Source organism: Hippopotamus amphibius, chromosome 13 (assembly GCF_030028045.1).
Source record: "Hippopotamus amphibius kiboko isolate mHipAmp2 chromosome 13, mHipAmp2.hap2, whole genome shotgun sequence".
NCBI classification, from domain to species: Eukaryota; Metazoa; Chordata; class Mammalia; order Artiodactyla; family Hippopotamidae; genus Hippopotamus; species Hippopotamus amphibius.
In genome coordinates this window covers 5,901,442-6,189,799 of record NC_080198.1, presented here as the reverse complement: position 1 = coordinate 6,189,799, position 288,358 = coordinate 5,901,442, and the positions used below count along the sequence as shown (strand labels likewise).

General features: G+C 48.3%; 1 protein-coding gene and 1 long non-coding RNA gene across 9 annotated transcripts; one reads left to right on the top strand and one right to left on the bottom strand.

Annotated features, from left to right (window-relative positions):
* Positions 1-74,771: 74,771 nt before the first annotated feature.
* LOC130834738 (uncharacterized) lies at positions 74,772-163,718 on the bottom strand. Of its 3 annotated transcripts, none has more exons than XR_009048748.1 (4): positions 163,701-163,718; positions 125,223-125,304; positions 80,532-80,601; positions 74,772-75,066 (listed from the first exon to the last, which is right to left on the bottom strand). It is a non-coding gene; the product is annotated as an uncharacterized LOC130834738 (long non-coding RNA). The 3 variants fall into 3 exon arrangements; XR_009048747.1 differs by lacking the exon at positions 163,701-163,718 and adding an exon at positions 158,366-158,493; XR_009048749.1 differs by lacking the exon at positions 163,701-163,718 and adding an exon at positions 128,650-128,704.
* SLC6A11 (solute carrier family 6 member 11) lies at positions 162,978-282,215 on the top strand. 6 transcript variants are annotated; one of them, XM_057705440.1, is made up of 14 exons: positions 162,978-163,110; positions 166,588-166,722; positions 166,838-166,978; positions 170,307-170,397; positions 187,690-187,822; positions 217,619-217,753; positions 251,650-251,753; positions 256,981-257,105; positions 268,195-268,307; positions 271,072-271,209; positions 275,002-275,104; positions 275,877-275,977; positions 276,760-276,930; positions 279,773-282,215. In XM_057705440.1, the coding sequence occupies exons 1-14, from the start codon at positions 163,080-163,082 to the stop codon at positions 279,923-279,925; spliced, it is 1,674 nt and encodes a 557-aa protein (XP_057561423.1). In that variant the 5' UTR covers positions 162,978-163,079; the 3' UTR covers positions 279,926-282,215. The 6 variants fall into 6 exon arrangements, 5 of the variants coding, with proteins under 5 accessions (XP_057561423.1, XP_057561421.1, XP_057561422.1 ...); XR_009048746.1 differs by lacking the exons at positions 162,978-163,110; positions 279,773-282,215 and adding exons at positions 163,244-163,722; positions 273,852-274,009 and having other exon boundaries at positions 276,760-276,897; XM_057705438.1 differs by lacking the exon at positions 162,978-163,110 and adding an exon at positions 163,244-163,722.
* The last annotated feature ends 6,143 nt before the right edge of the window (positions 282,216-288,358 follow it).

The following is a 288,358-nucleotide window of genomic DNA, read 5'->3' as shown; positions in this document are numbered from 1 at the left end:
AACATGAGAAGCCCCTGCAATAAGAAGCCCGTGCACTGCAATGAAGAGTAGCCCCCACTCTCCTCAATCAGAGAAAGCCTGTGTGCAGCAACGAAGACCCAACGTAGCCAATAAATAAATAGACAGATAGATAAATAAATTTATAAAAAAGATAATGATACAAGACAGGGTACTACTACAGGCCATTGTAACAGGGGACACAAGAATTTCAGAATCTTAAGTTGGAAGGGATCTTAGGGTTCTAAGTGTGTAATATGTTAATCATCACACCTGCCAGCCACATCGGCCATTCAACTAAAGATGGGTGTTTTCTAAAACCAGTGTTAAGTCCTGCAGCCTCGTTCTCTCCACACCTCCCTAGGAGACATGCTGGCAGTGCTCAGAGATGCCTGCTCAAATTCAGCTTCAACTAACACAACAGGAGTGCCTAGGAAGTGCTGCCGCACCCCTGGTTCACAGATGGGAAGCTGTGCTGACTGGAGGGCTGGCAGAAACCCACACTTCACATCCTCCTATCAACGGGCAGATGGAAAGGATGAGTGAAGGGGCTGCTATGGGGCCAGAGGCCAGGATAGAAACTTCCTGACTGAGGTATTTATCATCGATGCTTAGCTGGGAACAAACAAGGACAGAGAAGCAGCATTTCCTTGTCCAGATGTACATCTCTGGGGTTGAAGGGGGGTCCTCATCTTGCTCACAGGGCAGCGAAGGCCATGGGGAAGGTCTTGCACCACCAATCACCTCTTTGGACAAAACCCACTCGTCAGCAGCCACTGCAGGGGTTCCTGTTATTAACCCATTTCACAGATGAGGAAACTGAAGCTCAGAGAGACGAAGGGATTTGCCCAAAGCCATATACTCAGTAATTAAGAGTCAGGACCCACACTGAGATTTTCCTGCCTATAAGTCCAGTACACCTTCTAACACTCAGATGAAAAAGGTGACAGCTAGAAATTAGCATGATGATAACAGTAAAAATAGTCCGCAGGTTATGAGCACTCACCATGGGCGTCCCACTGAGCTGGGTCCCCAAGCCTAGCACACTCCTGCCTCCTGCCTTCTCTCCCAGGACTCTCTGGGCAAAGGAACAAGAGCAGTGCATGGGCCTGGTGTCTCCTAATGCTTTTGAGGAGATGCTGGAGAAAGGAGGACCAGGTTATAGTACAACAGAGAGATTCATAGTTTCTGGATGACCAAATGAACTTGGACGTATTAACCAGAGGGGTGTCTCTGATAGTACATGGCCTGGTCCTGTGCCTGCAACACACTGACCATCTATCTGGAGGAGAATGACTGACAGTGGAGAGGAGGTGGGTGTGTGTGACCCAAGGCAGGGAGGATTAGGGAATCCCTAGGGTGAGTGACAGCCTCTGACCCTCAACAGAACTCAGGGCAACTAACAACCTTGGGACCTCAACTGAACGGAAGGAAACACACAGAAATGGAGCAGGATCCACAACGGGAGGGGTGCAGGTGGACGATGGGGCAGCATCACTTTTGTAGATAACAATTCGCTCAATAGAGTCAAAGGGGAATGCTGCAGCCAAGAAAGCGAATCTCACCTGGGACCAGCTGACTAGGGGCAGTGTCTTGACCAGGGATTGTAAACTCAGGCCCTCCAGGGGCCAAGTAGATGACAAGTGAGGAGGGATGGGTGAAGACAGGAGCAAATGGAGAGCCTCGAGTCTCATGTCACAGATTGCTAATTCTCAGCCCAGCTCAGAGTGGCCTAGGATATGTGCAGGCCCGCGTTCTCCAATCTTCCAATTTTTCTTAATGAGAAGGTGGAAATCAAAATTCAAGGTAACTTCATTTTGTTTTAATGCTCTGTGGATCAGACAGAACTTATCCAGGGGTCAGATCTGGCCCTTAACTTGACACTTGGGGACCTTTGGTCTACACCAAGGATGGTAATTGTCCTTTCTCCCCCACCCTCCCTCCCTCCCTCTCTCTCTCTCTCTTTCGTTGCTTAGCTGTAACTGGAAATGCATCTGGGGCTGTAGTGCCAGGAGACACACTGTGAAAGGGAGTTCCAGGGGAGCAGGAAGGGAGGACATGGAGACACTCCCAGTGAGAAGCTAGGTCAAAGAGAGCAGGAGAGAAAGGGATGAGCCACCATGTATGATTGCTTCATTTACCCATCCATCCATCTACCATCCATCCATCTACCTACCCATTCACCCAACCACATATTCATCTACTCATCCATCCATGCATCCATCCAACCATCCATCCATCCATCCATCCATCCATCCATCCATCCATCATCCATACATTCCACAGTATGCTATTATAGTTTGCCTGGAAGTGAATCTAGCTTTGCCATTTCCTGGATGTGTGAACTTGAGCAGGGCACTCAACCTCCCTGAGTTTCAGTTTCCCCATCTGTAAAATGGGGAGATAGAGTCGTTGCGAGGATTGAAAGAGTTAATTCACGTAAAGCACTTTGAATAGCAGCTGGCATGTTGTGTGTGCCCCATATATGGGATCTATACTTGGCTATTAGTGTTCACTCAGTGGTCACTTACAGAATTTCAGGCATGTGCCAGGCACTGTATTGGCTGCTGGGCGGTGAATAAAAGAGGCGTAGTTACTGACCTCAAGAGCCTACACACCTAGAGAAGACAAATTAGTAAACAGGTAGGGGACTTCCCTGGTGGTCCAGCAGTTAAGAATCCACCTTGCAATGCAGGGGACACAGGTTTAATCCCCGGTTGGGGAACTAAGATCCTACATGCCAGGGACCTGAGATCCTACATGCTGCGGCGCAACTAAGCCCACTTGCCACAACTACTGAGTTCACATGCCTCAGCTAGAGAGTTTGTGTCCCACAAACCACAGAGCCCATGTGCCCTAAAGCCTGAGTGCCACAAGTAGAGAAGAGAAAAACCTGCACGCCACAACTAAAGAGAAGTCTTCATACCAGAACGAAAGATCCCACATGCCTCAACAAAGGTCCCGCATGCCTCAACAAAGATCCTGCATGCTTCAACAAAGATCCCACATGCTTCAACAAAGATCCCACATGCCGCAACTAAGACCCTCTGCAGCCAAATATATATATATAATAATAAAAAAATAAATAAAATTTATTTTAAAAAAGTAAACAGGTAACTTTACATTCTTACCTTTTAGACAAAAGAAGACAATGTATGTTGATACATGTACACACAGTGTTCAGCCTGTGTAAAACACAGCAGAGCCCTGTGCTCACATATTATCAAAATAATCTGTCTCTATATTTAAAGAATACTTGACTTTTCATGACCCGGTAGGCCCCCTCCTTTGGAAATAATCACAGGTATGCACAGAGATTTAGCTAAGAAGAGATGCAGCACGAAATGGTACCCAAGGCCAATCTGTTTTGAGTACTTGCCATGGTGGGCTGTGTATTTCACACCTGCAACCCTGGAGGAGCCTGCAGCACAAGGATGAGGTAGGGAAGCAGCTCTGCCCCCTACACCCTGAGCTTAGTCCTCCCTGCCCATGCATGGAGGAGGCCTGGCAAAGGTGTGTGCTCACCTGTGCCCAGACTTTGCTCCCAAATGCCATTTTGCTCTAAGACGAACCACAGATCCCAGGGGAGATGGCTGACTGCAGGACTGGGGCAGGAGAGGTTCAAGATGAGCCAGGGGGAACATCTTGTCAAGCCAGAAAGTTAAGGAGGAACACACACACACACACAAACACACACACACACACACCCCCTAAAACCAAGAACAAAACAAAGATGTAGGCATGTCACAAGGACACAAACACCAGCTCGTAGGGGCCACCACTGGCCAATTCTGGAATGATTTGAGCACCAAAATAATTAAATACGGTAATGAGTTATAAGACATTGGGGTGAAAAACAGGAATTCATGAATTCACATAGAAAAACTGATAAATCAATGAATCAGTGGGAAGAAGGGAGCACTCTGGCTTAGAGTGGGAGGCCTGGTCCACCTGGCAAATGCAGACAGGTGGCACACTCAGGATTTCACAACCATCATAGTAAAGAATGGGTCAGGTAAGAATTATCACTGGATGCTAAGTACACGGGAAACTGGGGAGACAGGATGTGCCCATGGCCTTCAAGTGTCTCCCCAGAGGTTGCGGATAAAATGGTAAGGATACAGTGGATTAATTAAATAATACCTTTCCCAGGTAATCAAAATGAACAATTCCAACACTAGGTATATGCCCCAAAGAAATGAAAACAGGTAGCCACACAAATATATGTATACATATATTCACAGCAGCTCTGTTCACAATAGTGAAAATGTGGAAACAGCCAAAATGCCCATCAATAGATGAACAGCAAAACAAAATGCAGTTGATCCACACAATGGAATATTATTCAGCCATAAAAAGGAATGAAGTTGCGATACATGCTGCAACATGGATGAACCTTGAACTCTATGCTAAGTGAAAGATTCCAGACACAAAATGTCACATATTGTATGATTACACTGATATGTACAGAATAGATAAAAATCTACAGAGACAGAACACAGATGGGTGGTTACAGGGCTAGGGGTGAGGAAGGGGAGAAATTGCTTAACGGATCCAGGGTTTACTTTTGTGGGTAATAAAAAGGTTTTGAAACTAGATAGAGGTGATGGTTGTACAATCTTGTGATGTTTTAAAGGCCGCTCAATTGTTTACTTTAAAATGGTTACTTTTATGTTATGTGAATTTCATCTCAAGAAAAAACATGATATCAGTGTGAATCTTATGGAGCATATAACTGTACTGTGGTATGTAAGAGAAAGTCCCCCTTCTTAGGAAATACACATGGAAGTATTTAGGGGTAAAGGGATATGCTGTATGCAAGTTACTCTCAAGTAGTTTTGGAAAAAATGTTTTGTGTGTAGATGGAAAGGTAGTGATAGTCTGTGTAAATGACAAAGGAACTGGAGTAAGATGTCAACAACAGGTAAATCTAGGTACAATATACAGGTGTTCTCTGTAGCATTCTTGCAACTATTATATGATCTTGAAATTATTTCCAAATAAAAAGTTAAAAGTAGGAAAAAGAGGGGTGTGTGCTCAAAAGAAGTCAGGGAGAAAAGCTTTCAGGGGCATCACTGAGGCAGTTGACGTATGTGAATACAGACAGCGGATTAAGCAAAGGCATTGGATTAATGTTAAATTTCCAGATGTTGACACCTTTACTGGCTCTTTATTCTTAGGAAATACACACTGAAGTAATCAGAGGTGATGCACAAGGAGGTCTGCAGCTTGCTCAGAAGATGTGCATGTGTAAGTGCGCGCACACACACACACACACACACACACAGAGAAAAGGAGGAGGAGATAAACAATAGGTACTTGTGAACAAAAGTTGTGAGAGTGCTTTACATTATTCTTGCAATTTGAAATGACATCCCCAAAAAAGTTAGGAAAAGAAAGAGGCCATCATGGAGACGAGCATGAGTAACAAGGTCTGCAAATTGGGTCTGCATTTATCTCCTCTGACACCACCCTGGACGATGCCTGGAAACGTGGTCAACACGCCCCCCACAGTCCCCATCTCTGCTTCATCTGTGGCTGCCTCCTGCTGGGGTAACAGTCGGGGTCTCCCTTCATCCCAGAACGTTTCAGAGTCTCCTTCTGTGCCTAGAGTAGAGCCAAAGCAGGGACTGGGAGGCTCACCCTCCGGTGTTTGCAGGATTGTGGCGTACATGGGATCTTTGATGTGGCCCAGCTGAATGTGGGAGGACCAACCGGACCCCCAGCAGGGTCCCTTTTGGAGAGATGTTGAGGCACAGAGCCTTGCTCAGGGTTGCTTGCAGATGCTGTCAATCCCAGGCGACCAGGGGCCCCAGCACCACCCTCCCCAGAGACAAGCACCCAAAGCCCACCCTTGTGCCTCTCTGGATTCAGATGCCACAGCATATCAGAGACTAAGAGCTGCCACAGTGACAGAAGTGGTGGCAAACTGGCAGGAGATGGGACAGCAAATGGGTGTCAAGAGGATTCTGACTGGTGTCATTGTGCAAGTTTGCATTTATGAGCTGGGCGAATTGCCTATTTGGGGATGTTGATGACCTTCCTGAAATCTACAGACTCGTATGTTTCTGCAAATCATACTGATTACTGACCCTCTCACATTGTCCTGGGGATGACTGAGCCGACACAGATGCTGCAGTGATGGCCCTAGCAGTTGCATCACTTTGCTCCTCAAATTCTCCTCACCCAGGAACCCCTTCATCTCTTCCTGTCCCAAACCTCTCCATCCAGGAGACCAGCTCAAGCCCTTCTACCTCCCAAAGTCAGCCTGGATGATCAGAGCTTGAAAGTACACCTCCATTTCTCTGACTTCCCATGGCCCTCACAGTTCCTCCCTTGATCCCTTAATTCCATACATGCCTTGCCTCTAATCATTTCCTGAGCATGGCAGGCTCACGGGGGTGTCTACAGCTGTTTCCTCCCTCGCCTCTTCTTCAGCCTCAGAGTCCCTACGCAGTACCACCCACCCAGCAAACACTCAATAATGCTGGCGGACGAAATCGAGGGAGCCAGATGAGTTACGTAATGAGAACAATCCTTGAGAGAGATTTTTCTGACAGCAGCATAAAGGATGGGCTGGAGGAAAATCAACAGCAAGCCCATCAATCATCACGCACTTATTGAGCCTCTCCTGTGTGAGCCATTGTGCTAAGAGCTTTGGAGGATTCAGAGACAGATAGGGCATCCCTGCCTACTCCCCCCCACCTCCCTACCGGAACTTAATTCAGGTTGAAGAGACAGCACGTGGGGAGTTACATAATAATACAAGGCATGAAGCGCCCTGCAAATCAACAGCATCAGAGACGGGGCACAGCGGGATGTGATTAATTGCCAGGTGAATGACGGACTACAAAGGGACATTATACGATGCTGTGATTCAGCAAAGCGGTGGGGCTTTGGTGCACGGTGCGTGGTGGGGGTGACGCGGGTGAGAGCGAGTGTGGGCAGCCCCTTCCACAGTGCAAGGATTTGGGAAGGGGGAGGATTGTGGGGAAAGAGGGATTGCAGGTGTGGCCACAGAAGAAGGTGATACTGGTGGAGAAATAGGCTCATAAAAGTGAACATGGGGGTGGGGAGGAGGTCTGCTCAGGGTCCTTGGGTAGCTCCGTCTGGGAAAGAGGATGGTGAGTGGTGGGAGTCAGGCTGGGCCCGCAGGCTGGGGAGGCTGGGAAAGTGACCTCATATTCCACTGGAAAGTTTTCTTCTCTCTCTCCCGCAATCATCTAGGCCCCAAACTTGCCATCACAGAAGCTGAGGAACAGAGTTCCATGGAGAAGAGGGTGGGTGGGGCTGCCTCCCACCGCATGACCACAGCTGCTGTGAGGAAGTGGGGAGGATGGGCAGGAAAAGGGTCCCCTGGTTTGTCCACAATGGTGTGGGGGGTCTGCTGGGGGTGTTGAGCAGCAGATGGAGAGCTCTCTTTTGGAAACTCAGGCTGGAGAAGGAAGGAGAGGCTAAAAGACGATCCTTGGACAGTGAAAGTACTAAAGGAAGGAATATTTCTTCCTTGGTAGAGGAAGCCTGAGTATACGTCTGAGAAGAAAGGAAAAGAAGTTGATGGTAATCAATAAAAGAGCGGGAAGATGAAATAAAACTCAGGGGTGAAGTGCAGAGAAGTGTGGAATAGGAGACGCCTGCTTTCACAGAAGGAAGGGAGGACAGACGTCCAGAAAAGATGTAAAGGGAAGATGACAAAGTTCATACACAGTGGTCCTCATCACCTGATTCCAGGTTGCTCTCTCCTTTCCTCCAAGACGTATTCCCAAAAAGATGGCATGATATGGGAAAGTGAAGAACTAGGGGTAGAGCAGGGGGTGCTTCTGGCTGCAGAGATGGGTGCTCTTGTGAGCCTAAGTTGGGAGGTTGAAAAGAGCCTTGTCAGCAAATCAGCAAGGAAATCATCATGCAGACTGCTGGGTTAACTGAGGTGTTGAGAGGATGACAGTAGCAGTAGAAGCCGTAGGGGCAGTAGTTGATCAAGAATCGTCTCCATCAGCTGACTTGCTCCAGCAAATCTGGGCCAGTTAAGGAACTGAGGGAAGGGATGGTGATGGTCTATAGACAGGAGGCACTCCCCACACAGGCATTAATGGTCCACATCTTGCTGGCCGGCCTACCTGCAGAGAAAAGTCACCTCTGTGCCCTTAAATCCATGTTTGAAAACCCTACTGGATTTGTGCCAGCCCAGTACACCTAGCCATTTCTGGGGACCATGCCTCACTTCACTGCACCCACGTGGTACTTAGCATGACTCCACATCCTGGCAAATCTGATTGATTCGGGGTAGGCACCTGACTGAACTGGACCAATCAGATTCCTTCCCTGAGATTTCAGAATTTAAACTGACATAGGGAAGTTAGCTTCTCCTTTCTTGTGGTCAAAACTTGGACTGGTAAACTCTGGTGTTCTTGATGGCCGGGTAGAGGGAGGGACAGTAAAGGGCAGCTGATGGTAAGAGCAAAAGATGAAAGACTTAGAAAGGGAGAGAACAGAATAGTCAGAGCCAGAGACTCTTCCAGGGTTCTTGGTCCTCTTCTCCATGTACATTCACTACCTAGGTGATCTCACCCCATCTAAAGACTTTATGCTGATGACTCCCGAATTCATATCTCCAGCCTGGACCATTGTATCCACCTGGATGTCTGACATCTCCTCTTAGATTCCTAACAGGCATCTCAAACGAAATATATCCAAAAGCCAAACTCCTGATATTCCTTCCCAGCCTGCTTTTCTGACCATCTTCACCTTTGTTAACGAAAACTCCATCTCTTCGGTTCTCAAACTCAAAACCCAGGTGTCATCCTTGACTCCTCTCCCACATCCAGTCCACTTTCAGGAAGTTATCCAGTATCTGACCATCTCCACAACTACCTACTGTCTCTTTCCACCACCATCATCTCTGTCCTGGATTATGGCCTCACTGGTCTCCCTGCTTCTGACCTAGGCCTCCTTCTAATAGGACAGGTCCTGTTCAGTGCAAGTCACAGCAGGTGACTTCTTGGCTCGAAACTCTCCAGTGGCTTCCCTGTGCCTTCAGGATGAAAGCAAAGTCCTTGCAGTGACCTTGTACAGTCTCACAGTCCATTGTCATTGCCCACTCCTGCCTCAGCCAGCCTCACGGCTATCTCCTTCACTCCTTTCCAGGCCTTGTCCAAATGTCACCACCTCAGGGAGGCCTTCCCTGAACTGCACTGTTAGAAAACTGCAACCCTCTCTCTTATCACTTCCAATACCTCTTCCCTGATTTATCTGTCTCCATAGCACATAGCAGCACGTAACATCACTGTGCTTTACTTGTTTTATTGACTCTCTCCCCTGTGTCCAGAACAGTGCCTGGCACATAGCTGGAACACTGAATGCAGGAGTGAATGAGTGAAGGAATGGGTTCCTTGCAGCAAGCCAGCTCCCCCATTTTGCATATGGAAACAGAATTAGATTCTATCCCCAACCATCAAAAGTGTCCCAACACGTATGGAAATGACTGGGAAAAGTGAGGTGAACAACATCTCCGCAGACGCAGAAGACAGAGGGGACAGGACAGGGCGCTCAGAAGGAAGTCCTCAGTCGTTCATGCTCTCGGTGAGAGTGAGGATGGTGGAAATGCAGATTAACTAAGCTACATGAAGGAGACCGCGGGACAGAACCAGATGCATTTGTAACTAACCGACCAGATGTGGGGGACCTACCTTCTTTGTGACAGTAGCTATCAATACGGTTTCCAGAACTTGGGGGCTATCCCACGATGGAAAAGGGGGAACTAGAGTCTGGCTGAGAGCCTCGCTGTAAAATCAACCCCAAGTCACCTTCAACCAGTTCCACGCACGTAAGACTTGACTGTAACTCAATGGAAGTTATTAGCAGCCAAAGATGTGACATGCAGACATGGGTGTGCAGAAGTGGGAGAGCCCAGAGGCTGATGCTGGCTGTCCCCAGCTGACTGCCCTTGAGCTAGGTCACCACTGGCTTCCACACCCACACGTCAGATGGATGTGGCTCTGTCTCTCACCAGCTCTTGCCCCCATTCCGCGCCCTCCATCTGGAAACAATTTCTTCCCTTGGCTTCCATGACCAACCCCATCCTGGGTTTCCTCCCACATCTCTGGCTGTGCCCTCTCCATCACTCTGGGGATGCACATACCTGCATCCAGCACCGCAGCTGGGGCCCTCACGGCTGAGGCCTATGCCTTCCCCTCACCCCCCATGCCCATGGCCTCAATTTCTACCCACTCACAAATGACTCCCCACCTCCTATCTCCGACCCATACTTCTCCTCTGAGCTCCAACTCCCAATGACATTTCCTCTCAGACAACTCAAAAACCACTCGTGCCCAATGTGACCCAAGCAGAACTCAGGACCCCCAAACTCCATAAATCTGGTCCTCATCCAGGGGTCCTTGCCCTGGAAAGCACGTCTCTCCATCCCTCTGTGTTTGCCAGAGACAGGGGCTGGGTTATCCTGATGCCTCCGCTTCCAAATCACCATCTCCTTTGTCACCAAGACCTGATGGTTTTCCATCTCTGGTCTTTCCCAAATCTCTTCACTTCTCTCTACCTTCATCTCACCCCACCCCAGCCCCGGGGACCACTCTTCTTCTCTGGACCACTGCAGAAGACTCCTTAGTGGGTACCCCTGCATCCTCCCTTCCTCTTCTCAATCCATTCTCCACTCAGCACCCCTAGATGACTGTGATCATGTCGATTGACTCCTTGCTAAAACCCTTCAAGTGGCCTCCCACTGTTTTTAGAGTATAGGCCCATGTGGTCCAGTGCAGCAGCCACTAGTCACATGTGGCCACCTAAACTAATTAAAATGAAATAAAAACAGAAGTTTGGTTTCTTAGTCACACTATGTACATTTCGAGTGCTCAGTAGTAACATGTGGCTAATGGCTATTACATTGGACCCATAACTGTAGAACATTTCCATCATTACAGAAAGTTCTGTTGGGCATTGTTGGTACAGTCAGAACTCCCTATGGCCTCCCACACGACTGCGTGGTCTGGCCCCTGCTCACCCTTACAGCATTATCTTGTGCCATCCTCCTGCTCATCAACCAGATCCAGCCCTACTGGCCGACAAACTCACTCCCACCACAGGCCCTTTGCACATACTGTTCCCTCAGCTTGGAGCATTCTTCTCTGTCATATTAGACTAGTTAACTCTTACTCGTGCTCAGACCTCAGCTCAGGGATGAACTGGAGGGATGGTTGCATGGACTGATATACAGATGTATGGATGATGGATGCATGGATGAAGGTGGCAGAGAGTTAACTAGAATCAAGGATTGTAATCTTCTGGCCAGCATTTGCCCATTGAGAGGTGGAGACCTTTAGCTTGACACCAACCCACACACCTTCCATCTCAGTCCCCGGCTTCAATTTGGGGCTGTCTTCTGATGTCCACATAACCCTGTAAACCAGGAGAGAATGCGCTGATCATGTCAGTCCCAGGTTTCTGGTTGGGGTAAGGGTGGTTCTGTGGTAAATCATTGAATGGCCTTCTATACTGATTTGGTTTCCCATACAGCCTAGGACTTCAAGGAGAGACTATTCTGACCCAGATAATGGGGCTATTTTTCATCATCAATGAATAAATGGGCCTTCATGTGTCCACTCCAGCCCCAAATGTGGCCTGGCTGGTGTGAATGGCCTTTGAAGGCTATTGACCCTACACACTGCCCAGAGGGGCAGATGCTCTAGGCTATTCTCAAACAGAAAGGTTTCCATCATTTCCAGAGAAATCGATCACACATCCATAATTACATCAAGGAAAATAAACGATGTCAATCCCCTCTGGGGGTCAGACATGAGGTGAAGCTGTAAGGGAAGATCTTTCAAACCCACAAAGCAGACATGTCCTGTTTCTGGTTGTTTTCATTTTTTTTCATTTTAGCAAACTAGACTTTAGCTTTAACTCAGTCACTTACGTGTTGTTATAACACCCCAAACTGACATTACAGGATGACCTGAATCCAAGGAGGTCTTGGCTGCATAGTACTTGGAGGAAGGCAGTAAAAGGCAGGGCCCTTGGTGTAGCCACTGTGGACCACGGTATGGATGTTCCTCAAAAAATTAAAAGAATACCACATGTTCCAGCAATTCCACGCCTCGGTATATATACACAGAAGGATTGAAAGGAGGGACTAGAACAGATACTTGCACACCCACACTCACAGCAGCACTATTCACTACAGCCAAAAGGTAGAACAAAGTCAAGTGTCTATTGATGGGTGAATGGATAAACAAAATGTGTCCTCTACATATAATGGAATATTATTCAGCCTTAAAAAGGAATAGAATTCTGTCACATGCTACAGCATAGATGAACCTTGAGGACATTATGCGAAGTGCACAAGGCAGTCACAAAAGGACAAATACTGTATGATTCCATTTATATGAGATCCCTAGAGCAGTCAGGCTTCTAGAGACAGAAAGTAGAATGGTGGTTGCCAGGGGCTAGTGGAGCAGAGAATCAGTTCGTGTTTAATGGATACAGAGGTTCAGTCTGGGAAGATAAACAATTCTGGAGATGAGTGGAGTTCTGGTGATGGTTACACAACATCATATACTCAGTGCTACTGAACCGTGTATCTAAAGTGGTTAAAATGGTAAATTTTATGTTCTGTATATTTTACTCCAATACAAAAAAAAAGAAAAAAGAAAAAAAAGAATGTCCACTACTGGGTATTTCTAAGGCAGGCACTCAGAGCAGCAGGCAGGCACAAGTCCCACAGAGGGGCTGAGTCAGGCCACCGCTGACTTGACTTCCACTCACTGGTGTGTCCCGGAGCAGGAAGGGTGGAAGGCTCGAAGCAGCAACTCTTATCCCATCAATTCATCCTGGGGAACATTCTTTTCAAGACTTAAAAAATGCTCAGTTTTCACAGGCTGCGGGTGAGCCTGCTCTCTGAAGAGTCCAAAGGCATCCTTAGCCAGGTGTGCCAGAGACGGTGCAGGACTGGGGAAGGAAGGGGCCAGAGCAGGGCGCCCCACCTGGAGGAAGAAGCAAGGTGGGGCTGTAATGTAATGCTATCCACAGGCTCCTCGCAGGGCTTGTTCAATTCGCCCTCAAGGCAAGAGGAGCACCCCCATGGAGACAGCCATGTGGCCTCCTGATCACCACGCCTCCATTCCAGGGGCACCTTGGGCCAGGGAGGGCTTAGGGGGCCAACCTAGTTTTTACATGCTGCCATTTTAGCTTTCCCAGGAGCTAGAACTAGTAAATAAAAGGCCTGATAAGTCACAAATAACCAGCTCGACCACCAGTCAAGATACGATATTTAGAATAATGTTGGTCAGATGGAAATGCCCAAGCTACGTACTTGCTGGACGTGCAACTTCACTCAGCTTCAACCGCACCAAGGATTCTTAGCTTCCCTCTGCTCCTCCCTGTCCCTTCCTCCGCCAGCCTCCTCCCTCTGCTGTTGGGATTTGAAGTCCTTTATGACAGTCTGGGCTCTCAGTTCTCAGCTGCTCTCCCCCACCCCCGCCCTTCCTCTCAAGGACCTGAGAGTGGTCCATGCCCCAACAGCATCAGCCCCACCTGGGAGCGGATTAGAAATGCAAACTCTCAGGCCCCACCCCAGACTGGCTCCATCAGAATCCCCAACATAAGGAGCAACGAACTCTACGTTCCAAATTCCCCACGTACTCCAGAAGACACCAACCTGGCTGCAGCCACTACACTCTAGTCCCCTAGACCCCTGCTACTCAAAGGGTGGCCCGTGGACCAGCAGCATCAGCATTACCTGTGAGGCACCAGCGTTTCAAGCCCTCAGGGCCCCTCCCATTCTGCAGGGTACCTGGACCCCAGATGGTTCAGACCACATGACAGTCAGAGAAGGACAGCCCCACGTTTCCTCATCTCTTTGGAGTCACCTGCCCATGTGGCCCTCTCTGTACCCACCCGCCGGCTTAGCCACTTAGCCACTTTAGAAGCAATTCTCTGTATTTCCTCTTACTGAGAGAAGTCCCTTCCTTCCTCCATTCCTTCCTCCCTTCCTCCCTCCCTCCTTCCTTTTAAACAGCCTCATTCAATACATGCTTTCCGGAATAACAGGAGAAAACCTCCTCACGATAAACTGTGGAAACCTGATTTAAACATCTATCCAACTCACAAGCCACCTCCTTCTCTGTCAATGCTTGATTTACAATTAATTGGTATACTTATAATCCTTTCCAACTCATTACAAGCCAATGCCATGAAAGGACAAAACCTTTTTTCTTTTGGAAACATATCTGAAGGCAAGGAAAACAAACCCTCGATCGATGAATCTAAACAAAATAAGCTTTTAGCTGCACAGCGGTGTCCTCAGGGATGGGTTAAATTTTCTAGAGAAGCTTGAATAAAGCATCTGACTTATTTCATAGGCAGTAGGGACTACATGTGGCAGGGGAGGTTGAGGAGGGAGGGCGGTGGGGGGAAAGATGGGGAGGCAGTGTCTGGGGAGCAAAGAGATGCGGGCTCTAGCCGGAGGAGGCTGCACCTCTCCAAAGTTCTGTCCATCAGTTCCCTTTTGTACCCCCTAAAACAGGATGGGGTTGGAATTGAGCTCAGGGAGAAGTGGCCAGCCCATTTTAGGACTGAGAGCCAATCCATCTAGCTCTGGGCATCCCAGAACCCCCACCCCCAGGGATGCTGTTTTTCCCCTTCCTCTCAGTACTGGAACTGGCAGAGGCAGTGGCCATATATGGTAGCTCCTTATTACTCAAAGGATAATGTCCAAATACCTACCTTCACATTCAAAGCCTTTCACCACCTAGCTCTACACCCCCCACCCCCATCACTGATCCTTACACACACACAAGTCAAATGTAGCAGTTATTTGTGAGCACCTACTATGTGCCAGGCACTGCTAGAGGCACTTGGGATAAAGAGGCGAGAGAGACAAGGTCCTTGCCATTAGCTCACATTCCAGTGGAGAGATGTGAAATAGACAAGAAAATAATTGAACAAGCCCAATGACTGGAGTTGTTAGAAGTATTATGAAGGAATCTAACAGGGCAATGGGCTGAGGTGTGACCTCTCTAAGGCATGACATATATTGAGACCTTCAGGACAAGAAGAAGCCAGACCTGTGAAGATCAGGAGGAAGAAAGTTTCTTCCTCCAGAAGACAGCATGGTAAGTGCAAAGGGCCTGGGGCAGGAACAACTTACAGTGTTCAGAGAACAGAGTCGGCCAAAGTGGTTGGAGTACATGAAGTAGGGCAGGGCAGGAGGTGAGGACAGAGGCTGGTTGGACATGGAAAGACACTTTGTTTGTTTGTTTGTTTTTAAGTGGAAGAGGAAGTCATTGAAGGTTATAATCTTGGAGGAGACTCAGGGAGACATGATCAGATTTACATTTTAAAAAGACAGCTCTGGCTGCTTCTGTTTGGAGAACAGATTGGAGGTGGTTAGGGTGGAAGCAGGGAGGTAGTCAGGAGGTGAGAAATGATAAGGCTGGGAGAAGGGGGCACATGTGCTTCCCCAACAAGCAGTTTTATTCACACCCCTGTGCCTTTGCACATGCTGTTCCTCTTCCTACAATGCCATTCCCACCATCTCCATCTGAAAAATCCCACCTGTGCTTCCAAGAGCTGCTCCTTATACACAGTGTCAGTCACACACCATTGGCCCTCATGCCCCAACATAATGTGCTGCCCTTTCTTCTGGCCTCACTTGGAAATTGATATCTCTTTCTGCATTAGCCCTTATTACCTGCTACAGCGCGGAAAAAACATGGGCTGTGGAGTCAGACCACAATTGGCCCAAGGCCTGGCTCAGCCGCCACCGGCTATGGGACACCTGAGAAAGTGGCTGAAATGTCTTCAACCTCAGTCCCTTCATCTGGAGAATGGGGAAACAGTGACACTTACTGCAGACCCTAAGATGAAGATTCCTGTGCAAGTGATGTATAAAGGGAGCACTCCCAGAAGAGGCCAGTAGGGGAGGGGGAAGCAGGATAGGGACAGGAAGGGGCGAGCAAGGGTGTCACTTCCAGCAGCGGCTCCAGCCTGACGCTGCCGGGAGTTCTGGGCAGGGTGGTGGGGCTCACACCTCAGGGCTGCCTGACCCAGGGAAGGGAGCTGGGTGTTCACCCTTCTGCACCCGCCAGGCGCCACCGGAGCCCCCCCTCCCCCAACCAGAGGAGACACAAATGCCCAGGCATTTTTGGTTCTGCAGGTGCTGGCAAGGCCGCTCCAAGAACCCAACCAAGGGCATCCAGCCAGAGAAGAGTCGCAGGTGCAGGCACCTGCAGCAAAAGCACACCACCCTGGGACCGGGGAGCGCAGACACCGCAGGCGATGTGAGAGGTTGTGCTTTGCCCACTTCACCACTCACCTGGTCGGCAGGACAGGACATTGCAAGGATCACTCCCGTCCCCGCGCCCCTGCCCCTGAGGGAGTGGAGGCTGACGTATGACCCTCTTAGCAGGAGACTCTGGGTTCTCTGAGGACAGGACTGGGTCCCCTCTGTCATTGTCCACGGAGGACATTGCTGAGTGAGGGAATGCTTTGAGGTCAACGATATTGTTTACGAAAATAGCAACGCACCCCAGAGCCCGTGCACCAGCAAGACAGATGAGCGTTTTACAAGGGGGCGCGGTGACTGCTCACAGCTCCCCTGAAAGTTCAGGAAGAGCATTGCCCCCATGCTGCAAAGGAGGAAACAGACGCTCAGGGTGGTGGGCCAATGTCCCAGAGCCAGGCAGTGGTCCAGGGGGTTTAAACCCTGAGCTGCTTCAGTCCAGGGCAGGGACCCTACATCCTTGCATCCTGGGCACCAGTCACCTCCCTGGCAGTTTTCTGGTGGGACGATCTCCCCTTCCCTGAAGTCCCAGGGTGGGGTTTTGGTTGTGAGGATTGATTTGTTCTTAAAACAGGGCAGCCTCTGGGGTTCCCAAGGAGACCCTCCCCCCCACACATCCCCTCCCCGCAACGCAAAGCCCCTCTCGCCTGGCCCCCAACCCCAGGGCTGTTGAGATACTCACTCATGAAGGCCGGAGCTTCTTTCCTGAAAGACTGATGTCTGCAACAAGCGGGCGTCCCCCAAGGGCACCTCTGCATGGCTCCCCGGTCATGGGACTCGGCTTCTCTGCAGGTTTAGGCCCCTTCTGCCTGGCATGACCCCACGAGCTTTGCTGGGACTTAGGGACTAATCCTGTTTCACCAAAACTCTTTTGTGAGCCTCAGACCTGGGACTGCTGGGCATGTTTTTAATTTGCCTTCTCTCAGAGGTAAGAGAGATGATAAAATATCGTTGGACGCACAAGAACAAAGGTATCTGATCTCCCAGGTGCCTTGAAAATAAAAGGAAATGGAGAAGGCAGCCTTTGCCTTTCCCTAATTTGGGGAGGAAGAAAACATTCATCTTTCCCCACAAATTTTAATCTTCTTCCAGTCTCCCCATCGCAGGAAAAGCCACGATCAAATGCCCACATGCCTAAACCAGAAACCCAAGCGTCACCCGGACACCGCCTCCCCGCCTCCTCCGCCTCCCCCGCCCCACCCTGTTCACTCCACCACCTCCAAGATGCTTCACGTCCGGCTGCTCCCCTCCATTCCCGTCACAGCCACTGCCCTCGTCCGAGCCTCTTGCTTGCAGATGACTGCGGTGGCTCCTCCCCGGGCTTCCCTATCCCCCTAGCCCTTTTCCATCTGAGATTTTGGTAAAGCAATTTGGTCTGTGTCACCTCATAAGCCTCTCCCCTGCTCTCCTGCTTCAAACACCCATGAAAACGTCCCTTGGCATTGGAGATGAAGAATGAATCCCATACAGGCCTGCCAGCTCCAGGTCTGGCCCCACTCATCTCAGCCCGCACCACCCCCTTCTCGCTCTCAGAGTTCCGGCCACAGGCCCTTTGTACAGGCTGACCTGCCTCTTCATTCTCCCCTGAGCCTGGCTAACTCCTCCCTATCCTGCAGGCCTTGGTCACCATCACTTCTTAAGGAAAGCCCTCCCTGATCATGCTGCCCGCCTGCATCCTGCTACCCTCCCACAGCCCTGTGCACGGAATGCATGCATCTCTCACCGCAAACAGAACTTTACACAGAGCTCTGTGCTCCCTTGACTAACGCCTGTCTCCCCACTGCACTGGGAAGGGACCTTGTCTGGTTTTGCTCATTCTTGTGTCCCCAGTGCCTGGCACGTAGTCGGACTTCAGAAAATATTGCCTGGTGGATGAGGAGGGAATATTTTGAATGAAAGCAAAGATAAGGGAATTTGTGGTGGAAACCACTTTTGAGATTGCACAGAGGACCCGCCAAAGATTAATTTCTTCCTAAAATTTAGGTTCTGTGTCTCCTCCTGACATCTTAAGCTCCTGAAGGAATGACAGGCATGGGTCTACCTCTTGCTTTAGGGGGGTCCCACCCACCCCAGCACAGGGAGAGGCAGGTGTCAGAGCTGGCGGCAGAGAAGAAGCCATCACAGAAGGAAGAATAGACCAAGGGCTCCACCTGACCCACCAGAGGAGGGGTCTGCTTCCGTCCTCATTGTCGGGAAAACCTAGAGGAGAGTCTTTAGGATGGAAGAAACTTCCGAGAGCCTCTTGAAAGGCCCCCACTACCCATTTCATAGAGTAAGCAAAAGTTAGACACATTTAAGGACTTGCTTCGGATTCTAAGATGCTGGTGGCAGAGCAGAGATGGAATCCAGTTCAGTGCTTAAAGCTTTCCTGCTGTGCAAGGCACCCCTGGCTACTGGCCGGGATCCCCAAAGACACTAGAAAGTGCCTGAGGGATTTGGTGGGTCAGAGATTCCCTCTCCCCCTCTTCCCTCTCTCCAAAACTGCTTTTTTAAAAATATATATATAAACATTTATTAGGGTTTTTTTTTTTTTCAAACTCTTTATTGGAGTATAATTGCTTTACACTGTTAGGCCAGTGTCTGCTGGGATGAAGTGAGAGAGTAGCATGGACATATACACACCACCAAATGTAAAATAGCTAGCTAGTGGGAAGCTGCTGCATAACACAGGGAGATCAACTCGATGCTTGGTGATGACTTAGAGGGGTGGGATAGGGAGGGTGGGAAAGAGTCACAGGACGGAGAGGATATGGGGATGTATGTATAAATACAGCTGATTCACTTTGATGTATAGCAGAAACTGCTGCTTTTAAAAGCAGAAACTCGGCAGCAGCTAAGAGAGGCAACCAGAGGGACGGGGGAAGCAGCTCTTTCAACTGGGGGGTAAAAGCTTGGCCTTGCATCCGATGCTGGACGTACACCTTGCTCCCCTGAACCCTGAAGAACTCCCTCCTTCTCTATGACACTGGCCCCTTCCTCCCTGGAACTCCCGGTGCTGATCTGCACAGAGCCGCTGGCCAGTATCCCACCAAGCTCTCCAATGCCTGCCTCTTGCAGGAAGCCCTCCCAGGCCATTGCTGGTGGTGCCTGGCTCTCACTGGCTCCCAGTCCCTGTGATGTCTTGTTGTTCACGAGGAATTTCCACGTGTACATCCGTCTCCCCAGATGAAGGAACTCTGGGCAGGTCCGATGGTCTCCTCTGTCTGCTCAGCACCCTACATGATGCCCAACTGGAAGCCAGAGGAGGAGAGAATGGATGGAAGGACAGGCCCAGCTCCCGGGCAAGCCCCCGGCCATCTGTCTCCCACTCACCTCCCAGCCTCTGCAGCCCCCGCATGTACTGAATCTCACTGCCCTGGGAGAGCTGTGTGTGGCTGAGGGACACAGGCCCCGCCCTCAGACCCGCTTTTCTCCAGAGCCTGGTGGGTATGACTGGCTGGGAGGAGAGGGTCTCACCCCTTTGGGAACACAGAGTCCTGCCCACACTACTTTCCAAGCTTTAAAATTCCACCACCTGATGTTTTCCAGGCTTCCCACTTTAGTGGGGTTACCAGGCAACGAGGACTATTTCTTCCCCCCCTTTAGACTCTTGTGAGGATCCAGGCAGTGTTTCCACCCTCACTGGGACTCCAGCAGGAAGGAGCCCTGGAGATTCAAGAGACCCAGCCTGGCCACTGACCAGCTGTGTGACCCTGAGCAGACCCTTTTCTGTCCTGGGCCTCAGGTTCCCAATCTGGAAGACGAAGGGGCTATAGCTAGGCAGGACCATCTCAAGGTGATCCCCCGGACACCACCCCTTGCTGGGCACCATTTAGAAGTCCTTGGCAATGGACCGAGAGGAGTTAGATAGTCTCCCCAGTTTGCAGATGAGGAAGCTGAGGCAGAGAGGCAAAGGCCCAGGTCCCCCAGCTGGTTGGCAGTGGGGGGATCTCAGCCTGGGCCTCTCTAATTGAGAGCTGTCCGTCCTCTCCAACACCACAACACGATGCCCTTGCCGATTCCAAAACACCTCCAGGGGCTGGGGAGTCTGGATGTTTCCGGGGGTCAATATTTCTTAGTATAAATTCCCCAGAAAAAAGGCAGCGGGGAAAGATGGCTTAAAGCATGGCCTTTCTGAGTTTCCTACCTTAGCATGTCAACCTGGGCTGCACTCCACATCCCAAAGTGCCACGGAAGTGCCACGGTGGCATCTGAAAGCTCACTCGGTCAGCACTGGCCAGGGACTTTCCTGCATCCCTGGTCCTTGGATCTTCACAAAGAGCCCCTGAGCTTCTGGGGACCCCATTCTATAGATGTGGAATGAGGCCTGGACAGGGAGGCTTCCTTGCTGAAGCCCCAATTCACACCCAAATCCTTGGATCTGAGATCCAGCATGCTCTGAACAGGAGCTGCATTCGGAAAGAACAAGATGGAGAGAGACGGGCAGACGTGATTGGTGGCCAAAAAACTCTCAGCTCAGGACTCTCTCCAGTCTTCTGGGTAAATTCCAAGCTCCCTTCTTCACTATGCAAAACAAACAAGTGAGACAACCTAATTAGAGGGAGGAGAACTCTGAGTGATCTATTTTCAAAATCAAGGGCTGCTGCTTCATTTTAAAAAAGAAATAGCTGAACTAGGATAGAAAGTGTGGGGGTGGGTACGGGTGGGGGAACTCGCAGGCCACCTCCTGGTAGCTCCGCCCTGGCTTCCGGCCTCCTGGAGCCTGTGACCTTGGGCAGACAGGCAGCAGCGCTGGGGGAAGGTGGCAGAGTGACTCTGGGGGCTCGCGGCAGCCCACCAGTGCCCACACTTTAGGGTCAAATCCTCGCTTCTGTGCATTTGATCCCCATGACAAACTTGAACTATAGGTCTCCTTGTTGTCACCACTGGGTGGAAGTTCAGAGAGATGAAGTGACTAGGCCATGATCACACAGCTTGAGAACTGCAGAGTTGGGATTCAAACCCAGACTGATCTAATCCTGATTCACGCTCTAACTGCCACATGCTTCAGGAGTGAAGTGCTATGGCTCTACCAAGATGATCAACACTAATGAGGTTATTCATGTTAATGTGGAACAATTGAATCTCACACGATAGGCCAGATCACTTTAAACTGTAAAGCTAAATTCAGCCCCAGGAAGCAACTATCCAACAACTGAGATACTAAGAATACAACAGGGGGAGGTGACCCGTTTTTGGAATCAGGAAGGCGGGACCTGTGGGCAGCCAGGTATGGTGCTATTTGCCAAATGCTTTTCTCTTCTTGTCTAAAAGAGGACTCAGTTTGGGACCCCACGCAAGACAACGGTGGCATTTCAAACCCAGGGCCACATCTCTGGGGTGACGGCAGAGATGCTACAGGACTTTGCTAAGCAGAGCAGGGCTGGGGGCGTGCCTGAGACTGACCTCCTCTGCCTTGCCCAGTCTCTTCTGACCTGTAGCTCATGCCCCATTTTATTTGGCATCTACAGGGCCCCCCTTCTCCCCTCCCCTCTCCTCCCAGCACCGCCTTCCCATCCCGGTGTCCTGGGCTCACCTCCTTCAGCCCTTTAAACTGTGGATTCTAACTTTGGCTTGTGTCAGCATCCCCAGGGGAGTTATGAATAAGAGGCTGGGCCCCACCCCCAGGCTCTGGGTCCCTGAGCTGAGTGGTCCAGGTGCCTATATTTCTGACAAGCTCCTGGGCAGTCACAACAAGGGTGATCCTCCCTGAACAAGAGCTCCCTCGGAGACTGCCTCACAACTCTGTCCTCGGTTTGCATTCGCCTCTGTGCCCTGGAGGTGAGTCCTCATTTTACAACCAGGCTGTAAACCCCCTAAGGGATGGGGATGTGTGTCACACTTTTATCCTCTAACTCCGACCCTGAACACTCAGTAGGTGCTCAATAAATTCTTGAGGGTTGGCTGAGGTCAGCCCAGATGGAAGGGATGACTAATTCACAAGGTAAAAGACTCGACAGCCAAAATTATCCCAAAAGGCAAAATCCCTGGACCAGATGGAGAGAGAATGATATTCAAGGATAGATGAAAGTCGGGCATCTGGACTCAGAAAATTAAGTACAAATCAGTGGGGACATTTGCTTGGTGGTAGTTTATGTGAGAAAGATGGGAGAGGCCTATCTGACAAGGTTAATATGAGCTAACAGCATGATGTAGTTGCTTAAAGTGAAAAAGCCAAACAAAATGTGGTTGCATTAAGAGGTAGAGTATCTAATCAAGGGAGCTGATGGTGTCCTCCCTTTGGACTAAGCCAGCTTCAGCTGGAGTGTGAGATTCGAATCTCTTGAAAAGGGATATTGACAGGCAGCTATCACTCTGAAGATAATGATTGAGATGGCAGTTTGGGGTTGCAGGGCTGGGGAAGCATCTAAAAATCATCTCACTCAAAGAACAAAGTAAAAATTACAAATCAGGGAAGTTTAGCCTGGAGAAGGTAAGTCCTGATACTAGTTTTTAAAGGACTCTGTGTGGAAGAGGGCCTGGACCTTTTTAAGCTACTCTAGAGAACAGAAGCAGGATTGGTGGGTAGAAGATGCAGCAAGGAAAAATTAGATTGAATAACAGAAATGAATACAAAAATAATGTTTTCCAACCACAGAGCTCGTGCCCTATGAGGCAGTGACTTCCCTGTCACTACAGGTATCCAAGCAGAGCTGGCTGGCCCTGATGCAGAGAGGCTGTAAAAAGGGTTTCTGTGTTGGATGAGAAGTTATATCAGACAACCTCTAAGGTTCCTTTGACCCCAAGATCCCAGGATGTTCCAGGTTCAAACATGGTCATTTCTTATGTGAACAGTTACCCTCTGGGCAGCAGGAAGGACCAGCAGGCCGGCCGGAAGTATGCTGCCATAGAGACACCCCCAGAATTCAGGATCCCTCCTGTTCTCCCAGCCAGCCAGGAGCATGGCAGAGAGCACAGTTAGCATGCAGGGGCAGAAAGCCAGGAGCCCAGAGAACGGGCTTCACTTTAGCTACTGACTTGCTGTGTGCTGTGGGGCCCTCTCTGTGCCTCAATTTCCAAAATACACAGTGAGGAATGTGGGCTAGACTAACTTCCACATGCACACGAATCACCTGCACATCTTGTGGAAGTGAAGATTTCACCTCGGTAGGTCTGGTACCCATCCTGTCTGAGCCCTGAAATCCCGAGTCCCGGGAAGCCTGGTCCAAGAATCTGCATTTATGGAAAATTCCCTGGTGATGCTTATGTGGCTGACAGGGGCCCCTACCTTCAGCAGCAAGGATCTAGCAGTCTCCAGGTCCATCTTTGCTGGGACAGTCTGGGATTCCAGAATCCCTGCTCCCTCCTCCACAAAGGAAAGGAAGAGCTTGGGACGAGTGCCCACATGACCTCTAAATGCCGCTTCTTCAAACTGGAAACCTGGTGGGGAAGTTCTGAAGCCTCCTTGAGTAGGGTGAGGTGGTGAATGCACTTGCCTGCTTGGCTAACAGGAGCCCCTAGGATGCTGGTGGCCTCAGAGGGGGCCCTTCCCTGTAGGAAAACACACCCCCTGAAGTACCCATGATGCACCATTTCCATGAACCCCAAGTAACGGAGCCAAAGCTGCTGCGACCCCTGCAGTATGCACTGTGGGTGGGGGCCTCAATGTACATTGCACTGTTTGCACAAATGTCTGCATTTGCCTGTTGGAGAGCCTTAGAGCAAAAGCAGTATGATTTTATGCAACATGACAGCCAAGCAAACATTCAACAAGGTGTTTTGGGCCTACAAAACACCTTTGGGCCTTTCCTTTGAGATCATAAGCCCCCACTGGTTAAATCACATGCAACAAGATGCTGAAAGCACGTCCACCCCAGCTTTTCCAACCTCCTGGCAGTCCAGTTTCCAACCCCATAAACAAAGTGTGGACAAGCTCACACGTTCGGGAGAGGTCCTTGGATTTTGTCCACAACAGCTGGGTACGTATGGAGCCTACTCTATCTCTGGCTCCTTGCTCTGATGACGTGGAGGAAGAGAAGGGCACCAGGGAAAAGGTCAGGCAGCCAGGGCTAAGCTCGGTTAGCAGCAGGTTTGATGGACTCTCTGGAAAGCCTAGTAGTCTTCAGTCCCAGCCCAATGGCCTGCGTCAGGAAAACAGCTTTGCGCTCGGCACAGGGCAGTTGGGATTAATCATTATTCATGCCATTCCCATCAGCTGGAGCAGGACCCCTGGCGTGGGCCCAGGCACAGTCACTACATTTTGAAGGTTTGCAGATTACTGGCCAGTGAGCGACGATAGGACCAGGGTATGCAGAACAGGATTATCAGGGTCATCAATTTTTATTAAAGGTCACTAACAGATTTATAGAAAGCACTGTAAAATGACACTTGTTTTTATTAGCATTGCTCCCAGCCCTCGACAGAAAGTACCTGGGCTGAAGCAAAGCTAGAGGGCTTTCTCCAACAACACAGGGGCCTTTGATTCAAGTTCTCATAACTCAAAGGGGAATCACTGCTGAAATCCCCAGGGTCCTCTGTGGAGGGGTAGGACGCTCCCAGGATTATTCAGAGAAGGCCTGGTGGGAAGTTCAAGGCCATAATGTGTGGCGCTGTCACAGGCCATGGCATGGCTCCTGCCCCTGCTACCTGCTGGATGGTGACCTGGCCAGTCATGTGTACTTCAGAGCCTCCACGACCTCCTCTGAAAAATAGGGGTTGTAAAGTCCACGCTTAGGAAGGCTGTGATTGCCAATGTGAGCAAGTCGGGGCATGCAGAGCTTCCCATCAATTCATCATCATTGCTTTTCTTCCCCAAGTATGTGTCAGTTGCCTGAATAGACGCGGTTTATCGAACGGTAAAGGCGGATGTGGACCCCTGCACTGGAAAGGTTAGCCTCACTCAGGTTGGAACACCAGCCCTAGGTGCTCCCACATGGAGGGTGTCCAGGTAGCTCAGGGTCTTCAGGGGGTCTCATATCAACATCTGATCTCAATGTGCTTTTCTTAAAACAAAAAAGCCTTTGGAGATGGAGAAAGATTGGAAGAGAATACACAAAATGACGGTATGGGGTGGAGTTCAGGTGCCCTTTGCCCTGCATTTTCCCCAGACTTTTTGTAGTAAAAGAAGTGGTTGTATAAAAACGAGGAGAGTGTAGGCTTTGGGGGTAAACAGACCCAGGTTCAAATCCCAGCTTTCCTGTCCTTGTGGTAAGACCTTGGACAAATCACATAATTTCTCTGAGTAATGGGATATACACAGTGGGTAAGACTATCTGCCTTACAGATTACATGCAAGCGTGGAAACCACTTTGTGGGCGGGAGGCGGGGGGATTCCTAGCATCCTCTATCCCCTTTGGGGAATTTACTCTCTTCCCCATTGGTCCTGGCAACCATCTAATGCTCAGGAGGGAAAAGTGAGTCTGAATGTGAGGCCAAACTAGAAGCAGCAGAACAGAGAAACAGAAGGAGCAAGACTAGTTCCTGGATTAAGCCTGACCTGAAGCTACAGGTCCCTGGATTATTCAGCTATAGGGACCAATAAATAGCCACTTTAGTTATTTGGTTGGATTTTTTAAATTCCTTATAAAGACCTAACTGACTCATGAGATTATATGCAGTACATATTAAAAGTCTAACAGGCATGGGACACACAGCCATAACTTGATGAGTTGTAGTTTTCTTATTCTTTTTTAAAAATAGAGGGAGTATTTTTTTCATTATTTTATTTCCCAAATTTTTAGTTTAGGAATTTCAATTCTACAGAATATCTGCATGAATAGTTCAATCTGTGTTCACCTGCTTTTTACTTATATAGACCAATTGTTAACATTTTACCCCATTTGTGCTCTGTTTCCCTCCTTATCTCCCTCCCTTTCCCTTTTATTGAGACATCAGTCCATTTCAATCCTAACGCCTTGAGCATGGGTCTCCTAAGAACAAAGACATCCTCCCACACAATTGCGACTCCAGCATCCCACCTAGGAAACTCAGCACTGTATCAAACAACCTGCAGCCCACGTTCAAGTTTCCCCCAGTGTCCCCATGTCTTTACAACTACTTTTTCTATCCAGGATCATGCATTATGTTTGTTGTCACATCACTCTAGTCTCCCTTAATTTAGAACAGTTTTCTGGACTTTTTCTTTCTTGCAATATCGATATTTGGGGGAAGTCCCTTACTTTGGATTCATCTCATTGTTTCCCACAATTAGATTCATATTAAACACTCTAGGCAGGAACACTGCACAGGTGATGCTGAGAGAATGGGTTTAGTGGTAGTAAACTTTGTCTTGAAGTGTCACAGATATACAGAGAAGTGACCGGCACTGCATTTTCACAAACTGAACACACCTATATGTCCAGCCCCTGGGTCAAAACACAGGAATGACCGGCCTTCTAGAGGCCCATTCCTGCCCTGTGAATTCTGTCATCACCAATTAGCTCTGCCTGTTCTCGACCTTCACACGGATGGGGTCGTTCAGCAAGCTGCCTCTGGGGTTTGTCCTCTTTCACTCAGCATCATTTTGTGAGATACAGGCGTGTTGCTGCCTGGACCTGTGTTTCACAGCATTTATGATTATTGATTTATTATTTTCATAGGAACAAAGAGGGAATCAGGTCACATATGTTTTCAGCCGTAAGAACAAATTGGAGGGTCTGGCACTGTCCTAGTCCTCTAAGCCAGCCTGGCCTGCCATTCACTGGGCACCTCCTTGCTCATAAGTCGAGCAGCAAATACTACCAGGGATCCAGGCATAGCCAAGGATGCCTGATGATCTGGCCCTGGCCTACTCTCACTCACACTGACTTCATCCGACTCAAATCTTGGCCTTGACCCTGAGCTGGGCCACCCATTCCAGCAGCCTCCGGATTTGCTGTTCAGAACTTCTAGGCCTGGCAATCTGCCCCACTTCCTTCTTCATTCACTAGCATCTCACCCGGGGCACTCCAGCCACACTGGCCTCTTTTCAGTTCCCACCTCAGGGCCTTTGCACACGCTGAGCTTTCTGACTAGAATGCCCTTCTTCTACTTGTTTTCTGCGATCCTCTTTCAGGCCTTGGTACAAATGCCACTTCCTCAGACAGTGATGAGCATGGTGAATGTCAGGCAGCCATCACACCTCCCACAACAGCATAGATTTCCCCTCCATAACCCTGGTCACGAATGGAGGTGCTGTATTTGTGAATGTATCTATTTTCTATCTATCTCTTTTACTAGTTCCATGAGGGCAGAGATTTTTGTTGTCTTTATGGCCCATTTAACACTTAGCACAGGCACTTTCTAAGTTCAGTGAAGAAGGAGGAAGGAAGGAGAGAGGGAAAAAAGGAGAGTGGAAGGGAAGGAAGGAGGGAGGGAGGGAAGCAGGCCCTGGTCACTGGTCCTCAGCTGGCTCCCTTTGAGGGTGCCAGGCACTTCTGCTGCCAGGGATGGCGTGACACATCACTTCGGGGAGCCCTGTGGCCACCCCAGTGGTCCAGCCTGACTCTCCATGAGCAAGATGGTGGCAAACAGCTGATGCCAGCAGCTGTCACACCCATAGGAGCATCGTGTCCTCCCGGTGGGGAGCAGCCCCTCGGTCACCTGTAAACATCGGTCCCCTGCGCAGCAGCTGGGGGCAGAACCACACACACCCTCCCGTGAGGAGCAAACTGGTCACAAAGTGTCTCTGGAGGTCGATTTGACTCCTTATGCTGCACGAGCTAGCCTCAGTTTCCTCCTGCTGCAGGAGCCTGTGGTCTCTGAGGGCGCTGGAGGCCCAGGTGAGTGGCAGGTTGGGTATGGGGTTGTCACAGACTAGTGAGGCTGAGATATGCCCCTGAGGGATTTCTCCTTTTATTGAGCCCTTTATTGAGCCCTTATCATTCCTTGCAGGGCTTGGGGCAGACGTTGCTGGGAGGTACCAGCTCTGGCCCTTGCTGATGGTGCAACCTTGGACAGGCCATGTATCTCTTGGTGCCTTAGTGCGCTCATCCAGAAAGGGAGGACTATCACTGTCAACCTGACAGTCAGAGGCCATGACCAGCAGGACAGCCATTTTAGGTCCCACTCCGTGCCCCCAGCCCCACCCCCGCCATGTGAGGACCCGTACAAGTTTCGTGGAGAACAGAGGGTGATCTCAGGACTCGCCCACGGTTGACCCGCTGCAGGTGGGATGACTCAGTCAGCAGGTTCCTACAGCTTCCCCAACCCTCCCTGGCCGGCCACATTCCCAGGCTGGGTCCCACGCCGCAGGCCCAGCCTCAGGTCATTTGTCCCTACAGCCAACATGATCGCAATCTCTCCCCTGTGTACAGGGTACCTCCCTGTTTCCAAGGTGCTGTCATGTCCCACGCGCCCCCATTAATCCCCACAACAAGCTGAGAGGCACACACGCGTCCCCCCACTCCACATACGGGGGGCTCGTTCTCCTGTTCGCACAGACATTCATGGGGCACCTGCTGGGTGCAGGCACTGTGCTTGATCCTCAAGACACAAAAATGAAAAACAGCCTCAATAACAACGGTAACATTTATAAAGCACCTGCTACCTGGCAGCAATGATTAGGTACCTACTATCAACTCAGTTGTTACAACCACACTCTGAGAGGCAGGCACTATTTTTAGGCTCATTTAACAGAGGGGGAAACTGAGGCTTAACAAGGTTAAGAAATTTGTCCAAAGTCAAGGACAAATTCCATGCTAGTAAATGGAAGAACCAGGATTCAAACATGCAGTCTGGCTCCAAAGACTGCAGAGTTAACTATTCTGCTAATCTGGTTCCTGTTTTTGAGAGTTTGCACTTTGGTACAGAGAACTTATGATCTCCAGGCACAGAGTAGATCTCAGAAAGTATCTGTTAGATGAATGTATGGTTGGCAGTGTAGGATGATCCGAGATAGCTGAGGCAGTTAGGGAAGGCTTCCCTGAGGAGGAGGCATTGGAGCTGGGTCATGAGGGATGAGTAGCAGTCCACCAGGACTCCACATCCAGATTCCCTGGTCTTTCAACAAACCATACTGATTCCATAACAATCAGAGACTGACGGGAAGGGATCTCATGGGTATGGGGTTCCCATTCATGCCTTACAAAGGTCTGCCAAGGAGTTTCCACCTGTCTTTACCACCAGTTCTGAAATCCTCGTTGCCCTGCATCTGACAGCAAGTTTGGAGCACTGAGTCCCATTTAAATGCATGTGTTACCTCAAAAGATAGGGAGGCCCCGAAGACTAAAACTTAAGACAGAAAGCATGAATCAGAGATGCAGAATCAGACACTGGCCAAGAACATGGACTTTGGAGGAGACAAACCTGGATTCACATTCCAGCTTCCCCATTAACTGGCTGTATGCCCTTGGTTAAGTTACTCAACTCCTCTGTGCCTCAGTTCCTTCCCCCATAAAATGAAGATCGCAATACCACGTACCTTGTAGGGCTGTGGTGGCAGTTAAACAAGTCAGTAGATGTAAAGCATTTACAAAGTGCCACAGGAAATGCTTAGTAAGTAGAGCCTATCTTTTAATTATTTATTTTTTAAACAAAGTCTCTGTTTTTTTTTAAATTAATTAATTTATTTTTTATTGGTTGTGTTAGGTCTTCGTTGCTGCACGTGCTTTTTCTAGTTGCGGGTGAGTGGGGGCTACTCTTCATTGTGGTGCATGGGCTCCTCATTGTGCTAGCTTCTCTCGTTGTGGAGCCCGGGCTCTAGGTGCGTGGGCTTCAGTAGTTGCGGCACGTGGGCTTAGTTGCTCCAAGGCATGTGGCATCTTCCTAGGGCAGGGATCAAACCCGTGTCCCCTGCATTGGCAGGCGGATTCTTAACCACTGTGCCACCTAGGAAGTCCAGAGCCTATCTTTTAAATCAATATTTTAAACATGGGAGCTTTCTTAGTATTAGTACTCCCCACCAGGGCAGAAGCAGGGCTAGGTAGAGGTTTTAGGTGAATAAATCCTAGAGAAACACAAGAGATTCCAGAAGCCTCCATACCTAGTCTGAGCCTGGTTAAAGAAGGACTGAGGGCAGAAGCCCTCACAGGTCAGCTCATGATGCCACTGGCTTCAGAGAAGACAACCAGAAGGTACGTGGCAGGAAGCAGCCTTGCAACTGGGACGAGGACTGGAATGGAAGACTGACCTGTTATTAGTGTGCGCAAGGTTCTTGGACTATAGACTGTTAAGTGCTGTGCCCTCTCTATGCAATCTGATATATTAAAAGATGGGGGCACAAAATGAATGTGGTTACTAATAGTGATGAGTCATACGCCCACTAAGTCTTCGCTGTGTGCTCTTCTCCTCCATTATCTCATTTACCTTCACAACGTCCCTGCAAGGTCCTGTTATTAGGTCCATTTTACAGATGAGAAAACTGAGGCTGAGAGAAGCTGAACCACTAAGAGGTAGCCTTGGCTTTAGAACCCAGTTTTGTGTGGCTGCAGGGCCTGTGCATTTCACCATGCTCTGTCATCCCAAGGATGAGTCAGAAAAAGAGGTGCAGGAGGGCAATGTGAGGAAAGATACTGATACCGAATTATGACAGTGGAGAACTTCCTCATGGGCTGGGAAGACAGGAATGGGTGTCAGTGTTGGTTAAAGATGAATTTTTCTGACTTTATGGCTCTGCCCATTTCTTCACATGGAATAGGGGTTGGGGGGTGCAGTGACTGGATAATATGAAAGCCAACCTCAAAATTCTCTGCCCATCAAAGCAGTCTCCAGGAGAAGCATCAGACTTGTTCCTTCTGGACTGCTACCACAGAGAACATCACAGCCAACACCCTTTTTCAGGTTGGTGAATCATCCAAGAAAATATGTCTCCTTACTTTATTTCTCATTTTGACCCAAAGCCTTATCACGAGGTTTATAACCTACACTAGACTGTTCTATTGACATTCTTCCCTCTCAGAAACCTCACCCGCCCTTGCAGTGAGCATCTACTGTCTGCTGAGCCCCAATCTCCATTAGAGAATGGTTCCTTCCCCATCCCGTGGGGCTTGGGTGAAGCTGTCAATCATTGTGACTCCCCTGGCCAATCAGGAAAGACTATCTCTCTGTCCACAGTGATTGGTCTAAGGCGGAAGGCACGTGACCTAAGCCAGGCTGATCCCAGTCCACCCATGTGATTCACTTTACTGACAAAGGAGGGAGAAGACCATGCTTTGTCTAAGCTTCTGAACTGGCTGGAAGAACCCCATCAGCTCAGAACTACTGGTGGCCATCTGATCTACTACGAGGAAAGAACGCCAGAGAATAGAGCCAACGGTGGAAGTAGAGCTGAGAGAAAAGAAAAACTGAGCCCTCGTAATATGACTTGAGCCTCTGGATTCATTTGTACCCGATGCCTTCACACCTGTACTTCACAGTTGTGTCAGCTGGTACACTCATTTTTTTGCTTAAACTAATTTGTGTTGTGATTTGGCCACTGGCAACTGAAAGATTTCTATTAACTACCAGCCTCAAAGGATTCATCAATTAATTGCCTCATTCAACAATGATCTATGTAGTACCCACTCTGGGCCTGGCACTGATATGCCATCTGCCTAAATGGGAATTAGGATGAAGATTTATTATCTTAGAATATTCAGGGCAATGGGATCCAGGCTCTGAAGGCAATTTCTAAAGAGAAGTGTCCAACATGCCTGGGTTCAGGTCCAGCTCTCAGGAGCAGCTCTGGATCAGTGATGACCACAGCGGTGTCCACAACAGGAATCACACTAACACCAAAGGCTAATGGAGTATACAGCAACGAGTTCCCATAGCGATCACTGTGAACTGGATGGCTATCTTACTTGGGATGATGACACAGTCAAGACAGTGGTTGAGTTGCTGCTGTTGGGAGTTCATCATGGAAGACAGTCAGTCAGGATGGGGTTCAGGTCAGAGGGGCCAAAGGAAGGGAAGCTAAGCCTGACGGATCGTGCACGGTCATACTTCTGAGGGAAGTTCTCAGAAGCTAAACTGAGCTGTAGAATCACTCAAAACTAGATGACAAACTCTTCAAATCCAAACCACCCATGACATTCTGCTTCTCTGAAGTTCCTGTCCCAGAGCCCATTTCCTCATCTGTAAAACGGGTGTATTAATTCCCTACCATCTAATTCTCAGGGTTGCTTTGAGGATCAGATGAGGCGCTCCATAAATGACAAGACCCAAGCTTGTTTTCCAGTGAAAGCAGATACTAGATTGAAGGACTAAAATCTGTACTCTGGAGTCAGACCAGTAAGTGTGATTGCTGGAGCTGGACAGGTAGTGAAGAGGCACAGAGGAAAACAGATTATCTTCAAGAAGGCAGCTGAGCAAGCAGAGGGAAGCTGTGGGTTTTGCAGAAATGACTCTTGGAGAGCAAGACCTGCTGGGCCTCCCAGGGAGACTCCAGCTGCAGTGTCTCCACTTCCCTGGGACATGACCAGTCCGCAGCTAACGGTCTCCTCACGACCTGAGTGTGTGTGTGTGTCTGTGTGTGTGTGCGCGTGCGTGCATGGCCACACTCTCCTCTGTGCTGAGAAGGCGAGTAGGGGCTACATCCAGTCCACCATCTGCTCCCTAAAGAGTGTGCCCAGCGGCTGCTTCTGCCCCAAAGGTGCACCTTTTCCTAACGCACACAGAGGTGCCCTCTGGTCTAGTGACGGGTGTGAGCTGGCACGCATGGGCACACTCACACAGGAATGCATGCGTGCATGACAGCTGCAGGGACCTGTGTGTGAACCTCCATGAGGGACAAACTTTTGACAACCAGAATCCGAATTCTATTCTTCACTTACTTGTCCTTGAAGCCCTGACTCAAAGGCGTCCCATTTCTAAAGCGAAATTCCTTCTTATACGACATCTTGGATTTTTTTAGCTAAATACACCAAAGGACAACCTTCCACCAAGTAGGTTCCCTTGGAGCCGGGGTGACTTTGTTCTAACGAGCCACTCATTCTCTCAAGGCTGAACCATGACATGCTGATTCCATCTCTTCCTCCCTCCTGGGTTCCTCATCTCCCTCCCCTTCCTTTTTGATTCGCACTAACCTGGGACCTCACGGTAGGCCCCCTGGGAGCCATTTGGGATAGAAGGCTGAGTTTGTCTAAGCAGAGAAGTCCGTGCCCCTCAGATAAAGGGCAGTCAGTCTCACACAGTTCTCCACAGAAGAGCCCCGAGACACCAAACTCTGTGCACGGGTTCCTCAAATAGATGTTGGGCTTCTGGAGGACAGGGACTAGGTCTCGGGAGCCCCACGGGGATCTGTGACAAGTGGCCCAAGAGACTAGAACTACCTCTTCTTAAAGTGAGCAATTCTCATGCACTCGTTACGTCCCAGAGGCTTATTGCATTCTCACAGAATGGTCACAGCCTCCCTCTTTCATAGATAGGAAAACTGAGAACACTTTCTAAACAGTAGTTCCTGTGCCCTCAGAAGAACAAAAGACTTCAGGCTCGATTCACGGAGATGTCTGGTTCTGGGATGTTGAGGTGCGGCTGGTGCCACCTAACAGGCTCACTTCAAAGGTGAGGCGACTGAAGCCCAGAGAGGAGCTGGGGCTGTTATAGGGGCACGGCTGAGGGGCTGGAGCCCTGTCCTCTGAAAGCACACAGAGCACCGAGCAACCCGGGCCACAGCCGACCTCGCTGCGCACGGCCCACAGACGGGGCTCCACGTGGACCCCCCTGTACACACACACCTTCGGAAATAAAGACCATGGGCTTGGGGACTCAGTTCTGCCTCTTACTGGCAGCCTTGGGTAAACAGGCTCTGCCCTCCAGTCTCCTCATATATAGAATGGCAACAATGCAAACACATTTTCCCTCAAAGTACTGCTGTGCGGATTAAGTGAAATAATCCAATTACGTGAAATAAAGTGCTTAGTGCAGTGCGTGCTGTACACTAAGTGCTCAAGTGTTGTCGACTTGCGTTCTCTCGACGGGCTAAAGAACGCTCTTCATGCTTCTGTAACAAAATGAATCGAATAAAAGATGCCTTTCCAATGGCATTTTGGGTCAACACTGTTTCCTTCAGTTTAGAAACCTCTGGGAATAAGTTTAGAGGAAATTTGCTTGAATTAGACTTTTCAGTCTTAGTGGAAAAACAAAGAACTAGGTGATAACACGATGGGAATAAAAAGGGTCACTGGGACTCAAAACATCCGCCAGTTATTAGTTGTGTGGCCTTAGAAATAATAATATTAATAATGGTCACAGCCAGTATTTACTGAATACTTCCTTTGTGCCAAGCACTTGTTCCGATTTATATATATATACACATATATATTAATTTTCATTATTTATATCGTACACTCATGAAATTCTCACCACAAACCCTGACCCACCCCATGGGGTTCCCATCCATCCATCACCCATCCATTCATGTATGTGTCCATCTGTCTACCGGGAACATCCAGAAGACAGACGTGCGAGGCTGCTTCTCAGACACAACGTCCTCGAAAACGAGAGTTGGTTGGTGCCGCCAGACGTCAGCCACTCGGAGGAGCTCCAGCCACAGAGGGGCCTGTGGAAAGGACACCACAATCCCAAGGTGTGGTACCTGCCCTGAGAGAACCTGTCCTCAACAGCAGTTGACTCCTGAGAGCACACACCTCGAATAACAGGCATGTTTTACTTTCAACACTCTTCTGCATGGTCTTTGCCTCACACGCCTACTGTTCCAGATCAGAAGGGAAAATATTTTTTTCAGAAATTAGCCTGAGGCTATTTCAGTTTAGCTTTGTCCCTGTTGCTTTGCGCCAAATAACCTGAGTCCTCCAAGAGAGCCACCAGAGAAAGAAAATTTGCTCTCAGAAGGGGGACAAAGTTGAAGCAAACAGACCTCCACGTCGGCACAATTTATCCCTTGAGAGGCCACCTGCGACCAACAGAAGCAGCCGACTCAGCAAAGTCATTTTACAAAACCCACAAAGTGCTTACTCACCAAAACGCAGGCCATTAGTTTCCCCTGGACATCGGACGGACAAGATGGAGGCCCTGGCTTGATGCAGATGCAGCAGTGAAAAGAGAAGCGGACGCAGCCCAGAAAGGTGTTCGTGGGGCCCTCAGTTTAAAAAAGCAAAGCGGAGGATCACAAGAGCCTCTCCCTTCACTGTTCCGATGTGGAAACCACCTGGGCAGATGCTCGTGCTGCCATAACCTGGTGCAAGGAGCTGGGAAGGAGGGCAGGCCCATGACTAGGGGAGGGGATCCACTTTGAGCTCACGGAATTGTTAGTAATTACAATTAAATAAGATAAACACCTCCCAAAGTAAGATAACAGCGTTTCACAGATTCAGGGATATCATGGGCCAGTAAAATTAAAAAAGCAAAACACAACCAACCAGCCAAACAAAAAAAATCAGGCAAATCGATCTAGCATTACCAAATTCAAACATTAAAAGAAACAGACCTCCTTCTAGCATCAGCATCACAGAGGAAAGTCCATTTTAACACAGAAAGTAGGAAGATCAAAATCCCAGGACAAAGGGCCTCCTTTTCTCTTAGCTTTATGGAACGCTCTCCACCATTATCCAATTTGCCTTGGACCAGAGAATCTTGCTGAGGACCAGCACTGGCCTCATGTGGTTGCCAGGAAACCACTAAGATGATGTACTTTGCACACGGAGGGAGGCCGGTAGATATTAGTACCCTGCCTTATTTGTCACACACTGACGTGCTGTTAAGATATTTGCTGCCCAACCTACCCTGACCCCCACCCCCGAGTGGTGGGCTTTGTATCGGCAGGACTCAGGTGCTCAACAGAGTAAGTACTCAATGAGGGTGGAGTGAACGGGAGAATGAAGAACATTCTAGAGAGAGCAGAGGCCGGTCCCAGAGATCATGCAGAGATCAAAACTAAGGGAGGGGGCCAAGCCCCCACCCACACACACCAATCCACCCCCGCCACCCACTACCCACAGAGGATTCTTTCCTCACACTGCAGAGTGGACACAAAGGCTCTGGGGATAAACTGCAGAAATAATGTTCATGTCAAAAGAATGGGCGTCTTCATTTTGAAAGGGCAAAGCAGAAAAGGGACTGGGAGGGAGCTAAGACATAGCTATGACTTTCATCATTAGGGACTGACACAGAAGAGAGTACACCCCTGATTCCTGAATGAGGACCCTTTAAGACCAACAGGAGGAGCCAACATCCCACACACAGGGTGAGCCACCACTACTGTGGAATCTTGTATCATCATCCTCTGAACAAGTGACACTTCCTGAACACTCACACATGCCAGTATAACTAAGTGATGGATAGACAGATGGATGGATGGGTGGATGGAGAGATGATGGGTGGATAGACAGACAGGTGGATATGTACATGGATGGATGGATGCATGCATGCATGGATGAACAGATGGATGGATGATGGATGGATAGATGAATGTATACATGGACTGATGGATGGATGGATGGATGAACAGATGTATGTATGTATAGATGAACAGATGGATGGGTGGATGGATAGATGGGTGGATGGATAGATACATACCTAGATAGAGATAAACAGACATAGATATGTAGATATCTATATCTCAGTATCTCCTTACAAAGGATACTATTTTCTCTATTTTATAGATGAGGAAACTGAAGCTCCTGAAGTTTGTCACTTGCTCTGGTCGCTCACTCAAGCTATTAAGCAATTTCGACTCTCTACCTTTTGATGATTAAACTGTGTGAGGTAGATGCACAAAACTTTTCTCAGAATCACCCCTGGAGACAGAAAAGTGACTTTGCACCTGTAGACAGCAATGTTGTATGGAGAGAAAGAGAAGGGCAGCAAAATCCACTCCTAGAGGAAAACCACTCTCAAAGCTTTGGGAAAGGTGGTCTAATAACTGTCACCTGGCTTTGAATTAAAAGATGCCCAAACCCATTTTATAAAAGCCTTTGAATCACATTTTTAAAACAATCCATAACCTCCTACTGAGCACCTCTCTGTCCACCTGTGGCTCCCAAACACCCAAACAGCCTGACATGAAACAGGTGCTCAACAAGTGCTGCTGAGTCTTCACTGAATTACCGTCCATGCGGAAGGCACTTTCTGAAGATCTGCTCTGGGTCTCTACTTCTTCCTAACCAGATGCTTTCTAGTCAAAATGGGAATATTTCTTGTAAAATAAGAATGGAAACAGCACAGGCCTTGGGGTGGGGCCGGGGTTGAGGGAGGATTCTGACTGAGTCACTTGCTGGTTCTGTAATTTCTGGAAAGTTCCTTAGCTTTCTGGAGGCTCAGGGTCTCATCTGCAAAATGGGAATAGAGAGATCTCTCCATCCCAGGACTGTTCACAGGGTTACATTCATAAGTAGCATACAACGGATCATGCCATGAAGGAAAGCATTCTAGGCTTTGAGTACCATGAGGCAGGCCCTTGGGGCTACCATATTAAGCCACTCTCCCCTTGCTGCCTCCCAGGCCCAATATGCCCCAGCGGCTGTAGGAGGGCCAGACCAGCAGGTCCATCTGGCCAGGAGAAGACCTGGCTGCTCCAGCTGTGGTTTTCTGAACCCACTGCCAAGACAGCCCCTCTGTAGGGCCCTTGGGCTTTATTACCCTGACAGACTTTGCTTAGCATCCAACTCACATTTATTTCTCCTGGTCCTCTACCCAGAGCCTGAAACAAACACCACGAGGGGAGGCGCTCAGGTTTATCCATGAAAACAAACTGCCACTTTTCAGAGAACAACCACACCCAACGCAGGTCCATTTCCGTGATGCGTGAGCCCAGTGTCAAAGGCCAGCACCGGAAGTCACCAGGAGGTCCCCAGGGTCTCCCTGTGACTGATCTTAGGAGGTACTCAGCAAACATCTGATAATCAATGAACATGTTATTTCCATTCCTCTGCCCCAGACCTGAACACTGAGGCAGGAGGATGGAGATTTTCCACTTTCCTGTGTCTCCACTGGAGGAACCCAGCGATGTTAATTTCCCCAGGATTGCAGAGCAGTTCACACCCAAATCTCAATCACACTCCTCTCAGGAAAAGGTAGGGGGGCGGGGGGTGCGATGGTTTTCTTTGTATGTAATGAGTCTAACATCAACGCAGGAGTCACAGGTGCTGGGAACTTTCCCATAGAATATCTCCCTTAATTTTCCAACCCCCACTTTATAGTTGAGAAAACTGAAGCCCAGAGAGGTCACGTGACAGAAAGTGGGAACGTCAAGATTTGAACTCAGGTCATTCTGACCTTAGTCTGTTTTACTGGCTGGCTCAGAGAATATGATTTGGTGAATCATATGAAGTTGAAAGAGAGAGTGGGAATCGATCTTTACAGTAACTCTGTTTTCTTTTTATTAAATTAAAATCTGCATAGTTTTACAAGATGTACCAACTTAAGGAGCTTGGAGCTGGCGATCAAACAAAACCCAAGCCAACGTGACTTTGATTTCTGCTCAAAGAGCGGACAGAGTTAATACACAGATGCAGGCGTTAGGCTCAGCTTTGGCAGAGTGAGCCTAAAATAGCTGCTGTCCTCTTCCCTCCCTCTCTTCCCCAACCATCATTCATTAATTTCTGCTTTGTGGGCGCCAAGACTCATCGGCTGCAGACAAGTCATCTGGCCTCGCGGCCTTTTTCTGCAATTGGATGATAAATGTTCGAGGGGACCTGGCAGGAAATGGATGAGGGGAAACGTTGAGGTCATGATCATCGAGACTGGATGCCCCCGTTCCGGGGGATCCCTGGTCTGAAACGATCCCCTCGGTGACCCCGAGAGCATATTTATGTTTCATTATCTTGGCCTGCACTTGGAAGGATGGTTTGTGGTCCTCGAATGGATGAGGAAGGTGTCACAGCAACTTGTGTGCAGGTTCCCGGGCGACACTGGGTAAATTGTGTCCGTGCTCTCTTGTCCTGAGAATGGCACTGGGTCAAACCACACATTCAGGACCAGCCACAGGCTCAAATCAGGGCCTCAAGACATGTTTGGTGAATGAATGAGTGAGTGAATGAATGAGCTGCTTTGAAAATCCGTGTCCTTACTGGTTAAGTTATCCTAGCACAAAAACCCTCACGTGGGTTAAAGGAAACGAAACCGCTCTTCTCTTACCTTAAAAGCTAAGTGCTGTACAAGTGTTCCTTGTGATTGAAAATTCAGCACTTGCCTTTAAAAAAATCTCAGCTCCTATCAACCCAGCAAGCATTCCCAAGAGTCTGTCTGGTGTTCTGTTCGAAGCCATTGCTTTCAGAGATGAAGAGACACAGCAGGCTGCAGAGGCCCCCCCATCTGAAAGGAGCCTCCCCCGTGGACTCCAGGACACGTGGTGGATTCACTAATGGACTGAGCAGGGAGTAGAGAATAAAGAGCACGCACCACAGCACCACCACCCCCGCCCCCTCCAGCCACTCATGCGAGCTCCAGGGAATGCCTATGTGTCCCATAACAGACTCTTCTGCTTCCAGCCATCTGGCACCGTGTGCCTAAAAACTTACAGGATGGGCTGGGGCCTGAGATCAGATAGAAAATGTGTGAACATCCATTTCCCCCAAAACAGGATTAATAAGAGGATTAAATGAGATAATGGCGCAGGCATGCCTGACACACTGTATCATGAACCACAAAGGTGTGACCTCGTTCCACAACCAACAGCCAATGTGGACAAGAAGACCTAAGACTTGAAAATCGCAGCCTCCTGGAGTTGGAAAATGTGTGAAAGAAAAGTATGTGGTAGCCTCAAGGTCAAGAGTATTTGATCCACACTTTGCAGCTTTTTGGGGGGGGTAAAGCCAGTATATCATTGCTAAGGACCTCATGCTTCCATTGCCCAACCTGTAAAATGGGTACAATTCACTCCTTCTTTCAGCAGATATTGAGTACCTCCTATGTGCCAGACCTGCACATGTGCGGGTGCAAGGGCAAAACAGCCACAACTCCCTGCCCTCATGGGCCTTCCATCCTGGGGAGGGGGCCCACTTAGCCAGCAAAGTGCGCACCAAAGTTTGGCCCTTCCTTTATTTGCGATTCTTTGTTTTTTTCTAAATAAACGTCGTACCGAATGCCAATTCTGCTTCTTGCTTTTTCCTCACAGTGATGTGGTCTGGAGACCGAACCATGAGTCCACAGAGACTTGGATCCACCTCATCTCTTTGTTTCTGTTACATGGGATTCCTCGATGCAGCTACTCCGTGGTTGAATCAGCTCCCTGTGGTGAGGCAGTTACTAAAATGTGAACTCACCTGGGCAGACACTTGGACTACTTTGTCCATGGCTACGTCCCCAGAGCCTGCCTAGTGTCTGGCACATACTAGGCACTCAATAAATGATTATTAGGTGAAAGAATACATTCAGGTTGTTTCCGGGTCATTTCCAACACTTTGATATCAAAGAATGTTCGGTGACCACCTGCATAAGCCTCCTGGTGCACAGGACCATGCTGTACGGCAGACAGAAGCATGGCTGTGGACTCACCAGGCCAGAGAGCCTGTGTGTTTCCTTTAACCTTTTTATTTGGAGATAATTATAGATTCACAGGGGGTTGCAAGGAAATGTACAGGGAAGACCCAGATACCCTTCCCCTAGCCTCCCCCAAAGTCAGGATCTTGCAATAAATAGAGCACAAGGTCAAAACCAAGAAATGGACATTCCACAATCCCCAGAGCTTATTCAGAGTGCACCTGTCATACAAGTGTGTGTACATGCGCGTATAGCTCTCTGCAATTTTATCACGTGTACCTTTGTATAAACACCACCGCCACCAAGACACTCTACTGTGCCATCCCACAAGGACCCCTTGCACCTCCCCTATACACCACATGCCCCTCTCCCCCACCCCAACCCCTGACAACCACTAACTTGTTCTCCATCCCTATAATTATGTCATTTCACCAATGCTACCTAAAGGGAGTTGTGTAGCATGTAAGCCTTTGGGACTAGGCTTTTCCACTCCTCAAGGTTCATCCAGGTGGTTGCACGTATTAACCGTTCATCCACGAGATGGTCATTCCACACTGTGTTTAATCCTTAACATGTATTTGTAATTCTAAGCAATACAGCAGAATTGCTCCCTCAAATGGCATGGAAACCCTGACCAGCAGTAGATAGAGCATCTCTTTCTCCCACATTCTCACCAACACTGGAGAGCATCGAACTTTTTAATTTCTGCCAGTCTTGTGTGTGAAAATTGATCTTGCATTATTTGGGGGCATATATTTTCCCCGATTCCACGGACAAGACTCATGAGGAAAACTTTTTGCATGGCAAGGGACTCCTGGACATCAGGAAGAGTTTAAGGAGGGACGACCACCCACTGGGACAGCCCCAGAGGCCGACACTGATGTTGACGTGTGTGCAGACTGAAAGCACTGACGGCCCCAGTAAAAGACCTGCCTGGATCCCAGCCCTTGCCAGCGTGACTCTGCCATCAAGAGGCGCCATCACATTTCCCTAATCCTTGAATCTGGGGGGACCCCATAACTTGTTTTGGCCAATAGAAGTGACATTGTGCCAATTTTGAGCCCAGGTCTCAAGAGCTCTTGCATGCTCCTGCTGTCTCCCACAGCCCCACCAATGCTACACAAACAGCCCCAGGCGCCCCAGGCGTGCTGCTGGAGGAGGAGACAGGGCACAAGGCAGAGCTGAGCCATCCCATGGAGACTGTCCCAGGCCAGCCCAGAGCCAGCCAACCCCCACTCCTGTGAAAGAGCCTGCCAGGATTACAGAGCTGCCTATCTGACTGACGGCAGACCAGAGCCACGTGAGGGAACCCAGTGGATCCAGAAGAACCATTCAGCTGACCTGTAGATTCATCAGCAATAATACAAACTGACTGCTTCAAGACGCCAAGTTTGGGGCAGTTTGTTACATAGCAACAGCTAACTGATACAGCAGTGCCAGAGAAATCGCCAGCCAGACAAAGCTCCCTGGGCATGGTGACAATGGCACAAGATGGATTTGAAGGAATCTCTGGCAAATTAAGATTCATATATCTCTGTTCCAATATACAAAAGTCCCAGACAAGTTCCCCCACTCAACCCCCAGGCCCCGGCCACCCACTCTGAGTAAGGAACTTTAACAACTCTGTGAAAGACAGTTGCCATCTTAACAAGACGGGGGTGAGAAACCCAAAGTGGTACAGCTGCCTCTCCCCCAGTCTCACCCTAGGAGACACGGTGTTTGCAATTAAAAATACCCCTTCCCCTCCTCTCAAACATGGAAACTGTCCAGGGTCAGCCTCCCACACACTTCCACTCAATTTCTGACTCTGGTTATAAAACCTTGTGCCCAAAAATAGATTTCAAGGGGATTTCATAGACATGTTCTCAGGCATAATTGCAGTGTTCCTGCAAACTTTGGAGAAATTCAATTTCAGTCTTTGAACACACACTCTTCAAAGCCCTGCCCCCCAGGTATTAAACATCAGGAAGAGCTGTGATTGATCTCTCTCTCTCTCTCTCTGGTTCTCCCATAACACGGGCAGGTGTCAGACACAGCTGTTCTCAATGTGCTTCTGCCTGGTTGGTTTCAGCAGTTTGCCTCTGCCCACCTCCAAACTGCCCAGTCAACGGTTTGCACACCTGCCTGGTCCTTGCTGGCTGCACGCCTGCTCTGGCTCCTCTTTGCTTTTCCTTCCAACCTCTGCCCTTCCCTTCCTTTGCTCCCCCAGAACAAAGGCATCCCCGACACCCCTCACTCCATTCTGATCCCTTCTGTCATTGCAGCCTCCTCCTTCCACCTCACACAAGTGCAGAGTGTGGAACAAGCAGGATGCTATAATTCAGCTGGACCACTCTGCTTAGTTTTCAGATGATGCCTGGAGAGCTGGGCTGAGGCGGATGAAGTCAAGGTCAAACGTGGAGGTGGTGACCAAGGTACAGCTGGAACCTAGGACCCCTACACCAAGGGAGTCACCTCTAGATGTGATTACCTACCAAGTTCTAAAACAACAGCAATAACAATATAGATAATTATAATATCTCCACTTATTAAATTCTTATATACCAGGCACTGGGTGCATATTTAATTACTATCAGCATTTTATAGATGGAGAAACTGAGGTATGGAGAAGGGAACTGTCCTTTCAAGGTCACAGCTATTAATTGGCAGATCAGGGATGAGAAGTCAGGTTTGATGCTGAAGACTGTGGCTCCTCAGGTGCACCCTGAATCCTGGGATGTTTTGCCCCCTCTTTGCATGGCACCAAGCTTCTCGAGGCCCTCCTGCCAGTTTCTAGGCTCCTCTTTCCCATTCACTCCACCGCCTGCTGGTCTTAGGTGGGCCCTCAAAGGCCATCCTGGCCCCTTTGCAGAACAGAGTGAGCTTTTCAGAACAGATCTGCTTTCTCAGCCAAACTCCACCACTTCCTGGCTCTGTGATGTCGGACAAGCAAACTCACCCTCTGAGCCTCAGCTTCCCTGTCTAGAAAATGGGAATAGAATGATCCATTTCATGGACACACAGGAAATATAAGACAAAATAAGTACAAGCTGATGCCCAGTACATAGTAGGCCCTCAGGAATGAGTCCCCTTCAGGCCTAGTGGGTGCCTTCACTACCTCCTATCCACCACACTCACACCCACTCTCTGAACACACTGTCTTTTTCTCCACCACCCACTTCCGCCCTTCACAGTATCTGGTTCCTAATGGGCCTTGCCCTACTTTTGTGGGCACCAGTAGAGGCATTCACCTTCTATGACATGTCCAGTAAGTGCCACAATCCAGGCCTCAAGTCTACACATCGTTTCGTTTCTAGTGTTTTCCCCACAACCAAATTCCAACATCTTTGAGGCCAAAGTGATACCTATACTTTCTGAATTACCTAAACTATCTCCTGCCCCAGTCGACAGCACTGGCATTGCTGGTGCCCAGAGAATCCTAAAATCTCAGGGTTCAACGGAGTCTCCAGAAACACCTACTGGTTCATTTCATTCATTTGTTCAACCAATATTTTGCTCAATATTCACCACATGCCAAGCCCTGTGCTAGCCAGTACAGACACAGGAAGGAGTAAGTCCTAGTCCCCTGTCCTCTCACAGCTCCCAGCCTAGCAGGAGAACCGGGAGTGGGAGCACAGTTGGGCAGACCGGGGGACTGCCTCCCCAGTGGTCATTCCCTTCCTGGCTGGCAGAGCCCCGACCTTGTTGGGCGTCTACCTGTGCTCCCAACTGATACAGAGATAAGTCCTGGTCCTTTAAAGCCCTTAGTCACATTCCCTTGGCAGTGACTGGTTTGGGCATGGCCATGTGACCCCATTCCAGCCAACGAGAAAGAAGGGAAAGTCAGCTGGGGGCTTCTGGGAAAGAATTTCTCCCTGATAAAAGAAACAGAGAGCTGCCTCTGCCTTTTGCCCCCTGGGTGCTGTGGCATCTGCAAGGGATGCTTGGGACAGGGGAATCCCTTTGGATGATGATGGCAGAGGAGAAGGGCAGAAAGACTGCGGGTTTTGATGGCATGGAATGAGCTGCTGAATTAACCAACTCCAGAGCTTTTGATCATGTGAGATAAGAAAGGGTCTTATTGTCTGTCAGTTGAGTCAGGGAATCCAATTCACTGAAGCCAAAAGCAAACTCCCTGGTTCAACAGTTAATACACAAGAGTTAACACTCTGGTGATGGCCTGCAGGACATCTTTCTGAACCCTGAGCAGCTGTACCTTCCTTTCAGGGGTGGTTGGGTTAGGGTTAGGGTTAGTGTTAGCGTTAGGGTTAGGGTTAGGTAGGTGGGGTGGGTGAAGGGCTGTGAGGAAAAGCTTCACAAAGATGTCACTGACGATCAGTCTTCCTTTCCAAGAGTGAGAAAGAGCTGGCATGTCAGCCGAGATGGCATCTGCCAAGGTGGGAGGTATGAGCTAGCCCAGGGTGTGTGCAGAGGAAAGGTCTCGACTCTGTAGGCGCCCACACACTGTACATGGCGACAACAGCTCCTTGGCCACATCCTCTCCAGGCCTCTCTTTGTTCCTCTGTAAAATGGGGACAGAGACCTTCCTTGCGAGGTGATGGTGAGGCTCTAATGGAACTGTGCATACAAACACGCTTGTAATCACCTGGCTCTGTGTAAATCTTAACTGCCCTCACCGTTAGCCTTTCCCTTGGGAACGGCTCACCCAAAACCCAGACTGGGGGCCTCTAAAACCAGCTCCCCCCTTGTCCTCCCCATCTCTTCCACTCCCTGCAGCCTTCCAGACCAGCCACCATCTCCCTTTCCTTTCCCTCCTCCTTCAGACCCTTTGCAGGCTGCCCTTCTGCCAGAAGTGATTCCTCTACCTGATCACACCACAGCTCTCATCTCTTCTTTCATCCTTAACAGTTTTGCCTGATTCAGCGACTTCACTTCTAGGAATCTGTCCCCAGGAGATGCCTGGACGCATGCCCAGGGGCCCACAGACAAGACGCTCATCACGGTGTTGTCCATAACAGCACAATTCAGGACACAACCAAAGTGCCCATCAGGAGGGGGTCCATGAAGTAAGCTATGGCAGAGCCACTGACAAAAGACAAGGCAGAGGTATAGCTATTGATACTTAAGATGCTCATATTCTACTCATATTCTACATTTCCTACACTCATACTGAGTGAGGAAAAGATAGAAAAAACAACAACAAAACAGTATCTATCTATTTACCTATCAGTCATAGACAGATGTCCAGAAGGACATTTGACAAATGTTAAAGGAGGTTAGCTCTTTTACGGCATTTCATTTGACTTTTACTTTATTTATACTTTTCAATACTGTTCATAATTGTATAATCATTAATGTAACATATCTATATTGGGGGGGGTAGCTTCTTTTATTTTTAAAAAGGAAAAAGAAATAGAGAATTGCAACCAAGATCCACCTTCTCTGGACAATCTCAACTAAAGTCATGTGCGACGGGACTGGAAAGTTTATGCTAGCTCTGCTGACCTGAAACCTCTGCCATGATACCCCACCTCTACTCAGAAACTTCCTAGTGTGGTGAGCTCACTACTGTGCCAGGCCAAGTCCCGATGGCTAGAAAACTCTCACGTTGAACAGGAATCTCACTCTCAGTCCTAACTCTGGTCTTCTGTGCCTCACAGAACAAACCCAATGCTCCCCTCTCCCCCCATGCCCTTGTCACTCTCCACCAGAGCCGCTCATCAAGTGACATGATCTCCTGGGAGATGCCCCATTCTAGGCAGAGCATGGGCAAAGGCCTGGAGATGTGCAAGCACATGGCCCACTTCAAGGATGCTGTGGACTTGTCATGGACCACATGGGACAGAAGCCGATGAGGCTGGGGTGAAATTGGTAAGGTCCACGTGTTCTGCGCTAGGGAGACGGGCCTTCCCCTCACAGAGCAGTGGTTCTCACAGGTTTTGTGTCCACAGCACCTTCGAACACTAAAATTGTGGGCATTACGTGTGAAAGAACTAAAAGACAAACACATCTCTAAACAAGCTGTGATTATTTTAACTCACGCCTTCCCCATATCAGTCAGGACAGGCCAGGTTATGCTGCAGTAACAAATAAGAGCAAAGTGTCAGTGGCTGAAAACAAAGGCTCACGTCTCACTGACACGACACGTCCATCATAGGCTGGCTGAGGGCTCTGCTCTGCATCATCCTCACTCAGGAATCAGACTAAGGGAGGCTCCGTCTCCTTGCTGCCTCAGTTGCCAAGGAAGGAAAAGGTGCCACTGGCTCACAGCATGCTGGTTACTAACGTTTCCATCCAGAGATGACACGTCACTTTTCAAAGGTCACTGGCCAAAGCAAGACACACAGCTATAACTAATATCAAAACAGGCAAGAAAATTCCATTTACCATGTACCTAGCAAGTAAGGAGCTGGAAGTATGTCTATAGCACTAATGATGAACTCAATTAATACATTAAAAAGAAGAGAGGAGAGGAGGAGCGGGGGAAGAGGAAGAAGAGGGCAAAGGAGGGAGATGATATTTATGATCCAGACTTTTTGTTAAACATTCTACAAATCTTAATTTTTAAAACAATACCATGCCCTACTTTTATTTTCCCTCTCTTACTGCGGAGGAATCAGGCACAGAGAAGTTAAGCCACTTGCCCAAAGTCACACAGCTAGTAAGAGGTCTGCCCAGAATCTGTTCCTAGGCACTCTAACTACTGTCATTTACCGAACAGTCAACTGTGAATCAGTGCCAATAAAAACATGCAGTTACCTCAGAATTCAGCTGGTTGCCCTTTGCACTGACTTGCTGAGCAAGAACTCCCCTGGCCTCCTGTTCTTAACCTACTGCTGATAACACCATTTGAGAGATTCATTCAACGTGGCATCTCTCTCCAATGCTGGTTCATCATGCTCTATGCCTCTTCTATCCCGCCTATGTATTTGACCCTTTTCATACCCCCACCCTTCACAGCTCACCCAGTTTCCTCAAATAGAATCAAAAGCAGGTTTTTGAAGTTGCTCACATATCGACGGGCCACCTGTGAGTTGTGGACAGCAATCACCCCTTAGGCAAGGGGGCCTTGTCCCAGGATTTTGTTGTTGTTGTTGTGGGGGACAGTGACTATTTGTGTTTTATAAGAAATCCATTCATCCAGCTCATTTATTGGGCACCGATTATGTGCCAGGGCCTGAAGGTGCAAAGTTAAAAATAAAAGGCCGAGTCTGTGCCCCCTCTGAGAAGCAAAGTGACAAGGGGGCAACGCTTGCTGAGGCTGGTTCCCCTTTCTGGGTGCTGCCTGCTTCCCCTCACATCCTCCCCTACCAGAACCTGACATATCGCTCCTCTCCAGCCTCCCAGCCCCATGGAACCAGGAAGTATCCATTAACCAATCTTCACACCAGTGGGCTTCCAGCTACCAGAGGAGGTGCCACGCGGTGAGGCCAGCTCAGAACTGGAAACCTGAGGACTGGGTTTGAGATCTGGCTTCATCAATGAGTAACCACCTTATGGGGAAAGGAAGCTGGTCTATATCGAGCCATAGCATGGGCCTGCTGTGAAGACTGAAAGATACCACGATATGTGAAAAGTTATGTAAGTTCCAAGATGATAATTATGGTAACAATAACAGCTGTGTGCCAGGCACTGTTCTAAGAATTGCTTGTCTTAATTCCTCTCATTCCTCATGAAAGCACCCATGAGGTAGGCAGTGTTGGTATCCTGTCTTACAGATGAGGAAACAGAGAGCTGGAGCCACTCACTCACCCAGAATCACAAAGACACAATTAGAAATTGACGGCCCCAGGACCGTGGGGCAAGCAGGCGGGCTCAAACGGAGATGCTATTGTGTACACTTGGACTCTTTTCTCTCTAAACGTGGATTGAACAGTTGTTGTTTGCTCCTTCTAAAGAACTTTCGATCCTTCAGAACTGGTATTAACCTTCGGGGAGAGAGGAGTTCATTCGCGGCCCAAATCATAAACATTTACTCACGCTGGTTCACTGTTGTGTTGTACTCTGAGTTGTGTTCTCCCCAAAGATACGCTGGAGTCCTCACCCTGGCACCTGTGAACGTGACCTTATTTGGAAATAGGGTCTTTGCAGATGTGATCAAGTTTAGATGAGGTCATCCTCCATGAGGGTGGGCGCTATTCTAAAATGACTATTGTCCTTATAAGGAGAAGGAGATTTGAAAACAGAGACACAGACAGAGAGGGGCAGCCGTGTGAAGACAGAGGCAGAAGTTGGAGTAATGTAGTTACAGGCTAAGGGACAACAGAGATTGCTGGCAACCACCAGAAGCTTCCCTACAGAAGGAGTGTGGCCCTGCTGACCCCTTGATTGCAGCCTACTAGCCTCCAGAACTGTGAGAGAACAGATCTCTGTTGTTTGAAGTGTCCTGGTGTATGCTAATTTGTTATGGCAGCCCTAGGAAACTGATACAAAAGTGTATTGAGCACCTACTATGTTACAGGCACCCTAGGGATATGACTTTGAGACAGAAACTCAGGCCCTAACATGTTCAGCTTGGTGGATCTGGCTTAGTCCTAACTCTGCTCTGGGAAAAAACAAACAATAATAAGCAGTAGTTCGACTGGCAGGAGACATGATTTCTAGGTCTAGTTCAGACTCCTCAAAATGCTGTGTGACCTTGGAGAAGTCGCTTTCCCTCTCTGGGCCTATCTTTTCACTTTTTCTACAAAATCAGGGAGTTGGCCCAGATACTCTTCAAGGGATATCCTAGCTCTATGACCTGCTGGGGTTAGGACAGGTGGGAAAGGGCAGAGAAAGCAGGGGCAGCCTCCCGTGCTCCTCCCCACCACCTCCTTCACAGAGCTCATGCGCTCCGCTGCCCTAATCACCCCAGGGCCAGAAACCAGACAACTAGCTAATCCTAAACCTGCTTACCCTGCCTCGCCTGTCCCTCCCTGTAGAAACCACAATAAAGGCTGCTGCCAGTGTTTTTCCTCTGTTCCCTCGGCCTCCGGACCAACCCTGGTGCTTCCCTGTGTGGCCTCCCACGGTGTGGTGCACCCCCTTCTCTTGGGGACTTTGAGTCATAAACAGTCTTTTCAGTGGCAGTCGTCTCCTGATCTATTGGCCTTACCATACCTGAATCATATAAAATCTACATTTTCAAACAGGGATGATATCACCTACCTCATAGGATTGTCGTGAAGAATAAAGTAGATGAACACGGAAAATGGTCTCACACAGCATCTAGCATATGGCAGGGGCTTTAGAAATGTTACTTTCTTTTCTCTCTCCCCGAGCCCTATCTTTTCCCCTCTGTCTTCCTACCCCCATCTCTCTCCTCCTCTCTCCCTCCCACGACTGGCTACCTCATTGGTGGGGCCCAGTGCAAAATGAAAATGGGGGGTCCCCTGTTCAAACATTATTAAGAATTTCAATATGGCAACCACAGCATTACATGAAGTGTGGGGCCACTCTCAGCACAGGGTCCTGCATCACTACACAGGCCACATGCCCGCGGAACTGGCCCTGCTCCTGCCTCTTCCCTGCGGTCCATCACGTTCTCATCGGCTTCTCAAATCTTTCTAGCCTGATTTTCCAATCTCAAGGCCCCAGTAGCTGACCCCCTTTTTTGTTGTTCTCTACTAATGGATTCACGTTTTTAGATACCATACAGCTAATAATTCCACTTCACTGGTGGGGAGAGGAAAGGAGGCCAGTCTGAATTAATGAAAAGTCTGAGAAATAAGAATTTACTAAAGAAATAGAATTTTATTACTTGCAGATTTATACGGTGATGGAGGTGACATGGAAAGGAGGGAAAAGAGGAGGATGTTTGAGTTTTTTGGATGTGATTTAACAAATAGAAAAGATTTCACTTACAATGAGCACATTCCTTATTTGTAAACGATGCTACTAAATACTCTCTCCCTTACGGTTAATATTTCTCTTGTCGGCAGTCACTTTGCCTGGTGAAACCTTTGTGCTGCTATAGATGCTAGTAAAATTCTTCTACAGTGATTCTATATAACAAAATGACTTCCCTGACCTTGCAGGCAATCCATAGTATATAGATCAGGTTATAGAAAATTCTTGTCAAAGGGAAATCCAGTACAACAAATTCTCTCTCTCTTCCCCGCCTCTAGAATAGTCACATCTTCAGAGCATCCTTCTAAAATGCCATACCACACCAGTCTCAGACTCAATCTTCACTGGCTCTGCTGTTTCAGACCTAACTCTTGTCCTGGCACAGTGAGATCCAGATCTGTCTTGGGTGGTAGCTCCAAACAGTTTACATACCCCACATCTCCAAGACTCAGCAACGTGGGCCTGGATGCCTTCCCCTCAACTTTATAGTCTATCAAAACCCTAACTCATGTTTCAAGGTCCAGCTCAAATGTCCGCTCCTCTGGGAAGCTGCCTCTGACTTTTCCAGGCAGAATCTGTGCCTCCATCTGTCCCTGTAGCACATCTATTACAGCATCTGTGTTCCTAACAGTCGTCTGTAAGCCTCTTTGAGAGAGAGTGAAAGTGCCTGTGGGCCCTGGGTCTTGTCCATCTCTGGGGAGGCAGGGCGGCCCAGCAGTTAAGTAGTGGAGGTGGTCCCAGCCCCACCACTAACCAGCTGTATGCAGATGGTAACAGCAGCTTCACAGCCCTGGGAGGATTAAGTCAGATGATAACTCGAAAGCGCTTAACAGAGCTTGGCAAAAAGCAAGCTCAAGAAACCTTAACAGTTCTCCACGAACACTGGTGTATAAATATGAGGTCACAGGATGTCCATGCATCCCAGTTTGGCTGGACAGTCCTGGTTTAAGTCTGTGGTCCCAGTGTTATTATTAACGATGCCCTCTCTCATTCTCAAAAGTATCTCCGTTTGGATGGCAAACTATATGGTCACCCTAGATAGTTGGGACCAGGTCTATTATATTTACCAATGTCTCCCTGGCACATCAAATAGTGCTTAGCACATATTAAGTATTTAATAAAAATTTATCAAATGAATGAATGTGTCTCCAGAGCCCAGCAGGTGCCTGGCACCTGGTAGGAGCTTCATAACTACAAGACCTGGCTGATTTCTCAGTATCTCCAAGCACCTCATGACTCAGAGAAGGCATGAATCAAGGCTTGGCAAATGAATGAATGAATGAATGAATGAATGAATGAATGAGTTCCCCCCCACCCCACTTCATCACTTCTGTTGCCAATAATATCTCTGAGAGAAGGAATGACATCTCACAGAGGTAGGGAGATGAGAGGGTCAGATGGGGAAGGTGAGGCTGATGTTCCCCCATGAGACTGTGGGGAGAGAAGGTCTCTTTCTGGGGCTGTAGCAGGGCCCTGTCTTCACTTCCCAGCTAGAAATTAGGGGTTGTTCTTCCCATGGAAGCAGCAAGAAACCACAGCCTACATTAGTGGGAACAGTACGTCCAGAGGGCTCTTGAGGGTCTGCGACCCTTGCCACCAGCAAACATTCCATACAGGGCACAGGGGTTCAGGATTCCAGCAGATGCTGCCCGCCAGCAGCCCACAGCCACAAAGGGAACCAACCTAAATCTAGGTTCCAGGAGCAGAAGGGAGAAGATGGGAATGGTTTCTTTCCTTCCAGGCCCAGAAAGGAAATTTCACACGTTGGTAGCCAAAAATTTTTGGACACAGACCATGCACTAGGCATGATGGTAAGAACTTTAAGAACGTTAACCCAGCCATCAGAACAGCCCTGTGAGGTAGCTACCCCCATTTTACACATAGGGAAAGTGAGTCAGAGGGGAAATGACTTGTCAGAGGTCACACAGCTAGTAAGAGACAGAGCCCAAATCCCCCAGGTGTAGGAATCAAACAAGAGTCCTCTCCATCCCTCCCCAACCCATTATAAGAAAACCCAGTTCTTGCTCCTTCTAGGGGTTGGCTGTGTGACCTTGAGGCTGGATCACCCTCTCTGGGCCTCACTTCCCTTTTCCAAGACTAACGATCTAGGATGCTAGGACACACCCGATGGCCAGGACATAGTTTCCTCCAGAGACCATAGGGCTTCAGGATGACCAGGCCCTTCAGTGAGTCCAGGTGTGTGGGAACATACCAATCCACTTTGGGGCCCTACAGGGTACCTGCCTGAGCCCACTTTCTCAAGGACCCTTTGACACTGGGCTGAAAAATCAAGCTGCGGATCTGACAGGCCAACTGAGTGTTGGGCTTTGGAGCTCCTGTGTCACCAGGTGGGGGACTCCTGGTGCTTGGGGAAGGGCTTCCGGCAGGGAGAGGGGCTCCAGGAAAAGGCAAGGCCGGAGCTGCAGAGAGAACCTGGCAGAGGGTCCTGCAGCGTTTCTGCCCTTGGAAGCTTAGAAACCACCTTTGTGGAGGGGAGAAGCCCCCAGGCCTGGGTCAACGTCCACAGCTCTGCTCATGTCCCTAGCCTGAAAGAATCGGGGCCTGGAGAAAGGGGGTCCCCCAGCACTGGGGGGAAGCCAGGCAGAGAACTCAGAACCAGCTGGGAAGGAAGAAACTGGGGGGTTCTAGCGCCCTGGACGCCCCCCAGCTCCAGGGTTGTTTGGAGCCCTAGAAAGTTTGCGCGCGGCAGGCGCACGGCGCGCCCCCTCCCCGCGCCCACAGGCGCCGGGTCCGCAGGCGCCCACCCCGGCCCGCCCCGCCCGCGCCTGGTGCCCGCTCAAGGTCACCGCTGACAAGGCGCCTGCCTCCGTGGGGCGAGGGGACCCAGGACGCGCTCCGGCTCGGGCTCGGTCTCTGGCCCGGTAGGGGTTCCCGGGGCCGAGCGCCCGCGGAAGGGAAGCCGGCCGGGAGGGAGACAGAGACCGAGGAAGAGGGAAGGAGGCCCAGGGCTCCGGGCCCGGCCGCCCCTGTCTCACCTGCGCCGGCTCCGCGAACGAGATGCTGCTGTGCCGCTGCCGCTGCCGCCGCCACCGGTGCGCGCCCGGCCCGGCCCGGCCCCGCTGCGGCTGCGGCTCCTCTGCCGCGGCTGCCCTGCGCTCGCCTCGCCCCGCGGCCCCGCCGCCGCCCGCCTGCCTCCCTCCCTCCCTCCGCCGTCGCCTCTGCCACCGCTGCACTGCGCTCTGCCCGCCTCCCTCCCTTCCTCCCTCCCCTCCCGCTCTCTCCTCCCCCGCGCGCTCCCCCTCGGCCCTCCCCAAACTCCTCACGGAGAGCGCGCTGCGGGACCCGGACCCGGAGCTCCCTGTGCAGCCCGCGCCTCCCACCACGCGCACATGCTGGGTGTCCCGGGGAGGGGTCTCTGGCCTCTGCCGGCTCCGTCTTCAGGTAATACCCTACCCCCCCCCCACCATCAGCCTGGTCCTTGGAGGCACCCCTTCTCTCTCTTCCCCTTGGGTCAGGGTGCCCCAACCACCTCTTCCCAACGAACCTGGAAACTGGCAGGGGTCACAGTGTGGGATGATTGAGATGTGGAGACCTATTTTTGGGGGAGGGGGCTGGCTGGAGCAATCCTAGGGTGTTTAGCCTGAGGGCATTCAGACCCCAAGAAAAGATGGGGCTAGGGCTACAGCACCTGTTGGCCCCCAGCCTCCAGCCTGGCCTGGCCTAGAGCCTAGAGGAGGCCAGGCCAGAGGCCCTGCGGAGGAGGAAGGTGAACGCCCCAGGCGCACACTGAAAGCACTTCCCCAAAGTAGGCTTCCCCTCCTTGGCACAGGCCCCAGGTCGCTGAAAAGCCTATCTCCACCAGGAAGCCGGCCACCTGACTCCCAGCGCCTCGGTCTGCTCCATGCCATCAATTAATCATGCCCTCTTGCTTATTTATTTATTGGCTTTATAAAAAGCCAAATGCACTGCTCTGCTCACAGGAAGAGAGAAGAAGATGGGCCCCCATGGGGTGGGGGGCAGGGAGGGCCAGACTGCGGTAACTCTCCCTCCCCAGGGCCTTGGTCTGTTGAAAGAGGAGCCAGGGCCTGGGGAGACCCTGGGCTCTAGGTGCCTGGAAACCCTGATTCCTAGGAATGGCTGGGATCCTGCTACCATTTGTGGAGCCCAAATTCACCATGTTCTGTGCTCTGCACCCCTGGAATGGGGCAGAGGATGTTCACTCTTGGGGGTTTAGGTATAGAGGGAAGAGGAGGCCTGGGAGGCCGTGACCAAAAGGAAATCCAGCAGGTGTGAGAGGAGGTGTCTCTAGGCTCTTGGCTCAGAGCACTCCATTCTCACTGCTCCACACTTGGCTTGGCAGGCGGCACTGCATCTCCCGCTGCAGCCCTCTGCTCCCCTTCAGGTGCCTAGAGGACATCTCCCCATGGATGCCCCACCTTCCCCATTCCACTGAATGACACTGTGGGCCTCCAAATGACCAGCTCCAGGCTCTCCCATCATCAAGTCCTCACTGATGGGGCCTCCAAAGTCCCCCTGGAATCTGTTGAAGGGCCCCAACACCTCTCTTTTGGATTCTCACAGTTGCCTCCTCTCTGCCTCCATCCAGCTGTCACACTAGCCTTCATGCAGCCAGACACGGATCACGTCTGCTCCCGCTCTAAAACGTTCCATAGCTCCCTAGTGCCCTCAGAAGTCCCATAGCCTCGGGCTGCCATTCCAGGTTTCCTGCTCTGGCCCCAAGTGCCCTTTCCACTCTGTTGGTTCCCAACGCCCCTCCATGATGCACCTTTAGCCCTATACCATGTCTCTGTCTCTCTCTGCTCCTTTGATGCAAATGCATTTCTCCCTCTCTCAATCAGTCTCTGTCCAGTCATAGTGTCAAGGCTCAGCTTTAGTCACTATTTCTTTTATGAAACCTTCAGAAACCAGCAGACAAGTTGAAAGGCAAAAGGAATGGGTGTGAAAAGCTGCAAAAGGTAAGGCAACTCAGTGCAAAAGTGAATGACACCACAGAAGTCCTAGTGACAAAACTCACCAGCTGGGCAACCTCGGGCATGCTCTCAACCTCTCTGAGCCTGTTAGTTTATTTAAAGGGTGATGGATTCCATAGCCTCCTCCAAGGTAAACAGGCAACAAATGGTAGCTGTTGTTATTCTTGATCACCTACTGTGTGCTAAGGCTCTGGGATTCGCTCTGAGATGACTTGGTAGGGATTTGAAGGGCAGGGGGGAGAATGCCCATAAGAACCAGGCAATACTGAGTGAGGTGGGCTGGTTCTGACTTATGGCTCTCTCTTCTGGAATCTACCAATAAGAAAAAGCAACATGTATGTGAGGTGACAAATAGCAGCTCTATTGGGGGAGGCAATAAGGAGTGGTGGGGACTGTGGCATCTGCCCTGTCAAATGGGTACAGCTGCTACCAGCTCTACCTGACTGTGGTCAGCCAGGAATGTGAAAACGCCAGTTTTCTATTTTTTCAAGAGAAGCTGGACATCTGGAATTTTATGCAAATACTCTTGATCTGTAAATGTCATCAACAGTTTAAAAAAATTTAAAACTCTGAGAGGAGCAAACACAATATAGCTGTGGTAGGTTTTTGGCCAGCAGGTCGACAGCTTATGACCTCTGGATTAGCAGGAGAAAGATCAATGTTATCTATTTACACACAGACACACATGCCCCTTCTCTCTCTTGCAGAATGTGGTCATGTCCACCTAAGAGGCACAAAGGGTCATGGGAGTGGAGTGGACAGGATTGGGGGGGGGGGGTCAGGTAAGGCACTGGGCTGACTACTGCAAGCGGGGACCTAGACAAGCCTCTCTCCTTGCTGAGCCTCCGTTTCCTCAGCCGAGAATGGATGGCAGGGAAGGGGAGGTATTGCTCGGCTGTGGCAAAGTTTATGTGAGGTGACAAGCGTGTGAGAAGGGAGGACATGGGGGTTCCAGTGACAACGCAGAAGAGCATCTGGTAGCGAGGGAGCTTCAGCAATCTGGATGCCCAGAAGTCCCACTCCCCTAAAAATAGGACCCTGACAGACTCCTGCAACTTGAAGACTTCTTGAGAGATGGAACTGGCAGCAAATAATGAGGGAAACGGCCATATCCCTCTGCCGGACCAGGAAGAAGAGGCAGGGAGGGGACCGGCGCCTGGCAAGCTGGTGGGCACGTCATCTCTGAGTTCATAACAAGAAGAGAAAGAAGCACGGGTCCTCGGTGGCATGTTAGAGAGGAAAGGGCCAGAAATGGCTGAGAGCAAAACTGGCCAGGATGGCATGCTCTCGGGACCGCCTCCCTCAAAAGTGATTTTGATGGGGTGGGATTGAAGCACAGTAAAGCACCACAATGACCATGCCTTACGATTTTAGTCACAGTAAAAGTTATTGAAGGCACACACACAAAGTGATAGTCCTACTAAGCCAGAAAGAGGGGACGCCTAAATAAATCGGTGAGTAAGGTCTTCATCAGATAGAAGCCACCTTTTAAAACTGCATCACAGATTTTTATCTCACCTACCTGGAGAACTTGGTACCTGAATCAGTAAAGAGATTCCTGGGCTGACTCAGGCCCAGAGTCAGAATCCCCAAGGAAAGGAGGCTGATGACCTCCTGCCCCACCCCCATCCTGTCCTCTAGAAGCTCAGGCGACTCTGAGTTGAGCAAACCTTTATTGAGAGGGGAGAGGAAATGGCAAGCTGGATCCCTCCCATTAAGGGTCTCTAAATGCAGCTGGGAGAACCCAACTCCCCAAATACAAGGCAGGTTGATCGATACACTTGAGCACAAAGTGCCACCAGCGGAGACTGAACGGGGATTTCCTCTGGGGAAGATGGGAGGGCAGAGAGAACATTTGGTGTGTACCCTGTACATTTCAGGCTCTGTGAGAATCTTTCCACTAACAATCCCCCATGTTTTATTTGTGCAGTTTTAAAACTTAAATGAGAAGGAAAAATGCCCAGTGCTGAGGCAGCCGGGGGAGGGATGATTAATTCTCAAGAGAGTCAGTGAGGAAGACTTCAGAGGTAGAATTTTATTGGGTTTTGAAGCAAGAGGACAAATGACAGAAGCTGAACTCTATTGTGTTGATTACTATTCTTAGTGTTTTAATATACTGATTTTGTCCTCCCAATGAGTCTAACAGGCAGGTACACCCAGCGCTTGCTCTCTGGGGTCTGGCTTCTCATACCTGCACCCTTCTCTGGAGGATATGGTCCTTGGCAGATAGAAACCACTAGGTAGCAACAAGCATCAATGGTGCAATTCACCCTTCAGGGTTCCCCCAGGGATCAGGCTGAGGGTGGACTTGTCCTGAAAGCACATCCTTTGCCAAGCGCCTTTCCCTTCCCTGTGCTGCCCTCCTCCTTCCCCTGTAGGCTTCTCCTGAGAGCACTCGCTCAGTAAATCCCACACACAATAATGCCCATCCCAGGCTCTGCTTTTAGGGAACCAGACCTCAGATCATTTTCTTATACCCATTTTGCAGTTGAGCAAGTGAAGGCACAGATCAGCTAAGGCACTGGCCTCTTCTCCATCCCCAGAAGGATTTCTCCAAGGGGACGAGGGAAAATGTCAAGGGCATGTCAGAGAGAGATGAGAGAGATGGGGTGTGAGAATGTGTGGGTGAGGGGTCTGATGTGTCTGGGGTGCATGTCAAGTGAGACGGGGAGAGAGGCAGGAAGGACAATGGCCGTGCAGCCATAGAAGGGGTTTAGCCTCAGCTGAGGACTCATCCATTCATTTATCTGACATGTGTGCACCGACAGTGAGCCAGGCCCTTCCACAATGTGCAAGATTCAGAGATGAATGTGTACAAATCCTTTTCCTTAAGAGGGGCTGGTGGGATGGGAAGGGGTTAAGGAAAGGGGATAGACCCAAACCCAAATGCTCAGGAAAGCAAAACCGGGCGATTGTAGCTGGTTCTGTACTAAGAGAAGGGAGGACAGAGTGAGATAGAAGGAAGAAAGACAGAAATAAGGGAAATGTGCTCAACTCCTTCTCTCCGTGAAAGAGAATGACCCTCGGGCTGACCGTGGACCAGCATGGCAAAGAGGGACAAGCCTACTCCTCGGCAGGGCTGTGTTTATCAAGAGGAAGCCTGACACGGACCAAGAGCCTATTCTGTACTGTGGTTGTGAAGATTCACTCCTTCCAGTTCACACGGGGGACTCTCCATCTGACTTGGAAGACATGGGTTGGATGGAAAACCCTGGGAATTCAGATTGACTATAGGCTTAATATGCCAGGGTGGCTGCTGGAAAAGCTAATGCAGTTGGAGGCAGGAAACCCCATTGGCGCGGGAACCGTAGCACAAGCTGGGGAGGGAGAGGAAGGTTCTCAAGCAACGCGTATGGACCGTGATGTAGCATAGGGACCAGGGGACTATGCGTCTATAGGACTAGGGGGTATAGGACAGGGCCCCCAGAGATCTGACTGCAGCCCTGCCAGGGATGACCTCACGGAAGGTGCAGCAAGTAATCTCTGGGGCTTCCTCCAGCCTGGACCTAGGATGGGGATCTAAACCAGACCTTGAAGGATATTAGGACCCCAAGAAGTGAGAGCAAGAGGGTGTGGGTGAGGAGAACTGCCAAGCCTGGGGGAGGGAGAAGGAAGGGCTTCTCTCCTATAAATATGTGGTCTTTAAATGTCGTCTTTGGAGAAAGTACAGCAACCTTTTGAGGGTGAGAGTCTGTGTGGCATCTGAAAAATGTGCCGGGAGTACCCCACTGCATTCCCCTGGCAAACGCGTGCCAGTCTTTGCGAGAACTTCTGTCTGACCGTGGAAGCGTCAGCCCACACGTGGGCCAAGGCAGATGGGCCCAAGAGTCGTTCCCCAGGAGCAGCCCTCAACTAGCGGCTGACGGGAGCTGGGGTGTGAGTTCTCCAGCCCCAGCCGGTTGGGCAGGATGACTCTGAGCTGGCTCATCTCCACCGGCAACCAGACCACCTCAGTGGGGGTCAGCTCCAGTGGTCCCAGGGGTAAGCGGCTTGATGATGACACTTTGCTGGCCTCCTTCTCTTCCCTTCCCTGCCTCATTTCCCTCACCCCTCCTGGTTTCCTGGAATCCCCTCCCAAATGAGCTACTTAACTTTGAATCCTGGTCTCAGGGTCCATTTGGGGGAACCCAAAGCAGGAGAGCATCCCAGTTAAACTTATGGGCTTTGCAGTCAGAGGACTCAGGTTCAGCTCCAGCTCTGGCCTTCACCTGGACCAGGTACTTAACCTCTCCAAGCCTCCGTCTCCTCATGTTTAAAATGAGGGTGGGGTAATAATTGTACCTGCCTCATACATTTCATGTGATCATTCATTCATTCCACAAATATTCATTGAGCACCTACTATGTACCAGGCATTGTTCTAGGCTCTAGGGACACAGCAGGGAACAAAGCTAAATTTCTGAGCTCGTGAAGTTTACCTTATTGAGGAAATCAGATACAAAATAAACATATACTATCAGGCAGTGATAAATAGACAAGGAAAAAAATAAAGCCGGATACAGAACGATGGGGGTTATTTTAAATGAGAGAATTCACCCTGCGTTAAGCATATCGTGAGGCCCACAATAACCATTCAGTAAATGTTTGCTAATAAATTCTTCACCACCATCCCCATCATCACTTTCTCTTCCCACCTACCCCTGCTGTTTGCTCACTGACTCAGATGAGAAATATGTGTTGGTCCTCCTCAATACCAGACCCTCTGAGAGGTGCTGGGGATACTTTGGTGAGCAAAACAAACATTATTTTGACTTTCATGGACTCGGTCTAGTGGAGGAGAATAATATCAAATAAAAGCAAGTATCGTTAGACATTTACATGCTAAAATCAGTACTTTTAAGGGAAAATAAAACACACACTGCACTATGAGAGAAGGAACGTGAACAGCATGTGCAAAGGTCCTGGGGTGGGGTAGAAGAAGGACATGAAGAAGAATCAGAAAGAAGGTAAGTGTGACTAGAGCAGAGAAAGCAAGAGCGATTGTGGGCAGGAAGAGGTAGGCAGGGGCCAGACCATTCCAGGCCAATCTACCATTTATCAAATGCCAATCAATATGTCAGTCTCTGTTTTAAGCTCTTTGTACATATTATCTCGTTAAGCCTCAAGCAACTCTTTGAGGTGACTATCTTTACTACAAATCGTATACCCAAAAAAAACCTGAGGCTCAGAGAGGCAAAATAACTTGTCGAGGTCATCTGGCTAGTGGTGAAGCCAGAATTTGAACCCAGATCTCTCTGACTCCAGGGCTAAACTACAATAACAATCTCCATCTTTATCTGAAAAGCAACAAGGAACAGTGATTCAACATACTGCCATGGGGGGAAACTGGGTTTCAAAAGGTACACCGAACCTCTACTATTTTTTGCAATTGCATGCAAATATACAATTATTTCAAAATAAAAAGTTTAAGGAATTTTTAAAAAAGCAACAAGGAGCCATTGAGAGTTCTTAAGCAAGAAGGTGACCTGATCAAAACGGCATTTTGATAGGATCCCTATGGCTTCCCTAAGGACCGGAGAGGGAAGCAGTACGGAGGCACTGAAATGATCCAGGTGAGAGATGATGCTGGCTTGGATCCTCTGTGGGGGAACTATAGGTAATTAAGAGATGCTTGGGAGTTTTATGGTACCTGGCGTGGAGCTGATTTGGTTGGGAGGGTGGTACAGAAAGAAGACTGTGAAGTTGGTAGATCAGAGAAACAGGCTCGTCCCCAGTTCTCAGCCCAGAGTCTGACTTGCTGGGGACCTGGGGTGCTGTCACTTCCTTGGGGCTCAGTGTTGTCATGGGAAAAACGTGGGGGTGAGGTGCACTAGACAGGTTCAAGACCACCCTAGCTTGAGAAAATGCCACACCATGGCATTTTCTATGTATCAAGAAAGGGACCTGGGGACCAGAAAGCGCCCCCAGCACACACCCTGTCATATTGAATGCCATGCTGTTGGTGTTTTCTGTGCCCCTGCAGGCGCCCTAGTGCAAATGCAGCTCTCCAAGGGCAGGTGAGAGCCATCTCTGTTCCCCTGGCATCTGGCACAGGTGCTGATATGGGGAATAGGCTCCAAAATGTTTGCCAAAGGCTGTGCAGCCCTTACAGTGGCCTGATGTTTAAAAAGAGCTGATAGTCATGAACTGGCCCAGACTTGCAGAAGTATCTCTAGGCTCAACAGAAAAAGCTTTTTTCCATTGCGCAGTCTTCAGTGTAGGGTGGACTCCAAAAGCAGGGCAAAGTGCCCTCCTTGTCACGTTGACAGAAGAAAGAATAACAGGACTCCAACCCCACTTTCTCCAAAAATGGAGGGAACCTCCCACTGCATATGGAAGGGCTGGGTCCATGGGCTGAAGTCCGAAAGGGGAAGGGAGAGGCCAGTTCCCAGGGACTCTTGAGTGTCCAGTGTCCAAAGAGGAGCATCCAGTCCTGAAAAGACGCCCAAGTTCACTACGGAGCTGAGACATCTGGGAGGACTCTGGGAGGTATGCCAGAAGGCTGGAGACAGGGAAATTGTGTCTCTATTTTCAAATAAGGAAAATTGTGATGTCCAGGAAACTACAGACCTGCATGCTCGAAAGCAATTACTGTGATGAGAAGGTGTTGGTGGCCTGCCCTGCGCCAAGCCCCACCCCAAGCACTTGAGGGAGGCAGTTATAGAGGGCAAGGCCCTGTTTTTAAGGAGCTTGCAGTCTGCTGGGGGTCAGAAACACATGGTACATTAAGAGCAAAGGGGAAGGGAGGTGCCATTTATTTAAGGAAATCTTGGAAAGCCTCATGAGGAGGTGGATTTAAGATGGATTTTTTTAAAAATAGGATTTCGTTTTTTGTTTTGTTTTTTACTTTTTTAAAGTTTTTTAAATTTTTTGGCCACTCACATAGCATGCGCGATCTTAGTTCCCCAACCAGGGATTGAACCCGTGCCCCCTGCAGTGGAAGTGAGGAGTTCTAACCACTGGACAACCGGACCACCAGGGAATTCCCTAAACTGGATTTATACCGTAAAACCTCAGTCATTAAAGCAGTGTGATACTGGCACATAAAGAGACAGGCATAACAATGGAACAGAATAGAAAATTCAGAAATAGGCTCAAATCCATATAGGAAGTGTGGCATATGATAAAGGCAACATCTCAAATCAGTGGGGCTCAAATGGACTTATGAATAGATGGCGTTGGGACGAATGGGCAAGTGTTTGGGAAAATATATGATTAGATCCATACCCTGTGCCGTATGCCAAGTGGAGCAAGGGGATCGAAACTCTGACTTAATGACAAAAACATGAACCCGTAACGTATAAATGTAAAGTTTGGGCAAACTTCTTTAACACTCTGGAGTGAGTAAGGCCTTTCTATCACCCAAAATCCAAAAGTCAGAAAAGATAAGATTGCTGAATTTAACAAGATAAAAAAAAATCTTTCATATTCCCATGTAAGAAAAAGCATAAATGAAATTACAAGAGGCAAATGACAAACTGGGGGGGAAAAGTATTTCCTATACCATAGACAAAGGGTTAATTGCCACAATATATAAAGTGTGTCTAGAAATCAAGATGGAAAAGACCAGCAATGTAATAGGAATGGCAAAGGACACGAATAGGCAGTTCCCCCCAGATAAACTCAAAGGGCTCTTAACCATATGAAAAGCTGCTTAACCTCCCTCATAAGAGAAATTTACTTTAAAAATGCACTGATACATCTGACGCAAGCTGTAGGTGAAGCTCCGGGAAGCAAGTGCTCTCATACGTTGCCACTGGGAGTGCAAATCAGTACAACCTGCTGGAGGGAGGTTTGCAATATCTGTCACAATGATAAATATAGCTACTCTTTGACCCAGCAATCCACTTGTAGAAATCTGTGTGACAGATACACCAGCCCACACGGGGAACATGTTACTTCTGTAGCATTGTCCAGAGTAGCAAAAGGCTGGAATGACCCCAAGTGTCTGTCAGCTGGAGCCACAGTAAATAACTACGAAACATTTACACAATGCAATATTCTGCAGCTACATAAAGAATGAGGAAGAGCTGTACATGTGATTAGAAAAGAGCTCCAGGCTGTATTGTGAAATGAAAAGAGCAAGATATAAAATAGTATGTATCAGTAAATGTAGCACTCTAAAAAATTGAATTTGTTGAGATATAATTTGCCTACCATAAGGTTCATCTGTTTAAAGTGATAATTCAATGGCTTTTAGTATATTTAAGAGTTGTGTAACCATGACCATAATCTAAACTTTATAACATTTCCATCAAGGTTCCAAAAGGAACTTTAATACTCTGCACTTTGTATAAGAAGAGAGGAGAAACAAGAAAATAGACACACGGGCACATGCATACAAACACCATACGTATTTGCGTGTGTTTGCATAACCCTAGAAGGATACAGAAGACACTAACACAAGTGTGATTGGGCACTGTAGAGTCGTGTGATGAGGCTGGAACTGAGTGTGCACAGGAAGGGCTGGTGGGAAATGAACCAGGCCAGGCCAGTTGGGGCTGGATTGTTTACAGCCTTAAATACCAGGCTAACAAGCTTGGAATTTAGCTCATAATAGCCCAGCACTGTCCAACAGAACTTTTGGTGACAAGGAAACATTCTGTATCCGCGTGTTCCAATATGGTAGCCACACGTGGCTCCTGAGCACTGGAGATGCGGCTCATGGGACTGAGGAAGTGCATTTTAAATTTTATTTAACGTAAGTTAACGTACATCTAAATAGCCACCTGTGGCTAGGGGCTGTCTCAATGGCCAGCACAGCACAGGCTGTGGGGAGCCACAGAAGGTTCTGCAGGTGGGGAATAGCACGGCCTGATTTTAGTTTGAGAAGGTCTGCGAAGGATGGATTCCAGGGGAGTCAGTGAAGGTTGGAGACAGCTGGAGGGGAATGGCTACAGCGAGGTCGTGCAGAGTGGAGGGAAACTGACCCTGACCCAAAGCAGGGGCCCAGGCTGGATAGGAAGCGATGGGTTTGAGAAACTTCTAGAAGGGGATGTGGATAACCTGACAGATGGTGAGGATGAAGGCAGAGTTGAAGATGACTCTGCAGTTCTAGCTTGAGTAGCTAAGAGGGTGGAGAGAATAAGAATGGAGGGGTCCTGGTGGGTGGAGCAAGTGTGGATGGGGCCACCAAGAAGCTCACATTGGGTCTCACAGTCTCAGAATGACCAAGGGCATCACATTTAGAATACAACCTCAGTTCCCCACAGGGCAGAGGAGGCCACCAAGCTCTGGCCAACGCCCGCCTCTCCACGCTCATCTCCCACTTCCCCAGCTTCAGCTCATGCTGGCCTCCTCTCTGCTCCCCAACACACCAAACTCCCTCCCACCACAGGGCCTTTGCACTTGCTACTCCACTTATCTCAGGGCCTGGCACAGAGTAGGGCTCAAAAAATACTTGGTGACAAATGAAGATAGTAAAAGGAGAAGAAGATAGAGAAAGCATCTCACCTCCAGCTTCCCCAAGAGAACTTTCCAGAGACCTGGGGAGGAGTGCTGTGGCCATCACGGTGACCAGTACCTGTGCTGAGGACTCAGGGGACAGGGTCCTGGTCTTCCAGCCTCTCACGGCCAACAGCAGTGAAAATCTGGAAAATCAAGTCTACACACCCCACCCAAATCCACTGCTCCTTGCTGAAGAGGGTGGCACGCCATCAAAGTGAGAACCGCACTTCCATCGGAAAGAAGCCCCAAGGAGGAGAGACCAGCGTGAGCACCTCATCTTCCAGTGAAAATGAGCGGGCAAAAGTGCCGGGGTCCAGCCCAGGCAGGATCCAGGGAGTCCCTTGGGAGGGGTAGAGTCGGCGAGAAAAAGGAAGAGACAGGAGGCAGAGAGAGAGAGAGAGTGAGAGTGTGAGAGAGTGAGAGTGTGAGAGTAACTTTAATGTTTGCTCCGATCTTATATATCTTACAGCTTGTTATGTGGATTTTTCCATTAGGGGCCCCATATCCCTCCCCCAGACGTCCCATTGATTCCGCCGGGGGCCAGTCCTTAGTCAGGTGACGAGTCTTCTATGTAATCATCAGTTCTCATCCGTTCTTCACGTTCTTGTCCATAAACAATCGAACATTTTTCCCCCATGCTTAACACCACCATTCTTGTTTTAACCCTCCCGTGGTTACAAGGGGGAGGAGAACACAGGATAACAATCTCTAAGGGCAGGCCTCTCAGGCGCCCAGGCTTGACGTGACAGACACATTGTTAGCAGGTTAAGCTTAATCAGTGAGCTACATTCTCTATGCTACGCGACAGCAGACATACAGGACATGGACATAACATAGATACCCGTAATATTCCGTTCTTATAAGGGAAGCGTGCATGGGATATTTTATAGGCAACTTTGGTTTGACGGACCCTCACTTCAGAGGTTTGGGATAATTGTGATTGGGTGAGGCAGCATTCCTGATCACAATGCATGGCCCATGACGGCCGAATTGCCAGCATGGCCCAAGGGTGGGGACAATAAGCTTAAACATTCCTCCATTACCCGGGCCCCCTAAGGGTCTACATGTGATTAGTTTGCGGCCCATAGAATTTCCACAACACCAAGAAAGCGGGGGGTAGCCACCATTCTTGAAGGCGGCGTAGGCGCCCCTTCACCCAGAGAGCTCATCATTCCTAGAAAGAGAAGTACACAAAGGAGACTCATAGTGAAACTAAATCTCGGAGAACTCCGGTACTTCCAGGATGCCTGCTTTGCAGCTCTCCCGAACCGAAGATGCCTTCATCGGAATTCCCGCCTTGCAGGCCATTCCCGGAGTGCTCGGCCTTGCCTGAGCCTTTAGGCAATCCCCGGACGGCTCCCGGCATCTCCCCCTTTTTTATTTTTTAAGATGACTGTCTGTAATTCCAGAGACACTTCCTTGCTGCTCCGAGTCAGAATCCTGACAATGCAGGGAAGGAGAAGAATTAAGACAAACATTAGAATTCCAAACACTACGAATCCCATAATAGACGACAGAAGTCCCTTATGCCAGACAAAGTCAGAAAGGTTAGAAAAGAAATCATGAGCTCCCTGAGCTGTGGAGAAGTCCAACTTAGAATCGCTAATATCGTGACCTAGTGTGAGTGTAGTTTCTCCTTTGATAAGTGTCCTTCCATCTGGGTTGCAGGTTGTCTTTTAAATTACGTTCTTTTAGTATCCATAATCATCCAAAGAGAGATTACTGAGATAAGCTTCAGAAACAAACTTAGAGTGTCCTTTAAAAACTTTGTTGGATTTTACATTCCTATAGCGCAACAGCAAGGAACTTTCCAGGGAGTGAATCTCAGTAAATACAGACCTCCATCAGCAAAACTGGCATTTAATATTTATTGAAACATAATTTTCTTCTCTCTAAAATTACCCTCATTTTTACCTAATATAACCAGATTAAGGCTAACTTGTTTGCAAAATAAGTCTGGTCTCAAAAGAAATTTGGCCTGATAATTTATGTAAATATAATTGATCATATAGGCTTTTGGCTTTGTTGAAACTTTTATAAGGAGCCTCAGGCTGGACTTTTAAAAGACCTTTCAGGGCTAGGAAAGCCATGCCAGGGGCTTGGGCTTATCACAGATTTTTGCCTAACAAATGTAGGTAAATTCCTCCCTTTTCAAGGTTCCCAAAATACCTTGAGTTTTCTATACCTGTTAGTGAGGTAGCCTTTCTAATTTATCTGATAAAGCTGCTGGGAACCTAAGAGTTTTCAATATCTGGAGGGAACAGAGAGAGAAAAGATAAATGTTTCAATCCTACTTACAAATGTACAATCTATCAAATTATTGTAAATCATAATTAGTTTGAAGGGAAGGTTTTCCTTACACCTGGAAAACAGGTTTAAACCAGTAATTTTTAGATAGAAACCATAAAATTTATAACCATATTTACCAGTTTATTCAGTCCTATGTAACATCCTTTTGTTAACAGCTTATGAAGCCATCACGTTCCTCATTAGGATTCTTCAATTTTTTTTTTTTTTTTTTTTTTTTTAAATCCTGTTCAGCATTATGGTCTGAAAGTCAGAAACTTGTATTTATCCAAAAGTCCTTTTTATAAATCTTCTTGAAGAGGAAGCATTTTGCAAAGGCATCAGAATAAAACCAGAAGCGTCTTAAGACATAAGGCTTAAGAAGGCGGGTTTAAAATCTGATTGCAAGGTCGATCAATTTGGTTATTGTTGTGTCATACAACATTTTAGGATAATAACTAGAATTATGACTGATAACATTTTACCAGGACATATCAGAATTTTAGGAACTCCATACAATTTCTAGAGTATCTACATTAATAACAGTTACCATGCACCAAAATCTAACATTTATTCATTTGACAATACTTCCTATGTAACTTAATGTACCAAATGAACCTAGTTTATATCTCTCTTTGGGATGTTTCAGGGGCCCTTTGAAGCATCCCAAAGTTAGCTAGAGGTCAAAAGGACTTCATCAGAATTTGTTTAAGGAAGTTTTGTCCAAAATACCCCCAAAAAAGGGTTTAGAACACTCTGTCAGATAGGATCACAGGTAACTGTGAAACAATAGTTAGTCACTTAGCCAAAGTAGCAAGAACAGATTACTTAAAAGGTAAGGAAACATAAAATCTTTTATCAAAGGGCAGTTCAACATTTTAAGAAAACTTGTCCTCCTAACAGAGAAAAGCCAAATTCAAGTTTTGCACCAGCTTACTTTCCAAATTAATTTACTCAACTAAATCTATCTAAACTTAGTCCTAATCATGCACAAAACCCTTTTCTCGAGGTCCACTTTCCACAAACCATCTTATCACTTTCTGTATCACTATTTTATTTCCCATTCAGTCACCTGTAAATCAGACCTACTTTCTTTTCCCTCAATAAAGTGTAATTCCATTCCTCAGGCCTTCTTTACTGAAAACACACATCCTACTTTCTTCAAGCCACCATGAACTGTTTCCCTTGTGCCAGCATTCTGTAGATTGGTGAACATAAATACCAGTGATATTTTCTAAAAACATTTATTTTCTTAACAGAACGTGGCACCAAGCATATTTATCAATAGTCCTAAATATCTTTTTGTCTCTCTGTAAAAGGAAGTCGATGTTCAGTAATTTATGTTTCAGTATCTTATTTTATTTGGGAATGATCCAGCTGGTCAATAAGCTTTTATCACTCAATTTAGGGCAACTCCAGAATTTCAAGTTACCAGGATCTGGAGAGACTATTTTAGGTAGATATTCCTAAAGCATAACTCTTCTTGACAGAGTTTATGTAAAAGCTCTTAACTCATTTACATTTCTTTCCTCAGAAGTTTCTTTAGATCAAGTTACTTTCCACACTGACAAATTTGTAACAGACACAAGACCTTATTTAGCCTATATTACATCTAGGCACAATTAAAATTTATATAAAAATTATACTTAATGTTGATGACTCTAAAACATGTCTATATTAATCAAACCAATTAGCTTAAGCCATCTTTAATATCATGTATCAGTTTAGTACTGAAATTTCCAGATGTCATGAACCTGAAATTCATTCTGGCCAGACTATTTTCTATTTCTGAGTATTTATAAGCGCTTAATAATTTTTTTTTTTTAAAAGCCAATTAGAGCTCTGTTATGAATTCTTTTGGCAATACCATACACCTACAACAAACATATAGATACACACGAACACACACACAAACACAGAGGCCTCATAATTCTCATTCTAAAATTTCAGTACTGAGTCAGGTACAACATGAAAGCCATCAGTCACAAAGGGTTGGATTTAAATTGGCTTCTAGCAGATGGAACAAATCGAGGTCACCTATCTAGATGGCTAAACCCTTTTACTATTTGCAGAAAAGACACTTAGGATTTCTATTTATCTTTGACAAGTCAAGTTTTAAATTATTTTAATTTTAATTTTTTAATTAGCATTTAAAAGGATAGCAGAGATAGGTGTTCTTTAGATGACCAGATAAGACATTTACCTCTCAAAGGTACAAGCAAGTTCCTCCTAAGGTGTCTTTGTCTCCCCTTTGTTGACAAGTGTAATTTATTTCTTTGACCAGGAAGGAGAGGGGCGCACACGTAAAGGGCCTTCTCTTAGGGCCTAATAACCTAGGTAGCGCTGATGTCGCCACTCCTGGAAAGGCCAGTATTCCCAGACAGCACGATTACATGCCTCCTTGAAGATGGCCCTGATCATTAAATGTCTCAGGGAGACGGGGCTGAAAGGAGGCGGTCCCTCGTAATGGGGTTCGCAGAGGAATAACTTCAGGCGGGGCTCCAGGGGGGTCTGGGGTGGTTGACCCTCTCGAGGGCACTGAGCAGGCAGAGGAGCAGTATGTGTACTCCTCGCCTAAGTGAAGAGCCTGAAATCCTTGGGGAATCAGGGGATTATGAAGGAAAGCTGACAGAGGAAAGGCAGCCTCATAATGAGAATCCAAAAGTATACAAGAACATGTCAGAGTGTACCGCTCCACACGGACCGGCCCAGGGGACCTAGAGAGAGAGGTGCAGATCTGTCTGGCAAAAGGGGCAAGTCTTTTGGGGAAAACCTAATTTCTCAATAAGTCGGCTCAAAGAGTCAGCTGACGGAAGGGGAGAGTGAGCCGTAAAATTTTAAGAAAACTTTGGCGAAGGGCCCTAGGGCAAAACGGCCGTTTGGACGTGCACAATTGCTAAATCAAATCAGTAACCAATTCCCCCGTGTGTCGATGATGCAAAGACAAACAAGGATGGGTGCCCCCTCCGAGGAGAAGGCCACTCAGGTGCCCACCTGGCCGTGTCCCCGTGGGGAGCTTAGGTGCCTCTTAGCTTTGGCGGGTGGTGTAGAGTCCCACTTGAATCTGACTCGTAGAGAGGGACTGGGTCCCCCAGAGACAGATACCGCCGTGAGCCATATGAAGTCACCACGGAACCGCAGGTTAGGGCCCACTCGGACTCCGTAGCCACGAAGGCCGTGGAGCCACACAATCGCCCTGGAACCAGGATGAACCAGGGCGCTCACTCACACACACATTCACACCAGAGTTTATCACAGTGTTTCGAGGAGGATCTAGTCCTGCGATCACAGAGGGAGGTTGCTCAGAAGAATGTTGCTTGCTTAAATCATCAATAATTGCCTTAGGTATTCTCTGACTTATTTCCTGCAGTAAGTCTCGTATTTGTTGTAAATTAAAACCTAATTTTTCCGAATTAGTTCTTTGAGGGGACTGAGGAGGTGAGGGTTCTCTCTCTCCCAATTTCAAAGCAATCTTTGAGTTCACTCGTTCCACCTCAGGAATCGGGTCTAAGGAGTCTCTAATTAGGCTCCACAAAGAGAAAGTTTCTGCAGGGACCTTTTCCGGTCCATGATATTTATAATAAGTTATCAACTGTTCCCCTACCTTAGCCCATGTTTCAGAATTAACAGTCCCGTCCTCTGGGAACCAGGGACATTGTTCTTGTACAAAGGAAAAGAAAGAAAGCAAGGTAGCTTTAGATACTTTAACACCTCGTTTAGAGAGCATATGCTTAATAATATCTACAAAAAGTTGTCTTTCTTTTGACTCATGTGCTCCCATAATAACTAATTACCTTTCCACCCTTCACTCACCCTGTATTCCTTCACAGGGGGATCTGCAGCACCCTAGGTGGAGTCCTATCTACCCCGAAATGAATATATGCTTACCCTTCAGATCCCTGTTCGGGCGCCACTTGCCGGGGTCCAGCCCAGGCAGGATCCAGGGAGTCCCTTGGGAGGGGTAGAGTCGGCGAGAAAAAGGAAGAGACAGGAGGCAGAGAGAGAGAGAGAGTGAGAGTGTGAGAGAGTGAGAGTGTGAGAGTAACTTTAATGTTTGCTCCGATCTTACATATCTTACAGCTTGTTATGTGGATTTTTCCATTAGGGGCCCCATATCCCTCCCCCAAACGTCCCATTGATTCCGCTGGGGGCCAGTCCTTAGTCAGGTGATGAGTCTTCTATGTAATCATCAGTTCTCATCAGTTCTTCACGTTCTTGTCCATAAACAATCGAACATTTTTCCCCCATGCTTAACACCACCATTCTTGTTTTAACCCTCCAGTGGTTACAAGGGGGAGGAGAACACAGGATAACAATCTCTAAGGGCAGGCCTCTCAGGCGCCCAGGCTTGACGTGACAGACACATTGTTAGCAGGTTAAGCTTAATCAGTGAGCTACATTCTCTATGCTACGCGACAGCAGACATACAGGACATGGACATAACATAGATACCCGTAATATTCCATTCTTATAAGGGAAGAGTGCATGGGATATTTTATAGGCAACTTTGGTTTGACGGACCCTCACTTCAGAGGTTTGGGATAATTGTGATTGGGTGAGGCAGCATTCCTGATCACAATGCATGGCCCATTACGGCCGAATTGCCAGCATGGCCCAAGGGTGGGGACAATAAGTTTAAACATTCCTCCATTACCCGGGCCCCCTAAGGGTCTACATGTGATTAGTTTGCGGCCCATAGAATTTCCACAACACCAAGAAAGCGGGGGGGGGGGGTAGCCACCATTCTTGAAGGCAGCGTAGGCGCCCCTTCACCCAGAGAGCTCATCATTCCTAGAAAGAGAAGTACACAAAGGAGACTCATGGTGAAACTAAATCTCGGAGAACTCCGGTACTTCCAGGACGCCTGCTTTGCAGCTCTCCCGAACCGAAGATGCCTTCATCGGAATTCCCGCCTTGCAGGCCATTCCCGGAGTGCTCGGCCTTGCCTGAGCCTTTAGGCAATCCCCGGATGGCTCCCGGCACAAAAGAGAGATTTGGGGCTCTGCACCAAATCACCCAGGTTTGATTCCACGTTCTGCCTCTGGCCAGCGTGGGAGCCTGATCTTCATTGTTTTTATCTGAAAATAATACCTATTTTGCAGGGTGGTTGTCAGAAGTGGATACAAAAGGCTTGACACATAATAGAGCTATAATAAATTTTATCTATCAGGAAACTCCATGACCTGTGAGACTTCAACCCCGCAATAAAAAATGTCACAGAGAGTCCAGTGGGGGAGGGGGGAGCACATTCTGCCTAGAAATGATGTCACAGTCAGAGAGATAATAATAAAAATAATGACAAGGATAAATGGCAATTATGTACACCTGTAATGTGCCAGGCGCTGTTTTAATTGGTTTGCTTTCACCAACTCATTTAATCCTCACAGATCCCACGTCACAGACGAGGAAACTGAGACATGGAGAGCTTGAGACACTGGCCAGGTCACAGGCTGTAAGGGCATAATGGTCCCATCTATGCTCTCAGCCTGGACTCTCCTGGCTCTCAGGAAATAGGGACTCCAGACACAGGACCCACCTCTACCCCTGAACCAGACAACTGGGCCCTCGCGGAGAGGCGGTGGGGGGGTATCCAGCCATCCGGTCGGTCCTGTTTGTTAGGCAAGAACCAGGTACCGGCCATGTGGCTGGAGCAGAACGTGGGGTCCTGTGATTCAGGGGGAGGGAGCCAAGGGCCCAGGCCGCAGAGTCGGAAGGCCTGCTTGGTGGGCAAACTGTGTCCCCTCCGAGCCTGTCTCCACACCTGCAGGTGAGGGGAAATTGTGCTTAACTTGTGGGGCTGTTGTGAGCACAAAATGGGCTTTTCCCGGTAACACCCTGACCATGCTTATACCTGCTGAGTCCCTCCTCTGCCTTAGGATGAAGCCAGGGTGCTGGTGCTGGTATTGGGGTGTCAGGGGCGGGGTAGAGAGAGGAGCAGTTGGGATTAGGCCTGGAATGGGCCAGAGCCCAAGCTCTAGGAGGGAGGGCTTGGGAAAGGGGCTACCACTGGCTGCTGCAGACAGTGAAATACCCCACCCTGTCTACCCGGGGTGGAACCTGAGGCCGGGCCCTGGGGCAAAACCTTCATTAGCAGGGGAGATGCAAAGTTTGCCCAGACCTTGATTACATATAAATGTGGAAAATGAGAAGAAAGGACAGAGAACAAAAACAGTTTGGGGTTTTCTCTTGTTTTAATTATATTCCTTTAATACTGTTCTATTCTTCTAAGAAAAGCAAATCAGAAGAGAATGAGTCCTGAAGGCCTCTGTCCTCCTGGCCTTCTTCCTGTACTTTCTGCCCAATAGGGACGTCTTTCTGTTGACTGTGGACACAGCAGTCTCCTAAGCATGAGAGTTGCCAGGGACCAAATCCTGTATTTTCTGGGCTTGCATTACGGAATCTGAGACGTGAGCTACCGTGGGGGATGTTGAGCTTCATTGCATCGTTCACCTGTCTGCTGAGCTCCTGGGGGACCGGGCCCCACTGTGCTGGTTAGAAGGAAACCCTCTCCTCCTGGTCCAGAGCTCACAGGTCCGAGTGAGACTGAAACCAGGCAGGACGGACAAGGTATGCTTACCTTTAGTCCAGGATGGCCCAAGAGGCTTCTGGAAGGAGGAGAGCTGAAGTTCAATCTTGGGTGACAGGTAGGAGTTATGCAGGGCCGTGTGCACAGGAACGAGTGGGTGGAAGGGCGCGCCTGGCAGCAGGAACAGCAGGAGCAAAGGCAGCGAGGTGGGAGGCAGTGCGGTGCGTGGAGGCGATTTGAGCAACTCATCGTTTGGAGGATGAAGTGGGAGTGTGTAGAACAGGCGATGAAGCGGCATTTCCCCTCAGTAAAGGCCTCAGAAGCCCCATGAGGGTGGCTGGATTCCATCCTGAGGGTGTCAGGAGCAGTGGGTGGGCTTCAGCAGGCTGTGACATGATCAGAGTGACAGCGATGCATTTCTGGGAAAGCTTCTGCCACTCTCCACCCCCTCTGCAACCAACATTCATGTACACCGAGGCCACATCTGTGGCCGCAAGACCAAAGCCCTGTCCTCTGGGTTTCCACACTTCCCTGGCGATGGCTGCCACCTATGACCTGATGTAACACAACCTGAAAAGTCTTGACGTTCAAGGCTTCAGGTTCTGCAAAACAAATCGGTGACCTACTTTTTATACACTAAGTGAGAAATTTGATAAAACAGGTGCCCCTGTACATTGTCCCGGGAAAGACGAAGGGGGCAGAACTAGGGCGTGTACATCTAGAGCCAGGGAGGCAGATGTGGGGTTAGAAGGAAGCCAAATGTTCTCACGGTCAGAGCTGCCTGGTGACCAGATGGTCTTCCTTGAGTCACTCAGCTGAGATGCCTAACAGAGCTGGCTTCCCAGGCTTCCAGACAGGCCTGGGCAGGGCAGTTGTCGACCAAGGCTAGCACCCACCAGAAGAGAGGATGTGATTGGGACTACGGACAGGGCTCTCCCAGGTAAAAAAGGATCATCGCTTCCCCGACTCCATTGCTCTACTTCTCCAAATTGTGGTTACTGTTTTCAGAACAGAGCCTCTTAAAGGTTTGTGAAGAGCAGATGAAGACCTGTCAACAAGTCTAAAGCCACCTGTTAAAGGTAGTTTGTTGAAAAGTGAGGCTGCTTCTCTCTCTTTCTTTTTTGTTTTGCTTCCTATTGTATACATTTATTATTCCCTCTGTTATTCAAAAAGAAGTTGACAGAAAAAAAAAGAACTCTGAATAACAAGTTCTCTGTGGGGTGGAGAAAATGTTTATTCCAAAAAACAACCTGAGAGTATGGAGAGACAGTCATTTCTTTTTTTTTTAATAAATTTATTTATTTATTTATTTATTTAATTTATTTATCGGCTGCATTGGGTCTTCATTGCTGCACACGGGCTTTCTCTAGTTGCTGCGAGTGGGGGCTACTCTTCATTGTGGTGCGTGGGCTCCTCATTGTAGCAGCTTCTCTTGTTGCAGAGTACGGGCTCTAGGCGTGTGGGCTTCAATAGTTGCAGCAAATGTGCTCAACAGTTGTGGTTCACAGGCTTAGTTGCTCCGTGGCATGTGGAATCTTCCCAGGGCAGGGCTTGAACCCGAGTCCCCTGCATTGACAGGCAGATTCTTAACCACTATGCCACCTAGGAAGTCCCCTCATTTCTTTCTTTCTTTCTTTCTTTTTTTTTTAAGAACTTTTATTAAGATACAGTTAACAGACAATAAATTGCATATATTTAGAGTATACAGTTTGGTATTTTTTTTCTTATTAGAAATGTATGTATGGCAATTCCAATCTCCCAATTCATTCCCCCCCAACCCTCCCTGCTTTCCCCACTTGGTGCCCATATGTTTGTTCTCTACATCTGGGTCTCTATTTCTGCCTTGCAAACCGGTTGCTTTGTACCATTTTTCTATATTCTGCACATATGTGTTAATATACAATATTTGTTTTTCTCTTTCTGACTCACTTCACTCTGTATGACAGTCTCTAGGTCCATCCATGTCTCTACAAATGTCCCAATTACATTCCTTTTTACAGCTGAGTAATATTCCATTGTATATATGTATCTTCTTTATCCCTTTATCTATTGATGGACATTTAGGTTGCTTCCATGTCCTGGCTATTGTAAACAGTGCTGCAGTGAACACTGGAGTGCATGTGTCTTTTTGAATTCTGGTGTTCTCTGGGTATATGCCCAGTAGCGGGATGGAAGTCCCCTCATTTCTAAAAGACAAGTCAAAATCTAAATGACTCTCTTGAATGTCCAATAAATTGAGTCACACTTATAAGGCATCTCCTGTGTTCACCTCTCATTGTAAAAGTAGCTGTTTTCCCCAGTCCTGGGTTTCCCTCCTGAACAACACCACACAAAAGCGGCGGTGCATGTATTCCTCCGGCCGCTGTCCAGCTGCATCTGACCCTTTACCCGTCTCTCCCTACCCATATTCTCAAAGAGTCTCAGGTTTCATTCCTTCTTTGCCTTGAGGCCCCTAAACCATTGCACCCACAGGACATCTGGACCACAGTGGAGAAAGCACTGGGGTTGGGGTTAAGAAATAAAACCTGTGTTTGTGTCCTGGTTTTGCCCCTTGATGGCCGTGTGACCTTGGACAAGTGGTTGGCTACATGGAGCCCCAGTTTCCTCATCTGCCGAGTGGAGTTAGTCATCTCTCCCTCCCTGCGGTGCAGGAGGAGAGCGTGATGGAGAAGCTGGCAGTGCCTCGGATGGTTCCAGGCGTGTGCAGCTGATCAGTGAGCCCGAGCCAGATCTCATAAAGGGCCACCTGCTGCTCGAGGCTCGGCTGTGGTGCAGCATTGAGGAGCCTCTAAATAGCCCAGGGGCTCCCCTCATTTGCCAGCCCCCCTTGCCACCGACTAGGGGCTATGTGACCAGCCCCGGCGGATGGATCCCAAGCCACAGGGATGTGTGTGTTTCTGGGCTGAAACAGAGAAAAGCCGATGCCCCTCCCCCTTCTCTTCCCTCTGTGCCACGGGACTCATAGTGGAGATGACAGAACCAAGAGGTCCCAGAGTCACCAGATGGAGAAAAGACTGCATGAGCAAGAAATACACCTTTTTAATACGAAGCCACTGAGATTTCAGAGGTTTGTCTGCTTCATTAATTAATATACCAGGTAAACCAAGCAACATTTATTGGGCAGTTATCGTATGCGATACATGCCAAGCATTGTGCCAGGTGCCAAGGTTACAGCAGTGATCAAGAGGTGTGTACACAGCAGAATCATGTCTAACACGGTGGCGGGGGGACAGGGCCTAGGATGGGCATCCCACCCAGGCTCAAACTTTCCCTGGAAAATCCTAACTGTTGCAATGGTTTGGAAAGCAGAACTCTGTGTGGGTGACTCTCAGGTCCAGTAAAGTTTGCAAACCAGTGAGCCAGACTAGAAGGAGAAACAAAGGCCCCGTATGCAGGGGTCTGGTTGTTCTCAGATTTTGAGGTGACAATTGCAGCCCTAGAGGGGGCAAGGGCAGAGGTGCTTCTACCTGTTTGCACCTGTCAACTGTGTCCTTATACAAAGACCATTCAGGCATTGCTCACTCTAATGGATGTTTCTGTGGGTGGAGTTAGAGTGAGGCATCTAAATTAAATGAATAAAATGTAATTCCACACCACTGTCGCTGCCCTCAGAGGGCACCACAGAGCAGAGGTTCCCTACAGGCAAGATGTGGTTTATTCGATATGTTTCCATGCAGTACATTTTCCTTGTGGGGCTGGGTGATGGTCCAGTCTTCACCACTGCTGTGGTGCCCTCATCTATCCAATGACCCTTTTTCTGTAAGCCTACCATGTGCCGGGCCTGTTGTGGGTACCAAGGGATGAAGAGAGGAAAGGGAGCATCTTTGAGACCCAGAAGCTTTGCCCTGGGCTCAGGGACAAGGATGAGCTGGGAGCTACCTGACGTCCCGTTACACCCCCCCTGTGAGCCTGAGAGCATATAGATGGCCCCATGCAATTTGTATTCAGTACACAGAGTCTACCACCAAACCCAGAAGCACCTGCCCTGTGCTTGCATCTTAGTTTGCAAAGAGCTTTTGCACAGCGAGACTGATGTCTCCCTTCTGCAAGTGGGAAACCGGGGAGCCGCAACTTGGAGAAGTCACACAACCAGCTGGAGAGACTGTCAAGACCCAAGTCCACGTCTCAGTTCCTAACCCAGGCTTCTTTCCAGTTTACCAAGAAGGAAACAAAACCTCAAACCCACCTGAACAGAAGAGGGGACAGGTCCTGCCCCCAACACTGCAGCAACCTATTTACATGAAGGATTGCCCAACTCTAAATTTAGCAAAGCGAACCACATCCCGGCCTCGGCCTCCTGTTCCAAAGTGCTGAGGGGGCCGGGTTTTTTCCCAAGCATCCCGGAGGCACTGGGACGTAAGGCACTATTTGCAGCCTGAACACATGAATCATTTAAAGGCTGAGATCTAGTTTGGAGGGTGGCTGGGTGTCCACTCAACCAGCCTCACAAAGCACACCCCAGATCAATGTTTGCCTCGGAGCCAAAATCAGAAACGACGCAGCCAGCCTCACCGCACAGCCCATTATTGGGAGCAGCTGAAAGTGGAAGGATGCCAAGATCGCGGGCTCTGGACTGGGGCCAGCCCTCTGAGGTGATGCCCCACAGCAGTACCAAGCAGAGGCAGAGCACCCTCACACCTCAGGCCTGTTATCTTGGACAATCCTCCCAGCAACCCCGAGAGGGGTGAGTCGCACCAGCCCCAATTCACAGATGAGGACAACGAGGTTCAGAGAGGCTGAGTGACTCACGCGGCCACAGCTGGTCAGTGGGGCAGCTGAGCAACAAACAGGGCTGAGCTCCCCACTGGCTGCTCCATCTGCAGAACATGACCCAGCGTCTTCAGGTTGACCACAAAAGGGCCCAACAACGGCACTCCGTGCACCTGCCCTGTCGCCCTCACCCATGGGGCATCGGTTATAACATTGTGATGTGTCCCACACCATGGGCGGAGCTGCCACTGCACCGTACATCTGTGCGTCTGCTGTATCTGGGGACCAGGCTACCACGGAGCCAGGAGCCGCTGGAGACGTGGGCCCACAGTGAAGTGGCCTCATCCTACCCTGCTCTTCCCAGCTTCCTCAGGTGAGCCGTGAAATTCCGAGGGGCCAGGCTTTGAGAGAATGGTGGGCACGCGACTGAAAAGTGATTTGGGGCCAAATGTGGGGCCACAGGGGAGAGGCGCCAGTGGGCAGGTGATGGGCGACTGTGGTTTGGGAGGAGGGACCTGCTGGTTCCGATTGTGTCCTGAGGAGACCCTTCTGGCTGCACTGAGGGGGTTGGGTCAGAAGGGACAAGGCTGCAGGTGGCGGGCGGGCAGGAGGGTCAGTAAGAAGCTGGGGCACTCAGCCAGGTGGTGTGGCCTGGAGGATGGAGGGTCACACAGGCTGCACGCAGAAGCTAGAGAAAGCACTTGACTGCCATTGAGGGTCTATCTGTGTGGGGGAGGAGCGGGCAAAAGGAGCGGAACACCATGCCAACCTCTGTTCCAGCAAAAGAAGAGGAGAAGCCAATCCACTTATTCAACACAGATTTACTGAGCACCTATTCTGTGTTGGGCCCTGAGGTTAAGCATTTAGTCCAGAGCGAGTAGACCCTTAGAGAGCAGTCAGTTCAAACCCAACATCATACAGGAAAACAAAGGCTCAGAGACGTTGACTCAAGCTCACACAGCAAAGGGACCAAACCAGAAGCCACACTCAGCTCTTTGGACCCCCTGCCCGAAGCTCCCAATGCCCCCCAATGCATCCTTCTCAACACACTGTCTGGTGCCAGACGAGGATTTCTGGAGGCATTTCCGGGTCTTGGACCCAACCCAGTGGGCTCATTCTTTGCAGCTATGCAAAGATCCTGTGTTTACACACAACTTTAGTGCCATCAGTCTGCTTCTTTGGTACAAGACGGCTTTGCCTGGAGGTCTTAGAGAATCACCTCCCGACCAAGGATGCCAGCCTTTCTGGGCCCCTGTCCCGGCTCCTCACTGCAGCTTTCTGATCTACCTGCCCTCTGATTCTTCCATTCCTCCCTTGGATTCACACTTTCTCCCCGAGCTCATTCCAATAACCTCCACAGGCCTTTCTCTTGAGTAAATGACCTGGGCTTAAACAGAGGAAAAGCTGGGATATTTCACAACCCAGCAAGGTGAGCTCAACTGAATTACCTCCTCCAGGCCACAAACAGGTTTTAGCACCTGTGTTTAATGAGGTCTTATTTTTTGAGCCAAAGATCTGCTTGGATGGCTAGGTACTCAATGCGCTGGGCCTCAGGTTCCTCATCTGTAAAATGAGGGAAACAGGGCCAGCACGTCCTGCGGACCCCTGAGCGAGGGTTCAGCCTGGAGTCCGGCACACAGTCAGGTCTGAGCAGATGCAGCTGTCGCCACGACATGCTGGGACCTCTGTGAGAGGCGGGCTGCCCGCCAAAAGGCTGGCTGTTTTGCTGGTTCACGGGGCCATTTTCCACACATTAGCCTGCCTAAAAGTCACCCGGGGAGATTGTGAAAATCTACAACCTACAGACTGCTAGATCTTCCTGCCCCCGGAGTCTGGGATGGGGTCTGGGAACCTATGCTTTTGCCAACTCCTCCTAGGTGGCTGAGGACGCCAAAGGCCAGGGCCGTGAAAAGGCACCATGTAGGTCACTGCATCCTCAGGTGACCCCACCGCAACGATGTGGCCTTTGAGAAACAGATCGTGCCAGCCCAATTCCAAATCCTTCTATGATGAGGCGACAGAACAGGGAGCTGAGGATGTAGATGGCCTTTGGAACGTGTTCACCATTGAAGGGGGGAGGAAGGAATGAACGAAGCCGGGACGTATGGGGCCCTGCAGGTGAATCACACCCGGGTGAGGGGACATCTCCTCGTGTGTCTCAAGGACAGTTGTGGCTGTGCCTCAATTCCCACGCCCCACAGGACCGTCATTTCCAATTAGCCCAGCTCTGCTTTAGGACCCCCAGATATGTGCTTGGTTTACTCCTTCTGTCACGTAATCAGCAAACACAACACAAGCCCCTCCTTGGTGCCTGGACTTACACGTGTTTGATGTTGGACTCTGCGGCAACAAAAGCATCATGACCTTCAACTTGTCACTTCTCTGAACCATCTGTAAAAGGGCGAAACAATAACACATATTTACAGGGTTGCCGTGAGGATGCAGTGAGATAATTCCCCCCTGGCTCTCTACATCCCAGGAGCAATGAACTTTCCTTGGGCCCTGTTCTCTCTCGCCTCCAGGCCTTTGCAACGCTGTTCCCTCTGCAGGAACGCTTCCGGCCCCCGAGCTCCCCGTCCACCTACATACACACGGCCTGGCTAACCTGTCCTTGAGGTCTCTGACGTCACGTTTTCAAGGGAGCCTTCCCTGACTGCTCCCCCCAACCCCCACACCCCCGCCACTAGTTGAGCCCTACCTGCTGTGCATTCCCACAGCACAGTCTTTCTCAACCTCAGCAGCACTTCTGACATTTGGGCTACACAGTTCTCAGTTGTGGAGGCTGCCTGTGTATTATGGGATGTGTAGCAGCATCCCTGGCCTCTACCCACAAATGCCAGTAGCACCCCCCCCAAGCTGTACAACCACAAGCACCTGCAGACATCACTGAATGTCCAATGGGGGAAGCAAGACCCACTGGGTCAGCACCTTGTTCCTCCATCATGAACACACAGCCTGCAGGTCACTGCGTGTTCAGCATCCATCCTCCCTGAGAGACTAAGCTCCACGAGGGTAGGAGCTGGGATTGCCCTACCCATTGATAAATCCTCAGCACAGAACTCATTTGCAGGCAGAGAAAGTATTGATACTCAAGAAGTACTTTCTGAATGAACAGGCAGACAGACAGATACATGGATGAAGTGATTCGCCCACAGTCACACTCCTAGCAGATGGCCCAACTGGACTCTGAACCCTTTCTCTGCCGGTGGGGCCCACACGCTTTCTACCTCACCACCCAGGGCTTTTGATTCTGCACCAGACGCTCCTCTCCAGACCTTAGTAGCAGCAGCTCGTGCTCAAGGAGAGCCCACTAGAGGCTGTGAGCCAAGCATTTTTCATGGTTTATCTGGCTAAGTCCTTAGCACAGCTCTCCTGGGTAAATCCTGTTATAATCTCCATTTTCTGATAAAGAAACTGAGTTGCAGACAGGTTAAATAGTTTTACCAAGTCAGGCAGCCAGGGAAGGGGCAGTGCTGGGGGCCCGCTCTGCAGGAGATGGCTCATTGTCTGGCATCAGAGCACATGAGGCCTCCTGAAATGAGGACCAGCACCCACCTAGCTCGATTCATGGGACCTAGGGTGAGCTCATCAAATCTGCTGATGAGGCTGCATTAGGACTAGCTGCTAATACACGGGGAGAAAGGGAGGGAACCCTCAGAGAATGCTCCTGACCAGTGGAAAATCATGATCCTGCAAAAAAAAAAAAAAAAAAGTACCAAATTCTTGGAGATGGGAAAGTAATGACTTTGACATTAGTAAAGACGAAAAAGCAATATCAATGGGGGAATGAGCCCAGACACAGAAGAAAACAACCTAAGGGTCATAGATGCTCACAAGCTGAGTCAACAATATGATGCTGTTGCCATCCCTAAATGGCTCTCCTTCCTTCACCCTTCCCCCCAGGCAGCACCACATTTTACTTCCCCTAAAGCCATGAAAAGTGCACTCTTGTTTCATAAACCTTCACTGTTCCCCTTTGCCTTCAGACCAAGTTCAAATTCATCCCTCCCAACAATCTCACCCCACCCAATCTCTGCAAGCTTAATTCCTTAAGCTACCATATAGGCCCTATGTTAGGGTTCTCCTGAGAAATAGGGGAAAAAACATGTGTGTATATATATATAGAGAGAGAGACAGACAGACAGACAGACAGAGACAGAGACCTAGAGAGAGAGAGAGAGAGAGAGAGAGTTCTCCCTTCCCCTGCCTTTTTGTTCTATTTGGGCTCTCAAAGGATTGGCTAGTGCCTACCCACATTGGGGAAGGCAATCTGCTTTACTCAGTTCACCAATTCAAATGCTAATCTCTCCCGGAAGCTCCCTTACAGACACAATCAGAATCCCATTTTACCAGCTACCTGGGCAATTCTTAGCCCAGTTAAATTGACACCTAAAATTAACCATCACAGACCCACCTCTTGGTGCAACCAAGATGGTCTGCATGTTCCTTAAACTGTGATAGATTATATTTTCCAAAGAGGACCACAACAATATCTCCCACCCCACATGCTCTTTTTATAATGTGACACTGACATTCTTCCCATTGAGAAGTGGGGTTTATGTCCCCTCCCCTTCAAACTAGGTGGACTTCTCTGACTGTTCTGACCAACAGAGTTCAGCAGAGACAATATTATTTGACTTTGAGGCTCAGTCATAAAAGGCATTTAGCTTCCACCTGGGTTTCTTTAGATGTTCACCTTTGGAGCCCTTACCTGCTATGTAAGCCAGCTAACAGCCCTGAGGCTGCCAGGCTGTGAGGAAGCCCAAAGTAGCCCATGCAGAGAGTCCACAGGAGAGGTCCTGAGACTACGTGAATGGAGAGAGGGAGAGAGAGACAGAGAGAGAGGGAGAAAGAGACTAGCTTCTAGCTGCTCCAGTACCCCCACTGTCCCAGCTCAGCCACTGACTCCCTCTCAATGCAACCCTATGAGACACCCCAAACCAGAACCCTCTAACTGAGCCCTTCCTGATTTCCTGACCCACAGAAACCACGAGAGAGAATAAGTTCATTGTTATTATTTTAAGCCACTAAATTTGGGGGTGATTTATTATGTGGTAATAGATAACCAGAACACTTGCCCGGCCATTTTGAACTCCACAGCCGTTCTCACTCAATTTCTCCTGGCTGGCATACTCTTTCCTTTTCTTTTTTCCTTTTCATTACTTCTTCACTGGACTCAACCATCCTTCTTTGAGGCCCAGCTTAAGGTACTCCTCTTCCATGCAGACCTCCCTGAAAGCCTCAGTTCTTGGCCTCACTCCCTGCATTACTCCCTGTGGCACTTACCATCGCTACTGTTCATCTGGCACTTAGCAAATGCATTGCTTTTATAATCATTGCCTTTTTATGTTCATCTTCCTGCCCATCTTCAGGGACCACATCTTTTCTGACCATTCCCTGAGCCTATTAGCAAATGAGTTCCATAACCTAGTGCTACCCGTGAGTGAGATGCCCCCACACACTCCTGCATAAGAGCACCTCCGTGTCCCCGAATGGACTGATGCTTGAAGGTCATGGAGAAATCAGGAGAAGCAAAGAAGACCCTGCAGGTGACTAGAGGGGGAGATCAGCAGGTCCTCCAGAGAAAGAGGAAAGAAACAAGGGTCACTTGTCCCAGAAAAGAAGACTACAAGATATCCACGTGGGTTTCAGCTGGTGGTGAACTGGGGTGAGGGGGACAGGGTCTTAGAGATGAATGATGTTATAGCTCCCAGCTACCTAAATAACATGGGGGGCTTGTTAAATTAGTTTTCTGGGCCTCATCCTAGACTAGTGATGGAGCCCATAATTCTGCATTTTAAAGAAGCATCCCAGCTGTTTCTTAAGACAAGGAAAGTCTGGGAAATATCACTCCATGTTGAGAAGACAACGTGTATAATCTAGAGGGAGAAGTGCCAAGCTTTCATTCAGTCATCAAGCATTTAATAAGCACTTACTACGTGTCCCCATGTTAGGTGCAAGGGAATACTCGCAACAAACAAAACAGACAGTTTCTGCCTTCTGGGAGCCTACGGTTTAGTGGACAAGACTTTAGAGACTTAGTGACATAGATCATTAATAAGTGCTAAGAAGAAATCAGGGTTACTATAAGCATACAAGCAGGAAACCTAAACAAGACAGATTTTTTTTTTGGTCCATACAGCATCTATATCCTTTTTTTTTGCACATGACCTAAATTCCACCAATCAAATGCTCCCACTTAGGAGTCTTTATAATTGGAGCAAGGAACAAAGGAGCAGGGACAATGGGTGATTCACCCTGAAGGGGCAGGAGGTAAGCACGGATTATCAGTCTAGCGAGCAGAGCTTTCCATAGCGGTTGCATTCTGTACTAGTTACCTACTGCTGCATAACAAATCACCCCAAACTGAGCAGCTTAAAAGAACACACATTTATGATTTCATTGTTTTTGTGGGTCACGAATCCAGGCACTGCTTAGCTGAGTCATCTGGCTCAGGGTCTCTCATAAGGCTGAAATCAAGGTATCAGCCAGGGCCGCAGGCTCCACCGGGAAGGTATCAGCTTCCAAGATCACTCAGGTGCCTGTTGACAGGATTTGGTCCCTCACAGGGTGTTGGATCCAGGGCCTTGGTTCCTCACTGGCTGTGGTCTCTCCACGGGGCAGCGCTCAACACAGCAGCTGCCTTCCAGCAGAGCAAGCACATGAGAGCCAAAGAGGAACAGGAGCCTTTTGTAACCCAGTGTAAGAATTAACATGCCTCCATCATTTTCTACAGTAATCGATTCATAAGAGATGAGTCATTAAACCCAGCACACATTCCAGAGGGGAATGCACAGGTGTGGGTACCAGGAGGTGGGGGTCACTGGGAGCCATTGTAGAACCTGCCTACCACACACCCAATGCGTCCTATGATTGGATTTGGGCTGTTTCTAGTGTCTTCCTCCCTTGATCCCAGGCCACTCCCAAAGACTCCCTCTCCAGCCTTCTAGGAGATTCCATACACAGCCTGATGTCCTCTTCTGCCTAACCCTTTCCTGGTGTCTGTCACTGGAAATCAAGTATGTTGACTGAATGGTTATCTCCAGGCAGGGATAAGGATTTGGGGTCCTATCAGGCACATGAGTAGAGGGATGCTGTATTAGTTTCCTAAGTACAAAGTACTACAAACTGGGTGGCTTAACAACAGAATTTTATCCTTTTTTCAGTTCTGGAGGATGGAAATCCAAGACCAAGTCCATGTTCTCTCTGAAACCTGTAGGGGAGGATGCTTCCTTGCCTCTCCTAGCATCTGGTGGTTTGCCAGTAAATGTTGGCATTCCTTGGCTGGCAGCTACAGCACTTCAACCTTAGCCCTCATCATTACATGGCCTTCTCCTCTTGGTGTCTCTCCTCTTCTTATAAGAACATATTGATTTAAGGTCCTACCCTACCCCAGTATAACCTCATCTTAACTAATTATATCTGCAATGATCCTATTTCCAAATCAGGTCACATTCTGAGGTCCTGGGGTTAGAACTCCAAGAAGTCTTTTTGGGGGATGCAATTCAACTCATAACAGATGCCAAGAGCCAGATACATAGTAGGTGCTGGGCAAATATGTATGGAATCAATGTTGGCAAAAAGGGTTCATCTGTCCAATCAACTAATATTTATTGAGCACCTACTATGTACCAGCCACTGTCCAAGGTGCTGGAGACACAGCAATGACAAAACAAAGTCCCTGCCCCCACTGAGGTTACATTCTAGTGGTAAAGATGGACAGCCAGTAAAGAAATATGTGATCGCATGGCAGGTACCATTAGGTGCCACAAGGAAAAATGAAGCAGGAAAAGAGAGTCATGGGATGGGGGTGTGGGCAGCAAAGGCCTCTCCACAGAGGTGACATTTGCCTTCATTCTTGAAAGCCTTTCCAGAGCTGAGCCCACAGCAGCACATGGTAGAAGATAGGGACTGAGTCTCTGGGGCCAAAGGCTTGGCAACTGGGAACTGTGAGGAGGGGGATAGACAGGGGTCACAGGTTAGGCAGGCCTTGACCCAAGAAGAAGACAGAAGCCCAGTTCTGTAAGGGACCACATGATCAGTGTGAATGCAGCAGAATGGTCAGCTTGGGATCTGGCCCCTCTTGGTGACAGGTTGGGAGAGACTATGGGGTAATAATGATAAGGATGATGATAATGTTACCTGTTGATTACTGCACATGTTAAACATTTTATGTATCCTTATTTAATCCTCCCAATAACCCTGTTAGGCACTATGACCTCTCCCATTCTGAAGATGAGGAAATAGAGGCCCAGAAAAAAGGGGTAACTTGCCTGATGTCTCACCTGTGCCCCAGGCCTCATAGTGGCAGAGGCAAGATTCAAACTCAGGATAGTCAGACTCCAGAGTCTCAGTCTCAAATGCAGATATACGTGGGGAGGGTAGGTAAAGACATTCCAGAAGTGAGCATTGCGAGGCTTCCATAGTGGAGAATTCAGGCACGATTTGTCTTACCACCGTTTTGCATTGCAAGGAGAAGAAACTGATCCTCACAACCATGGCGGACTGAGCAAGAAACAAAGAGTCTAAGCAGAGCTCATCTCGATTGATCACGTATGTGATCATGGGCAATAACAAAAGGTAACAAATGGAAAGAACAATGTTAGAACATGTACACTACTAGATATCAAGATACATAATCAACTTGCAGAAATGGAGACTGTGGTATTAAAACACAGGTGGGCAAATAAGCCAGTGGAATGGAATAGATCTCAACAAACAGAGCTGGATTAACTGAATAATCACATGGGGAAAAATGAGCCCAGACCCCTACCTCACACCACAGTAAAAAATTAATTCCAGGTAGACCCTGGTTCTAAATGTGAAAGATAAAACAAAGCAATGTTATTCAAAATAGATAAAAATTAGAAACAAACTGAATTTCCATCAACAGTACGACAGATAAATTGTGGTATATTCACACATATTGAATGCAAAACGTTGCATGCAACAACATGTTGCAACATGTGAGATGAACCCCACAATCATAACATTGCATGAAAGAAATTGGACATAAAAAGACATATCCCATGATTCTACTTATACAAAGTTGAAACAGGCAAACCTAAGATCCAGCCAGAGAAGGAAGACCTTCTCACACACAGGGCATAGAGTAGAGTACTCAGAAGGCTATTTCCTTGATAGTGGGACCAAATTAGGCCTAGACTAAAGGATGTTCCTTCGCCACATAACAAAGCTTAAAGGCAAGCTACAAAGGTATCAAACTGTTTCCTGCTAACTTAACTGCATCTCAGAACAGAGCTCAAAAATACTTAAAGAAAATTCAAGAGATTCATCACTCAACATTAAATCCACAATAACGTAAAAAAAATGACTAGGCATGCAAAGAAGCAGAAAAAATGTGAGCCATAATAAGGAGAAAACTAATTCAATTGAAACAGATTCAGAAATAATGCAGGTGAGAGAATTAGTAGAATGATATTAAAACAGCTTTTTAAAAATACTCTATATGTAACAAGAAGATAAAGGAAAGCGTAGGCATGTAAGGGAGAGATATGGAAGATATAAAAACTCCCAAATCGAACATCTAAAGGTTAAAAGTAGAATGTCTGGGATTAACATCAAGTTAGTTTCAGCAGAAGAAAATATTAGTGAACTTTATGAATAGCAGTAGAAACTACCCAAAATGAAATACAGGGAGAGAAGAAGAAGCAGGAGAAAGGAGAAGGAGGAAGAAGAGGAAGGCAAGGAGGGAGAGAATAAAGCTTCTGTGAGCTATGAAACAAGGACCTAATATTCATATAATTGGAATCCTCAAAGGAAAGAAAAAAGAGGTTGTTAGAGGGATCAAAAACTATTTTAAGAAATAATGGTTAAATATTTAAAAATGTTGGTGAAAACTATTAATCCACAGGTTCAAGAACTCAACCAACCCCAAGAACAGGAAACAGAAAACTATACCATAATCAGACTGCTTAAAACTAGTGATAAAGAGAAAATCTTAAAAGCAGCAGGAGGGAAAGCACACAATATGTGCAGAGAAACAAGGGAAAGAAAAGAATAACAGCAGACTTTCCCCTGGAAACAATGAAAGCGAGAAGAAAGTGGAACAACATTATTAAAGCACTGAAAGAAAAAATTGTCAACTTATAATTCTATCCACAGTGAAAATGTCTTTCAAAAATGAAGGAGAACAAACAACAAGGGTTGGTGAAGATATGGAAAACTGGAACCCTGGTACATTGCTGAGTGAGACTGTGAAATGGTGCAGTTGTTGTGGAAAGCAGTCTGGCAGTTCCTCAAAAGGGCAAATATAGAGCTACTGTATGACCCAGAAATTCCACTCCTAGGTATACACGCAGGAGAATTGAAACAAACTTCCACACAAAGACTCGTACATGAATGCACATACATAACAGAATTATTTGTAATAGCCAAGAGTGAAAACAATGCAAATCTTCATCAACTGATGAATAAAGAAAGAAAATGTGGAACACCCCTGTGATGGAATATTTGGCCATAAAAAGAATGAAGTACTGATTCATGCTATAACATGGCTGGACCTCACAAACATACTAAATGAAAGAAGTGAGACACAAAATGCCACATATTGTGTGTTTCCAATTATACGAAATGTCCAGAGCAGACAAATCCACAGAGACAGAAAGTAGATCTATAGTTGCCCGAGGCTGGGGAGAAGAGGGGAATGAAGAGTGAGTAAGTGCAAATGGGTACAGGGTTTCTTTTGGGGGTGATAAAAATGTTCTAAGGGTAGATAGCAGTGATTGTTGAATTGTACACCAAATTGTACATTTTAAAAGGTGAATTTTACATGTAAATTATGTTTCAATGGAGCTGTTATTTATTATTTTTAAGTGTACAATTTGGTATTTTTTCTTATTAGTAATGTATATATGGCAATCCCAATCTCCCAATTCATCCACCCCCCACACCCCCACTCCCACCTTCCCCACTTTGTGTCCATATGTTTGTTCTCTACATCTGTGTCTCTATTTCTGCCTTGTAAACTGGTGGATCTGTACCATTTTTCTAGATTCCACATATATGCATTAATATATGATATTTGTTTTTCTCTTTCTGACTCACTTCACTCTGTATGACAGTCTCGAGGTCCATCCATGTCTATACAAATGTCCCAATTTCATTCCTTTTTATGGCTGAGTAATATTCCATTGTATATATGTACCACATCTTCTTTATTCATTCATCTGTTGATGGACATTTAGGTTGGAGCTGTTATTTAAAAAAAAAAAAACTTTTTCAAACACTTTTTTCAGATTCCATCACAAGCACCTGGAGAAATGTTAAAGGTGCTCCTTTAAGCAGAAGGGGAATCACAATCAGATGGAAAATACGGATCCATACAAGGGAAGGAGGAGTACTGGAAATGAGAAACGGATGGGTTAATAAGAAATATTGTTTTTAAAATCTCTTTAAAAGATAATTCACCATTTAAGGCAGAAATAATAATTTATCATGGGTTTATAAAATAAGGAGAATAAAATGCATGACAACAACAGCTCAAAAGCCCAGGGGGGAAAATGAAATGTCCTGTTGTAGATTCTTCCATCCCATGACAGGTGGCATACTTGAATGGAGACTGTGATAAGTTAAAGACGTGGTATGTAAACCCTAAATCAACTGTTTAACAATTGGGCACACAAGAAGCCAACAAGGGAGATAAAACAGAACCATAAAAATAGTCGATTGGCCAAAAGGAAGAAAAAAAAAAGAAAAAGGGGGGTGGAATAAAGAATAGAAGGCAAATAGCAAGATGGTAGATTTAAACCCAATCATACCAATAGTCATATAAAATTTAAATAGCATAAATACCCCAGTTAGGAGGTAGATATTGTCAGACTGGATAAAAAAGCAAGACCCAACCATATGTTGTCTACAGTAACCCACTTTGAATATAAAGATACAAATCGGTTTAAAGGGAAAGGATAGGAAAGGATCTACCAAGAAAATACTAAACTAAAGAGAACTGAGGTGGCTATGTTAATATCCTGCAGGGAAGCAGGATTCCTTGGAGAAAGCTGGTTAAAATGTGGCTTCCTAGGTTCTACATGGGGACGGGACCACCCCACAGGGCTAGCAGGTTGCAGGCCTTGAATGCCAGGCTGAGGAGCTGGCATGGAGCAGGTAACAGATTCCCTGCAGCGTTTGGAATGCATCGGGGTGATGCAGTCTGGAGACGGAGACGCAGTTAGGCAAGGGGTGATGGAGGCCTGGAAGAATGCAGAGGCAGCTAGGGATGCGTGATGTATTGAGAGACCACAAAGGAGGGACTGAAAGGCAGAAGGTGGAGGATAGAAGGAAGAGAGAATTTGAGCCAGAGAGACTTGGAGATAGGTCCATAACATAAAAATGGGAAAAGGAGAAGGAGAAATGGTTAGTGGGTGGGGAGATCTGGGTTGGAGGAAGGATGCTGGCCCATTTAGCATTTACTGTGCATCTATTATACGACAAGCCTTGAGCTGTTGGCACTGGGGAGAGTTCAGAGATAGGGAAGGCTCAAATCTCACCTTCCAGAAGCAAATGTAAGTGTGTATTACATGCGTTTATATTATCCCGACCTGCATTACGCAACTCTACAAATGCTCCACAATGCAACATTTCCCAAACTCATTTGACCATCTGAAGAGCAGAAGCATAGCAGTGGTTGTCAATTACTGAGCACACCAGGTGCCTTCCCTGCAGCCGGGCTTTCAGGGCATCTCTAAGATGCCAGGGCTGCCCCTCACAAAATCCACATGTTGCACATGTCTCATTCCTACAAACATCCATCTTTCCCTACGATAAGGTGTTGGAAGACAGGGAATAAATGTCAAGTCCTGCTGGGAGGAAAGAAGTGGCAACTCAGGCAGGTAAAGCATACCACTGGTGAGCCCAACTGAGTTAGGGTCTCCAACTCAGCTCTCTACCCTCTGCGGTGGGTCTGGAAATCCTCTTGTCAATTTCCCAGCCAACTGGCCACCTGCTGGTGCTGGTGGTGTTCAAACGGCAGCAGCAAAGTGAGCTCCCAGAGACGGCCCCCCGTGTTTAAGAGATGTCTCCCTCATTTCTTCCCCTGTGAGGCAGTAGGAAAATTACACCCATTTTACAGGTGAGGAACGGCTTATGGGGGTGAATGAGGTGCCCAAGGAAACACTGCTAGTAAGTGGTGGGATGTGAATCCAGGTCAGTCTGACTGCAGTGCCCAGCCCCTTCCCTCCTGCACAGTGAGGCTTCTCAGAGTTGCTGGGTTAGAGCAACAGAGGTTGCAAATGCCCCTCTGCAGGTTAATAAATTCACGCTCCTCCTAAACAGAGAAAACGGGGGCAGGGATACAAGATAAGCCTGTAATATCTTGTGCCAGAAAGTAAGGAAGTGTCCAAAGAATGGGGGGGGGGGGGGGGCACATCAAAAGGACACAGGACCACATGAGCACCAAAATACACAATCACAGCGATGGATCATAACCTATTAAATACAATGGGAATCCACGCGTCCACGCTGAGTCCACACATAGATGAGTGAGTACACGGGAGAGGAGAAAGCTTTCCCTTACGGTTGGATTGCCGATCGATGAATTTAGAAGGAAGGGTGGAATCAGAAAATCACCATGTGGCAACCATTTTAGTACTAACCCTTGATTCAGGCAAGAATCAAGTATTGATTCTGATGTGGGGGCTTGTGGTGAGGTAGACAACGTCCTTATTTGTAAGAAATACAAAATATTTGGGGGTGATAGGGTATCATGTTAGCAACTTACTTCCAAATGGTTTGGCGGGGAAAGCTGTTCATCCTACTGCCGCAACTTTCTGTAAAACTTGAAATAGTTCCAAAAAAGAAAAAAGAAAGAGCTACTTTGGGCGGAAACTTTCCTCAAGCTGTTGTAGAATGAAGGTGTTTGCCCGTGGGAAGGAAACGGGGCACTTTCTGAGGAAACACAGAAAGGCTTTCCTTTCTCCTCCCAGGCAGGCAGGCTGGCTTGGGGGGTGGGGTGGGGGGGCCACTTTCCCGGATGCCTCCCACCTTGGGTAGCGCCAGCAGCTGCCAAGGATGGGTCAGGGGGCCAGCTGCTGCAGATATCTCAGGAAAAGGCCTGGGGACCCCTCCAGAGACCCAGGCTTGAGGCCAACCTTTGCCTGCACACCTGCAGCAACGCAGAGCTCACCACCTGCCTGGTAAGCTGACGGTCATCGTTAGCAAGTTCTTCCTCTTATAACCGACGACCTGCGCCCTAGAAGGACTGGGTCCCTTCTGACTTAAGCATCAGGTGGGTTTTACTGGGAAGTGCTCTGATGCCTTCAGCCTCCCCATGCCCGGGCTTGCAGTGATGGCGCCCCCTTGTGTCCAAGAAAAGAGGTGCAGTTGCCTCGAGTCAAGATCCTTCCAGGGGAGAGAGAGGCATGATATCGCCCCACCACTCTAACCCCAAATTTACTCCACCTTGGGCCAGCCAACACACTTACACCCACTCATGTAGGCATTAATTCTTTATTTTGTTTGTTTGTTCATTCACTCATTCACTCAAGCAATCCCTGCTCTCCAGGTGGCTGTGCCTCCCCCAGGAAGTACAAACATGGGTCATTCCCAGGCCTTAACATCAAAGAGCTCTCAGTACGGTAGAGGGACAGCTTACTACACCACAGCAGGATCTGTGTCTGGCTAAAGGTAAGTGCAAGGGGCTCTAGGAGCACCCAAAACAATCTGGGAAGTCTTCCAGGAGGAGGTGACCACAATTCAGCTCCTTTCTGCCCCCTGCTGCCACCAGCCGGGAGCTCTTCAAAGCTCACTACCCTCTTCTCCAGGACTTTCGGTTCTGTCTAGGCCTGGCTGACAGAGGGCCACTCTCCCGGGGTCCTACACCTGGCCACAGAGGCATCATGGCTCAGTGAGTACCTCCAGGCAGCCCTGAGGTATAACTTCCCCTGCTGGCTAGAGTATTGATGATGACAGTGATATTGATGTTAATAATAGCAGCTACCATTTAGTGAGTCTTAGTTTGTTTCAGGCGTTGTGCTCAGAGCTGTACAATATTTTGTCATGTAATCCTCACAACTACCACTGAGATTATTCCCATTTCACAGATGAGAAAACTAAGGCTCAGTGAAGTTAAGGAGGGAATCTCACTGATCACCTTCCAGTCACTAAGTCTACAGCTCCACGTGGTCTGCAGCCATTTCCCCCATTTCTTCCCTGCTGGTTCCATCCCCTGAAGGTCCCCACTTATCTCAAAGGTCAGTTCTGATCCGAACACCTTGCACGTTCTGGGGGCCTGACCCCTTGCTATTATTGGACATCTCCCGTCACAGAGGAGACGAAGGTGAGCCACAAGCTGGTAACAGCAGGGCAGGGATGTGCGCTGGGGTCAAGGACATTTACACTTCTCCGTGTCCCCCAAGTCCATGCTCCTTGGTGGAAGCTCAAGCAATATTTGTTGCTTTAAGGAAACTGCCTCCTGTTTTAACACCTGATATTAGGCCAAAGCCATGAGAGCTTTTATTTCCAATGCCCAAGCTGATTTTGGCTTTGATATCTGGCTGGACTCCTCCTATGATGCCAGGGGGTATGGAGCTGGCCATCACGGGGCAGTGGTGGACATTTCCTAGGGCCTGGCCCATGCCAAGCTTGGTTACGTTGGTTACATCGGCAGTTCCTCACCACGGCCCCTCATGGAGAAGTGGGGTCCCAGAGGGGCGAGAACCGTGGTGCCCTGGACACCCTCAGGTCCACTCTCCAGGCTCTGCCCTTCTTCCTGTTCCTCTAATACCCCATGCTCATCCCTGTGGACGGGCTCTGCCCTCTGCACATCCCCCAGAACCTTCTCCTGACCCGCTCCTGCTCGTCCTTCAGGTCTCAGCTCAATGTCACCTGCTCTGACCACCCTGCCTGTCCCACCTTACCCTCTGCCCCACCTCCCTGCTCAGCCTGCCCCATGGCGCTGACCACGTACTGAAAACCTCGCGCACTCGCCGCTCGCCTGCCCACCGACTTTATCTCCTGCAGACACATGAACCCCACGGGGGCAGGGATGCTGCCATCTCACACCCAGAGTCCAGAGCAGGGGCTGGCACATCACAGGTGCTCAGGAAACGTTTGTTGAGAAAATCAAATTGCTTGTGATCCCACCTGATCCCCCCCTACCCCCCACGCCTCTCGCTGCTGCCACTCGAGCCAAGACCGTAATCACTGGTGACACTACCTGTAGCCACTCAGGTGTTCAGGCCACCCTAGAGAGCTGTCTTTCTGACCACACTTCCATTCACACCCCTTCCCCCTTCAGAAACCTCATGATCATGAGGACTCTTATCTGATGAAGACTGAACCTGTCATCATCACCGGATTAAAAATCCCTGCAGTGTCCCAAGCTACTTATGATTTCATTTCATAGATGGGGTCACAGAAGCTCAGAGAGGTTAGTGACGTGACCAAGCTCACACAGCGACTAAGTGGCAGCACGGAGATTTGAACCCTGGCCAGTGTGATTCCCCAGGCCTCCACGCTCAGCCGCTGTGTTCTTCTATCGAGCGCAGCCCTGGCCACCATCAAACTGGAGTGAACATCAGAATCCCTGGAGGGTGCACTAAAGCACAGATGCCTAGGCCCCAGCCCCCGAGTGTGTGACTCAGTAAGCCTAGGGCAGTGCCTGGGAATCTGCATTTGCGAACACATGCCCAGGCGAGGCTGCTGCTGTGGGGTCACACTATGAGAACTACCGACCTAGAAACAGTGTGTCTGTGATTTCAAGAGGTTCGTGGACCTCCTGTAGCCTCTCCATGCGCTTCGGGTAGGGGGAGGGTCCGTGGACCACACCTGAGTCTCAGTCTCTACTCCCTTTGCAAATCTGACTCTTCTTTAATAAAGTTAATTATCTGACCTTGAAACATACCACAGCTGACACTCCTTGGAAAGGCCTCTGCTTGTCTTAGCAACGCAATGATAAATACAGGGCCCGGAGCAATTTCTCTCGGAGGTTTCGTGTCAGTATTTTAATAATAGTTAAGCAGAGCCTTGGGAGCCAATTACAAAACTAGGACAGTTTGTGTGTGTGTGTGTGTGTGTGTGTGTGTGTGTGTGTGTGTGTGTGTGTGTGTGTGTGTGTGTGTGTGTGTGTGTGTGTGTGTGTGTGTGTTTTCTAAAACTACTTGGTTTCCAGCTCCTAAAACTTGTGGGCATCTAATACTGATGGATCCAGAAGGGTTTTGACATAGTTTCCCCCAAGTGTGAGTGATGCATAGAATCTGAAATCTTGTTCCAGTAAAGCAGATGCACTGGCGCTTCCCTCCTCCTCCTTCTCCTCCTGTTCTTCCCCCTCTGCCTCACTCCTCCTCTTCCTCTTCTCTTTCACCAGCTTCCTCACTGAAGCCAAGTCAGCCTAGGATCCGAATCCGCAGTTGGAACCCTGCCTGTTGCCAGCCTTGCTCCTCACTCTCCCGTGTGGCCAGCGGCTGGGAATCGGCACTGTCTGGCCACAGGGGTGGGGGGCCTGGAGGGGTGGGACCCTCGGGAGCTTGCCTGGCTTCCCCCTCCCACCTGGCAGAGGCCCGCATAACTCCCAGGCCATCGTGGTGGTGGGGTGGAACTGTTGCTGCCTCCAGCACAGACCAGGTACAGGCACTGGGTCCTCAACGCACCTACCCTCTGTTGGCGCCCACCATACCTGGAACAAAACAAGACTCCCTCTCAGTCCAGCCCCAGCCACCCTCGCTGAACCCCCCTCCCCCATGCTCCCCCTCCCTCTGTCTGCTCAGCCACGCTGGCCTCCTTGAGGCCCCCACGTCCACCAGGCACGACCCATCTCAAGGCCTTTGCACGGCTGTTCCCTCCTCCCCAGAGAACTGCACGCTGGTTCCTCATGTGATTCCGGTCTCTGCTCAAAGGCCACCTTCCCAGACACCCCCACTAAGACAGCCCCTCCCAGCCCTCTCCCCACACCCCGCTCTCCCTTCCCGTAGCACGAGTCACCACCCTCACTGCAGTACTTGCTGTGTCCATCACTGTGTGCCTCTCTCACCAGAGTGTGAGGAGCACGAAGGCACCAGGACCAGGCTTGGGCTCTGCTCACCACTGTGTCCCCAGTGCTGGACTCACAGGAGATGCTGAGTAACCCACGGATGAACGAATGCTACCATCGATGGAGGAGACCGTAAGCACTAGCTGGATGATTTTACACCTATCCTCTCACCCATGCTGCAAAGTAGGAATTACTGGCCCTTTTTTGACATGATGATGGTTCAGCTAAGTGAGGAGACTGAGTTACCCAGGGTCACACAGTGGTAAGGGGACCCAAGTCTGTGTGACTCCAGGCCTGTGGATGGGTGGGTGGCTGGAGGTACATGAGGATGGCTCCCAGAAAGGACCAGTCCCATGGCGACAGAGGGCAGGTGGGAGGTCAGAACTTGGGGTCAGGCAGCAAGGGGTGGCTGTTGCATGGGGTCTGGGGGTGCCCCAGAGGGATACTGAGGGCTGAGGTGGGACCCCAGGTGGACCCCAGAATAGGACTTAGAGCAAAAGCTGAGTCCTCCAGAATGGAGAGGGGGCTTGAAGAGACTGTGTGGGAGCTAGGGCTGGTCAGGATGGGGTGACCCCAAACCTTTTCAAGCCCTACACACATGATTTATGGAGCTGGGCTGCTGACATGCCCCTGCCCTGGTGGGATGGGCTTGGGCAAGACCAGTGCAAGAGATGGGGTGTCAAGAGATGGGGTGTCAGCAGAGGCCAGGGCTGGGGTCACAGACCCTGCTAGTTGATTGTCAGCTCCGGGAGGTGCCAAGGGGTCCCAACGTAGATGACGGGAATGAGCACCGAGAGGAACCAGTGCAGGTTCTGCCAGGATGACAGGCAGGGACATCTTGCTGGGAGGCAGAGGACAAAGGACAAGATGAGGCTGCTCAGGATGGTCTGACCCGGACCTGGGATTCATCCCACATTCAAGCCAAGGAAACTGTGGGCAGAAGTGGGAGCACCAACAGCAGCCTGGCGGGGGTGGAAGGCTGCCACCCTCTCCTGTGCCTGCTCCTGCATATGCACACCTGCCTTGGTTTCCTCATCTGTGAGATGGGACAGCGACCCCAGCCTTAAAGGGAGTGTGTGTCCAGGGACGTACGAGAAGTGTCATCACGGCTCCTGACCCAGCGGGTGCTCAAACCATGGTTGTCCCACAGCTTCCCTGGGGACCCTCGGGAGGAAAGCATCCACTTCCCTCCAAGAAGCCCCTGTGGCTCCCTTCAGCGGGGCTCAGGTGTCAGCTCCAGGTCTGTTGCTTGGGACCTGAAATGAATGGGGTGTGATCCGGCCTCACGAGCCCCACGCTTGGTGGAGGGGCCATTCAGGCAAATAAATGATGACGTTGAATTCCAGTCCCTTTGAATATATTCAAGACATGCAAACCCTGCCCCTCGGCCATGGATTCAGCCCTTGACCAGCTTCAGCCACTCAGAGCCAAGGCCAGTGAATGAGGGGCATGCCCCAGTTGAGAGACTCTGACAGCCAAGGTCATGGGCTCTGGAACAAGACCTGGGTTCCTCCTCTGGCTGGGGAAGAGCCCTGACTTCTCTGGGCCTCAGTCTCTTCTGCTGTAAAATGGGTACCCTCCTGGACTGTGTGGCTGGTGGTGAGGAGGAGGTGAGATTAACCCTGAACACTGAGTGAGCCCCGTGCCTGGTGCGTGGTGAGGGCTCTTACAGTTCCCAGCCTTTCCGAGGAAGTGAGAGCTGTGAAGCCCCTGGTGGGCGCAGAGGTGGGGGAGGGCAGGGGAGCGGATGGGCACAGGAAGAGGAGGGGCAGTGCTCTTGCCAGCAGAGCCTCCTCCACCGCAGGGACGCTGTGCAGACACGGTTGTCCTTAAAAGCAGGACAAGCCTGCCACCCAGTGCTGCTAGATGCCACCACAGCAGCCGGGCTGAGCGGCTGCCTCTCCCGGCTCCACCCTGTGTCCTCCAGCCCGGGCCTGGATCTGGGAACCACCCTGGCCTTTAGGGCTCTGATGACCCGAGGCTGCCATGCCCCTCTCCTCACCTGAGAAATCACCCTCACACCTGATTCTTCAGTCAACACACACGTCAACAGGGGGACTGGAGGCTCCAGGCAGGAAGCCCAGAGGGGGTCGAGAAGGTCTCCTGTGGCTGGAGTGACTCACAGCAGGAAATGACTGAGGACTCAGAGCAGCCACAGGCAGGGGACTCGGTGGAATATGAGGCACCCGTTAAAAACGATGATTGCGAGGACAGGGACGTCGGCGTCGGGAAGTCAAACAGCCTAAGAACAGCTTTCTGCCGGGACCATCCCTGCAGCTCAGTGGCATCTGGACGGAAGGATAGTTCATGACTTCTCCCTTCATATTCATGTTACACATAGTTATATACATATACATGAAATACACATATATTTCACAGTTACCGTCTTCTATAATTACATATTATATATTTTATTATATTAATTATTTAATGAAAAAATTATTTTTATTATTATTTTATTATTAATACTCCACAGCCCAGCACTGTCCTAGGACTTTGAGGCACATTATCTCATCAATCCTCATACTGCCCTGTGACCTAGGAACCATCATTTCCCCCACTTTACAGATGAGAAAACTGAGGCACAGAGAGGTGAAGTAATTGGTCCAGGATCATAGAGCCAGGATGAGTTAGAGTCGGGATTTGAGTCAGGTCCGGGCCCCAGGGCTTGAGTGTCTAAGCCACAATGTCATAGAGGCTTCCTGGTCTTACAAGCTTCTTTGGATCATCAACACAAATCCTGGAGGAAAAGACACTTGTTTGACAAAAACTATTTTTAAAAGGTCTATCAAGAAAAATTTCATACGTACATCTCCTCTTTAGTTGTACTTTATAGATCTATACTTTTAAAAGAGAAAGAGTAAAAAAAAATAAACAAAAAAAAAAAGAGGGAAATCACCACCACCGACAGGGCTGGCCTGCGGTGGATTTGTGGAGGGAATGTTGACTTCTGAACCTCTGCTCTCTGCTGGGCCTTTAGCCCCTTCTCTCACTTGGTAGGATCCCCATCCTGAGCCTCTTCTACTCCTAGTTTTTAAACACCTGCTCTCGGGAAAAGTCCTGATAAATGGATGAAAAAACAGTGATAGGAAATAAGGCTTTAAAGGTGGAATTTTGGGCAAAAGGAGAGAGGCAAGAGAGAGGAAGGGAGAGTGAGAAGAGGAGGCAAAAGGAGAGGAAGGGAGCCCTGGGGTTTGTGGAGCACAGACACAGTTCCAGATATGTTCTCACATTCTCTCTTGAGAACCCTGCTGCCAACCTATGGAGTGGGCACTACTCCCATTTAAAAGATGAGGAGACTGAGATTCCCAAGGGTGCAGGGACCTGTCTGATGCCACCCAATTAGAAAGTGGTAGAACCGAGATTCACACCCAGTCTCCTCGACTTCCTGCATGGAGGTCACTGCGTGTTCTCTGAGCCCCTAGAGTGAGCCCAGCGCATGCTGGGAGCTGGGGCAGGGGGAGTGAGCAGATAAACGTGACCCAGATTTTGGCCTCCAGCAGCTGAGGCTGGACGGGACCCTCACATGCAGTGAGGTCCATGCACCCAGACTCCTAGTTCAGGCTGAGCCATTTCTGGCTTTTGGGCTGTTGGAATATCACATGCTAAGCAAAAGGATTCTTAGGAAGACAATGCTCTCCACTTGGACACTAAAACAACAAAGGAAGGAGTGAGCATATGTAAAAAAAAAAAAAAAAAGAGGTGAGATTCAGTGTTTTAAGTGACTCCATCCTGGTTAGCTGTGTAACCTTTGGCAAGTTACTTAATCTCTCTGGGCTGTTTCCTCATGTGTAAAATGGGTTGATGCCTTGGCTCAGGCTACTCCAGAAGGCTGGGAAATAACATAATGGGTATGTAAACAAACTGTAAACTGAAAAGCATTTCACTACACAGATATTACAATTTTAATAACGAATTGTTAATTGCTTTCTGAATTTCTCCTGTAAGTGAAGCTGGGGCTAAGGGTGTGACCCCTGGACTATGAGAATCTGAGAGTGGCCTTGACCTTGGTAGCCCTCATAGGGGCTCAGAAATAGTAAGGGAGTGTTAATCCCCTCACACCTGCTCCCATCTCCCATCATCAAATGCTGATATCTCTTGTTGATATACTCTCCAATGCACCAGGCATCTCCTCCCATTTTATAGATGTGAAAATTAAGGTAGACTTGCCCAGTGTCCCTCAGCCTGAAAGCAGCAGAGCCCAGACACACCAGATTCCCTGCCTCTTTCTACACCTTCCCCCACTCTCCCCCACTGGCCCCCATCCTTCACAAGGATGAAGACAAGAAGCGAGGCTGGCATGAAAAGGCAGCCCAGCGGCTTAGGACCAAGGTCCCCACGAGCAAAGACCTCATTTATAAAACCAAAGAGAGTCCTAAGGAAAGTTAATTGAAGTGAATGAAAACCCGAAGAATTTAGCACTCAATTTGAGACACTATTTTTGGCTGAACCAAGATGAAAAGACAAAAGAAAGTGCACCAAAATTGAAGGGAAACTAATTTGGAAGACATAATAGGGAGCAAACTTCTCAAATTTCCTCAGAGCCCGGGAGACGTGATTATTCAGGAAATAATTAGATGCTATCCTGGGGGTAATGAAAGCTAAAAATGAAGAGGAAAGAAATTGAAAACTGCCAGAAAGGTCATGGGCTGCTCTCAATATTTTTCCTTTATAGATGTGAAGATGCAAGAATTAATTTGCAAAAGAACAATAAAGCAGTACAAACTAATCAGAGAGGAAATTGAGTTGGGAGAATCTAAACATCTCACCCATCTGCTTGGGATGACTCTGCTGGAAAATGCAGAGCCAGGTATGTCCTGAGCCTAAAAAGGGTGGCAGTCCCTTCTGAAGGTGGCTGGAGGGGCACAGAAGCACGACACTGCCCCAAAGCTGAACTGCTCCCCGGACTGAGACGTCAGCACACTTCTTCTGTAAAGGGCCAGACAGTAAATATCTTCAGCTCTGAGGGCCAGATAGTCTCTGTTGCAACTACTCGATTCTGCTGGTGTAGCATGAAGGCAATAGCAACCAGAATGTCAATAAGTGGGTGTGGCCATGTTCCAATAAAACTTTATTTATAAAAACAGGTAGCAGGCTGGATTTGGCTTTCAGGTAACAATCTATTCCACCCCACCTGAATTACCACACCTGGTCTTCCTGTGTGTAGTCTAATCCTACTTCTATCTACACAAAAACACTGGATATTAAAACATGCTTTCTAAAATCTAACTAAGAGTAATAATAACGATGATGATAAGACGATAACTGCTGGCATAGAAACACAGAGTATTCAGTATATGCTAGTCATGGTTCTTAGCACTTAAACAACACCTACTAGCTTCACAACAACCTTTATGAGGAAGGTACAATTTCACAGATGGGGCACTGATGCCCAGAGAGGTGAAGTAACTTGCCCAAGGTCACATAGCTGATGCACTTGAACTCAGATAGTCTGGCTCAAGAGTCCATGCTCCTAGCCACTATAATTTATAAATTTATAATTTACCGCTGCTAATATGTTTGGCTCCAAATTCTCCAGGAGCTTCTCACTGTCTATGAGATCAAGTCCAGATTCCTTAGCTCAGCACACAATGGCATCTGTGACTTGGTATATCTCACCTCTCCAGCCTCATCTTTCTCCAAGCCTCACCTCTGCCCCATGCATCAGAAATGCTTGAAGAGTATTCCCATACCTTCAATCATGCTGCTCCCTCTGCCTGGGATTCTGTTCTCCTCCTGCACTAACATCTATTCTACCTTCTAAACTCTGTGCAAGTGTGACCTCTAAACAGGTGTCTATTCCAGGTTGACCAAGTCACTTCCTCTCTTTGGGTCCCAGTCCTGTAATTGGTGGAAGGTAGTGGAATGGCTGATTCCCCAATAACCACTAACACTTTAGTATAAATTAGCCTATCTGATTTGCTTAGTTTCCTAGGAGCATCTTGAAGGAATGAGATACATAAGAAATAAATTCAGGTGTAGGGGAGAAAAAAATTGTATGTCATATGACTCAATTTATGTTGAAAGCTTTGAATCTACCCAAGTCTGAAGTGCAGCTCTGCTTGGCTGGGAGACTGACAACTTGTCTGTCCAGCCCATATTCTTCCAGGGGACTGAACTCTGTCATACTGGGCTCTGAGCTCTGTACCTGCTTAAGGGGAGCAAATGCTTCACTAGAACCCAGATTCCTTAACTCTAAGAATACTGCAATTTTACCAACTCCATACTGCATAAAAAACTGCACTTGTCAGGCTAGGAAACTTGATTAAAACATCCGTTCACAATACTAACTCCTGCTCTAATTCCAATCCTCCAAGGAAACTTTGACCTATAAATTGGTATTCATCCATTCAGATCTGATTCAAATTACTCCCCAACGCACTACACAAAACTTTTTTTTTACTCTTTCACCCATCCCTTCATTTTAAAGTAATTTTGACCTAGGAGTTTTAACTCTGATTCTAGCATATTATCCTTTCATCCCCCTATTCATCTATCCTTCTTTCCATCTCTTCTTCCACGCATGTGATCTCTCACTCATTCTCCATCCATCTATCCTCCCTTCCATCAGCCTTCTGTTCATCCTTCCTTCCACCCATCTTTCCATCCAACCTCTCTTCCATCCATTTCATCCATTCATTCACTCAAATATTGGTTGGGTGCCCACTGTAAGCCCGGCCCATTACTGGGGGCTCAGTAGTCAGTGCTGAACCCAGCAGGGAAGGACTTGACCTCTTGGAATTCACAATAGAATAGGGATGACAGACAGGAAAAAATACTTGTTCTCCTTCTGCCTCAGCATCTCCCCTCCCGTTATTATTTACAGGAAGCATTGGGTCCTGTTTCCTGGGGGTACCTGAGGTCCTGCCCTACCCATCCTCCCTTTCCCTCACCTCCTCCCCTACACATCTCTGTGCCTCAATGGTCTGCAACTCCTCCACCCCCAGGGGTAAGACCAATGCACTTCCCTTTCTAGGCAAATTCCTCACGCCCCTCACCTCAGTGCTCTTCATCTCATTCTTTCCTGCCCTCTTCAGCCCCTTGACTTCCTATAAATTACCCCACCAACTACCATTCATGTTATTGTCTATTTGATGTTTAATTCCAACAACTACCTCTCTGGTCTGAGTCACTGAGACTCTGGTCTGGACCATTTCAGTAGCCTCCTCACCTCTCTCATCACCCTGCAGTCTTTCTCAACACAATGTCCAAGGTTCTCCACATAAAATGCCAATCAGATGCTAACATTTCTCTGCTCCAAACCCTCTAGTGGAGCCCATTTCACTCAGAGTAAAAGCTGAAGTCCTAACACTGTCCCACTCAGCCCCAAGTGATCTCTGATCTCTGACTCTCCTGCTACCCTTCCCATCACTTCACCCCAACCACACTTTGCTGTTTCTCAAACATACACCTACCCCAGGGCCTTTGCACCTAGAATTTCCTCCAGCTAGAGCCCTCTCCTTCCAGATCTCCCATGGCTCATTCTCTCCCTTCATTTGGAACTTGCTCAAATATCCCTCATCAGCAAGGCTTTCTCTGACCACCACCAAAGAATAGCATCCCACCCCTCCCATCACTCCCTATCTCATTTCCCTGCCTTATTTTTTCTCACGACATTTTCTACCACTGAGCACATAATATATTGTTTCTCTCTTTGTTGCTGTCTTCCCCCACAAGGATGCAAACCCCTGAAAGCAGGGGCTTTTTCTGGTTTCGTTCACTGCTATATCTGCAGCATCTCTCACAGTGCCTGGCACAAAGTAGGAGATCGATACCTCTACAGAATGAACGAATGCAAAAATGAATAAATGTCCCCTTCTCTAGTGAATCTCTCCCCTCAGCCTGCAAACACGCCCAAGCCTCTATTTTTAAAACAAATCAGAAACCTCCTTTTGCCTATTTAGCTTATCATCTTTGTTTTCCCTTCGCCACCACCCAGATGCAGAACTCTTTTTTCCATAATTGCTATCAATGTGCATGTACAGTTTGGTGGTCCTCTTTCTCACCTCACCATTCCCTGCATGTGCTGATGAATGTTCTAGATTTGAGGTGGTTGGGAGCAGGGCTTCCCACATTTCCCTGACTCTGGATCCACCTCCCAGCCTTTGCTACATCCTTACTCTCCCTTTACACTCTCCAGTTCAGTGTCTTTCCTCAAACAGCTCATCTATTTATTCAAATATGGTTATTTAGAAAGAGATCTTATAATGATTCCAGAAATAGGAAATCAGTGCCACTAACCATAATTAGAATGCAACTGTAAAAATAAAATAAAAACAAAAATAAAGTGATTAAATTAGATGGAGGCTGTCACCTGCTGGGGGCTCTGGACTGGAACATCCTTTACCTCCTTTGCTCTTTGCGGAAAGAGAGCTCAGGGAGCATCAGAGACACATCAGGGACCCAAGGCTGTCACATGGTAACTACAGTTAACAGTGCTGCACTGTATCCTGGAAGTTCGGTAAGAAAGTAGATCTTAAGCAACGTGTTAATTAACTTGTAGTAATCATTTCACAATGCTTACGTCTGTCAACTCAAAGTGCTGTACACTTTAAATACGTACAATGTTACTTGTCAGTTATGCCTCACTAAAACTGAGAGGAAAAAAAGGACCCGGGAGTTCTCCACCTTCTAGTGGAGTCATCACGGCTGGAGGACCCTGGAGATGCACTGACGTTCTCAGTGTCACTCAGTGCATTTAATGTCCCTGAATTCATGGCACTTAATGTCCTGCCTGCATTCCCTCCCCAGTTCAAACTCATTTTCTGAGTGAAGAATAAGCCTCCCCCCTTTGGAAGATTCTGGAATGGTGGAAAGGGAGCTGGAACTGTGAGCCACCCTGAAGTCAGTCCTTGCCCCGATCCAGCCCTGCACACAACCTCAGAGAACTCACTTCTGCTCTCCGGCACTCTGCTTCCTTGCGGCTAAGAGCAGCAGTTGATCTGGAGGATTTCTGACGTTTGTAATCCATTGAGACTTTATGTTTATCATTTTAGTGACAAATTTAATATCCCACTAAATTAATTCATCACATCTCACTTAACCCCACTATGGAACATTCATACAGGTTTTGGCCTTTCACAGTTCTAATTCCCACTGCTATAAATGTTTTTCTCCTCCTAACAGCGTTTTTCCCTACTTCTGAATTATTTCATAGGATAAATGTCCAGAACTGGTATTCCTAGGACAAAGCATGTGGCTCTCATCCTCCTTGGCCAACAGCCCTCCCACAGGCTTGGACCACTTCACAACCACACACGCCTTGCTGGGGAGTGTCTACAGGAATGGGCCACAAGTAGTAGCAGCAAGAATATCTGGAACCCTCTCTAGACGTCTCTAACAGGTTGGGGCGTTAGGAAGATGTGCATTTAAGGGGAAGAGCTGGTCTACCTACAAGCAAATCTGTGATGTGGCTCAAAGCCAACCACTGGAAAGCCCCAGGGGCCTCAAATCCTCTCCTTCTTTACCCAAATCTTGATTCCTCCTTCTCTGCAATTCTCTGACATCTGGAACAAGCAAAGGATTTTGGAGAAAGAAACTTCCTCCCTTGCTTTTTCTCCTGTGGACCTGTCACATCACCCCCTTTCTGCTAATGAGGAGGCCCACAGCCCTGGTGCCTTTCACACCCACCAGGACAGGAATCTGAAAATGCACGCAAAACTGGCACCCTGTGAGATCACTGTGGATGTTTGGGAGTATCTTATTCTTAGTTCCGAAGAAAAAGGTGTGTTTTTTCCTACATGATTTCTCAGCTTCACCCAGCAGCATGTCATACTATCTCCCCCACGAGGGACACGTGTCAGCTCCCCCAGGGCAGGGACTTGTGTCTGTCTTGTTCATGGGCACAGTTTCTGCACCTACACCAGCGCCAGGCACAGAGCAGGGGTTCGGCACATATTTGTGTTGAATGGATGCTGCAGCCAAGTTCCTCCACTTTGATTTCTGTGTGGTGTAGGAAGTGGGGTCAAGCCATTACAAATCATAGCTTTCAGCCCCAAAGGTTAAGAAAATGTTCTAATAACGCATTAGAATGTTCTCTAAGCTTATGGAGGAATACAGTTTTTCGAGTCTGGTGAACTTCAGGATTATTCAAGTTCAAATTCAGACTGTAAATAACATGAAGTCATTGAGAATCTTTTTTTTTTCCCATGCCACAGGGCTTGTAGGACCTTACTTCCCCAACCAGAGATCGAACCCATGCTCCCAGCAGTGGAAGCGTGGAGTCCTAACCACTGGACCGCCAGGGAAGTCCTGAGACTCATTTTTTAAGGAGATGATTAGAATGTGTTTGAGAAAGGGGACACTCACTCTGAGAAGAGGGGGAAAGGGAGATAAAATGGGGGTGGGAATGAAAGAGAAAGGCAAAAGGGAGAAGAGACACCTACCAGAAGAGAATATGTGATTTGATGGACAAATGTGATCTAAGAATAAAAAGTAAAAAAGTTCCAGACCTATGTTGAAAACATTTGTTCAATAACTCAGTTTAAAACATGGGCAGGGAAAGGTAAAACCAGATTTAAAAAATCGTTTTTAATGTTGATTAATATTAGGTTTCCGAATGTGTCCCAGGGTGATGTGGCAGAGCTGCCCCTGAGCCCTGAGTCCCACCATCGGGAACCTGGGCCGAGGAGCCAGACTCCAGGACAGGGAACCAAAGCCAGGGCCAGGTCAGGACCCTGGAGAGCGCCAAGCCTGCAGGGAGGCTGGGAGGCTCTCAGCTTGCTCAGCAAATCCGGCTGGGCGGGCGGGCGGGTGTGGAGAGGTCTCCTTCCCCAAATCCCTTCTGAGGACTAAGGACTGGAGACTTCCTCCTGGCTGAGGCCTTGTGCTAACCAGGGATGCAGAGACTGAAAAGTGGAATTTTTTGGAGCTGAAAGTGGTTGTCACCGATCTCCCTCTGAGAGTCCGACCTTGGATCAAACTACATCACCGATCACCCCACCTCACTGCCGACTTCTGGGTCCTGTGCGTACTTGATTCTAGACACCATTGGTCCCCTACTCCGCCCATATTATAGGTGAGAAAAAAGAGCCCCAGAGAGATAAAATGAACTACTCAAAGTCACCCTGAGATGATGTCTCACATTCTGAAAGGGAAGCAGATGTGCAGCAAAGATTTGGAGAGCTGTTGGACTATGACTACTCAGAGGGCAGCACTGGATCTTTTGGGGTTCCCACAGGTATCTCTATCTAATAGTCCCAGACCGGTGGTACACAAAGACTTTAGGCTCTAGTGTTCATCGTATTTCACTTTATCTTGCTTTTCCCCTTTTTCCATCAGGAAGCCTACAATGGAGAAGCTACTTAAAAACCAAAATGGTTTACTTTCTGTGAGCAACAGTTACTGTGCTTGTTCCGCTCACCTTCAGGGCCTGCAGGATGCTTATGAGTGTCTGGCTCCGGATTTTATCCCCAGTGCATGTTATGAGAGGCATAACAATTTAGTCTCCTGTCCCCAAGTGTTCCCTAGGCACGACGAGGTCAGAAATCCCACCCTTGGAGATAACAGTCTTCCTTTTGGGTTGAGTATCACTCTTTTCTTTGTGCTTACTCAGAATGCAACTAGCACCTCAAAGATGAAAGACTTCCAAGGTTAGTCTGTAGCCTTGGGTAGTGGGGTAGTGCACTAGACAGGATTCTCCAGAGAAACAGAACCAATAGAATGGATAGATAGATATAGGTATATATAGATATAGATAGATAGATAGATAGATAGATAGATAGATAGATAGATAGATAGATATATAAAGAGAGGGGGGCTTATTATGAGAAATTGGCTCTTTTAATCCTGGCTGAATTGGAGGCTGAAAGCCCTGCAATCCGCCATCTGCAAGCTGGAGCCCCAGGCAAGCCAGTGGTGTAATTCAGTCCGAGTCTGAGGGCCCGAGAACAGGGAGCTGATGGTGTAAGTCGCAGTCAGAGGGCCAGAGAAGATGAGATCAAGTGAGATGTCTGGCTCAAGCTGTGAGGAACTAAAAAGGGACAAATTCCTCCTTCCTGCACCTTCTGTTCTATTCAGGCCCTCAGCAGAGGGTGATCTCCATCTATTTTACTGATTCCACTGATTCAAATGCTAATCTCATCCAGAAACACCCTCACAGTATGCCCAGGATACTCAGAAAAAAATGCTTAATCAGGGCACCCGGTGATGCAAGCAAGTCGACACAAAATTAACCGTGACAGGGAGGAAGGTGAACATCAGCTGCACCCCCGGGACAGGCCTTTGTCAGGGTCCCTCTCTTTCACAACCGTGACATTGATGGTGGCCTGATTCCACCCTCAGCCCACACTCAGCAACTTCCCTTCTAATAACATTATTGCTGTTTTGCATTCATTACCCACGTGGGTGGTTTGCCCCTTAGGCTGCTTATGAGAACCACTTGCGGGGCTTGAAAAAACCCCAATGCCAAGGCCACACCCCCGACCACAACATTACATCGGACTCTCTGGGGATGGGGCCCAGGCCTCAGTGGTTCTGAAGCTCCCCAGGTGATATTAACATATATACAAGGGTGAGAACCACAGCTCTCCCGGGAAAGTAGAGCAGAACCTTAACCACGTCTGTCTCCACTGAGCGGAGCCCAGTACCCACCCACAGGACACAGTGTCCATGCCTGTTGCACTACTGGCAGTTAGACTGGGGTCCACAGAAAAGAAAACTCACAGCATCTAAGGTTTATTGCAGGAAAAAGACACAAGACAGGAACAGTATGACCCAACGTGCAGCATGGTGACTATACTTGAAACTTGCCAAGAGGGTAGATCTCAAGTGTTCCCACTGTGTACACACACACACACACACACACACACACACAACAACTATGTGAGGCAAGGGATATGTCCCTTGATTATGGTAATCATTTCACATTTCACAATCATTTCTCACAATGTTTGCTATATCAAAACATCACGTGGTACACCTTAAACGTACACAATTTTTAGTTGTCAGTCATTCTTCCCTAAAGCTGGGGAAAAGGAATAGCAGCAGCATTAAGGGAGGGACGTGCATCACAGCCGAAGGCTGTCTCACAGCAAGGGTCCCCCGGAGGCCAGGCGAGGCCCCCAGCTGTCACACTGACAAGGCAGGGCCATGCTGGATCAGGGACCACTGATGTCTACACAGAGGATATTAGAAGCAGCAGGCTCACAGTAGGGTGGAGATCAGAGCTCTCCACACCCCGCTGGCCAGGCAGGCACGACCTTACCAGGAAACCAGCCCCGACGGCAGAGTCCTCTGATGGGCTCGCTGAGACCAGGTACACAACACTGACCCCATTATTACCCATAAACACTGCTGACAAGCTGACACGGTCCATCCCAACACTTGCCTTGGACCCGCGACCACAGAGCAGTGCCCTTTATGCCCTGACCAGGGCTTACTGCCAGGCAGGTACCTCTCTCACTTCAGCAAAACAGTGCAGGGCGACTCCAGGCCTGCCGCAATCCCCCCCCCACACTGTACCTGTTAAATGAGTCAGCCTGCTTTTCCTTAAACCTTGATGCTCGAAGTGTGACCTTGACCCAACAGCATGGGGGTGACCGGGGAGCTTGTTACAAATGTAGACCCTCAGCCCCCTGCCCTGCCCAGACCTACTGAAGCAGATGTGCCTTCCCACAAGCCCCCTGGTGAGTCCTATGCCAAGGTCGAGGTTCATGGTCTGAAAGCTGACCACGCTCACACCATTCTCACCTCCCACCTCGCAGGCCAGCTCTGCACCCAGCACTAAGACCAGTCTGATCTGCCCCAGCAGAGGGAAGTGGCTCTCGTTGTGTCCCGGCCCTAAGGTCCCACCCCAGGTCAGGCAGAGCGACGTCTCCATCGTGGGCAAGTCCACAGCCCACTCCCCTTCCCTGGGACCGTCAGTACTGAGGGCCGGGGACCTTGTGCTGGTATCCAGGGTTGTTTGGGCCCAGGGGACTGAAGGGCACTTCCATCGCTGCCCTCCCTTCTCCACCAACATGTGAATTCGGATGGGGTCAGGTTAGAGCTGGAGCTGGTGCAGCCTTGAAGCAGAAATTAGTCCGCCCGATGGACTCTTACCACCACTCCTCGCAATGGCAACAGCTGACATTGAACATCCACCTTAGAACCATCCAACCACTAGCCAGCATTTATTCGAGCATTTACTATGTACCAGGTGCTACGCCAGGTGCTTTATTCACACCAGCCCATTCACTGCACCACCCTATAGAGCAAGGGTTATCCCCATTTTACAGAGAAGGAAACTGAGTCTTAGGCCAGGTGTCTTGTCAAGGTCACCCAGAACGAAGAGGCAGCACCAGGACCCAGACTCAAGTATCTGATTGCAAAGACCCCACTCCTAACCCTGACCTTGTTCTTCTTTGATAACTGACCCCTTCAGTTGTGCGGGGGTTAGGGGAGTGAAGGCAACACATACAATTCCACACAATGTGGAAGCTGCTATCTGGGGGGTGGGGGGTCGGGGTGTGGAGGGTAATTTCTGAGCACTCACTGTGTGCTCGGAAAGCACTCACTGTGCTTTGCTTACACTCACTCCATCGTTTATATGACAGCCATAAAAGGTGAGGACATTACTATCCCCATTTGACACACTGAGGCAGGGCTCAGAGAGGTTAAATAACTTTCCTCAGGGTCACACAGCTGGGTCCAGCAAGGCATGGAAGGGGCAGGTGAAGAGCCCACCTGTGGTGCCTCGGTGACAGCTGAAGGGCTCCAGGTGTGGATGTGAGTTTTGGGGCTTTTTCAAACTGCCTGACTCCTTGCCCTTTCCAGAGCTCGAGTCCTCTGAATCCCACCAGAGGAAGGCCAGCATCCTCTTTGCCATATTCTGGAATTCCTAGAGGCAGTCTCCCTGTCCCCAGTTTGCTATGTGGCTTTGATGTCTCTAAGCCATCATGCCAGCTACCTGGCAGCATCAGTGTCGTGATCAAATCAGACAGACCATGGAAGAGTGTTAGCAGGTAGGGGTGCAGACACGTGTCAGCTACTTCTGTCAAACCTCAGGACAGCAGTGAAGTCGTGGGAGACCCACATGCCCCACTGGGAGAACCATTAGCTGATACGGAGTATGCCAACAAGTGGCCCCAGGCCCAGAGATGCAGCCCCTCTGGACCCAGTGTTGGTTTTCCAGTGTCTGTGGCCCCTTGAGTACTGCCTAGTGGGGTTCAAGGGGCAGAGGCCCTTCCAACACTGATGCAATATTTGCCTTGGCCACATGAGGGCAGCATGTGCCCATGCAACGCCCAGATCCTGGCACAGCGATTCTGGGGCAAGGGGTTCTTACGGGGTGCTGAGTTCATGCACAGAAAGTAGCAAAGCCCTCTCCACCATGCTGTGCCCAGCCACCCTACTCTGCCCACTTTTCCTCCTCCCTATCCCCTGCTTCACAGATACCGTCAAGTCCTCTCTGTAAGGTAAGTGCTTAACTTAAGGTTTAAAGACACAAGCTAGATATTCTCTTATCACTTTCTATTCAGCCATTTTTTTTTTTTTACAGAAAATCTGCTTCATACCACTATTCTAGGCGCCAGGGACTCAGCAGTCACAACTCAGGCAAAGATCCCTGTTCTCACCAAGCTCACAGTCTAATGCAAGTTATTGGCTGCCTCACCCCATATAGTATTTTATTATAAAAAATTTCAAACATGCAGAAAAGTTGAAAGAATCGTACAGTGAACACCCACAGACCCACCACCCTTATCACATATCTATGCACTGATTTCTTCCTCTATTCATCCATCCTACTTTTTTGTGCATTTCAAAATAAGTTGTAAATCTCCCTCTGCTCTAAAGCATGACTAGAGTTCCTGCTCTTTTAAAGGCAAAATCGATACATAGTAAAACACACAGATCTTAAATGAACCAATGCATGAGCTGTGTGACAAATGCACACACTTGTGCACCCAAATCTAATCAAGGTAGAAACCATTATTTGCTGCCTTTTATCAGTTCTGAAACTTTGGGCTGCTTATTTAACCTTTCTGGTTTAGTTTCGTAGGTTTTTTAAAGAATAAACTTGTTGAGGGCATGAAATGAAATGATATACGAGAGCCCCTGGACTACAATAAACACATGATTATACACTCAGCCTGCCTGGCATGGAATTCACTATCTTCTAGCTGCGTGACCTTGGGCAAGTTGCTTAACTTCTCTGAACCGCTAAGGCCTCCTCTGAAGTCAGTCATAAAACTAACTTTTTAGCAATGATCTCAACCCTAGCTGAATACTAGAATCACCCGAGAAACTTTTAAACATAACCCACATGTCCTAATTATTAGGAAATATATAAATATACTTTCAGATGCAAAATGACTAGAGTTAGGACAACTGGGTTCAGGTAACTCTTCTGCAGACCTGGGCAGACCTTGGGTAAGAGGTACACAAAGTCTCTGGGCCTCAGTTTTTTCAGCTTTAGAATGGCTGCATCATGGGCTTGTTGTGAAGTACAGATGAGCTAGTGGGTATGAGAGGAGGCTGGGAGCTGTAAAGTGTTCCACACTTAGGAGACATCATTACTTAGGAACACTGGAGTCAGAAAGGACCTTCCAGATCTTAGTTTGACAGAATTAACTGTTCTAAAGAAGGAGAACCAAGGCTTAGGGAAGAATCAAACTTTGTCACATCTGAGTACATTCAACCTGGCCCAGATGATACCTCAGACCCCAGGGGGTGCAGTGATCCCAAAAGCTCATCTCCCTTCCTCAGGCAGCCCTTCCTAGGAGACACCAGTCTCTTTCCTCTATTGTCTGCATTACATAATTAGGAACTTATTAGAAACTTCCATGTTTTTCACTGTGTAGAAACAGAGAAATGAAATTTGTGGCATATGGACCTCTACTAGCCACTCCTGCGCCCCAAGCTGACATTAACAACTGACGGCTGATCTTCTTCCCGCCAAGTCCACGGCTGACGTCGATGCCTATCCCACACCATACTCAAGTAGACATCACCAGATAATCAGCGTTGACAGCTGAAATGAAACCTCTCTGCCATTCTTCCTGATGTGAAATTTTACAAGCCAGACATGCTTCCCTGAAGCCTGACACAGAATGAGAAAGTCACCCGCCGGTGCCTGAGAGCGATGAGTGCCTGGTAAGTACTTGTCACTTCACCCGGCAGCTAACACGGGTATTTGTTACTGCAAAGGCGGCAATTTCTGAGACAGAGCCAGGTCAAGAAAAGCTTGGGTGAGACTGTGTCTGGAAAGCTCATGGTACCCAGGAGAGAAGGGGACTGAGGTCCTTGCCACGCCAACCGGCCGGAGCAGGGCAGATGTGTCTGGGGAAGTACCGACCTGCAGGTGAAGGGGAAGAAGGCAAGCCTAGGAGGTGGGATGGGGCAGGTGAGACAGTCCCATCCAGTGAAGGCAGGCAACCAAGAGAAGGTGCCCAGTGGGTGTCCCAGCAGGTGAGACACAGCCACCTGGGAGCAGGTAATGGGCAGGGATCCAGGTGGCTGGTAGTCAGTTGGTACCCATTGAGTGTGGAGGTGTGGAGGAGGTTCAAAGAAGAACAGGAGAGAATGGGGTACCCAGCATGGGCTTAGCTCCAAGAATGAGGCTTCATTCAGTTCACCAGCAGAATGAACATGCAAGGTCAGGGAGGCAGGGTCACCCATGCCCGCACCCGGGAATCAGCAGTCAGCTGGGGGCCGTGAATGCCCTCCTCTGCTTCCCTCATTGCTCTCAAGGTGCCCCGGCCGCCAGCCTGGGGAGCTGCCCCAAGCAGCTCCCTCTGGCCCAGCAGAGCTGCACAAATACCGCCCGCTTCTCTTCGTCAGCAGCTGTCAGAGCACATTCGCCACTGCAGCGTCATCCGCGCTCCAGGAAGCCCGGAAGGCCGGGCGCTTCGGGGAATGGCCAGATTTAGTGAGGCCTCGGATCTCTGGATAACATCAGAGGACTCATGCCCTGGCCAAAGCAGTGGAAGATGGGACTGGGTGGGTTTCCAGGGGGAAAAAAGGAAGACAAATCTCCCCAAATGCCACCGCCTTAATTGCACTGGGCCCTCTAAACACATCCTGAATGGAGTAAGGGCTGAGATCCCTCCATTCTCATCCTTCGTTCTGTCATTAAGTTGCTGTGTGTTGCACAGGAAGTCACTCTGGGCCTCAGTCTCCTCATCTGTCACTTGCCCTGACTAATGGGGCAAAAATGAGGCTCCCACATGCGCAAGCTGTTCAGAGCGCACAGAGGGATGGATCAGGAACGACAAACACATGTTCTCCTGGGTGTTGGCTCTGCTTGGTAGTGGCTGCCTGATCACTGTGTTGAGAAGGATTCTGAAGCTGAGGCCAAGCGGACCAGAAAGAATGCTGTGATTGCTTAGCTATGTCTGCCAGGGGTGCAAATTGGGAGGGCACCCCCTCCTATGCTATCTATTTTACATTCTTGTCCTAAATGGTTATAAGGTATCATAATTGTCATTTCTTCTTTAGCCCACAGCCAAAACCACTCTGAGAAAAGGCCAATATGCAGAATTCACAACTCAGGGTCAGTCCAGGGGCCCCTTCTCGGCAGTGACTGAGGAGCAGATGGCCCTGCTTCCTTGAGTCATATCATACGGCCATCCCGTCCCTACTCCTGCCTCATTTCCAGCTACGTCCCTTCTTCACTCCAGTTAAAAAAATTTTTTGGTTACTATCTATCACACCACGTACTTTCAGGCCTCAGGACTTGTCCTTCTACCTGGAGTGCCCTTTCCCTCACTACTCGGCAAACTCCTATGCATCCTTCGAGACCCAATGTCCATGACAGTTCTTTTGGGACGCCTCCCTGTCTGATGCCCCCTCTTGCAGGCAGAAGTAGTACTCTCTCTCTGGGCTCGAACAGCTCTCCATTTTTGCTGTATTAGAATGAGACTGGAGAGGCCAAGCTGAGCTGGTTTGATGCGGGCATCCCCTGGCCAGGCACACAGTAGGCGCTTGGCTAGTGTATGGATCTGCACCATCACCTTCACCCCACTCACCCACGACTGGCTGTGTGTCCGGCTTTCAGAACTCAACACAGGCTCCCTCCTGACTGTTTACAAGCCCTTGCGTCTCGTCTGGCTTGGCCCACGTTCCCCCAGACACCATGGAGCAAGGCTGTAGCGGGGGAGCTACGGGATGCCGTGTCCCTGTGTGCTGGGGGTGTGAGAGAACCGAGGGGCAGTGGTCACGGACGAGCCAACCGGCAGCTCCGAAGGCCGCCCGTCACCATGGAGACAGGGCCCCGTGGGCCAGCCAGGCCCGGGCTGGTCAGTGAATGAATAAACGTGGCCCATTTTTCTGCCTTTGTTCGGAGCCTCCCTGGGGCTTCCTGCTGTCAGCCCCAGCTGTGGGGCAGGCGGAATTTGCCTGATATCGCTGAGCCGCCGCCTGGCAGCGCCGAGCCTAGCCCGGGCGGCCCCACGCCAAGATTCATGCCCAGCTAACAAGCCCCACTTTGTTCCTGTGGGAAAGTCCAGCCCCTCAGGAAAGAGCCCTCTCTCCGGCCGGCCCCTGGTCTGGGGACTCAGCGAGGCGAACAAAGCTCCACCCGCTGGCGATGATTCACAGGCCCCAGCGTCCACCTCCGTGCCCGCAGGGACCAGCGGATCTGCTCAGGGAGGCAGAACTCCGGTGCATCCCTTTCCTACTCCTCTGGGAGGCTGAGATGTGAACCACCGGTCTCAGGTCTCCCCGATCTGTCCCGGCCTCTGGCTTCAACGTGAGGGCTGTGTAAGAGGCAGGTGGGCCTGGGCGGCGAGGCAGCATGAGCAGAACTCAGCAGGGGCGCACGTGAGGCCAGGGGGAGGCCAGCCTGGCCCACTCACCCCCACCCGAGGTTGAGGCCCAGTGGATCTGCAGACACTCCAACCTATGCCACAGGGCTGGGTGGAGTCCCGATCCCACCTCGGTCCACACGAGCAGCCTTGCCCTCATCACGTCGCCTGATCAGCCTAGTACCTCCTGGGATGTCACTGACCCTGGCAGGATAAGGAGCAACTTGCTGTAGCACCACTCCTGTGCCAGCCTCCCTGCAAAGGGCGTCCACGGGTCCTCTCACTGCAGAGGTTCTTGCGATGAGAACGCACCAGCCCGGACGTCCACAGGGAGCATCCGGCAGGTGGATGAAGGCGTGCGCAGCGCAGGCAGGGGACAGCAGAGGCTGCGGGAACTATGGGTCCTCGGAGCTCCCCGAGCCACCTAGTAGGTCCCCGATGACTCGGTGCCGACAACTGTTACCACGCGGCAACGTGGGTCCAGCCCGGCTGCGCCTTCTCATTGTCCTTAGAGGAGGTTGGAAATGTGGATTTTGACGTGAAATATCTCCATCTGTAAAAATGCAAAACTAAACAATACGTCATTTACATCTAGAGTAAAACTGTGTCTAAAGCGTGGGGATGACAAGCACACAATTCGTCACAGTGGTGACCTCTTGGGGGTTGGGCGCACAGACTGGGGGTGGTATCCGGGGGCTCGGCCGTCTTGGGGTTAGTCTGTTTCTTAAGCTAGGAGGTGGGGACATGGATGTTTATTACATGATTCTCAACGCCTTATATAAACATCATCTATTTTCTTTGGAATGAATGACACGGACTCCATAATAAAGTATTATACAACCACCTGGAGACCAGATAAAGCCTACTTGCAGGCCACATGTAGTCCCCAGGCCTCCTGTTTGTGACACCTGCCCTGTGGCTCAGGCAACTTTATCTCCATTTCACAGATGAGGAAACTTGGACTCTGAGAGTTTAAGCCACTTGCGCAAGGTCATTCAGCTCCCACTGGCTGTGTGGTTCGGGTTCTCCCAGAAGTAGAGCCTGAGACAAGGGTGTGAGGGCAAGTGGTTTACGGGGAGGTGACCCCCAGAAACACAGCTGGGGAGCAGGAAGTGAGACAGGGAAGGAAGCCAACAGAGGCTGCGTCCTCAAGCAAGCGATCCCGCGGGCAGCTGGAGCAGTCCTGCCAAGAACCTCTGGGAGACAGCATAGAACGTTCACCTCCAAGCTCTCCCGCCTGCAGGATGAGGGAGCTGGGGTATTTATACCCTCTTCCTATCAGCATTGGTTCAGGGCTGCTCCCAGGAGGTGTAAATTCCCCTGGCACTTCTGGCCTGCTGTTGGTGAGGGCAGCATGGCTCTGGGCCAAGAGAAAGCCCTCAAGAAAGAGATGCAGGGCTGGCAGGTAGAGGTCAGGCAGGTGTGCGCTAAAGGGGTCAGGATGGGGGGCTAGAGCAGGACGCTGATGACAGTGCTGGGAAACCCAGGTGGCTGGGCTTTCTACATCATGGTGTCACTCACCTGCTCAAATCCACCCGCTGAGCAGCTCTCCACCCCACAGCTACTGAACACGAATCTCGCGGGGAGGTGGTGGGGGGAAGGCGCAGGCAGACATGTTTTTTAAGACAATACTACAGAATCCTCACACACTAAAACCCTGGCTGCGGAGACTTTATATCCTAGCCTGCCATTCATGGTTGCCACCACACCCACCTCTCACCCCAGCCTTCCTGTCCCTGTCCCAGCCCTCTAGGCTGTGGCCCCCTCAACCTGCCCGATTATCTCTCTGAGAAACAGCCGGCCCAGAAAATGCAATGCTTGCAGAAAAGTTCGTGTGCGGCCATTTCAGACGTCGAGGATTTAAGAAACTGCCCAAATTGAGGGTTTCTGAAATTACTCCACTTATCTCTTCTTGGCCTTATGATTGCTTTTTATAAATTGAGATGATGGAAATGTTTCTCTCTTCCACAGAGAGGCATACAGGGAACCAATTCCATTCTGTAACCCAAAACAGAGGCCTTAATTTTCTATTTCCTCCGCAGCCACAGTAAAGCTGTTAATCTTTAAACCTGCGCTGATGGGTCTCATGTGGACGTCAAAAGAATCTAAAAGCTCATCCGGCTTGCTTGCAGCTTATCTGAATTTAGCCCCCAAAACAGACGCGACCACTGAAGCCTTGAGTTCACTAGCGGTCCTGGGAGACTGGAGGTGTTTTCGCACTGTGTTGTCAGCACTGATTGAGCATGTACTATGTGCTCGGCACAGTGCTGGGTCATGTGGATGCGCAGGTGAGTGAGCACTGGCCCTGACTTGGGGACCTCAGTGTGGCTGCAGAGACAGAGGGACTAGCAGCGGACCGCCTTACCAGATGCCGCGTGTCATGACTGACGGGGGGATGCCCGAGCGGCACGGGCGTGACCCTGACCCTGGAGCCCCAGCAGGTACCATGTGGGTGGTACTGAGGGTTGCCCCACCCCAAGGCAAGTCCAAGTTAAACCTGACCACAGAATCCAGCTGTGGCAGTGTCTACACACTGGCCCCTTCCTCACTCTTTCCAGACTCATTTCTAAAGACCACGGATGAGAGGAATCTGAGCACGAAATGCTTCAGAGATTCACCCTCTGTTTTCCCACTGGTCTTTCAGGGTTTCTGATACACTGGAGAGATCACCCCAGTTGGGAGCTAAGGCATCTTTAACATTTTCCTGTTCAACCAGAGTAGGGCTCAGCCAAGAGGTCATTCAAACCAGGAAGGCACTTAATCAACATCAGTCCCTGGAGGCCACATCTTGTCCTTCCTGCTGGAGAGGAATGCCAAGGGGACATGGTTCAAGAGGAGAAGAGTGAGTGTCTCCTTAAATGGGCCCCTAAGTTCTCCTTACACTCTTTCAAACAAGCTTATTCTACGGGGTGAAGGGGTCCGTGGGACACCAGTGCCTTGACACCCTCCAGGAAAAGGTTTATGATCCAGCAAGTCTGAGAACATGCAGGGGTCCCAGCAGGATGGATTGGGATTGACTGAAAGATACCAGTGATGTCATTAAAGAGTCGAATGTTTCCTCAAAGGCAAAGGCCACAGAAAGAGACCTGTTTTGTGTGGAGTTCAGAGACAAATCTGGGGATATTCTGGCATGTGCCTGGTGGGGGCTCAGGCTTCTGGCACTGCTAAGTGCCCCCCCCTCCCCAAAGAGGCCAAGTTGCGCTTGCTACCATTGTATGGTAGAAGCTTTCTGTCAGCATCACGACATTAAATCCTCAGGGTCTTCGGGGTAGTTACATTCCTCTTGTCCATCTGGACCATCCTGGACATTCTGGCTAGAGCCGGTCTGCTTGGTACCTGCAAGAAACTGCTACAAATCAACGCTAGCCCCCTCTGACTGCTGGCTGCTGGATCAAGCTGGTGAAAGGCCAGTTTCCAGATTTATCATCCCCCTAGAAGGGGTTCCCAAAACCTGGCTGCCATTGGAATCAGTGACTGCCAGGGGAGCATTAAGAAGTACCCACACCAAGTCTTACCCCGAGAGATGCTTCGGCCACGGTCAGGGGTGTGGCCTGGACATTAGGATTGCTCTGAAAGCTCCCCAGGGGATTCCAATGTGCAGCCAAAGTTAGGAACACTGGCCTAGAGAGACCAGGCCCAACTGACTCACACTTTTTTTTTTTTTTTTTTTTTGTGGCTGCATCGGATCTTAGTTGCGGCACGTGGGATATTTCATTGCGGTGCGCAGGCTCTTCGCTGTGGCGCACAGGCTTCTCTCGAGTCATGGCATATGGGCTCCAGAGCATGTGGGCTCTGTAGCTGTGGCATGTGGGCTTAGTTGCCCCACAACATTTGGGATCTTAGTTCCTCCACCTGGGATTGAACCTGTGTCCCCTGCATTGCAAGGCGAATCCTTTACCACTGGACCACCCGGGGAAGTCCCAACTCTCTCTTTAAAAGCAACAATTCACATTCTATTACAGTTCTGAGAGCCCCATCGTGAAGACCCTTCTTTAACCCAACGTTTCTCAAGCCTATTTAACCACAGAACCCTCTCATCTCCCAGCACTTATTAACATTGGGAAAACAGCATTCTGCGGAACATGCCTAGGATGTGCCAGGGACAGGGCACTCTACACGGTGAAGGTGTCCATGGTGTGATGGGAATAAAGGGCCTATGGAGACAGAAGATCATTCTAACCTTTGCCTATGATGAAAGGTTTATAATTGATCAAAATATTTGATCTCTCTACACTGACATCTGGCGGGGCCTGTGATTTGCTCTGGCCAGTGAATCCTGAGAGGAAGTGACACAGAAGGCAGAAGGTTTAAGAATCATCCCCTGGCACCACTGAGTTCTCTCTTTTCCTTTTACTGTGAGACAGCAACATCTCAGACAGGGGCTGCCATGCCAGCCTGGGTCCTAGAGTGAAAGAGACATGACACAGACCCACAGCCAATTCCCAGTGGACAAGCAGCTTGAATTAGATGTAAATCTCGGTGGTTGTAAGCCACTGAGATCTTGGGGTTACTTGTTACCACAGCATAACTTAGCTTATGCTGACTGATGCACTTACGGAAATGGTGCTGGTAACACGCTTGTTCTTGCCACAAAGTGCTGAAAAGTTAGGCTGAGTATTCAGATCTTCTGTGTTATTTGAATTTTTCCTCTTGAGCATGTATTTCATTAAAAAAAAAAAAACTGGTTTAAAAGTGTTTCAAGTTTTACCCTCATATTGACCTTTGTAGATGAAATCTTTCTTCTGCTCAGGTTGGCAGGGTCAATTGGAAGCTTTTTAAGGATATTTTTGCTCAAGCAAGACAACAAAATGCCTTTCCTGGAGGAGATGCCTAACCTTTTAAAAACATCCTTTCAGAGCCTGGATGTGCAGAAGGAAACGCTTTGGGCGACATGGCTCTAAAACCCGTGCATGTTATTTTTGGTCTCTGCCCAACACACATAGGCTCTGGGTCACCCACCTGGAGGAGAAACAGCTCAGTCAAAATGTCAAGGCAATAACTTATACAAGACCTGTCAGTTTCCTCTCTGGGGACAATTAGGCAGTAGAGAGTAATGTATATCCACCCTCTGGAAAAATGTCCAAGAACAGCATGGAGCTCATCCTTTCACGGGTCCACTTAAGCCAGATGGATCCCCTAGGTTGGATCCTCAATCAGCTACCATGATGCCTGTAATTCCACCAGGGAAGCTTTATTCCTTCCAGCCTCCCGCAGTGCCCTATGATGGAGCCGAGCAGAGTGGGACAGTGAGCCTGCTGACTTATGAACAGAGATGTGTGATTGGCATCAGGTTTCAGGATCTAAAGGGTAGATCCTTTATGGGATGGGAGTGAACCAGAGGAGCCATCTGGAGCTGTTCCTTCTGGAACCAGGCAAGGGTGAGGCTAAGACAATAATAAGCCCGGTGCCACAGACCTAGTCAGGGCTCAGCACTGAGCATGGCTGGTATTCAGCTGGTATATACTGAGGCACCTAAACCTCCTGCTACAACATGGAAATCATGTCTTCATGTTGTAACTAGCTGCTTTCTTTGAGGATTAAAGCTTTAACGGTGGGGTCTCAGGTGCAGTGACTGGTGGTGGGAAGGCCCCAGCCACTCCATAGGTCCACCCCCGCAGCCCTCCCCTCCATCTATCAGCCAAAGGAAATTGGGCCTACTGGCAAAAGATACCTTGAAAGTGATTTGTTTCTTGCCAGCTAAGCACAAGGCCCATCAGAGGAGAACCTAGGTGGTGGGCACCAAAAAGTGAGAAAGAGGCACTGAAGGAGGCAGAGAGGGGAGGGAGCCAGAGACAAGGTTCTCCAGCTTCTATGTGCAGAGGAGCACCCTGCACTCTGAAGGGGGACGTGGCGGCATAAAGCCAGGAGGAGAACATCTCAATGGGTTTCCACTGAGACCAGAGCTCCTGAGGTACTCAGGGTAAAATGTCTGGGCAAACAGTGGGAAGTCTTCTAAAGCCCTAAAAATGTAAAGAGTATCCAAAATATACAAAGAGCTCCTACAAATCAACAAGATGACAGCTAGCCAGTAGACCTCTGGGGAAAAGACTTAAATAGGCACTGTACAAAGAGAATGTCCAAATGCCCAACAAGTATATGTAAAGAGGCATGACCTCGTTACTGATCAGGGAAAGGAAAATTAACACCAGAGTGAGATACCTCTACACACCCACCAGAATGGTTAAATGCAAGACAGACAATACAGGTGTTTGCAAGGATGGTAGGTAAATGTTAGAAGTGTATGGATGGATCTCACCAACACAACACTGAAGGAAAGAAGCCAGACACAAACTCTATAACTCTAGGATTCTGTTGTTACAAAGTTCTAAAGCAGGACTCAGGAGAGTGGACTGGGAAGGACACAGTGGGGACTTCTGGGATGCTGGTTCTGGTTCTAGAAGCTTCTTGACCTGGTGCTAGTTTCATGGATGTCATCAGCTAGTCAAATTCATGGAGCTGATCACGTTCGAGTTGTGCATTTTTCTGTATGTCTACAAGACTTTAGTAAAAATTAAAGGGAAAACCTTCAAGAAGGTATTTCTGTGTTCATCCCCCCCATTTTCATATATGTCTGAGGGCAGAAAAAGTATTGAGAGACATATGTTTCCTGAAAAATATTTACCTGACTACACTCCCATCCCTTTAGGCAACACTGAAAGAACAACCGTGTCTGCTAAAATACGCCTCTCCAAAAAAGATTGTGCTAGGTCTGCAGAATCTCTGTGTGGACAGGTGAGAGGGCTTGCTCTGCAAATACCCGGCACCCACAGTGCGCTGGGAACTTTCACCCACGGCATCTCACGTCATGCTCCCAACAACCTGCGAAGGAGAGATTATGACCCACATTTTACAGATAAGGAAGCCAAGGCTCAGAGAGGGTGGGTGGCATTTACAAGGCCACATGGCCACGTGCCAGACTGGCTTGTGAGTTGTAGGACGTCTGGCTCTGAGTCCAGCATTACTCTGTCAGGTCATAGCTGCCTGTTCACATTGGAGCAAAAGTTCTGAAACTTGAAAAGGAAATTCTAAATCAAACACCATCTTTCATTAATTATAAGTTGTTTCCCTTCCACCCAGCTATTTCTGTTTAATGCACACAAATACACATGCACCCACGATCAAAGCAGTCTGCACGCAGGCCCAGGGGCTGGGTGCCCCAAGGGTCCCTGGGCTATTGGGGTGGGTCACAGGGAAAGGCAGACCAGGGCCATGTCTACACAGTATAAGGGTGGCTCTATAAGGGTTTCCCTCTAGAACAGCCCAGACCCCCTGCCCATTGGCCTAATACAACCTGCAAAACAACTCTGTGGATGTCGAGTCCTGACAAAACTAGAGAGCAGGGCTCTGCCTCCCCTGGGGAAAGTGGGGAAGGGTTTTCTGAAACTGCACAGTAAAGGGCCAGGATGCCTGGGATAAGTGCCAGCTCCAGCCTCCCAGAGGTCTGGGGTCTCCGAGCTGGTGAAACGGTACCTCTGCTCCCTTTGGCCCCCTCCAGGTACCGAGGATCCCCACACCCCTCTCTCCTCTGATGTTCTCTAAAAGAGACCCAACCACCCTGGTGTGTTACCTTGGCCAAGACCCCATCTCCCTCTAAGCCTCAACTTTGTCATCTAGAAAATGGGAAATCTGGACTATGCGAATTTCATGGTCCCTTTTGGCTTTCATATTTGGGCATTTCCTAGACCTCAGTGAAAGCAAAACATCCATGCCTCAACCCTGAAGTTTGAAGATGGCATCCAGGTTCCGGTGGGGCTGGGACTTCTGTGTGTTTCAACAGGATCCCTGAGCAACTCACTGGTACCTAATCACGTTGACCCTCTAGGACCACGGGCCCCAAACATGACTGAATCAGTATTTTTAAGCAGCTTTCAGAGAACTGCCACAAGTAGAGGTGTGAGAAACATGGGGTCCCAGTTAAGACAATTTCTGTTGACCCAAGCTCCTCTAATTGGCACCCATGGCTAGCTACTTAATCGTGCCTCAGTTTCCCCATCGTACCATAGAAAAAGTGGTCGGTGGAGGTTCAGGAAGTTCCTGGAGCAGCACGGTGGGGCGCCAGATCCCGGATCCCCAGCAGAGAGAATTCTAGGCTGTATCTCCTGGATGAGGCAGGGTCGGGGCGGCAAGCCCAGCCCCACCTCATAAATCACGAGCCAGGAAACGCAGGGCAGTGCCCTTGCCTCGATATATACCACACATTAGATGCTTCACTGGTGCCCCACAAGGGAGCTTTGTGAGGTGAGGGCCCGGGAAGAGGGGTGGGCAATTAACATAAATAAAACCTCAGGCCAGCTCTCCCCTAGGGTCTTCCAGCTCTGCAAGAAGTCTCCTCACATGGGGGCTGGAAACACGGCCTTTTATTTTTTTTGGAGGGGGAGCATTTGGCTCCGGGTTTGAGGGCACACAAAAGGCTCTCAAAAAGGAGACAGAAATCTATTACCCGCCTGGCCAGAAATAGCCCTGCTGGAGACTGGGCTGAGGCCAACGGCTGAGAAGCCGTCCCAGGGGGCCCGGGGAGGCCTCTCAAGGGGAGCAGGGGAACAGGGGAGCTGCTCGCCGGGCCCCCAGGGGCTGCTGGCTACAGGGACGGGCTCCGAGGGAATGTCTTCACCTCCGGAAAATTGGGACAGTGGGTTTGCTCTCAGGCTCCCCACCAGACAGGGGTCCAGTTGAAGAATGACTCAGGGTGTCTCTGGGGAACAGTGACTCTGCGGTGTCAGTGTTCAGGGGTGAGGCCGTGTCCTGAGCAAACACCAGGCCCAGGAGGGCTCTGGTGAGGCTGAAAGCCCAGCCTGTGCTCCCCACCAGAGGGGGCGCCCTTGTCCACGTCATCTGTCTGGAGGGGCGGCACTTTGTTCCATGTAGACAAAAGCTCCACCTAGGTGGCAGAAGGCCCTGGCCAAACTTTGTTCAGCCTGATTAACAAAGATGGTGCCCATCTAGGAAGCATTCCTCTGTGGTAGGCACTTAAGGCAGCTTAGCCTAATGGTTAAGAAATAGTTTTAGAATCAGAGCTAGCATTTCCTAGCTGTGTGACCTTGGCCATGTCACCTTACCTCTCTGTGCTAGGGTTTCTCTGGCTACAAATGTGGCTAACGTGGCTGCTTTGAGGATTCAGTAAGACCATGCATGTAAAGCACAGTACCCAGGACACAGTAAGCGCTCATTACAGTAGAGGTTCTCTGTTTTATCTCCTTAGGTCTTTACAACCTAGAGATACAATTATGTATTGGTTAGCATAATGCCAGCAGCTGTAACAAATAAACCCCCACAATTCAGTAGCTTAAATATTTTTTACTCACATGTTCCAATGCTGGTGTTTCCGGTTGGCAGGCAGCTTTTCTCCACATGGTGATTCAGGGACCCAGGCTTAGAACTCTGCATCTAGGAGGAAGTTGAAAGAGATGATGGAGAAGATACAGCTGCTTCTTAATTACACTGGCCTGGAGGTGACATACAGCCCTTCCATTCACATCCTGTTGGTGAGAACCCATGACCTAAGTTCAAGGAGCACTGAGAAATGCTGTCCCAGGCTGGGTGGCCACTCCAGCTCTATGGAAGGGGGAGTACAAACCGCAGAGGACAGTTAGCCTTCTCTGCCACCTGTCGCTTACGCATAAAAAAAGCTGCATCTCAGAGAGATGAGCTTGTTCAAGCAGTGAAGTTTGTAAATGGCAGTGCTGAGACCTGAGCTCAGGTCCATCTGCCTCCTAAATTTGTCCTTCCACCAGGAAGTTCTTCCTCTGCTCGGGGCATTGCATCTCCTCCTGTCTGAGGGGAAGAGTGAGGACTTGACTCTGAAACTGGCTGCACCAGCCACATGGCCTGAGCAGATTCAAGGGTCTTAGCTGACACCAGAAAAGGCTGCTATTGGGACCAATGGGGCAGAATGGAGGGAACCCAGATGATGGCCAATGTCTAAGGCCCTGATGGGCAAGATGCTGGCTGGGAGCCAGATCCCAGGCCTGAAGGTGGCGGGGGCGTGACAAGTGAGAAAGGAAGGGTAGGGAGAAGAGGCCAAGCCCACTGGGCTGAACCAGCATATGTCTTCTGGGGAGCTGGTCCCTCAGCTGGGGGGCAGCCAGGAAACTCTAGGAATGGTATGGAGGGTGTCTTAGTTTGGTTTTCGCAGAAACAGACTTGAGGCAAGTGTGTTTGGAATGTGATTCTAGGAAATTTCCATAAGGGAGGTGGGGCAGGAGACAGGGAGGGGAAGGCTGTTATTAAGCAGATGACCCTTGTGGGCAACTAGAGCCCAGTTGTGCTGGGGACCTCTGGGAGACAGTGTAGAACACGCCTCAGAGCTATCCCAACAGGGGTTTTAATCCACCAGTTCCCCACAGTAGGCAGTGTCGGCAAACAGACGGGGTACCAGTAGGGAATCAACAGCATCTGCTCCCTGGGTATTATCCTGGGGCTCAGAATTATGGTGAGGAACTGGATGCGGTGCCAGGGTGGCTGGCATAGTTCCTGCCTTGGCTAGGACTGGCTTAGAAATTGGGGTGAATCCACGGCCATGTGCAGGCAGCAAAGGGCCAGGTAAACCGCATGACGTGGGAGGGAGGGAAGTGACAGCATCTTCCAAGAAGGAGGACGAAGGCATGGAGGATGCCTGAGGTACCCCAGCCACTGCCCCGAGGCGCACCACCGGCAGGGCACACGCGCGCCCATTCTCCTTCTGCCCTTTCCAAGTTCACATCCAGATGGCCTCAGCAAGCGCAGAGCACACAGCAGCTCACCACACGGCACAGCAGGATAGCCGAGCCAGCGCCCACGTTCCCTCTGAGGGGGAACAGTGCCCCCCGTGGAGCCAGACCAGCCCCAGGGCAGAAAGCCCTTGAAATCACACCTCTGAGGGCTTTCCTCCCCTACGTTAAAAGTTTCTGCGGAATACATCAGCCAGAATGAATGCTCGATTACACGCGCTGAAAGGTAATTAAGTATAATTTCCCTGCCAGAAATGCAAAGGCAGCTGGGGGCTGCTGGGGACATCAGCCTCTTTCAGACAATTCTTGGGGTCCCAGATACGTGGCCAGAGAGGTGTGCAGAGTTTGGGGGAGTGGAAAGCGTTGCTGGGCACGAGGCCATGACTCTGTCCTACCAGAAGGGCACAAGGACACCCAGAAGGTATCTCAATGCTCCGCAGAGAAGTGCAGGCTGACACCCAGCAGGGTCAGTACTGATGCTCCTTAGCCTGTGCATAGGGGGCTGAGAGGGAAAGAATACTGACTGGCGATGTGGGTTCAACCTGGAGACAGCCGCATGGCAGACACTGAAAAGAGACAGAGCTTTGGATCAAACATCCAAAGGTTCTTCGATTACAAGTTATCGGACCTTGACCAGGTGATGTCACCTCTTGAGCCTCAGTTTCCTAACCTGTAAAATGGGAACTATGAGAGTAGTACCTCTACCTTCCTGGCAGTCAGGAGCTTTAAGTGGCACAAGTTACAGAAAACACCTGATATGTAGTAGATGATCAATTATTAAGGAAGACAGATACCTGTGACAGATGTACTAGTACCTTATGGAGTACCTACGATGCACAGACACTGCCAGATACTCTACAGGCATTTGCTTGTTTACTCCTCTCAAGCGGGAGGCTGGCTCAGGTAGAAGTGAAGACTGGATAAACTAACCTAGCCTTAAGGGAGCGTCCAGGTGGATGGTCAGCAGGGGACACTGGGCATACCACACTTGGGGTCAGGTGTAGCAGGCATCTATGTCACAGGGGGCCACCTCTGTGGGTGGGGCTGGGGAACCAGGCTGCAGTGATGCTTGAAGTCTAGTCGGTGACGGATGTGGCTTGATTGGGATGCCAAATCCATAGCCTGCCTGCCACCACTCTGCCGCCTGTGTCTCCGGCAGACATAACTAATCTATCACTGAGTTGTCGCTGGAAGTCTCCCGATCCTTCTCAAAGAGAGTTGCCAAATGAAGTTAAATCAACTTGCTGCCTTTGTATTTATAGATGAAGCCATGGAGAAGGGGTGGGTGTGCGAGACCAGAGTCCTTCACCTGATATTGGGGGTGCTGCCCTTGGACCTCAGCCTTAAATGAAATTCATCTCCATCACTCCAGTGGGGAAGGGACTTCTAATGCCTCCTTCCCCATATATAACCTTGTGGGCCAGGACTGACTAAGGAAGGCAGTGGGCGCTGAGTCTCCAAGTTCAAGAGCACCAGGACTGCAGCTGAGCAAAGGTGGGAGGTGGTAGAGACCATTGACAGCCCTTGACCCGAACAGAGCAGCAATTTCCCCATGTGGAAAATGCATCAGATGGAGTAAGCTCTCCAATAGCCTCCTAAAACCGAGCTGGCCAGCCCTGCTGCAGGGATGTCTCCAAAGAAGATATTTGTGTTAAAGAGCGCAAACTTGAGTCTGGCCCGGAGGAGCTTCCTCGGGAAGAATTGAGGGTGCAGAGCCGAGACTGGAACCTCTGAACGTCGGACAAAAGCCAAGCTCTATCAGGTATATTACGGCCCTCTTCTCCAGTCTTCTCTAAGCATGAACTGTTCGTTTTATGTTTTCCTGGAGCCATCACTCAATTAACCAGCCAGCAGGGGCCACCCGCTCCATGCCACCTTGAGCACAATGTAGGAAGAACCAGAAACTTCCGGCTTGCAAGGACCGGCATTCCGTGTGTGTTCTGCTTTACCCAGACACTGCCTGTCTCTTCTCCCTTGCCCCTCTTTCCCACATGTGTCTCTTGTATTTCTTTGCTCCACTCACCTGAGCCTGCTCCACTTCGGGCTGCACAACTGTAACTTAAATTCTTCTGCTCTCTTTGTTTCGTGTGCATTTCAACTGCTGATGTGTGTGCTGATGGCTTCTTACAGGTGCTGTCAGTGAGTCAGGACGAGCACGTGCACGAATTTTCAGAAAAGAGGAGAGGACTGTACAGAGTAGAATGCCAAAGCCATTACTGAGAGCGTCTGAAGTGGCAAGTCTTCCCACTTTATGTCTGAAAAGGCTCTGTTCAAGGCCTCTCTGGCTTTCTGTCTCCCGTGGGTGCTTCTTCCTCTCACACCTGATCATTCCCTACCCAGGATGATTTCTGCCTCTTATCACCACCTGGAATCAGATCTAGGAGGCAGTGAGCCAGCTGTGGCATCATTACAGCACCGGAGTCAGAAGAGAAAGGAGTCCATGGTTGCAGCCAGGACAGATGAGGAAGTCAGAGGCCAAGGTCGAGGGACCAGAAATATTTAGCTGAGGATGCAGGGCCACAGCCACAGTCACAGTTAACCAGTTGCTAAGGCAAAACCAAGCTGTTTTTGAGAACCAGCTTGGTCATGAGAACCAAGAAAACTTCATGTCTTGCAGTGATGCCTGAGAGCAAAGCCTCCAGGGCCCCCTCCCCCTGGGTCTCTCTGCAAAGCCCAGCTCCATCGGGCAGTCATGGGGAATTTCTGAAAGCAGAGTCCAACAGCTCCATCCACTCAGCAAGTAGGTCTACCAGCTTGACTGCCCGTCACTTTTCTACTTGTGCACGTCTCGTCTTATGAGCCAGATAATAAGATCTGGGGAGGGGGGTTCAGGGTCCTGTCTTCTTTTTAATCCCCCAGGAGCTAAGTACAGAGGATAGTGGAAATAACTGGGCCTCTAGAGCCGGCTGGGGCAGGTTTGATAGCAGCTCTGCTACTTAGGGCTGTGACCTGGGGCAAGCTACCTACCCTGTCTGCACCCCAGGGGTTCATAAGGTGCACTGCAAAGGGATAGGGGGTTAAATGGGATAATATACAAAGCACAGGGAAGCTGGGCTGCACATGGTCACTATCTGCTGGCCCTTCTTCCTTACCAACCAGTTTGTTTACGGCTTGCTTTTCTCGAATGATTTATTTATTTGAAAATGTCAGGGCATGCAGGCATAAAGATTATATCATCCCTCAAAGAGCTTCTGTTCTTTGGGGGTGAAAAGCAGATGCAGGCGGTGAATGGGTGTGGTGGGTACAGCAGCGTGATTTGAAGGCATAGTAACTCACTAGTTCACACTGTCACCTTCCCTCTGTGTCAGTCAGCTCAGGCTGCCATAACAAGGTGCCACAGACTGGGTGCTTGAAATAACAGGAATTTATTTTCCCACAGTTCTGGAGGCTGGAAGTCCAAGATCAAGGTGTCGGCAGGGTTGGTTTCCTCTGAGCCTCCTTCCCTTGGCCACTCTCCTGCTGCCTCTTTACATGGTCGACCCTTCCCCCGTGCAGGTCCCCTGCGGTCTCTTTCCCTTAAGGACCCCAGTCATATTGGATTAAGGCCCCACCCTACTGGCCTCATTTTAACTTAATCAGCTCTTTAAAGACCACCTCCCCAAACAGAGTTATATTATGAGGTACTGGGGGTTGGAACCTCAACATATGAATTTTGAGGCGACACAGCTCAACCTACAACACCTTCCAGCCCTGTAACTGCCCACCTCCCAACATGGGGTTTCAGACTCTCTCGCGAGCTCGGCCGTGCACAGCTTCCTGAGACTCACAGCAGCCTGAGCACTCCAGCCACAGGTGTGACTTTTGCCGGGTCACCTGCACACCTGCATCCGTTGGTGAGGCTAGCCAGCAGTTTCCCTCGTACCAAAGTAGCTGGGCCACCCTAACTCCAAGCAAGCCACAAGACTTTCCAAAGAAGACAGCAGGCACCCTGGCACCAAAATGAGAGGACAAGACCAAAGAAAACACTCATGGGTGGAGCGTTTAATTTAATCAAATTAAATATCCTGCCTCTTCCTCACCTAGCTCCACATTCAGCAGAACGAACAGCCTGGGATGCTTGGCAAACCTGAAATACCAAAGACAGATTCAATGACAATCCCTAGACCTGGGGGTGGTGTAAGGCCCCACCTGCACCCTGGGTTGGGATGAGGGGACCCCCCCACCCAGTGTGGGGAGTTTCAGGCACCTGCATCAGTGCGGAGCTGCTCTGTACATATCCCAGCCCCATGGGCCCTTTGCAGGCCCACGGCACTGATCACCCAACATGTTCTCTCTTGGCTCTTACCTACCCCCTCAACCTAGGCTCCAAGGACACTCCGATTCATATTTCCCACCCTGACCTCATCCACAAACTCAAACCCACAATTCCAAGAGCCGGATGCACACATCCACCTGCTGTGTCACTAGCAACAGATACTTAACATGTCAACACCAAAGTTCTCATTTCCTCTCCCTGACAATCCAACTCCTTCTCCGGGGTTCCCCAGGTCAGGGCCAAATATCTGCCCAGTTGCCCCAACCAGGATGTGAGTGCCACCCTGGACTGTTCCTTCTCTTTCATCCCCTTCCTCTCCCTCTCTGCCCCTCCCTGAAGTGGACCACCTGCATCTGTTGCCAGGACAACAGCAACACCCCTTCCCTCACGGTCCTCCCCTCCATTGAAATCTCTCCTTACTGCCATCCAGGTGATTTTTCCAAAACATAAATATGCAATTAAATCATTCTCCTGCTTAAACAAGTTCAAGAGGATTAGATGATAAGCTGCATGGGAGCTGGGACCTCATTTGCCATTTTTATGAGTCATGGTCCTGGGAGGAGACAGACGGCACACATGCCAAGCTGGGTAACAGAGGGCAGCTTAATGAAGGGACTACTTAGAAAGATGTGGGCTGAGTTTAAGGAGAGCAAGAGATGGTACAGCACCCAGGACAAGTATCAGCAGGGAGCCATTGCCAGCAAGGCCTGAGGGCCAAGGAGAAGGAGCAGTTGCCTTGACCCTAAGAGAGCTATGTGGAGTGGGTAGACTGACAGCAGCTGTGGCCTGGAAGACTCAGGCACTGTAACCCCACAAGCAGGGAACTGGGGTAATACCCCAACCTCTCCCTCCCTTTGCCCTCTGGTCTTAGCTAGTGCCTATAATTTGCCACCTCTAACCAGCACACAGAGGGCACGAGTGCCTGCTGACGCAGTCTGCATGGGTCAGCCTCCCAGGGGCCAGGGCGGCACTGAGAAAGGTGGCCGGTGGACCTGAAGGAAGATCCCAGCACACCACGGGCACCACTGGCTCCCAGAGACCAACCGCTCAGATAGCAGAGTAAACCAATGAACCAATAAATGTTTCCAAATGCACATGAGGAGGATGGAGGCCAGACTTACTGGCCAGGTATTTGGAGACCTTCGCACATCTGACCCAAATTCCCTTTCCAATTGCCATATCTCCACTTATAGCAAGGACACTGCTCCTTATTCGAGGCACTTCTCAAATGCTAGCTCTTCTGAGAAGCCTTACCTCACTTCTCTGGAAAGTTATCCACTTTCCCACAGACCTCATTTACCCTCTGCTTTCATTACATCAGGCCGTGCTCTCTATTTAAATCTCTTCAGGGCTTCCTAGGTGGCGCAGTGGTTAAGAATCCGCCTGCCAATGCAGAGGTCATGGGTTCGATCCCAGCTCCAGGAAGATCCCACATGCCGCGGAGTAACTAAGCCCGCGTGCCAAAAAAGAAAAAAAAAAAAAAAAATCTCTTCACATCTCTCTCCCCACCAGCATGAGCACCATCATATTTCTCTCCACACCCCCAGGATCTGGTACATATTAAGTGCTCAACAAAATGCTCAGTAGTTAATAAGACAGGGTGGACTTATGAGATATGATCGTTCCTAGTGCCCACACTGGAGACAATGAGTTTTTCTATTTATTGCCAAAGATGGTGAGGGTTTTTTACCTTCTGACTTTAAAAAATCAATGTGCTATCTTACAGACTTGAGATCAAAGTTGATTTAATTTTTTATTGTATAATAAAAGCACCAAGGTAAAAGACACACAGGTGCTTCAACTCAGATCTAAGCAAATCCAAAGCCAGTGAAGCCAAAGCCAGTGAAGCTGCCACCGAGGGAAAAGTTCCCCACCGACAGGGGAATACAGGCTCAGTTCCTCAAGCCTCATAAACTGATGGAACTGAAAACCACTGCTTGGAAGCAAAGTTTACAGTCCACTGACCGATGGAGAGGCATTTTGTGGACACGGGCTGTGAAACCTGTTTTCATTTTCAAGTTTTAAAAATCTAATTTCCATGCAAATAGGAAAGGATGTGTTTGGGAGAGTCGATGGGGATTTGTTTGAGCACCAAGAGGCATGACTAATATTTGCGGGCTGGAAAGTGGCCAAGGACACTTAAGGAATTCCAGTATTACAAAAGAAACCAAATACGTTGTGATTAGAGCATTCACTGTCCCAAGCAAATAAATGAGCTGCTTCAGAAGAGGAACCTCTTTGCACTGCCCATCGGCTTCTGAGTAATTCTGTTCCCAAGAACCTGTGATCATCTAAGAAGAATCATTGTTCAAATTTTGGTTAAAAACTCATTTATTCAAATGTTTTGAAAATGGGGTTTTCAATATTCAGAGGAAGAAAAATGCAAAATGTTAGGTCTCAGGGACAGGGGCCTAACAGAGTTTTAAGAAGTAATTTATTTTTGTATTCCATCATGGTGAGCCTGAACTTGGAAAGTGGGAGGAAGGAAGAGGTAAGGATTGAGAAACCTGGGATCTCCCTCCTGACTAGAAAGGAAAAGAATCAAGAAGAATCTGGTGTGAGGATTCAGGTACATAATCCCAGGTTTTAAGAACCCTTTCTTGGATTATGGCATACAAGAATTCAGCTTTGCCCTCCAGTGGAAAGAAAAGTTCTTGCATTTGAATGGGGTGGGGGGAGGTGAAACAAGAGAGACAGTTAGCATAGGAAGTTCTCCGGCAGAAACAGTTTGAAAAGGGCAATTACCTTGTCCTATCGGAAAGAGCAAATGAATAGTTAAAAGCTTTAAAAATAATCAATTTGAAGTCCCCACACAGAAAAGCAAGATGTTGAGCTGGGGACCAGGAGGGCCAGAAAGCCACTGTGTCTTCCTGATGTCACACCAAGGACCAACCTCAATGTTAGAAACTGTTTAATACAGGAAAACATGTAACTTGGATCTAAATATTTGTAATTTTCCCTACCTTAGTCTAAATCTGATACAGTTGAATAATATTTCTATTGTTTTGATAAATAGCTAGACTCGTGTGTGTGTGTGCATGTGTGCGTGTGTGTGTGTGTGTGTGTGTGTGTGTGTGTGAGAGAGAGAGTATCTTGGTCCATTGCCCAAAATCTTCAGTAATCACTACCTCCCCTAGTGGCCATATCCATAATTGCAGGCCTGTGTCTTTGCATAGCCCCTTGGTGAAGGCAATGAGTTGCCTGTTCGTTTTATCACATAATCTTTTTGATTTTAATTAATTTTTATTGGAATATAGTTGCTTTACAATGTTGTGTTAGTTTCTACTGTACAGCAAAATGAATCAACTATACATATACACATATCCCCTCTTTTATGGATTTCCTTCCCATGCAGGTCACCACAGTGCATTAAGTAGAGTTCCCTGTGCTACACAGTATGTTCTCATTAGTTACTTATTTTATACACAGTATGAATAGTGTATACGTGTCAATCCCGATCTCCCAATTCCTCCCACCCAAAGGCAATGAGTTTTGTTTTACAACGACTTCTGGTCTATTGTTTGCCTTAGGGTACAAATGACACGGGAACATGAGTACCAAATGCTCCAAAGGTTCCAATTAATAGGTCTCTGATATCCTTATCACATGCTTGGGGCTTACATTTTGAAGTGGAACCTGTGGCTCTGGAAGGACATTTGCCTTTCTCTCCTCCTTAATTATGGGTAATGACTCTCCCACTTTCTTTCTTCTTTCTGATTTCTTGGTGCACAACACCAGAAGTACAGCTACAAGCCCCTTCTCTGTCCCAAGAGGAGAACCACGTTCATTAACATTGTCCCCTTAAAGGGCTAGATTGCTGTTGATCCTTCCTTCCTGGATCAGAAACGCTGGCTGTACTCAAAAGATCTGCGGCTTGACATCTATTGATCTGAATTTTTGTTTCATTCCTATGTCTGCTCAAACAACTCCTGGTTTGCATTTCTGTCGCTGTTTTAGTCTAGTATCCTGGCAACCACCTCCAAGGTTCTTACTGTCTGACAAAAAAGGCGGCAGGAAGGAGGAGTGGGAGAAATGTGTCTTAAGTGGGGGTGCGGGGAGAAGGTAGACATGAGGGAGGATAAGGTGGAGAGAGGGGAGACAAAAGGGGGAGAAGAGAGGAAGCAGGAATGATGAGACGGGAGAGAAAGGAATTGAGGAAGAAAAGGATATGAGATGGAGAAAGGGTGGAGGGGAGTGGGGGAGGCTTATGTTCATCAGGCTAGAAGTTACCAGAGCCCTGTTACCTCATTGGTGACCCAAGAGCAAGTGGATAAATAAATTAATGTCCTAACATCTGACTCACTCCAGCCAGAGATGGCTCACTTGGTGAACCTGGAACCTGGGACAGTCTCTGCTCTTGAGATGGAAGGACAGGCAGGCTGCTAGTCAAGAGCCAGTCCCCTCAGTTAGGAGGTGACTTTAGCTCAGGGGCTCATGGCCCCACTTGGCCCTCACCCTGACCTTACTGTTACCTCTAGCCTACACCCAGATTCTGGAGAATTCTTCTGGTGTCTGACTCATGCACTATTTTTCCTGGTCCCAGCTTCCAGGGAGCTGCTGATTGAAGGAAGTGCTTTCCAGGGAGGTATCTTCACCTCTCAAAAGGAGCTCAGCTCCTGGCTACTGTGAACCTGGTAATGCAAATACATATAATAGTTTTCCCTGGATGCTGGGAGACTCCTAACAACCTATATTTTCCAACCCATCTTATGACAGCAAATAGGCTTAGCCAAAGAGCACCTCAGGCATTCCAAAATATGTTTCCACCTCACTAAAAGCCAACAACAATCTGTACACATGCACTTAACAATGTGTAGTGTTGTTACATATTACCATAAATTTTTCTCCTAAAGTGTGGGGATGACTTTCCTGGTGTTGCCATTGGCCAGTGGGTGTGTTGATAAACTAAAACCAACACTCTGTGCTTCAGGAAACTTTACACGGAGTGACGTTTATGCTGCTAAAAGGGGAATTTTTATGTTGTCATTCTTTGAAATATATAACTTGCCAAAATGAAAACAAGAACAGTAAATCTGAATAGTCCTATATTGTTTTAAAAAAGACAAACAACTCTTTTTACACATTAAAAAAAATACCAATTTTACATCATCTTGCCCCAAAAGTAAAGAGGGAATATGTCTCAACATTTTGAGACCAAACAACCCTGGTACCAAAACCAAATAAGGATATTATAAGAAAATAACATTATTGGCCAATACCATTCATGAATAGAGATGCAAAAATGCTATATAAAATATTAGCAAATTGAAGACAGTGATATATTTTTTAAAAAGGATAATCTATCATGACTGAGTGAAGTTTATTTGAAAACTAAACTTCAATATGGTTTAATATTCAAATATCAATCAATACATTTCACCATGTTGAGAAAAATCATACCTCTAAAGATTTATTTAAAATATTTGATAAAATCAATACCTATTTATATAAAAACTTCTCAGCATTAAGAATAGAAGGAGACTTCTTTAACTATATAATGAGTATGTATAAGCTATCCCCACCCAGCTAACATCATAGTTAGTGATGAAATACTGCATTCTTTCCTCCTGTGGTTGGGAACAAGATAAGGATGTCCAATGCCTTGTTCACAACCTTAGGGACAAGGCAAGCAATCAGAATTAATAAGTGAAATGATCAAGTACACTAGATTCAGGATGAACATAAAAATCAATACATTTAAAAGGATTTAAATAATATATATTATGTTCTTAAACTACAATGGAATTAAGTTAGAAATCAGTAATAGATCTGGAAAGCCGTCAAATATAGGAAAGTAAACAACACACTCAAAGAGGAAATTACAAGGGAAATTACAAAATATTTCGAACTGAATGAAAATGAAAATACATAACATCAAAATTTGTGGGATGCAGCTAAAACAGTGCTTAGAGGGAAATTTTAGTAATGTTGATACACACTTATAGTAGAAAAGAAGAAGAGTTTAAAATCATGGACCTAGGTTTCTAACTTATTATTCTATTCAAAGTTATTCTAACTAAGAACAGCAACTTAAATCTAAAATAAGCATAAAAAAATAAAGAAAAAAAATTAAATGTCAATGAAATTGAAACAGAAAAGTAACACAGCAAAACAAAACTGATTTTTTAAGAAAATTATTAAAATTGACAAACCACTAGCCAGACTAGTCAGGAAAAAAAAAACGATGACATAAATTACCAACATCAGGAATAAAAGGTCATGACCACAGATCCTACAGACAGAATTAAAGGTTAATAGGGAATATTAGGTATAAATATATACCAATAAATTCAGCAATTTAAATGAAATGGATAAATTCCTCACAAGACACAAATGACCAAAGCTCACTCAAGAATAAATACATATCCTAAACAGCCCTGTATCTAGTAAGGGACTTATTTTTGTAGTTAAAATCCTTCCCACAAAGAAAAACCCCAGGCCCAGATGGCTTCATTGGTGAATTCTATGAAACATTTAGTAAAGATAATATCAATTTTACATAAACTCGTCTGGAAAATCAAAGAAAAGGAGCAATCACTTGCCAATAAATTCTATGAGGCCAGCAATAACCTGATAGAAAAACCAGACAAATATATTACAAGAAAACACAAAACAAAACTACAGATCACTATCTTTCATGAACACAGATGCAAAAATATGAAGTTTAGTAAATCATAACTGCAATACGTAAAAGGATTATGACCAAGTGAAGTTTATCCCAGGAATGCAAGGTCAGTTTTATATTTAACATTACTGTAATCTACCATACTTGTGGAAGAAAAAGAAGAAGAAAAAAGCATATTCTCATCTCAAAAGATGGGAAGAAGAGGAAGAGGAAAAAGAAGAGGAGGAAAAGGAAGAGGAGAAGAAAGAGAAGGGGGAGTAGGAAGAGGAGGAAGCAGTTACAACAACAGCATTTGATAGAATCCAACAACCATTCATGATAGAAACTCCAGGCAAACTAGGAATAGATGGGAACTACCTCAACACGATAAAGGTGAACCATAAAAACATACAGCTAATGTCACCACACTTAATGGTGAACACATTCCCCACAAAGATCAGGAAAGAGACAAAGATGTCTGTTTTTACCACTTGTACATGACATTATACTGGAGGTTCTATCCAGTGCAATAGGTGAGAAAAACAAATAAAGAGGCATACAATTTCTAAAGGGAGAAATACAACTGTCTTTATTTGTGAGCAAAATTATAGTCTGTAGAAAATCCTAAGGAATTTATAAGAAAAAATATTCTGGAATAAGTGAACTTAGAAAGATTGCAGGATACCAAGTTAACATATAACAAGTCATTGTATTTCTATGTATCAGAAAAAAACAATTGGGAATTGATGTTTTTAAAAACACTATTAATGATAGGGTCAAAAATATAAAATACTTATCAAAAGCTTTGAATAAAAGACACACAAGACTTGTACATCAAAAACTTCAAAACATTGCTAACAGAAGTGATAGAAAACCTAAATAGATGGAGAAATATACCATGTTTATGAACTGGCAAAATCAATACTAAGATAGCAATTCTTACCAAATCAATCTATAGATTCAATCACTCAATCAAAATTCCAGTAGGTTCTGGTTTTTTGTAGAAATTAACAACTTGATTTTAAAATTTATTTTAAAATGCAAAGGACCTTGAATACCCAAAGTAATTTCGAAAAAGAAGAACAAAGTTGGAGGGCTTAGACTACTTGATTACAAGATTTCTTATACAGCAACTCTAAAGAAGGCAGTGTGGTATCTGTATAAAGTGAAACAGAATGCAAAGTCCAGAAATAGACCCACATATCCATGGTTAATTAAGTTTCAACAAAGGTGCCAAGGGATTTCAATGGAGATAGGATAATCTTTTCAACAAATGGTTCTGGAACAATTGAATATTTGAAAGTAAAAAATGAACCAGATTATTACCATATCACATCAGATATAGAAATTAACTCAAAATGGATCCTAGATCTAGATGTAAAAGCTTAAACTATAAAACTTCTAGAAGAAACCATGAGAGAAAACCTTAGTGATCTTATATTTAGCCAAAACAAAAAACAAAAAACAAACTATTAAATAGGACAAAAAGGCATAAATTATAAAAGAAACAAAATTTAACTGCTTTCTGGCAAAATTAAAACATTTGACCTTCAACAGTTACTGTTATAAAAATGAAAAGGCATGTCACAGACTGGGAGAAAATATTTGCAAAACATAACAACCAAGGGTTTTTATGTAGAATATATATTTTTAAATGTATAACTCAATAGTAAGACAAATGGCCTGAAGAAAACTGTATAAGATTTGAACTGACATTTCACCAAAGAACATGGCAAATAAGTGCATGAAAAGATGCTTCACATCATTGGTTATTAGCGAAATGCAATTCAAAACCACAATGAAATACCACTTTACAACCATTAGAATGGCTCAAATTAAAAAGACTGACCACTCCAAGTGTTAGTGAGGATGTGGAGCAATTGGAACTTTCATACTCTGCTGGTGGGAATATAAAATGGTATGGTCACCTTAGAAAACAGATTATAGTTGCTTAAAAAGTTAAAAATACCTCTTCCTTTCCAATTTGGATTTCCTTCATTTCTACTTATTCTCTGATTGCCATGGCTATGACTTCCAAAACTATGCTGAATAAAAGTGGTGAGAGTGGACATTCTTCTCTTGTTCCTGATCTTAGAGGAAATGCTTTCAGTTTTTCACCATTGAGTATGATGTTAGCTGTCAGTTTTTCATATATAGGCTTTATTATGTTGAGGTATGTTCCCTCTATGCCCATAAAACTGTCACTGTTGCAGATGACATGATGCTATACATAGAAAGTCCTGAAGACCCGACCAGAAAACTACTAGAGCTCATCAATGAATTCGGTAAAGTTGCAAGATACAAAATTAATATACAGAAATCTGTTGCATTTCTATACACTAAGAATGAACTATAAGAAAGAGAAATCAAGAAAACAATCCAATTTACCATCACATCAAAAAGAATAAAATACCTAGGAATCAACCTACCTAAGGAGGTAAAAGACCTGTACTTGGAAAACTATAAGACAATGATGAAAGAAATTGAAGGTGACTCAAACAGATGAAAAAATACACCATGTTCTTGAATTGGAACAATTAATATTGTTAAAATGACCATACTACCCAAGGCAATCTACAGATTCAATGCAATCCCTATCAAAATATCAAGGGCATTTTTCACAGAACTAGAACAAATAATTTTAAAATTTGTATGGAAACACAAAAGACCATGAATAGCCAAAACAATTTTGAGAAAGAAGGACAGAGTTGGAGGAGTCACATTCCCTGACTTCAGACTATACTACAAAGCTATAGTAATCAAAACAGTATGGTACTGATACAAAAAACAGACACATAGATCAATGGAATAGAACCTAGAGCCCAGAAATAAACCCACACATGTATGGTCAATTAATTTATGACAAAAGAGGCAAGAATATACAATGCAGAAAAGACAGTCTCCTCAATAAGTGGTGCTGGGAAAACTGGGCCATTACTTGTAAAAGAATGAAATTAAAATATTCTCTAACACCTTCTACAAAAGCAAACCCCAAATGGATTAAACACCTAAATGTAAGACAGGATACTTACAAAACTCTGAGAGGAAAACATAGGCAGAACAGTCTTTGACATAAATCACAACAATAATTTTTTGGATCCATCTCCTAAAGCAAAGTAATCAAAAGCAAAAATAAATAAATGAGACCTAATTAAACTTAAAAGCTTTTGCACAGCAAAGGGAACCATGGACAAAATGAAAAGACAACCTACTGAATGGGAGAAAGTATTTGCAAATGATATGACTGATAAAGACAATATCTGACAATCATTGACAGAAAGACACTGGAACTCACCAAAAAAGACACCCTACATCCAGAGACAAAGGAGAAGCCGCAATGAGATGGTAGGAAGGGTGCAATCGCGTTAAAATCAAATCCCATAAATGCTGGGTGGGTGACTCACAAACTGGAGAACAGTTATACTGCACAAGTCCACCCACTAAAGTGAGGGTTCTGAGCCCCACGTCAGGATTCCCAACCTGGGAGTCCAGCAACGGGAGGACGAATCCCCAGAGAATCAGACTTTGAAAGCCAATGGGATTTGATGGCAGGACATCCACAGGACTGGGGGAAACAGACTCCACTCTTGGAAGGCACACAAAAAAGTGTGCTCACCAGGACCCAGGGGGGAAGGAGCAGTGACCCCATAGCAGACTGAACCAGACCTATCTGCTGGTGTTGGAGGGTTGCCTGCCAAGGTGGGGGGCAGCTGTGGCTCACTGAGGAGATGGGGCACTGGCAGCAGGGGTTCTGGGAAGTGCTCATTGGCGTGAACCCTCCCATAATCCACCATTAGCCCCACCAAAGAGCCTGTAAGCTCCAGTGCTAAGTAGCCTCAGGCCAAACAACCAACAAGGTGTGAACACATCCCCACCCATTAGCAGACAAGCAGATTAAAGTTTTAGTGAGCTCTGCCCACCCAGCCCTACCCACCATCAGTCCCTCCCATCAGGAAGCACCCACGAGCCTCCTAGATAGCTTCCTCCACAAGAGGGCAGATAGCAGTATCAAGCAGTATCAGCAGTATTTCGTCTTGTGGAACTGAAAATCACAGCCACAGAAAGAGAAAGAAAATGAAAAAGCAGAGGACTTTGTACCAGATGAAGGGACAGGATAAAACCCCAGAAAAACAACTAAATGAAGAGGAGACAGGCACCCTTCCAGAAAAAGAATTCAGAATAATGACGGTAAAGATGATCCAGGACTTTGAAAAAAGACTGGATGCAAAGATCGAAAAGTTTAACAAAGACCTAGAAGAATTAAAGGAACAAACAAACAGAGATATGCAACGCAATAACTGAAATGAAAAATACATAAGAAGGAACCAATAGCAGATTAACTGAGGCAGAAGGACAAATAAGTGACCTGGAAGACAGAATGGTGAAAATCACTGATGTGGAAAAGAATAAGGAAAAAAGAATGAAAAGAACTGAAGACAGCCTAAGAGACCTCTGGGACAATGTTAAATGCACCAACATTCGCATTATAGGGGTCCCAGAAGGAGAAGAGAGAGAGAAAGGACCCAAGAAAATACTGGAAGAGATTATAGTTGAAAACTTCCTTAACATGGGAAAGGAAATAGCTACCCAAGTCCAGGAAGCGCAGAGAGTCCCAGGCAGGATAAACCCAAGGAGAAACATGTCAAGACATATAGTAGTCAAGTTGACAAAAATTAAAGACAGAGAAATGTTATTGAAAGCAACAAGGGAAAAACGACAAATAACATACAAGGGAACTCCCATCAGGTTACCAGCTGATTTCTCAGCAGAAACTCTGCAAGCCAGAAGGGAGTAGCATGATATATTTCAAGTGATGAAAGGGAAGAACCTACAACCAAGAATACTCTACCCAGCAAGGATCTCATTCAGATTAGACGGAGAAATCAAAACCTTTACAGACAAGCAACAGCTAAGAGAATTCAGCACCACCAAATCAGCCCTACAACAAATGCTAAAGGAACTTCTCTAAGCAGGAAACATAAGAGAAGAAAAGGACCTACAAAAACAACAACAAAACAATTAAGAAAATGGTAATAGGAACATACATATCTATAATTACCTTGAATATAAGTGGACTAAATGCAGCAACCAAAAGACACAGACTGGCTGAATGGATACAAAAAACAAGACCCATATATATGCTGTCTCCAAGAGACCCACTTCAGACCCAGGGACACATACAGACGGAAAGTGAGGGGATGGAAAAAGATATTCCATGCAAATGAAAATCAAAAGAAAGCTGGAGTAGCAATACTCATATCAGATAAAATAGACTTTAAAATAAAAAATGTTACAAGAGACAAGAAAGGACAAAATAGAGACACAGATTTAGAGAACAAACACATGGACACCAAGTGGGGAAAGCGGGGAGGGTTGGGGGGGGGGATGAATTGGGAGATTGGGATACCAAATTGTACACTCTAAATATATGCTATTTACTGTCTGTTAACTGTAACTCAATAAAAGTTCTTAAAAAAAAAAAGACAATATCCAACATATATAAACAGCTCATACAACTCAACATCAAAAAAAAAAAAAACCAATTAAAAAATGGGTAGAAGAACTGAATACACATCTTTCCAAAGAGGAAATATAGATGGCCAACAGGCACATGAAAAGATGCTCAACATTACTAATCATCAGGGAAATGCAAATCAAAATCATAGTGAGATATCACCTCACATCTGTCAGAATGGCTATCGTCAAAAGACCACAGATAACAAATGTTGGTGAGGATGGAAGAAAAGGGAACCCTCCTACACTGTTGGTGGGAATGTAAATTGGTGCAGCCACTGTGGAAAATGGTATGGAGGTTTCTCAAAAAACTAAAAATGAAACTACCATATGACCCACACCAATTCCACTCCTGGGTATATGCCAAAAAAAAAACAAAAACAAAAACCCAAAACACTAATCCATCCATTTCATACCCAAGAAGTGAGAAATGAAAGTAAACATCCACAGAAAGACATATATGAATATTCATAGCTGCTTTATTTGTAATAGCACAAAACTGGAAATAGCTCGAATATCCACCAAGTGATGAATGGATAAATACACTGTGTTATATGCATGTAATGAATACTTAGCAACAAAAAAGGAATTAACTATTGATATATGCATGAATATGGCTAAATCTCAAGATAATTATCTTTGCAAAAGAACTCAGATTCCCCTGTTCCACCCCACAAAAAAGTATATGTAGTATGAATTTCCATTTATATAAAAATCTAGAAAATGTAAATTAATCTATAGTGACATAAAGCAGATTGGCTTTGACATATGTCATATGTCATATGACAGGCTGGGGTAGGAAGGTATGGATTATAAAGTGGCATGAGAAAAGTTTTGGAAGTGATGGATATCTTCGTTATCTTGATTATGATGATAGTTTCACAGTGTATATATGTGTCAAAACTTACCATTTGTACACTTTAAACATGTACGGCTATTGTACCTCAATTATACCTCAAAAAAGCTGTAAGAATATAAGTTGTGCTTCAATGTATTTCCATATATTAGCAATAAGAAATGGGAAAACAAAAATACCATCTATAAAGAGCATCAAAAATGTCAAATACCTAAGAATAAATCTACCAAATGATGTTTAAGACCTCTAGACTGAAAATTACAAAATATGATTGAGAGCAATCAAAGAGGAACTGAATAAATGGAGAGAAATTCCATGTTCAAGACAGGAAGACAATATTGTCAAGATGTTAATTCTCTTCCATGTGATTGCATTCAATGCAATCGCCATCAAAACCCCTAATTGGTTTTTTATGGAAATTGAGAAATTATTTTTAAACTATATGTGGAAATGCAAAGGATCTAGATAGCCATCTTGAAGAATCAAGCAAAGTTGGAAGACTTATGTTACTAGATTTCAACTTGTAGTTAAAAACTATAGCAATTAAGACAGTGTGATATTAGCATAAAGACAGACAAATAGACCCACGGAACAAAATAGAGGGTTCATAAAAGATCCACACATACATGGTGACACAATGGTGTCACTGTAATTCAGTGAAGAAAGAATGATCTTTTTAATAAATGCCGCCAGAGCAATGAGATTACCATATGGGAAAAAAAGAATCCTTCTCCTAGCCCATATCATACACAAAAATAAATTCCAGATGGATCTAAATGTGAAAGATAAAACCATATTATAGTACTTTTAGAAGAAAACATAAGAAAATATCTACATGCCCTTAAGTATGCAAAGATTTCTTAAATTAAAAACAAAAGCACATAAAAAGTTATTAAAAAGGAAAGCCACATAGTGGGAGAAGATATTTGTAATACATGTATCTGACAAGACTCACATCTAGAATTTAATAGGAACTCCTACAAGTGGAAAAATGGGTACACAACCTGAACAGGCATCTCACAAAAGAGGATGTCTAAATGGTCACTAGACATGTGAAAAGTGCAAATAAACATAAAAATGTAGATTAAAAACCAAATACAATACCATTACATACCCATGAGAATGGCTCAAATTAAAAAGGCAGAAAGTATTAAGTGTTGATGAGAACGTGAAGCAATTAGGACTCTCAAACACTGCTGGTAAAATGTTAATTGTGTAACCATTTTGAAAACTCTTTGGCAGGATCTATTCTATCAAACATACATGTACCCTATGATCCAGAACTTCTACTTAGGAATACATCCAACAAGAATGTGTGCATATGTTCAAGACATACACAAAAATGTTCACAGCAGCATCACTCCTCATAGCCAGAAGCAGAAACAACTCAAATGTCCATCAATCTACGGCATCACCTGCAGTATATTCACACCATGGCAACAAACACACGACAACCACACAGATGCAGCTTACCCCTGATGACGCTGAGTAAAAGAGCCAGCCAGACACAAAAGATTACATGCAGTAGGATTCCATTTCTGTAAAGTTCATAAGCAGGGAAGGCTAATCTACAAGTACTGAAAATCAGAGTAGTGGCCCTTTTAGGAGCAGGAGTGACTAAGACGGGGCATGAGGGGACTTCTGGTGCTGGTCCTGTTCTGTTACTTGATCTAGGTGCTGGTTCTGAAGCTTTCACCCTGTGAAATTCACCCAGCTATACACTTATGACTTGTACATTTTTCTTATGAATGTCACACTTTCCAAAAAAAGTGACTCTCTGTGTGCAAAGTGCCATGATGGAAATTGGCAGAATTCTGGAAAGAGAATTTGGTTGGGGTGGTCATTTAACTGTCTTTAAATTAACTCTATCACATCCTGGGGTCCTGACTTTAGTCCTCAGATTTCTTCTCTCTGCTACCGGAAAAAAATGAACGCTTTTTTCTTCAAAAGCAATCACTTGTCTGTTAGTCACCCTTAGCTTCTCATTATTTTTCTTTAGTATAGAACAAGACCACAGCCCATGGGTCAAATCTGGTCCACAGCCTGTTTTTGGAAAGTTTCAATATTATTTGTTTACACATTGTCTACTGCTGCTTTGTGCCACAACAGGAGAGTTGAGTGTTGCACCAGACTGCATAGGCTGTGAAGGCAAAATATTTGCTATCTGGCCCTTTAAAGATAAAGTCTATGAACTCTGGGTATAGAAGCCTCCGTGGTGCCTGGGCATGGTCATCAACCCCACTTATCCCACTGTGTCCTCTATCCACATCAATTACCCAATGCACCACGCCTGCTAGTGCACTTCCTTCCACAGACCCACCCTCTAATTCCCCACCTGTGAAAGTTATAACAAGCGGGCTATCTCTGCTCTGTCAGCCACAGGTGATGGGCCCTCTTGCCACCCAGCCAGTGAGTGATCTAGCTCCAAAAACCTATCATCTGCCTTCTCAGACCAGTCCTGGCACCAAATGTTGGAGTTTGGGTTCTCCGAAAGTAGATGCCCAGATGGAGTTTGGGTGCAAGATGTTTATTAGGGATCAATACCTGTGAAGGAAGAGGAGAAAGAAGGCTTGGACAGAGGTGAAGCAGAGGTCTGAAAAAAGCTTGAAGAAGCCTTGGCTGGTCAGGGGAGAGGAGGTGTTGTCCTGACTATCAGAAACAGCTGAACCTTTATACCCCTGCCTCGCTTACTCAGTAGATGAGACTGCCCAGGGAAGGGCATGACCTTGGCGGGGAGGTTCTCTCTAGCTAAAGCAGACCCTAAAAGAGTTGACGGCTGGATGCTGCTTGCTGGTCACATTCCTTGTATCTGGGCGGCAAGACTCCCTTGAAGGGGGGATCAAGGCCCTGCAGGGTGGACTGAACTGCCCAGGGTCACACAACTAGGGAGAGGCAGGACTGGTGCTCAGACTTAGTCTACCAGCTTTAAATCCCATGTTTTCTCTGTTGCCCACCACCTCTGGTAAAGCAATTACTGTGTGCTACAACATTTAATTAATCAAAGACAAAAATAATGGGTCATCAGCTCTTCTGATGAGCTTGAGCTTGCCAGAATCACTCTCACACATACATAGGGACATGCTTAATTGTGTACTCACGGTGTTGAGCACTGGGCTAAGCACTCAACCTGCATAATCACCACAGCAGCCCCTGAAGTAAGTGCTACTATTATCCCATTTCACAGACAGGGAAACTGAGGCTTAGGACAGGTGACGTGACTTGTAGAAAGCAAACTGCCACACACAGATCTGTTTACTACACAGACTTCTTCCTACCCTGGATGGAAGAAAGTCTACCCTCAACAAAGGCAATTACTGTGTGAGTTTTCTGGTATTTTCCTAACATAGGGAAGTGTGTAATCTTAAACTTTCTGAAATGTTTAAACTAGCCTAATCTCATCACGGCCTTCACAGATTCCCAGGGATCCAGGCACACAGAAAGGGACCCGCTTGCCTACAGCAGTGACACGGCCTGGGAAAGGTGGGCTGGAGCACGTCCAAGTATGTGGAGGGGTGTGTGGATGACACCCAAGTGATGTGGGGATCGCTTTTACTGTCCACTGTTTTTTGTGTGTTGATTTACCCCTGAAAACTCTGCATCAGAAAAGGCAGCATTTACTTTATTTTGTTTTGTTCTGTAAAACAGCATGGGCTCTGGAATCAGCCAGACAAGTACTCAACCCCGGGTTCTGTTCCTTACTAGCTGTGTGACCTCCACTAAATAGCTTTACCTCTCTGAGCCTGTTTCCCCATCTATAAGGTCTGGCTTATAACATCCCTATCTCCTGGCACTGCTGTGAGGGATGCTTGTAAAGCTAAACATGGAACATAGCATGCACGTTTAGCTTTGGATTCAACAAACAGTACCTGAAAGAGTTCATCTCGGGACCACACAGGTAGATGTCCCCTGTTTTCAGCCCAAGATCACCTCTCAGAACTGAAGCCTTGCCTCAGTTTACATCCAAGGTCTCTCCTCCCCTCCTTGATTACCAGAGAACACCTACTTCCCTGAGTGCTGACCAAGTATGGATTCTTCCTATCACCTCTGAAGAACTACATCTCGAAGAGGTAGAAAGAAGTTGGCCCCTGGAACCAGACTGGTTTGAATTTCATCTAAGTGGCTTGTTAGCTGTGTTACTCTAGACAAGTTTCTTAACTTTTCTGAGCTTCCAATTTCTTATCTGCCTGATGTGGATGACAACCCTACCCACTTCCTGGCATTGTGGTGAGGGGTCGATGGGCACTGGATGTGCAGGTTCCCTGCACACTGACTGGCATACTGGAGGCTTAATAGATGTCCATTCTCTTTCCTTTTGCTATTCCCATGTATTCTATGCCAACACTTTCACTAAAAAGTCTTATATTACCCCAGGCCTTTCTATAGTCTTGGTAGCAGACTGGCAGAGCTATTTAAAAAGACAAAAATCAATAATAACTTTCTCAACAATAATAAAAGAAAATAATGGCTAACTATTGTACGTAAAATCAGTCCCGGTTCACGCCCCCATTCTGCTTACAGTCTAGTAGGGAAGGTGGACATTGAGCCACAGACCATAACCCTGGGCATGAGAGGTGCCTGTGACAGCTCACTTACTTCTCAGAAGGGCCCCCGAGATGGATACTATTCTTATACTCACTTTTCAGAAGAAGAAACTGAGACGCAGAGAAATTAGGATTCTTGTTCAAGGTCACCCGACGAGTAAAAGGCAGACTAAGATTTCAGCCCAGATCCTTCTTCCCGTCTTCCAGTTGTGAAACTAACATAGAGATGGTAGATGGACCTCATCAAACTTCTAAAAGATAGAATTCCTGTTGGGCAGAGGCTGACCATTTAAAATTTTCAAATAGGAGTCGGCTTCAGTTATTAAAACGGTTGTTGAGGTGGATCTGAGAAGGTGGAAGAAGGGCAGACCCCAAAGAAGCCAGCACTGTGATGCTTTGTTTCGAAAAGTAGGATCTGTCCGAATCACAAGTTAGAGGCAGCAGAGGCTGAAGTGCCATGTGGTCTAGCCCTTGTATTTCACAGATGAGTCAAATGAGGCACAGAGAAGGAGAGAGACTTGTTGAAGGTCACAAAGAAATCTCCTTAGCAAGTGGTTTCTCCCACGTCTATACATCAATCCCAGGAAAGACTCTGATTGGCTCTTTGGGTCATATGCTCATCCTTGTACCAATCACTGTGGCCAGAGGGTAGCTCTAGTGTCTTGAGTGACAGCCCCACCAAAACCAACCAACTGCCCTTCCTTGAGATGTCAAAGAACGGGCTCCTCCTTAGGTCCTGCGTGGAAATGTTACATCTTCAGAGAGGCCTTCTTCTACCACCCTACCCAAACTACATTCCTCCCTGACCCTGTTGCCCTTTGGATTTGTCTCTAGAATACTTATTACTCTTTGATATTATTTATTTTTTATTCCTTATTAGAATATAAAGAAAAGAGGGGCTTTGTCTGACTTCTTGACCACTGTATCAAGTATCTAGAACAGGACTTGGCATATAAAGGTGCTCAATAAATATTTTTGAATTACAAAAAAATGAGTAGGGGAGGAATTTCCAAAGGATCTGGAAGAAGACAAAGGGCAAAGCATGCTGGACAGACATACAACACCCACAGCAGCTATCACTGAATTCTCAGTGATTCATTTTTAGGAAAATCGATAAAGCAACTACTTTTACTATTAACCATAAATAAATAAATAAATAAATGTCAGTGGTCTGTGTCAAAGGTCTGTGATCTCTGGTTTCTCATCTATCTCCTTGACTGGCCTGGAACCCTCTGCTTGCTTAGCACTTACTAGAGCCTGGCAGATAGCAGGTGCTGAAATAAGGGTTTTGGATGAATAAACCCAACAGTAATATCTTAGTCCAGATTTCAGACTAAGACTGACTAAGACTTAGTCTGGGTTTCTGACTAATTTGAATGCATTCATGTGCATTCAAATTACCTGGGGATTTGTTAAAAGGCAGATTCTGATTCAGTAGGTCTGGGCTGGGCAGGAGAGTCTACATTTCCAACAAGCTCCCAGGTCGCTGCTGGTGTGAAGCACGCCGTGAGTAGCAAATCTCAGTCTATTAGCAAGAAATCTATGGGCATTTCACTATACAAACAGGTGAAATAAAGAGCCAGAAAGAGCTTTCCAGAAACAAAAATGGTAGGGGGATCAGGAGACCTGGATGCTAGTCCCAGGTCTCCCGCCTATAAGGCCATGAACTTGGACAAGTTTCTGCGCCCTCTGAACCTCAGTTCCAGCTGCCAGGTCAGGACTCCCCGACCAGCCCTGCCCTTCTCACGCATGGTGTCTGAGCTGCAGCACTGGGGGTGGGGCAAGGTGTCTAAGGCTGATTCAGACCCAGTGCTGACCCAATGAGCTCTAAGAATTTGTATGTTAGACTGCCTCTGCAAGGATGCGAGGTAAAGTTAAGATCAACATACACTGGAGAAAAGAATCCCTGAACGCTCATCGCTGCCAGCCAGCAGATTTTATACTTATCACTACTTCATAAATTCTTGCCATCCACATTCTGGTTGTTTTCAGTTTTCTAAGACTGCTCTCTCCCACTAGCCAGTCCTCCCTCTTTAATATAAATCTTCGGATCTCTGAATCTCATCCCACCCTCTTCCTGGATAAAACAAAACACAACACAACACAAGACCCTCTTTTGCCTTTGCCTATGACTCGCAAACAATAATAAAATGATAGCTTCATGTTTACTACCTAGACTATATTGGCGTTTCCAAAAAAGCGGTAAACATCAGGTATAGCACGTGATACACAGCCAAGTGTCACTCTGATAGTTATATTATTAATGGGTTACCATCTATTTGTGGTAAATGATACTGTCTTTCCACTTAGGGTAGCAATGTAAAGTCTCCTTTAAATATAAACAAAACGAGTCTATAATAAGGAAAAGAAAATCAAAACCACAATGAGATACCACTTCACACCAACTAGAGTGGCTACAATAAAAAAAAAAAGATAATAGTAAGTGCTGGAGAAATTGTAACCTTGTACAATAGTCTAACAGTTCGTCAAAAGGCTAAACATAGATTTACCGTATGACCAAATAATTCCACTCCTAGGTACACCCAAGAGAACTCAACACACGTCCAGGCAAAAACCTGTACATGAATGTTCACAACATTAGTCATAACAGTGAAAGGCTGAAAACAATCCTGATGTTCATGAGTAGATAAATGGGTGAGCAAATTGCGGCATGTCCATACAAGGGATTACCAAGCTATAAAAAATAAAGTGCCGATAAATGTTACCATGTGGATGAATCCTGAAAACATGCTAAATGAAAAAAGCCAGACACAAAAGGCCACATATTTTTATGATTTCACTTATATGAAATGTCCATAATGGAAAAATCCATAGGGATAGAAAGTAGATCAGCGGTTTCCTAGGGCTGGAGGAGGGCTGAGCTGGGGAAAAATGAGCAGTGACTGCTAAAGGGTACAGGGTTTCTTTCTAGGGTGATGAAAACTGGGGTGTTCCAAAATTGATTATGGTAATGCTTACACAACTGTGAATACATTAAAACCACTGAATTGTATACTTTGCTTCAGTTGTATTATGTGAAATAAAGATGTTATAAAATATATAAAAATATTGGGTAATACTACACGTGGCACAGAAACATGAAAAAGCATTAAGGGGACTGATAAAGCAAAGTTTAGGAAACACTGGATTAGATCAGCAATCCTAATAATCCTGTGAGGTAAGTGTTTTTTCCTGTTATATAGGAAACTGGACTCTGACAGGGGAGAGTGCTCATCCAAGAACAAAGAATGTGAAGTGGATTTCGAGCCCAGGCTACGGACTCCAGAACCAGTACTCTTATCCGACATGCTATACTGCTGCCTGGGCTCCCAGTCCTTGAAGTCAGCTCCCATCCATACTTTTTCTGGTGATGGCTCTCCCCTAACGGTGCCTCTCTGAGATCTGGGTCTGAACTACACCAGGAAGCACCACCTACAGCGTTGACCTACGTGACCCACAGAATACCACAGAAATGATGTATGTAATTTCTGAGGCTAGGCTGGATCCCGTACTCTGGAGCATACCAGCTGACACGTTCTGAGGACACTCAGTCGGCCCGATGGAAAGATCTACACGGCAAAGAACGGAGGCCTTTTGCCGAGAGCCACGCGCGTGCGTCATGTTGGAAGCAGGTCCTCTAGCCCAGTCATGCCTCCTGATGACTGTGGCCCCGGCCCATCTCATGAGACGCCCCGCGTCAGAACTAGTCAGTGAATCTGCTCCTTATTTTCTGACCCCCAGAAACCATGAGGTACTATGTATGTCTTGTTTTAAGCTATTCAGTTTTGGGGTAATTTGCTATGTGGCAATAGATAACTAGCCCACGCTATGGCTAGTTCCTGTCAACGATATGTGAGCTGAAAAGTTACATACGACTTCCAGGTCCAAGATATGAGTGTGCCTTTTCTACTTTCTCTTCCCCTTCCCACAGAGATCTTCTCTTTCCTCCCAAAGAGATATTTGTACACCCATGTTCATAGCAGCATTACTCACAATAGCTGAAAGACAGAAGCCACCCAAATGCCCATCGATAAATGAATGGATAAAGAAAACGCGATCCAACCATATAATCGAATAGTATTCAGTCTTAAAAAAGAGGGAAATTCTGACATGGGGATGAAGCTTGAGGACATTATGCTACGTGAAATAAGCCAGTCACCAAAGGACAGAGACTGTGATTCCACTTATACGAGGTCCCCAGAGCAGTCAAAGTCACAGAAACAGAAAGTAGAAGAGTGGTTGCCAGGGGGCTGAGGGAGGGAGAAGAGGGAGATAGTGCTTAATGGGGACAGAGTTTCAGTGTGGAAAGATAAAAAGTGTTCTGGAGATGGATGGTGGTGATGGTTGTACAACAGTGGGAATGCACTTAACGCCTCTGGGCTGTTCACTTAAAATAGTGAAAATGATAAATTTATATCTATTTTATCACAATAAAAAATGTCAGGATATGCCCAAAAGGTGGTCCTCCCTCTGCTGACCTCCTAAGCACCTGGGCTAAGGGCTGCGGCTCGTGGGCTGACTAACTCTATTTCCAGCCACCATTTGCCAGAGTCCTGTTGTGGACAAAAAGAGTGGGCTCCCTGTATTTAGGATACAGGTTCCGTGGCATGGAACAGGTACCCAAAACAACAGTGGCTTATATGAGATGGAAATCTCTTTCTCCTGCACATGGTCTGGAGGTGGGTAGTGCAGGGCTGACATGGTGATTCTGTTCCACGTGGTTGTTCAGGGACCCAGTCTCCGCCCTTGCGCTCTGCCACCTCTAGCGTGTTTTTCTCAACCATGTGGCTCAAGATGGCTTACCACCACACCTGTGTCCTAAGCAGCAGGGTGAAGAAGGCAGGGAAGAAGTGGCACGCCTCCTCTCTTTAACGCACTGTCACTGGGGTCTCTGTCCTCGGAGTGGAATGCCATTGCTGCCTGATGTGTTTTCGGTCCACGGCATCCCCTAATAGGATGTCAGCGGTATTCTGTCTTGTCATGGCAGCCATGGAGGTGACCAGCAGAGATCTTGGGAGCCCCATGTTGAAATGAATAGAGCCCCAATATGGAAGGCTGCCTGTCAAACATCTGATAGGGCTTTGCATACTGAGAGTAAACCTCAAATGTGTGAAAGCACTGGGATTTCAACGTTTATGGTTACAGCCACCAGCATTCTCAACTAACACAGAGATCCATGACTGGATCTTGGGAAGTCAGGTAACCAACAAGGCTGAGGCCAGGTCGGGCAATGGGAAGATGACTTTGGAACCAGGAGACTGAAATCTAAGCCGCAGCAGCCCCACTTAGAAGCTATGTGGGCCGTTCAAACTCTTTCAGCCTGGTTTGCTCAAATATAAATTGGAGGTGATGATAATACAAACCACACACTATTTGTGGTGTGAACTGAATGAGGGACGCTTTAAGAAAGACAGTTGAGAAAAATCTACTTGGGGCAGCGACAGACACCTGTCCCCTTGCCATTCTCCAAAGAGGAGAACAGATGGGCATTTAGAAATGGGCATAGCACACTGTAACTCACAGCTTGATGAGCAGCAAATGGCCCACTGGGGGAGCCTGATCATGGCTGAATACCCAGCCACGGGCAGGAAACTGTCTGTCTTGGGTTTGGCAATAGCTTTGATTCAAGACCGCAAATAGGCCCCCGAGAGCTTACTTGGTTGAGAATCAGATTAGGTTTATAGCATAGACCAACTCTTTCCCCAGACAGCCCAGGAATCACAGTCCAGACCTCTTCCCGTTATATTTCAACAGGACGGCACTGGTGTGGAAAAGCTGGGATGCTCACGCTCTGGCTGCCACTCTGGGGAGTGTGGCCATCACAGGTGCTCACAGCAGCATCGAAAGCACAGATGTTCCAGGGACTGGGCAGAGCACGTAACAGCGTGAGGAGGCTGGCTGCCGTACAGCAGTGAGTGGCTGCTACTCAAAGCTGTGTGGCAAATCAGGTATGTTCACAGGCTCCCTTCAGCCACAGCTGAACTAAAGGCTTGAATCTGAATTTACGGCCTGCTGTGGCTCTGGTTTTTCTAGACCAATGCTGTCTAATAGAAATATAAGTCACATAAGTAATTTAAAAAGTTCTAGGACTTCCCTGGTGGCACAGTGGTTAAGAATCTGCCTGCCAGTGCAGGGGACATGGATTCAATCCCTGGTCCAGGAAGATCCCACGTGCAACTATGCCCATGTGCCATAACTGCTGAGCCTGCATGTTGCAACTACTGAAGCCTGCGTGCCTAGAGCCTGTGCTCTGCAACAGGAGAAGCCGTTACAATGAGAAGCCCCAGCACTGCAACAAAGTGTAATCCCCATTCACCACAACTAGAGAAAGCCCACATGCAGCAACAAAGACCCAACGCAGCCAAAAAATAATAACAATAATACCAAATAAATAAAAATTTTAAAAAATATATTAAAAAGATGTTCCAGCAGCCACATTTAAGAAGCATAAGGAGAAAGATGAAATTAATTTTTATATTATATTATACTTAACCCAATAGATGATTCTGATCACCACTTCCAGTATGTGTGGGGTTTTTCCACCCCCACCAAACAATTCTCAGACACCAGCTGTGCGTCCTACTATTCAGCTCAATTCTGACACTATATGCCCAGAGATAGCATCAGATTCCACAAGATAGCACTTGTCCCACAAGACTGCACTCTCCCCCACTTCAGACACCAATCACAAGTCCAGGCTGTCACCTGCGCTTCTGGTCAATAAGCTATAAATCACAGGTTTCCACGCTCCCCTCCTTGGGTTTGATTACTTTGCTAGAGTGGTTCACAGAACTCAGAGAAACAGTTGCCTATAAAAGGATACAAAGGGATATAATTAAGGAACAGCAGATAGAAGAGATGCATAGGGCAAGGTATGGGGAAGGATGTCCCTGTGTTCACTGATTCAGAAGCTCTCCCAACCCCATTCATTTGGGTTTTTATGAGGCTTCATTATAGAGGCACAATTCATTGGCCATTAGTGATGAATTCAATATCCAACGCCCTCTTCCCTCCCTGGGATCAGGGAGTGGGAATGAAATTTCCATCCATTAATGGTTGGTCCCCTTGGCAACCAGCCCTCATTTTTAGATGTTTCCCAAAAGTCACCTCATTGACATAAACCCAGTTGTGGTGCAAAGAGACTTGTCATGAATAACAAGACACCGTTTCCCCTTTATGGCTCTCAAGGATTTTAGGAACTGAGGACAAGAGACCGAATATGACAAAAGATGTTTCCACTGCCCTTTTGCTCAGGAAGTTCCAAAGGTTTTGAGTGCCGTGAGCCAGGAACTGTGGATGAAGACCAAATATATACGAAAACTATATTTTCATCATCTGAATGATCAAATATACATTTCTTATAAATCACAATATCACACCCACTAATCCAAAATATTATCATTTCAATATATAATCAATATTAAAAATATTGGTGAGCTATTTTACAATCTTCTTTTTTATACTAAGTCTTCAAAATCTGGAATGTGTTTTGCATCTCCAGTAGGACCAGCCACATTTTAAGCACTTAGTAGCCACATGTAGCTGGTGGCTGCTCAGTTGGACAGTTCAGTTTTAGGCAGTTGGCATCCCCCAAACCACTGAGCATCTCCACACCTCCATACCTTTGCCTACACTGTTCCTTCTGCTTGGCACGGCCTCCTCTCCCTTGCCCACCTGAATCCCTGTTCATACTTCAAAGGCTTAGTGCAAAAGTCACCTCCTCCCTGAAGTCTTATGCAACCCCCTAGGAGGAGGGGGCTCTTCCTTCTGTGCTCCCATAAGACCTTGTTTCCACCTCCATCTGAGTGCCCGCCACACTGGATTATGTCTGTTAACTTGCTGAAAGGCCAAGACCACTTCTGAGCCATCACCAGCACTCAGCACCTGGCTTAGCACAAAGCAGACCCTGGGGGCAACTGCCGGCTTTCTCTGGAATAAGGATGTTAGAGCACCAGGAAAATGTCTTTAAAAGTTCCCCATTAATTTTTTTTTTTTGTAACAGGTCATAATAAAGAAAGTGGTATAGAAAACATTGCTTCAAGTGTCATTGTTACCAGAGAAACAGACCTGGAGAGCTATGATTTGGGGCGGGAGGTATCGTTAGCAGTCATTCAGTTCTTAGTTAATAATCCTCAGAGGAAATACTTGAGCAACCTTGATATACAGCTATAAGGCGCTGTATATCTGGGGCCCATGGGGAGCATAGCATTCTTCCAGCTGGGGAACCCGGGGTCAGGGTTGACATGTGTCGTAATAGGATCAGGGCCACCATGTTGCACAATTCCCAAGTGACAATGTGAATGGTGCCACTGGAGCTGAGCACATACAGCCTCTTGGCCAGATGCAGTGGTTCTAGAAGCCCCACCTGTAGGTAAATGTAACCATCCTGAGATGCCACAGGCTTTAGACATCTGAGCCAGGATATTAGGCAGACTGAATACAAGTACAGGGAAACTCAGAAGTAAGGAACCACATGTCTTCACAACACAGATGCTGCCCAGTTCCAGAAGGGCTGCAGCTCAGGGTCCAAGTGTAAAATCACGGATTGGAAATTTGGAAAAAGTCTCCTCCAGAAATGGCCCAGACGGAAGCTCCTCTTCCCAGGTTGGCACCCAGGATATAATGATTAAGTTTTGAGCTAATGTTCTCAGGCTCAGATGAGGAAGAGGACATGGACTTCCTCCTTTGTCCCCTCCTTTTACTGCTTAGATCAAACAGGGAAAGACAAAGTTCATGTGGGTGAAATCACTGGCTGGAGGAGGACAGCAGGCAGACCTGGCAGGTCACAGAGTATAACTCAGAGAAGGAACTGAGGTTGAATTTTGGTTCCACTAGACAAGCTGCTCAACCTCCCTGAGCTTTAGTTTCATTATCTACAGAATAAAGATATTATCATCCCTATCCCACAGTGGTGTGTAACAGAGCAGGGGTGCCTGGGGGCCCAAACATGGCCTGTGATAAGCATATCAGTCAGCTTTTGCCGTGTAGCAAGCCCCACTGTCTCCTGGGGCCGAGGCTGTGGGAGCAACAGCCACGTGGGGTGTGTTCTTCTCACAGTAGTGTCAGCAGATAAGGGGGCAAACCCAACTGTGCAAGCACATGAAAAACTACTCCCTGTCCAGTGTGAAGCAGCTGGCCCAGGCCAAAGTCAAGGCAAGGAGAAGGACGGTCTGTCCATCAGGGGGCCACAGCAAGAACAAGGATGTAACACAATTATGGGGGAGTGAAGAGTCAGGACCAATCATTTAATCTGCTACAGTATACAGACAGACTCCTCATCTACTGGTGCCCATTCATCCACACATTTCAGTGGAAAACCAGGTAGTTCTTTTAGTATTTCCTCCCTATAAAAGATGGCGGTGCCAGACATTGCGACAGGAGATAAGGAGATGGAGTGAAGACTTAGAGAGACTGCTACGAGTCAAAGGGAGGGAAGCATTGCCAGCAGGGCTCCCCCATCCTTTCATCTGAATTCTTGTCCTACCAGCAAAGACCTTGCCTGGAGCCAGCACTGAGGGCATTCAAGGAAGAGTGTTTCTACAGGGACCTGCCTGGGGGCATGTCCTAGGTCTGGTGCGTAAGGGTTGCAAAATGATGCCCACTGTTGAAAGGTTCAGTCATCAAGGAGCCCTGAGAGTTTAGAAGGTAGAAAAAGCGTTTTAGAATTCATGAAAAAAGTGAGCATTAATCTGGGCTTGAGGGAATGAGCTGTGTCTGATGAGCAAATGGGGAAGGACTTGAACCAAAGTGTATAAGCTTCACCTATAGTCAGTAGCTCAAAACAACAGGCACTGACTATTACAGCTTGGAAGTCAGGAGGCAGGAAGTGGGCTGGCTTGGACTGGGTTTGTTCACCCTTCTGTGGGCTGCTGCAGACTCTGCCTCAGTCTGGGTTTGTCTGGGAGCACCTCAGCTGGGGCAGTTCTGCCCTGTGTGTATCTTGTTTTCCTCCTGACCCAGCAGACTGACCTGAAATATCCTTTCGAAGAAGCAGGTGACGAGAAACACAGTCTCTCGAGGCTTGGAACTCACACATCACTTCTTCCCCACTCTAGTAGCCAAAGCAAGTCAGATGCCAGAAGTCTGGTGCTGGAAGGGTCCTGCAGAGGTACATGGTGAAAGGTGTGGTCCAGGGAAAGGTGAAGAATTGCGGTTGTTACTGCAGACTAATTAGAAAAAGGATGGTGGTAATAATGAGGCAAGGTTTTTCCAGAAAACTGAGCTTTCTGTGACTCTCACGACTGGGAAATTCCATCGTGAAGTCCCCCTGTGGTATCCCTGCCATGTACTGGTCCAGCTCCCACCTCATCATCTCCAGCTCTGAGGCGTTCACCACCTTCTGGAGCAGACTATTCAGACTGGACAACTTGCAGGAAGTTCTTTCTGATACCAATCACCTTTTTGCTTCCTCTCTTTGATCCTGGTTCTGTCATGTAGGTTTTTTTGGTCCAGAAGTCATTCACATGATTGAGGACAGTGCTCTGGTCCCCACGTGAGCCAGCAGTGGGCACATCTGCACAAAGTGGAGCAGGACCATCACGCCCACGGTGGAGTGCTAGAGCTCCACCAACCAGGAGACGTACCTGACACCTTCCCTTCCCGAGCCCTCCATATCCAGTCCCAGGCTGAGTCCTTTGGATTTCACCCCACCCCACCCCTGCCATATCACTCTACTCCACTGTCTTCTGTCCTTCTCCACTGTCACCTCCCTCCTCTAAGCTACCATCATTTCCATCCAGGACCACTGCAGTAGCCTCTTCACTGCCCCTACCCTGCCCCATAATCCACTTTCACACTGCAGCCACAGCAATCTTATAATGCAAATCTGCTCACGTTGCCCACCGCTAAAAACTTTCCCCCTTCAGGCACATCATGTGGCATACTCTGTACTCCAGCCTCAGCCCTGGTGATCATTTACCAGGAGCCCCAAACCCCTCCTCATCCAGGTCATTGCTCCTGTCCCTTCAGTCTCTGGCTCACCTGTCACTTGCTCAGGCAGCTCTCCCCGACCTCCGTGACAAGGTCCAAACTCTCAGTTACAAGGTCTCCCAGCACCGCAGACCTCTCCTTCATGGCACATACCACCAACTTTCCATTCATTGCTGTGACGACCTGACTAGCACCTGCCTCTTCCCGTAACAGTGGGCGGTACACTGGCTGGCTGTGGTGGGGCTGATTGGGAGTGTCTGTAGTGCAGATTCCCATGGTGTAAATACAACCACTATGACAGATTTCAAGCTACCAACAATGGTGGCTTGCAAAATCCCTGGAAACTTAATCATCAGCTTTCACCAGGTGGTCTGAGCTGCTCCAGCATCCCATTGGGGCAGGCCTTGTGTCTACCCCACCACGACCAATACAGTATCTGAAAAACAACTGAAGAGCCATAAGTATTTGGTGAATGAATGAATGAGCAATACTGAAGTTTAAATAATCCTGCAGAACAGCAATTGCTGTTTTTAGAAAATGAGACACTTTGAATGCTTGCCCAAGAAAGGAACGGGGAGTCATGACATTTCTGTTCTCTGAAGACTATTTCTATATTTATTTAACAATTTATTTAACATCGGGCACAAATCCAAGTGCTTTGGAAATGCAAACCCATTCAATCCTTGTAGCAATTAAAAGGTATATACTATTAGTACTCTCGTTTTACAGATAAGGAAACTGAGGCTCAGAGTAGTTTGCCAAGGTGGTGGAGCCGGGCTTTGAACCCAGGAATTATGACTGCAGAGCCCACGTTCCTAACTACCACGCTATGCTGATTAGGACCAGCTCCGGAAATGAGACATGGCTCATATTCCCATCGTGCTCCAACCTAAGCACATCCACCCCCTGGACATGGTGTGTGCTCGCCAGGTCACTGAACTTAAACAAAGAAATAACCAAACAGAAAAGGTCCAGAGTTGAGGCTATGAAACGATAAGGGAGATGTGGGCTCTTCCAGATAAAGACAGAGGAAAAAGATGAAGGCTTTTCAAGAGCCATGGAGATGGACTTTAAACATTTATTTACTAAATTCTAACAAGAGGACACTGACCTGGTTAACTTTTATAAAAGGAAATGTTAAAACTTGAGAGGCGAGTTTGGGACATAAGCATCTGTACAATGTTCTCTGCATATGGTCTTGGTTCATCTTTAAGACCACCGTGGGGGATGAGGATAATCAGGCTCATTTTAATGAACCAAAGACACCAAAGCTCAGAGGTTAGGGGAGGTACCCGAGGACACGGAACTACCCATCAGCAGAACTGAGCTGGGGTCCCCGCCCTCTCATGCTGCAGGTTCACGTTACTTCCCAAGCAGGTCTTGTAAAATCATAGCTGCTCAGAGGAAGTCAATTCCTATAGCTAATTATGCGGAGCAGCTGTACAAAGTGAAAATGTAATTAGATTCAAAGGAGGTTTACATAGATTCTGGGGTATAGCCTAATATTGCGATAATAAAATCCAGGACTATATCTCTCACTTTTTTTTGTTTTTTTGGCACACGGGCTTAGTTGCTCCGTGGCATGTGGGATCTTCCTGGAGCTGGGTTTGAATCCGTGACCTCTGCATTGTCAGGTGGATTCTTAACCACTGCACCACCTAGGAAGCCCTATCTCTCACTTTTGATGCAGCTGTTCACTTAACAAATGAACTCCTAGGTGCCTATTATGTGCAGGGACTATCAAGGTCGAAGATGATCTTATTGCCCATCCTACATGCAGCACAGAGGATCAGTGCAAAGAAAATGAAAATACTGATGTGGCATTTTAGCATAGGAGAAGATGGAATTAATTTAGAAGGAAAGGAGGCACAATCAGATTTTGGGGGCAATTCAAGATGTCAAGGTCAGCAATTTGATTTTACCCTGTAGGAACAGAAGGACCAATGAAGCCTTTTAAGCAAGGGAAAGAATGACATCACCATCACCATCATCACCGTCATCACAGTCACCATCACCATGACCACAATAAAAATAATAAATACTATTCACAGAACACCTACTGTGCTCAAGGCTTCTATCCCTCACACCCACCCCATGAGGTCAGAACTAATATTAACCCCACTTTACAGAAGAGGAGCCTGAGGCAGAGGTAACACAGTTCATAAGGGGCAGAGCCTGGATCGGAGTTCAGTTCACTCTCACCCTAAACACTCTACAGGATCTCTGCTTTTGAGTATACGCTGGACAGCACCTGGAAGTGAAGGTTTGGGAGCTGTCAGCATTTAGTTGGATGGCTAATGGCATTAGAAAGACCCTATTAAGGGGAAAAAGAGGAAGACCAGAGAAGCAGAGAGAGAAACAGTAACAGAGGCAGGCAGCGCCAAGAAAACCACGCAGGTGCGAATTTTAAGAAGGAAAGATGGGAATAATGATGCAGAAAGTTACTTAGAGGTCAGGCAGGATGGGGATGGGCAAGGAACTGTAGGGTTTGTCAATTTAAGAGGGCTTCCAGGACTTCACAGACAGCATTTTCAGGGGAGTGGCGGGGGTGGCACCAGATTGCTGTGGGCTGAGGAATGAGTGGGAGGTGAAGACAGGGCAGGCAGCATGTAAACTTACTCTTTCAAGACATATGATAGTGATGGGGAGGGGAGGAAGGAAGCTTGAAAGGGGAAGATGGTAGCTGGAAGGGTTTTCGGGGGGTGAGGGGATGGAGGTGGGGAGACAGGAGCTGTAAGCCAGAATGAAGGAGAAGCTGAGCCTACAAGACAAGGAAGCTTTTCCTCAGAGCCCAAGGGGGAGCTCTAAAGGATGGATGGAGAGCTCAGTGGGTGGCATTAGTGACAGCCCATGTGGCTGGACTTCTTCAGAGCTGTGAAATGATGGAGGTGGGTCTGATTATCTCTGTGTCCCCTTAGAGACAATCTTCTTTCGCTTTTCTTCTTCCTTCCTCTGGCCTTTCCTTCTCTCGTTCCACAAATATTTAGTGAGCACCTACTATGTGCTAGGTCTTGTGCTAGGTTCTGTGCCTGTTATAATGAACAAGACAGTGTACATCATCCTTTCAACTGAGTGAAAAAACAGATATTAAACAAGATGCACAAAAATGTGTGAGTGATTACACACTGTATAACACTAATAATCGCTAATGTTCACAAAGCACTTCCAATACACTAAATACTTCATAAGCATTTTCTTATTAACGCCACACACACACACACACACATTCATAAGAAAAGCACTGTTGGTATTCCTTTTTTCAAATCAGGAAACTGATGCAGAGAGGTCAGATAACTTCACACAACTAAGAAGACTAAGACAGGTGGAGCGTGATATTCAAATCAGATTTGCCAGTCTCCACAGGAGCGCTTAACTGCCACCCTGTCCTGAGTCACTGTGTTCAGAGCAGTGTGTGCGAGGATGAACAAGATCTGGAGGTGCTCACAGTCTGAGCACTGGGAAGAAACCAGGACTTCATTTACTCCCTTCTTCCTCCAAGTGTGGTCCCTGCCAACAGCATTAGCATCACCTGGGGCCATGTTCCAACCGCAAAAGCTCCAGCCCAGCCCCACCCACTAGATCAGACTGCAGTTTAACAAGACCCGCAGGTGCTTGATGCGTACGTTAAAGTTGCACAAGCCTGTTCTACAGTCACTTCTCTTATTAGAGATGAGAAACTGAGGCCCAGGAGTTTGCAGATTACAGAAGTGGTGCGACTTCAGGGCTTGGTGTCTGGTGCCCAGCCTAGGCCTAAATGGACGCTTCCACTCTAACGAGGCTATTGGGTAGGTCAGGGGAAGGAAGGGCGCGCGCAAGGGGCTCGGCGCGCGCAAGGGGCTCGGCGCGCGCAAGGGGCTCGGCGCGCGCAAGGGGCTCGGCGCGCGCAAGGGGCTCGGCGCGCGCAAGGGGCTCGGCGCGCGCAAGGGGCTCGCGGGCCGGGCCTTGCCGGGCTGAGGCGACGCGGGCGCCGGGCGGGCCGGGCCGCCGCGCCGCGTCCCCGTCCCCGCGCTGGCCCGGCCTGGCCCCTCAGCTCCACCCCCTGCCTCCCCCTCCCGCCCGCTCGCGCCTCCTGAAAAGCCAGCCCGCCCGGGGCGGCGGCGCAGAGCCGGGCCCGGCGCACGAGGCAGGCAGCGCGGCCATGACGGCGGAGAAGGCGCTGCCTCTGGGCAACGGGAAGGCTGCTGAGGAGGCGCGGGAGTCCGAGGTGCTGAGCGGCGGCGGCGGCGGCGGCGGGGGCGCGGCCTCCGCGCGCGACCCGCGCGACAAGCGCGACAAGGCGGTCCACGAGCGGGGCCACTGGAATAACAAGGTGGAGTTCGTGCTGAGCGTGGCGGGGGAAATCATCGGGCTAGGCAACGTGTGGCGCTTCCCTTACCTGTGCTACAAGAACGGCGGAGGTGAGGCGGCAGGCGGCCTGGGGGGAGCGGGCTGGGGGCGGGGAGCCGGGGGCGAGCGCGAGGCCCCTCCCGCGCCTGCGTGGAGCGGGACCCCCGGCGGAGAGTGCCGGCCCGGGGCCACCTGGCGCGAGCTTACCCCCCGGGCGAGGCTCGCCGTCCCGGTGCGCGTGCGCGCGCCCGACTTCGCACCTGAGTGGGCCGCCTGCTAGCGCGCGCGGGCTTGTCCGCCAGGTGTGTCCTGTCCCAGCGTGAGGTGCAGACCGGGACCGGGCAGGAGACAGCCCCTTTGAGCCTCAGCTTTCCTGGCTGGGAACCTGCGTGAAGGAAAGGGACGTGATCATCCGAGGAGGCTCGGGTTTTGAGCGCTTTGCTGAAATGCCAGTCTCCGCACTTTACTTACATCACCTCATTTCATCCTTACAAGCATCGTTGCAGGTAGTGGTACACCCATGTTGCAGATGAGGAAATTCAGAGGCAGAGAAGGCACTCATTTAATAAAGGGTAAAGGAGGGATTCGGACACCAAAGGCCTGGTTTTAAAGTGGGATTGGACGACAACAGGGAGAACTTTTAGGTGAGGCATTGCTGTTCGGTCTTCTGCCTTTCATTTGAGCGTAGGGCCCTTTCTAGGGCTGTTTTCAGGACTGTCTTGTGGGAAAATGGGCACCAAACGGTTTCTTTTACTGGTCTCAGAGTCACCCATAACAAATAGCAACAGTACTGATTTGATGTTTAGAAGGTGCTTCAAGCTTGTGGGCGTCAGGGAAAGGAAGGTGGTGAGAGAGTTGTTTCTAGTGACAACATGCCCGAGTCAGTTTGGTGGAGATGCGGCAGTGAATCCTCAAATTTCTCAGCTCAAGGAAGGGGCTCCAGACTCCAGGAGCGCCCCCCGCCCCGTCCCCGTCATAGCAGGACAGATGGCAGGTCCACGGCAGGGGACCTTGTGAAACCTTGAGTGGCACAGTTTCTCCAAGGAAAAGACTGTGTCTATGTATTCCTCCCTCTCTTTGCTGTGTCCCTCCAGCAGATGCCCAGACCCCAGTGGAGGTGGCTCAGAGGTTGGCAGGGACCACTCTGTTAGGCTTCGTGGAGCAGGACTTCCTGTGCGGGCAGCTGCAGAGAGAGCAAAAAGGGTGGTGCTTGGCCAGGGCGCTTTCTTTGGAGACATTCATCCTGAAGGCACAGGCTGCTCCAAGCCTGCCCTGCACTGGTAATGAAGTGGCCGCCGGTGTTGGTGGCTTGGCAAGGAGGAGAGAGGGAGTGGACTCAGAGACCTCAAACGTGCCCTGTGCCCTCATCTGGGAATCCGCCTCTTTTTGCACATTCAGCTTGTGTAAGCTGCCACGTCCACTTAGACGCTTGTGGAAATCCTTTAAGATGGTCCCAGGCAAGAATTGTTTTAAGATCTTTTTTTTTTAATATAGGAAGTTATTGTGCCAAAACAAAAAAAGCATTCGTAAAATCAGAAAATAGTGTAAGTTGCAGTAATTACAAACTCTGCCTCAAATAAAAAAAAAGGTTGTAGTGAGTAAAGTTTAAAAATGAGTCATTTTCTTTCTACTCTAACTTGACAAGCGTCTCCGTTGAGTGCACAGATATCCCTGTTTAATTGAGTTAGTTATCTTAAGGATAACTAGCTTTGTGAATAGAGAGGCCACAAGGCTTTCAGAACGTGTCATCTGATAGGTTCTAGAGGATTCACAGGTAAATTATAGCGTATCAGGGAAACTTCTGTGGCTTGTTTTAATGGCTTAGACTTAGATTCAGCGTACAGACCCTCATCTTCTTTTACACACTTTTTGCCTTCTAACATAATTGGGGTATCTGCTTATCAACTGTTTACCTTTTTAAAAAAATTACACAGCTCTACTCATAAATTGCAACAATAGTTTAGTGTTTCTTTCCCAATGTGAAACTTTGTAAAAATAGAAAAGCTAAGACCCTTTCAAATACCCTGGTAAATAATGTCCTATTATCAGGATTGATCAAAATCGTTGCTATTAATCTTGGGGTTAAAGGGACTTCATTTAGCCAAAAGCAATTTCAGTGAAAGCCTTCATTTGTGAGATCAGATGGTGGGGAATAGCGTGTGTTTTCATGCTTTGTTATTAGACGACAGAGAGAGAATGAGGGATTTGGAAAAATCCCTTTCTGCTTGTGATGGCTCATGTTCACCTCAGTTATTTAATTTGTCTCACGGAAAGGCCCAGGCAGTGGGTATTGTGTTTCAAGATGGGAGCACTGAAGCTTACGGTGGTCTTTACTCAGATTGACTCAAAGCCAGCCTCTCTGGACAGATTCTTGCTACAAACTCCTCAAAACCCCGCTCCATACCTGGGGCTGGTGTACAGGGGCCTGTGACTGCTCGTTGTATATTTCCTTGAGAATGCCTTTCTTTATGAAGATTTTTTACAGGTCTCTTACAAAGTAAGAAGAAGAGGCCTGTGAGGTTACTTTAGAATAAAAAAGAAGGACGCAGCATTCGGGGAGGGAATGAATTTGACCTGTGCTGGAGGGTAGAATGTATAAGTAACAGAATCAAGCATGTAACACAACTTCTTTTACGTTACCATCTTAGCTGCACAACAGTTCCGTGAGATAAGTGGCACAGTTATTAAGTATTAAAGCCCTATTTTACGGTTGAAGAAGTTGAGGTTGGGAGATGTGACAAAGACTTACTCAAGGGAGTAGGTGGCAGAGAGCACACACCCAGGCTCACATTTTCTGACTCTGGCCCTCATAGCAGGAACTTGAACTCATGCTCAGAGCACACAATGTCTTCCCTCTAGTAGGTGCCTATTAAAGGGCTGAACGTGAAGTGGTAGAGGCAATTTTAACCTCATTTCCTTACTTTGCATCCTTGCAGGGGCATTCCTGATTCCCTATGTGGTGTTTTTTATATGCTGTGGGATTCCTGTTTTTTTCCTGGAAACAGCTCTGGGACAGTTTACAAGTGAAGGTGGCATTACATGTTGGAGGAAAGTGTGCCCTTTATTTGAAGGTAAGTGCTGAGTTAATCAGAAAAGAAAAGCGTGCCCGGGTGATGTCAGGTTGTGAAGGGCAGTTTTTAACAAGGTGGAGAGAGACAATTCACTGCCTTTCCTTTGTTCGTTTAGGCATTGGCTACGCAACACAGGTGATTGAGGCCCATCTAAATGTGTACTACATCATTATCCTGGCGTGGGCCATTTTCTACCTGAGCAACTGCTTCACCACGGAACTCCCCTGGGCCACCTGTGGGCACGAGTGGAACACAGGTATGGCCTCCAGGAAGGGTCTCTCTGCTGGTCCTGCTGGGCGACCTAGGATTGGTGGTGTGTCATGTCTCTTGCCATAAGTCCAGCGTCCAATGAAACTGCACCTGGTCTGTACACTCTGAGTTCGGCTCCGAACCTCAGCTGAGCACTGGCCCAGGGATTGGCACAGGGAAAAGAATTGTGATGCTCTTTCCTTGCTTTGCCAAATATAGAGACTGAGCCCTTTGGGCACAGGGTAGGGGTGTGAGGAAGAAGCGCTAAACTGAGATTCAGGGGTTCGGGCTGCAATTCCAGCCCTGCTTCTGAGTGTCAGATTTTCCTCTGTAAAATGGAGTTAGACTAGATCAAAGATTGCAGAGCAGGGGGCCTGTCAGCCAGTTAGGCTTTAGATCAGTGACCAGCAAATTTCAAAAATGCATTTGGTTGTGAAAATTGAAAAATGAGAAGGTTTGACATGAAAATCCAGATTTCCAGCTTCTCTTGAAAAATTCGAAAGATCTGACAAAACCAGAGCCACATTCCCACATTCCCACCTGCAAAAATGTCTGCAGCTGAGAAACGGCTATTGCCTTTGGATGAAGCACCTGTCCTCAAGCTGGCCACAGTCCCCACCCAGCTCACATTGCTCGTTTACCCTACCTGTCCAACCCAGGTAGATACTTGAATTCACCCCCCTCCTCCTCCCTTGAATGGGTAACTTTTTACATTACTTTGGATTGTAATATACTGTTTACTTATCAGTTTGTCGTCCTGTCAGGATTGAGTCTTACAACCTAGGGAAGGCACATACTTCTCAACCCCTGTCTATGGAGGCTGTGCTCAGTACAGACATCTTTCCTTTGGAGTCTAGTCTTGGCCTTAGAACTCTGCTCAGTCATGCTCTAGGCAGCCACTGCCTTTTGACTGGAATTGCCACACATGCTCTAACCTAGTCACCGTCTGTGCTGTAACCTGTGGTTAGGTTGTCGCTTTCAGGCCAGTCATCCTGAAGGCTGAGATACAATGAGACTGGGTAGGATACTGGTCACCAGCAGAAGGAACAGTGGGCATTAGACCAAGCAGATGCTGTGAACCAGCTTCTATCCCTGCATGACTTTGCTTGCTCCCCCACCCACCACATTTTGTGGGGTCTCATTTTCTCTCCCTGGTTCTTAACCTTTCTTTGCCCAGAAGCGTAATAGAGATGTTTATCAAACTAAAATGCAAGGGCATATTCTTGGAGGCCTGTGAGTGCTCCATGATGAGTTAATTGTGCATATTTATTCTGAGGATACTCTAAAAATATGCGTGTGTTCTGGATCCTCTGCACAGCCATCTTGTAAATGAGGACGGTCCGGGATCTCAACGCCTGCCTTTGTCCATGTTTACAATTTAAGATGCATTCTTGGTGAATAGGATGATGGTGGCCAAGGGAAAAAGAGCAGAGAGATTTAATTCATAAATGGTCATTGATACTAAGTCCAGCTCAGAATACAACAGACTGTAGGAATGAAGGTGTTTTGTAAGTGTGTGAGCGGAGAAAATGGTAGAATTGAATCTCAAATAGTGCATGGAAAAATAAGCAAGCTTAACTCCATAGACCCTGCCTCCTACCTGTCAGTTGTATTTTTCTGTTGGGAAATCGAGTTAATTTCACAAGATGGCATTATTGTACATATCCATTTTATGCTATCAATTTGAATTGTGTTGGTTCCATAGTCCTAGTTGGTATTATCATGTAAATTCTGGTTTTATAGTTGTTTGAATACTATAATCACAAAGACTTCATAACTCATTATTTATTTGTAAATGATTAAGGATCATTTTAATAAAAAAATACCTTGTCAGCCTTGGGTGTCTGAGAAATTTTTTTACTCTAGAAAAAAAAATTGAGAAACACTGTTTTAGATAATCTGATCAAAGCTAAGGGCTCCTCTCCAGAAAAAGGAACACGTGAACATTCAAGCATTTTGCCTATAATATTAGCTTCCCAGGCTTCTCTTAGGACTGTCTGTGGACCCCACAGACCATCTTCTTTCCTAGTTTGGTTAGCACTTGCCCAGAGAACTGGGAAGGGGGCAGATACTTGGGGGATGTTTCCCCCAGTGGACTGCAGAGCTTTCTCCCACTGATTGCATTCCCCTTTCTCTGAAGGCATGTGAACACTTGTGATGTGTGAAACATCACATATAGGAGGGCTTCCTGTTCTAGAGATTATAGATGGAGTTGGAGGGTTTGTGCGCACGTGAGGAGAACGAAGGGCCGGAGGGAGGCTGAACTTGGGCTCCGTGCTGGCCACCATACTGGGTGCGGGGGCTTTGAAGTGTGTGGGTGCAGGAGGCCCTGTCCTCTGGGAGTTCACAGTCTGGTGACTAAGGTGGCTCTGTGAACAGGGAGGTGCAGGAAAGGGACCCAGATCCCATGGTGGCAGACAGAACCAGGCGATAACTGTGGCAAAGGGGGTGGGGCCTTGGCTGGAGTTGACTCCATTTTCTTCCCCTAACTGGCTGGTGACTTGAGGGAAAGGGTGTGGGCAGAGGCCCCTTGACTACTTTTGAACCTTGATTCCTCCTCTTCAAAATAAAGGGAGTTGGAGAAGGAGGTTCCTTGGAGGACCTTTAAATTCTTTCTTAGAATTCAGGAGAGGGAGATCAAAGGCTTCCAGGAGAAGTTAATGGGCTGATCCAGGCCTTAAAGGATGAACACTCAGATGTTTTTAACTTGACATTCAAATCCCCCTTAGTCATCAAGTTGCATGAAATGAGAAGAGATATTCAAGAAATTCTTTCTTGGATTGAGTGAATGAGTGAGGGAAAGACGAAGGAACTAGGGATTCTTTACATGTTTGGATGTTATTTCATCCAATTATGAGGTCTTTATGAGGCAGCTGTGACATTAGCCACTTTTTCCATGAAGGAAAACTGAGTCTCAGCTGCATTACTGCTCCAGGGACACTGCGGCCAACACCCTCCCCCCCCCCCCCAACTTTAGCCTCCTCATTCCTGCTGGGGCCAGAGAGTGGAACAGGTAAATGCCATGGACATGTCTTAGGCAGGGCAGTGGAAAAGGTGAAAGGTTCAGGAACCTGGCCAGAGGGAAGAATTGCAAAGGGCATATTAGTAGGAATAGGAGAGAGGCGGTGCCCTGCCCCCAAAACTTCTCCTCCTGTTTGAATCAAGCCAAGCCTCCCTCTTAAACTGTTTGTAAGTGATTGATTTTCTCTGAGGCATGTTTACCTGGAGCAGCTGGGTAAAACTGCCTGGTTGCACCATGGGCTCTGGATGTTTTCCAAGATCCAGCCCTTGCGGAGGTTAATTTTCTTGTGTTTCTTGTCTTGTTTCCACTGTAGAGAACTGCGTGGAGTTCCAGAAACTGAACACAACCAACCACAGCCTCGTGTCCCTACAGAATGCCACCTCTCCTGTCATGGAGTTTTGGGAGTAAGTGGAAACACCTTGTCTCTTTTGGCCTGTTGGGGCTCTGTCCCGGTGCTGTTCAGTTAATGTTGCCCCCACCCTTGGAAAAAGCCTGACCTTGCCTCCAGCCTCATATATCTTGGCTTCTGTGGGCATTTGGCTGCTTTGGAAGCCAGAATGGAGATCTTGAGAGGTTTTCCAAAGGGGCAGCTGAGAGAAATGCTTTCTTGCTCTTTGATGACACGTCAGCATGCCTAGTTACTTACTGGGGCAAGAAGTGCTTGGTAAAATGATGGGCAGTTTAAAAATTCATTTTTAACAAAAGAGAAGATTTGGCATGTTTGCAATAAACTAAGTCGAGGGCGTATTTAGCCTGGAAAGCTGAAGTCTCCAGGGGGTACAGGTTAGCTTTCTCTTAGTAGCTGCAATGTCATGTGGAAAGGAAGCAGATCAACTTTAATGGGTAGAGGTTATAAAGAGGCAGGTTTTAAATGTACGTAGGAAGAGCTTAGTCCAACAGAGTAGCCTGCAAGTACTTCTGAAGGTTGTGAGCCCTCCTTCCTGGAAGTGTTTGACCAATGTAGGGCTGCTGATGGTTGTTGGGAAGGTGCCTGAATCCACTGACATTATAGGCAGTAGTTGCACTTTCCCAGAGATGGGCATTTTTTCATCAGTGTTCCAAAGGAGTCTGTGGCCTAGGAGTTACAAGAGCTGCCACATACGGTTGTTTAAGTTGTTCACTGCACAACCCTAGAAGGCATCATTTACATTGTGAATGTGCAGAATTCTGCAGTGCCTGGGGAATTTTTTTTTTAATTAATTAATTTATTTTACTGGCTGTGTTGGGTGTTTTTTGCTGTGCGTGGGCTTTCTTTTAGTTGCGGTGAGTGGGGGCTACTCTTTGTTGTGGTGCACGGGCTCCTCATTGCCGTGTCTTCTCTTGTTGCGGAGCACAGGCTCTAGGTGTGTGGGCTTCAGTAGTTGCAGCACATGGGCTCAATAGTTGTGGCTCACGGGCTCTAAAGCGCAGGCTCAATAGTTGTGGCACACGGGCTTAGTTGCTCTGCGGCATGTAGGATCTTCCTGGAGCAGGGATGGAACCCGTGTCCCCTGCATTGGCAAGCAGATTCTCAACCACTGCACCACCTAGGAAGCCCTGCCCGGGGAATTGAAGAGAAGTTTCCTCTGTGGGTTGGAGGCTGGTTAAAGGCTTTTTGAGGCTTTTCAATCTAGAAAGGTCTGTCTTAATTGAAGAACCTCCCCTACTCTAATGCTGATTAATAGCAGTAGAGAGGGGCGGGGTTTTATGAGTTATTTTTATTCTATTCCCAGATACCATTCTTCTCCTTCCCTCTCTAGAGGTCGCTATGCTCAATTTAGATTTGTCATTCTATAAAATGAATGTACAGAACATGAGTTTATACATATAACTTATTTATATAAATATAAATAAAATGTGCTCCTCTCTATACACACATACATATTCACACACACATATTGTGTGTGTGTGTGTGTGTGTGTGTATATAAAATTTATATCTCCCAAATAATAACTGTCTTTCTTGCATGTTTTTAAATTTTATATTAATGGTATCCATTACTCACTTTTTTTTTTGAATTGGTTTCTTTGCTCAATATTGGTTTTGAGATGGTCTCCATGTTGATACATGTAGCTTTGGTTCATTTTGTTCCTGCTGTCTGGTATTTCCATATATGAAGAGATTACATTGTATTTACCTAGCTCCTCTTGATGGGCATTTAGACTGTCTCCTATTTCCCACTGTGATTCAGCATGCTGAGTGAATGTCTTGTTTGTGCTTCTCTGCACAAATGCAGTTTTCTGGGCCATATACCTAAGAGTGGAATTACTGGGGGGCAGGGTTGATGCATTGTCAGTTTTATCAGATTATGTCAGCTTGCTTTTTACTTTTATTTTTTTTAATTTTTTTAAAATTTATTTATTTATTTATTTATTGGCTGTGTTGGGTCTTCATTGCTGCACACTGGTTTTCTCTAGTTGCGGCGAGCGGGGGCTACTCTTCATTGTGGTGTGCGGGCTCCTCATTGTAGTGGCTTCTCTTGTTGTGGAGCAAGGGCTCTAGGCGCATGGGCTTCAGTAGTTGCAGCACATGGGCTCAGTAGTTGTGGCTCACAGGCTCTAGAGCACAGGCTCAATAGCTGTGGCACACAGGCTTAGTTGCTCCGCGGCATGTGGGATCTTCCTGGAGCAGGGATCAAACCCATGTCCCCTGCATTAGCAGACGGATTCTCAACCACTGCGCCACCTAGGAAGCCCCTCAACTTGCTTTTTAAAGGAATTGTTCTAATATACTCTCCAAACAAGAGTTGAGTGAGAATTTCTACTGCTCCCCATTCTAGACCTAGGTACTTGGTCTGGCCAGAGTTTTTAAGTTCTGACAGTGTAATGGATATGAAATTGTACCCCACTGTTTTAGATTTGCATTTCTCTAATTACTTATGAGGTTGAGCATCTTTTCATAGTTTTTTTTTTTTTTTGCTCCATTTGGGTTTCCTCATCCATTAACTTCCTGCTCATATGCTTTTCTCTTTGGATTGTTTGTCTTTTCTCATAGGTAAGAATTCTTGATACATTGTAGATATTAGTACCTATGCTGCAAATAGCTTTTCTTAGTGTGTGGCTTTTCTTTCTTTTTTATGTATGGCATAAATTTTATTGAATTCAGATTTGGCAATATTTTTCTTTTTGGTTTGCACAGTTGGTGTCTTATTTAAGATATAGTTTCCTACCCCAAAGTTGTAAAAAAAAAAAAAAATGTTTTTCTGGATTTTCTTTTAAGAGTTTTAAAGTTTTGTTTTTTTCACATTCAGGAATATAATCTACCTAGAATTTTCTTTTTGCATATGGTACAAGGTAGGAATCCATATGTGTGTGTATATGTATATATATCACCAAGTCCTCTAGCAGTATTTGCTGAGTTTTTCATCTTTCCCTACTGATTTGTAATGCCATCTGCCATATAAAGTTTTCCTAAAAGCATAGGTCTGTTTCGGGGCTCTTTGTTCTGTTCATCTCTTTTGCTGACTGTGTATCAATACTATACCTATAGTTTAATTTTAAGCCTTGAGCTCGTAAGGCAAGTCCTTCACTTTGCTCTTTTCCAAAATTGTTTTAGTGTTCCAAATGAATTTTAGAATCAGCTTGTCAAGTTAAAAAACAATAGTAAAGAGTAGAACAACCCTGTGGGGATTTTGGTTGGGAGAATATCGAGCTTATAGGCTAATTTGAGGAAAACTTACATCTCTGTGATTGAGTTTCTGTCCATGAACGTGGTATAGTGCTCCATTTATTTGGGTCTTTTAAAATGCCTGATGAAATAGTGCTATCTGATGTGGTTGGCAAAGAAGCTGCATTAGAATCACCTGGTTAGAAATGAAAACTCCTTTGGTGTACCTCAAAAACTGGTACAAGAGTGTAAAGCAAATATATTCCAATAAAGAGCTTAAAGAAAAAGAAAATGAAAGTACATAGGTGTAAAAAAAAGAAAGAAAGAAATGAAAACTCCCCAGCTTTCTCTAGACCTACTGAGTCATAGTCCCAAGTAGAGCATCCGTATGATATTGTGCTAGAGCAGAGGCTGCTCTGGGTGAGTGTGGGGGGTGCTGTGTGGCCTTTTCCAGCCCCACTGGGCTTTCGTTTCCCATAGGAATGTTTTGGACCTGCACATTTGAGGGTCTGCAAGACATGCTCTCTTTGCCCTTTTAGAAAACACAACCTGAAATCCTACACTGGACAAGATCTCTGTGTAACTTGTGTTGTTTTGTACCATTCACTTCCTTTGTAACATGTGTGGAAAAACCTTGGTTAAATTCTTATTTATGCAATATGTTTGTTTATTGTCTGAATTCCCCAGGAGGCAGTCGTGAAGCAGCACCTTTTCTGGTTTTGCTCACTAGTGCTGGTCTATAGAAGGCCCCTAGTGAATATTTACAGAATGTACAGGTACATGGGAGGAAGGTAGCAGGCAATATTTTCTAGAAAATACTACATGAGGAGAGTCAAAGTGGACTCTGGCAAGAACTCATCCTGTCCCTAAGCTCCCCAGAACAGCACTGATGGCTTTGAGGATCCCTTTGTCATATCCATGTCACCCACTCGTTTGGACACCAAGTGGTGCAAGGGGACAGCTAGTCTGTGTCCTCATGTGTAACTGGGCCTTTTTGTCTGCTACTTGGTCATTCAAGAGGAAAGTCAATGGGAGAATGAAGCCATGGTTCTAGTTTTCTATTCCAGTTGTATTTGTATCATCTGTGCAGTTTGAATTCTGCATTCTGAAAGTACTTAGATACTGGTGTGACACTCCTTCCTTCATACAATAATTTTATCAGACAGCTCTAATTCATTTTTTCCCCAGAGGTGAACTTGGAACACAGAAACTCTGTGAGATGTTTGTAGCATCCTATTAAAAAACTATTTGGGGCCACATAAATTTGAGAAGGGCTGAAAGCTATGCCCTTCAGTAAGAATATCCATTACTTTTGATCAACTCAAATTCCCAAACGTATTTTCCTGTGCAATCATTTGGAATTTTCCCCCCATCCCCCACCCCAAAATGCTAGCATTCCACTAAACACAGTCTAGCAAGCACTTTGCTAGGAGGAAGGTCGTACTTGAATTCAACCAAAGATCATCTCCTAGGGATTTGGAAAGAACGTGCCTGATTCCTTTCCCATGTGACAGCCCATCAAGTATTGGATCAAGTGTCCTCAAAAATGTTTCTTTCCGGTTTCTCTTTGCCATTTCCTTATGTGGCTTGCTCCCGTCTATGGTGTGCTCTTATTGTCTTATTCTCATTGCCTCTAACTCCAGGGACCTTATTCAGGGCCACGCTGCTTGGTCAGAATAGACTGCCTTAGCAGTGTGCTTGTTCATCCATTCAATAGACGTCTGAGCTCCTGGTGCACGTAAGACGGACACTTGGCATGGTTGGGAGAGGTGGGAATGTAAGATCCGGTTCTAGCCCTCTAGAAGTGGAGGAGAAACAAGCCCATAGATTCCCAAAGATCAGTTACAAGGTGCTACTTCCCTGCCCATGGCTGGCCGTGGCTTCACCCAGACCTTGGGCATCTGGCATCTGGAAGGTTCATTTCCCTTTTCAGGGAATAAATAAAATTTCTGGCTTAGCTGCTGAGGGCAGCTCAGGCACTCTGGGTCAGTCCTGGGTTCTGGCTTGGGCAGGCGGCCTGTGGGGAGGGGCAGCTTGTCTTCCTGATGTCAGATTTCAAAATCAGGCCACCCTGGTTTCCCTTAGTAACTCATTATGCGTCTGGCACCCGTGCATTTATCTCAATATGTTTGCAGTTCTACATTTTGAGCCTGTGTCCTCTGGTGGGATTGAGTGCTGTAGGAGTGTAACCAGTATTGTGGCATCAGATGGGCTTTGGTCTGTTTTCACTTCCTTTTCTCGGCCCTCTCATCCCTCGTCCAGGCTTTTGCAAGCAAGAGCATGCTCACCGTATATACAGTTGAAGTTGCTTTTGCATGGCATCCATTCAATACACATTTGTTGAGAGCATATTGTGTGCTGAGCCTGCATTAAGCTCTAAGGGTATTCAGTCCTCTATCTTTATTCAGCAGGATGCAGTCTTGTCTTTCTGGTTTATCTTTACTGGAGGAGGTTTTTAAAAATTGTTTATTTCTAAATCATGTGACCCCTGAATTGATTTTAATTTGGAAACAAAATTTGGGCTCAAAGTTGCTGAAGTGAAACTCTAATTCTTGTGGGCCTGGGGCTGCCCCTGCCTCCCTCTCAGATTCATCTTCCCCTCCGCCCTCCTCCTCACCAGCCTTCTTTCTGTCCTTTGTATGTCTTGGACTTGTCCTAGGCTCAGTCATGGGCTTTTGTATAAAGGAGTTCCTTTGCTTAGAAGATTCCTCACCAGGTCCTGTGTGTCTGCCTCCTTCTCATCATTGGCTCTAAATTCACGTGTCATTTGGGGAGCCCTCCCTGCCCATCCAGCTGAATCAGAACCCCAGTCCCTCTCAACCCCATCTCTCTGTTTTATTGTCTGTAATCCTTGTGTCTTTCTTACTACTTTATTCTTTCTCTCTCTCCATTAAACTATAAGCCCTTTGTTAGCAAGGACCGTCCTGTTTTGTTCCCTGTTGTTCTGCCAGCACATCCTAAGTGCTCAAAAAAATATTTATTGAAATGCATGGATAGAAAAGTGAATGAATGAATGAATGAATGTTTGTTAATCCCGTGGAGTTCAGTGTCCTCTTACTTTGCTTTTGTCCTGTCTATTGGAGAGTATAAGTTTCCAGGTTCAGAAATGGAATTCGTCCCTTATATCAGCACCCATTTATAGAAGTGAGTTCTCTGGTGAACACTTGATTTCCTTATGGCCAAAGTAATCTGTTTTTTGTAGAAAAATGTAGGAAGTATGTTTGAGTAAAAGAAGGAAAAAACTGCACACGAGATTTCATTTTCCATGCTGTTAAAGCAGGGTTACTTGCCAAAGTCTACTATTCCGACTCATTCGTACCCACCTGACCCACCCTGGTAACCATCCCTGAAGCACGAACCAGGCCTCCCCATGGAGCAGAGCCATGCTTCTCCACTGCCAGTGATGGAGTCCCAAGGCTCGCTCTCCTCTCCACCGGCAACTTGCTGCCCTAAGTCGTCAATACCAGGGGTGCCTGTTTGCCCAGAGCCCCCGGCCCCCAGAAGGACCAGTTAATAGTTCTGATGATGATGTGGTCTGAACACAGTGCTGAGAGCAGGAGCTCAGGTTAGAGGCACTGCTTGTATATCCAAGTGTTTAAATGCTCTTTAAAGGTATCATGAAAATGTGTGGGGATGCAGAGACCTGGGCTTTAAAGCCAGACAACAAGAATTTGAATCCTGTTGCTTCCACTTACCGGCTTTGGGCTCATTACTTAAATATCTCTGCAACTCCGTTTCTTTGTCTGCAAAATGAGAGGAGGAGGAGGAGCAGGAGGAGGAGGAGAAGGAGGAGGAGGGAGAAGGTGGAGGAGGAGGAGGAAGAGGAGCAGTTGGTCTTAGTAAATGCTGAAGAGCTGTGATCTCCTATTATTATCCATTCTTGATCATTAGAGTAAAGATACTTGTATATAAAATCAGCTACAAGAGCATTTGTTTTCATAAATAGTGGATGTCTTGCACTAAGTAATGGGAAGCATGGTTTACTGAACCACAAGAGTTCTATCCGAGGTTCCTTTTACATCCTGATGGGCGCAGTCAGGGAAGGGAAGTCACGGTTACTAGGCACCTACTGTGTACCCGGGCCCTGAGCATGGTCCTCCAGACCCGTCGCTTCATTTAATCCACCCACCCAAGAGATCCCTGGCACAGCATCACTGAATAGATTCCCGTCTCACTCAGGGGATTCTGAGGCAGGGAGAGGTTAAGGGACTTATCTGAGGGCTGACCTCTCTGATCCCCTGCGTCCCTTCCCCTTCCGTGCATGCTCCTCCTGCCCAGGTCTGAAATGCCATCAGCTGCCTGTTTTTATCACGGGGCAGAATCTGACTGGCGTGTCCCTCCTCTCTGCAGCCCTGTGGCCCTAGGTTCTTGAAGAGAGAGTTTTGCTGTAGGTGGAGACATAATTGATGGAGAGAAGGAAGAACGAATAAGGAATGACTTAAGTCTCTAGTGCCCAGCACAAACAAAACACAAAAAAACCTGTTAGCTTATGTCCTGTTGGATTTCAAGAGGTCCCTTTAGGAAATGACTTGAACCTTGCTTTCAGTAGAATACTGTGGTTTCCAGCTGAGCCAGGCATTGAGCGTGAGGCAGCAGACTCTGATCTGTCATGATGACAGATGGAAATTGATGCTGGCCTCCCAGGGTATATTGTGGCCCTGCAGCGGGTGGCACAAGTGGTTAACGCATGACTTTAATTCAAGCTCAGGCAGAGAGTAAGTAAGAAGGGGCTGTTTCCAAGTTTTAGTGTGTTATCTCAATTCCATATTATTTCTAATAAAAGCAAGAGAAAGTGTTTGCAACTCTCCAGATTTACACACACACACACACACACACACACACACACACACACACACACACACACACACACACACCTCCACACTTTCCCTGGAAGACCTCTAGGATGAGGAAGTAGCACCAGAGCTGAGACCTGACTCTCCTAGTCACTCGTGGGGACCCTGGGCATGTGATTCTGAACTTCAGTTTCCTCCCTGGCAAATGCGTGTCCCTCACCACACTTCCAGGTGCAGTCCGCATAAAGCTATGGAGGCAGAGGGGCAGTAACCGGGGCGGGGGAGGAGTAACTGGTCAATGGTAGCTCCTCTCAGCCCTGCCTCTCACCCGTCCTCTCAGCCTGTCCGCCCTCCCCCAACCCACAACTCAGGTAAATGAGGTGTCATTCGTTCAAAGAACGGAGGCCTCCTGATGGGATACCCTGGACCTGGGAGCAGTTGCCCGCTCCCATTCCAGATCTCTCGTCCAGGGCTTTTCCAGATGTCACCTGTGCCTTCCCTGCCTGCAGACCGTCCGTAGCAGACAGCAGCTCTCTGTCAGTCTTAACATAGACCGTCTTGGAGGGGCCAAGCCCAGCAAGGTGTCAGACCCTCTCTGAGGTTTCAGCCACTTGTGATGCAGAGCTGCTGTACCGGGGGAGCGCAGGGGGCTGGGAAGGCTGTGTTGAGTCCTGGCAAGGGGGAGAAGGGCAGGAACCCGAGGGCCCTGGGATTCCAGCCACAGAGTGGTGAGACCCTTTCTGCACCCTACATAGGAGCCTCTCCTGACTGCCTCCTGTTTTGCTGCATCTTACCCTTCAGCCATGCGGGGCTGGAACGGGCATTGAACTTGGGGTCAGGAGACTGGGGTGCTAGGCCAGGCTCTGCCACTTACCAGTTTGTGATCCGTGGCAAGGTCCATATCTACTTGGAGCCTCAGTTTTCCCTGGACAGTGGATGTAAAACAAGATAACATACACAAGAGTGCCCTGTGCTCTGTGCCAACGTGTGTTCTGCACAGTGTTAGGAATTATTGCTTTGGAAAGGCAGAAATGTGGTGGGGCACTTCCTTCTTAACAACTTTTTAATAACTTGGTGATATAATTTACATACCAAAAACTGCACCCCATTTAGGTGTACAAGTCAGTGATTTTTGAGTAAATTTGTGAAGTGGGAAATTGTCACCACCAGATAGGTTTGGACTGTTTCCATCACCGTAACCAGATCTCTCATGCCATTTATAGTTAATCTCACTCCCACCGCCAGGCGACCATTCCTTGGCTGTCTGCTTCTGGGGATTTATGTACTCTGGACATCGTCTGTCTTTTTGATTACAGCCATCCTTGTGGGTGCACCCTAGTGGGCGTGAAGTGGTATCTCATTGTGGTTTTAATTTGCACTTTAATAGGGAATAGTCCTAAATAAGTTTGGGAAACATTGGGTTAGACAGAGGTATAGAGGTGTCTTTATTGCAGGACTTCTCAGAGCCTTTAATATTCTAATTAGCATTGAGACTCTCTAAGGAGGGCTGTAGTGTGCAGCCATTTCTCAGTGAGGTCCGGGTGTGACCTCAGGGTGTCTTAAAGGATTAGTGTTCTTTGGAAAGCATTAGTCTAGGACAGAGGTCAGGAAACTATGGCCAGATTCCATCTGCTGCCTGTTTTTGTAAATAAAGTTTTATTGGAAGACAGCCATAGTGTTCATTTACAAATTGTCTCTGGCTGCTTTCACACTACAAGGATAGAGTTGAATAGTTGGAACAGAGACCACATGCTTTGCGAAGCCTAAATCTGTGCTGTGTGGCCTTTTACAGAAACAGTTTGTTGACCCCTGACTAGGAGTGCCTGGTACATGTGGAAGCTCACTGCACCTTCAGGGGGAAGGAGGGATGGTCCTCAGGGTACAGGTGGGAACCAAGGAAGCATTTGGTGAAGCTTTTTATTATATGAGCTGGTGCTTGAAGGACAGGCAGAATTTTGAAGGCGTGTGAGAATTTACAGGGACATTCTTGGCAGAGAGAACCATAGAGTGAACCCTGGAAAGTGGAGAAGTGTAGAGTGTGTTTGGGGACTGGAGGGGACTTCCGCACAACCTGGGAGGAGGATTTTTGCAGCGACAGAAGAAATTGCCACGGGAGCTCCAGACCCCACAGACCAGGTTCATTGCCTTGTTGTCTTCTCTGAGGGACAAATTTCTGGTCCATCTTACCCAAGACGGGGCTATAGGTCTGAGCTCTGTATCTGAAGTTGGACACACGTAGCTTCCGGTTCTGCCTCTGCCTTTCTGGGCATGTTGCTTCCCTAAGGCAGTTTTCCCCTCTGTAAGGTGGGAATCGTGGTTGCGATGGCCTCAGTAAGCATGAAGGAAGCGCAGGGTGTCACTGTCTTTGTCATCAGCTTTCTCCTCCCTGAGGGCAGAGCTCACCTGCCTTCCTCATCACTGCAGCCCCTGCTCTTAGGGCGCTCAGCAGCACGCAGGTGGCACCCAGGCACTCTCCCGAGTGAATGCGTGATGCAGAGGCCTGAGTTTCGTGCCCTTGCCCCGAGTCCCCAGCTCAGTTTAGGGCCTCGGCTGAGGGCTCTGCAGGAACAGACCCCATATACGGGGAGCGTTGGGGGCCTGCACTGGGCTGGGGAAGTGAGAGCAGGACCCCAAAGGTGGAGGGATTCTGGAGCGGGCAGAAAAGATGCATTTGTTTGGGTGATGGGCTGTTTTTTTGTTTGTTTGTTGCTTTGGGAGACCAGAAAGGAGGCCTGAGCAAGGCTATTTATAGCACAGCCCCTCAGCACCAGCTTTTAGGGCGGTCTCTGCGTCCCTGGCAGCGTGCCCCTCCATGGCAGGTTAAAGAAAGGTGATGTGTTTGCCAGCTCCGTGGTGGACATTAAGATGAGGCCTCCCGGGCCGACCTGGGACCTGTTCCCACACTGCCTCTCCCGGGTGCTCTGAGGTGGTGGGAGAGAGGGGTCTGCTCTGTCTCTGCTGCCTCTGGTTGAAACTACTCTTGGCTCTGGAAGCTGGGTGTTTGGAAGGGAAGCGCCAGGTGTGAGGCTGTTTGCTTCCCTCTAGACTCAGCCCTTCTGTGTATGTGGGACACAGAGAGGGTAGTGAGGGTGTTACAGGATTGGATTCCAGCCCCTTCCCTCAGACTGTGGAGGACGTAGCAGAAGCCTTGAGCAGGAGGCATCCTCTCTCTGGGGTCAGCTTCTGCCAAGGCAGCAGGCTGTGTGGACATCAAAAGAACCCGGTTTCAGGTCCCAGTCTGGGCCAGTTGCTTCACCATTCTGGGTCTCAGTTTCCCCACCTGTAGAACAGGTATAAGAATGCCATCACAGTAGTTATGTTGCTGTGAGGACTGAATGCAGTGAGATGTGAAGGCTCTCGGGTGGCACCTACCATAGTCCCCTCTGCTACCAGCCCCTTCTTTTATTTATTTATTTATTGGCTATGTTGGGTCTTTGTTGCTGCACACGCGCTTTCTCTAGTTGTGGCGCGCGGGGGCTACTCTTCGTTGTGGTGTGCAGGCTTTTCATTGTGGTGGCTTCTCTTGTGGAGCATGGGCTCTAGGTGCACAGGCTTCAGTAGTTGCGGCACACGGGCTCAACAGTTGTGGCTCATAGGCTCTAGAGCACAGGCTCAATAGTTGTGGCGCACGGGCTTAGTTGCTCCGCGGCATGTGGGATTTTCCTGAAGCAGGGATCGAACTCTGCACGGGCAGGTGGATTCTTAACCACTGCGCCACCTAGGAAGTCCCCCAGCCCCTTCTTGTTCCTTCCTCTGGGTGTCTTTTAATGAGGATAGTTTGCTTTTCAACCCACCTCTTGGATTCCCCAACTCTTTCCCTCCTCTTCCTGTAGGAATGACATCTCCACCCGTGGATTCTTTCCCTGCCACCCATCTCAGAGACATCTACCCCCTTCTCTCCTCCCTCATCCTCCATTCCCATTAAGTATTCCAGGCATGCCAACCTGAAAATAAAACTCATGTAAGTAAAACAGCTCTTGCGCCTTGTGGCCAAGAACTACTAGCTCCCATCTGTCAGAGCACACTTCCCCAAAGAGCTGCCTCACCAGGTCTCACCTCCGCTCTGTTCCCGCGTGTCCCGTCTGAAGCCTGCCCCACCAACGCGGAGCAGCCGTCCTTGCTTCGCTCACAACTCTGGTCCCGAACCCCACATGCGCTCTCTCTCGCCAGGCTGCTCGGAGGCACTTGGCAGATGGGCTGCTTCCCCTGCTGGAACGCCCTCCCCCTCCGCCTCTGGGGATGCCGCCTTTTCCAGGGATGCCTAACCCTTCTCTGTCCCCTCAACGTGCTCCTCCCGTCCTCTCTCTGCCCTGTAGATGACGGGGTTTGGGGGCTCTGTTGCCAGCCCTCTTCCTTCCGTTTCTCCAGCTCCCCGCGGGCAGCCAGCCTCATGCTCTCCCAGGACACCTGACGGCCAAGGGCTCAGGTCTGAATCTCCTCCCTGCATCTCCGTTGTGAGCTTTGCACCCAGAGACCCAGATGCCTCGGGGCCTTGCAGCTGCCTGGGTGTTCCACAAGCATCTCACGATCACCTTATCTAAAAGATTGGCTCTCCATCTCCTCCTTCTCTACCCCGCTTGACAATTCACTCCTGCTCAGCTAATGACCGCCCCCCCATCCATTCAGGTATAAACCTGGTGTCAGCCTAGACCCCCACTTCCCTGCTGCCTGCCACCCCCAGGCAGCCACCTTGTGTCCCTGCTGCTCCCCAGGCCTCCTGTTGCCCTCCAGGGCCATTTCCTTAACTTAGTCCAGCCCCTCCCTCTTCATTGTCCAAATGAAGGCAAAAGTCTCCAAACTGGCCACCCTGCTCCATTCCACCCTTACTGCCCAGTCTTTCCACTGCAGCCAAAGAGAGCTTTTGGAAACGTGAATCTGATGGGAGCCTTGCTCCTTTTTAAGATTCTTCTAGGCTCCCATCACCCTCAGGATGAAGCCCCAGCTCCTCAGCAAGGCCCGCTCGCTCACCACTCCAGCCTCGTCCTCGCCGCCACTTCTCACCCTGCTTCCTGCTACACATCAAGCCCTGCTCTGGCCTCCCCAAGCCCTTGTTCCAGCCTCCCAGCTTTTGCTTTTGGAGGTTTTTCTGCCCCAAGTGCCTCTGTTTTCTTTGTTAACTGTCTTCCTACCCTCTGGGACCTCCCCACCCCCACCCACATATCCTAATACGGGCCAGATCTGCATTGAGGTCCCCTGCTTCTCCCTGTCCTGGCCCTCTCTGCGCGCTGCGCTGTTCACTTGTCTGTCTTCCCCAGTGGATCAGGAGCTTTTGAAGGACCCCACTGTAGCACAGTGCCTGACACACTGAAAACACTTTAATAAGTCCCACTTGAATAAATTAATAAATGCTAAAGGACGAGTGCTGTGTACTACTTTTACCCAGCGTACAAAGACATGTGAGGTACAAAGGCATTGGGGTGCGCATTCACCATGCAGGGGTGATTTCAGTGTCGTGGGGAAGTCTAGGAGCTAGCGCTGCAGCTGAAAGCATCCCAGCGCTGTCACCTGCTCATGGTATGACTTTGGGCAAGTTACCTAACTGCCTGGCACCTCAGTTTCTCCATCTTTGACACAATGATGACAGTTGTACCTCCCTCGAGTATTGTTGGAAGGGTAAGGTGAGTTCCTCCTTGAAAGCCTTTGGAAAGGAGGTGATGTCCCTTCTCCAAGGTCATGCAGCTCATCCGGAACAGAGCTAGGTTTTGAGCCCAGCCATCTCTTTATGTGCCCAGGGCTGCAGAAGCAGAAGCATTACACCTCCAAGTGCTGGGCGGAAATCTCCAGAAACAGTCTCATGGCCTGAAAAAAATGCTTCATGAAGAACCTGCTTTAATGCCTGGCTCATAGTAGGTGCACCATATTACTCGGGTAAATGAATCCCTCCAGAGGGCCCCAGTCTTCAACATTTCCCGCTCCCCGAACGGTGTCGGGAGGTCTTTTACCGGGTCTTTTTTTGCCAGGGTGTTGGCAGCAAGCTCTTCCTTATTCAGACCTTTCTTCTGTCCCAGCACTTCATGGGGGAGGGTCATTAAGAAAGTTTTTTCCCAGGAAGAGCTGTGCCTTCTCCAAGTCTCCAGAGTTGAGTGTCCCAGCCCCCATGCTCTCAAAGGCTGCCCTTGTGGGTTTGAAAACAACCCCTCAGCCCTGCAGGCTGAGAACCTGGTCCCCGAGCTTCCTTTCTTTAGAACTCAAGGTCCATTGCTCGTTAGAGTCAGCGCTGGTAAAACCTAAAGAAAATAATTTGAGGATGTTTTCAAATAATGTCTGGTGGAACAAAAGAGCAATTCATCCTGCGTAGCTTTTAGTAATCTGCTTCCCATTCGGGGAATTAGATTGTTCAATTAAGCGAGAGGGCGCTGAAGCTGGCTGCATGACTCAAAAGTTTGCAGCATCCAAAATGTGGAAAAGGGGGGCCTGCACCAGCTCACTCGTGGCGGGCCTGCCCCTGTCTTTCTCCCTCTGTCCCTGTGCCATTTCCAGTTTTCAGATTCTCTGTTCAGGAAACAAGGACGTCGGCAAGAGGGCATGTGTGTGCGTGCAGCCCTCCTAGACCTGACTCAGTGTTTTTCTGATGGAGATTTTGAGCCTGCAGTGACAAGACATGGACATACCCCAGGCATTTCCATCTGCCATGGCTGCATTCTTTCCTGCTCCTGGTTGTCCTTTCCCATTCGCCAGCTGATGGGTGTTTGGGAAGCTTCGGGGTGGTTTAAAAGTGGTAGGTATGCATCCTTGGCTACAAGGCTGTTAGTCTGGAGACAAGGGAGTCCGTGAGCACCCTGAAGGTCCTGTAGAATTTGGGGAGTGAGTGGGCGCATAAGGGTATTTCTCTGGGGAGAAAGTGCATCCCTTCAGTAGCTTCTCAGAGGACTCCCAACTCCCTCTCCATGTCCTCTCAAAACAAAACAAAACAAAACAAAACCCTTGAAGTTTGTACATCATTCCTTCAACACCAGGAAATTCTCCTTCTGCAGTGGTACCCAAGCCTTGCAGTGCATGAGCAATCCTTGGGGAAACATAGCAAAATGCAGCTTCCCAGGAACCGTTCTGTAAGGATGCAGGCTCAGTGGGTCCACGATGGGACACAGGAGTTTTTGTGTTTTTAGCAAGCACCCCACAAGGACCATGCTCTAGGTCCTGCTGCTCTGTTTTAATAATAGATACTCTTAAAGGTTTCACTTAATACGGCCTGTTGTTCTAAAACGAATTAAAGTCAAAGACTGCTAAGACATAAGAAGCAAATAAAGTAACCATTATAACTAAGCAGCTGTCTCCTTTCTTTCTCAGATAACTTGGACTTCTTTTTGCCCAACTCATCCTAGTTGTACCACGCGTGCCTTTTTATCCTGTGTTAATATAGTGCCTAGTACATGCTCAATAAATGTATATTTAGTAGATGTTCACCCTTCTGCCTATAGGTGTAAGAGCTGGCTTCCTTTTGAGTAAGTCTCTGGCTGCACACAGCCCAATTTTATTTGGGGGCCTGCCTGATTTCTCCGGCAGGGGTTGGGGCTGAAGGGAGCCTGCAGACCAGCGCTAATTGGTGTCACTGAGTAATTAATGCAGAATCAGGCCCCGAGTGGATTCCCAGGGAGACAGACACTGAGGGAGGCTTTCATGCTTGGTGGGATGGGAGCTGCTTTCTCAAAGGACATTCCCAGAGTGCCCAGGCGACTGGCGTGGTCCGGTGGGGGTGGCTTGGCAGTCGGAATGGGGTTCGTGGAGCGAGTGTGGAGGGGGTTTGTGTTGGTGCCACGGTTCTGCACAATATGGAGCGTGGCAAGTCTGACTTTAGAGAAACACAAACCCCAGGATGGGCTGTGGGAGCCAGGCCTGTGTCAGCTCTGAAGGGCTGGTGGGTTCTGAGGGAGGACCGTGGCTGGTCGCATCAGCTCAGCCCCCCCAAGGTCCCCCTCTCCTGTGGCCTGGGCCCTCTGGGACACCCCTGCCCCTTGGTATGCTATTCAAGGCCCCCGAAGATGCCTCCACTGTTTATCTGTCCTGCTTTTCCCTTCTGGTCTCTGGGCTCCCGCGTTCCCCAAGTATCCCATGCTCTGTTTTCTGGCCTTTGCTCGTGCTAGTCCCTGGACCTCCAGCAGTCTTTACCACCTCCCTCTTCTGGCGAAACTCTATCATTCTTCAAAGTCTGGCTCAAATATCACTTCTCCCAGAAAGCTTTCTCTGACGCCCGTGGCAGTCAGGAGAGTTTGAGTTATGCTGCAGTAACAAAGATCTTAGTAGCTTGAAGCAACAGAGTTTGTTTGTTTGTTTGTTTGTTTTTGAATGAATGACAGATTATTTAAATTCTACAGTGCTTTACAATTGTCAAAAGTTTCACACACGTGACTTTATATAATCCCATAATAACCACCTTTAAAAAAATCCCCTACCCAAATTTTTTACCTTCTTAAACTGAAACTCTGTCCCCATTAAACACTAACTCTCCATTCTCCCTACCCACAGTTAAATATAGTTAAAATAGAATGTTTTCTATTATGTGACTTTTACCACAATAAAAAAATTAAAAAAAAATCCCCTACCCCTATCTTGCCCCTCTCCCCTACACTCGTCTCACCAGTAACCACTACTTTGTTCTCTGTATCCGCTTCTTTTTTGTTTTATTCACTAGTTTGTTATATTTTTTAGATTCTACATACACGTGATATCACCCACCATTTGTCTTTCAGCAGAGTTTCTTTCTTACTCACACAGCAGCTCTGATGTGGGGTGGCAGGAGGACTCATGTACTCACTTAGGAACTTGGGCTTCTAGAGGTCACCTTAACACATGCTTCTGTTATGACAGCAACACTAGGACATAGAGAACATGGCAAACCACACTGCCTGGCTCTGAATGCCTCTGTCTGAAGGGAAATGTGTGCCATTGGCCAAAGCAAGTCCTCTGGCCACGGTTGAGTTCAGCAGGAATGTATAATTTTCCCTGAGGGAGGGACCTGGAATGTTTGTAGACAGTCCTCTGTCTCCCGGCACCCCTGAGGTGGGCTGGATGCTTCTCCGCCTTCCCAAAGTCCCTGTGCTTTTTCCCATCGTAGCTCTTACCAGACTGTGTCCATAAACCATCTGCTAACGCCCATCTTATCCCGCATGGAGTGACTCCATGAAGGCTGGGGGCTAGATCTTGTTCCTTTCTGAGGCTCCCACGCCCAGCTCTGAGTCTGGCTCAGAGAAGATGCTTGGTGAATGGTGGGCGAATGAGTGAGTGGACTGCCCCTACACCTCAGCAGCACGAGCTTTGCCTATAGTGGGGTCAGTGTGAGCCCTCCTCAACCCCCGTGACTCTCTGCGCTCCCTTCTGCAGGCGCCGGGTCCTGGCCATCTCGGATGGGATTGAGCATATCGGGAACCTTCGCTGGGAGCTGGCCTTGTGTCTGCTGGCAGCCTGGACCATCTGTTACTTCTGCATCTGGAAAGGGACCAAGTCCACAGGAAAGGTAAGAGGTGGATCTTCAGCTAGCCATGGGCAGGGGAGGGGGCGAGTCGTCCTCGTACAAGCCACAGGTGACCCAGAGAGTGTCAGGGGGCTCGTGTTGCGAAGGCCAGCTCCTGAGTTGGGGTCTAGGAGGAGCACTGGACAGGGAGTCCACTTGGGAGCCCAGAGCTGGAATCCCCGTCCATCACCTGTTTGCCACACACCTCAGGGCCGTTCACTTCTACCTTCTGAGCCTCAGTTTGCTCACCTGTAAAATAACAAAGCCTTGTCCTGTTTTCTTAGTGGGTTGAGAGTCATATAAGGAAAGCAGAGTTAAGGTGCTTCGGAAACCAGGAAGTGCTGAACTACTACCATGGGGCTTTTGTAATTAAAGACCTCTCCTCCAGGCGTGCGCTAGGGCAGACGGTGCTGGCTGTCTCCAGTGATGGACTCCGAGATCTCACCCGCCTCCATCTTGTAGCCTTGCTGTGCCGTCTGCGCTAGGTGGCCTCCAGGGCCAGTGCCTCACGGGGGAAGAGAAATGGGAGGAGATAGCGGCTCCGAATTGCCCTGGCCTAGAAGTTACGGCGGCTCTTCCACTCACAGGCCACTGGCCTGAGCCTGAGGCACAGCCTCACCAACTGCCAGGGAGGCTTAGAAGTGAGGGGAGCAAAGGGCCGCCTGGTGAGTACAGCCATCTGTGCCACAAGGATCACTCGAGGTTATAAATGTGTAGCTCATGGCCAAGTCTAGCCCACTGTTGTATGTTATTAAAAAGAAAAGGGGCAGGGGGAGGAATTAGTTGCCAACATTTAGAAATCAGGAAACTTCATGTGAAATATGTGAAAAAAGAAATAAAACTCTGTTGTCCCTCGAAAGGTGGAACATTGGGCAGCACTGGACTTGCATACCTACCTGGCAGCATTGGGCTGAGCTAAGAGGCAGCTACCTCCTTCTAGGGATACTGGGTTGGCCACAGTCCCCACCACTCCCTATCACCCCTCGTCCTGTGGCTGAGTGTCAGTGCCATTAGCTTCTTCATTTGCGGAAAAGAGGAAAACAAGGCTTTTTTAAAATGCCTGTGTCACTCTGAGCGTGTCACTCCCTGCCTGCCTGCTTCTGGTAGGCAGTTGCTCATAAACTTTATTCTAAGTCATTGGCTGGGACAGTGGATGGAAACAAAACGTCCAAGGAAATAGGAACTTAGTAACTCTGGGACCTTTTGCAAAAAGATGATCCCCTCGGCTCCCACAGTGGTAGGTGGGATGAAGAGGAAACTGCTAGAATGTGGGAGGTGGGCACGCCTACAGGAGGGGACTTAGGAGAGCACAGAAGAGGTATCAACAAGCCGCATGCTATGGGCTGTGAGGAGGCCGAGGACGTACAAAAAGTAATCATAAATGTGCCTCGGGGACCAGAAAGTAGAACAGAGACTCTCATGTCCCTTCAGCCGAGATGATTTTGCTGATCTTTGCTTTCTCTGGTTTGTATCTCAAAGGCAATAGGATTTTCCTGTTTTTCCAAATATAAACATCATTGAATTATCCATCTACTACTTCACACTACATACATCCTGCTCCCATGTCCCCCTTGCTGCCTCTTCTGGCTAAAGAGGAGGAGAAAGACTGAAGGGGTGAGAACCAAGGTCTGGAACCAGAGTCTACAGCTCAGGTCTGTCTCTCACTGGCTGAGACCTTGGGTGCATCACTTAACTTCTCTGAGCCTGTTTCCTCTTCTGCAAAACAGGGATTGATGAGTAAGCTCGTCTCATGGGGTGGTTGTAAGAATGAAATGCAAGGCTGCATATTTCAGCACTTAGCAGAATGTGGAGCTGATTGTAAGTGCTGAGTAGATGATGATTTTTAAAAAATCTTGTTATAAAACTTATTCCTTCAAGTAGTGTCTGAGTATCTGCTTAATACCTAGCATTATTCAGTGGGTATGTAGAGGTGAATAAAACACAGCCTTTACCCTACCCAGATGACACATGTGAAAGTGCTCTGTGAACCACAGAAAAAGTGGGGCAGGTATCGTGGTTGGTGCTCTTATTGCTTCTACTGTGATGACCACCTTTCCGGCAGTTCATGCTGGGTCAGCGGGGCTTGGCTGGGTGGCGGTTGTGCACAGTTGTGGCCAGGGCTGCACGGACAAGGTTTTGGTATGTGCACATGCATGGGCTGTCCCTGGGCATGTGTGGCCTTGAGCTCTCGGGCCTGGACATGGGCCACGGCAGAATTTCATTCCACTCAGCCCTCAGGAGGAAGCTCCGTCCCTAAGTGGGGCCACTTGCCATTGGCTGGGCCATCGAGCCTATGTGTCAGAGAATCCTAAGGCAGGAACCGGGTATCAAGGAAGGACCAACAGGCTACATTCTGAGAGATTTCAGAACAGATTTAGGGAAGGCAAGATGATGGTTATTGAGTGCTTCACACGCCCCTTCCATTCAGACCTTGACACAACCGCGTGAGACACGGGGGCTAGCATTATCTCCATTTTACAGATGAGGAAACTGAGGCTTTGTGGGGTTACGTGACTTGCTCAAGGACAGAGGTAGGGAGGGGAGGGCCGGGATTAACCCCAAGCCTCGGTGACCACAAAGCCCATGCCTCTGGGTGAGTGTACCATCATTCCTGTCGTCTGTGACCTGAGGACAATGACAATTTCCCTGCGAATTGGTTATAAGAGGCCATTAATGAGACAGCCTAGCACATAGTAGGTGCTCTGTGATTGTTAGTTGCAGCTGGATCTAAATGGTACTATTAAGGGAAATGCTGAAATCACATGAACAGTTAATTATTTTCCTCAAGTCTGGGTTTCATGGGCTCTTCCCCGTGTTCCATGCCCAAGACCAGGGTAAGTGTCCAGGATGAGATGTGGTTTGCCAGACCCGCGAGGTTTCTTAGAGATTATCTGGTCCATCTGCATGCGTACGTTATGCATGAGGAAACTGAGACTGAGAGAGCAGAAGGGACTTGTCTACGGTCACACGGTGAGTAACTGTCAGGTCAGGACCTGGTCTGGTGGCCCAGCTCCTGGGCTGTTTATAAATGACAAGGTTCTGTAGGTCATCTCTGACAGTTTGCGGAGACCGGGAGACCTGGGATGGGCATGTAGGCTCTTCAGGGGCGGGTCTGATGCTTTTGTTACTGTTTATCAAACACCTCACCTTGGACATGAGCCTAGCGTCCAAAGGCCTTTTGGATTTTGTACAAAAACAGCTAAAAATAAACACAGGATCATCTGAGTCTTCCTGAGTGGGCAGAGGTTGCCCCTGCTGCCTGCCTGTGGGACCCTGGCCAGAGCTGCTCTCATGAGTCAGTTCAAGGAAGTGGGAAGAACCCCATCTTCCCGCTATTGTCCAGGCTGTGCCTTAGTTGGCGCTACCTCTTTACCCCAAGTTCCAGCCTACTATCCGTACCTGGGTCTCAGCAGAAATTTCTGAAATTTCATTAACTTTGGAAAATTTCAGAAATTGCCCCCATCCTGTCTCCAAGGCAAAAACTATAACCCCAACCTTAACTGAGAGCACATCCCCTGCTCAGGAGTGGGGTAAGATGCTGCAGGCTCAGGAGGCTCTGTAAGTGGGGATTTGGGATCAGGTCACAAATAAGTGGATCACAGATGAGGCCATGGCAAGGCGATGGGTGAAGGTGTGGCAGTGCTCTCCAGTGGCCTGAGGGGCGGTGTGTGGGCCCCAAGGCTGCACTGGCATCCGTGCCCGACGAAGGAAAACTGCTGCATGTGACCTTCAGCTCCGTCTCCTCCTGTACCTTCCTCCGGGCTTGCCATCCTTCTGCTGCCACAGAGGCCCACATTCAGGGTCTCCCAGGGTCCGGGTGAGCAACCTGAATTCTCAGAAGAAGCTGCTGTGGCTGGAGAGAGAGTAGCTAGGTTCCAGTTCGATTCATAGCAAGTGGCACATGAGTGTCGCTCAGTAAGCATCTGGGGAATGGGTGCATCCCGCCCGCGCAGGGGCTCCCTGCAAGGTGCCGGGACGCACTGGGGAGGAGAGTGGACAGCCTTGCGCCCAGAGAGCATGCAGCCCACGAGGGGGTGGGGGCACAGACAGGTAAGCTGTTGTGATTGTGTGGTGGTGCTCGCATTAAGCAGTCGAACAAGTAGAGGATCAGGTCCTGTGAACATGGGAATTCTCATGGCAGAGCACTGGCTCTGGAATGTTAGAATATAGCTTGTCTGAGCTGGGAGGGTTTAAGTCCAAACCCTATTATACAAATAAGGAAGTAGAGGCCCAGAAAGTCTGTAAGATTTGCCCAAGACCATCCCACTTGGAAGGAGCAGAACTGGGATCCAAATCCAGATCTGTCTGCCTTCCCTAAGCCTGGTCCTCATCTGTTCCAATATCTCCAGCTGAGGGTTCATGTCCGGGTTCAAAGAGAACACATGGATCTGATTTCTGAGGGCGTGGCAAGGGCTTAGAAAGCCATTTATTTTCTTGCCCTGGTTTTAGTTCTACAAGGTTATTCTTCCTCTCTCTCTAGACAATATTGGAAATGCCCAGAAGTCTGGATTAAGAAAATAAGTAAGAATGTTTCTCAATTATATATTAAGTCCTGAGAAAACATGGGATTCTGAAACACTTACTTTCTTCAGGAGGAAACTTCCAGGCTGTTTGTAACTTGTCATCTTCTGGATGATAATCATTTTCAATTGATAATTGAAATCAAGTGGCTAAGACGCGGAGACTGTGATTTTCCTGTGTCCTTGCTGTTTTGTTGTGGTTTTGTTTTTAAAGATTTTATCTTTTAGAGCAGTTTTAGGTTCACAGCAAAGTGGAACAGAAAGTACGGGATTTCTCATATGCTCCCTCCCCCCACACTCTATAAGCTGCCCCATGATCAGTATACCCCACCAGATGGTACATTTGTTACAATTGATGAACCTACTTTGACACATCATAATCTCCCAAAGCCCATAATTTACATTAGGGTTCACTTATTTATTTATTTATTGGCTGCGTTGGGTCTTGGTTGCTGTCCGTGGGCTTTCTCTAATTGTGGCGAGTGGGGGCTACTCTTTGTTGCGGTTCACGGGCTTCTCATTGCAGTGACTTCTCTGGTTGAGGAGCACAGGCTCTAGGCATGCGGGCTTCAGTAGTTGTGGCATACGGGCTCTGTAGTTGTGACTCACGGGCTCTAGAGCACGGGCTCTAGAGCACAGGCTCAGTAGTTGTGGCACAGGGGCTTAGTTGCTCTGCGACATGTGGGATCTTCCCAGACCAGGGATTAAACCCGTGTCCCCTGCATTGGCAGGCAGCTTCTTAACCACCGCGCCACCAGGGAAGTCCCCATTAGGGTTCACGTTTGATGTTGTACATTCTGTGGGTTTGGACAAATGTATAATAACACGGATGTACCTTTTTAGTATCATCTAGAGTGGATCCACTGCCCTAAAAATCCTCTGTGCACTACCTGTTCATCTCCCCGCTTCCCCATCCCCGGCAACCACCAAAAACCAATCTTTTGCTGTCTCCAGAGTTTTGACTTTTCCAGAATGCCATACCATTGGAATTATACTGTATGTAGTTTTTTTAGATTGACTTCTTTCACTTAGCAATGTGCATTTAAGTTTCCTCCATGTCTTTTCATGTCTTAATAGCTCATTTGTTTTCATCACTGAGTACTATTCTGTTGTCTGGACGTACCACAGTTTGTTTACCCATTCACCTATGGATGGACGTCTTGGGTACTTCCGAGTTTGACAATTAGGAATACAGCTGCTATGAACGTTCGTGTACAAGCATTTGTATGAGCATAAATTTTCAACTCCTTTGGATAAATACCAAAGAGCACATGATTGCTGGTTCTTATGGTAAGAGTATGTTTGGTTTCGTATAAAACCACCGAACTATCTTCCAAAGTGGCTGCATCATCTTACATTCCCACCAGCAACATAAGAGAGTTCCTGTTGTTTCGCACACTTGCCAGCATTTGGAGTCATCGGTGTTTCGGATTTGGGCCCTCCTAATAGGTATGTAGTGGTATCTCTTTATTGTTTTAATCTGCATTTTCCTGATGACAGGTGATGTGGAGCGTCTTTTCATATGCCTATTTACTATTTGTATATCTCTTTGGTGAGGTGTCTGTAAAGGTCTTTGACCTATTTTGTCATCGGTTGTTTACTTATTGTTGAGTTTTAAGAGCTCTTTGTGTATTTTGGATAACAGTCCTATATCAGATGTGTCTTTTGCAGATATTTTCTCCTGGTCTGCAGCTTGTTTTCACATTCTTTTGACATTGTCTTTTGCAGAACAGAAGTTTTTAATTTAATGAAGTCCAGCCTATCAACTAGCTCTTTCATAGACTGTGCTTTTGGTGTTATATTTTACCTGAAAGTCTTTGCCATACCTAAAGTCATCTAGGTTTCCCTTATGTTATCTTTTAGGAGTTTTATAGTTGTGCATTTTGCATTTAGATCTATGACCCATTTTGAATTAATTTTTGTGAAAGGTGTAAGGTGTGTGTCTTGATTCATTTTTGTATGTGGATGTCTCGTGATTGAAAAGGCTGTCTTTTCTCTTTCCTTGTTTTTTTGTCAGCCAAATCCATCTTACCCATCTCCACCACCAGGTCGTCCCTCTGGTCTCATAGGCTTCAAACCACTAAGTCATTTTGACAACTTCTCCCCTAACCTCTCACCCAATTACTGACCAAGTCTACTTTGTGACCACTGTAGAAAACATCCTGTCTTCTCCATTTGTATTGTTCATCCATCCACTCACCTACCCACCTAGACATACAACAATAGCTCCCCAGGACCTCCAGAGGAGGTCTTAGAATTGCTCTTAGAGAATGACACAGCTGAAATCCTTTGTATTCTATGAAACAATAATTTTTAAATAAATTCAGGGTGTTCCTGTCTTTATTCTGTGTTGTCATACTACATCATGGAAGCAGTGTTAGGATATGGTGATATCCTAGTACCTGCTATGCATATTTGTTGAAGACTGATAACCAAAAATGGTGCTTCTTATGTGTCCTTCTCTTGTGGCTTTGCTAGGCCTTAGTCTGATCCAGGGATCAGTCAGCATTGGCCTTTGGCCAAATCTCACCCATGGTCTGCTTTCGTAAGTAAAGTTTTGTTGGAACACAGTCAGATCCATATTGTTTTGCGTTCAACTGCTTTTGTGCGACTACGGTGGCAGAGTTGAGTAGTTGCAACAGAGTTTGTGTGACCCACAAAGGCTAAAATAGTCACTATCTGGCCCTTCACAGAAAAAGCTCCTGGGTCTCTAATCTATTAAAGTAGTTCATGGAAACCATTTGCCATGTAACAAGAAACTAACATCTAAATTGCTGTCACCCAAAATGTGGACCACTTCAGATACTGAAAAGCTACAGTGATGGTTTGCAATGGAGAGCTTTTCTGGAGAATTCTTAAAATCTCACCCCAGCCTTTCTAGCTTCTAAATGTGCTGGTTCTTGTATCCTAATGCTCAGTTGCTGTGGATGTTACTCATTAATTCTTTTATCCATCCAGTAAGTGTTTACTGCTCACCTACTGTGTGCCAGGTACCAGGCTGGGGGCTCTTTTCAGTGGTGAGTGAGTCAGACGGGGAAGCTGACTGTTGGTGGGGGAGCTGGAGAATGAGCAGCTATAGAAACGCTGTGGGCAGAGTAGGGGGCCTTGAGGGGAAGAATGCAGGCAGGAGACCTCCTCAGAGGGGTTGGGAAAGCTCCCTGAGAGGAGCCCCCATCTGTGATGGGAAAGGATGGGAAGGGATTGGCCCAGGTGAGTGGCACTAATGAAGTTCTCAAGTGGGAAGGACCTGGTGAATATGAGAGGCAAAGCATAGGTGGGGGCCAGATGGAGTCGATGTTGGCATGTGATGGGGCAGGGGTCAGACCTCACAGCCACGGTGAAGGGTCGGGCATTTTATTCTAAGGGCAGTGGAGAGCCACTGAACGTTTTCAAGCAGGGGTAGCATGATCTGGCTTTCATCCTTAAAAGCTGGCTCTGGCTACTCACTGAGAATGAATGGGTGGGGGACAGAGAGGCTGGGGAGCCCTGATAGCAGGTGACCAGGGTGGAGATGCAGCGGGATGGAAAGAAGTGATCTGATCAGGGACACCTTTTGGTGTGGCATCCTTGTTCTGTGGGGCCTGATGCTGCACAGGAGTTTGAGACCTTTCTTTCCCTTTTTTGACTTTTGAATGGGGTGACTCGCCCAGCTCTTGCCTAGATGCTCTGCCCTCTGCAGGCAGCCCTCCCTGTCCATCAGATAGTCAGGTGCCCCCTCATGCCGCCCCCACTCCCTTGCTGGCTCCTGTTCTTTGCCCTGTCCCCCTGCCGGCTCCTTCTTCTGTCCTGCTCTTGGAGGATGATTTATGGATTTTTCCCCCTCGTTTCCTGGTCTCCAGGAGCAGTGGTTGGGAGGGGAGCGTGCTACAAAAACAATTCTGGCCCCTTCCCCGCCTCCTCCGAGTGCCACTTTAAAGGAAGCTGCAGGATTAGCTGGGATTTTAAGAAGAATCCTGCCTTTTCACTGCTTTAGGCCACTGTTTTTATTCTTTTCAGAGCTCCAGGACACCAAGGCAGGAAAAAAGAAAACACACACACAGACAGACGCACACACACAGAAACAGCTGCAAATAGCCTTGAATTGATTTTTTTTTCTTTTCCTTCCTTCATTCACCAACAAGTAGAGAAGTTGGAGGTAGTACAAGGACTCTTTTTTTTTTTTCTTTTATTAAAGTATAGTTGACTTACAATATTAGTTTCAGGTGTAAGACATAGTGATTCAATATTTTTATAGATTATACTCCATATAAAGTTACTGTGAAATATTGGCTATATTTCCTGTGCTGTACTTACATCCTTATAACATTTATTTTATACCTAGTAGTTTGTACCTCTTAATCCCCTTCATCTGTCATCCCACTGGTAACCACAGTCTGTTTCTGTTTGTTATATTGTACAAAGGCTCATCAACCGCTCACATCCTCTGCATAGTGGCACTTTGATTCAGGCCCTGCTCTAAGGCCCTTGCTACATGAACCCACTGAACCCTTATAACAACCCTATGAGAAAGGTACAACTGCTATCCCCATTTTACAGATGAGAAGACAAAGGCTCACAGGGCTTAAGCTGCTTGCCCTAAGATCATGAGGGATCAGACCCCTTTGGGAGCATGGAGGAGCAGGGTGGGGCCCCTTGGCAGGTGTGGGTGCCTGCTCCAGCCAGCTTATCGCAGACATGCCAGATGGAGATGCATCCTGGAGGGGCCATCAGTGGCTCCTCCCTCGAGTGTGTGCCTTTTTCTCCCTCCCTCCCACTACCACCAAGGCGGGTTGGAGCTGCCAGCAGGGAAACCATCAGAGCCCCACACAGAAAATTTATTCTTCAGGAGCACCCTGTAAAGTGGCTAATGGATTCAATGAGGCATAAAGCAGGAGGAGTAAAGGGGGCAGGGGAAATAAGGGAAAGATGTGTGAAAGGGGAGAGAACAGGCCCAGGAAAGGAACTGGGCAGTGCTGTCTCTCGGCCCTCAAGTGGCCTTTGTTGGAGCCTGAAGCAAGCGGGGACAGCGTTGGTGGTGGGGCTCTTCCAGCACCCAGCTGCTGTCTGCATTCAGAGAGGAAACTAGAGCGTTCATGAGATGCATGCAGAGAGCCCTGCGGGGAGATCCCCTGCCCTCCGGCCCCCAGAGCCTGAGGACACCCGAAGCCACTGCCGAGGGGCATTTGTGCAGAGTTGGGAGCGCTTCTCACACAACAGGTCTGGGGAGAGCCGTAGATTGTAACATTAAGTCAAAAGAGTTTAGCGTCTTGATTCAGCCCTTTCTTTGGCCTTGAATGACAGCGCTTCACCTTTAGTGGGAACCCTGGCAGCAAGGAGGGTTGGAAAGGAGGGAAGCTTTGCGACTCAGTAATACTGTCTTTATTAAAGCACAAAGGCCCCCCAAAGTCTGAGTGGTTGCTGGGTGGGAGGGGTCCTGCGGGGCTGACCGCCTCCTGAGAAAGCCCTCGGAGCACAGAGAGGGGCCCGAGGGGAGTGGGCGCTGTTCACCCTTACGGAGCACCCCGGGGAGCCCGGCCCTGCTCGGAGCCCATCCACGTGCACCCGTCTCCCCGGGAAACGAGCCACCCTCCCACGTGGCAGGGCCGAGGAGTCAAGGCGGCGTTGCGTTCCACGTGAGACCAAGCGCCGTGCCACGAAGTATACCAGAAACGGGCAGGGGTATGTATGTTGTGCCTCCTGAATATTAGGACCAGGCTGAGCGCTGCAGGGGGGAGTTTAAAAGGATTGCTCCCTGTGTGCCCTGCCCTCAAGAACTGGGCGAAGAGCTGCAGACAGAGCTCGCACCGGCGAGTTGACTGAGCTGACGTGTGGTGTCGGGTCCTGCCCCACCACTTGCCGGCTGTGTGAGTTAGCGCGGGACACTACCCCCCATCGGGCTGTTCACGTGACTCCATTGCCCTGGGCGTCCGTGACCCCTTCTTTCAAGGGTAGCGTGACAGCTGGGGGGCTGTGCTGGTGTCGCTAGGGTGAGAACCTTTGAGTCCAGGGGGCCTGGCCACCCCCTGGCTGGCGGGGGGCAGGGGGAGGATGTGGGGTCAACGTGTCCAGGAGGCTCCGGGCAGGTGATGTGTGGGCTAATGGCTCTGACAGATGTGGTGGGAACAATGACAGGCAAAGGCCCAAAGAGGCATCTGGGGGAGCAGTGAGGGATGATGCGAGCCTGTGCAGAATGTGGGCCGGGTGGCTAAGCAGGGGGCTGGCATATTAGGGAGGTGGCCGTCACTCCGGTGCAGTTGTCTCCCGCCAGGGTGCCTGCAGTCCCCCCGCTCCCCACCCCTGTGGCCATCTTTGTTGGTCGGCATTCAACCAGAGCAGCAGAACCGGAAGGAGATACATACTGAGAGATTCCCGTTGAGGAACGGGTGGTTGTGAGGGCTGGCTGGGCAAAGTCTGGAGTCCAGAGGGCGGCCGCAGCTCTCTGCAGGAGCCGATGGCACTGCCCAGGGGCAGGAGTTCTTCATTAGGGAAACCTTGGTTCTGCTCTCAAGGTCTTTCAGCTGATTAGATCAGCCTACCCAGATCATCTAGAATAACCTCCCTTACTTAAAGTCAACTGATTATGGACTTTAATCACATCTATAAGATGCCTTCCCAGCAACACCCAGATTAGTGTTTGCTTGAATAACTGAGACTGTATCCTGGCTACCTTGCACATGACAGAGCCTTCCCTGCACCTTCATCCATGTGCAGCCCACCTCACCCCTGGCTGCTGGCACAGCAGGCCACCCGGGCCCGGGCTGCGTGTCGACCACTGCCAGGCTCTGCTTCCTTAACCACGGCTTCCGTTGTGTGCCTCTTCCCTCAGAACTCTCCCGTAGCTTCCAGCTTCTACAGCACCTAGTCTGATTTTTTAAAAATTGCCCAAACAATATTGTAACTATAGCTATTTCAGAGCGAAAAATGGTCCCCCCAAATTGCTTCCATATTGCTGTCCAGTCCTTAGACATGTATAACCATAGTTTGTACCTCATTTGATCATAACATGACAGAATGGTATGTTTTGAATTCAATTGAGTTGAATGTTTGCCTTTTTCATCACAAAGCATTCCCCCGCCCCCATTTTGCCGAAAGGCAAATTTTAAATTCCATTGACTAAATCTTTCATGACATCATAAACTCTTTCATGACTATTAGACTTAAGATATTTACAGTTTTTCCACGTCATTGAAAACGCTAAAGGAAATGCTTTGTTCACGTGGCTTTCTTTCCCTATGAGAGATCATTTTGTTAAGAAGGTTACAGGAGGTGAAACCTCTGCGACAATCGCCCGTCTTATCTGCCCAGAAAGTCTTTGTCCACGTCCCCCACCCCCGCCCCCGCCTCCAGCTAAGTTGGGCCCCCCACCGTCTCACTCCTCATGCCCACATGTCTTCCCCTCCCCTATTCTACTCATGGTTGAAGGCCCAGCTCAAATCTGGCCCTGGCATTTGGGAAGTGTTAGGATTGGATGAAAGATGTAAATCCCCTTCACCCCAAACAGTCGTTTCCTCAGACCTGCCTCCCTGTCCCCCCTTTCCGCCAGTCCCCGCTTCTCCAAGTTCACGTTCAGGGTGAGCAGGGTGACCAGGGACACTTTGCCGCCTTCCAGCTCTTCCTTCCTCACCGCCCTGCTATCTCTTGTCCTCCAGGAATCCTTCACGGGCCCCTCCCACTGTCATCCTTCTCGGCCTGCTCTTCACTCCCCAGTGGCCCTTGCCGTAGCAGTATCCAGCTGTCCTGAGTTCACCTCTCATTGTCTTATGACTGCTGGGCTTGTGGGCCCAGAGAGATTTCTTACCTCGTAGGGCAAATATTTATGAAACGTGTCCTGTGTACCATGTCCTGTGCCCAGGACCACAGATATCAACTCTAAACATGTTTAGAGGCTAGAGTTTAGGCAGACAAGTAAACAAGCCATTACAAAATATCCCTGTGCTGTGGATAAATGTGGCCCCAAGAGGCAGTGGGGTCCAAGCTGGCTGGAGAGGCACAGATGGTTATTAATTACCTAAAGGCAGAGGAGAAAGCAGATTCCAGGTAAAAGGAACCAGATACAAAGGTCGAAAAGCTAGCTTACATCCTTGACCCTTCCTCCTCTCTTTTTCCTTCCCTCTTTCTTCCTCTTTGTATACGTGGGCAGAGAATCCATTGCTTGTTGGGGGCCCTTGTGCATTTCTCTGTCCCCAGGGCGACCCATGTGGTAGGTGCTGGGAACCATCGCTTGTTGATTCAGTCAGCCAACAAGTATGTGATGCCTGTCATGTGCTAGACCAGTTTGATTGAGGTGAAAGTTCTAAAGCATTTCCTGGCAGTCACACAACCAAGCTCTCTGCCCCTCACCCTCCCTGTGGCTAAAGAAACAGCAGAGGGAAAACCCTTTTCAAGGGGAGAGAAGTGGAAAATGAGGCAGGGTGGATGGGAGTTGTGTGACCTGTGTGCAGCTCTAGGTGAGAGACCCTCTCTAGGGAGGAGGAGCAAATGAAGGATGCTTACAGGTCAAGGGTGTGCAGGGAGATGGGCAGGGGGACATGGAAGCCAAGGAGTCAGGCCACCCAGGTTCAAAGCTCGGGTCCCCCACCAAGCTAAGGAAACGCCTTTTACGGAGCACCTACTGTGTGCCTGACACTGGTGTGGTGCTCTCTGTCCATTGTCTAATTTAACTTCACAGCAGACAGTCAGGTGAGGGTCAGCACGCCCGCTTTGTAAATGAAGTCCTGGAGGGGTAGGTGATGTGCACGGGTCACATGGCTAGCAGAGGCAGGATATGAACCCATATCTGCCAAGGTGGATCCCCAACCACTGTTCTTCCCACTGGTGAATGCAGAGCCCTCAGCGAGTGAACCTTCACCCGCCCACCAGCCTAAGAGAGAGCTCACCACACGCCTGGCACCGTTCGTGGAGGGACGGGAGAGAGCAAACCAGGTGGACAGGTCTTTGCATCACAGCTCTGCCTCCAGCATGACCTTGGATGTGGGCCTTTCTTTGCCTCTGAGCCGTTTCCTCGGCCTTCGCTGGGGGCAGTAAGAGCACCCATCTCATTGGGTTGCTGTGAAGCTTAAGTTAGGTCATGCCTGTAAATTATCTGCTTATCACACAGTAAACACACAAATCACTATTGTTTTTATGTTATGGCTTGTCATTTCTGGAACCCATTCTCCAACTTAAAAGAGTTTTCAGTCTAATGGGGCCGTAAGATTGGATTCGCTCATTTGAAGATAATTAACAGGATTTTGTAGTCTAGATGAACTGTCAAATGGTGGCTTGGTCAGTACTGGTATGGAGTTTGGATAAAGAAGTTGCTGTGGCCCAGAGAGGTCTGGAAAGGGCTCCTGGGAGAGGTGGGATGTGAGCTTCACGTTGAAGGATGGCCACGTGGGGGAGGAAGGTAAGGAAAGGGAGCCTCAAGGGTGGCTGTGGAGGTTGGAAGCGATAGGCTGGGCCAGACTCCAGGGTCAGGCTAGACTAGCTCCTGTAGGCAGTGAGGAGCCATTGAGCATTCTTGAGCAGGGGTGTATTTGGGGAGAGCGGAGGGATCCCCCACAGGTTCATACTGCACTGTGTGCTGGGCAGCAGCTGCCTTCCTTCCTGTTTGACAGCCCCCGTGGGTAATAAACAAGACCCCCCCCCCCCCCCCACCGGGAGAACACTGGAGCAGATGGTAACTCACTCTGCAGAAGCCACACACGTGACTGTGGTCCTGAATCACAAGTGTGTTGTGTCACAATTATGACTGGCCTGGTACTCTGACAGTTATCATATCGACTCCAGGAAACGGGTGCTGACTCCATGCCAGCCCTGGCACTGGGGCCTTTACAAGACCCGTTTATGTACCCAGCACCGCTGTGGAGGATGAGGTTTGTAATACCGCCTTTACCGCCTAGAAATGCAAGTCATAAATAATCTACCACACGGATAAGTCCAAAAAATCTATATAACACCCCAGCTATATTTTAAGGGAAAAGCGGAAAGGAAGCAATTTATAATAAAACAACGTGTGTTTTGACATGTAAACACTCAGACACAAACATAACGGAGCCGACAGGTGCTGGGACCCCCCTGGAGTGATCGCATTCGGCTGCAAGATGGGAGAGCCAAGGTTGTCGGTGCTTTTCCTCTGTGGTTCACATCTTGAAACAAGAGCTAAGCACCTACATTATTATAGAATCACCACGAATGCCGCAGCTACAAATGTGGCCTGATAGAAGAGGGTGGCACTGGCCACTCGGGTTCCACCGGTGGCATTGGTGATAGTGACGTGATTTTCTGAAATGATGGATAACATTTGGTAAAGCACTGAAAAAAAGAGAGCACAGTCCACCTTCAATTTATATGGTAATTGCATTTCTGGAAAATTCAGTTTATATTAAAATGAGGTGAAACTTTGAGGTTATATGTAAAAGAGTCAGATTCTAAGCTTAATAAGTATAAACGACCCACACACGAGTGTCTGGTGGCACGTCTGGAAATCATGAGAAGCAGGGCAGTGTTGTTGTGGGGGACCGTCCCCATGCATGCAGGATCGCCAGCTTCCCTAGGCCTCGGTCATTAAATGCTGACCCTCAGTCTCTGTGGTCACCTAAAATAGCCCTGTGTGTCTCCAGGTCGCCCTTTAGAGGACAGTACTGCCTTTGCAGCAACTGCCAGCTTATATCAAATTTAGCCTTCACAACAAACCTTTGAAGTAGATGTTTTCATTCCCACTTTCTGGATGTGCACACTGAGGCTTGGAGAGGTGCCGTTAACCTACTCAAGGCCCCAGAGCTGGGACCAGAACCCTCTTTGTTTTTCTGCCTCATCAGAGCATTTAATACTGCATTAGTGTTCTGTGGAACCATGTGCCTTAAGGTTACTTCAGCATGCATTTATTAAACATCTACTGGATTGCAGGCACCCTGGTAAGTCCTACAGACGCAGAGGCAAATATCTAAAATGCGGTCCCTGTGCAACATGTGGGCTGGTACAGAGGGAGGGTGGGATGGGGGGGGTCATGGCTCAGGAAAGGAACAGGAAGAAGTTCAGGGTGGCCCGTACACAGCCCTTGAGAGGGAACGAAGAGAGACGTCCTGGAGTGGCAGGCAGGGGCGGCTTAGGGAGGGCTCTTAGGCGAGCCTAGTGAGAGGGTAAAAGCAGGGGAGCGTCACAAAGAGCTTAAAGCAGAGGGCTGTCATGACCGGGCTTTCTTTAGAGAAAGGCCACTGTGGTTGTGGTGTGGGGAACGGGTACACGGGGGCCGAGGCTGGATTGCACATAGTACTCATTTGGTAGGAGGTTGTGGCAGCTTTAGGAGAGAAGAGGACAGTCTGAGAAATATGCAAGGATGAGACTCCACCCCTAGGGACTGAATGCCGTGGGTGCTGGAGGGGGAGAAGTCCGAGCAGCTTCCTGGCTTGAGTGCCCGCGCTTGGGGGTGCTGTTGGGTGAGATGGGGTGGTACCGGGGGAGGAAGAGTTTGGGCGGGAGTTGAGGGAGACACGCCTCTCTTTGGGGACCCGTTACGTTTGTGATGCCTCTGAGACTGCAGGTGGAGCTGTCTGGGTGGTGGATGGGAAGCCTGGAGCTCGGAGAGAGGGACGTGCAGTCATCAGTGTGTGTTAGAATTTCTTCACCTGGGGCCCAGGGATGCTTCAGGGGGCCCCCGAACCCCTTGGAATTGTATAAAAATGATGGTATCGTGTGAATGAGTTCATTTTCCTAGGGCATGAGTCCATAGCTATCATCTGATTTCCGAAAGGGTCTGTGGCCCCCAAAAGACGAGCAACCTCTGACGTGCCGTATTTCACCCGGTCTGAGTTACAGATAAGGTACATGATTCATCCAATAAGAGGAACGGATATCAGAAGCAGAAATACGTCTAGTTCATCTGCTCTATATAGCCTTAATGTGTGTTATTCATATGTGACACATGAAATAACCGCACCAGACTCTTGTTGCTTTGAAGATTCCTTATCTCTCCCAAAGGAATCGGTAGGTTCTCCTGTCTGCAGGTGTATTGTTTGAGGTACCATAGTGATCAGTTTGCATATACTGCAGTCATAGCATAATCCAGCATCGTCTACTGGTGGGTATCTTCTTAGACCCGTAAAGTACTTGGTTGTTTCTTTGCAAGAGGATATGGGATCGTGCTTATTTCTCTAATGATTTATATTTGCTTTATAATATCAACTCTCACCCCCGTCTGTGAAACACTGTAACTTTTAAAAAGACATTCTAAACATCAAACAGCAATCGATTTAAATTAAATTGATTTTAAAATATTTTAACCAACAGCGTCCATAACTCAGCTGAAGTAATGATGATAGTATCAGCTCTGAGCAAGGTCCCTTACACTCGAGAGTGGTAACTACATGCCGCCTGCGGGGCATCCTGATTTCAGAGATAATAAGATGAATAGTGCTAAAAGCACACATCTTAGAGTTGATGGAATTAAAGCTCTGGGAACAGGTGGGATACCCTGGGAGAGAATTCAAGAGAAGGACGGAGGGGTTAAGATAGGGGACTTGGGGAGCTGAACGGTGGAGGAAGCTGAGTTCTCTGGGAAGTAGAATAAGGCTGGAGTGGGGGCCTGGAGGAGAGCAGGAGAGGGAGGGCCCCCTGCAGCTGGCCATGCCTGGGGAGGGCGGCATCCGTGCAGTGAAGGGCTGCAGGGCAGTGGACCCTGACTGTGTGTCTCTCCCTTTCAAAGGCTTTGTTCTTTTGAGTTCAGAAGCTGAACTCAAAGAGGACACAGTAAGGTTGTTGCATAGGTGACACTGTTATCCAAGAAAGAGACACAGAAGGAGGAACAAATCGGGGGAGAAAGTAACAGTTTTGGTTTTGAGCATGTGGAATTGTAGGTAGGAAATCCAGGTGGATGTACACAAAAGGGAGTTGAAAGTGTGGGTCTTAAACTCTAGAGATATCACTGGGCTGGTGAGAGATACTGAAGATCATCAGCCCATCAGTGGCTCTGAAAACCATAGGAATAGGTAAGAAAAGCCCCGGGAGTGTGTAGAGAAAGAACAGATGTGGGAGGAGGCCGGACTTCCGGGAAACAGCTTGGAAATCTGCAGACCCAGCAAGCAGCCACCATGGCAGCCAGAGGCCAGGGCTCACTCCTGATATACCTTTGCATCCTCTGTGGCCACCGCAGTATCTAGCACATAACACATGCTAATCAAAGCTGGCTGACTGCAAAGAATGTGTGAAAAAATGAACCTGTAAACGACTAAAACAAATCATGAGGAAAGGAATCAGGAAAGCAGAAGCATCTAATGGGGGAAAGTTTTTAAGCTGGGAACTGGGAGAAAGACAAGGGTTAAGAAGCTATTAGGTTTGACTTAATGGGGGGCCCTGGTGTCCTTGGGGGTGGCCCCTGAATGGAGAGGTGGAAACAAGACAGATCACCATCACCTGAGGCAAGAACGGGAGGCAAGCATAGATTCTTCTTTCAACAAACAAAGCTGTTTTGGAAGGAGCGTGTTGCAGCTAGCACAGGTGGTCTGGGAGGGACCCGTGTTGCTCAGGATGCCTGAGGAAGGGCCCAGGAGAGCCCCCATTGTTGGCCTGTGGGATGGACTGGAGGCAGTCTGTCTTAGGGAACAGGTGATGCTTACAGGATCCAAGCAGCATCTTGCCCTTTCTGACTGAGACACAGCCCCCCAGCACAGACGCTCTTCTCTCCCCTCCATCACCAAGAGCGTGTTGAAGACTAGAGTAAGGGAACATGGAGTGGTGTTTCTTGTCCAACAGCCTCCCTAAACCAGTAAACCCCTGCCTGGAATTTAAGGGTGTGCTTTCATGGTGCCCTTGGTCACCATGGTGACAGCAGCCTTCTAGTCCAGGAGAGATGGATGGTGTTTAAATCGTTATTAGCCAAGGTACCAATGTGTTTTCCAGGCAGTAAATAATAGCTTCTGATGCGGGTGGAAGCTTGGCTGGGCACTGCATGGAATATTTATGTCACTTGGGCTATTCTGGGGATTTGTTTTCATTTTTGTGGCCTTCATGGTGGAGCTATGTAAAAATCAGTAGCATTGACTCTCTCACTAATCTTAATTCACCATGAAATAGGCTTAAACACCAGACTCCCCAGTCCAGTGATTTTTTTTTTTTTTTAAATATCCTGTGGACAAGGACTCGCATCGGTCTCAGCCATCTTTGTGCATTCAGTTGTTCTTTAAGTCTCTTGTCCCCCTCTGGAACCAGCTCCCATGCCACCATGCATATCTTGTTTCTTTCCTAGAAGGGAGGTTCCTAGGCTAAAGCGCCCCATGTGCTGACCCTTCTTGCCCTAAAGAATTTATTCACACAGCACATTCTAGATCAGGACTCCTTGGAGCAACAGGACAGCCTGTCTCCTGTCAAAGCGCAGCTCCAGGAGGACCTGTCTAGCGGCACCACTGCCACCTGAGCTGCCTCTGCGTGTCCCTGAGCTCCCAGTGCTGCCATCCCCCGAATGGTCTGTCGTCATGACTGTCACTGTCTGGGTGCAGCTCGTTCGTCAGCATGATCCCCGGGACCAGCGCAGGACCTGGCACCCAGTGGGCTTAATAAATGGCTGGTGAGTTGAATTAAACAGAAAGTCCTTTACTCTCAGATGGAGAGGCTTGAGCGAGAACAGAGACCGTTTGCACCGAAAGCCCATTGTAGACACATGGGATTATGTCCTGTTTTGTTCCACTCGTTCTCACTGGGTTATTGGGGTCTGAATGTGCTCATTCATTCACCAACTGTTTACAGCCTTCATAGGCCTCAGCGAGAAGCAGGCAGAGCCCGCAAAGATCGGCCCTTACCCTCAGTAAGGGAGAGGCAGGTGCACGAGAGGGTAGGATGAAAAAAGGGCTCTGCGAAGGGACGAAAGAGAGCTGTTGACTAAGGGCTGCTGTGCCTGGTGCCGTGTAGACACTGGCTCGCTGAATTCTCACATTTGCCATAAGAGGTGGGAACTCTTAGCTACATTCCATGGACTTAAGAAACTGCAGCTCGGAGGGATTGAGTCAGTCTGCTGCAGCATTGTCCCTTCTTTACAGAAGAGAATAGCAAGACTTAGAAAGACAACAACTTGCCAAAAATCAATCACATACATAGTGCCAGAGGCTGGGTTTTGAACTTGGATTTTCTGGAGTCAAGGCCAGTTCTGTATCTGTGTCCCGCATCTGTGTGCCGTATTGCCCAGTGCTCCGTAGGCTGTGGAGGAGCATTTTGTCCTTCCTGGATGGCCTCATGCTGAGTCCTGGAAGACATAGTAATTGAACTGGTCTTGAAGGTTGGCAAGACTTTGGTAAGTAGAGAAGAGGGAAAGGACTTCCAAGGTGTAAGGAATGAGAGAAGCAAAGGTTTGCACACAGGAAAGTGCCAGGTTTGTTCAGGGAACACAGGGAGATATGGTGTGAGATGAAGCTGCACTTGAATTCCCCGTGGGGCTGGATAGTGGTTGAGTGTCAGCTTTCAAGTTGGATGGATCTGAGCTTGAATCCTACCTTTTTCTAGCTGGGCAACCATGGACCAAATACTCAAATTCTGGATGCCTGCATTTCCACCTCTGTGCAATGGGAATGATAATACTAGTTTCTTTTAGAATTGGATAGCAGAAGAGTAAAGCATGTAGCGCCAACAATAAAAGTGCCATCATTATATCCTTACTAGGTTTCTCTTGATCTTCCATTTCTCCCGAACTGATCACTTTCGCTCTTGAGCCATCTGCTTTCAACCAGGATGTCCCTGACTGCTAAATAATAAAGCCGTGGAATCTCAAGGTTGGAACAGGCCATGGGTGTAGGTGATCTTTTTGGTCCCAACTGTCAGCAAGAAGAAAGAGTAACACCATTCCTTGGCCTCCTAAGATGTTGGATTTCTTGTCCACAATGCCCCAGCCCTGAAGATGAGATTAGATGTTGAGCGAATCCTTCCCTCCTGACCTACCAGTGCTGGGAGTGGCATTTTGGGGTCAGTGTCCGAGAAGTCTGCGAAAGTTTCTCTCTGTAAGCTGCACCCGAGCCCCCAGCAACCACATACCTCTCAGTGGGGAGCCCCTGAGCCCCTTCCTCGCTGGTTCCTGGAGCCCCACACAGGTTGGTGATGCTGATTGTCCTCAGCTTCTCCCAAAATTCTGGCTTCCCCCTTTGCAGGGCAAGCTTCCTGCCTGACATAAATGTGTCTGTGATGACCCATCCTTCCCTTCAACTCACTTCTGAATCCCTCCTGTGCTTTTAAATTGGATTCAGTCTTAACTGGCCAGCCTGATATAATGTCTTCTATTCCACCTAAGCACCCTCTGCACCCTGTCCCCTCAGCTGCTGCTGGAGCTGGGACTCTAGAAGAGTCTCGTCCATAACGGCCACTGTGGCTCACTCCCACTGCCCCTCTGTCCTTTGTCCCAGAGTCTGGCTGCTACAACTCCTCAGGATGGCTATGTGCGCATCCTTCTGTCCTGATGATTTTTTTTTAATCTCTGAGTGCTATTCACCCAATTCATCCAGATTTTCCAGCCAATGGATGAAAACCACCACTTATCACCAGCCCTGCACTGCCACCACATTGCTAGTCACTCCCATTGTCAGTAAGGGGATTCCATAGGGATGTGGGGGAAATACCACTCCGCCCCCACATATAGCTGAGACGGGGCTGACTCCAGCCTCTCTGTTTGCATTCTTGAGCCCCCAGATATATTGTTCTCTGCCAGCCAAGGCCACTGGGCTGGAGGGCATTGTGTCTTGCCCCAGTGATGCCAGCAAAGGCAGTCAGAATGCTTCCAGTTACTGAGCGGTTGATGTCTGTGTACCATGTGCTTTTGTGTGGTGATCTCTAACCTTCACATCGACCTTGGAAACAGGTGTTATACTCATTTCACACTGAGGAAGACAGAGGCTCAGGAAGGCCTCAGAGACCTTCTAACCCGAGCACACACCTTTGAACTTAGTGATGGGGTCCATACTGTCAGCTCACTCTAAACTGTGACAGAGAAGGTTGGAATTGTGGATTACCAAGAAACAGTAATCTCTGGCAGGTCTGTTCTAGCTGCTTTTTTAATTTGATGGACTGGACCTTTCTGCAGACTTCCTGATTCTGTTTATCCCTATTCTTGGTTGACCCCAGGTGTAGGGTGACTGGTCTCAAGAGTCCATGTTCAGATTCTCAGGTTGTCCTCAGCATCTTCCCTTCATTCTGAGTAGAAAGGAATAGTGTGGATCATCTGGGCGAGTGCCTTCACTTAAGGAAAGATGGCATAGACTAAGATAGGGAGGAGGCCAGTCCCTACCCTCGATCACAGAGTGGTCAAGGGTTAGATTCAGGGGTTAGATATTTAGGTTATGTGTTTGACTCCTTGCAATGAAGATCTCAAAGAGCAATAGCAGGAACAAGATGGTTCATTTCTCATTGTATGTCAATTATATCTCAATAAAAGTTCTTAAAAAAATAAAGATGGTTCATTTCTTTCTCCTGTAACAGTACAGGCATAAGCTGCCTGTTTTGTTCCTCTGCCTTCCCTTGTGTGTCGTCCCTATATCTGTGGTTTAAGATGGCTTACTACCTGGTCTTCATTCCAGCCCTCAGGGCAAGAAGGAAAGGATAAGGACACAACCTGGAAGTTGTACGTGGTACCTTTGTTCATATCTGATTAGCCAGAATGTAGTCACATGGTTGCACCTAGCTGCAAGAGAGCCTGGAAAATGTCTTTATCCTAGGCAGCCATGGATCCAGTCAAAACTTTGGAGTTTTGTTACTACAGAAGAAGGGAGAGTGGACCTTTGGTAGGGGGCAGCTCAGGGTCTCTATTGCTGTGGTGGGAGGGGAATTAGATCCCAGTCACCCCATCTTCCCTTGCTTCCTCCCAGCTCTAATCCTGTCCCTTGTTACCTTTCCTCACTTCCTTCTCAGCCCAGCTCAGGGATGATGCCATGAAATGTGGATCACAAGGCAGGCCAATGTTTCAGTATATTCTTTCAGGCTCCACACATGTGCTAATGACAAACCACTATCGTTGCACAAAAATTAAAACTTTAACTCCTCATGGAAATATTGCTGCAGTGCTAAGTACTGTTACCTCCTTGAATAGTGAACACCTTCACTATATTTATTTATTTATTTACCTTTAAAAATCCTTTAAATATTTATCTGGCTGCTCCAGGTCTTAGTTGTGGCACATGGGATCTTTGTTGCTGAGTGCGGGATCTTTAGTTGCAGCGTGTGGGATGTTTTAGTTGTGGCACGTGGGATCTTTTAGTTTCAGCATGCAAGCTTTTAGTTGCTGCATGTGGGGTCTAGTTCCCTGACCAGGGATCGAACTCGAGAGCCCAGAGTCTTAACTGCTGGACCACCAGGGAAATCCCACTAGTGAAAACATGATTCTCTCCACCCATTTAGAATTTGGTTACTTGAAACAGACAGAATGTTTTTTCTTTGTTTACTGTTTGTGTTACAGTGGTCTAAGAACACCTCTAAAAAAGGTGAGGAGGCCAGATGTGTCCATGGTGACCTCCCTTTTCAGATTTTCATTCTCCTGGCAACTTATTCCTGGAGATCAATAACATCTTAATGGAGGTTAAGCCAGACTGTTTGGTGCCTGCTATAGGATTCTTTCCTAGCAGTTCAGGTTGTGCTCTTTCAAAATCCAAAGCTGGGAAAGATCTGTTGTTGTTGAAAACAATGATTGTTCTAAGGATTGGATGTTCAGTACCATGCTTTCCAACCATATGGTATGGGCAGATGTACCCGAGACACAGAGGCAAGTGTGGCTGGAAGGAAGGTGGGGGAGGGCTGGGCTAACATAGTGTTTCCCAGCCTGGGGTAGCAGGCAGTGATGGGTTGCTGCCAAAAGCCAAGCAAGCTGGACCCCTGAGGATAAGACAGACAGAAGAGCGAACAGGAGTTGAAAACAGGAAGGTATTGTGTGGCCAGGTTTGCGGCAGAGAGCCCAGCACATGTGGTGGAGAGGGCAGACTCCTGGTCACTGACAGCTCTGTGACCTGGAACAAGCCACTTTTCTCTCAAGCCTCAGTTTTTTCTCTTTCTGCACAGTGGGGATAGGATTTGTTCAGATGGTATGAAGACCAGTTAGGGATACTCTGTGACACATCTCAGGCACCCAGTAGGTACTCAGTTAACGTCACTGTTTTCCAGGCTCCAGGTAGCTGGCTCGTGGAATGTTCAGCCTGAGTCAGGATCAGGACCCTGGAGAGCTCCAGGGAGTCTTGGTCCTTTGAAAAGGATTGTGTTCTAGAAAACACACTGCGGTTGCTGGGATGGACCTCAGCGATCTTCCATCTTGTTTTTCTCACAAATCTGGGACGTGTTCTTTCTCCTGGTGGTCCACAGGGTGATTTTAGTGATACATGAACCCAGATTAAAGAACATCCCATGGCATAATGAGACAGTATTCCCTTTTCATGTGTCTTAAGGCAAAAGGTGCAGTAAACTGGCTTATTTTTTAGCACCTCTCTGACACTTGCTACTCTTGCTTTTGAACAAAGAGAGAACACAGCTCCGACTCAGAGTCTTTGGCTAGAATTTAATCCCATTTTATCTTCATTGCATTTATTTTTGTGTTTATCCTCTATTTGTGGTAAGAGATAATGGTTTTCAGTTTATGATGGCAACTCAGTTTTCTTATTATATAATATTTATTTAATGTAAAAGAGCATAGTGATTTATAGAAAATATTAAGTAAATAATACAAAGATGATACATGTATATGGCAAAAAAAAAATTGGGAAGATGGTAAGAGTGATTGCAGTTTGGATTAGTTTACCCCTGCGTCATTGTTGATGGTAAAATGCCAGCCCAGAGAGGGTATGGACCTTGCCCAAACTGCTCAGCAAATTGTACCTTCTGACCCTGTGGTCTTGAGTCCTTGCCCCTACACCACCCTGCTAGCTCAATGCCTCTGGAACGGTGCTCAGCTTTCCAATTAACTCCATTATCCTAGAAAACTTAGAGAGGGACAGCCCTTCTGCAACTTGCATGGCATTCTCAGTGATCAGACAGTCCCCTCCCCCACTATGAAATAAATAGCTGTGTCCTGGAAGTAGGGAGAAAATACCCCACAATTCTAGTATTGGAATGCAAATGAGCAATTAGAGTCAATTAAGACAGGATACAGTATAATTACCACCAATTGTGCTAACCTTTATATTCAGTAGGACTTGACCTGCTAAAAGGAAATTAAACAATAGTAAAAAAAAAACCAAAAACAAAACCCTCTTTCTGAACCAAAGGATGTGCTTTGGTCAAGAGTCTCCTTTCAGAGGCCTCAGAGGTCTGACGGATGAGACCCTCCTCCCCCCACACCCACCTCTCCAGGTCCAAGCCACCACTGGCAGTGGCCAGGAACAGCCAGAATTAATGGTACCTTGTCAGTGACCTTATTACACCCGTAACCAGACCTCGCATAATTTAGCATAATGCCTGAGCCCTGCTTGGCTCTTCCAGACAGATCCTAGGGCCTCAGGCATCTGGAAAGTGAACCTTACACCTGAGCTTCTTTGCCCTCCATCATTGGGCTGGTCTGTCTTTTAAAGCTGCACGTGGTTTCCTTGTTTACGAACACTCCTTAGAATCTGTTGCAATTTCCTGAGCCCCCTTTTAGGTGGATCTAGCATTTCAAATGGACAAAGCACGAGAGCTATTCCGAAGACCTGCGTGCTAACCTTGGGGTCCAAATATCAGCCTCCAGATTTGTTTCTCTAACAGATATTTATTGAGCACATTGTATGTACCATGTGCCGGCCTGGGCACTGTGGATACAGCAGGGAAAGTAAAAGACACAACTCCCTTTTTTGGTGGAACTTACATTTTAGAAATCTTAAACTTACAAGGCAATAAAACAGCTGATGGAGAACACCTCTAGTGCTGGGAGGATGCTGCCATGACTGGAGGATGGATGTTGTGGTGGGGGCCGTGAAGGACGTGGTAGACACTGTGGTTTCTAGTGCAGAGGGTAGTTCCTGATGTGAGACTGAGGTACTTCACATCCACCACTGGGGGCCTTTGCTGCCTGACATGGACAGTAGATTGGACAGCAATGTCACAGCTGGAAGGCAGGGCCCCTGACTCTAAGGAGTCCTCAGCCCTGTGGGGATTCAGGCGTACCCAGGACTAACACCGTGGGTGGCCCAGGAGCCTGGAATGGACATTATGGACAAAGGGAGGCATGAAAAGGCAGGGAGGCCTGAAGGAGGCCTGGCATGCGCCCCAGTGGCAAGGAACCTGGCACAGCCGAGAGCAGAGTGGTTGGGGGAGGGGTGGAGAGTGGTTAAGTCTCACAGCGAGTGGGGGCAGCGCCAGGGCTGGAGCACAGGGTCCCTGACTCAAAGCCCAGCCTTTCGCTCTGTATCCCACAACTCTGAGTGTGAGGCTGAGAGGTGGACTCAGCGGAGCAGGATGACACGTGCCAGATTCTTATTTTTAAAGCTTGGGCCGTGGAATGGGACTGTCACATGATTGAGAAGAAAGGTGATGAAGGGCCCTGTGAGGATGAAGACAGGGTGTGATTTCAGAATACAGTTGGAGATCAAGTTGGCAGGACTTGATGCTACTGCTGGGACATGGGAGAAACTGAGGCACGCGGTGAGGCTGACTCCAGGCTGAGCACCAGGAGGACAACCTGGAGGTGCCTAGGTGTCCCAGGGGACCAGACCTGTACTCATTTCGACATCCTTGGCTGGTTCCGTTCCTTCTCTGCCCAACTCGCCTCTCCTGTTCCTGCTTAGCCTTGGAGTCCCAGCTCCACCCCCATTGTCACGGCCAGGAGAAGGCCAAAGCCCTTCCTGGAGACCCTCCAACCTGTCTCTCTAGCCTGCTTTTCTGGTTTCACGCTGCTGTGGTGGGTTCATGACCCCAGGCACCTCACCTGTATGCACACATCCAGCACTTCTTGAGCAAAAGACCTAGTCTCACCGTTCTGAGGGCTGGGATTAAGGACCTGCAGCAGATGATGAAGGTGTGAGTGGAAAATGGACTAGAGCAAGGGGAGCAGAGAGCGGGTTTCTTCCCAGCTGATAATGGGGCTGCCTGGAGTCCCATCCAGAGGATTCTGGGGCTGCATCCAGGCTTAGCTACAGAGTATTGTGATCAGTTAGTGATGTCTGGCATGGGCACAGGAGGGATGTGCAGCATGTGTGCCATTTATGTGCAGGCTCTCAGCGACGAGATCTGTATTGTTTGGACCGTCTGCAGCTGCTCTCAGGAAGAATCATCGGTGATGTGCACGTGTCTAGGATGGCTGAGGGTAGAGACAGGCTGGAAGGGGCTTTTAGGTAGAGCTGGGCCAGCACTGCATCTCAGCTTTCTCACTGCTCTCCACTTGCGTGCATTACGTAATGATGCCCCTGAACCACCTTTTGTACCCAACTCCAGGCTCTCAAACATGAGCTTACAAAGGCATTGTTGTAGCTAACGCCTGCCAGCCAGTGGTTTCATTTTGGCAGCCTGACTCGCCCGCACTGTGGTCTGTGGGCAGTTTACCTGCATATTTTATTTCCCTTATGGTTTTACAAAATGAGTGTAAAAAGGAGGGTGTGGGCACCAGTGCAGGCAGCGGAGTTCTCCTAAATGTCATATAGAAGCAGAGCGCCCATTTAGAACTCTGAACATTGGAATTGCTTCAGAGGAGTCATCAGTGGCTTAATGATCCTGCCCCTGTGCCCACTGAGCAGCAGTCTGCTCTGTGTGCTGCCAGGGGCATGGCCGGGTAGGTGTGGCCAGGTTATAAGTGACCCCTAATGACAGGCCCGTGGCCCAGTCCACTCACTGCAGGCCAGGCAGAGCATAAGCAGCAAGTTTAGTCACATCAGGATGGTCCCACAGATAGACAACTTTCTATGATTTTCATTTGTTCTTATGTTTTCCATGATAACATTCTTTTCCCTAAATTTTGTGAGCACTGGGGGTTAAGCTCCAGAAATATCATTAATCAGGTCCTGGGCATTCTGAATAATTAATCTTCTGCCACACAGCAGAGACAAAAGTGGAAATTATACAATGAAAGTAATAGATGTTAGCTTCCCCAGCTTCACAGACATAAGCTGGTTGGCTAGGGGGGTTCATTTTGAAGGAGGAGAATGAAGCATGTATAGGAAATGCTGAAGATCTATGATAGATTGGGCCTGCAAAGCCAAGGGAAGTGGAGATTTTATAGCACTGTCAGCTCTCTGGGCAGGAACCATCAACACTTACTGCTTACTGGTCTCTAATTTTTAATTATTATTTTATTATTACTATGACTACTACTGTTGACTGCTGATCTCTCATTATATATTTGACTTGCTTTCACCTTCTCTGGATTACAATATATGTGACAGCAAGAGATTGTTTATATTGATTACATGATGTGCCAATTGAGCTGGTGGTTGATCTGAGAACACGGATGCCGGAGTTTGTGGAGCGGAGCTGTGGGTGGCCTGAGGGCAGTGCCATCACCAGAGGTTGGGGACAGTGTCTGGATGTGGTCATCCAGCCTTCCAGGTTGTGTCGTGGCGGCAGGACCCGTTGACACCACACCCTGCTGGTTCCCATTTCCTATTTTTGAGGGCTGCATTTAAGTCACTTACCAACCAAATGACTTAACTTCTCTGAGAGTCACATCCCTAAAAATGGGGAAAATAATGCTGAATTTGCATTGCGGCCGTGAGAGTCACATACATAACCCGATGGCTGATTGCATGAGCTTGAAGTCAGAGAGGCCACCTTGTGAATCCCGCATCTGCCATTCCTTAGCTGGGCCATCCTGTGAGTTAGCGGTGACCTCTCTGACCTTCTTCATACCTAAAAAGACAATAATCGTAACTATCCAAAGAATGAGTGCCTGGTGCATGGAAGTGATGAATACACATAGCCATTTCTATCGTCCCCATTTCCCATGTCCTGAACTCCTATTCTTCCTTTACGGGACAACACCTGGATCACCTCCTTGGAGAAGCCCTCCCTGACTGCCCCTGAGGTTCGATACTCCCTTCTCTGTGCTCCACCATCCTTTGAATTCCCCTGATTACACAGGGCATGAATTACCTGCCTACATACACACCTGTCTTTTCTACCAGTGGGGAAGCCTCTTGAAACACAAACTTTCATCCTGCAACTCCTGTGCATTCAGGAGTCTACCTCAGTGCTCAGCACATAGGAGTGTTTGCAGTGTTCAAGTGAGTGAGTAAATAAGTAAACAGATGGAGTGAAGGCCTGAGCCTCCTGTAAAAGAAATCCTGCATTGCAGATGGGTGAGAGGCTCCAAAGTGATGGAGGGATTAAGATCGTAGATCCTAAAGCACAGGTTCTTACCTGAGGAATCAGCCTTTGGACCACCCAAAAGCTGGCACGTGTATCTGTGAATGCGCACATTTTGGAGAAAGGTGAGGAGGGTCCATAGCTGTCATCAGATTCTCAGAAGTGTCTGTGGCCCCCAGATGTTAACAAGTTGCTACTCTAAATAGATGGAGAAACCAAGTGATTGGAGGAGAAGGTGTGGCGAGGGGAAAAAATGAGACCAGGAGGGGACACTGAGTCCTGAGGGCACCTCAGGTAGAACAGGAACTCCTGTGGTCTGTCAAGCTGTTGCTGTTTCCTTCTAAGCAGCTCCTGTTCGAGGAAACTTAGGGAAGTTTTTGTTTCTTTCACTGACTTGATTCTTGCACAGAGTCCACGACTACAAGGGCCTCTCAGGTTCATTGGGTCCAGTCGCCTGCTTCCAAGCCGACCAAGCCGAGATGATTGCAGGAAAACACTGGGCCTTTCCCACCCAAACAGCTCCCCATCCTCCTCTCCCTCTCCTATTCCCTTCTCTGTTTTATCTTATCCTGTCCCATCCTGTCCTGTCCTGTCCTGTCCTATCCTACCCTACCCTACCCTACCCTACCCTATGTTTGGCTTTGAAAACTTGATTTTCGTTAAGAGCAGTGATTTTCAAAAATGTGGATCTTGGCCCATTGGTGAATTGTGACATGAATTTAAAGGGTCATGAACAGTTTTTTAAAAAATGGAACAGCAGAATAGAAAATATGAGAGTGTCTCACACCTGTGAGATGAGCATGGTTTTGTGAAACTTCGTGTTTCAGCTCTATTTGTGTACGAGTTGTGATACCGTGTGTATTTCTTTCTTCGGTTCTGGTCAAAAAAAAATTGGAAAGCACCGGTGCAGCACCACTGTAGGCTCGCAGTAGATGCTCACTGCAAGACCCAGCCTTGAGGGGGCGGGAGCGAGAACAGGCTGTGTTAGGGCTCACTTCTTACCGCTGCACTGGGTGACCCTTTGCTGCCGGCGAAAAATTAGGGGCCTGCCGTGTTGCCCGCCACTGCCACGCCTTCTTGATTCTTTCCTCTCCTCTCCTGGCAGGTGGTTTATGTCACTGCGACGTTCCCCTATGTCATGCTCCTGATTCTCCTGATCCGAGGGGTCACGTTGCCCGGGGCCTCCGAAGGCATCAAGTTTTACCTGTACCCCGACCTCTCCCGGCTCTCCGACCCACAGGTAAGAGTCATTGGCTCCATGCACAGCTGCCCGCCACCTCTGGGAAGCCTTCTACACGGAGACTCAACGGCCTGTCAAGTAGTTGGAAGTCTGTGGCCCCCCTTCTCAGAATAATAGTTTTCAGTGTATAAATTACATACATGGGGAATAGAATATATTGAAATACAATCACCAAAACATGAAAAAAGACAGATTTGTGACATGGTAATGTAGCAAGATCCAGCATAAGGTGAATAATTTCCATGATTTCAAAGCAGTGGTGAGCATACATGATATTTGGAGATATCTATACCATGATATGAAAATATCTGGGATTTCTACTGCTTACAATACTGTGGTCTGTTGCCTGCATTTGTAATTAAAAGGAATGCTAAATTTCAGTTAGAGGTCAGTAAACATAAAAATATACTTTTTTTCTCCAGCTAAGAACACAGATCTCTGCAGGCATGCTTCTCTGAGAGAAACTGGGTCTTTGTTGATAATTTTCTTTGCGGGGGTAGCTCACAGAAAGAAAATAACTGGTGAGCTGGCTAAGCTGTTAGTTGTCTTTGGAAAGGCATCAGCCTTTCTGAATCCTGTTTATGCCGAAGCCTCTGCAGGTGGGTAGAGGTGGTGTGTCTGGGGGTGTGTTAGACAAGAGATGAACACAACATCTTAGGGGCCCAGGTCTTCTTAACCTCCACTACTTGTTAGAAATTCCTAGGGGGCTTTTGAAAATCCTGATTCCCAGAGCCCAGACCTATGAAAACAAACTCTCTGGGGGTGGGTCTCAGGTCTCAGTATCTTTTAAAGTCTCCCTGGGAATTCCAGTGTGTGAAATCACATACGCACAGACATCTGAGTGGGTAAGGAGGCACTCGTTTTTCTATGAAAACAAACGCAGATCATGCCGTAGAATGTGGAAACTGCACTCAGCTGATCACGAGGCTTGCAAGAGATGTCAAGTCTGCCGTCCCTGGCTTGCCACCACCCCCTGTTAGGAGAACGGGGTGGGGGTGTTGGAGGAGTGCTGGTTCTCGCAGCTCAGGTGTAGCTCATTACGGTGGATTAAAGAGAGTGGTGGCTGGGCCCATGTGCTCATTTCTGTCTCAGTTTGCCATGCCGTAAGGGCCCTGAGGCTCAGGTCCCACCATGCACCCCACAGCAGCAGCCTGAGTTGCAGGCAGAATCCCTAGGAAGAAGGAAATTAGCTCCTGACGGTTGGCCTCACCAACTCCAACCTCTGATGCCAGAGGCTCAGTTGAAGAAGCAGTTTCGGAAAACAGATTTCCAAAATCACTGGTCTGTGCATTTTTTGTTGGGTCCACACATCCAGGCCGGCCATCCTGTTCTCTTCTCCACCCACCAGCTTCCTTCTCAGAGTCGGCCAGTCCCAAGCATCTCCCAGAGTTTCCAACCCTGGCTGATCCTCAGAACACTTTGGCACATGCTGAGATGCACTTTCTCAGGGGGCTAGGTTGGCACCTGGGTATGTGCATTAGTAAGAAGCATCAGAGGCCGTTCTGATGACCAGAAAAGTTTGCAGAAACCCAGTTGATACCTACAACCTTGGAGCTCTACACATAGACACGTGTGCGCGCACAGACGCACCCACATCAGAGGTGAGGCCAGGCAGTTCACCATTCAGACCGTCTGCCCCAGTCACCGCAGTTTCCTACCAGCTCTTTCCTGTAGGCCTCTGGGTCCCAGGCCAGCGCTTACCTGCCAGGCTGTTCTATGGAGTGGCCACTCGGAGTGGTGGAAAGCACACAGGGCTGGGAGTCAGGACGTGGGTTCTACCTCTGGTTCTGCTGCTGGTCCTGAGTGACCTTGGACAAGTTCCTTCTCTCTTTCTCCTTCTGGGCCTCAGTTCCCCACTGATGACATGGAAGGGTGAATTCACTCAGTGGTTTTCAAGTAGATTTGGAGAACCCTGAGTTTCCCAGGAGCGTGGGTTGGCAAACTATGACCTGCAGGCCAAATTTAGCCCTCCGCCCATTTTTATAAATAAGGTCTTATTGGAACACGGCACAGTATTATTATCTTTTTCAACATATTGTCTGTGGCTCTTCAAAGGCATAACTCAACGGCAGAACTGAGTAATTGAGGCAGAAACCATATGAGCCCCTGTATCACAGGTTCTAAGACCTCCCCGCATCACCACCCCACATTCAGTGACATATTAGAAGGGCTCGCAGGACGTGGAAGCAGTTATACTGTTGGAGGTGGTTTATTTCCATCATCAGTGGGAGGAAAAGAAACATCAGGCAGAGTCTGGAGGAATCCACACCAGGCGTACAGCGGTCTCTCCCTCCTGCCGGGAGGGGCTGCGCAGACCGTCCTCCTTCTTCCAGTGTCGAAATGCGGCAGCACGTGGGCAGCACTTCTGCCCAGAGGAGCCTGCTCTGGACTCAGAGTCCAGGTTTTTAATGGGGGCGTTTTATTAAGTGCATGATCGACCACAGTCCTCAGGATTCCAGATCCCCAGCAGGAAAGCAGGCGTTCACAGTAAATTGCATTGCTTGTGTGAACAGTCCAGGCAGGCTGGTCCAGCAGAATTGAGTGCCGCAGGCATACAAACAGCCATGTCACTTGGTACCGTAAGGAATGTCATAGTGGAGTTCCCAGACGCCAGAGCAAGCAGGGCCTCCTGCAGAGCAGCATCAGGCCTGCTACGGTAACGCCTTCCTACACACATGAAGACATAAACTATTTACTCTCCGGCATTTTCTAGCGAAAGTCTGCTGACCCCCGAGCTGGAGAACCTTCAGATACCCGTGCGGGGAAGGTTGATGGGCTCCAGCCCACACCTGACCCCCCATCCCATCCTTGCTGCCCTCTGCCTCTGCAGACACAGCCTCATTCAGGCCACCCCTATCTCCCATTTGACAACTACAGAAGCCTCCTAATTGGTCTTCCAGAAATGGTTCTTGACCCCTCTAGGCTACTCCCCACCCAGCAGCAGAGTGATCTTTTTGAAATATGAGTCTGATAGGCATCTCTTTGTTTAAATCCCTTCTGGGGTTCCCTGTGGTCTTTGAAATAAGATCCAAGTGGAGAGGCCTCTGAGGTCGTCCATGAGCTGCCTCCTTGCTGCATCCCCCATCACTCTCCTCTTTTATCATTCTGGACATTGGGATTCCAGGTTTTGGCCTCCTTTCTGCCCCAGGACCTTCACACATGCTGTTTCTCTGCTGGGAACACTCTTTCACTCCTAGACCCTCCTTCCCCACCTTGCCTAAACAACATGCAGTCACCCTTTAGGATTCAGTCTAAACATTATTTGATCAGGTAAGTGTGTCCCAGCTGCCAACCATGTATGCCTGGACTTATTTTTCAAAGCACTTATCATCTTTGCAGTGAAATAATCACGTAATTATATGTCATATATATGTGTGACCTGTATGATATGTTTGTTTATTGTCCATTTATTTGCAACAGGTATTTACGGAGTGCCAACTCTGTATCAGAGATAAGTAGTAGGCATACGAAAGTAGACAGTGGACAAAAGAATGATCCCTGCCCCATGGAATTTATATTCTGCTTGGGGAAGAAGGCAGTAAATGAAATCAAGTAAAAGATGCTGTCCATTAGATGGTGTCAAGAACCACAGAGACAAAGTATGGCCATGGAGAGAGAGTGCTGGGGAAGAGGGCTGTGATTCCCAACAGGCGGCCAGGGAGGGCCTCTCTTGAGAAGGTAGCTTGGAAGCAGGGTCTGTATCTGCCTTCCCCACCTCTGTGTCCCTAGGCCCTGTATACCTCAGTGCCTGGTACATAATAGCTCAATAAATGTTTGCTGAATGAATATAAGAGCCAGAGCTATTTGGGTTTTTAAAGAAAGATTTTGTTACTTTCGCAAGAAGTCTAAAAACCTCCGGCTCACCAGATCTGTGATCTGTAGTGTTTTTTGTTTCTCTATCAGTAATGGCCAAAAAATGGATATGTTTGTGTGTGTGTGTGTGTGTGTCTCCACCAGAAAGCAATAGTCATAGCTGATTGTCTGGGACAGAGATAAGGATAGTGACCCCAAAGGGAAAGGAAAACAAAACTCCAGGTAGCTAATAATTTTTGGAAGCTGGGGTGTGTTGCAGGAAGGGCTCAGCAGAGCTGGAAATGGAGGTGAGAACAGCCCTGTACCTGCTCTCGATCTGCTCTGGGGGCTGAAAGGCAGGCAGTGGAGTGTATAGCCATGTTTAGTCTGTGTAAGGGTTTTGATGGCTCATCAAACTTTTGAGGCTGCTGCATCATGCAAAGCTTGTCTCCTTGTGGGGAGGGAGGGCAGCCTATGAGCAGGTCAGTAGAATTGCAGTGCCCCAGCTGGAATGTCTACTTGACAGAGAGATCCAGGTCAGAGAGGCTGAGCCACTTGCCTGTGGCCACACAGCAGCTTAGCAACCCAATGAAGACTTAGAGCCCAGGGTTCCTGGGTTCTGGGCAGGACAACTCCTAAATGAAGGGAGGTGAGGTCTTAAAAAGAAAACAAATCCACACCACCCCGTTACAACTATTCCCGTTAGTGTATATTCCAGATCATGAAGAAGCAGAGGGCACTGGTTTTGATTCCTACTCTCCCATTATTGGAAATGTGGCCTCAGGCAAGGCTCCTCACCTCTCTGGGGTGAGTCCTCTCTTCTCTAGAATGAGGATCCCAGACTGTACTTGCCTGCCCCATCAGGTGGCTGTGAAGATCACGTATGATGACCCAGCCCATGGAGGAATATTCTTTTCCTTTTACAGATATGTACTTGTTTTAATATGCATTAGAAAAAAATCTGGAATATCAACCACATCAAAATACACACACACACACACACACACACACACACACACACAGAGCTGACTCTTGAACAACATGGGTTTGAACTGTGTGGGTCCACTTATACGTGGATTTTTTTTTTCAGTAAATGCTACAGTACAAGACAATGAGTGGTTGGTTGAATCCCCAGATGCCGAGCCCCAGATACAGAGGGCTGGCTATGGGGCTTGAGCATCTGCAGATTTTGGTTTCTGTGTCGGGTCCTGGAGCCAATCTTCTGAAGATACCAAAATCCACGAATCCTCAAGTCCCTTATTGGCGCCCCTCCATGTCCACAGGCTCTGCATCTGCAGACTGAACCAACCACAGACCCTGTGGTATTTTCCATCTGCAGTTGGTTGAATCCGAGGATGTGGAACCCGTGAATACAGAGGTCCGGCAGTGCACACACTCACGTGTATATGTGTGACACCCCTCCCGACAGCCTCACTCACGTCCTCTCAAGGGTAGTTTGGCAAGAACTTTGACAACCAGAAGTGAACATAGGCTGCCACCCAGAACGTCACTTATACGTGTGCATAGGAGGCATGCACGTGGAGGTTTGCTAAAAAAGATGATTTATCACAGGAAAAGTTGAAAATAAATATTCGTCAAATAATGACTGGTAAATATATATAGGGTGTATGATAAAATAGGGGGGCGTCAAGGAAGGGAAGGAATATGGGGATATGTGTATAAAAACAGTTGATTGAACCGGGTGTACCCCCAAAAAAATAAAAAAATAAAAAAAAAAAAATAAACGTGGGAGAAACTAAAAAAAATAAATAAATAAATAAACAAGCTTAATTTAAAGGCAGTATTAAATAAATACTAGAACAAACATGGACATGGCAAAAATAGTGCAAGTGGAAGATGGTTGGCTGAAGTTTGGGCCACAGCCGGGGCTGGAGGGACAGCTGGGTGGCATTCGGTCTTCAGGTGGTCACATGCTCCCCCTCAACACAAGAGGCCAGCTCTCACAGTTAGAGAAAGTTGGTCGGAGAGCTGCTGGCTGGAAATATTTTATCAGGAGGTCAGTAAAAGCCTCGGTCTTGTATCTCTTGGTAGTGTTCTCCTCTTAGCCAGTCCAGATGTTTTTTTTTCTGAATAATCATCTTAACTTGGTTTCCCATTTGTACTTCACATTGTACCAAGATGGAAAGTTCCCGGAAAGTGTCACTCGGTCTAGTTGTTTGGCTGCTCCGGGAGTGTGCACACACTTGTTTTGTGGGAATGATCTGGAAGTCACAGTGTTCAGGCTGAGAGGGACTCAAGGGTTGATTCTGGAGCCACCTGGGTGGAGAGTTGGGAAGGAGAGGCGATGGGGGCAGGTCAGGCCCAGGGAGGTCATTGGTCCCCTGGGCTGCTCCATCCAGTCCTGGTGAGGGGGTGGTCTCAGGTGGACGAGGGGCGAGATGAGCACTTGGTTGGGCGTCCTCCCTAATCCGCAGACCCCACAGGGACAGGCGTCCTGATAGCCCTGGGTACCACCGTCTGTCACCAGAGCCCGGCAGAGCTGCCCCTTAGGTTATTCCAAGTGTTCATTGCCTGCATCTATGTGCCAGACCCTCAGCGTGTAGAATGAGTAGGACCGCTCTTCCCTGCAGGGGACCCCCAGTCGGGTGCAGGAGGGCAGCGTCACCTCCCCTTGCCTGAGTTGCTCCCTACAAGAAGAGGGAAGAGGGATTGGTGAGATCACAGCTTCCCGCCCTTCCTTCCAGTCTGTGGAGAAGAATGTGGCAGCTTGTTACTGATAACCATCCTTGTGCCAAAGCCAGTGAACGATTCAGCCTTTTATACGTCCATCCGAGGGGATGGGAGGTGGCTGCACTCCTGCCATCACTTTCCCTCTCCTGCCTTCCCTGAAGCTTACTTGATGGGGGCCTCAGGGGCAAGGGGTGCTGGTGGCTGAGGCTGCAGGCATGAAAACCCCCCAGTCTCCTGGTCTCTTCTGCAGCCTGAGGCACTGCCCTAGCCTGGGGGCTCCAGTGATGACTGGGGGCTGCACGTTAGTGTCAGAGCTCCACTTCTCTGCAGACACATTTGGGGTTCCCTGAAGTCTGGGGCCTGTGGTGGGAGGGGCAGTGCCTGTGCATGTCGGCAGGGGGAGGGGAGGCAGTGACCCACAGGAGAAAGACAGTGCCCAGGTTGCCGTCCCACCCCATAGGATGCTCTTCTCCCGGCATCCTGCCCAGAGCAATGAGGAGCTCAGATGCAGCCCTGCAGCCTCCCCAAGATCCAGGATCTCCATTAATTCCAGATCCGGGCCCAGCTCCCCTTCCCTCCTGCTTACAAGGGGCTCAGACACGCCTGTTTGCTGTGTCATTTACATTTACACAGGGACACAGGGAGCCTGACTGGAGCAAAGCTCTGGACTCCAGCTCCCCAGGGCCTTCAACAAGGGAGAATGCCCTTTGAGGGGCCCTCCTGGCCCCTCTGGGCTTGTGTGGCAGGGATTCTCCATGAAAACTGATGGGGGCCGGGGGGCATGTTCACAGCAGCCCCTCCTCCTGTCTCCCCAGCTAGTGAGGCAGGAGAGAGAACTCCAGAAAGCAAAAGCGGGTAAGGAGCTAAGGATGGGAGCCTGGGATCCCGGAGAACACCGTCACAGAAACGACGGGGTCCAGAGAGTGATGGAAGTTGTTTCCAGGTCTGAAGGGCTGTAGGGTCCATGAGGGCTTCCCGACCACCTGGTTTAAAACCACAGCCTCCTCCCACCACCGGCACATCCTGCCCACCTTCCCAGCTTTGGTTTCTTCGTGACACTTGCCAACATTCAGACTTTACTCATTGTGTATCACTGTCCTCCATGCACCACACTGGAGGCGCCGTGAGGGCAGGGGACTGATCTGTTACATTCAGTGTAGATCTCCAGCCCCTGCCACACAGTATGCACTCAGTAGTTTTTGAACAAATGAATGAAGGAAGGACAGTCCTGCCAGAGCCTATGTGAGTTTACATTACAGTGACATAGCCTACACTGTGTTTGGGGGGTCTGCTCTCCAGAGAGAGGGGTTTTTCGGTGCAGTGGAATCTGGTGTCAAGGGAAACAAATTTGAGACACTACTGCCGTGGAGCTGCTAGGCAGCCTTCAGCCCATCCCTTTATCTCACCTGCCCGTCTAGGTACCAATATCTACTGTACAGAGTAGCCATGAAACCAGTGCGCCTGAGAATGCAAACGCGCTTCTGGTTTTCAGTTTGGGTGCCCAGCCAGGGCCTGACACATAGTAGGGCGCCAGCAACTCAGCAGTGTTCCTCATTCTGCCTCCACGCCACTGGTGCTGGCCAGAACGAGCCCAGGCCCCATAACCCAAGGAGGAGGCTTTGAACTGAGAACTGAGAGCCTTTAATCGTGGGTCCAGTAAATTAAGTTTTTCGTCAAGCACTTGAAGCAACACAGCAGCTTGCGTGCCTTTGTCCCCTAGCAATTTGCATTCTGTGGTCTGTTATAACTTTCTAAACATCTATTTGTCTTCTCGGTCAGCCCTGTGTTCTCGCTGAAGTGTGAAGTGCTTCCACTCCATTTTTTTTCCCCTCAAATTTTTATTTTCTGCCTTTTCAGTCTTTGGGGAGTGGAGGGGCTCTTGCAGGAAATCACATTTTCCCTGCCCCAGATTCCTACCACTCTCTCTCTTCATTGTGTTTCGAGTGTGTGTTTTCAGGGCGAGAACAGAAAGGCCTGTCACAGATCCAAGTCGTGGGGTCTGCTTTCCCAGGGCATGTACGAGTTCCCCAAGTCAGCCTCCTTTCTGGAGGGAACTGGAGCCTGCAGCTAAGGTGTCAGATCCTGGGGATGGGATCCAAGGACATCCAAACAGTGGGAACCCTCAGAACACCAAATCTCTCCCCCTCCCCACCCCGCAGGAGGACAAATCAGGGAAAACAAGACCCTAGTTTAAAACCCTACCTGCTGAACCTCAGGGATGGGACCATGGAATTGCTGCCACCTGGTGGCAGTGTACTCAGAGTCCAGGCAGGGACCCAAGGGAATATGGGCCTCTTGGCTGTTGGACATTCAAATCAATATTTACAAAATTGCATTTGACTTAGAGACATTGGGTGTGTTTTGGAAAAGATTGCAAACCTCACCGACATGGGGGGGTTTGCAAACCTCACTCCGTGAGACTGAAAATCCCCCAAGGTTTCCTTTCAGCATATTTGATCCTGGGTTAGGGTCACTGCTCCACCATGCTGGTTTGTTTTCCTTCCATTACGAAGCAGGGGGATGCAGAATCAGATCACACGTACACGTTGTTCTTATCTTTAAGGGGATGACAGTCTCTTAGGAAAGACACACAATAACAGTAAAGTCAGTGATAACTGGTGAAGGGCTGTGCAGGGGTCAGAATTCACCTGACACAGATGTGCTCCTTCCAGTCATCAGGTAGACTCCTCAGGAATTAGAGATGTGTTATTGATCTAACGTCATGTGCACTTAAAGATAGTGAATGTTTCTTTCTTTACTGCTTGAAATTCCTTAAGAGTTGCCTGTTGGTGGAATCAGAATTCCCACACATGCCCCTGAGATTCCGTGCTTCGCTGGGCAAACACTAAGTTCTTCCAGCCACAGGTTCACTCAAGGTGAAGCTTTGTGCTTTTTAGTTTTCAGCGATTTTAGCGGCACCTTATTAATCTGCAGTCTCGGTGGTTGAAGAGCTGCTCAGGTATCCGTAAGAGAAGTGATACTGGTTACTGGTTATCATTTCCTGATGGCTGATCCTATGTTAGATACTGTGCTTGACTGCTTTACAAACTTGTCATTTAATTTATCCAGTTCACTCAATCAGCAAATAGTCAAGTGTTGAAAATTATTATGTTCCAGACTCAGGAGCTAAGTGGTTTATATAAGCACTTAAATTCTGATGACCAACAAGATAAGTCCTTAAGGCTCTGTGATCAAGAGAAAAGTCCTATCTTATAGGACCTGCGAATTTTAAAACCTATGACCTAAAGGTTGTCAGATGAGGAGCCAGTGCTCTAAGAGGTTAAAGCACTAGCCTCTTGCTTATACAGGTAGCACTTGAACCCAGGTGAGTCTGACTCGGCCATGTACACGCTGAAACTTTCTGTCATATCTGAATTTCCTGGGCTCACTCTGTCTCTGCCCAGCACTGGGCTGGCAATCCTGGCTCTGGAGTCTTTGAGCATCCCAGACCTACGTGACTATTTTGTAAGAATCCTAGGATCTCAGCATCAGGTGGGTTTAGTCCCCACTCAGTGTAGGAGTGCCCTCTGTAATAACCTGGTCAGCCACTGATGGGCCCCTCCTGTGACAAGTAAGCCCCTCACGTCTACTTTGGGACAGCTTTCGACTCACCTGGGTCCCAGTGTTGAGCTATTCATTTATTCTTTCACTTGCTTATTCTTTCTTGACTCAACTGCTCTAATTTGTCAGCCCTCCACTTTGAGAGTACCTACCAGGGTTGAATACACTAATTTAAACGGAGCCTGCACTACTGAGGCACAAGCCAGCCTCCTCTGAGCTGATCGAATAGCCTCCAAGATGGGCCCCATCCTCCAGGGTGGGCCTCCTACTCACCTGCTCACTCCCTTCCTCACACAACAGACTGAGGAGCTCTGAAAACAGAATCCTGGATCAGGCAACTTCCTGAATGTCTCAAATGTATTTTCCTTTAAAGCTTTGAAGATATTTATAATAACTACTTTACAGTCTTTGCTAAATCTGTGTTTTTCTGGTTTTGTTTTTTTCTTTTTTTGCATGTCTGGTAGTTTTTGACTGCATATTGTGAATAATATGTTGCAGACACTCTGGATTCTGTTATCTTCCTCTGAAAAGTGTTGGTTTTTATTTTCATAGGTAGTTCAGTTACTGGCTGATCACCTTTAACTTATATAGGTTTCATTTGTTTTTTGGTGTGGATCTGTGGAAATCCCAAGCTGTTTCCCAAGCTCCTCTAACTTAATAGGACTGGATAGGACTTAATGGGATTCTAGACTCTGTCTCCCCTGTAGATCTTGCCAGGCTTTAGGCTTTATTCGGATGGATCTAGAGTAGTGATTACTCTAGAGTGATAGTTCTCAACCAGGGAAATTTTGCCTCCCAGGAGACACTTGGAAATACTGCAAACAGTATTGATTGTTACAACTTGGGGGGTTACTGGCATCTAGTGAGTAGAGGCCAGGGATACTGTTAAAGATCATGTAACACACAGGACAGCCCCTGCAACGAAGAATTATGGGTCCCAAATGTACATAGTGCCACAGTGTGGAAACCCTGCTTTAGGACATGCTTCTTCCCTCTAAGGGAAGATCTTTCTGTGTCTCAGCCAGGTACCAAGGGTGAATACTTGGTGTTGACCAGATCTGTCCCTCTGACAGCGCGGGAGCCCTGATCCCCTGGCACTGCTCTTTCCTTGGCAGTGTCTGGCCTCTGGTGTCTCTGTTGCACTTTCAACCCCAAGCAGTGCTATCTGGAAGCCTTGGTGGTCTCACTGTGGGTGTTTACAGCCCAGCCATCAGCCACAGCCTTGCAGGAACCTCCATGTAGACATCTGGGGTCCCCACTCTGCACAGCTCCCCCTTTCCTGTGCCCCACTCTGTAGATTCCAGCTATTTCTGCTTCCCTACTCTCTGGCCCTGCCTGTTCAGCTTGACAGGACTGTGTGCTCTGCTCAGGCTCCAGTCCTCATCCCCAGGCAGAGGGCTCAGCACACCCCTCTCAGCATCTTCCCATCTCTCAGGGATAGCAGCCTTGCCCGGAGTGTCTTCTACTGTCTGAAAAAGGTTATATTTTTGTCTGCTCTGATAGCTGCTTATGGCAGGAGGGCCAGTGCTTACCAGCCACGCAGTCAGGACCAGAAGCAGAAGTCTGACTCTGCTGCTTACAAGCCCTAGCAGCTTCCCCCTGGCACTGGGATTAAAATCCAGACTACTCACTGTGGCTGAGGCTGAGGAGCCCTCCGTGGCCTGGTCCCATCTCCCACATGGCCCTGGGCCTCCCAGGTTCTTTCCAGGGCATCACAGACCCTGTTTGTCTGGACCACTGTTCCATCAGATATTCCAATGGCTGGCTCCCTCTCACCCTGCAGGTCTTTGCTCCAAAATTATCTCTGATCAGCTGAGCTCAAACATCCCCGCTAGACCCCATGACTTTAACCAAGCCCCTGTTTTATTTTATTCATGGGGCTGATGGCTGCCTGAAGCAATCTCCTGTTCATTTGTTGAAGCCTCACTTTAACCTCCCTCCATTAAATGTCAGCTCCATATAAGCTGAGAACGTGTTTGTCTTGTGCACTGTGGACTCCCTGGCACCTGGCACAAATCCTAGCATGTGTTAGGCTCCCAGTCAATCCTGGATGAGTAGATGGATGGGTGGATGGGTGGATGGATGGATGGGTAGATGGATGGGTAGGTGGATGGGTAGATGGTGAGTGGGTGGATGCCATATGGTGGTTTAGATAAAGGACTGCAAACAGAGAAGAACAAAATTAAAGTCTGCATGTCCCAGAGAAGATTTTAATGAAACTAGTAGCCTTTGATTTGATCCTTGAAGGATGGGGAAGGGAAGGCTATTTGGAGATAAGCAAAGACCGGAACATCTACGCATATGGGGGAAATGGTTAAGTATTGTGGCTGCAGGATAGGTTTCGTGACAGGGAATCACAAGAAATAAGGTTGAGACAGTAGACTGCGGCCCCTTCATTGGGAACATCATGTGTCAAGCCAAGGGAGTTGAAGATTTCATCCAGTGGCCTGTAGGGCGTTTCAGGACAAGAGGTTGACTGGCATGAACAAAGCTGTAACATCAGAAGATTATGCAGACAAGAGAGGCTCGGCAGAACTTGGCAACAGAGGACTTCAGAGTTGAACGGAGCTGCATTTGAGTGCCTGCCTCTCCCTCACCCACTCTGTGACCTTCAGCAGGTGGCTCGTGCCCTCTGAAACTCAGTTTCCTCTCTTGTAAGCTTCTAGTGGCTGGGGTCCAATCTTGTACTCACCTCCTGCCCCCCTTGTAGTTGTGGGAAGGTTAGATGCAACAGCACAGGCAAACTTCTCCAGGTGCACAGAAAGAGCAAGAAAATAGAGTAAATTTGGAGATAGAGAGGGAAGAAGTGGAGACGTGTATCAAGTGACCTTGATTTGGGGGAAGGAGAGAGGCTTTGCCATGCCATAGGGATATGGGAAGTGGCTCTCCAGCTGTGCTGTCACAGGTTTATGGGCCGCTGTGTGAGTTTGTCTAGCTACTTGCAGAAGCCCAAGAGGTGCTACAGAGAAGAGACAGATGTCAGCAAACATTCAGGTTGCACCTACTGTGTGCGAGGAAGTACGAGGGATAAATCAGGCGGTGGTTTTGCCCTTGAGATGTCACCAGGAGCAGCCGCAGCTGGAGCTGGTGAGAGCCACAGAGAAGGACTCCGGCTGTACCAGCAAAGGAGAAGAATGTCTGTGAGCCCATCTCCAGGGGTTCTTAGGCCACTGTTTTAGAATTCCAGTCTTAAGTTTATTCATTCAGTAAGTATTATTGACACCTACTGTATGCCAGCCGCTGTACAAGGTGTTTGCTTTCAAAATGAATTAACAGAAATATACAAGGTATCTACTCTTGCCAGACATTTGCTGGGCTCTGTGGCAGTGGGGTGGAGGGGGTAGATGAGTGATACATTCTAGGACAGGAGTTTTCTCATTGGTGGATACTCTTTGGACCCTCCCCAAAGTTAGATATAAAATGTTGTGCATTAAACATGTTCTTTTTCAATTAATATACTTTTTTGGGGGGGGGTACAGCAAGTTCAATCATCTGTTTTTATACACATATCCCCATATTCCCTCCCTCCCTCAACTCCCCCCCACCCTCCCTCAAGTCCCCCCACCCTCCCCATCCCAGTCCTCTAAGGCATCTTCCGTCCTCGAGTTGGACTCCCTTTGTTATACAACAACTTCCCACTGGCTATCTATTTAACAGTTGGTACTATATATATGTGATGCTTTTTTTTTTTTTTTTTTTTAACTTATTTTTTTTGGGGGGGTACACCAAGTTCAATCATCTGTTTTTATACACATATCCCCATATTCCCTCCCTCCCTCAACTCCCCCCCACCCTCCCTCAATTAATATACTTTTTAAAAGCAGGTTTAGCTTTATAGAAAAATTAAGCAGAAGATACAGAGTTTCCGTGTATCTCCTCTCCCCCAGCCCCAATTTTCCCTATTATTGATATCCTGTATTTGTGTGGTATGTTTGTCTTAATTGATGAAGCAATATTGATACATTATTATTAACTAAATAAGTTCATCGTTTACATTAGGGCTCACTCTTTGTGTTGTGCAGTCTGTGGGTTTTGACAAATGCATCGTGTCATGTATCCACCAATACGGTATCATACAGGATAGTTTCACTGCCTTAAAAGTGCTCCACCTGTTCATCCCTCCCCAAACTCCTGGCAACCACGGATCTTTTTACTGTCTCCATAGTTTTGCCTTTTTCAGAATGCCATACAGTATGTAGCCTTTTCAAATTGGCTTCTTTCACTTCGTAATATGCCTTTTAGGTTCCCACATGTCTTTTTGTGTCATGATGGCTCTTTCCTTTTTGTCCCTGAATAATATTCTGTTGTCTGGATGACGCACAATTTGTTTATCCTTTTACCTATTGATGGACATCTTGAGTACTTCCAAGTTTGGTCATCGTGAATAAAGCAGCTGTGAACATCTGTGGGCAGGTATTTCATTAAGCATCTTTTTCTTAAAAAGAGTCCATCCACACCCAACAGAGATCCCTGTTCTTGAGCTTTCAACCAAAGCTGCAGGTACAGTGTGGGGGTCCCATCAGGCTGCTTGGATTTTGGTCAGCTGCTTACTAACTGTGTAACCGCAGGCACATTTCTTAGCCTCTCTGTGCCTTGATTTCCTCATCTGTAAAAAGGGTTATTGTGAGGATTGAATGAGATAATCTCATTCATTACGTGCATAGCACTGTGTCTAGTACATAGTGGATGTTCAATGAATGTTAGCCGTTATTTTCTTTAAGAGATGAATATGCCTTTTATTTTCTTGACCAAAACTTCAGGCATTTTTGTGGCGCTGCATAGCGTGAACTGATTTAACCCATCCTGTTCTCACAGAATATGCTTTTAAAAGCCTTTAGAGAACAGTTACAGATATTGATGTGACCTATTATGCTAGCTCTCCTTGTACATGTAGGCAGAGCTCACTGACATTTCAAGAGAACTGTCTAAAACCTTACGACTCCAAGTGCAGACCAGCAGTATCATCGGCCTTATTTGGGAGCTTGTTAGAAGCGCAGACTCTCAGGCCCCATCCCCAACTTGCCCCATCAGAGTCTGCATCTCAGTAGTACCTTCCACTGGTTTTACAACGTGGGAGTCTGAGGAGTACAGGTCTAAGGGGATTCAGGGCCAGCTGAGACCTGTCAGACACATCAGTGAGAGCTGTGGGCAGGCTTGGCCAAGTAAGGCGAACAAGAAGGATTTCTGGGGTGTTGGGGCCACCTGCCTGCTCTCGCTCATGTTCCAGGGCAGAGGGTGGGAGAGATCCCCCCGGGGATTCCTGCACCATCTCTCTCAGGGTCATTTGGGAATGGAATAGATCCCTTCAGGGATCGCCTACCCTCTAGAACTACACTGTCCAGGACAGTAGCCACAGGCCATAACTAACCATTTAAATTTGAAGTGATTGAAATTAAAGTCAATGTCCAGTTCCTCAGCTTCAGGAGTCAGATATCAGGCACTCAATATCCCCATGTGGCTGGTTCCTCCCTTCTTGGACAGAGCAGATATAGAACGTTTCTATCATTGGAGAACATTCTGTTGGACATCTGTGCTCTGGAGGGAAAAAGCCTCAAGAAGCAGAGGAGTCTGTGGAAACTCAAACTCCAAAAGCACTGGGTGCCAAGTGAGCCCTGGCTCTCGGATGCATGCTGTCAGCATTGTGGGTTTCTTTCCTCCACCCCTTAGGGGCCTGGTTGTTTCCAGAAGAGTTCAAAGATTGCATGTTGAAGAATCAGGACCAGAACTGTGGCCACAGCTGCCTTGGGCAGAGAGGCTGCAGTGGGGGTCTACCCAGTGATGTGCCGAGGAGGCCATGGTAGCTGCATTTGCAGTGGCCCCAGGATAGGAGGAAAGGGTCTCCCCCCAGTGCAGAGGGAAGACAGAAGATGCGGGTGCCCAGTGAGTCAGAGTGGCTCTTAACTAGCTTTGGCCTTTTTCTGAGCAAGAAAATACCACAGGACACAAATTTCCCTCCAGCTTCTACACACTCCCCATCCTTGTTATTGTTTTCCACCCCTTTTAAAATTCTGCTTTATTACTGTTTAGTGTTGATACCTACTTGGATTTTACAACATCTTTATGACTTCTTTGCTTCCTGTTATTTTCACTCCTTTCTCATGGATTAAATTTCCTTCTTGTTGGAGTACATCCTGTAGTAGTTCTTTCAGCAAAGGCCTGTGGGAACTGAGCTCTCTTAGTTCATAAAGGTATTTATTTCACTGTCACCCTGGAATGGGAGTTTAGCTGGGTATGCAGTTGTAGCATGGTAATTTTAAAGTGTCCGTTTAAACTTGGGTGCCCACTTTGCAGGAGCAGTGTGGGATCACACCCATACCTGATACTTCTATGTCGAGTCCTGGCCTGAAGCAGAGAGTTTTCTAATACCTCATTCACTGTAAGACAACCCCTTTCTGGCTCCTGGTTTTTGCAGTAAACCCACTCAGTTTCTGGTCATGCCCAGGGCCCAAAATCTTTTTTCTCTATAATTTGTTTTATTGAAGTATAGTTGATGTACAGTCTTATGTAAGGTATACAATATGGTGATTCACAATATAGCGATTTTTAAAGTTTATACTCCATTTATGCTTATTATAAAATTCCCCATGATGTACAATTTATCCTTGAAGGTTATTTTATACATAATAGTTTGTACCTCTTAATCTCCTACCCCTGTGTTGCCTCCCCTCTTCCCTCTCCCCACTGGTAACCACAAGCTTGTTCTCTATATCTGTGAATCGGCTTCATTTTTGTTGTATTCACTAGTTTGTTGTATTTTTCAGATTCCACATATAAGTGATATCATATAGTATCTGCTTTTCTCTGTCTGACTTATTTCACTTAGCATAATATCCTTCAAGTCCATCCATGTTGCTGCAAATGGCGTTATTTCATTCTTTTTATGGCTGAGTAGTATTCCATAGTGTAAAGGTATCACCTCCTCTTTATCCATTCATTGGCTGACGGACACACATTGCTTCCATATCTTGGCAATTGTAAAGCATGCTGCTACGAACATTGGGGTGCATGTATCTTTTTGAATTAGTGTTTTTGTCTTTTTCAGATATATACTCAGGAGTGGAATTGCCGGGTCATATGGTAATTCTGTCTTCAGTTTTTTGAGAAAACTCCATACCATTTTCCACAGTGGCTGCACCAATTTACATTCCCACCAACAATGTACAGGGGTTTCCTTTTCTCCACAACCTTGCCAACATTTGTTATTTGTGTTTCTTTTGGTGATAGCCATTCCGACAGGTGTGAAGTGATCTCTCACTGTGGTTTTGATTTGCATTTCCCTGATGATTAGCAGTGTTGAGCATCTTTTCCTGTGCCTGTTGGCCCCCTGCATGTCTTTGGAAAAATGTCTATTCTGCCCATTTTTAAATTGGATTATTTGGTTTTTTGATGTTGAGTTGTATGAGCTGTTTGTGTATGTTGGATATTAAGCCCTTATTGGTCATATAATTTGTGAATACATTCTCCCATTCAGTAGGTTGTCTTTTCATTTTCTCAGTGGTTTCCTTTTCAGTTTAATTAGGTCCCATCTGTTTGTTTTTGCTTTTACTTCCTTTACTTTAGGAGAGAGATCCAAAAAAATATTGCTATAATTTATGTCAAACAGTGTTCTACCTATGTTTTTCTCTAGGAATTTCATGGTTTCCAGTCTTACATTTAGATCCTTATTCCATTTTAAGTTTAATTTTGTATCTGGTGTTAGAGAATATACTGATTTCATTCTTTTACATGTAGCTGTCCGGTTTTCCTAGCACCAGTGTCTTGCTGAAGAGACTGTCTTTTCTCCTTTGTGTATTCTTGCTAGGGCCTGAAATCTTAATTCTGCCCTTGGGAAGGAATTTCAATTGTAGATCCTCAGGTGTCTATCTACTTGGATATCCCCATAGGTAGCTGGGTCTATTCTTTCTCCTCATCTTTCAGCTTTGACTTCTCTCATTTCTGGCACCTGGAAGAATTTTCTGTCTCCCTTTCAAGCCAGGTTATGAATTTTCAGTGTCTATTATATTTCATAATTATTTGTTTTCTGTATCTCTCATAAAGATATGTTGGACCCTTGGTATTTGCTTCTATTCATCTGCTGGTCTTGAACACAACATACTGAACGTTCAAGCAGGAAATTAATATTAAAGGAAGTAACCCTGAGTCATTCACGCTTAATTCAACAGTTCAGCTTTATTCATAAAGTCATGTGTTTGTGGTGATGATTTCATATTTCATACTATCCATGATTATGTTTTCTGACAGTAAATTTGTTTCTAGTACATGGAGTAAAATATTCATCAAGGTTTTTGACAAAAAGCCCCATGGGGCCCATTTATTTGTTACTTTAACGAATTTGAGAGTCGGTTTCTAGATTCACCTTCTTCTTTTGTGGACAAGTCGCTGAGCCCCCGAGAGAGGACATGACTTAACCACAGCCACAGCTGGGGGAGAACTGGACGAGGACGTAGAACCTCCAGTTGAAACATCTATTATTGTTCCACCCTTTGAGCCTGTTTTCCCAACTATGAAGTCAAGAGATTAGACCAGACATGGAATGAGGTCCTACCTCACTAGCTTTGTGACCTGGAGCAGGTCACTCCACCTCTCTGGGCTTCTATCTTTATAAGCCCAACCCTCTCCACCTCAAGTGACTGTTGAGAGTATCAAGGGGGCTGACCTGTACGACGGAGCTCTGAGGAGCACAGCGCTGCTGAGAGGTGTACGCTGTTCTTTTCTTAAAGATGCTGGAACTGCCTCCCAAGACGCATCCTTGGTGAGGAAGGTGCGTGCTTTGCAGACGCAACATATTCTAATGATTTCTGACCCAGCACAAATGGGAGCAAGGAGAACAAGGCTTTCCTCTGTCTGTGAGCAGCAAGGTGACAGGGCTTTGATATATCTGAGTTTGCTGGGGTTTGTGACTTTTGATGTTGGAAACTCACCGGTGTGTGACTCTCATGTTCCACCTCCCTTACTTCTCTTGTGCAGGCAAGCGCTGAAAAGACCCGCAGGGCAAGTGCCGAGTCCTGCGTGACTTTCACAAAGAGAGCGAATGCTATTCTGGCTCCTTGATTAGCTCCTAAAGATGACCCACTTAGCTCAGCTTCTCCCTCCATGCCTCTCCCACCCTCTCCTGCCCCCAGGAGGCAGTGTTACCTAGTGGGACACTCCCAGGCTCAGGCTGAAGGGACCCAGCTCCATCACTGACCTTGAAGGGTCATTGTCCCTCCTTGTGCTGAGTTCCCTCAGTCATAAAATGAGGGCATCAAGTAAAATCACCGGTTTTCAGCCTTTTCACAGTCAGTGATCCTTGACTTTTCTTTCTCCACTTATGACCCATACTCCTGGGTTATTGCATGCTGACAGGAAGTTCCTATTCGTGGTGTTATGTGTGTGATTAATAAAGGTGCCAGAGCCCAGGAATTATTCTTTGAAATGTCCTCTGTGAAAGTAAGACCCAGAGATTGGAGATGATTTATCTACGGGCTTGTGAATGTTTTTGTGTTATAAATCACCCACATGTCTCCAAGGTTAGAGATGGTAGCGCATTAAGAGTTCTCAAGGCCATGTGAATAAGTGGGGGAGAGGGTTGGATGAATGCCATTCTAAGCAAATGTGTGATTAACCTCCTTGGGGGCTTAATCCAAACGACACGGGCTCACCACCCAAGACTGCCCTTCCAGAACATGGACAACATCTCATTCAATCATATCTCTGCCATGGGGGCTTCTGTGCTGCCCAGCACACAGTACATGCTCACGAAACACCTGTTGTAGAATGCCATCCTCTCAGCGCTATGCTCCTGCCTGGGACAGGGCTGCCATGATAATTGTTTATACTTTGAAATAGGTGGCAGAGTAGAGAAGACACAAAGGAAGGAAGAAAGTAAAGACAGGTGAGGAAAACCAATTACAGACACAGGCTTCTTAACGAATGCCTTAGAGACAGAATACAAAGTGAATCCGTGAAATCGTGCAGCGGGCAACAGTGGGGGATGTGCCCTTGTGCCTTCTTGGTCACCAGCCTGCTCCTCTCTTGAACCCTGGAAGGTTGTTCCGCCTCAGCCGGAAAGAAGTTGTGGCTGACAGTGAGGTTTAAGCTCTGCTCAGGTAAATCCACGAATCGCAGTTGGGTGATTTAAAGAATTCAGATATGTTTTTAATTTTTGAGGTGAGATCAAAGAGACACATGAATCCCAGAAAACTCCTAGGTTTCTGGTTGGGGACTGAGTGCTGGGATTGGCCCCTGACTGTCACCTGCGCAGAGCAGGGATTTCCTCAGTTTACCCCCACCGACATGCTCAGGAGGTATTGGCCACAAAGCACACATCTTCTCCCAGACGTGTCCCTAGGAAGCCTGTCCCTCCCTCTTGGCATTTATGGTCCCGTCTCCCTAGTGAGCCCGCCCATTCCCACTGCGGGATGGGAGCGTCCCCTCCGGCACCCTGTTGGTTCTGCCTGCACAGGGAACACGCGTGTTACCCACCACCTAGATTCTGCCATCGACATTTTGCTGTGTTGGCTTCATCACAGACCTTCCCGAGACTTGTATCCATCCATCCATTTTATTTCTTTGGATACATTTGGAAGTAAGTTGCAGGCATCGGCACACCTCACTCCCCAAAGGTTTCAACATTCCTGTCTTGATTTATTTTTAAACTCATCATTCTTGGTTTTGTTGCTCAAGCAGGTGCCCAGGGATGTCACTGAGGGAGGCATGGGACAAGAGGACAGTCCCTCTGTCAGGCAGCTTTGCCCTCCCTCCTGCAGCATCACTTGGGAGGGAGTGTTGTGGCGGCCTGCCTCGTCTCCCGTGAGCCCACACTGGAGGTTAGCCATCCCTCCTGCTTTTCTCTCCCTCCGTGACCTTGAGCTTGTGTGCGCAGGAAGACGGCCTTGCAGCCTGCAGGTGTGTGGGGGGGGCTGCCATACACTGACAGTTGTCCACTCGCCCAGTCTTCGGACCTGCTTCTGCATTCTTCCTGGGCGCCCTGGGCCTGCTGCTCTGCTAGTCTGACTCCCAAGGACCCAGTGTCATTAAAGCTGTCACCTCTTCATTCAGATGAGCAGAGGAGGGGCGGCGTGGGGCAGATGACTATGTGACCACGAAGGTTGGCAAGGATGCGGGGTGGGGGTGGAGGAGTGGATGGAGAATGTGTGAGTGTACGCGGGCAGGTTCCAGGATGTCAAGCACCACATCCCCTGGGATGTGGGCCTGGGAAGGGCAGAGACCAGGTGGCAGGCTGGCCGCCCTGGGCGCTCTCTTCTTGGTTGAGATGGTGGGAGTCTATTGGAGAGATTAAAGGCAGGGCTTTGGGGTCAACAGGTCTGGGTTTGGGTCTGCCCCCCTACCGGCTGGCTGATCCAGGGCCGCTTCTGTAGCCTCTCTGGGCCTCCATTTCCTGGTCTGTGAGTGGAGATAATAACAGCACCTGGCTGGAGGTGTGGCGAGCACTTGATGAGATGAACAGCTTTGTAATCCCCCAGTCGAGAGGGAGTCTGCTGTTTGGGGCCTGAATTTCTGCTGCTGAGATGATTAAAAGAACCCACTGCCTTCTTTTTTTTCAGGAGGGAAAGGTGTCTTTGCATCCCCAGGCGGTGCTCACACAGGGGGCCCAGCCTCGGTGGGTTTCCCCTTTGTTTTCACTCCTCATGCTGCCGGGAGGCGATCAGAGAGGCACCCTGAAGCCTGTGGTCCCTGGGGTTTGTCTGTGGACCTGGGAGAGGAAGGAGGTGTGACTGAGAAGGAGGCTGCGTGGGCAGCTGTCCGGGCAGTTCTGAGTGTTTGCAGGGGAGCCAGGTGTCCTGCCCCTGTGGGGCTTTCACACCAGATGGGGAGGAGGCAGGGCTCTGGGACCAGCCCCTGACTGGGCTGACTCTCCTTCTGCTTCCCCTCCTGGGACACACGTCCTCGGCCCCCAGACCCTTCAGAGATGCTGTTTAAGCTGGAAGCCATGAGCCATCTGTGGCCACTCAGCCCCTCCCGCTGGGTGAGTGTCTCCTGTGAGCCAGGTGCCAGCACGTGCTCTGCACACGCCAGCTCGTGTCTCCAGAGCAGCTTGGAGCTGTTGTTGTTCCCATTGTATCCACGAAGAAACTGAGGCTCAAGGAGTGACCTCCTTGAAGTTGCCGAGCAGACCTGGCACTCAGCCACATCTGCCTGAATCTGTGTGATCAGGAAAGGTGTTTGGCTGACTTCCTTTTCCCACATATACTTGCTAGATTGCAAGCCTCTGAGCAGGGGATGGGAAGGCTCTGTAAGTGGAGATAATAACAGCACCTGGCTGGAGGTGTGGCGAGGACCTCATGAGATGAGCAGCTTTGGTCATCTCAGATAATCAGGTGTTCTGAATTATCTCCATATTGGCCATGCCCAGCAGATATATATGGTGCTCAGAAAAATGTTGTTGACAGGAATTGACCCACTGACCATCAAGTTTCTTACCAACAGAAAACCTCAGAGATCTTCTGTCCTAACTTCCAAGGCAATGTAAGAGTTGCATCCCTGACTCTGCTTCATTACCTCTAGCAACAGAGAACTCATCCCAGGGCTGGGGGAGCCAGGGAGAAAGCTCTTCCATTGTTGACTGTGACTGACCACCCTCCTCTGAGAGGGGGATCCCCTCTGGGAGACTGCTGGGGCAGGAATTTGAGCACTTTCCCTTGCACTGTCAGAATCCTTTTCACGTAGAATTGAGTAGCATCTTCCTGCATCCACCCTGCGGCTACTGTGGGCATTTTCCCACTTCAGTCAGAGACAGAGTTATGAATGAAACACCAGTTCTGTGAACCCATGGGATCCAGGAAGGAGCATTCCATCCCCTCTCTTAGGCCTTAGCATTCCCACCAGGAAACTCCAGACAGATCTTTCTTTTCCCTACCCCAGGGCCTTTGCTTATGCTACTTCCCTCCAGCCTTCCAGGCCAAGACAAGCACCAAAAATCCATTGAAAATGTATATCTCCACGAGCATGGTATTGTTCTCCTTCTTGCTTTTATAAAGACTCTGCCCTGTGCATTTGACTTGAAGTTTGTTCCTAATGTGGGGTAGGAGCTTAAACTCTGTGGTGTTTCAGTGTCTTCCTGGCTTTCAAGACTGTAAGATTGGAACACCCCAAGAAAAATGTCATCGCTGACCCTCAAACATATCATTGCTATGTAAGTCTGGGATGTATGTCACTCTTAGGTTTTAACTCGCTTACCAACTCTCACTGGTGGTGGACTTTTTCCACCATAGCTGGGGGCAAAAGAACTGTGTGATCGATTAGCAGTGTCTGCCACAAGCAGGAATGATAGGTGGGATTGATTAGCACTGTCTGCCACAAGCAGGAATGATAGGTGGGATTGATTAGCACTGTCTGCCACAAGCAGGAATGGTAAGTGGGATTGATTAGCACTGTCTGCCATGGACAGGAATAGGGATGGGATGTGCATGCCATGTATTTGTCAACTCCTTGCCCTCCAGTTTCCTTATTTCAAAGATTGGAAAACTGAAGCCGGGAAGAAAGAAAGAACTTTAGGGAAAACACATAGAAACTTTCAGGGCAACCCAGAATCGGAACCAGGTGTCCTGTCCCTCTCACTCTAGCATACTCTCCACTTGGCCTGGTAGCTAGGATTCTGCATAAGCCTTGAATTCTCCATTCCTGTGTACTGGAAACTCCAAGCAGCTGTGGCATTCAGTATATATTTTTTGAGCGCTTATTACCCTGTGCTGACAATGTGCAAAGTGCTGGGGATGCATCAGTGAAAAACCAGAACTTCCTGCTCTCCTGGCACTTCTCTTCTAGTTGGGGGAGACAGACAAAAATCAGTGAATATAATGATGTCATTAAATGTATTGACTTCTGTCTCTGGGCAGACGCAGAGGCAGCTGCCTCTACCAACCGTGGTTGCTTGCTGTTCTGTTTTCCCCTTGAGGAAGTCCCTTCTCTAGACTGGAGTATGCACCACTGCTTGGCTCTCCCAAGGCTTAGAGCCCCCTCGTTTGCCCTTTCTTTCCCTGGCTCTCTGCCTCTGAACCAGCTCCATGGTTCTTACGAGAGAAGTGGTTAAGGCGGAAGGTGACAAGATTTCATCTCTGTCTCGGCACTTGCTCAGATAACACAGGAGAAGGCGCCTGCCTGGGGCTTGGTTTGGCCCAAAAGACCCTGGCCTTGTGCTCTCAGCAATGGCAGCTGGGTTCTGCATCCCCACCACTAGTGCCAGCTCAGACTCCCCGGCCTCACTGGTTCTCCCAGGGAAAGAGGTAGGACCACTGCCCAGGGGTCAGTTAGGAACACACGGGGGCATAATTCTGGTTTCCTCTATGATGGGGGCACCTCTGGCATTTAGAGAGTGGGACCAGGTGATGCTAAACCTTCTACATCGAACAGGACCATCCTGCACAATGAAAGTCCTGTCCAGAAGGCCAGTAGCACCTCTTACAGAGACACTTGAGGGGGAAGACCTTGCCCTAAAATGTAGCCCACAAGGCCATGTGGACAGTTCCGGGACCAGCTCAGGACTGAGAACCCACTGTCTTCAGGCCTTGCCCACACCCTCCATTGCTCCAGACCTCCTCTCTTTAGCCCTTTAGTAAAATGGGGCTCAGCTGTCTCATGCAATGGTTTAAGGGGTAGATGTGCATGGCCCCAGGCTTCTACCACATAAGGCATGGAGGTCATTGCCATCAGCCCAGTGCCAGCAGCTGCTGGTCCACTCCCGCCACACTCTGTGACCAGGACACAGCCATCCAGCCTCCGGGCAAAGGCCCAGCACAGTGACCCCGCTCCCCGCTCCACTCACAGGGGCCACCAGGGTCAGCCGACACACCCAGGCTACCCTCACCACCCACGATGCAACCCTCAGCCCAGTGACACTTCACTGGCAGGGCCTCTGGCAGGGCTGGCTGCCCGGGTAAGGGCTGGCACCGGAGCCAGAGGCTGCAGAACGTATTTCCAGTGGGGCCTGCAGGCCAAGAGCTTCTGCCCCTTCCCACACTGCTCCTGCCGGCCCTGCCCGCTGCCCAGCACATTAGCATTCAAATGTATCCAGAATCATCTCCCCCAAAGCCCTCTCCCCCCATGGAACCCGCCAGAGAGGGAGCACTTGAACCGTCCTCCCTCCTGGACTCCCGTCCTCATAATGGCCATACTGTATTCCTCAGCATCTGTATGTGGCATTAGCCGAGTGGAGGAGAGAGGGCGCCTAGCAACCCGGAGGGGGCTGCGAGAGAGGTGGGAAGGAAGTGATTTTCATGTAATTATTCACTTCTACAAAAGCCGTTGTCAGGTACACACTGGAAACACAGCTGTTGTATTATTCTCCTAACCTACTTTTAATCTTTTGAGAATATTTACCAATATAAACGGCCAAAAGAAAGAGCTTAATTCCGCTATTTTCTGCCAGGCCGTATAAGTTATGTTTTCACCTCAATGGAAGGCTCTTGCTTACAGAAGTTGTGTTGTGTGTGTGTTTGTGTGTCTGTGTGTGGCTGTCTGTCTGAAAAGAAAACGTCAAAGAAAGAAAGGCTGTGGGTCATGAGCCCAGGACGGCCACCAAGCCCTGTCCTGGCTACTTGGATCCAAGAGCCAAACGCCGCATGTGCCGCTGGGTCTGGCGGCTTTAGCATCTTCTTGGCCGGGTGCTGGGAGGGCAAGGAGCACGAGAGCAGTGGGGTGCTGGCTCCTCCTGCCGCTCACTGTTGTACCCGTGCTTGCGGCCCTAAGGGCAGGTGACTCTGCTTTAGTGATGGGCGGTGGCAGCATTTGGCACTGCTCAGAAACCTGAGTAGTTCACCCGGTGGGAAGAGGGCTGGGATGGTGGGAAAGACCCCGGAGCCTGTTTTCATATCATGTATAGTAGAGAAGCGTTACCACCGAAAGTAAGCAGATTGAGGGAGTTGCACCAGGTACCCCACTCCGTACTTCACATTCGTCGTATCTTTCTTTTGCGGACAAGGAAGTTGGGGCTCAGAGACGTGAAGTAACTTGCCCAGGGTTGCACAGCAGATAAGTGGCAGCACTGGGATCCAGCCTGGGTCTACTTGACCCTGAAGCTCATGCCCTTTTCATTAAGCCCCAGTGAGGCACAGAACCAGGCACCTGGGAAAAGCCATCTCATTTAATTTAGTCCCCTTCGCGTGATGCTTCAGTGCCTTCTCTCCAAGGCAGGCCAGGTTCTGGAGGTCCATTTGTCCCTTAGCCCAAGGGGACGCCTCACACAGTGGCCAGTGTGTACGTCTCTCCAAAGCTAAATAGACAAGAAACTCCCCCTCCCTGGGTGTTAGTGTTTCATCCATAAAAGGAGGATAATAATTGCACCGACCTCAACAGTGAATCTAATACTTGTGAAGTGTGTAGAACAGCCCCTGGTATGTCATTGGTGCTTCCAGAGGTGAGCTGATGCTGTGGTGACTGGCTCCTCTCACTGGTGCTTTCCTGGCAGGATGGGTTAACGCTGGGTTTGTCAGAGACCTCAAAGCATCAGTGTAGCAAACATCATCTCCTCCAGGGCACAGGGACGGGCAGACCAGGCCCACCTGTTGGCGCCAGCTTTGATCCCAGACAGAGACACTGCCCTCGTGCTCTGATGGACGGCTGTTTGTAGACATGAAAGCACACTTCTGGGAGAGCTTTCTGTAGCCATGCTGCCTTAGACGCTGCAGCAAGTCACATCTGCTGCTCCGATCCCCTTTCAGCTGCCAGGACAGCAGCTGCCCCTTCACAGAGCAGGGCCCTGGCCCCGCTGCTCTGCACCCCCACCTCTCACCAGCCTTCCACTTGCTCGTGTCCACCAGATGCCGTGTTTCAGCGTATCTGCCGTGTTTGTGGTCTGTCTCTCCAGCTGAAAGGTAAGCTCCCTGAGGGCAGGAGCTCCTGGCGCTTCACCTGGCTCATAGTGGACACTCCATGTCTCTGTATCGTGGGGATAAAAGGGAAGAGAGGCTTTTTTCTTCTCCTCCAGATCTCTGAAGATTGGCAGATCCTGAGAAGGGGTTAACATTGACTAAGCGCCTGCTGTTTGTCAGAGCTCGCCGCTGGGTTTCTGAGCCCGTCCTCAGTGCTCTGCAAGAGCTAGGCTCTGTGCTGAGTGTTTGTTTCACACATCATCTTATTTAATCTTCTGTGCACGAGAGAGAGGGACGGGCTCACCACATACGCACAATGACCTTCTCCCCAATCTCCCCAATTAGGGAAGTCTCTTCTCTCCAAGAGGTGAGAAAAGGACAAACTTCTAAGAGATTAGACATTCTTATATAAGGTCAAAGTGGGAAGGGGGGAGGGGCAGCATGTTCTCCCCCACACACAGCTGTCTCTAACCTGGGTGCAATGATGCCCCCCCCCCCAGGGCAGTGGACAGGTCACGGGACATAGGACGACGTCTTGTACACTGTGAAGTGCTGTCTGTGTGGACAGGGGCCGCAGGTACTAAGCATCCACCTTGCCAATGTAGCTCCTAAGCCTGGGAGGGAAGACTGTGTCCTTGTCCATACTTCCTTCCTTGCTTCTCCCAGCTGGGCCCCTCTGGTCTAGTTAGAAAGGGTTACACCCTGATCCATTGCTTTCTGTACCTGCTATGCACTGGAGCTCATTGGAACCAGTTGCCCTGAAGGAGGTCAGGTTGCCCCAGAGCTAGAGGGCAGGACCACCTCTCTTCCAAAAGGACTCTGCTCCCTGGTTCCCATGCAAATCTTTCCTCCAAACCTCTGAATGCGAACCGCCCCCGGCCGCGCAGCTAGAACGCCCCCCATTCATTGCTGCAGAACACGGGGAGTGATCTGTTTCTCAGCTACTGACCCAGCTTCCTTAGGGTTTGTTCTGTGGAGACTATTTTTCCTTCAAATTGTGTTGAGAACTAGGAAGCCCTTTCTCCGCCACGCTGCCCCCATTGTGGCATCCTGGGAGATGCTGGTTAGTGGGGCCCAGTTGCCTGGTCTTCCTTTCATGGAGGTGGGGTTGCCTTTGTCCTGTTGACCTCACAGCCACAGAGCTGTTTACATCCCTGCTGAGCGAGAGTCCAGGCCTGCTTAGCACACCAGGAGGCCCCAGCTTTTCTCTTTAAAGTGTAGAGCCAAAACGCCGGTGGTTCAGACCCAACTCTCTCCCTTATTAGCTGTTTGACCATCTCTGGATCCATTTTCTCTTCTCTAAAAATGGAGATGACAATACTACCGAGCAACATAGTTATATATAAATTACAAGATTGTCCCATGACAGCCTTGCACACAGTCGGTTTTCAACAATTGGTGACTCAAGATTCCCACTTCCTAAGACATCACCAAACTGTAGAAGGTTCATGAATGTCCTGTTGGCCTGTTTTATTAGCCTCTCTTTGCCCCTTCTGTCAAATCATTCCTGTGGCCACTATGATCTAGTTTGGGGCTTCCTAGGTGGCGCAGTGGTTAAGAATCCGCCTGCCAATGCAGAGGTCACGGGTTCGATCCCAGCTCCAGGAAGATCCCACATGCCACAGAGCAACTAAGCCCGTGTGCTGGAAAAAAAAAAAAAAAAAAAGAACAAAACATGATCTAGTTTGATCTCTGGGTGTTTGTGGAATTCCTAGTTGAAGAAGAAAGTTGCCTTAGATGAAAAAGACTTGGGATAATGCCTGTAGCAGAGATAATGCTTTGTGTTCACGAACCATCTATTTTTTCTCTTCCTAAGTGACATGGGAAGAGACTTTCCCAGACTTTCTTCTCTTTAGGTTGGGATCACGGGACTTGGTTCTGGTCAGTGGTGTGTGGGCAGGAGGTATATAAGTAATTCCCAAGTCTGGCTCTACAAACTTCCCAAGCAAAGCTCAAGTTCTCTGCTCCTCTGCCTCAGAGGCTGTGCTGACGTGGAGGTATTGTAATAAGGTAGGAGGGCTTGCATCTCTGTCATTGGGTGGAAGAGAGCCCCTTCAGGATCTGCAGTGGGCTTCATGTGCGTGGGAAATAAACGTCCCTTGTGTTAAGCCATTGAGATTTGGGGGCTTATTGTTTATTTCAGCATAGCCTAGCAGTAATTATCTTAACAAATACAGTGGCTCCTCCAGTGAGTTCATTCATTCCTTCCCAGACAAGGGATGCAGAGAGGCTAACGGTTGGAACCCTTTTGCATTTTTGCAACTACAGGTGTGTTTAGGAATATTAGACATGCATCAGGTTTGCCCATCTGCTAAGGAGTCCAATGGTGTAGAGTCCATGTGAAGACATATCATGCTTCTTCATGAGACTCTTTCAAGAAATCTAATCGGGAAGATTCTCGGGCTCTGCAGGCCCAGTGAGCGTGTATCTTAGCAGAAAAGTTGAATCAACACTGGTTTAACAAATGTGGAAAATAGAAGAGGCCAGTGGAGAAGGTCTTTGATCTGGAGTCAGAGAGAGGTTAAATTAGTAATAAAATTCTGACGAGTTGCAAATCTGTGTCTCAAGCCCAGACTGCAGTATTTAGCCCTAGACTTTCTACCTGTCTCCTGAACAACTCACTTGATGCCTTGTCTAGACTATGCTTATACCCATTTCCCCAGCATTATACCGCCAACCTCCGTTTAAAACACTGGCTCACCCTCTAGTGTTACACCCCCATCTACCACATCCCTCAATTCTGGGTAGTCTTCTCTCACTTCCAGTCAAGACCAATCTTCTTTAATCTGCCCTCTGAAAGTTTCTTGAGAACCAAGGAGACAAGATGGCAGCAGAAAAAAACAATTTTTTTTAATTTCCCAGAATCTCCACACCCAAACTGAGAAACTAGGATAGTAAAACAAAAAGCCTATATGAAACGATAGCGTAAGTGAAACTGTTAGACAGAAAGAAGATTTGAAAAGAGAGCTGACAGGAAGGACAGCTTATGAAGGGAAGAAAATGAAGATAGGGTTTTTAAAGAATGTAAGAAAAAGTGATAGGTATAGAAATAAAGAAAATCCAACATATAAACAAGCCCCCAAAGAAAAAATCCAAAGTAATGGAAGAGAACACATTAAAAACAATTATTCAGGAAATTACCCCCCTGAAATGAAAGTAAAGACTTGAATTTGCATCTCCAAGAAGTATATCACAAGCCTGAGAAAAATAACCCAGAATAATCAACGCTGACATATTTTTATTAGAATAATGTTAGAATTATTGGACTTCAAAGAGAAAGCAACAGATCTGTTGATAATTCAGACAAAAAGAGTAAATGCTTTATAAGGGGAAACATATTAGAGTGGCATCAGACTTTCCTACAGCATCACTTTGTGCCAAGAGACAGCTAAGCAACATCAAGATACTCAGAAAGAGAAAAAGAGAACCAAGGATTTTCTGTGCAGCCAAACCAATTTTCAGGTACAAAAGCCACAGATTGACTATTAGGAACATGAAAGAACCCAGGAAATATATTTCCTATAAGCCTTTCCAGAAGAATTTACTAGAGAACAAGAGGTATTAACATAACGGCTGGGGGTGAGCATTCACTATATAGTCACCTGTAAAACTTAACACTAAATAATGGCAAAAGGGGGACAATATACTATTAAATGGTTGTATGTTCTGATAATGCAGATACAGTGCAAGTATTAAAAGTTGTACTTTTTAATATTTGTGCTGTATTAAAGAAAGGAGGGAGCGTGTAAATGAAAAGTAAATTCACATAAAACCTTTGGGTATTAACTGGAAATGAATATTTCTTCAAATTAGATTCTAGAGGAAAGGGGAGAAAGAAAGAGAGGATGTGGCTAATTTCAATACTCCTCGTAGTAGGACACCAACGGGGGAGGGCTAAGGGTATTGTATAAAGGTGTTGAATTAATGGTTTATCAGAATAAAAACGACAGCCTTTTTCCTACAGAGGTAAGGGAGCAAGGGAAAAAACTCATTTGAAAAGACATTCGTCTCTCTCGTGAGCCTCCATGCACAGTGTGTCCTCTTTTATCACTTCTCTAGTCTCTAAAGCTCTGTCTCCTCAAAACAGCCTTATCTGATTACTCTAGCACATGTTAATCTTCCCCCTCCTCTGTCACTCCCAGGTACTGGGTATCTTGTTCTCTGAATGTTTCATTTTATCTCACTTGCGGACAGAGTTGGAGTACTATAAATAACTGTACAGAACCTCTTTCAGAGTCTGGCACAGGGTTCTGCATACAGAAGGCACTCAGTAAATGCTGGGTCATTGGTAATTCAAGATAGATTGAAGAATTTGGGCTTGGAGCCCCTGAGGTTTTCTAAGAGCTTCATGTTGCTATTAGTCAGAATTCTTTCTGTTTGAAGTAACAGTAGTCCCATTCAAATTGACTTAAGAAAAAGAGGAATTATGGGCCTCTGAAATTGAAATATTCTCAGGTAGGGCTGATTTCAGGTGTGGCTGGATCCAGGGACTTGAGTCATATCTCCAATATTAGTCTTCCTTTGCTCTAGACACTGCTTTCCTCTGCATTGGCTTTATTCTCAGGCAGGCTGTTCCCTCACAGTCAGTGATGATCCCAGCAGCTACAACCTTAACATCTCCAAGAGAAAAGAATGTGTCCCATGTGTAGTGGCTCCACTAAACGTCCCAGGATTGAGTTACACTGTCTTGGTTTGCATCATATGCCCATCCCTGAACCAATCACTGTGGCCAAGAGAAATGCTTTGATTGGCCAAGCCTGAATGGGGAAGAGGTGGTTTCTCAAAGTAAAATTGGGGTGCTATTACCCAAAAAGGGGAGTTGGATGCTGGGTGGGCAGAAACAGCAGATGCCCATTTTTTAGTACTGGGTGCACAAGCAAACTGTAAGAAAAATCCCCTGCAGGTAAAAAGCATGGTTTGAGGTCCCATCTTTGGGACATGTGGATGGAAAGCTCTTTTGGATATGTTTGAACTCACAGAGGGTTTATTTACCATGTGAGGAAGAGGGGACCATTACCCGTGGGGTCCAGGTGTGATAAAGCCCCCAGGCTTCTCTCACTCTGGTCTGTGCACTCAGTGAAGGGTCTGGGGAGAGGGACACTTGTTTGCAGAGGCTTTAGAAACCATGCGTGGTTGAGCGCTAAGCATCCCAGCACCTTGCTTCTGGGATCTGGCTTTATTTCCCAGGTCAGCAGCTGACCTGTCTTTTGCTCCTCCGTATGGTTTAATGGCCTTAACGAGGAGAAAAGGGAATCCTGAGGTGGCAAGTGGGGAGACTGAGGCAGAGCAGGAGGATTTGAAAATACATCCATTTCTCTTCCAAATCGTCAATACGTTTTTTGCACTGGGCCCTTCCTATCAACATGTAAGCATCCTCAAGTTTCTACCATTTAAAAAAAAAATCTTCCCAAACATTATTTACTGTCTCAGGACCACCCTATCTCACAGCTCCCCCTTCTTGCAAAAGTTTTTTAATATTCCCTCTTCCCATTTCCTCCTCACCATGTCTCAACCCACTCTTATCTGCTGGCACCTCCCCCCACCCCTGCCACACACACACACATACAAACACTCCATGGAAGAGCTTTCCCTACATTCCTCATTTAGCTCCAAGACGCTAAACCCGAAGGCCCTTTGTTAGAGGAAAAAAATGTATCCACTTTTTAGGTTTGGTGGCAGCAGTGTGACCTTCACTTTTAATATGTATTTGTTGAATGATTTAACAAGCAGGGTAGAGTGACCTGTACTGTGTAATCCAATCCCCAAGAGAGAGGAAATTAAGATAATTTGCCTGGAAAAGGCTGTGTTCTAGAGGGTTCTTCAAATCTGTAAAGTGCTGCCACATGGGAGAGGAAGATGTGGCCTGGGCAGCCCCAGAACTAGGAACATAGGAAGGGAGATTTTCTCTCATTTTAAGAAATGTGCTAATGGTCAGAATTCTCTAAAAGAAAAAAAGGGGGGAGGGGGAGCTGTGTCAAAAGGTAGTGAGACCCCCATCACTGGTGGTAATCAAGCAGAAGTACTCAGAAGAGAGTCCTGTATTGGGTGGGGGGGTTACACCAGAGGATTTCTGAAATTCTGGGGTTGGTTACACATGTTTCTCTGGAAGTGGATCTCCTTGGACTTGCATCTGCCACTCCCAGCTGTGTGGTCTTGAGCAGGCTGCCCTGTACTCTAGATGGCACTTGATTCTCAAGTGTCAGTCTCATCAGCTGCATTGGGTTTTAGCTGTGGATTTTCCTTGGTAGCTTCTAGGAGTGGGGCTCAAAGAGACCCCAGGGGAGTGTTAGAGAAACCACCATAATCCCTGTTGTGCATGTCATGCCGTTTATGGCAGTTTTTGTTGGAGGAAAGCTTGGAGACTAAGAAAGTAGTTTCCACATGTACCACATAGGAAGCCTCAGATGCCCCTCTTTGGAAAGGTTGTCAAGATTTGGTGGGCCTCCCCCTTCTCCCTTACCTGGCCTCTGGCCGAGCGCATGGGGCAGAGTAAGAGAAGCCTCCAGCCCTGTAGGAAAACTGGAGTTTCATTGTAACTGGGCCCCGTGGTGAATGGTCCCCTGCTATACATGGTAAATAAGCTCTGTGAGTTCAAAAACACCCAAGAGAGCTTTTCTTATGGTGGCCTTAGTCACAAAGCAGAAAAACCACTCATTTTGGCTTCAGCAGTCCTGCGAGGGAAGTTTATTCCCCACTTTGCAGATGAGGAGACTAAGCCTCAGAGTGGTTAAGTAACTCTTCCAAGGTCACACAGCTGGAGCAGAGTCCTAAACATCCAAATTCTTTCTATTTGGTGAACTACTGTCCAAAACATCCAGAAAATTCTGGATTTAATTAAGGACATTTATATTTAATCACCCCAAGATTAGAACTTCTAAAAAAAATATGTTCTTGAGATGAGGACATTTGATTGTCCCTTTGTGGAGTCTTTTTGGAGGTTGGATGTGGGTGGGGGCTTTCAGAGAATGGGGCCACCCCGCCCACCCAACCCCTTACTGCACATCTGATTTCTCTTTCTGCCAACTTCTTTGTGCCTTCCTGCAGGTCTGGGTAGATGCTGGGACGCAGATCTTTTTCTCCTATGCCATCTGCCTGGGTTGTCTGACTGCTCTGGGAAGTTATAACAATTATAACAACAACTGCTACAGGTGAGCATTTCCCCGGGCCCTGCCAGTTCTTCACCAAACCCAAGAGCCCTCCATGCTACCTGGCTAGTTCACGGTCATCTTCCCACCTCGCAGGGCTGGGTGAGGGAGGGAGGCCTGTTAAGAGAGGGGCAGCATGGCACCAGCCACTCCGGGTGGGACTGGACAGGACCCTGGGCTATTTGTCAGCCTCTGCCTGCCACAGGGTCAAAGAGTGGTCCATCAGAGGAGCTGGGAGAATAACAAACGTGATCACCGTGCGTTCCAGGCTGCGAAGTGAGTACACTCCGGGAATTGTATTCAGGCCTCCATCCTACCCTGTACAGAAAGCTTCATCCCAGGGTGGGTAAATGATTGGCCCAAGGTCACACAGCTAGGTCTTCTGACACCAAGGGCCATGTTCTTTCTGTTCAGGAATTTCTTTCCTGCTTCTTCTTGCTTGACTGTAGGGTCCTGTCCAGTCCCACCTGGAGTAGCCGGTGCCCTGCTGGCCCTCTTTTGATGGGCCTCCCTCCCTCCCTGGCCTCCTGCAGCTGGCTGCACCCAGTGTGGGGAGAGGGCCCCCATGGGGAGGTGAGCCTGAGGCTGTGTGATCCTGGCTGCCTGGTCCTCATGCCTGCAGCCTGGGTTCTACCCAGAGACTGAGGCCCCCAGAGGCCCAGGGACTTGCCCAAGGTCACCCGGCAGTGCCTGGTGGAAGTGAACTTTGCACCCTGCCCTCTAACTGTAGGCTGATGGCCTGTTTGCTGATGTCTCTGCACCCCTGAATCCATGCCTCATCACAGACAGTGAATGTGCAGGGATAGCTGGACAGCACATCTCTGCTACTTATTATAATGTAGAAACTCATGGACTAATGGCAATGACATTGCATCTCCAAATAAAACATTAAGAAAATCATCTACAAAATTAAAGGACATCCTCACAACATATAATATGATACTCAAAAGGTTGGTATTCCTAATATGTAGAGAATACAAACAGATCCATATGAAAAAACCCTTAAAACACCAAGAGAAAAATCAGCAACACACCCTTAAAATAATGATCTTATTTTCCTCAACTAGCAAATGAGCTGTGGTTTAAAAATGAACCCTGTTCAATGCAGGTGGGGTATAGTGAGTGGGGCCGTGTCACAGTCTGCTGGTGGGATGGGAACTTGGACGTGGCAGCCACATCACTTGGTTGTTGTGAGGCTCAAGTGGAAACATCATTTCAGAGAACTTTTGTCAGTGATCAGGTTCCTCCCACGTTATCCCCATCTTCAAGGGAGGGAAATTAAGGCTCATGGATGTCTTCCCCCCAGCTAGGAGGATTAGATCTGGTCTCTGGCCACGGTCTCCTAATCTCCATCCCAGTACTCTGCTACATCCTCTCTGAAAGCTGGCTTTGTGATGGATTTACTAACCCGTTTGTCAAGTCAACCGTGTGCTTTATGTGTCACTAAAGTGTGAGATGCGCAAATCACTACCTTGGGAGATACACACACCTCCAGTCTATAGAGAGTGCACCTTGGGGAAACCGAGGCAGTGAAAAGGGCAGATCCAACGTGCTGGAGGAAAGGTCAGAGGGGAAGCCAGCAAGCTCTGCTGTTCCTGGGCCGTTGGGCAGAGAGGTCATTGGATACCACTGGACAGAGGAATGCTAGAGAGGTGGGAGGTCAGACCAGGTTGTCCAGAAGAGCCTCTCGTCCATTAAGGCGTTCACGGGAGGGGGTCTGGGGGATGAGAGGTAGCGCACTGTCCGCCACGATACAAAATAGAAGCACAGGTAAGAAGAGAAAGGCGTGGGCACAGGGAGAGTGGCGGGCAGACCTCTGGTCCGGGTTGAGTGTGACCCCCTTGGGATGTTGGAGAGGGATGCTGTCCGTATACAGTTGTCAGCACATCAGCAGCCAGTGTCCAGCGCCAGCCCTCTGTGCTGGGCTTTGTGGAAATCTCTAGTTCACTGTCCATCACCTCCAACTTGAATGTCAGTTCCATGAGGACACAGTCTGGGTCCTCTTGTTCACCACCATCCCTCAAGCCTAGGAGAACTCTGGCTAAAGTGTAAGGAAGCAAGGAAGGAGCCGTACCATTATACAGATGAGGAAACTGAGGCCAGGGTACATCACTTGCTCAGTGGAATGTGGCTTTGAACCTGGGCATTTCTGGCTCCTGCACCACTATTCCTCACTCCCAGGCCTGGCGAGTTCTTTCCCAACTACTGCAGTCAACAAGGATTTGGCCAAGACTGCCTTGCCGTAAGGCTGTGTCTCAGGGCAGTGGCCACTCTCTTCCCTGCCAAGCACACGGGTGAAATTCACTGACCACCCCAGATCCCTTCTGCTTTCCCATCCAACAGGCAGGTTTTTTTCTCCCTCCCATCAGCAGAAAAAAGCAAATCCCCTAAGTAACATTGCAAAATCTGAGGGCTCCTTTTATATCCATTTCCAAATTGTTCCATGACCAGATCTTCCCAACTCAGAGGGATTAAATTAATACCCTCTCTTCCGACAGCATAATAGCTTCTGGAGGTCTTCAAAGCCCAGCTCAGCTCCTGCCAACTTCAAAGTGCTTGTTATGCAGCTTTTCACCTAGAAGGTGCCCTGTGGGGAAGGAATTAGAGGGATGGAGATGGAGTAAACCAGGCAGGGAAAATCCTCACTTCAGAACACAGCCCGCTAAGCTCTGTCTGCTTGGAGGTGGGGGTGCTCCAGGGAACAGGGTGTAGGGCACAGGGCTGGAAGGGACCTCAGGTCTGCTCAGAGCCTCTGTCCCTCTGAGGTGTGAGGAGGTCAGCCTGGGGGGAAGGGGGAGGACTCTGGGAGAAGATGGGGACCTTGCAATAAGGGACATTTGTTTTCAACAACCACATGGATGCCCAAAGATTGTTTTCCGAAAGTCAGGATTCAGAAGTCTGAATTCTTAGGGAGCATTGTTACTGTGTAGCTCCTAGAAAAATCGTGGGCTTTGGTGTCTGAGACAACTGCATTCACATCCCATCTTCACCAGCAGATGACAAAGAGCTGGAGTGTGTGACTGTCCTCCCTGGGCCTTGGGATTCAGTGACAGTGCTTAACACTGCAGGTCCAAAAAACACAGGAGAATTCCAGAATGGAGAGGCTGTGGAGAAAACACTTTCCTCCCCAGTGCTGCCTTGTTTTACACTGTTGGATAAGTCAGGGGCCGCAGACAGTCATGCAGAGCAGACTTATTCCAGCCTTAGAAATAAATTTGCCCTCCTGGGCTGAGCTGACTTTCCCTTAGAGAGGAAGTGATCAGGCCTGCAGATGAAGTCTGCAGGCCTGCCAGCCCAGTCTGTGTCCACAGTGCCTGAAGAGTTCTGTAAAGGGACCTGTGTCAGTCATTCACTGCCATAAGAATGCTGTGTAACAAGCAGCCCCAGAACTCAGTAGCTTACCACAATTAAGCTTTCGCTTTTATTGCTCACAAGTCTGCTGGTCAGTTGGGGACTCTCTCCTTCAGACGGTGCATTGGGTAGGTTTGGCTCCAGGGTCCAGGCCAGGCTCAAGCCTGCTCCATGTGTACATTCTGGGGTCCAGGCTGCAGGGACAGCAGCTCCCTTGGGAAAGTCCTTCTCATGGCAGATCACAGAAGGGATAAAGGACAAGACCAATTGCACAAGCAAATCTCAAGCCTCTGTTTGAGTCACATCTGCTGATATCTCATTGGCCAAAGCAAGTCACGTGGCTAAGCCCAAAGTCAGTGGGGCAGGGAAATATACTCCACCCCAAGGAAGAAGGTATGGAGGTGACTACTTGCTGAAAAGTGACTTAATTAATCACAAGGCCAAGAGACCACCTTATCCAAGCCACCCTGTCATGTAGCTGGTAAGATAAGGCCCAGAGAGAAGATATTACAGGGAGAACTGGAACCCAAGGCTCCTGACCCCAGTCTAATGCTCTTTCCACCATGCCCTTGATTCCCAGGGTCAATGCAAGGCAACTGGTGGTCACAGTCACCAACATCAGTGCAACCTTTGGTTGCATTACAGAAAGTATGGTTTCGGGAGAAGAGGAGGTGAGAGTCCTGCTCTGTTCTTGAGTCTAGTGCTCTGTCCTGGCTGTGACATTTGAAGAGGGGCTGGACAAGCTGGAGTAGATTTTAGATCACAAGCAGGATGAGGAACACTGGTAAGAGAACCGGGGGGTTTAACTGAGCAAGGTAAAACCTCAAGGGTATATAGGGCTACTATCTTCAGGTCTTTAGGCAGTTTGGGAGGGTAGAACTAAAACTTCCCGGAGAAGGTGGACTTGGGTCGAACACAGCATGAGAAAGTTCTTACACTGTGAGCAGTAAGAGCCGTCCGGGAAGCAAAGCACCCCGGAGCAAGTTGACTGGTCCTGCTCCCTAGGGTGGGCGCAGAGGCCAGCTCACCGCCACTGCAGGGATGCTCCAGGCTGGTCATGCTTCAGGCAGGAGGTTGGACAGACCACCCAGAGCCCCTCCCTTTAAAATGCAGCACTGTGGGCATTGTAAGCCTGACTCCCATGTGCACGCTCTGTGGGTAGCTAAGATCCTGAGAAGCTGATTCCCCGACCTGGCCGAATGAGGATGCACAGCCCAGGTTGGAGGGGCTAGGATGTGAGGGTTCCATCTTCTTCATCTTGGCAAAGCCCTGTCGTTTGTAGTCTGATTTCTCCTGGGTCATGGCTTTATGCTGACACTTCTTTGCTGTGAGCCATTCCCAAGAGCAGGGGACAGTCAAGCTCCCATGAGGGGTGTGGCTTGGGAAGGGCCGCTTCTCACAGCAGCAGAGGCTTGCAGTGAGGTCTGGGAGACGCTGCTGTGGCAAAGAGCTGGGCCAGGAGGGGTGACTCTCCCCACGCAGCTCCACTGGCTGGGAAGCAGCCGTTTCTCTCAGAGGCTTATATCTTCATGCTTTGAGCTCCAGAAAATCAATCCTATCTTGCTTCCCTTGGTTTCCTCTCCCACCAGGAATTTGAAGGAATGATGGTTTGTCTCCAAGTCTTTCCTCACTGGTTGTGCATTTTCCCACTTGCCAGCCTCCCTTCCTTCCCACCCCCTCTCCATGCTTCTGGCCCATGACTGACCTTACCTTCTAGAAAAGCAGGAGAAGCTGTGTGACCGCGGGCCAGCCACCTACCCTCTCTGAACCACAAGGGATTCCTCAGGCAGTGGGACAGCTGTGGTGCTCAGGCAGAATGTGCCGGCACTGCGCCAGTTCCACCCGCTCTGACCCGAGCCCCTCTGCTGCTTCCGCACAGGGACTGCGTCATGCTCTGTTGCCTGAACAGTGGCACCAGCTTCGTGGCCGGGTTTGCCATCTTCTCGGTCCTGGGCTTCATGGCATACGAGCAAGGGGTGCCCATTGCCGAGGTGGCGGAGTCAGGTAAGTTTGCTGAAGTGGCCTATGATTTTCCTTCTCAGCTTGCTCTTCTCCTGGGCTCAAGTCTCAGGAGGGGGCCCGCTGTCCATCCATAAACCAGGCTCCTGGGAGGGAACCACCAGCCCAAAGTACTGTCACTATCACCTGGACAACCGCAGGAGCTTTCACTGGCCTCCCTGCCTCCACTACTGTCCCTTCTGTTCCGTGCACCACTACCTTGCAGGGTGATTTTTTTCAAAATGCAAACCTGGACATGTCCTTCCCTGATGAACAGCCTGTTCTGACTTCTTACAGCGCTGGCCCCTCGGTGTGGTCCCCAAGGCCCTGCACTGCCCAGCTCCTGCAACCTCACCACGCACTTCGCTCCCCTGTGCTCAATCTGCCCCACCGTACTGTGGTCTGCTTTCACTTCTGCAACATTGCTCTCTCCTTCCCTGCCACTCCAGGGCCTTTGCACACGCTCTTCCCTCTGCTTGGAGAATCTCTTTCCCTTTCCTGTTCTAGGTGTAGAATCACCATGAGTGTGACCCACCTCGTGTAAAATGATGTGTTTGTATCAAACACACTGCAGGTAGGGTCATTGCTGCTGAGATGATTGTGCAAAATGGTGAATAACTCTCCCCTTGATTTACTTGGTGTTTGAATTTGAGGGAAAATCATTGTATAGTTAAAAGTACAAAAATAATTTGTATTTACATGACAGAGTTAGCCTCTAACCTCCAATACACCTCAATAGGTTTTCACCTACAAGAATGTCTGGTGGGACAGTTAGTCAGGAGCATCACAGGGGGTCCAGCCTCCCTGGCCTCCGTCTACTCAGTGCCGGTCACACCCTCCCTCTGTTATGACAGCCCCAACCACCCCTGGGGCCACGTTGCCTCCCTTGAGAACCCTAGTCCGGGGATGTGGCTGCTTTTGCCTGAGGTGCACAGATAAGGAAACACCCCTCTGACGCACCAAGCTGGGCAGCGTGGTGGGTGTGGACCCTGGATCAGGAAGCTGGTTGCTGAGCTCTGCTTCATGACCACTCGGGCTCCGCCTTCCTCTGCATGATGTCTGTCAAAGAGAGAGAGAGACAGTGCCTGCTGAAATCAGGGGGCCAGAGCTGGACCAGAGGATGTTAATATAAGTGAAGCTCTCAATCGTCGAGCGCCCACTCTGGGCAGGAACTGTCTCATGTGATCCTTGACTCAGCCCTCCAAGGTGGCACTTTTGCTACCTCTGTTTTGCCAGTGAGGAAGCTGAGGCTCAGAGAGGTGCGATCACTTACCCAAGGTCACACAGACCGGAAGGAACAGAGCTAGATTTAATCCAGGCCATGCTCTGACCACTCCTTCCTACTACCCACTGCGGGCAGGCACCTGGTACTTCACAAAACATCCGTGTTCCTTCCTTGCATTAAACCACAGGGCAGCCCCGTGAGGAAGGAGCGTTACCTGCTCTCTGGGAGCTTTGCCCTCTCTGAGAATCTGCTCCCTCCTCTGTAAAATGAGTGAACTAATTCCCGCCTCAGATGCTGAGTGAGCTAGGATATCTACAGCACTACTGTTACTCCTTTTATCAGTATTTCCATTTTATAGATGAAGCCTTGAGGAGAGTCATAGATGGAAAGGAAAAGAGCCACCTAAAAATAAATTTTATTGGTTTTTTTCCTATTTCAAATTGAAAGCATATTCACTGTAGAAAAGTGTTGAAATGTTGACAAAGGAAAAAGTCTCCAATCTGTATCTGACTACATTTTGGGGTTCTCGTGCCAGGATTTCCCAAACATATATAGCTACATCTATATTAATGAAAACTGGATCATGTTAGGTTGCATTTTTCCCTTCGTGATAAAGCATGAGAGCTTTCTGTCTCTGTGAGTAGAGATCTCAATCACGAGTTTAATGGCTGTGTGGTATTCCACTGAATGGATATACTATAATTGATTTACTCCAGCTCACTTATCAGGCCCTGGGTTGGTTGTCCACACATGACCTCATGAAATGCTCACAGCACCTCTGCAAGGCAGCCTACATTCGTGGCTGTGCGAAATGTGCCCAGATCCGAGGGTTGCCATTCACATAGACAGCAGTCCTGGGCTTCATACTGCCTGTTACAGGGGAGGACTCTGTAGCTCAGAGCATGAGGTGGTTCCCCTAAGGCCACACAGCCCATAAGTGTGCAGCCTGCCTCTCGCCTCTTCTGCCTCACCCTCCTGTGTCTCTCCTGGTGCCAAAGAGGTAAGCCTGCTCTATGACTAGGGGTGTGAATCAGACCAAGATCTGCTTTAGGAGTTCCCGCCATTTGGTGGAATTGCAAGTTGCAAGTGTGCAGCCTCCCCATCCTGCTCAGTAGGATCTTACAGGAATATTTATAACTCTAAATACCTAATTAGAAAGAAGGGTTTAAAGTAAAATATTGAAGTTTTTTTTTGGAAGAAGCTGAAAAAAAGGAGTACAAATTAAACTCAGAGTAAGTAGAAGCAAAGAAATAATAAAGGTAAGACATACAAACAATAGAGAAAATTTTCAAAGCCAAAATTTGATATTAGAAAAGATAGCAAAATTTATAACACCCTGGCAAGACTAATCAAGGGAAAAAATGAGAGAAAACACAAATTACTGACATCAGGAATGAAAGAGGAGATATGGCTACAGATCCTACAGACATGAAAAATGAGAATAAGGAAATACCATGAACAACTTCAAGCTAATATACTTGATAATGTAAATTAAATGGACAAAATTCTAAAAATATGTAATTTAGTTAAACTGACTCAAGAAGAAATAGAAAAACTAAATGGCTCTATATATTTTCAAACAAAATTGAACTCATTGTCAAAAATCTTTCTACCAAGAAGACTCCAGGCCCTGCTAGTTTCACTGGTGAATTCTGCCAAATGTTTAAGGAAGAAATAATATCAGTCTTACACAAACTCTTTTAAAAATTAAAAAAGTAAGGATATCTGAGGACAGTGATAGCTGTATGCTACTTATATCCCAATTTTTTCCCCAAACAAGAAAAAAACAAGAAGGGAAAAGTATATTCTACACAAAACCAGGCCCTCTGCATAATTTGAAGACAGAAAATGTTGAAGCTGCAGATAATTATAGCAGAAAGAAAAATCTCTGATCCCAGCGCGCAGTCACTCCTGCAAAGGCAAACCTAGAAAAACTGTGAGACAGGCAGAAGATAGGGGCTAGTGAAAGGACCTAAGAATAATTTGGGGCAATCACCAGAAAGATAAGATCTGCTCTAAATCTGAAAATACTGGAAGAGATCCAGACAGATCCCTTATCAGGGACTATGAGAAGGGATTCCAAGTAGGTGTGATTTCAAGGGGCATTTAAAGGGACAGGCACACTTTAAATTTATTTATCTATTTATTTATTTATTTTATTGGCTGTGTTGGGTCTTTTTTGCTGTGCACGGGCTTTCTTTAGTTGCGGTGAGTGGGGGCTACTCTTCGTTGTGGTGCGCGGGCTCCTTGTTGCCATGGCTTCTCTTGTTGCAGAGCTCGGGCTCTAGGCGCGTGGGCTTCAGTAGTTGCAGCACATGGGCTCAATAGTTGTGGCTCACGGGCTCTAAAGCGCAGGCTCAATAGTTGTGGCACAAGGGCTTAGTTGCCCCGTGGCATGTGGGATCTTCCTGGAGCAGGGATCGAACCTGTGTCCCCTGCATTGGCAGGAGGATTCTTAACCACTGCGCCACCTAGGAAGCCCCGGGCACACTTTAAAGGAGGCACCATTTGAAACACAAACCTTCTTGGGGAGAAAAAAAGCAAAAAATTTAGGGGAAAGCACCCTTTTACAAAGAGATGGTAAAGGGAAACCAAGAAGAGGAGATAAAATGTAAAGACCTGCAAAACAAGAGAACCATAAAACCAGGATGTGAAAAGGGGCTCTCACCCTTCCCTATCACCAGAACAAAAGGCTGCCAAAGTGCCTGGACTTTGTAATATTGGCAGAAGATGGCACTATTAAGCTGGGACTGTTGTTAAAAAAAACCCTGAACGTGAACAAGAGAAAAGTCAAGTATGTACAGAACTACTATGGAAAATCAGGAGTAGAAATTTCCAACATATCTATGAAGAACCACGCTGTGCCTCTGAAAACCAACCATGAAATAGAAGAAAAGTGTAAGTCAACACTCCAAACAGAATTGAATATACTAAAACAAGCATCTGAGGATGTGAAAAAACTCTTTGAACCAGAATTTTTAACAAATGCATGAGGAGGAGAACAGGAGTAAATGAAAAGGAAGTTGATTGAAATCAAGGAAAAAGTGAGAAAAAAGGGAAATATATTGTTATTTTAGAAATGAAGAATAAATTGCAAAGTATCAAATGGAGAATAGTCGCAGTAAAAGGCATTTTAAAAAGAAAGGAAAACAACCAAGTGAATGAAAATGACATAAAAAAGTAAAATGATCCCTCCAAAAAAGTAGAAGAAAGACCAGCAAAGAAGAAAAATATTTATATTATCAGAGCCCCTGAAGAAAAAAAATAAAACAATGAAACAGAGGTAATATTTAAAACTATAAACCAAGGAAACTTTTTCGAAACAGAAAAAGAGCTGAATATACACATTGAAAGGACTCCTTGGGTACTAGGGAAAATTAACCCAGAGTGATCAACTCCAATACATCCTGGTAAAGATACTAGCTTTCAAAGATAAATATAAAAACCTCAAGGCTTCCAAGCCAAAAAAAAAAAAAAAAAAGATCAAATAACTTTTATAATGGCAAAAGTATTAAACTGGCATCATACTTTTCAAAACCAACATACAAAGCAAGACAACTATGGGTCAACATTTTTTTTTTTTAATTTACACAAAGAAGTGTGAACCAAGGATTTAATATCCAGCTGTGTCTTCAAATGCGAAGACTATAGAAAAGCCATTTTCAGTATACAAGAACTTACAGATTTATGCAATCTTCAGGCCTTTGAAAGAATCTGCCAGAGGGTGAACTTCATCCAACCCAATAAGTCACACCTACTTATTTATTCACTTTTTATTTTATCAACTTCAGGTATGGACTCCTGGGTACTTAGTTTATCCTAGGGATCTCTCAGGATCTGAGAGAATTGGCTCCAGTTTTGAAAGAAGTTCTACTGTGGGTAAAATGCTATCAGACAGCACTGCATGCTTCAGAGAAATCGTTCCGGAAAAGAAGAGTCAACTGATGCAGTGAACTTCATTGTTGTCTTATTTTAAGAAATTGCCACAGCCACCACAACCTTCAGCCACTAGATCAGTCAGCAGCCACCAACATTGCGGCAAAACCCTCTACCAGCAAAAAAATTATGACTCGCTGAAGGCTCAGATGATGGTTAGCATTTTTTAGTAATAAAGTATCTTTAAATTGTTATATACTTTTTTTTAGACATAATGGTATTGTATACTTAGTAGACTACAGTATAGTGTAAACATAACTTTTATATTTTCAGGGAAACCAAAAAATTCATGTGACTCACTCAGTTGTGATATTCACTTTGTTGTGGTGGTCTGGGACTGAGCCTGCAACATCTCTGAGGTATACCTGTATATGCTGTACACAAGAGACACACCAAAACGAAATGACTCGCACAGCCTAAAGATAAAGGGATAGAGAATAACAATTCTGATATCAGACAAAGTAGCATTCAAGCCCAAATGAATTAATAAGCATGACAGAGGATGCTTTTTAATGTTAAAAGCCACAGTTCACGTTGAAAATATAACACCCATAAAAATGTATGCACTAAATATCATGGCAATAATCGTCATGAAGCAAAAACTAGCAGGAGATGCAAGGAGACAGGGATAGAAATAAAGCAACAATAAGAGAAAACTTTACTAAACACATTTCTCAATAAAAGTGAAAGAATGAAAATTAATTACATCCCCTGTTTAGGAAAATAAGAAAAACAACAACAAAATGAACTAAAAGAAAGCACACGGAAGAAAATTATAAAGATACAAGCAGAAAGTAATGAAGTAGAGAATAGAGAAATAGTAGATCTGGTTCTTTAAAAATAATAAGCAACCTAAATGTCCATCAACAGAGGAATGGATAAAGAAGATGTGGTACATACACACAACGGAATATCACTCAGCCGTAAAAAGACTGAAATAATACCATTTGCAGCAACATGGACGGACCTAGAGGTTGTCATATTGAGTGAATGAAGTAAATCAGACAGAGAAAGACAAATATCATATGGTATCGCTTTCATGTGGAATCTAAAATGAGGGAACACATGAGCTTACCTACAAAACAGAAATAGAGCTACAGATGTGGAAAACAAACCTATGGTTACCAAGGGGTAAGGGGGTGGAGGGATAAATTGGGAGATTGGGACTGACATATACACACTATTGTATATAAAATAGATAACTAATAAGGACCTGCTGTATAGCACAGGGAACTCTACTCAGTACTCTGTAATAGCCTATTTGGGAAAAAGAATCTAAAAAAGAGTGGATGTATGTATCAATATCTGTGTAACTGATTCACTTTACACCTGAAGCTAACACAGCATTGTAAATCAACTATACTCTAATAAAAATTAAAAAAATAATAATAAACTAAAATTCTAGGTTTTTAGAAATAAAAATAGGCAAATCACTAGATGATCAAGAAAAAAAGGGGAGAGCGGTTGGGGAGAACATGCAAATAGCAAAATAAGAAATGACAAAGGGAAAATAACCATTGAAGCAGAAGACGTTTTTAAAAATCATAAGAGATTACTTTGCAATCCTCTTTGCATATAAATTTGAAAACCTAGATGAAATGAATATTTTCCTAGGGAAATAGAGATTGCTAAAATTGACCCCATTTGATTTAGAAAGCTTAAACAGGCCAGTTTCCATAGAAGAAACAGAGAAAATTATTGAGGAACTCTCCCACAAAAAAATACCAGGCCCAGATGGTTTCTCAGAGGAGTTTACCAAACCTTTGGAACCAGATAGGCCCAATGCTCTATAAATTATTCTAGAGCATTGAAAGAGGAGGAAACTTTCTTAACTCATTATATGAAACGTGTATGTTGATACCTAAACCTAATAGACAATGCAAAGAAAGAAAACTACAGATTAATATCACTCATGCATATTGATGCAAAACTACTAAATAAAATATTAGCTAACTAAAACCCAAAATATTAGAATCCAAAATCATATTAAGAAAGTAATATACCATGTCCAAGTAGGATTTATTGCAGGAATAATATAAGGTTGATTTAACGCTAAGAAAGCCATTAATATCACACACCACGTTAATTGCCCAAATAAAATAAATCATAAAATTATCTCCATAGATACTGGAAAAGTCTGAAAAATTCAACATTCATTCACTGTAAAAAATAATCAAGTAAATGAAAATTGAAGCACATTTTTTTTAAATAGCTGTGTGTATCAAAGTTTAAAAAGCAAGTATATATGGTATCCTACCCATCATGTAAGGAAGAAGGAGATGAAAGAAAATATGTCTGTTCATTTGTGCAAAATAAATATAGAAATGAGAAACTAGAAAATAAAGAGCATGGTTACCTACGGGGGTGGGTAGAAAAGGAATAGAAAATGGGGAGGAATAAGAAATAAGGATGAGAAGCAAGCACCCCTTCTCTGAGTATATATCCATGTTAGCTCTGACTCTTAGAGCCACAGTAATGTTTCAGGTACCACCCAAAATAAATAGTTGCCTCTTGTGGGTGGAACCAAAATGTAATACAAATAGTAACAAATGAACTTAACCATGTTACAAATGAATAATGCAACCATACTGAAGAGAATGGGAAAGAAAAGAGCTAATTTGAATTTCAAGAAGCAGTATGTAGACTGGAGACTGTAAGGCTAAAAACAAAAATTACTGTGCCCTTGTTGGTGCAGGGAAATGGGTTAGCAATTCTGTAACTATTACATGTGTGTGTTGGGATTGAACAAACTAGTCAGTATAGATCATTAGAGGCTGGTTTTTCACTGCCTGAAAAAGAACTTACAAATAAGGAAAGTAAAGAAGCTAGAATGAACTGTATTAGAATTGGAGGTATCAGTATGGGTTCATGGTTTTAATATATATACAGGTAGCTATAGACACATGTGCATGTATGTTTGTGTGGGTAAATGTACACATGCGTTTCCTAGCTTTGTGTGCTGAGACGGCCTATGAGCAGTGATGCCCCAGTAGCAATCAGCATACCTAGCAGCCAGATCTTGGTTTTTAAACACCGTTTTCCAGTATAAGGAACCAGAGCTCTTTGGAGAAGCAGTTGATTTGAGTGCTAGAGCAGGACAAGATGAAGCTGGAACATTTTGTGGTGCCCCCAAATAAGAAAGTGCTTAGAAAAAGGATGGAAGTATGTCAAAAAGACACAGGAATCAACTTGAAGAAGTTCCTAATGGCCAAACCTGGGACAATTTGAATAGCAAAATAAATAACGATAGTATTGGATTATGGCCCCTAGAATAAACTAAGTACCCAGGAGTCCATACCTGAAATTAATAAAATAAAAATTGAATAAATAAGTGGGTGTGACAGGGCAGCTCTTTCTTACAGAAAAATTAGTAAATGTAGAAGGAATGAAGAAAATATAAACCCATTAGGCAAACACCACAGGAATAATTGTTGCAGGTAAGATCCACCAATGGATGATAAAATCAATGCGTAAAGCTTTGACTTGAAAGAGGATATTTCCATGATCTTAAAGTATCCTTCCCAAGATAGTTACCAATTACAAAGGGAAACATAGTAACTATATAGTGAAGAAAACTGGCATTCACCAACTTTCCCTAATGATCAAGGTAAACATCTCTTGTACTAAGGCTTATTGACATCTTGTGTCCCATTATATGATAAACTGAGAAAGACAGCATCACTTCTGTGGTCTTCTTGCCAAAAATATGTGTAACCTCAGTTTAATAATGACAGAACACCAGACAAACCCACATTGAGGAACATTTTGGAAAATAATGACTGGTACTTATCAAAAATATCAAAGTCATGAAAGACAGGAAAAGGGTGAGGAACTGCCACAGACTGGAGGAGACTAAAGACATACAACCATGAAGTGCAATGTGGAATGCTGAATTGGATACTGGGACAGAAAAAAAGGATACAGGAGAAAACCTGGTGGAATGTGAATAAGGTCTATAGTTTAATTAATAGTGTATACCAGTGTTAATTTCCTGGCTATTAAAGATTGAATGCTTTCCCCCCAAATCAGAAACAAAGCAAAGATGTATGCTGTCTCCATTTCTAATCCATATGGTAATGGAATTCCTAGAGAGTATGATGAGGCAAGAAAAATAAAAGTATTAAGATTACAAAGGAAGAATAAAAACTGTCTTCTTTCATAAACAACATGATTGGCCACATAGAAAATCCTAAGAAACCTACAAAAAACAATAAGTGAATTTAGTAAGATCACAGGATAGAAAGACAATAAACAAAAATCTATAGTGTAATTTTTTTTATGCCAGGAAAAAACAATTGGAAGGTTTTAAACTTCTGCTTTTCAAAAGAGCTAACTAAAAAAATGAAGAGGCAAACCACAGACTTGGAGAAAATATTCATAATACTTTTCTCTCATAAAGGATTTATATCCCAAATATATTAAGAATTCTCACAACTCAATAAAAAGGAGACAACCCAATTGAAAATGGGCAAAAACTCAAGAGGCACTTCACAAAAGAAAATTTTGATATATAGGGAATTTCCTGGTGGTCCAGTGGTTAGGATACTGCACCTTCACTGCCGAGGGCCTGGATTCAATTCCTGGTTGGGGGAAACAGATCCTGCAAGTCGCGGCATGGGGGGAAGGGTAAAGAAGATGATATATGAATGGACAATAAAGATATGTGAAGATACTCCACATTGTTGGTCATCAGGGAAATACAAACTAAAAGCATAATGATGTAACACTTCACACCCACTATAATGACTAAATTTAAAAGACTGACAATATCAGGTGTTGACAAGGATGTGGAACCACTGGATCTCTCAAACGTTGCTGATAGGAATGCAAAATGACAGTTACTTTGTACATCAGTTTGGCGTATGATTACCACATGACCCAGTAATTCCACTCCTAGGTTAGATGAACAAAGCTAATCTAAAGTGAAAAAAATAAAATAAAATCAGTGGCTACCCAGTGCAAAGACAGGGAATGAGAGTGGAGAGACTGCAGAGGGACCCCAGGGGATGGTGGAAGTGTTCTATATTTTGATTGCAGTGGTCGTGATCTGCATCTACTTTTCAAAACTCATTGAACTGTACACTTAAAATGTATGCTTACTGTAGGTAAGTTAGACTTTAATAAGGCTGTTTTTAATGTAGAAAATGATCAGAATGAGTTTTTCTGAACATTTACCTTTTAAAGTGCTTTCCATATTCTGCATCATCCCACTGAATTCCCCAAACCACCCTATTAGGTAGGTCTCCGTTGTTCTCACTTTCTAGCTGAGGAGACAGAGGTAGAGCTCACAGTAACGAAGGAGGATCTGAACCCCCTTGGCCTCTGTGCTACAAGGCTAGAACATCAGAATCTCACCCTTGACATTAATAAAGCTCATCCTGAGGAAGTGCTAATAAGCCCTGTATTGGGAGCAGCCAAGAGAAGTGAGTGTGGATCAGGAAAATGAGAGGAGAAGCCCAAAGGAAGAGGTGGCCTGGGTGGACCAGCATTTGTCCAAGCCTGGACTCCTAACTACTAGGATAGGAATCATCGGGTACCTGGTCCTTGCCTCACCTTAGACCGACTGAATTAGAATCTCTGGGGTGGGCCTGAGAACCAGCATTTTAATAAGAGTGCCGTGCTTCTCCCCTCATCTACCATAAGAAGAGTAGAGACAGGTCTGTGCAAAGAAAGGTCTGAGTGTCAGACCAACCTGGGCTTAAATCCTGACCCTTCCAGACCCTTGTTTCCCTCTCTCTGCCTTAGCTTGCTCATCTGCACAATGGGCATCATAATAGTACCAATAGATGGGGTGGCTGGGAGATTTACCTTATTTGGGTGAAAATTAGGCACAGCACCTGACGAAAGAAAGCACTCAATATATGTTGGATTAAAGTAACAACTGAATGAGGCCCTGAACTCTACTCAGCACCTTTCTCTTTCCTTCCTCTCCAGGCCCTGGCCTGGCCTTTATCGCTTACCCCAAGGCCGTCACCATGATGCCCCTCTCCCCACTGTGGGCCACCTTGTTCTTCATGATGCTCATCTTCCTGGGCCTGGACAGCCAGGTAAGCGGGGAGCCCAAGCCAGAAGGGCAGAAAGGCCAGGTGCTGCTCTGGGGCCTATACACAACCTCCTGGTCCTGGTCATCAGGACCAAGCAGATACCGGAGGACTTGGGGACATAGAAAAGCATCTTCCTCCTTCCTTTATCTCTGCGTTGGGGCCCCCATGTCATGCCCCAGGCAGCTACATGAGTCCTGGGTACCACCACCAGCTCCGCGTCCTCCCATGTCTCACCCGCCTGCCTCTGTTCTTGCTGTTGCCTGCGGGCCTCCCCGAGACCCACCCTCCACTTGGCAGCCTGCCTTCCTCCATGAAGGGTGTGGAGTTAGAACTAGCAATTTATCTGTGCACATTTTCCTTTCTCTCCACACGAATACATGCACTTACATCCTCTCACACTGTAAAACCCACCCCAGCCCACCCTCCCACCCTCCTCCAATCCTCTCCTTCGTTTTCCTGCCAGAATCCTGTGGCCTACAGTCTCTCTTCAGTCCCAGAAATCTGCCCTCTGCCCGGCTGCACCATCATGGCTGGTTTTCCTACAAGTCCCAGAGAAGGTCTTCCAGCCAAAGCCAGGCTCTCTGCTCTCAGACAGGTGTCTCTTGGCGAGGTGCTCCCCCCCACCCCCCACCTGTGACCTTGTGTGAGTCACTAGGCACCCAAGCCCCGTGACTGGCGTGTCTGTCAATCCAGCCAAGTCCTATTTCTTCCCCGGATGGTTTCTCAGAAACTGCTAAGCCGAGCTGCAGAAGCAACCGGGTGTTTTTGCTGATAATTGTCCCTTCCATTGTTGCGGGCAGAGGCCTCGGGAGGGATTGGCAGCTTGTGTGACAGTGACAGGCCTGCCTCCTCAGAGGGGTGTGGGGGCTGGGCCTCGGCCCGGTGAGTCCCTGGGCTGAGCCAGGCCGGCACTAGGACTGAGATACTTGGTTTGCAAAGAGGGTCTGGAGGCCGAGCCGTCTGGCCCGGATGGCTGCTCTGCTCCTCCCAAGTTGAATGGCACAGGCTGTGTGCCTGGGCTGTGTCCTCGGTTCTCAATTATGATAACCACATGGCTGGGGGTCCTCTTCTGTTATCCCCATTTTGCAGAGGAAGAAACTGAGGCTCAGAAATGCTGAGTGACTTGCTGGGACATTCACCCAGGTCTGTGTGCCTCTTAGCCCACCTGCTCTGATGTCACTTAAATTTAGGTGCTAGATCAGTAGCCTCCCCTGAATCTCCTTCCTTCCCTGGGGACCCTGGGGAAAGGATGGGCACAGCCTTGCCATGGAGGCAGGACAGGCTGGAGGCTAGGGGTCCAGGTGTTACAGTCAGACAGGGCTGGGTTTGAGTCCCAGCCGCATGACTCTTGCCAGCTGTGTGACTCTAAGCGAGTCACTTCACCTCTCTGTGCTACAGTCCCTTCGCACAGTGAAGATGGAAATCCCTTTCCTGAGGAGGTAGACGTGAACCAGAAAGGATTTAGAGCCAACGAATGGCTCCAGGGAAGGGGGGTGGGGCATGGTGCCTACAGCAGCGACAGCCCAGCCTCTGGAACAAGATTGCCTGGTGCAAATTCAGGCCCTAAAATGTTATACCTCTGTGATCTCAGGGAAAGTTGCTTACACCCCTATGCTTCCGTGTCTTCATTTACAAAACGGGAATAATAATAGGACTTAACACCTAGAGAGTAAATCAATTAATATTTGTTAACTGCTTAGAACTGAGCCTGGCATACAACAAGCACCATGTGTTCACCATTGTTATTATTCATTTATTAAACATTTTCTGAGCATTTCCTCTGTGCCACTGGATATAGATGAAAATGATGTGGCCTCTGCCCTCCGGGGTCTCACCTTCTTGCAAGGAGACAGATTAGGGGCAATCGTGGGCCCCACGGGATGAGGGATATGGACTGGGCGTGGAAGAGAGGGGAGGTCTGTTCTGCCCAAGCAGGAGGCAAGGAGGAGCAGTCAGGAAATGGCTCATGAAGGAGATCTGCCCACAGTGCTGGGAGGACCCGGCGGCGGCGGTGGGGGGGGGGGGGGGGGTTGGGGGGGAAGTGCTGGGATATTTGGGCTGGGTGTTGGTGGGTGAGTAGGAGTGTCACGGATCCCGTACCTGGCCCTGTCTCAGCATGGCAGGACACAGATGCTTAGTGGCTCAGTCTCTGCCATCTAAGCCTGCCCAGCCCAAGCACAAAAGCTGGATTTTAGCTCACCTGACTGCCTTCCCCACCAGCAAAGGGTCACCCGCCCACCAGAAGCAAACGGCAGGGGAAATGTCACAGGCCTGGAGGACGAAGCAACTCAAGTCCCACCCACAGACTGACCAGAGGCTGCCAACAGCAGAGCCCTCAGCTCTCAGGACAGTTGCAGAAACTCCCTTCTTGCTTCCCAGGCAGAGGCTGGATCTCATTTGAGTCACTGGCTGCAGCACAGGGCCCAGCACATAGGCGTGTGACACGCAACACAGGGGAGAAGGAATTCTAGCTTTAGCGTAAAGAGACCTCATTTCAAGTCCTGACTCTGCCACTTCCTTGCTGAGAGACTTTGGGCAGGTCAGTTCCCCTCTCTGAGCCTCAGGGTCGTCGTGTCCAGTGGGCCTGCCGGAGTTCTGTAAGTGCCGGGGTTACTGCTTTTATTCTCGGGTCCTGCATCAGGATGAGTACGTGTGGGAATGAAGGTGAGGCCCGGTGGGAAGGAAGCCCAGAGTCTAGGGCTGCCGTGCTTGCCTGGAGCCAGGGCCTTTCTCTTGGGCTTCACACCATCACTTCTACGCCTTGCAGTTTGTGTGCGTGGAAAGCCTGGTGACCGCTGTGGTAGACATGTATCCCAAGGTCTTCCGGAGGGGCTATCGGCGGGAGCTGCTCATCCTGGCCCTGTCGGTCTTCTCCTATTTCCTGGGCCTCGTGATGTTAACGGAGGTGAGTGACGAGGACACGGCAAGTGATGGGAACGGGGTGGCACAAGGGGCAAGCGCCTGGGCTTTGGGTTAGCGGATCTGACGTCACGTCCCAGCTCTGACGCTGACTAGCGGTGTGACCCTGGCTCCGGGCCCAGCACGTCTCGGGGACGCCGTGTTCTCGCGTTTGTAGCGGGTTGTTGTGAGACTCCGTGGGAGTTTTCATCAAGCCCTTAGCACAGTGTCCTGCATGTGTAGGCGCTCAGCTTAAGGTCTCCACGTCGACACCAGAGGGAATAAAACTAACAGGGGAAAAGGCTGGGTTTACCTGGTCATTGTGAGCGTCTGCAGGCCCGGGCCACCCCTTTTAGTAACTTCTGGGCGAAGGGGACAGGGTCAGCTATGGAACCCTCAACTCGTTACTGTTATTGGCCTCAAGTTCAGAGCAGGCTGTTCTGGGGCATCCCTGAGAACACACACGAGGAAACTGGGCACCTTCAGGCGCTGCGTGTTCCAGCCCCAGCCCTCCGTGTGCACCGTCTTCTTGTCTCCGCCAGGCCTGTGGGTGAGGAGGGGCTCACGATGACCCCAAATTAAGACTGTCTCGTGAAGCCACGACTCTCTTCCCTCCTGCAGCCATCCTGTCCAATAATACTTTCTTAGGTACCTTGGGAAGGTGAGTTTAGGCATCTTTCTATCCACACTCACAAAATTAATTTTAAAAGCCAAACCACCCCCCCGCCAAAAAAAAAAATCTAAAAACTGTTGCCTAGAGACAAGAAGAGGTTTTGTAAGAAGCATGGGAAGAAATGAGGGAATTCAGAATCTGTCAAAGCAGCTGATGTGGTACCAAGGTCAGTCCGAGCTTCATCATCCTTCACTTTGCAGCTCAAATGCCACCTCCTCCTGGAAGCCTCCTTTGCTTTCCATCCCACCCAGGACTTCATTTGAAGTTCAGCCCAGCCTCTGTCTGGCCATTACAGTGACCCATCTGTTCACCTGCCACCACCAACAGGCCCTGAGGTCCTCATGAACAAGAGCTGGCCTTGATCTGCACTGCACCCTGTGGGCCTGGCACGGGGTGGGCTCTGGGGCGTGGTGGCTGGTGTTATTACTGCTCCTAGTCATTGTCACATTAATGGGAGTGATAATCAGCGTTTGAGCAAATGAATGGCGCACAGCGCTTCCCATTTCCTCCTTGCCTCTCCCCACACGAGACCCAGCGATGTGAGCAGGGCCTTATTAAGTGCTGATTAATTACGCAAAGTGGAGTCTTTTGTCACGCACAAATCGGGGGATTAACCTGATGCCTTAAAGAGGCTAGTGGGTCTAAAGAAGACCAGGCATTCGTGGGCATCCCCGGAGGGCTCTCCTGGACGCAGGCGCTGGGTGCCCCAGCTCACAGAGCCTCCAGGCACACCCTCCCCCAGGCTTGGGTCTGCCCCAGGGTGCCTGGGGCCCTAGCCCATCAGGGAGCCAGCGCTGTGGCTGCCCAGGACCTGGAATCAGCAGGCACTTAGGCCCCACACGCCCACCTCCCCCTCCATGGAGGAGTGTCCATGAGTGATCACACCGGGAAGTTCGAACTGTCAAATGGGCGTGGCGGCCTCAGTAACTGCTGGCAGGATCTTCTCCCTCATTTAAACACATTTAAAGCTCTGCTCGAGGGAAAAAATAGTCCACAAACATCTGATCTTCCACTGAGGCAGTGTGGCGGGTGGTCAAGGGCTTGGGCTCTGTAGCGAGACGCCTGGGCTCAGTCCTCAGCCCCACAGCTGGGCAGCTGGGTGACCTGCAGTGCATAGTCTCTCTGCCCCGGGCCTCGGGTTCCCCACATGAGCACTGAAGATAACAGTAGCGCCAGCCCTGTGATCACACTGCGCAACTGTAGCTGCACTGAGACCTAGGGACCAGTCACAGCAGAGCCGGCACTCAGAGAGCACTGCGTTTAGGCTGCCTTCTGGGGTTTTTTTGAATGTGTGATGTTCGTGGAAGGAGACCCTCGGGGGAGCAATTAGGAGGGCAGTCCCGGGTTTAACTCAGAAAGCTCCTCACCCTCAGACTCAAATGCCCCATCTGTCACAGACAGGAGGCCCCAGACCAGATACAGCCCAGAGATCCACGTTTTTTTCCCCCTCAATGTGATGTTTTAAGAAGACAGAGAGGTTACCAAGATTAAAGAGAAAGATTTCTCAAGAAAATTTGGATTTGGGGCATCTTCCCGAAAGTCTGCAGACCTGGCTGCACCCTGGCCCACCTCCCCCAGCAGCCCTTGACCGGAGCTGTGTGGCCACAGGGGGTCTGTGCTCTCCAGGTAGCCACAGTCCCCACCACTCCCTGCTGTCACACGCTAGGACCGCTTGGACTCAGCATTGACATGTTGCCCCTGATCTAGTTGAAGAGATGAACGAGGAAACAAATAGTCCTGGGTATGTGGTCTCTCGCATGACAGAAGGAGGCCCGGGGGCTGTGGGAACACAGAGAAGAAGCTTAGTCCCAAGAAGTCCCCGTGGCAGACATACCAGGAAGTCCAGGCTTCATCCTGGCCCCTTAACGCCTGTCCTGGCATCTAGAACACCTCCCTCAACCCAACCCTCCCTCCCTTTTGCACTTTTACTTCTGCTGCTTTTGATGGTCCCACTAATGGCTCCCGTTGTGTTATAGGATTTTCTTTATAGATCCCAACCCTTCCCACACCTGCATCTGGCCTCCCCTCCGCTGCCCACCCAGACGCCTCCCCGGCCTCCTAGAGATCCTCCCAGATCACCATGCCCAGCCAAGCTTGCACCTCCCGGGCCTTCCACTGAACTTAATCATCACAGGTTTGCGTATTACAGAGCTGGCCCTCATCATTCCTGCATCTTACAAAGGTTGCGCACCTACTGTGTGCCGAGTCTTTGGCCAGAAACAGGGACACAGCTGTGGACAAGCCATTCAGAGTCCCTCCCCCATAGGGCCCTCACTTCATATGGTTCAGCTTGCACTTACGGGGACCTACTGCAAGTCGGGTCCTGCACCGAGGGTGGGAGACACACAGAGGACCAGTGTGGGAGCCTTCCCAGCAGGAGCTCAGAACTAACAGAGCAGCTGACAGGGGAACACTTTTTTTTTAAACTGTGAATCCTTAAAATGTGCTATGGAGGCCCCCAAACAGAATGAGGCTATCAGGGAGGGCTTCTTAGAGGAGGTGACATTTGAGTTGAGGTTTGAAGAAACTTACCCAGTGAAAGGGAACAGCATGTGCAAAGGCACAGAGGTGGGACCGTCCCTTGGTGTGTCCAGGAGGGAACATGTTGAAGAGCGGCTGGGGGAATGGGAGCTGAGGCCCAGTGAGGAGGATGGCCCTGGCTGGCAGGCTGAAGGAAGCCAAGGGGTGATTGTAAACTGCAGGGTGACGTGTTGGATTTGCAGGTTGGAAAGGTCCCTGTGGAAGCTGGTGTGTGGAAGGGTAGGAGAGGGTGAGGCTGGAGGCGGGGAGGCCAGTGGGGGGGTCGTCACAGTCACCTGGAGAGAGGTGCTGAGCCTGCCCAACCTCCAGTCTCCAGTTTTCTGTGTTGTCTCTGGTGTTTGAGTAGCAGAGACAAGACAAACCGTCGAAATGCCAGCAACCCCTTAGGGTGGTCTTAGGGGGCGCCCAGGTGCGCTGGGTGCAGCCTTCCAGGATGCTGGGGAGACCCGTCTGCGCTGACGGAAGTGACTCCCAGCTGGCGGTAGCCTCAGGGGACAGGGCCCTTCCCGAGGCCAGCTGGCTGACCCTGCTCTCCCGTGTGTCTGTCTGTCCCTCTGTCCATGTGTCTGTCCTCTCACCCCACAGGGTGGCATGTACATCTTCCAGCTCTTTGACTCCTACGCCGCCAGCGGGATGTGCCTGCTCTTTGTGGCCATCTTTGAGTGCATCTGCATTGGCTGGGTGTACGGTGAGTAGAGGCCAAGCCCATCCACACCCCAGCGGCCACCACAGTGCCCAGCACACAGGTGCCCAGCACCCAGGTGGGCTCAGGTTTCCTGTGGCTGGTCTCCATCTGCATCGCCCTCTTCATCCTTCCCCTCAGGGACTTCTCAGCCCTTCCCACTTGTAAGGGTTCCAGGCTCAGGCACTGTGACCTTGGGTCCATCCTTCTGCCCTTGAGGCTCAGTTTTGCCATCTGTAAAATGGAGTAGTCATCACCATGTCTCCCACTAGGAGGTAATGCAGGCAAAGCAGCCAGCCCAGTGCCTGGCCCTCAGCACCTGCCTTCGGGTCCTCCTGTTCCCCAAACCGAATGAGTGGATGAGGATTGCTGGGCTCGATGATGATGGATATTCCTGAGCGCGGCTCAGGAATAGAGACCCCACAGGCCCCCCCCGGCCCTCGCCTTCAGAGCCCTGACCCCCACCCCCCTGCAGGTCACCCAGCCCCTGGCCCTGCCTCAAAGGGACCACCTTCCTCCTTTCCCCTAGAAACTCCTGACCATTTCCTGAGCCTCGCTGTCCAAGTCAGGAGGGATCTTCCCATTACTGAACCAGAGTCCCTTCTGCAGTTTATCCCACCCCTGACGTATGTAACACCTTGGTAGTTTTTAAGTGGTAAATAAGGTCCCTGCTGCAATTTATGTTGGGCTGGGGAAAGCAAACACTCATAGCCTTTCTTCTGAGTCTTGTACAGAAATTCTCTGGGGTGTGTGTACCCGTCTGCTTTATTCTGGACAGGAAGCAACCGCTTCTATGATAACATTGAAGATATGATTGGCTATCGGCCATTGTCGCTCATCAAATGGTGCTGGAAGCTCGTGACCCCTGGGATCTGTGCGGTAAGGGCCCCGCCAGGAGCTGCCTGCAGCCCACCTACCCATCCACCCAGCCACCCACTTCTCCACCCCAGAGCTCAGGCCCGGTCGAGGCCTAGACTGAGGAGGTGATGTCCCCCTGGGGACCCTCTGTGCGCTCAGAAAGGCCGAGGAACCTGACACCTTTCCAAGGCGGCGTTGTTGGGGACCGTCTCTGGGCTTGGCCAGGGGCCTCACTAGGATCCCAGCCCTGCCACCAGCTTGCTGTGTGACTGTGAGCAAGTCACCTCTCTTCCTGGCCTCAGATTCCACACCTGCAAACTGGGCAGCTGGGACCTGCCTCCGTGGGGTCTGGGGGTCCCGTGACAGACACTTGGCTCCGCTGTTGACAGTGAAGCAGCAGCACGAGGGTAAAGAGGGGTTCACGCTCTGCCCCCGGACCAGACCACGGAGAGGCCTTTGTGAGAGGGTGTTTTATTTAAAAACACAAAAAAAACAGTACTGCTCTTCACCCACTTCCTGGCCCTGGAAGTATCTCAAAGCATCTTCAGAAACCATCTTAGTTCTGCAAGGCAGCTTGGAAACCATCCCTGAGAAGTAGCTAGGGAAAAATAAAAATTCCCGACTGGGCAGAGGCTGGGGACGAGGCTCCTGGGAGTCGAGGAGGGTCTCCCGGGATCTGTGGGTTCTGTTCCCTGTGTTTGTGGCTGTGGACCCGGCAGGGCCTCGCCTCTCCAAGGCCACCACACGCGGTCGACTGTCTCCCCTGAGGGCCGCCCCAGGGACCTCTCCCCGTCTCCCCACAGGGCATCTTCATCTTCTTCCTGGTCAAGTACAAGCCCCTCAAGTACAACAACGTCTACACCTACCCGGCCTGGGGCTACGGCATCGGCTGGCTCATGGCCCTGTCCTCCATGCTCTGCATCCCCCTCTGGGTCTTCATCAAGGTGTGGAAGACGGAGGGGACACTGCCCCAGGTGAGCAGCCCGGGGGGAGGGGTCAGCAAGGGTGACTCAGAGGTGGGGGGGGCGGCGCAGGACGGGGCTGGCTGTGCTCGAGGGCCGGCGAGTGTGGATGCAGCCGTGGGCGCCTCTGGGTCCCGGCTTCCTCATCGGGGCGATGAGTGTGATGAGAACGTGCTCCCACGTGTCTTCCAGGGAAGCCTGGCCAGCTCCTCCCTGGCAGGAGTTCGTCAGTGCTGTCATGCTGAGGCCTTGGGGACTAGGCTGTCTGCACTGAGCTCAGCCTCAGTTTCCTCGTGTGTTCGCTGGGCCCACAGCAGTCCCTCACTTACAGAGGTTGCTTGAGGACGCAGGGAGTACGTAGAGGGAGAGCACTTAGACCAGGACCTGGGCGACAGGGGGACCGAGTGTTAACTCTTACTGCTCTGTTGATTCCGTTCACTGAGGGCCCCTCTTCCAGGGCACAGGGAGAGGGTCTGACGTTCGGGGAACATCCATCCTGTGTCGTCACCCTGCCAAGCTCTCTCCACGCTGCATCTCTTCTAGTCCTCAGAGAAATTAAGTCACTCGCCTAAGACCACACAGCCAAAAATTAGCAAACCACATTTTCTAAACAATTTTATTGAAGTATGTTTTCTTTATCATAAAATTCACCCATTGCAGGTATACAATTCAGTGGGTTTGTTTTTTTTTTAGTAACTTTCTGTGTAGTGCAGTCATCACCGTAAATCAGTTTGCAAACATATTTCTCTCCCTAATAAGATCCCTGGTGCCTATTCTCAGTAAGCCCTGTTCCCAGCCCCAGTCTCTATGCCTGTGCCTCTTCTGGGCATTTTCTGCCAGTGGACTCGCGCAGTATGTGGTCTCTTGGTAGCGGAGTGAATTTGGACACCTGTTGTACCCGTGACACCCGCTTCTCCTTTCCCTCCTGCTGGTGGATCAGAAGGCCTGAGTCAGCTTCTCACCCGTTTTGCAGGCTGTCTGCTATGTGCTAGATGCTGCCCTAAGCCATCCATGAGCACTGGGCCTCTGAACCCTTATAGCAGTCCTGTGAGGTGGAGGCGCTTTCTGTCTCCATGTCACAGGCGAGGAAGCCGAGCACAGAGAAGTGAAGCAAGTTACCCAAGGGCACACAGCCTCTGAGTGGCAGAGCAGGTACCCTGAGACTGTGCTCTCGTGTCCCCACCTCGTTCCTGCCCCAGCGCAGCACCCCAGGGCTCTCAGGGCTGACCTGGGTCTCACAAGTGTAGGGCACGTGTGCAGACGCCCACAGGCAGGTGGCAGCTGAGAGTCAGCTCCAGCCAGCCCTCCTGCCCACCCGGGGCCTGGGCTCCAGAAAAGCCAGAGGCCGGCTAGGAGGAGAGAGCTGAGAGAGCCTGCTCGTGCCCCCAGAGCAAGTCAGGGCCCTCCGCTCCTGCAGGGAATATAGGTCAAGGGCAGTTGTTAATTCTGGTTTGGGACCAGACGTGTCCAGAGGAGAGCAGCCCTGGAGGCCTAACACCTTGGCCATGGCAGGGCCCTGCCCATGAGTTCACCTCCCTCCATGTCCAGAAGGTTCTGCCAGCTGATGGAAAGGCTCTGGAAGGAAAAATGGGGTCAGAGAATTGCTGTGAGGGTGGGTAGTCTGTGCTAAGAGCTGTGGATGGGTCAACAAATCTGAGGTTACCTCACAATGCTAGACGCAGATGCCACTGTGGCCCGCTTTGACAGATGAGGGAACGAGACTCCAAGGAATAAGTTCTTGCCTCATTTAAGGGGTGGACCTGGGAGTCAAGCCCAGGTGTCTGTCTCCAGAGCCCATGCTCCCAGCCCCTGTCCTGTGTCGAGAGCCTAGCACCATGTCTGGCACCCGGAAGGTGCTCAGCATTGCCCCAGGGCGGGGTGGGGGGATGTCAGCCTATTAATCCTACCTGGGCAAGATAGGTCCAGCCACTCAGGCATGACGGGATCTGAAACAGAAAACAGAGCCTTGATCATAAGAAGCCAGCAACCCCAAAGTCTTTCCAGCCTTCCTGGGGAAAAGGTTTATGCCCAGGAAAGGGCTCCCAAATCCTGGCCTGATGTCTCCTGGAGGTGCACGTGAGGCTGAGGTGTGGGGCCCGAGGCAGGGCCAAGGGGACAGGAGCGTGTGTCCAGGGTCTGCCCGTGGCCTCCACTCCCTCATCAGTAAAGTGAACGATCGCCACCCTGTCTGCGCCCAACCCAGTGCCGGCCATTCTGCAAGGCAGTGTGAGGCTGTGGCCTTAGCTATAACGTTTCTGTCTTCAGACACACGCGACCTGTTCCCCTGGCCAGAGCATCATGATGACAGCATTTTATGGGAAATGTACCCATTTATCCAGCCATCATTATATAAACGGCCCTAGAGGTGCCGTAGCTCATCCTCACAGCAGCCCTCCAGGGAGGTACTACTATCCCATTTCACAGATGGGAAAATGCAGCTCAGAGATGTTAGGTGACTTGCCCCACATGTAGTGAGACTGAGCCCCAGCTCACACCCGAGCTTCTCTGTTTCCACGGGATGCAACAAGCAGCCCAGGGTACAGCTCTCACGTCCTGGCCACCTGCAGCAGGCCAGGTACAGACCGGGCGCTTCCACTCACTGTCTCCTCACTCCTCATCCAGCCCTGGCAGCGGGTACCCTGGTGTCCCTATGTCCAAGGGAGGGAGCAGGAAACAGACCCGGAGGTCGACACATCGTCCAGGACAGAGCTCTGAGTGACACAGCTGGGGCCCAGCCTCCGTCTTTGTGGTTCCATGGGCCCAAGGTGTCCACCGTGTGATTAGGAGGTGCCAAGGCGGGCCCGGGACCCTGGCAGCCGCTCTCAGACAGCTCTTTTCCTCTCCAACCATGTAGAAATTCCGGAAGTTGATGACGCCCAGTGCCGATCTGAAAATGCGGGGCAAGCTTGGGGCAGGCCCACGGACGGTGATGGTTAATGACTGTGACGCCAAACTCAAGGGCGATGGGACCATTGCAGCCATCACAGAGAAAGAGACGCACTTCTGAGCGCCCCTGCCACCTCGATGCCTCTCCTCCTCCTCGTCCCCGCCGTCCCCACCGCCGTGTGTACAAATGAATACCTGAACCGCGTACTTCACCTAATGGTAGAGGCTTGCTCGTTTTGCACAGGATTTATTAACAAGTTAATTTTAAGGTGGCCACGCCCACTCCGGTTTCAAGTCACATCTCCTCCTCGCCCCCCCAGTTGCCGTGTGAGTAACAATATGAAGAGATAATCCCGTACAGGGACTAGCAGCGTCTTCTTGTGCTAGGATGGTTTTAACCAGCATTTTCTAGGGGTTGAAGAGAAGTTGTATTATAGGGTCAGACTTTTATACTCAGGCTGTGGGGCAGGTGGGTGCGAGCAATGCCTGTCCTCCTCCGTCAGCCTTTGAACCGACCGGTCCGTGTCCCGCGTTTGTCCCTGAGCATCTCAGCTGCCCTTCCTCCACGCCGCCACACTTCCCCTTCAGCCTCCAGCCCCCTTCCCATCCCCAGCTTCCTAGAGGTGGGTTTGCAGACAGTAAGGCTGTGTCAGAGAAGAAAAAGTCCCAGCAGACTCAGGACTCCTGGGTGGCAGGCCCCGCTCTGCCCTGGTCCCACCGAGTGACCTGGGGCACGTGCCTCCCCTCCTGGGCCTCAGCTTCCAAGTCTCCCCAGTGGAGAGGGCTGGATCAGGTGATCTCTGAGCTTCGGGCCGGCCCAGCCGTATCTCCTGGAGATGCTCTGCGTGCCTCCTTGGCTTACAGACCTGCTGTTGATCTTGGATTCTTCTGAAGACTTGTATGCGGGCAGCCCCTCACCCCTCACCCCGTTATTTAAAATCAGGTTTACCATGGAAACTATGTGGTTTGGTTTCATCCGTGAGTGGTCCCGTCCTCAATACCAGCCAGGTCCTCGGCCCCGCGGCAGGGCTCCTCCCAGCCGCCTGCTCATACCCTCGGCCCTGCCTCTCTGTCCTCCTCATCAGGGCTGGCTGGAGTTGCCTGGGCACTGGTTCTCCAGCTCAGGCAGCAGCCTCTACTCTGCTTCGTGGCTGTCTATCCTGCCTGCCGCCCCACCAGGATCCGTATTGTAGGACTTCTACCAGCCTCCCGGGAGGGAGCGACGGTCGGGCCTGGAGCCTGGTTACCCCCTCCGGCCTCTTCTTCGTCCCTCTGCCTCGTCTTCTCCCTCTCACTGCCCCCCGCCCTCCTCCCTCTCCTGCCATCCTGCGACCTCCAATCCCTCCCCATCCTTCCTGTCACTAGCAGAACCCTGGAACCTTCACAAGGCTTCTTCCCTACCTTTTTCCCAGGAGCCAGCCCACCTGCGTCTCTGGCCAGGGGGCTGAGGAGCCTCAGCGTTCACTGGGGGGACTGGGCTCCTGCCCCTCCCTCGGCGCAGCCCTGGGGTCTGGGGAGGCAGCTGGCACTGCTCCAGGCCTCCCTGGCTGATCCCTGTCTCCTTTAATTGGATTTGACGTCAAGCCTCTGCCTTGGATCCTGAGTTATTTGGGGACAGGGAAGGTCCATTCTTTATCCTTTTCCTTTATATTCCCTGTCTTATTTGGTGGAAATGTGAGCTTTCCCCAAACAGAGGATTTAGTTTCCAGTAATAAACCTGCGTGTTTGATTCGCCCAAACGCCCAGCTGCTCTGCCCCGGCCGGCCCCTGGCCTGAAGCCCGCGTTTGCTAAGAGCGATGCCTGCCGAGCACCCCCCAGGCAGGTCGGGACGCCTGGTTCTGGGCCCCCCGTTTGCACACACAGTCCAGGCTTGCCCGGCATCTCCTTGAGCTGTCTGCTCCGGTGGACCCAGGAAATTAACACAGGAAGATCAGGGCTCCAGCTGAGCCCCTGTCTGTGTCCATCTTCTCTTCTCCCAACAGATCGGGGAGGGGTCTCCCCACTGCTGCTGCTACCAGTTCTCCACCAACCACTGTCACAAATGCACAGCCCCACGGTCTTGCTGGGGACACGCTGCATTATACGTGTGGCACTTAACACTTCACTCACTTCACGGGACTCATGGGGCAGGACGGAGGGAGGGCTTTTGTTCTTTGCTTTTTGTAATTTCCTACTAGAATTTGGGTAACTTTGGGAGGCGGGGAGGGAAATGTGGGAGCAGGCGAAAACGTCATTGTGGTGACTTTTTTGATATTCATTAGAAACAATACATCCTTTCTGAGATATTTACAGTATTATTAAAAAAATGAAAAAGGTTGTACTGTTTTGCATAATGAACGTTTTTATTGGGTATTCAAAGGGGACACGATTGTCTGCTTACTCATTTTTAAAAATTAAAGAAATGAACAAATTCTCTGTGGCTGTTCCTGGCATAGTGGTATTCACTGGGTGATTCTTCCTGTTTTATTACTTCCGTGATGTTCCTGCAAAACCGTCTTGGTTCCGTATTTGGAAATTGCTGTTTCAACTGGGGATTACAAGTTAGAAACACCCAGGGTTGTTTCAGGAGCCCACGCTGCCTTTCACGAAATTACCATGCACTGAGTGTCTACTGTGTCCTAAGTGCTTTGCAAAAGTCCTCTCTTTAATCCTACCACCAACCCCACTTTATTTGTTGACTACTTCCCCCACTTTACAGACAGGGGAAACTGAGGCACAGAGAAAGTCAAGCCATTTGCCCAGAGTCCCACAGCTAGTAAATAGCTGGACCAGAAAGTCAGATCTGTCTGACCCCAAAGCCCAGTCTCCTCATCACCACACCTTACTGTCCCTCAGCCTGCAAGACCCAGAGAAGGCAAGTGCCACCTCACGATGGCAGCAGTGGCTGCCACAAAGCTCATGCACCTGTCCTAGGGGGCAGCCCCGTGTGTCTGAGGCAGGCAGAGGGGGGTGGAAGGAGACAAGGATTTGGAGCGTGCAGCCCTGCTTTGGTCTCTGGGATCTGCCCTTGGCAGCCTCAGTTTTCTCATCTCTAAAATGGGGATAATAGCTCCTGCTTCAAACTCAGGGTGATTATGAAGATCCTTTGAGCTCTGGTTGTGAAAGGGAAAGCTTTGAATTCACACTGGTTATTATTATCATGAAAGAATTGTGCCTAAGCTCTCAAAGTGTGTTGTTGCTTAGAACTTAGACAAAAATCTCTAAATCTGTGCCTGAGATTTCCAAATGATGGCACAGGACCACGGAGAGTGCTCTGTCCTGCTAGCACCTGGCACAGCAAGGTTGTCTACACACAGGGTCTACTCGTTCCTGTCTGGTTGGCTATTTTGCTTAAAATCCCTGATCCCGGGATCCACCTGAAACTGTCTTGGCCTCTTGCCCTCTGTGAGGTGGTGACACATCTGTTCACAGGGAAAGCATCCCACAAGGTCCCAGAATGGAGAAAATCTCTGTGACTCCCCAGAGGGTCTCTGAGTACTTTGTAACTTCGTAGAGCCACAGGGATTGGTGCAGTCACCTGTCCCCTGCGCATATGCCCTCCTCGTGTCTGAAAGTATATTGTGTTAGGCAGTTGTCAGCAGCAAGACACAAAGAGGCTGCGTCATGGAAATGTGGGTCTCCCTCATTCCCAGGAAACTGACTTGCAGACTCTCGAGCTTACAGGATTAGTAACGTGGCATCAGTTCACCCAGTAGACTGTGCGGGCGGCAGTGTGTCTAGCAACCCCTGCTGGCCAAGTATGGCTCTGCAGCCTAGCTCTTTTAGGCGCTGCAATTAACCAGAGGAGAGAGGAGCTTTGGAAGTGGAGTCAAAGGCTACTTCAGGCCTAAGATACTTTTCTCTGAGATGAGGGAGGGGATCAGGCACCAAATAGCTGACACTTCTGGCTGAGAGCTGCAAACTTTGGAAAATGGGGTCATGTGTTTAGTAGGTTTTACGGAGCACCCACCGTGTTCTTTGCCTGGACCTAGGACCAGGGATGTTGAGACAGGAACAGCCCCTTGTCTTGAGTGTTCCTGCCCTTCCTAGTCTAGAGGAGAGGTGCTCACACTCCTCTGGGCAGGGGCAAGTGTGTGGGGAGAAGCTGCTGTGTCTTCCCCAGCCTTCTCCAGCCAGTTTGAGCTCTGCAGTGTGGCCCCAGGCAAGTCTGCCCACTTCTCTGGGCCTTGGCTTGGCCATCAGTAGAATGGTGAAGAAAATGTGACCCAGAGAGGGGACATAGCTGGCTCAAGATGCCCCTCTACCCTCCTGTCTCATACTCAGCCCCCTGCACCCCCTCAGGCTGTGAAAAATCAAAGGAGCCCTTGGCCTGGGCACCTCATGACCCATTGGGGAGCAGAGTCAGTCTTTGTTGCCAACTCTTGGCCTTCTCTGTCTCTCACTGTTGAATAAGGTCTGCTTCGTGAAGGCTACTGGGAGGAGCCACACAGGCCCTGCCCTCAGAGCTGCAGGCTAGCTCGATTGTCAGAACCGCCCCCACGAGAAACTGCAGGGCAGAATGTGCGAGGGACAAGAGCTCAGGGCGTGCCAAGGGCAGGATCAGAACAGTTTACTGAGCGCCCACTACGTTCCAGGGGTCACGCCTGCATTACCTCATCAGAGCCGCACAACAAATCTAACAGGTAAGTGTGATTCATCCCATTTCTTAATGTAAGGAACTAATGTTTAGAGGCTATAAATTATTTGCCAGAAACAAAAAAAAAATGATACCAGATACACCTTGTGGAAAGTGGAGGAGCTGAGTCGGACCAGGGTTTACTGGGACTGCCTAGAGCCAATATACCCAAGCACTTAACCAAGGACTGGGGACTTGAGTTGCACCTTGAGGGATGGGAAGACTTTGCCAGGCAGGGAAGCGCGTTTGAGATGGGGGCACAGCCTGAGCAAAGGTAGAGGCAGAAGAATGTCTTTGGGGAAACATGGTGAAAACCAGGGTCCTCCCCAGCCCTGGTTTACTCTTATAACCCGTCGTGCAACCTTCCCTCCTGTGCAGCTGTGCTGGCCCCTCCCCAGTTTCCCAGAATAAGGGGTTTGGGTAACACCAACATCAGTGCAGGTCCTGACACGGAGCAGATGCTCCCCGGGGCAGGGGCTTCGATGAATACGCGCCCAGCTTGCCTGAGAGTGGGGAGCTGTGGGAAGGGGAATGAATAGGCAATGAAGACCTACCTTGTGCTGGAACCCATTGCTGACCCTCCCATAGGTATCACTTTTCCTTCGGTCTCCCTGCGAGTTGGCATGGCGGTCACATTCTACCAATGGGAAGACAGGCTCAGAGAAGTCAAGTTGGCTGCCCCAGGTCTCAGGACTGGATAGCGGCAGAGCTACGGTAACAGGCTCCAAGGCCCACACACTTTCCACAGACCACCTTTGGAAGGCACTGAGTGCCACCGTGAGCACTGATGGGTCATTTAAGGCCACGGGGAACTGGCTGGTGGTAGAGGCCATGTAGGGGAGGTCTGAGGGTCTTCAGGAGCCTTGAAACACCTCTGGTGACTCTAGGGACCTCCGGAAGTCTCCACCGTTTCCCAGAAATGCTATCCTGTCACTGGGTTCACTGAGAGGGACACGGGGCCATTGGGGCCAGTGAGGCATTGAGAGTGGAAGGGACCATTGGGACCCCTGGAGACCCAAGAGGGGAACTGGGGGTCCTAGGGATCCAGCAGAACCACGTGGGCCCATCAAGGAGTGACGGAGCCCTTTGGAGTTAGGAGGGGTGGAGGGTCCTGGAGGGTGGGAAAGGGAGTTGTAGGGGACCATTGGGGAAAATGGAGGATCATTGGAGAGCATGCCAGAGTTACTGAAGGCCATCAAGAGTAAAAATATCAGGGCCCTTGGTCATTACTGGGGGGTGCTGGAGCCAGCCAGAGTTCTAGGGGGCGCTTGGGGTCACCTTGTGGGAAGTGCGTTTCTGGAGCGCCCTGCAAGGATGCAGCCCTGAGGAAAGGGAGGAGGAGAGCTACGAAGTGCTTTGTGGGGGAGAGGAGGCAGTGAATCTGACGTGAATGTGAGTGAAGGTGGGGGGAAGGGTGCCAGTGCAGCAGTGAAGGGAAGGCCCAGCCAGAACTGCAAACCACAGGAGGTGGTGGGAAAGGTGGGCAGAGGACTCCAGGACCTTGACCTCAAGAGACTGGAGCAGGCTCGGCTCTTCCAGAGACCTCTCCCCCACCACCAGCCTGGAATGTCAGACCAACTCTAGCCAACACTTGGCTTTTCTTATTCTCCCAGGAATTTTCTCTGCCTTCCTTTTGAGTTTCTTCCCAAATGATCCATTTCTAGAGTGAGAAGACTCTCATAGCGTGGTCTGAACAGGAGTTTGCGCCCCACCAAAGAAGGGTGACCTAGGAGAAGCCCAACAGAGGGTCTAGGCCTGACCTGAGGGTCCCCCTGGGCAGACGGTGGGGAGAGGAGTCCGAGGAGACAGCAGAGCAAAGGCACGTGTCATTTACTGATTGCCAAGAGTGTCATTTATTCAGCACCTCCCATGCACCTGGGACAGGGTCAGCTATCTTCCATTAGCCTCAAAACTACCCTGCAGCTGCGATGCAGTCCCACCTTACAGATGCGGGAACAAACTCAAGAGAGGTGAGTGGGGGAACGTGCCCAGCGTCACACAGACTGAACTGGCATTCACAGCCAAGTCTCTCAAACCCAGTGTCCTTGGTTTTTTCTCTATACCAGGTGGTTATTGGGTGACCTGGGATCCAGCTGGGAAGAACGAGCTGAGGGACCGCCCTCCCCTGATCACCGTCCTCCCACCCAGAGTCCTGGGCTCGGACAGGCTCTGGTGGCAGTAAATCAGCCACCAGGTGGTGCTGGTGCTAAACCCAACCCCCTTCCCTGCGGTCCAGGCTCTGACCAGCGAGGTCAGAACTGGAGCAGAGACTGGAACTCAAGACTTAGAGGGTCTAGAGGCTCCACTCTGGGTGCCCAGATGAGGGACAAAGAGGCTGCCCTTGACAGAAGGGCACGATTCACCCTTCTCACCCCACCCCATCCCGAGCCCCTGTTTGCAATGCTACCCCAACAGCCAGACACCCCCCCGCCTTCAATTCTCCACAGCCCCACTCACTGGCTGTGTGGCCTTATGCAAATGACTTCACGTCTCTGACATCAGTTTCCTCATCTGTGCAGCTGAACAGAATAAGCCCCTCTGACAGGGACACTGAGGGGATTAAAGAGGCAGTGGTGTGGGCCTAAAAGGGTCTGGCACATGGAAAGAATGCGCTTCCTGTTACATGTCGCTCTGCTCAGGATGCTGGTCTCAGGAGACCTGTATCCTGGTTCTGAACTTGCTCTGTGCCTCAGATAAAGTCATTTTGCCTCCTTGGGCCTCAGTTTCCTTATCTGTAAAGTGGGGCTAATCACAGGACTGCTCTCTTTTGGTTATTCTAAGGATTAAATGAGATATGGCTATATGGCATTTGTTTTATCGAGGTCCAAATAACAGGAAAGGTATTAAAAATATGAAAGTTTCCAGGGGGTGTGGTTAGGTGAATATGCAAATGATGATAAAATATGAGGAGCACAGGGCAGCTTCTCAGGGATGGACCTGGCACATGGGTATGCTCTGACCATATACCAGCAATTACACAGGCCCCATCACCAGGCCCTACCTTGGTACCTGCCCGGCCTCCCCCTAGTCCGCACCTTGTTCCATCTGCTCTGGAGTCCTGCCCCAAACCCATATGGACACAAAAATATAGCACACGGATGAGCAGGCCGGACACAGAGATGTAGATGATGATTATTTCTGCGTGATAAGGTTTGGGCTGGTTTTAATTTTCTCCTTCTTTTCTATACCATCTAATTTTTTCTTTAACAAAGAACATCTATTGCTTTTATATTCCAAAAAATAAAATCAATAAAGCTATTTTTAAAAATCCTCTCCTCACCACTGAGAGGTGGGTTACAAACGCAGGCCTGCAGGGAATGGAAAATTATTCTCATATGGTTGGAAGAAATGGCGAGAGGGAGAAGGGGAGAATGTTGCCACTGCACATGTTCCTCAGCCTCGGCTCCAGCCTCTGCTGGGGCCTCTGGGCGCCGAGTGAGCTGAGCCTCAGGAGGAGGGAGAAGCAGGGGGCAGGACCCCTCCTCTGGGCCACATAATTCTCCAGACATTTATGGACATGCCAGCGGCTTCAAGCTTGTCACAGGGAACTTGTCACAGCTGTTTCAGGGGAGAAGGAAAAACACAAACAAGGAATCCACCCTTTGTCGAGGGCTGACTGTGTGCTAATTACTGCCACCCTTTTATCCTAGCAGACCTGCCCTCCCCACACACACCCGTGGAGGGAGCTGAGAATATTAGCCCAATTTACAGATGAAGAAACTAAGGTCTGTGCTTGTATATTTCACTGCCTTCTGAATAGCTCCTTTTGGGTGTCCACTGGGGCATCTCAAACTCAAGTTTCCCAGTTGAGGTAATCTCCTCCAACCCCCACACCCACCAGTCTGTTCCTCCCTGTCTCAATAAATGACGCCACCATCCAACCACTTCCTTTCTTCAGCAAATATTGGTTGAGGATCCACAGTGACTCTGCCCTCATG

Bases quoted from the DNA above. Each gene is read 5' to 3' on its own strand.
- SLC6A11 (XM_057705438.1), top strand. From the start codon at position 163,464: ATGACGGCGGAGAAGGCGCTGCCTCTGGGCAACGGGAAGGCTGCTGAG. The intron at 170,398-187,689 runs GTAAGTGGAAAC...TCCCTTCTGCAG, and splicing joins CCTGTCATGGAGTTTTGGGA to GCGCCGGGTCCTGGCCATCT. The intron at 187,823-217,618 runs GTAAGAGGTGGA...CTCTCCTGGCAG, and splicing joins GGACCAAGTCCACAGGAAAG to GTGGTTTATGTCACTGCGAC.